General features: G+C 45.7%; 2 protein-coding genes and 1 pseudogene across 5 annotated transcripts; 1 reads left to right on the plus strand and 2 right to left on the minus strand.

Annotated features, from left to right (window-relative positions):
• Positions 1 to 88,817: 88,817 nt before the first annotated feature.
• Positions 88,818 to 184,923, minus strand: LRRC49 (leucine rich repeat containing 49). 2 transcript variants are annotated; one of them, XM_080930398.1, is made up of 17 exons: positions 184,665 to 184,923; positions 183,976 to 184,032; positions 181,876 to 181,963; positions 177,561 to 177,758; positions 177,130 to 177,232; positions 174,311 to 174,514; positions 168,438 to 168,504; positions 163,489 to 163,632; positions 145,144 to 145,205; positions 128,434 to 128,581; positions 117,573 to 117,656; positions 113,032 to 113,195; positions 103,643 to 103,880; positions 102,484 to 102,669; positions 98,574 to 98,683; positions 94,339 to 94,492; positions 88,818 to 89,334 (listed from the first exon to the last, which is right to left on the minus strand). In XM_080930398.1, the coding sequence occupies exons 1-17, from the start codon at positions 184,710 to 184,712 to the stop codon at positions 89,131 to 89,133; spliced, it is 2,259 nt and encodes a 752-aa protein (XP_080786524.1). In that variant the 5' UTR covers positions 184,713 to 184,923; the 3' UTR covers positions 88,818 to 89,130. The 2 variants fall into 2 exon arrangements, with proteins under 2 accessions (XP_080786524.1, XP_080786525.1); XM_080930399.1 differs by lacking the exon at positions 177,561 to 177,758.
• LOC308430623 (chromobox protein homolog 3-like) lies at positions 150,418 to 151,057 on the minus strand (annotated as a pseudogene). Its single transcript has one exon. The product of its transcript is annotated as a chromobox protein homolog 3-like (transcript).
• A 20,323-nt stretch (positions 184,924 to 205,246) lies between the features above and the next one.
• On the plus strand, positions 205,247 to 223,818 carry LARP6 (La ribonucleoprotein 6, translational regulator; the record flags this gene model as incomplete). Of its 2 annotated transcripts, none has more annotated exons than XM_080930608.1 (3): positions 205,247 to 205,449; positions 216,415 to 216,625; positions 222,766 to 223,818. In XM_080930608.1, 3 exons carry the CDS (start codon positions 205,247 to 205,249, stop codon positions 223,816 to 223,818), a joined length of 1,467 nt encoding a protein of 488 aa, XP_080786734.1. The 2 variants fall into 2 exon arrangements, with proteins under 2 accessions (XP_080786734.1, XP_080786735.1); XM_080930609.1 differs by having other exon boundaries at positions 216,418 to 216,625.
• Positions 223,819 to 263,626: the final 39,808 nt, after the last annotated feature.

The raw sequence follows: 263,626 nt of genomic DNA on the forward strand, positions 1-263,626 counted from the left end.
CTCCAGCCATGACAATAGACTTCTCTTCCCTTAAGTTGCTTCTATACTTGGTCACAATGGCAGTGGAAACCCAGTGGCTTCTGCCCCGCTACCTGACCAGAGAAAGTCATTGGCGGTGGCTGGATGTTGTTTTCCCACCTGTAGAGCATGGTAAAAGTACCAACTAGCAATACAAAGAACGGAATTACCGACACGGGCTGCGGCACAGATCAAGCTGGAGGAGACTCTCAATGAGAGAGACCCGACACAGGAGGACACACATTATACAACTCCATTTATAAGTAGTATTCAGAATGCAAAACTACACGGATTCGGGTCGTAGATGAGGAGCTGCCTGGAGCTGGGGGTGGGGGTAGGAGTGGAGGGAGGAGCTAGTGAGAAAGTACACCATTTGTTCCTGGGGTGTGCTAAAACTAACATAGTAATTACCCAACACCATGAATAGGCTGAAAAACATTAAATTGCTGATGAAATATGTTATATGTCAATAAAATACTCAAAATACTTAAATGCTTTAAAATGCTTAGAAGTACTGCCTAGGGGTGAGAAAATAGTTCAGGGCTAGAGTTCTTGTTCACCATGTATAGGGCCCTGGGTTCAACTCCCGGTGTAGAAATGAACAAACAAAAAGTGCCTAAGACACTGCAGGTGAGGATTGCTGTGGTGCATCTGGTGGAATACTTAGCTAATACGCAATAAACCCCGGGCTCCGCCCCATCTTCTCCATGTACAGCGGGGCTCGCAGGCCTAGAATCCCAGCACTTGGAGGTAGAGACAAGGGGGAGGGTTCAAGATTGTCCTCAGCCACTTGGTAAGCTGAAAATAAAAGCAAGGTATAAAGAACATCAGAAAGGCCAGGTTGGGAGCCTTGGATGGAACCGAATGGAACTGAGGGAAGAGAGGAGAGCCGACCCCTGCTCCTCCCATGGCTCCTTACATGAAGTCAGATACATGAAGCAAGAACACGGCGTGCCTGGGGACCCCCTCTCAAAGACTGTTGTTGCTCCCAGGACTTCAGGGGTGAGGAGATGAGTCACAAAGATTTAAAAACAAAAACAAAGAAACAAGGACAGTCGTGAGATTTGAGCATGTCTATGCACAGGGGTAAAGAACCCAGCTTTTTCGGCTAGCACCAGCCCTTCCTGGGGTTAAGGAAGGAAAGCCTCTTAGCTGTAATCATTCCTAACTGCCCATCAGCAGCTCACGCAATTACTCAAGGTATTAAAGGCCCTTCCAGTCTTGACTGTCAGCCAGAAGTTACACTGTGATCTACCAGGAAGAAGGCCAGCAAACCAGATCAGTTAGAACCCTCTCCAAATCCCAGCACGGCCTTCCACGGGTTGGCACGGGGACGGTACTCGCCAAGGCAAGGCACTAAACTTGGCAAGCAGGGCAGGCTTTGCCGAGCTCCTCATAACCGCTGGCTAATATATACTTACTCACCAAGAGATGTGTTGGGGTCCCCTCCACAGTTCTATGGCAGGAGATGGGGAGGCATCAAGATTAACTTACAAGAGCAAGGACTGGAAGCCTTCAATCGATATATATAGTATGTAATAAATGTAAGGAACCAAGCATGCAAGAGAGGGCCGGGTGCTATGTAAGGGACCCATCGTCAGTGGCCTGGGGCCATGAATGTACAGTCTTCCCCACCATGCCCAGGATGTGCAGGGCTAAAGTTATATGTAGAGTCTCATGCAGGCAAGGCAACTCCTCTACACAGGCTGAGACAGCTACACACCCAATCACTGCTGAAGACACGGCTCTCATTCCCCTCCACGTGCATTCTCCTTTAAGGTATTTACCCATCTGAAGGAAGGCACTCACTTGCATGCCATTTAAAACATGGCTTCTTTGTTTGTGCTTCACCCCTTTAGAACAGCCTAGGAGCATATTTTTATGTGGTTGATGGGTAAAAATAATTAAGTAGCCAAACACACTGGAATTGGATGCACAGCTACATCTTGACTAACATTAAAAACAAACTTCGGAATTAAAAAAGAAGGGGAGGACACTTGGGTGTGTCTCGGTTACTTTTTTAGCTTTTTGATTTGGATTTTGAATTTTGAGAAAGTCTTGCTATGTGTTGATTCAAGCTAACCTTGAACTTCTGACTCTCCTGCCTCAGACCTCATAGTTCTGGAATCCACTGTCATCGGATTTGATTGGTCACCCCTACATCCGCTTCCGGAGCTTCCCTGTGGGAGGACTGCCAGCTGTCATGTCCTCTGGGCTCGCGCTGGTTTCCATGAGGTGGCTTCCGTTCAACCAGCTCTGCTCGCCGACTCTCGTGTCTCCTCCACCCATATGGACATCGTGAGATTCATTTTGTGGGTCATGACCAGAATTTATTAACAGGAAATGAGTTTTAATTAGAGAAAATACCAGCATCTATCACATATAGGGAGAGTATGCCTCACTGTGGCTTACAGACAAGCAAGTTCAAAGTCCCCTCTTGAAAGGAGAGAGACAGTAGAGGGTCAGAACTATGGCGGTGTGGAATCAAACATGAGGAGCACAGTAAAGCCTGTTATCTAAGACCCTGTAAAGCTGCATGGGGCTGCTTTTGACGAGTTGGACAAGAAAGAGCCATTGTTAGCTCTGGGGGAGGGGAGCCTGGTAAAAGGTTCGCTGAAGGTACTTCTGGCGGCCAACAGTATGTGAGCTACTGGGTAAACAAGGGCTCCTTGGGGCTGAGGCTCCTTCGGAGGTTTACAGCTTTGACATTGGACACAATGTCCAACAATGCAGTTTCTGTAAGAGTGGATGCTCCTGAGAGATTGGAGATCTCATCTTTCTCAGATCACCGGATTGGGTTCAGTCACAGTCCCCACACCCTGGGAGGCCATAGTACTTGAGACAGAAGCCAAGAAGAGCATCTTGGGAGATCCAAGCCAGGGCAGACTATAGCTCCTTTGACCCCTAAAAATGCCAGTGTGCCCCAAGCTATAATACAACCACACTGTCCCCTGAGTATTTTTCCTGACCTTTGTCCTCATGCTTTGCACGAAGCTCCTACCTGACTTATCTGGTTCTGAAAAGGTGGATCTGCTCAGCCCCTCAAGTCAACACCAGAAGGGCCCAACTCCAGGTGCCAGTCCTCCACCTCTCGGCCCTCCTTCCACACAAATACCTGGAACCCACACAATGTAAAGCAAACACCCAAGCAAACAAAGGGCATTAGTCCCCTGGGACAGGAAGTGAGTCACGAGCAAAGAACCAGGGTCAAGGATTTTAGAAGAAGCCTGGCCGTGTCCCAGCCACCCATGTCTCCAAATAGGAAAGCTGCAGAAGATTGAAAACCATCTTTCACTGAGTACCTGGGATGAAACCCAGCATACCATCCAACCCACAGACAGACTGAGAAAGCAACTCTGGATGAGGGAGGAGCACTGGGGAAAGGGCTGGTAATGGACAAAGGCTTCCAGAGCCATCAAGGAACCTAATGTGCTTGGAAAGGATAAAACTTGCCCAGTAGAAAGAATGGGAGAATGGCAGAGAGCTGAGAGCTGAGACCCTGTGCCTGTGGCAAGACAGAGAGTAAAGACTAAGGTCTAGAGCCACTGGGAAGAGATGGTACTGTCCAGTGAGGTGATATGGGTGTTTCCATACCCCAACCAAGAAATCACTATGGTGAGAGGAAGCTTTGGCTGGAGAAGGGAGAAAGGTACTAGAAATAATGACCGAAAGCAAGAGGCAGAAAAGGAGGCTTTATTTCTTCAAGGGAGCCCCTGCCTAAAGTGAATAGGCTATTCTGAGCAGGCAGAAGAAGGGACAGCCTTCTGGACGGTCTAACCGGTAGCCCACTAGCTACCAGCAGCCAGGCACAGTTACAAATGCAGCCTAAGACTCAACTATAAACTTCTTTAAAACATTATAAGAATTATTTATTTATTGTAACTAGATTGCATAGTTCTCAACAATGAACTTTGTAGACGACAACGTCACATCCCAATGTCAAAAGGCCGGGCATGCCTCCAACAGTTAGCATTAGCTGTTAGTTAATAAGATAATGTGCACACATGACAGCTGAGAGGAAGGGGCGTGGCCTCCAGCCTTAAGAGAGGAAACTCTTGTCTTTGGACTGATATCTGACACCATCTGCCTACACCAGCTCCAGATAGACAGGAAGGTCTCTAAGGCAATAGATCAGTGGTCTCCAAAGTCAAGAGACTACCATTACCTTTATAAACACCCTGATCCAGGCGCACTGCCTGCGACAGGGCAAGGTGCAATCAAAAGCTGTCTGAATGATAAACCTGCTGTTCTTCTCTTGGTGGGGTATGCACACATGTAGAGACCAGAGGGCTGTGTCAAATGTCTTCCTTAATTGCTAGCCACTTTATTTGTATCCCCTTTTGCATGTTTCATATGTGTTGTTGTTTCTCCCTCCTCCCCCTTTTCCTCCCCTCCCCCTCCTCCCCCTCCTCTTTCTGCACATCTCTTTGCTTGGACATTGAAGGCCACAGCTAAGTGATAAGCGGAATCATCCTCGATCAGTTTCCTCCTTTGTCACTGGCTCAGGGTCTCCCAATCAAACTCAGAGCTTTCCAGTGTGACTAGTCACGCCGGCCAGCTTGCTCTGGAGAGCCCAGCTCTCTGCCTTCAGAAGGCTGCAATTACAAGCAGGTGCCACCCATCCCCTGTTGTTTCACATGGGTTTCTGTGGATCCAAGATCCCATCTTCGGGCTTGTATGTCTGGTGGTTAACAGCCAAACCATCTCTCCAGCTCTTCACCTCTTTTTTTTTTTTTTTTTTTTTTTTTTTTGAGACATGGCCTGTCACGGAGCTTTGCAGCTGAACTACTGAGTGACACTGGCCGGCCAGGGAACTCCAGGAATCCACCTGTCTCCCTCTCCAGTGCTAGGTTCACAGATCCATTTTGTGTGAGTGCTGGAGAACATTCTTGTCACCTCCCCAGACGGAGCTTTACACACCAGAAAACAGGACCCTCTGTTTCTCTGGAGATGCTACCTGCAATGCATGCTCAGCAAATATCCTCAGAGAGGCCTGGGAGCAGACAGACAGACTAACCACCGCAGATACAGACATATGTTGCCTCTGTGGAGTCTGACCTCCCAAGCCCTCCCCAGACAGTCTTGAGTCCACACAGCCCTTTCAGGAAATCCAATTTCAGGCCACAGAGTGTACACTGAGGCTGACCTTGGGGCCTCCCCCACCTTGGCACATTCCCAGCTTCTTCTCCTGAGGATGGAGGACAGCCAGAGGAATGTCCCCGACCAATGTCCTTGGCTGATGGTCTTTTTCCTCCCACCACGTCATAGGGCCCATCCCTGTTTCCTCTTCTCCGGCAGCCACAAAACTCATTTCTTCCCGTGGAACCCCCATACTGCAGGATGACAGGCTTACCCTGGGCAACAAGGAAACACACAGAATGTGAGTTAGGGAAAAAATGTGGAGATCTGCTAAAACTCCCTGGCTACTTGCAAGCAAACATTACCACTGGCTTTGTCGTACATTAAGAGGAGACACCCCTGCAGCTCCCCTCCTCACCTGGAGAAAGTTAGTTGTGACACAGACAACATCGTCTTCATGGTCATGAGCACTGCTACGGATCTATGTTTGTTTTCAATCCTAAAAGGAGAAAGCGTCTCCCAGGTAACTAGGGAAAATATCCAAGTGTCGAAATACCAGGCGGGCAGGATGTTTGACATACACGAGCCATGTGTGCCGGACTCTGGAGCATTGCTTTTTTAATTCAGCATCAGACGTATCAGATCAAAGGGAGGGACTTTCTCCTCTGGCTTCAGCATCTGACTGACTACAGAAGTCCATCAGCTTAGTGACAATGTCTTAGTCTCAGACTCACACAAGGAACTCTGGTTCAGCTACTGTCACCTTGTGTCGTTAAGACTTCCTCCTCTGTTGTGAGTTGGTGCTTGGCACATCGCTCATGCACAGCAGGTACCCACTTAGGCGACATCCAAGTCTAGCACTCTACCTCACCAGGAGGGTCTCCTCAAGAGAGGCTGCCCCGCTAGGTTTCTGGACAGAAGCGGTGGTCTTCCGGAGCAACACTACATGTTGCTGAGTGTTTCTGAGGCGACTCCTAAAGCCCTGAACACTCAGGAAACAGTCCCAATGGGTCACAGGTAACCCTCCCTAGGATTCGAATGCCCAGAAGCAGAATCCAGCCAGTCCCCCAACACAGTTACAACTTCTTCCAGAATCATCTTCCATGAACAGACTATACTGCCTGGATTATGGTTATCAAAAGAAAAAAGACAGACTACTCCAGCCTAGCTCTGCACAGGGCCTGCAGCGTTTCTAAAGGGCTGCCCTGGGCCTTCAACAGTGGGTTATGACATCCCTAACACCTACGTGTGCTTCTAGACAGTCTGGCCAAAACAAGGTGGCCATGCGACAGAGAGAGGGTCTGAGCCTGCCCTTTCTTCATTAGGATCTGTGTGCCTTCACCTACAATGGTCCTCTGTCATTTTGCAGAGCATCTATGTTCATACACATACACATTAATACCCATACTCACTCATATGCTCCCTCCCTCTCTCTCCCTCCCTCTCTCTCCCTCTCCCTCTCCCTCTCCCTCTCCCTCTCCCTCTCCCTCTCCCTCTCACACACAAACCATGGAAGGAGGGTTCACTGTGTTAACAGTACAAGAGCAAATTCCTAGAGAGCAAGTGACCCAAACTCATTCGCAAATGGATCTGGTGAAACTTCAGGGCTGAGTTATGAATAACATGGTTTTTCTATTAGGAAAAGAACCACTATGTGCATAAACTTAAGAAAAGCCAAAAACCTACAGAGAAACGTAAACAGAACAGTGCTAATTAGTCACTGTCTTATAATCTAATGTTCAATGTCTCTGAGGCCTCCTATTACTCAGCATCAACTTTACATTCCCCAAAGTCCTGATGGCCAATGTTCCCTGCTGCACAGCACCCAGGCTCCAGCCAGGGGAGGTGTGAGCTGTATTCTGCCCAGCTCTTTCCCTCACAGCTCTGGCCTTGAGTCTAGCCTCCTTCCCCAGTTCTCTGCGTGCTTGCTCTTGAGCGTGAGCCATAAATCATTGCCTGGGTCCACTTTCCGCCCTTGGTGCTGCTGAGTGTCAGGGGAATGAATTTGCCTTTTCCTGCTCTGCTCCCGAGGCCTACACCGCCAGGTTTGTGTCACATCAGCCCCCCCCCTTTTTTAAGCAACAGAAATCTGGTCAATGATTTGTAGCAACCACAGCTGCAGCCCTGCATGCTGGAAGCTGCAGAAATCAAACACATTAGACTTGTGTCCTTGACAGGATCCATGACAGGCCAGCATTAGGTCAAGCTGAAATCAGGGGTGGCGATTAAAAGATTAAGCCAATACCAAAGAGATGTCCAGCCCATAAACTAAGGCAGCTTCCGAGGAAACTGAGCTCAAGAAAAACAATGAAGGGAACTGAGCTCAGGGAGACAAAAGCTGTTAGCAGACCCTTTCCTCGAACCCCTTCAGCACGGCTGCGACTCCATTCACATCCGTCTCCCTTTCCTGGCTCGCTAAGGAAAATCGTTAGCAACAGCACAAGCAACACAAACTCTGACCTGTGTTCTCTCGGTCCTGACCTCTGCGATTGGGAGTCACTGAGCTCCCAGGAGCCCAACATCTCACAACCTGTCCGCCCGTTAGCTTCTGGCTTCCTCCTGTTGATGGCTACTTCCGCCCAGTGAGAGGCCCGGTCACCAGCTGCACATCTAGCCCTGTATGCCAGTGGGGGCATCAACCATGTGTCCAGAGAATGGAGCTGGGTGTTCACCCAGTCTTCTGTGAACCCCGCTCCCTGTGTGCTGGGCTCAACCTTTTGCCAACTCAGGCTTTTCTCTTCATTCTCTCTCCCATAACCCCTCCCCCCTGCTGTTTCCACCCAGCCTCGTCCAACCCTCCACTCAACACCATTAGTGTTTCTCCAACCACCCCCACACACCTTTCTCAGTGACCAAGTGGGGAGCTGATGTGATGACCCAGTGACTACAGCAGTTGCTACACACGTGTGCAGATGAAAATACAACCCCCCAAAACCTCTGCACAGAGGCCAGGCACACACACAACTGTAATCCCAGCATTTGGGAGGGGAAGACAGGGAATCCCCAGAGGAAGCTGACTATCTAGACAGTGTGTCCCAGTCACGCTGAGAAAGCCAGCCCAACAAGTAGGACAATAGAGGACAGCACTCAGCACTAACCACTGACCTCCACATGCACGACATACATGCACAGACATACATGAACACATTTGAAACCAGGCACATGTGAACATGCACACATACGCACACACGAGATCACAGATGAACGGCCACACCGACACTGTGATCTAAGTATCTCTCTCCAACTGCACCACTTCCTCCCCACCCCTCAAGCTTCTCCTTTATTCCTCTTCAAAATCATTTTTAGAAGATTGACCATGACCTTGTAAACTCAGTAGTTAGGAAGCTGCGGCAAGACAACAGCAAGCCAGAGGCTAGCCTGGGCTACCCAGCAAGATAGTGTGCCCCAAACTAAAAATTGACTATTATGGGTCTTGGTACTAGATTTCTTTGAGTTGAGGTGGCATCTTATGCTACATCTGAAACGTTTTTGGGAATGATTCCACCCAGAAGCTTCCAGCCCTTTTCCTCTCCAGGGACATCATGAGCACAGATATCGGATCTTATGCTTTTTGCCCAGGTCTGCTGCTCTCTGGGGCTCAGGTTGACTTTTAAAAATTCGACCCCCCGCTCCCAAAGCACAGGCAACAAAACAAAACCACAAATAAGATCACAGCAAACACAAAAGCATTTGCAAGCAAAGGTAAAAGGAGCCCTGTGAAAAGATGGCCTGTAGAACTCAGAGAGTGTTTAGAAACCGTGAATCTCAGACGGAATTAATATACGAAATACAGAAAAGGACTCAACACAGCAATGAACAATGAAAAAGAACACGGAGGTCCCTGGCAGGCAGCGCTCAGGAGACCACGTGAAAATGCTGAGCATGCGCAATCACTGGGAAACGGAACCTTAGAACGGGGATGAGTTTCCGACGTGCACATTTCAGGGTAGCTATCATCAGACTCAAGATGGCGGTTGTTGCTGAGAGTCACAGGGTAGACATTTCAAACAACACCAGTCAGAGCGGAAGTTAGAGCAAGAATGACGTGTAGAAGTTAAAAAACAAAACAAAAACAAAAACCAAAAAAAAAAAAAAAAAAAAAACTACAAAGAAAGTTTGGTGCAGCAACTCCTCTCTCTGTATTTATTCCTAATTACTTTATCTGAAAGTGATGAGATGAATAAACGCTCAGGTTCCTTGCCCCCTTCTTCCCAGTAACCACGGTGCAGAAATGGGTGCAAATGCCCTCAACCAGTGGGTAGATAAATTCTAAGTGGAATACTATTCAACCTTTAAAAAAAAAAGAGGAACCTTGTCATTTGGGACAACATGGATAAAACTGGAGACTATCATGCTGAGTGGAATAAGCCAGACACAAAAAGGCACACCCATGTTTTCACCTACATGTGGATTCTAAAACCATTCAGCTCATGGAAGCAGAATATACTGATGGTGGTTAATGGTAGCAGCATAGAGGTGAAGGGAAGATATGGTGGGAGGGAAGAGGGGCGTCCCTGTTTAATCTATTGCATAGTTTAGTGGGCAGTTAATGACAGCAAAGAAAATACTTCATACTCGCTAAGTGCCTTTCAGATGTCCCCTCTACGAAAAATGACAAGCACCTGCGATAAAGGGTTTTAGCTTGATTTAAAACACTCCACTTCATACCCAAGAATTAGACATTATTACAACTTGTCCATTTATAATAATTTTAATATTTAGAAATAAAATTTCCAGGGCTTAGTGGTAGAACACTTACTTATCATGTGCAAGACCCTAGATTCAATCCCAGCTTTACACAAAGAGAGAAGACAGATATGTATAATTGACAACTAGAAAGGTAGATATATGATAGATAGATAGATAGATAGATAGATGATAGATAGATGATAGATAGATAGATAGATAGATAGATAGATAGATAGTAGGTTATTGGTGGACAGATGTTTGATAGGCAGATAGATTAACAGATAATTGATGGATAATAGAGAAAATCTCCATTCGTTGAGTCTTTTTCTTCTTTTTCTTTACTATGAAATTTTAAAAATTTTTTTCAAGCATATAGATAATTATTTATTGAGGCACTTTGACGATGATGGCTTCTGAACCTTGGCTTCTGAACCTTCACTGGGTATCTCTGACATCTTTGTCAGATTAGTGTTGGCCTTGAGCTATTGTCCTTTACTATTCAGCAGAAGACCTTCCTGGTACTCGTGACTGATTCTATGCTAACCCCGCACTTCATGGGCATTGTGCTGTGAACAAAGATGTTATTGAAAGTGTCCATTTAACTGTCTTCTTTTGACATGCTAAAGTCCGGGAGGGACTTTTCCCTTAACAGGCTCTGCCTGAGACAAAAATCCCAAGTCCCCATTTAGTCTCTGCTGAGGAAGGGAGAGCCATCAGGACTTCCGGGCAGGATGATGGTGGTTCTGTCTCCATCAGACTCACCCCCCACACATCCCTCTGCTGGGAGTGGGGAGGGTGGAATAAAGCAGGTGCATGGCTTCTCATGTGACTCCCACCCAGGCCACAAGCAGGGACTTTGCTTCTGTGGGTGGTGGTAAAAGTCCTTAAGACTGACCACTCTCCAGAAGAGAAGAAACAGTGTATCGCTGCTGGGTAAGGAAAAATGCCAAATATCTGAGTGATGTCCCTTCGAAACAATCTAGTCAATCACTATTCATTCAGGAGGAGATGGTGATATAACAGGCAATGACTCTGGCAGTCAGAGGGCAAGCCGATGCCAAAAGAGAACTCAAAATTCAGGCCCACAACTCCAAGACCACTTGTCTACACACCAAAGAGCTCTCCGCCCAAGAACATCAGCCCCCTGGCCCAACAAAACAATGAGAAAAACCCTCATTGGCAAAGGACAACAGCTGCCTCCCTTCACATCCTACCAGACCCCAGGCCAGAAAGCATACATGGCTCTGCGCCATCGCCCCCTAAACAACACAAACACACGCTTGCTCAAGTCGGGTTTCCATCCAACACACACAGTGAAAGCAGATTCTAGAGCCAAGAACCACAGCCTCACAGTCACCTTCAGGGCTGGTGGTCTCCCATCTGGAGAGGATCCCACTTTTCTGCCCATAGGAATCTCTGAACCGAGATACACCCAGGAGCTGTGGAGATGGGAGCAGCCAGCAGGTCGGGCAGCCCCTCCTGGCTGGAGAGCAGAGTCTGCACCCAGCTGGAGCCTTGATCCCTGGAGCTGGGGCCTCTCCTCTGGCCCCAACCAGCAGTCTGCACAGAGCTGTGTTTTGTCCAATAAGGGAGAGCTGGTGACCCGGGCGGGGAACTCGGCTTTCCAACAGTCTCTGTTTTTGTTTCCATTTAAAAAGGTTAGTGACTTTATTGCATGTGGAAAGAACCAGAGAAACAAGCTCAAAGAGGCTCAGCATGTTTTTGGAGCTGACCGAAAAAACACAGGACTTTTGAGTCTAGTTGGGAGAAGAGGGAACAAGTTTATCCCGCATTCACCATGTGCCAAATACAAGCCCGGGAGTGCCTTCTGTGCCCTTTCCTGGTAGATTCAGCCAGAACAAGTCAAATTCCATACCACAGGCCATCAGGATGTGAGGAGTAGGAACTACTGGACTCCAGGATCCAATGTGAAAAGCACCCTTTCAATCAGGAACTAAAACAGGATACAATGTATTCATCCGCCAATATTCTTAGGCTCATCAGCATCCCCACCAGCAACAGTAGACATGAAAGTGTAAGTCCCTCATATAAAATGTGGTGGTATTTGTATATAGCTTATGTATATCCTCCCACATGCCTTAAATTACTCCTGAGAGGAACTGATACTATCCCACGCACTGCAAATGCTCTCTGTGCAAGAGGCTACCTTATGTAAATGGCATGGTGCTGGCTGCATATGAGCTATGTTCATCCTCTTGCCTGGACATTTAAAACCACCCCTGGATTACTTATACTGCCTCATGTGCTGTACACGATTGGTAAGTGGACAGTGTGCCATATATCTCTAGTAGATAAAGACAAGGATGAAGGTCTGATCACATTCAATACTGATATAAATTTTTAAAACTAGTTTCAATCTGAGGCAGAGAGTGGTGGAGCATGCCTTTAATCCCAACACTTGGGAGGCAGAAGCAGCCTAAAGTCTGCTAATGTCTAAGCCAGCCTCATCTATAGAGTGAGTTCCAGGAGAGCCAGGGCTACACAGAGAAACCATCTTGAAAAATTCTCAAACTATAGCAAGCTGGATTATGGCATTCATGTCAAGTTGGTACAACCCAAGCTCACAAATATTTAATTGTAAAATGTGTACACATTTGTGTATCTGAACCTGGTTCCCAGCTGGTAGTGCTGTTTGGGGATGTTGCAGAACCTTTAAGAGGCAGAACCCTTCTAGAGGAAGTAGGCTACTGTGGGCTTGCCCTGGGGACTTATACTGTGGCTTTACTTCCTGTTCTCTTTCTGCATCCTGTAGGTGCAGTGAGACCACCCAGTGTCCTGCCCCTGCTGTCACTCCTTGTTACTGACTGCCATGTCTTTCTGGCCATGCTGGAATCGCCCTCCTAAACTATAGGCTGGGTAAACCATTCCTCTCTGACACTGCTTGTCAAGTATGTTGTCACAGCAACAGTACAAATTGCTCACATGATGTTCACAGTCATTCTTCTTGGCATTGAAAAGGTTTTCAATAGTGTGGTAAGCTAGACTAGAAGACTAGAAGACAGGGGTCAAACCTGACTGACTGCCATTGTTGGGGGAGAGGGGGTCACATTTTCAAATGGTTGAACAACAGAGAGAGACAGACAGACAGACAATGTGCTATGATGGGATATGGATGCCGGAATCATCGGGATATCCATACAGGGTTTTAGTGAGATTTTATTTTTATTTAAGGGTGTGTGCACAGGTCTCCAAAGAGGTCAGAAGAAGACACCAGACCCTCTGCAACTGTAGTCACAGCAGTTGTGAACCAACCACCCAATGAGGATGCTGGGAACCAAATACCAATCCTCCCCCCTAGAGCAGCAAGGGCTCCCAGCACTGAGCCATCTCTCCAGCCCCTAAATAAAGTTTTATTGGATTGCACCTGTGACCTTTCCATTCTGGCCTGCCTGTGGCTTCACTCGTGCTCAAAGGGCAGCACTAATTAGGTGCGGCAGACATGCACGTCCTGCCTACTCAGATATCAACCCCCTGACCCCTTGTAAGGAACACGTCGCTGAACTCCGCCTGACACCATCTGTCAGACTGTCATGCATACAAGCCAGGCTGAGAACTCAGCAAGATAAGGACGGCTTCTGACAGAGCAAGGAACCATCATGACGTGCTGAGAGGAGGCGATGCTAAGAGACACTGTGGACTAGAGGTAACTGCAGGGTGCTCGGTGGCTGTGGTGTGCGCAGACACACGCTGCATTCATTGGGGGGGGGTGTCTCACTTATGAGAATTTGGATCCTGAAAGCTAATCAAGAATATAGCATTCTCATAAAGTACAAAGAGCTTCCACTTCCTTTAAACTCTTCCCCTCGGTTTCCTACCCGGTCTTGCCTCCCACCCCATGTCTTTCTAAAGTCCCATCACTGAGTCCAGTGCCTTTTATCTGGATCTGTTTATGCTGGGATATTCACTATGGTTATTATAATGATTTTCTGATCACCTGCCTTTGCCTACAATCTCTAAGAACCACCAAGCTCTTAGGCAGAAATAGCATCTCCCTATAACACACACACACACACACACACACACACACACACATACACACACACAGAAAGAGATAAAGAGGGAGGGAGAGAGATGTGTGTATGTATATATATGTGTGTGTATTGTGTGTGTATATATACATGTATACATACATATATATAATATATATATGTATAATATATATGACCTATTAATCTATAAGACAGATCAGAGTTTCCAGGCTTATTAAGGAACATAGTAGCCCCTTCATGTCTACTTTAATGTCAATGTGCCCCTCAAAGGCACATGTATTTTTTTCTTTTAAAATATTTGCTTTTATTATTTTTATGCATGTGTGGCAATGTGTACAGGAACCAGATGCCAAAGGAAGCCAAAGTTGTAGGATCCCGGGAAGACCTGGAGTTACAGGCAGTGGGGAGTCACCGAGTGGGTGCTGGGAACGAACTTGTATCCACTGAAGAACAGCACATGTTCTTAACCACTGAGGCAGTTCTCCAGCCCATGTGCTACAGTCTTAGTCCCCAGCTGGTAACACTGTGGTAGCAGCACATTTAGGAGACAGGGCGTAGTGGAAGAAGAAAGGTCACAGGGGATTTAACTTTGGAAGCATTGAAATCTGACCCCCTCATTTCTTTGGTTTTTGGGCACCATCTTGGTGGCCATCTTCCTCTTCTCTATGTTTCTGCCATGATGTACTATGTAACCTATTGTAAAAAACAATGTAACCAAGCAAGCACATGACCTCTTAAGCCACGCCCCAAACACGCCCTTATTCCTTCCGATGACTGCCTCAGATGCTCTGTCACCATGACAGGAAGTTAACAAATACAGTGTCTGAGCAAACACCAGGACATCTCTACTTGGTTTTCTTATGTATAGAGATCACTGGCTCACTGCAAGAGAGAGGAAACGGATTCTCCCCTGATGCTGTCCAACGCCACACAAGCAGCAGCTGGATCTAAAACCCACACGGTTTTTACAATGCATGGTGTTGTTCCCTGGTGCACAGTAGGGACTTAAAAGCATGAATGGATGGATACACAGCATCACACACACGGGATCAGTAACATGTGTGAGTATAATGGAAGGAGTTGCCAACGCCTTCTTTCAAGGAACCTCTGTGAACACTGACAGAATTTCCTTCTGTGGAATTCATTAAGTCCCCCTCTGACCATAGGTCTTCCGGGCCTGAGAAGCAAAGGGTGCCGAGCCCCTCTGACCTGAGCCTGAGGAAGGAGCAGAATAAATAAGAAAGGAGTGGGTTGCCGATGAGCCCTCCTCTGCTTCTGGTGCTCACGTGGGCCTCCAGGAGCGTGCTCTTCTCCATGGGTTCTTGAAGATCATGGGTCAGTATGACCGGGTGACCGTGTGACCTGGATCTGACTCCAAAGCAGAACATGACATCAGAAGCAGATAAAGAGGAGCAGCAGACTGGACGCCTTTCCTAGTGCGTCGGTTTCTGAGATCGGGGAAGAACTACAGACATTCTAGCCCCTAGCACAGAGTAGGGAAGGGCTGTGGGGATCATCACTATCCTAAGAAATGGGAAGAAAAAGTTTCAGAACGAACCAGGAGAGGTAGCTCGGCATTGAAAAGCGCTGGCCGCTCTTTCAGAGGATCAAGTTCAGTTCCCAGCACACACATCAGGCGGCTCACAACTGTCTGTAACTCCAGCTCCAGGGCATCTGACACTGTCTCTGGCCTCTGTAGGCATCCGCGTCCACACGCATGAACTCACACATACAGAAATAAAACATGAATAACTCTCCTTTTTAATTTTTTTTAAAATGGGGAATATTTGCACAGACCCACATTAGCCAAAACACGACAAATGTTCATCAGTTCGGTTATCACAGGAGCTTGTTGCTAGGAGATGGCTCAGTCAATAGCGTGCTCGCTGAACAAGCCTGAGGAGCTGAGGTCAAACCCCAGCACAGGCATAAAAGGCCTAGCATGATGCCCCAGCTCAGTAATGTCAGCGCTGGGGATGCTGAGGCTGGGGATGCCCGGGAATTGCTGGCCCGCATCAATCAATCAGTGAACTCACAGGCTGAGTGAGAGATACAGTGTTTTGTTTGTTTTATGGTTTTTATTTTGCTTTTCATCAACTTAACTCCTGGGTCACCTGGAAAGAGGGGACTTCAGCTGAGACACTGCCTCCATCACATCGGCCTGTAGACAGGTGTGGGGGGCATTTTACTAATTAATGTTTGATGTGTGAGGGCTCAACCCACTGTCAGCAGTGCCAACCCTGGACAGGAAGTCCTGGGGAGTATAAGAAAGCAAACCGAGTGATCCAGTAAGCAGCATTCCTCCATGCCTTCTGCTCTGGTTCCTGCCTCTAGTTTCCTGCCCTAAGTTCCTCCCACAACTTCCTTCAATGACAGAATGTGATCCATGAGGGTGGGGGAGTCAAATCAACCCTTCAAAGGGACAGAAAACAAATAAAAGCACTTTGCTTCAAAAAAAAATAAGGTAGAAGGCTACCTGGGGAAGACATCTGCCACCATATACTCTGGCCTACACATGCATGCACATACATGAACATATATGCGTGCACATATACCATAGTACATACAAAAAGCATATAGAAAGTTACAAACAGATCATTAGAGGCAGCTGACATACTATGTGCAGATGAGCGATGGAGTTTTCCTTTCTGGTTGTTTATTACTCACTAACTGGTCTGTTTGCTCCCAGAGTATCTGTTTTGGAGCCAGGTGAAACTTAGAAGTCGCCCTGTAAGCTATGGAACAGGATAATGTCTGGCTGACCTTAAGAGACCTCAGTTTACACAAGTAAAGCCAGCACCTGCTGTGGGGTTAATGCACAGTAGCACCCTCTCCCTCAGGTAGCCAGAGAGCATCTGCACTTGAAGGAAAGACCTGGACCTAAGGTAAGTATCCTAAGCAAAGCAGGGGAGAGAGACAGAGGAGTCTGTTCCAGACTTTCCATAGAGGTGAAGGTTGCATTGTCGGTACGCACCAGAAGTGAGACTTCAGACCTTGCCCTACAGGGTTGGGGATGTAGCTCGGTAACAGAGTACTTGCCTGACATACCTGGTCAGGCCCTAGGTTCAATCCCCAGAACTACCAAGAAAGAAGGGAGCAAAGAAGTAAGAAAAAATACGCGCATCACGCTGCTCCCTGGCACTCACCCTGTAAGCAGCAACATGTTCCCAGAAGTCCTCCATCCACTGGGGTCACTGGCCCGCATATCAAACATTAGGTAACTGCATTTTATCAGCCCATATCCAGGAAGAGGTGTTGGGAGTTCAGAGAATCCAGGATAGGGGCGGTGCTTGGGTTTACATCCTGGCCAGGTGGTCCCCACAACTCCTGATTTTGCAATCTTTTCTACCCTCAGCCACTTAGCCCCAGGGACGCTGTGTCCCTGCAAACCTAGCAGGAGCAGAACTGACCTATGCCACCAGAGGTTCCGGCTGACATCACTGCCTGGCCCACCAGCATTCTGTCCCGCTAGCATGGAGTCAGGGGGCAAGGGGCTGGAGGTCTAATCAAAAGGGCAGCAGGGGGCCATGGGGCCAGCAGCAGAGGGTGGAACCAGAATTTAAAGCATGCAAGGTCAGGGGTCAAACAAGCCATATCAATCAAAGAGTTAAGTCACTTCACAGAAGTGAGCCTTGGAGCCCCGGAGGAGGGGAGGCTTCTGTCCTAATGGTCTGAGATTCTCAGGGATAGGTGGAGATAAAAAGATAGCTAGGATTGAAGGGTCCCTGGTGTGTGCCTGGAGGTGTGTGAAGCATTTTACAGTCATGAATGTCCCCCACGGGGTGTGCTAATCTACTATAGCATCATACAGGTGGGAAAATCATAACACGGTGGTTAAGGACCTATTTGAAGCCTATGGCATGCTGGACCTAGGCTGGGACTCAGTCTTTGGGGAGCTGTCACCTTCTGTTCTCCATAAACATGCTGCTGCTGTAGGAGTGGACAGGACTCCATTGTGGAGAGCCGGGACGTAGCCCAGGGGCAAATGCCTTCTTTGTTTCTCTTCCTGGAAAGGACAGGCTGTTGGCGGAACCGTTTCAGGAGAAAAGGGCATGTTCGATAACTGTAAATTTGCCACTTGCTGATACTATCAGCAGCTTTCCAAGGAGGTGAGCAGGTAGCTTCCCAGAAACTCATGCAGCCCCGGGCAGCAGAAATGAATCATCTCTCTCCTGATTTCACCTCAAAGGAAATGATCACAAAGTCCAAGCCCACGACCATCCCCACGATAGTCAGACACATGGCTGCATCCCTGCGATAAATCAAAAGCGATGCCCGGCTTTCATCAGATGCCTGCAGATAATTTTCAGGGCCGTTTCCCTGCTGGGACTAGGAGAGCCTTGGCCTAAAGGGTTAACATCTCATTTCCTCTTGTCTTTCAAGCCTTAATCCCCTTTCTGAGCTGGGCACATTCCAAGCCCACCTGGAGCAGGTCAAGACCAGCTCCCAGCCCATGACTGGTCCTTCATTTCCCCTGGCAGGAGATTAGATGAGGCACCATTAATCACTCATTACCTCTGTCTTCCCTGCTGGCCAGGCCTCAGGCAGCCTGCCAAAGGGCCTGGGAGGGTGCTTGTGAGCTGTCCAGTGCCACCCTTCCAGGGACAAGACACAGAGTCTCAAGCCTGGCTCAGGACTCCTTGGACCACACCCAAAATAAGGGAGAAAGCTGCCTGGCTCCCATCTAAGGTATCCCCAAGGCTCCCAGGGACAGAACACAGCATCAGCTTAGCTGAAAGATTAAGGGAAAAAGGAGACAAGTAATCACCAGGGGGACAAACCCACCACCTACCCAGTGCTTGTACTCTTGAGAGGACCTGGGGGACACTGGGCAGGAAGTGGAAAGAAGGTGGGATGCTGGCTGGATGGTTACCATAGAACAGCTGTGTGTTCAACGGCTGGGCCGGAGTGCAGGGCTATGAGTCCTTCAGACAAAACCCTGCACCCGATGGGGCTGAGACTCGTGCAGGTTTGTTCTGGAATGTTCAGTGAGTACCCAGTTCTGCCAAGCGCTGGTCAGTCAGGACAGACAGCAGAGATGGGAAGTGATACTGAGTGCCCACTATGTGCCAAGGCTTTGCCTAAGGGGCCTTGATGCTCCCCCCAGCCTTCAGGCCTTACTATCCCATTGTTACTTGTAAAGATGGGGGCAGGAGAAGGGCAAATAGAGAGTTATTAAGTAAGAACCTGTCAGCCTCCAGTCTGGGGAAGGAGGGTGACCAACCGTGGCTAGCCTGGCCAGGTGTACTTGTAACATTCCAGCTCATGTCACACCCCCAGCAGCTTGGGATTTTCAAACCAAGGTATTCTGATCTTCTTCATACTTGTTGAGACCATGGGCAGAGGGCTGGGCTCAGATGCTTTCAGATGGGGTGAGAAGGAAGTATTTTGCTTTCAAAAACTTTGTTTAAAATCCCTTTAAGGAAAAACAGTGGCAGGGGGGGTTCTTCTAAGATCACAATTCCAATTCCCCACTACTCTTGACTTAAGGTCAGAGTTAAGGCCTCTGCTTAAAGAGAAAGGGGGTGGGGAGGGAGAGAGGGTGGCAGGCATAGTGCAGGCAAACACAGTCAAATTCCTGAGACTCATGATGGGCACCCTATGGCCTCTGTACCCATGTGACATGTGCACATTTGTACACACACACACACACACACACACACACACACACACACACACACAAGCCAGGCGTGGTAATAAACACCCACAATCTCAGTACTCCAGTACCTACGGCAGGAGGATGAAAAGCTAAAGGCTAGTCTGGACTATGTGTTGAAGCCTTGCTTCAGAGAGAGAGAGAGAGAGAGAGAGAGAGGTGCTGTTTTCAATAGACTCTTCATCTGTCACTAAACCATCATTCCTGGTTCAAACAGCCTGTGGCTGAAGTCTTCAAAGCCATTATGTGCATAAGAATCAATTCCTCCCTCATCTGTGTCTGCACATGGAGATTCTTCCCCCCCCCCCACCCCATTGTTTGGCTCCTTTACTTCCCTTCTTTCTCCCTGGGTGGCCATCTATTAGCTACTCCCCTCACAAGCCCTGGAGGGCAGTGATCCAGTCAGCCTTGCTCCTTATGAGCCCCAGCACACAGTAATGGTCCCTGGCTCACAGCAGATGCTCAGGAGTATTTACTGAAGAAAAACTAAATGGGAGAGAATACCGGGGAGCCAGTGTGATTTCTCGCAGGGAGCGATGTGGTGCAGTCAGAATTTCAGGAATATTAATCTGTCAGCATGAAAGAAGACGGGACTAAAATGAAGAGAGCCACCCGTGGCTGCAAGTCGGGAGGGCGACTGTTACTGTAATTTGGACATGGTTTAAGATAGAGGCAGGAAAATAATCTGAGATATGAAAGAATGTGGAAGGAGCTTTGTGATTAATGAGCTATGCTTATGGGGATAAGGATGGGGGGGGAGACTTGAACACAGACACCAATAGCCAATGGGGATAAAAGCAAAGTCCTGGAGAGAAGGAACAAGGCATGCTCAGACTCTGGGAGACAAAATTGCTAAGCAAAAACAAAAACTTAAGTCCCGATCGTCTTTCAAAACTGTGGGGTTTTTTTCCTTACTTCACACCTGGCTGGAGAGACTTCGTGGCTCAGAAGAGTAAGGGTTAAGGCCCGTCTAGTACCCCGCCCTGGGCTGGGCATGAGGGTGCATGTGTCAGTGGGGGCTTCACACTTTCTCTTGCAGGCTGGACCTTGGGGATTCCCTGTGGAGGTTTCTAGGAAAACCCCCGACTCTCGGCTGCTTCCTCACATTAATTTCCAGGGCTGAACAGTGCTTTTCAAAGGAATTCAACTATGGTGCCAACAAAAATCCAAAGGAATTGAGTAGGGCTGCATCTAAATCACATTGGAAAACTGTTGGCAACTTTGTACACAAGAGACCCAGTTAAGACTCTTCCGGGTCAGCCAGCAACTGCATCTGATGTCTCGACCAGGTCTGGGACATCAGTGATGTCAAAGATAACACAGTTGCTCTAAAAGCTGGGGGATCTTAGCTGATGCCCAGAGGTCTCGGAAGCAGAGGAAATTGGACATGAAAATTCCTTGGAGTTCTATCTATTTCACTTACTCCAGAGTCTAACCGGCTCCAAGCACCCCGGATCCAAGGCTTAGGCTTTTATTCACCTACATCTGCGATAGGCTGTGCCGCTCGCTATCTGGCAAGAATGTGCTTTTAACAGCACAGAAAGCTGCGAGACTGTTGAAGATCCCACTAGACCCATAATTCCGCATGCTAAGTGGGTGCCTCGAAATCCTCTTTCCAAGACACAGCCGAGGCTATTTCTAAGAAAAATGAAACTTCATTTCTAGATCTCTCCCACTTCAGGGTGAGCATAGTGGTCAAAGCTAACTGTTCAGTCACATTCAGGACCACGGGTAAGAATGAGCAGTATTGTGAAGCAGCAACAGGTCCAGTTAAGCTAGCGCCGACATTGGGTTGCAATGATTATCCTGGCCTGGGGATCAGAATGATGGAGGGCCCAGGGCTAAGGCTCCAGAGGTGCTGACACTCCACCAGCAAGCCCAGGCTAAGCAAAAGGGAGCAAGGCTAGGGTGGGGGGTGCTGTAGGTGAAACTCTTGAGCTGAGCTTACCTCCAGGCCAGTGGCGGCTTCCCCCAACCCCAGGTGGCCAGGCCCTAGAGTTGAGGGTCAGGGATGGAGAATAAAGGCAGAGCAGGCCTCCAGGAAAGGGGAAGACGGGAGGGGAAAGGAAAGCGAAGAGGAAGAGGAGGGGAAGTGGAAATAGATGAGGAAGGGAAAGAGAAGAGGCAGGGGAAGTGTGAAAGGAAGAGGAAGCAGAAGAGGATGGAGCGCGGGGAGAAGCAGGTACGACGTCCCGAGCTGCCCCGGGCCCCGACGTACCCACGCGCTCCAGCTTTCGGGGCTGCCGGGGCTCCGGACCGCCGCGGGCCGGGCTGCGCGATCTGCTCACCTGGGCTGGTCCAGAGCGGCCGACTCCTCAGCCCCGCGTGCTTCCCGAGCGCCGCCGCATGGACGGCCGCCCGCCCCGCACGGGCTCCCGCTGCGCCCCGGCTGTGTGCGGTGCGCGGGCGGCCAGCGAGTGCCCAGCGCACGGTTCAGGCGCGGAGTCTGCGGGCGAGAGCGCGGTCCGCGCGCCCTGCCCTCCTGCGCGGCCTCCCGCTGTCACCTCCAGCCGCCCCTGCCGCCCCCTGGCGGCCGCCTAGGGGAGAGCCGGCCCTGGCCCACCCCACCACCCCAGAAGAGGGACCCCGGGGAGCCTGGAGAAGGGACATCCACCAGGAGAGGCAGCAGAGGCTAGAGGGCAGGAGAGTGACGATCATGGAACTTCGAGGGGGCAGTCTGCTCATGGCCCTCCATGGAGGGCAAAGGAGAAGGCAGTGGAGACCAAGTCTAAGGTCAGAGGCTGCCTTGATCTCAGCCTGGGGTTAGTGGGAGGAAGCTTTGGAAGGACTGCTACACCAGGGAGACAAGATCATCCTTGAAACAGCCATTCTGGCCGCAACCACGGGGTTGAGGCTGGTTTACAGTGGAGCTTTCCTTTCTGGCTTCCAGGGTTAGAGGCCACTCCAAAGAGGAAAAACTCCCTAAGAACCAGGACAACTCCCCCGGCTTGGCCACAAGCTTATTTGCATCAAGCCTTGGAGCTGGTCCCACTCTTGGGTTCTTGAGTCCAAACAAGGTGCTTATATGTTTCAATTCAACCCACGAGTCTGGAGCTGAGAGAAGCAAGCACGAGTAGGAAAATGCCCCCCCACGCCCACCCCCTTTCCAGAGAGCGCAGGTTGACCGTAAATAATTGAAGAGGCCTCTAGGCATAGGTGGAGGGCTCCCTAGATGAGAATGAGCCTGTTTGTTTATGACTGCCTCAGAAGCCTGCCTGCAGGGGGTGTTGGGAAAGGGCAGGTGTACCTTGTGCTAACGTGGGTGGTAGCAGGGCACAAGCTTCCAACTTCAGAGCCAGGCCACATCAGGGGTGGGTGTGGTGTGCATTGTGGGAGCAGAGAAAAGGAGACAGGAAAGATGCCCCACCATTAAAACAGTAACAAAGGGAGCTGGGGACACAGGGATGAGGCCAAAGCAGGAGAAACAATTTTGAGTGTCTGGCACCTGGATCCAGCTGGGGCTGACCGAGTCCATCAGGTTCAAACAAACAACTTTTGATGAGAGGCACCAGGGATGTGTGTGGTTAGAAGGATCCTGGGTGTCTCAGGTCCAGATCAAAGAGATCTTGCAAACTCTAACTCATTTCGGCCACTTGAAAGCAACAGCCAGGTGAGGACCTCACACCTGTAATCCCAGCACTTTGGTGGGGCAGGGGAGGGGGGTCAGGGTCCGGGCTATCCTTAGCTTCATTTACAGTTTGCAGGTAGCCTGAGTTACAGGAAACTGTGTTTCAGACAGTTGCAGCTAGCCTGAGCTACAGGAAACTGTGTTTCAGACAGTTGCAGCTAGCCTGAGCTACAGGAAACTGTTTCAGACAATGTAGTAGTACAGGTCTGTAATCCCAGGTACTAGAAGGTTAAGGTAGGGAGACTGAAAGTTCAGATCCAACCTGGGTAATTTAGGGAAACCCTATCTCAAAACGAAGAACATAAACATGACTTGGGGTGTAGTGGGGTGCAGAATGCCTGCCCAGCGTGAATAGGGCCCTGGCTTTCTCCCCAGCACCACCAGAAATTAAAAGTTCTTAAAGGACAAAGTGTATTTAGTAACAGGATGAAGGATAGAGCACAAGGAAAGGACATGGGGTTCTTTATTATTTTACTTTGAATGCTGGACTCAAAGCGGATGGCGGAGAGATGGCTCAGCCCTTGCCGCTCTTCCAGGGGCCGGAGCTCAGTTCACGGGAAGCTCACAGCCACCTGGAACTCTAGCTCCGGGGGATTTGACGCCCTCTTCTGGTCTCTGTGAGCTCTGCACACGTGGCAATCACACAGGCATACACATAAATACATGTTTAAAACAAACTACAGTCATCATAAGATGAATTATTTATATAAGAGCACTTTATGCTAGAGGGGGAGGTTTCCCATTTTCCACTGTTTACTGTCAGTCCTGTTACACATCTTGTTATTAACTCATGTATGGATGTATGTGTATGTATGTATGTTTATATGCATATATGCTTGCATGTGTGTATGTATGTTTATATATGTATGTTTCTTTGTATGCATGTCTGTATGTATATATGTTTGCATGTACATATATGTGTGTGTATATATGTTTATGTATGTTGGTATGTGTTGGGATTCTGTAAACCCCACCCCTCAGTTACCTAGCAACAGCCAGGTATACCCCACCCCTCAATTACCCAGCAGTAGCCAGGTATGCTCCGCCCCAGTGACCTGACACTATAAAAGGAGCTGCTTGACCTCTCCTCTCTCTCTTGCTCTTGGCCTCTCTTGCCTCCTGGCTCTCTTGCTCTCCCAACCCTACCGCTCCTCTTCCCATTCCCTTCCCCCCTCTCTCCACATGCTCATGGCCGGCCTCTACTCCTCTCCTCTCTCTCTTTCTCTCTCTCTCTCCTATCTCTCTTCTCTCTCTCTCTCTCTCTCTCTCTCTCTCTCTCTCTCTCTCTCTCTCTCTCTCCCCCCTTCTCTCTCTCTCTCTCTCTCTCTCTCTCTCTCTCTCTCTCTGCCTCTACCACCCTCTTAACTCTCCCATGACCTGAATAAACTCTATTCTGTACTATATCATTGTGTGGCTGGTCCCTCAGGGGGAAGGGATTCCCAATATGGACCCCCCCCCAGAGGCATCCCCCTTACCCCCAGGCCTTGCCGTACCTCCATGGGCCATATGCCCCCCACCCTCTTCATCCTTCCCCTAACATTGGTGCCGAAACCCGGGACATCATCTTTTCACAACATTGGTGCCCTGTGACTTTTCCTTTCATTGGTGCCCCGTCATCTTTTCCTTACAGTATGTGTATATGTTTATAGCATATATGTTTGTGTGTATGTATATTTATACGTGTATGCATGTTTGTTTGTCTGTACTTATGTTTATATGTGTATGTCTGTATGAGTCAGATGGGGAGGATTTTGTCCCATGTATGAAATAAGCTACTAAGCCTCACCCAAAGACTGGCTGAAGAAAGACAGGTGCTTCTGACTAGTGTCAGGCCGGCTGCAGTCATGTAGCCTGAAGTGCCGATGTCACCTGTATGTAACATGCCACCCTCACATGGCTGCAGAGATATGATGCTTACCACCTCCCAGAACAGCCCGTGCTCTTGGTTGAAACTCTCTGATTAAAGTGTTCCATTAAAATCTCTACTATGTGGCTACTACCAATTGGCCCATTGGTCCTAGAGGTGTCCTCTAAAATAGTAGGGAAAAAATACCCATAATTCATCTGTAATGTGTCAGCTCTGCACCTGGAGGAGAGCCCTTGAATATACCTGTTTTCCAAAAATAATTTGCCAGAATAATTATGCAACCATGTTGCTCAGGATAGGATGAAAAAAAATGTAGTCACCCTGTGGGGGTTGACATCTCCTGACCCTGCCCTCTTCAGAGAGCTTCACGGCATGGCACTGTGTTTGCTCACACGCCCCAGGCTGACAGGACAGCGATCACGTAGGTTAAGGGAGGGCTCCTGAAAATGTGACGGGTGCTGTGCTGTGAAGGGTGCTGTGCTGAGGTCTCTGGAACCCGTGGATGGAGCAGGAGCCAGAGCTCAGTGTGTCCCTGGGGAAGGAAAGCGGCTGGGATCCTGGCTCCACCTCTCACCAAGGAGCCTGAGACTGTAAGAGGGTAGACGGTGGCCGCATCGCCCAGAGTCATTTGGCTGTAAGTTCTTTAACCGGTAGACAGTTTCTTGAAGTCAGACTTCCAAGCTCTGAACACACACACACACACACACACACACACACACACACACGGTACTTTGGGGGCTGTGTCCCAGCAGGGAGGAAAACTACTATGTTAGCTGCTAGCATTTGAAGGCGGAAAGAAAACAGACATGGATCCAAACCCCTCATTTCAACCTCCTGTTGAGTCACAATAATCCATCATGGTTCTTATAAAGTTCTCTTTTTTCTCTCCTCCTCCTCCTCTTCCTTCTCCTCCTCTTCCTCCTCTTTCTCTTCCTTCTCCTCCTCCTTCTTCTTCCTCCATCCTCCTCCTCCTCCTTCTTGCTTAGAAATTTGCATATACTGTAAAGTCAAAGTAGACTTGTGCTCAGCAAATGAGTTAGAAGGAGAGAAGGTGAGAAGGTTGATCCCGTCAACTTGACAGAATTTAGAATTGCCTAAGAGACACGCCATTATGTGTGTGTGGGAGGGTGGGTTGGGTTAATTAAGGTAGGGAAGCCCAACCTGGATGACTGCCTTGGGGGCCACATTCCATTAGCTGGGGCTCTGGACTAAACATAAAGGAGAGAGGAAACAAAACATTGACACCCTGAGCCAAAACAAACCCTTCCTTCCCAAAGTTGCCTTGGTCAGTTATCTTGTCAAGAAAAATAAAATCAACAATAAAGGCTCTTCAAGTGCTAGTAAATGTGTTGTTTTAAACTGTTTCTTGGGAGCCAGCAAGATGGTTCCTCAAGTGAAGATGCTTGCCCCCAAGCCTGATGACCTGAGTTTGATCCCCAATACCTACATGTTGGGGGGTGAGAGCCAGAGAGCCAATCCCAGCAAGTGGCCCTCGGCCTTCCGCAAACACTCCCAGGTCCTGTGTGCTCCCCTACTAGAAATGAAAAGGTACCATTAAAAATAAGCCAATTGTAAAGTGGAGCTAAGTGGTTTGGGATAAACGTTCCTGCTTGTCACTTTAACCTTCCTCTTCCAGGGGTCTGGACTAGTAACCTACATACTGAACCTGTGTCTGCCTGCAACTTGTCCTGGAACATGACTACAGGACAGTCCAGAGACTAATTTGTCTGCAGCCACAGTCTCTGAGGTCACAGCGGTCAAGATATTTAGAGGGACTGTCAGGCCTGTCAGGGGCCTGTTGGAGATTCCCGTGAAGTGTCCCAGAGGCCTCAGGCACACCTTAAGTTATCTTACCCTGCCCTTTGCTTTTTCCGTCTCTTGCTTCCTCTCCCTTGCCCACATCCTGTCAGCACAGATAGCAAAGTGGCCTTACCTGGTACAGCACAACTTTTGGAATCCCAAGCATTCAGATTATTTATTTCCCTTTTTCCCCTCTTTCAGCCAGGAGGCAGCCTTCCATCCGAAGTTGCCTTTCACTGAGAGAAGCAACCCGGAAAGGATTCAGGATGGGACAGGATGAGCCAAGTGACCCAAGCAAGGAGAGAAGGGAAAGATTTGTTCTAGAAAGAAAGCCACCTGTGAAGGGTCAGAGGGAGACAGAGGTAGCCTGGTGTGCCCAGGGCTCGAAGTGCAAGAGAGGAAAATGAGTGATGTGAGGCAGGGGGTTAGCCGGGATAACTGGCAAGCACTTGCCAGGTGGATAAACACTAGATAGCCACAAAGGCCTTGTTGTATTGAAAGCAACCAAAGCTGGGGACTGTGGCAGGGGAGACCCTGATGTCCTGGATGACAAATTTGAGACTGGCCCAGCTTGAAGTGGTAGCAGCACGTCAAGAAGTAGAAATGTGTATGGTTTTAGATGGGGGAGAAAGCTGTTCTGTGCTAGCCCATTCCGTCAGGGATGTTCACGACTTTTCCGAACATGTGTCCTTCCTCCACAAATAAAAGAATCCCAGTTTGGGGGGAGGTGGCCCTTTTGTTGATTTAAAATACATATATATTCAAAGTAATGTAAAAAGTAATTTCACAATCCTCTTTTAATGAGAACTCAAAGAAAAATAAAAGAAATCCATCACTATAAAGGAATGTAGTTGGCCCTCCCCAATTTCTGGGAGACTCTCCTAATAAGGGCCTGTCCTTCACACATTGCTTGCAGGGTCAGTGCTGCAATCCCAGAGACCGTCAGGGTGAGAGCTCCTCCAGGAAGCAGTTGCTGTGTTTGCAGCTCATCAACTTATATCGCTGGAAATTATCGCTTTTGGCCTCATTGGCAATTTTCCCTCTTAGCAAATTGGCTCTCTGGTTGAAGGTGACATTTAGTTAAGCCTGTGAGACACAAAAGCCAGTGAGCAGGGGTTTCCTACACAGCCTGGTGGGAAACCAAGGCACCACAGCCCAGGAAGGCGAGTGGAGCCTGAGTTGATTATTTTATGTGCCTCATCCTACAAGTCTTCCAGAGACTCCAACTGGGGATCAGTGGTGACTCCTCCCCAGACTCTACTGCCTCGATATGAATTCTGTGTGTGCAGGTATGTGTTTATGATTACATATATGTCCTTTCACATGTGTGTTCAAGCCTGCAGAGGCTGGGGTTAACTTTGAGGTTATTCCTCAGGAGCCATCCACCTTGGTTTTGAAAGATTTTGTTTTGTTTTGTTTTATTTAGTGTCTGTTGCCTGCACATGTGTGTGTACCACATGTGTGCCTGGCACCCACAGAGGCTAGAAGAGTGTGTTAGGTCCTCTGCGGTTGGAGTTGTACACAGATGTGAGGCACTTTGTAAATGCTTGGGATCAAACCCGAGTCCTCTAGAAGGGTAACCAGAGCTCTTAACTGCTGAACCATCTCTTTGCCTTAGTTTCTGAGACACAGTGTCTCACTGAGACTTGGGGCTCACCGATTAGGCTAGAATGGCTGGCCAGCAACCTCCAGAGATCGACGTATCTCTGCCTCCCAAGCACTGAGATCCGAAGGATGGGTCACCACAACCGGCTTTTTGCACGAGTGCTGTAATGATCTTCATGCCGGCTGTTGGCAAACTCTTTCCCCAGACCCCTCTGCTCCTCTGACCCTTTAATGTTTCCAGTCTACAGCTCTGAGCCTGAAGCGGGGAAGCAGTGTTCGTATGGAGCGGTTTGGCGTTAGACGGTCCCAAACCCGTCCGCATCAGTCTCAGCCGTCCATTGTAGGAAGACGCGCGTTCTACAGCTGCGGATGTCCGATGGGGAAGCGGAGCTGCGCCTGCTGGAAGAAAGAAAAGCCGCTCATGCATCTTCTGAAGCCTCGTCCAGCTCAGATCTGCCCCTGGCTCAGAAAACACACGAGGGAAATTTCATGGCTCACTGTGGATCCATCTGGGGAAACATGACACACACCGAGAAGTATGTGGCCTCACTTTAAAAAAAAGAAAACTTCAAGCTGCATCTGAAGTCACTTCCTTCATTTGCCGCCGTGTGGAAGGTTGCCATACAACCACAGTGGCACATCAGGGCTGCAGGACAAAGTTCTCCAGAGCTTTCGTGTGGTCATGGACCAGGCTCCCGTGCCTGCTGATTTGGGGAGCATCACAGAGCTCCAGGGCTGGCTTCCTGCTATGCCCATCTTTTCCTATTTAAACTCATGGAATCCTAGTGTTAAGAGGATTTTCCCCCCTCTTATTCTGCACGTAGTCCAGGCTAGCCTCAAATTCTTGGCTTCCCATGTAGCTTCCTAATTCTCAAATTTCAACTACCATCAACAGTAAACCTCCTTTCCTTTCTTCGTTTTCAAGACAGGTTTTCTCTGTGCAGCCCTGGCTTTCCTGGAAATCGTTTAGGAAATCAAGTTGGCCTCAAACTCAGCTCTGCCCGCCTCTCCCAAGGAGTACTGGGATTAAAAGAGTGTACCACCACCCTGGTAACCCTGGATATTTCAGCCCCACGTAAAGGGAATACTTCACCTAATCAATTTGCTTTTCTTCTTTGAGAGTAAAGTAAAAGCGCAAGTGCGCGCACGCGCACACACACACACACACACACACACAGCTTGACCTGAGACCCAGCTGGTAGCATGCACCCGCAGTTTCTGCCTCTCCTCATGTGTCTTTCCAGAACTCAGCTTCGCTCCCCAGACTTCTAGGTGTGTTCACAACAAGTTCTAAGATCCAAGAAGCAATTTGCCCCCAAACCTGAAGCCCAGCAGCTTGGGTGCCGTGGCCCCACCTCACCCTGTGTCCCCTTGACAGTGAGTGAGACCTGTCCCAACTGTGTGAGTCAGCAAGCTGTTAGCTACCAAACAGCACGGTCATCTTTCCTGGCAAACTGCCAGACTTCCATGGGAGAAAGCTGCTGTCCCTTTAAGAGACTGTTAGCACACCTGCATGGGAAGCAGCCAAGGTCACCAGATCACTGGGACTCGTTCCTCCGAGCTACCTGGTGTAAATTTTGCTTCTTACATTTCTTTCTCTGCCTAGGAGCATGTGCGTCCGTCACCTCCTCTTTCTGAACACAGGAGGAAATATCCAACACCCTCCGTTTTTGAGCAGTGTTGGGCGTGCTCACGCTGAGCATCCTTATACTGAGCATGCTCAGGAAGGCGCTTACCCCCTGTATGCACAAGCTCTCCAACAAATCCCCACAGTCAGAGCAACTAACCTCATCCTTCTTACTTGCTGTAAGTAATAAAACGTTTCCTGGATTGTGGGCGCCATTAGACAAGGCAGAGAGCCCTGTATCGCCGGGCAGGTATCAAGGCAGTTCTAGGAATGTCAGGATGGACGCAAGGCTGTCAAGTGGAATAGATTTTGAAGAAAGTTATTGGGGGTGGGGTGGGTAATAACAGCTGGGGTTGTTCTGAGCTCCAGCCATGTGACATTGAGCAGACACTTAACCTCGCTGAGCCCCAGAACTCTCTTCTGAAAAGAGGCTTATGTCTAACTCACTGCTAACTTGACTCCAGTGGCGACCTGGGAACAGGCTGTCAACCGTCCTGCTAAGGATCTGTGTGTCTATGATGTTCACAGGTTGTCTCAAGACCTCCCTTAAGGATGAAGAAAGGGTATGAGACCGAGCAGAGAACAAACTCAAGCAAGAATATGTGTGGGGATTAAGATACAAATGCTTCCTGACCTTGTCTTGTGGATGGAAAATACCAGAGTGGAGAAAAACCACATCACCCAATAGTCTGTAATTCGATATTGTGGGCGGGTCAAAGGGTGATCGCCTGTTTTCCTCCCACCCTCCCTCCATTCTTCCTTCCTTCCTGCAGGCTGTGGCAAGAGGAGAGAAATGCATTTTCCCAAGATTAACTTTAACTGGGAGGTCAAACTTTTTCCTTGTCAGCATCCGAAGTTCCCTTGAAGCTAATAAAAACCGTCCTCTGCAGAAGGACCTGTGAAGAGGGGGTCCCCAGGTCATGGAAGACATGTGCATGTACAAGAGCTCAGAGGACATGCACGGGCCTGTGAGCCTGGTTTTGCTCACTTGTGACCTTTTGAGAAAGTGACTTTATAGAATCTGAGGGATTTCTTATTTATCGTTGGTTTTCCCCCAACACTTGAGTGGTAATAAAGACTCTTGCAGTGTGGGTAAGGTCACCTTACTGAGGGTCCCAATCCCTCTCAGTAACAAGGAAGGATTTTTGCCTCCATGTCCCTTTAAACTTAGAGATGGTCATGTGATGTGAGAATGTGGTTTCTTTGTGTTTTTGTAAATAATAATAAAAAATGGTCAATATTCAGTGATCAATATAGATCACAATCTTTATTCACAGAGAGGGCAGGATGGCGGGTACCTTGTCTAACCTGAGTCTCATGAGGCCTGGGATTAGCCCAGCACCCAAAGTCCCTGTTGGATCTTTTTTTGTATTAAGCCACCGAGATTGGAATAAATTGCTGAGTGCTGTGACTGTTAACAGCAGTTGCTACAATAAAAGATGGCAATCTTTGTAAATAAAACCTGGCAATCTGATTGTTCCAAAAGCAACCTCTGCTGTGATTCCTAAATGCCTTTGAATACGCCACAGTCTACGGCCCAAAGGGGGAGCTTAGGGAACCTCACCAGGCTCGGGGAAGCAGAGGCTTCTGGGAAACAGTACAGGTATATGTAGGAGGACTGAAAACGCAGACCCGGGGCCTCTGGCAACTGGCAAGGGACCCATGCTCTGCACGTGACTTCATCCGCATCTGCTGTGCTACTGTCCTGTCCCCATTTTCCCCACCGGACCCCCAAGCCTCTCAGCATTTCATGGATCCAGGGTCTAGATCAAAGTCAGAGCTCACAACTGTAACTTGGCAAATCAAGGTTGGGTTTTTTATTAGTTGGTTTTCTTCTGTGCTAAGATCAGGGCCCACTCTATTCCAGATGCATGTTCCAGTGAGTGGAAGGGCTACAGCCAGGGAAGGGCAGGACAACAGCTTGCTCATGTCAAAGTCACTGTCCTCAGCCCATGGCGTCAGGGGAACAGGACAATAAATAGCACACACAGCTCACTGTAGAACATTGGGTCACTGCACACTACTCTCTTTTTGTGTGCAATAGTAAAGTACAGAAAACACCATTATTAGGCCAGTTGAAACCAGTCTATTTGGGAAACCAAGTTGTTCTCTTTCCAGTTCCTCAGAAAGCAGGTGAACAGTTTCATTTCACCTTGCCTGCATGAAATATCAGCACAGACAGGCAACTCTGGTTTGGTGGTGTATGTGTGTGTGTGTGTGTGTGTGTGTGTGTTCATGTGTGTGCCCCAGAGGTTGATGTTGGTTGACTTCTCCAAGTGCTCTCTCTTGTGACATTTTTGAGGATTCTAGAATTTTGGTTTCTTAAACTCACACACACACATACACAGAAATATTATAAGAATGTGCTTTTAGTTTAGTTTAATCTCTAGTATAGGGATGTGGGTTGTTTCAGACTGTCCGTAGCAGCTGACTCTGATTTGACTTACACAGAGGCATGGTTTTCTCAGCTGTAGATCATTTCTGTGATTGGGTGACAGTTGGAATTCTGGGAAGTTTTCAGAGGGCTCATAAATGCTAGGGTCCCAAGAGGCACGGTGGGTAATTGTTGGTCATTTTGGTAGGATTGTTTAGACTAATGAAAGTTCAGAAAGGGGCCTTAGATAGCCTAGAATTGGGACTGATCACTACCAAAACCAAGTGAATTGAAGGCTGAAACTTTTAGCCTTCCTCCAAACTTCAGGAATGGGTGGGAAGATGCAGAGAGAGAGAGAGAGAGAAAGAGAGAGAGGGGGGGGGGAGGGGAGGGGAGGGGAGGGGAGGGGTGGGGAGGGGAGGGGAGGGGAGAGGAGAGGAGAGGAGGCCAGTCATGAGCACGTGAGAGAGGGAGGGAGGTCATAAAAGGCATTGGACAATGGGATTTGATGAGCTTCCACGTTGGTAAATGAATTCATACACCAGGAAGACATACACCCCTATTCCCATGGGACAGAAGCCTCTCTTTGGTCCCTCTTTGGCTGCTTGATATACCGTATCCAGTGAGAGAAAAAACTTAATTTAGTGTTTCCCTGACTTCTGTAAGCCACCCTAGAAAACTGGGGAAGCCGAGGAGGATATTTAGAGAAAACCTGGTCTACAGCTGCTCAGATTTGTGACTGGCGTCTGAACTGGACACAGTCTTGTGGAACCCAGCCTATTGTTGGGGTCTGATGCCGAAGCTGAATATGCTGGAACATGCTTGGCTGCCGCAGGCAGAGGTGGAGAGCTGCTCCCCCCAAAGGCTGCTGCAGGCAGAGGTGGAGAGCTGCTCCCCCCAAAGGCTGCTGCAGGCAGAGGTGGAGAGCTGCTCCCCCCAAAGGCTGCCGCAGGCAGAGGTGGAGAGCTGCTCCCCCCAAAGGCTGCCGCAGGCAGAGGTGGAGAGCTGCTCCCCCCAAAGGCTGCCGCAGGCAGGGGTGGAGAGCTGCTCCCCCCAAAGGCTGCCGCAGGCAGGGGTGGAGAGCTGCTCCCCCCAAAGGCTGCCGCAGGCAGAGGTGGAGAGCTGCTCCCCCCAAAGGCCCTGTACTTTCCGGTAGAGTATCAGCTCCTTAGTGAGAGTCACTCCACAAGGTCCGGCCCTCCCCTTCGATCGTCCTTCTCAATGCGGAAGAGCAGCTGTAATGGCGTTGTGAAGAAGCAAGCTGCTGAGTGAGAAATCTCTCTCTTGATTCCCAGGACCCGGAACACCCAGTAACCATGTACTATCAACATGGGGAATTCTCTTCCCCGTGTGTTAATCCCACGCATTAACTAACACAAAGCACACACACTGCTGTGGGGTTTAACTTGAAGAAAAGGACCGCGGCTGCTAAAGATGATACAGGACTTAGCCCCCAAGAGGATGCTGGATTAAGATGTTTCCAAAGGAGGAACGGAAAGGAGGTGCATGTCCAGGGCAATAAAAACGAATATTCAATGTGAGGTCTTGCTGCACCTCTTTTCCCTCACTCTAAGAGCTCTGTTAGGAGTTGGGGAGAAGGGTCAATGGATAAGAGCAATGGTTGTATGAGCAAGAGGACCTGAGTTCAAAGCCCCAGCAGCTATGTACCAAACCACATGCACAGCTCTAAGCCCAGTGTTGGGGAGACAGACAAGAGGAGCGCTGAGGTTTGCCAGGCTCACCCCAGGTTCAGTTAGAAAGCATGCATGAAGGGAACAAGGCAGAGGGTGCCAGGGCCAGCTCTTGGCCTCTCCCTTTATCCTCTGAATATACACATGAGCATGCACACCTGCACACATACATACACCCACACATACATACACCCACACATACCCCCCCCCACGAGCATACATGAGCACACACTATTATGTAAATAAAGTTCAGAGATACGGAATTTTCCATTTTAGGATGCTGGCTTTCTGAGGAGGCTGTGAAGTGGACAGGGAACAATTTCCAGAGTCAATTTACCCCTTCTGTCATGTGGGTTTCTGGGACAGAACTCAGGTCATCAGGCTGCTTCATCAACGGTTTAAAAGGCATAAGGGGGCTATGGTTCCGGGGGAGGTAAAGCCAAAACAAGGCGCAAATCCCATCACAAGCTGGACTGCTTGGTTAAGGTCCGGAAGATCAAGTCCCTGTGTCTACCTGTTCTCCCTCTCCATTAAGAAACTGGCTTTTTCCTGAGCAAGTCCCTAAAGATTGAGGCTCTGAAGATCCTGCCAGAGCAGAAATGACGTGGGCTGGCTGGAGGATCAGGCTTAAGGCTTTGGTCACTACTGGGGACTACAATGCTCACACTGGTGTTGGTGGCAAGTTCTCCAGGAGGTAGGCACTGCCATTCCAGGAGCCATTGTTTAGACAAGCCTCCAGTTGTCCTTGTGCAGAGAGACTATTGGTGGGGGAGGAGATTGGCAAGCCCCATAAGTCTGTACAAGATGACAGGCCACTGTGGCTCTGTGCTGGCTGTCTCATCCCTGCCCCCAGAGGCACTGACATTGTTTCTGCTCCTGTGCCCAAGAAGCTACTGGTGATGGCTGGTGTTAATGACAGCTACACTTCAGTCCAGAGACTGCAAGGCCACCCTGGGCAACTTTGCCAAGGCCACCACTGATGCCATCTCCAAGACCTACAGCGGCCTGACCCCTGACCTCTGGAAAGAGACTGTGTTCACCAAGTCTTCTTATCAGGAATTCACTGATATCTTCTGTAAACCCACACTAGAGTCTGTGTTCAGAGGACCCACCCAGGCTCCAGCTGTAATACCCACATCAGAGTTTTTATAGAAGAAAAACAACTCGAGTTAAGTCTGTTAGAAATAAATGAATAAACAGACAGAAGTCGGGTGCAGCGGTATTTGCCTGTGGTCCTGCCTAGTTAGGCAGCCGAGGCAAGCCCTGGATTTGGGGGTCAGCCTGGGCAACACAGTGAGACACTGGCTGAGAGACAAAGCAGAGAGAAAGAGCAAAAGGGGATCCCAATCCAGAAAAGATGGAGCTGGGAAGGATAATCAATGCAGTTAGAAAATCCGATGGAATGGAGAGAGTGGCTCTTCCTAATAATGAAACAGACTGTGCGGGCTGACCGGGGAAGGAGCTCAAAGTTCCACTGACCAGCGCTGGCCTCCTTCCTCCTCCTGTGCTGTTGTTTGTGTGGGAAGCATTCGAAAAGGCTTAGCCCACAACCAGTTTACCTAATTATTGAGAGGTAACTAGATCATGAGGCTTCCAATGTCTGTGACAGGTTAATCCATTGATGAGTTCATACTGAATGGGGTATTAGGAGCTAGAGCTTTGTTAGAGGAAATCAGGTCCTGAAAGCATGTCTATGCCTGGTACTTCTCAGCCCAGCCCCTCCCTGTCTGCCTCTTGCTTCTTCTTGTTCACCCTAGTGAAGATCAACACACATGTATACATGCACACCCATACAAAACACACACACACATTACACACTGACACACACGACACACATGTAAACACCCACACCCACAGAAATGCACACACATACATTACACACCAAGGGAGAAATGAAATAAACAGTTGCAACAGTTAAATAAACCGTCACAATATAATCTAAAGTTATTCAGCATATAAAGAACCATGAAAGTCCTGGTAAGAAAATAGATAGCCAAGAGATGCCCACCCCAGAATGTCACAGATAGGTGTGAGAATTACCAGTCAAAACATTTGAAAGTAGTGAGAACGGCCATGCTGCACGAAGTAAAGGGGAATTTTTCAGAAATGACATTTTAGTGAAGGGTAACAAGAAAATGGAATATCTAACAACAAACCAAATGGAAAGTTTACAATTAAAAAGTCACACTAACTGAAAAACTCCCTGAGGGAGTTAGGGAAGCCCTTACTCAGGAGGCCTGAGTACTCAGTGAACTGAGTGAACACAAGACCTTCTGGGGTCAAACATCCCAGCGGAGAAACAGCAGCACAAAGTCCCACCCCTCACCAGAGCCATTTGCAATTGACACCTGCTGGAAGAGGGACATCAGCTTCTGCCAGTGCCGTGACAGACAGACATGGAGCCATGACAGACATGGAGTCATTGAGTCTATTAGCCACAACGGAGCAGGGCGTATGCGCAGGTCAACCCAAAATGGACTTGGTGGGTTTTTTTGTGTGTTGTATTTGTCTTGTTTTGGTATTTTTGGGCCTTATTGTTTTTGTCTGTTTTGATTTTTTTTTTACTTTGAGGGTTTGTTTTATTTGAGAGAGAGAAAGCATGAATTTGGGTCAGTAGGGAGGGCAGAGGCTCTGGGTGCATCCCTGTGCCCCTGTAATCCCAGCAGTAAGTCCTTGGGCTTCCAGTCCAGCCAGTAGAGCAGAATTGTGAGCCTGAGATTCATCGAGAGACCCAGTCCCAAATAACAATGTGAGAAGTGATGGTGCCTGACATTGACCTCTGACCTCCACATAGACACACACACATGAACACAATACATACATGTACCCCCACACTGACACATATGAACACACAAACACACACATGAACACACTAACACACGAACACATAAACACACACATGAGCACACACATATGAATACAACACATATATGAACTTTTACACTGACACATATGAACATGTACCCCCACACTGACACATATAAACACACAAACACACACATAAACACACACATGAACACACACAAACACATAAACACGTACACACATGAACACACACACAGACACATGAACACAACACATACATGCACTCCCACACTGACACATATGAACACACAAACACACACATGAACACACTAACACACGAACACATAAACACACACACATGAATGCAACACATATATGAACTTTTACACTGACACATATGAACATGCACCCCCACACTGACACATATAAACACACAAACACACACATAAACACACACAAACACATAAACACATACACACATGAACACACACACAAACACATGAACACAACACATACATGCACTCCCACACTGACACATATGAACACGAACACACACATGAACACACACAGATGAACAAGCACACATATATAAACACATACCCAAACACACACAATTCATTGAGTAGAAATGAAGTCAGAGCTATATCATTTAAATCTATAACAACAGAAAATATAGAAATAGTCAAATCTGAATAATTAGAGAAAAAAATAAAAGAACCTGGGATACCTGTGGGAAAAGCTAAGGGATCTAATATTTATGTTATTAAACTACTAGAAACAAAGTGGAATAAAAGGTATTGAATGTGGAAAAAAAAATAAGCCACCATGGTAGAGTAACTTTTTAATGAATTCTCACAATTCATTAAAAAACGGAACAGTTGAAGGTGCTCAGTGAATCCAAAACTGAATGCAATCAAAGGAAATCCACACATTAGGAATCAAACTGAATAAAGCCAAGAAACAAAGTGTTTCTAAATTTAACAGAATGACTCCCCTCCCAGAGGAACTGATAACTCCAGTGACGACTTCTTTCAGCAAAGCAGGGAAGCAGAGGTGTTAAAATAAACTGCTACTGTGTTGAAAGAAAGAACCGTCAAGTCAGAATTCTATGTCCAGTGCTATAAGAAAAGCATTGCCCATCAGCAATTACCTATCCAAGTCCAGGAGCTTGTTCTAGCGGGTCAAAGCATGCCCACACAACCTCATGATGAGTCAGATCCCTGGGGCCTATGTAAAATGGTGGACGTCTAGGCAAGCATCTGTAATCCAGCACACAGGGAAAGGGAAGGCAGACATAGAGAAATCTGTCAGGAGCTCTCAGGCCAGGAGTACGTAGCATAGAAAATCCCTGCCTCAACACAGTGGTGAGAATACCCTCATGAAAGTGTCCTCTGACCCACACATGCATGCGCACGCGCACACACACCACACACACACACACACACACACACACACACACACACACACACACAGTATTTAAAGTAAATCTCTTAGCCAGGGTAGAGCCTGCTTACAATCCTAGCCCTGTGCAAAGGTGGGATAATCATGAACCACCCTGCACTACCTCATTCTCCGCTATGTTTTACGTAGGTTGAGTTTTATAAGAAGTAGGTAGATGCGTCTTACTTTTTAACATTAACATCTGTCTCCTTGCTGTCAAATCTGGTGGCCAGATCCTAAAACAGCCCCCACCCATAGTGAATGTGTGCCTCTGCATAACCCTTTTTAAATACAGAGAGCTGCCATGAATTGCTCCTGACCAGAACAAAATGGCCAATCACTTCCTTAGTCACATGGCCTGAGACCATGACTTCCATCTTCCTTTCCTCAGTCACATATAAAGAACTTACATTTTCCTAAATGTTTATCACATCAACTGTTCCTCCTTCCTCATTATTCCTGTTACATGTTGACATCTCATTTCCCTGTGCTGTGAAAATATCCTTTTAGCCTTTCTTTTAGGTAAGATGGAGTGGCCTGAAGGTCTTACTTTCCCTCCATCCAGAAGAGTCTTCTGTCTTCATTTCTAGGGATATTACCTAGGGATGGTGCCTCCCACAGTGGGCAGGCCTTCCCATAACAATTATCCCGACAACCTCTCACAGATATGGCCACAGGTCTCTCTCTCATCTGAATATTCCCTCTCCCCAAGTGACTCTAGATGGTCTTAAGTTGACAATAAAAACTGTCACAGCAATCAATAGAACTGAAATGAATAGATTTTTTTTTTCAACAATAGTAAAAGTAGTCAGGAAATTAGAAAAAATATTACGGAATATCAATAACCACCTGACATTTATTGCCCTCCCTGTCTAGTAGCAGAATACACATTCCTTCCAAGGGGATGTAGCACATCTTTATATGTACAAAGGGACCCTTTCCAGCTAAGTCAGAAGCTACTCTGCCCCTAGAGAATGGGGCCTTGGTGGGTAGTGGGGACTCAGTAGGAGGCAGGCATTTTATTCAGTCTGGCCAAGACCTGACCTCCCTGAAGGTCACTGTGGGACCATTAAAGACCAGTTCTCACTTTAATTCGATTGCAACCAGTTTAAATAACTAAGGGAAATTTGTATTTGCAGAGGATTGTTTAAACAAGTTTGATCAGATTAGCCTTGGTATGAGGGCTGGTGGGTATCTGGTTTTGAAACACAAAGCCCGATATTTTCTTTCTGTCTGGGAAAGATATATGTTTAAAATGTGGTTCATATGAATTATCTTTCCGTTTTGTTTGCTAATCTGAATTGGGTTATACATTAACTTGAGCAGTCTCTAGCTTCTTGGATAAATAAGTATCATTAGTAATTGTGGCTCCTCGGTGGTCAGCATGAGTCAGCATTCATCTTCACCCTTAGCCTTCGCCAAGGAGTTGTGGACTCCACATAAACAGTGGTGGTCCCCAACATGGATGATTTAATTCAGAAGCTCTTCTAATAAAGAAATGTGAAAGGGTTTTATCCAAACTTCATTCTCCTTGAAATTATGGGAAGGTTGTTAAGCAGTGGCTGATTTATTTACAGTGACTCTGCCCAGGGACACAGCGTCCTCTTGAATCCTCAGGGATTTCTTCTCTGAAAGCGTACCCTTCTGAGGGTTTGGCACCTCATGAATTACTTTGGATGAAGCCATTCAAGTGTGTTATTCCCATGAAAAGAAAACTTTTCCCAAAAATATCTCCATGCAAAGGCCAGCCCATGGGCATAGAGTTTTCTTCCATGGGAGGAAGCTCATCTCCAGATAATCGTGGTGGGAACGTGGTTTTAGGCAAACATATCGCTCCCAGTGTGATTAAAACGTGGGCTAGTAAACAGTGTAAGAGATGATTTAGGGGCGAAGTGCTTTGATGTCAAAAGGAACTTCTAAGTCAACGCATAAGTCAGTGCACATAACAAACTAAGTGCAAATCACTAAGGAGCCTTTAGATAAGAAGTAAGCAGGGTCTCAGTGTGCAGCCCACAGTGATCGGGATGTGTGAATTATTATATGTGTCACCAGACCTACTTGTGAAAAAAATTCAATTTTGTTTCTCATCTTTCTTCATGAGTTTCTCAAGGATTGAACTCAGGTGTTCCAGCTTGGCAGCAAGTGAGTGTACCTGCTGAACCGTCTCTCCAGCCTCAGCCCTAACATCCTGGCACCAGAAACAGGAACACTGAGAAACAATTCTATGTCTACAAATCCACTCTATAGATTTAACCAACAACAGGGTGAAAGTTGTATCTGGGGCTGGAAAATGGCTCAACCCTTAAAAGACCATAGCACTTCTGAGGACTGCTGTTCAGTTCGCAGAACCCATATCAGGGGCTCACAACCACCTGCTACACTGACCCTAAGGTACCCCATGATGCCCATCCTGGCCTCCAAAGGCACTTGCACACACACACATAGATCCCCACACAGATGACACAAACACATACAATTAACAATAAATCAAAATTTCCCTTAAACGTTGTATCTATGCTGGTAAGGTACAGGATGTGTGGCCTCCCTAAGCAACAGATCACAACAGCTATCTGCATAATTGATATTAGGAACCGTTAAGAATCTAGAGCTAACAGGGATTTCATGAGGATGTACATGCAAACATGCAGATATTGTACCATTTTATCCAAGTAAATGAACACCCATGGAGTTTGGTCTCCTCAGGATACTCAGAGACTGACACCTGTAGATACAACTCTATAGGCAGCTTTGTATTTCAATAACCCGTGAGAGGAAAATGTAGAGTGTGTGGTTAGCATTTTCGAAGTTCTAAGTTCAAGCCTCGGTGTCAGGAAAGGTATAATGGAGAATAACAGTATATTCTGGCCATATGTTTCCTCAAGAGTAAATATACAACTGACAGATTTGTGAAACCATCTGGCAATGCTGCTAGATCAAGCTGGTTTAAACTGGTCAAAGCTGGTTCTAATCAGCCAGGGTAGAGCTTTTGAAATCAGAGCCGATCTGAGGGAGTTTAACCATATGATGTATGTGATTTTAAACTAGTTTCATTTAGAGTCTGTTTGCTCTGTGGAGAGTCACCTCACACCCTTTTCCTCAACATTAGGCGGCCATGGGAGACACGCCCAGCTTCAAATCAGAACGAGTGAAGGTTTATCTGGTCTTGATCAGTCCGTCTAAACTGAATCACATCTGTCTCCCTCTGGAACCAGTTTTCCTGTTCAGGCAGCTTTCTCAAACTGGATCTTGGAAGGTTGGGTTTCATTGGTTTGGAATCAAACTGGTGTTTAACCAACTTCTACTTGGTTCTTAGAGATCTCTGGCAAGCAAAATGGCCTTGTTTATCTGAACCTGAATAAACCACCCTGACTCAGATTAAAGCAGAGTTAGCTTTTCAATTTGGTTTAAACCAGGAAGGGGTGGGGTTGGGAGGAGCCCAGATTACACAGGGTTAGAGAGTCAACAGGGAGGGCGTCTGTATGTTCTTCTAATTACCTGTTGAAACGGCTATTTGGGAATAAGAGATAACATTTTTATTTGTGGATTACGATCTCCAGAGACATAAAGAGACAACGAGTAAAGGGCTGGGGGAAAGAGGAAGCTAAGGAGCTGGGTGTATATCTCGGTTGGCAGAGTGCTTGATTCCCATGGATAAAGCCTTGGGTTCTGCGCCTAGCACCACACAATCAGGCCTGTGATCTTAGCACAGAGGCCGGAGGATCAGAAATTTGAGGTTCTGTGCCCTCAGAAGCCTTCTCAGCTAACTCCCACGCTTCCCTGCTTCCAGAGTGTGGGCGTGGGTAAACAGTGCGCTACTGGGATAGAGAGGTGTGTTCTGGGATTGGGGAGTAAACCTCTATTTCTGGCGAGTCTGGAGCTCCTATCTGAGGCTATTTTGCCCCAAGAACTTCCCTGGGAGTTCGGAAGGCTCTTCCCTTCTTCTGGAGCCTGAGAAACTTGACCACCTGGGGCTGACATCTTGGGGGAACAGCAGCGCACAATGACAGATCAGCGGGTGGTCAAGACATTCCAGCCTCTGCAGATGGTCAGCTCCTCTGGAGTCCCTGCTGGTGTTTATTTCTTATCCACGCCTGCGCCTGCGAGAAGAGAAGCAAAGATGCCTGGGAAACCACGTGCTTAGCACTGCTCAAACTGCATCTATCTGACCATGAAAGATGAGCCCAGTTACACTTAAAAATTATCCGAGATCATTTAAAATATGGCCAATGTTAACGTAGAAAAAGGAACGCACGTGCCTACTGCAGAGAGACTAGGGGCACTGGATAAGATGTTGGAAATGGCGGTGTGCCTTGCAGTTCCGAGATGGAATCTAAGCTGTTGTCTAGAGGGAGGCTGGCTCCCTTGTCTCTTACGGCTGCTGGGTATATCCAGGTCAGTGTCCGGGCAGATAGAGGAGGGCATCTGTCTGGGTCAAATCCTGAGATAAGACTTTCAGAAGATAAAGTTTTCACTGGTGTCCCGATAGAAAACAGCTCTCGAAGGGAACACGGTGGGGTAAATTTTAAAGCCAAATATGAGCGATCATGACTGAGAAACTAGATCAGATCATCCCAGAGCCGTGGTACAATGTGGTGACCAAATGTTGTGAAAAACTACTTTAGTGGGAACACCAAGCAGGTGGGTTACAGAAAAGCAGGGGGTATCTGTCGTGGGTCTCAGATGCTTTTGGATGATCTAGCCTTTGGGTTGGTGGAGATAGAGGTCTGTTTATACACTCCCACACAGAGCCCCAGAAATAGATTTTACCTAAGGCATTCGAAGGCTAGGAAAACACAGAAATGGGCCTACTATGTTCTAGCTCTCCTTAGTTGGGAATTCTCATCACTCAATCTTGGAGAAGTCAGTTCACAAAAGCCTGAGAGAACAAGGAGGTGAAACACACGGAAACTATTATTAAAATTCCTTCCCTGGGAGAGACATAAAGAACATCTGCCCCTTCTCCTAAGGGGCAGACCAAGGTACAGTTCACTGAAGTTCCCGGGAATCCCAAGAGTACACTGGACTCTCTTACAGAGCAACGCGTGACAGGGTTATAGGCAGGTCTGTGGCACTGGAAGGTTTGGAGCACTCAGCTCTGATGACAGCTTCCCCATGTCTACATAGAATCCTCTCCCCTTGTCCTTCCCCACCTGTAGTCTCTAGTCCAGTAGTTCTCAACCTGTGGGTCTTGAGCCCTTTGAAGGCCGAACAAACCTTTCACAGGGGTCACACATCAGCTATCCTGCATATCAGATATGTACACTACGATTCATAACAGTAAAATTACAGTTGTGAAGTAGCAATAAAAGTAACTTTATGGCTGGCGGGGTCACCACAACATGAGAAACTGTATTAAAAAGATGCAGCATTAGGAAGGCCGAGAACCAGTGATCTAGTCCCTTCCACTCCTACCTTGAAGCCATTAGCAGTAGGGCAGATTTTTGGGTAACTGGTTGTCGAGGATGGCTGAACACTCAGGTAAGGGTCCCATGGTCCCCTGTCTGCCCTCCTTCAGTGAGGGAAGGTGGACAGTCAACAGGTCCAGCTGTGACCTTTTGCCAGTGGACACAGCAGAACCCTTGAAGCCTGCAGCAGTTTGACTCTGGGGGGGGGGGAGTACTGATCCACAGTGACAAAGGACAAGTTAAGGAGTAGTTGGTGGCACCTGAGGACCCTCTAGGACACTGAGACAGCCTCAGCTTTGGCTGCTGAGGGAGGGGCTATCTTCTGACTCCGTTTTCTCTCTGGGAGAAAGCCTCCTTTCCGATTTACTCCCTGGTGCTTTTGGCTTGTGGCGATGTCTTCAGGTGACTTCTTAGTGGGCCAGCGGATGCCTTCCCTTTCGGGCAGCAAGAGGGAAGCAAAGTTTAAGGCTAACAACAGTAGGAAAAGCATGAGGAGTCGACCCAACATCACAGCCTAGATGGGAAAAATTAGGAGAGCCAGCTTCTGGACTGGCGCATGGTTTTATCTACTTTATGAGTAGGTAGATAAAGTGCTTGCCGGAGTTCTATCCTCAGCACCTAGCTTAAAACAAACAAACAAACAAACAAATAAATAAACAAGCCAGGTGATGTCCAGGTCCAGGGAAAGACCCTGTCTCAAAAATTAAGGTAGGAATGACATCACTTTCAGGGTCAGAACGCCATACCCAGGTGATCTCCCCAGCAGGCTGACCACCTATCCCAGGATAGCCCCATACAGGCCAGAAGTCATTTTTCCCCTCCTAGTCAGTAGCTATATCCTACCAGCACCGAGTGGCAATTACCCAGGAGCTAGGCCACACCTGGAGGTTATCCAGCCCCAGGATCACCTCACAGCCAGGGGGAGCTCCAGCCTATCCTGGAGCACGAGGATTTGCTGCCCCACCTGGTGGTGGACCAGGCCGGGCCCCAGTGCAGGTGGCTTTCCTGAAGGACAATCCCAGAGCACTGCTTATGTTACTTACCCTACCCAGTCCACTGCGATGACACAGGTCACCCAAGGGACAATCTGGCCAGCCACCAACTCCAGTGCTATGAAAGATGCGGAAAGTCTCCACAAAGCAACAGACAAGCAGGCACTTGTGGATGGTGTGTTCCATTGCTTCAGTGATCAGGGGCAGCAGCTTTTAAGACCATGTATAGCAAGGATTCCATTAAGGATCTCGAGTCAGTTTAGTGGGGACACGGAAGGAGTAATCGTCATCCGGCTCATGCTGGAGTTTATGGGCAGCGATGCAGAGCAGAACGTGGGACCTGCATCGGCAGAGTGTGTGCTTAGGAGCAAACGAGGAAAGTCGGGCATCTGTCAAATGTTATCCGCCAGAATTCAGATGAGACCGTAAGAGGGACAGCAGGGCAGATACCTCAGGGCATTTTGAATGTCTGCTCATGCCCATGTGCCTGGGAAACCATGACAAGAACCCGAGTGGAAACCAGCAATGGCGCAGAAAGACGCTCAGCTAAAAGTTACTGTGGAGGCCTGTTGCACAGCATCCAGTTGAGATTTATTGAGCAGTGTGAGCCATGAGTTTTCCACACTTGTTGGAAGTGATTTAAAGACCCCTTTGCAGTGTGCGCTCCGCTGGGCTACCTTCTCTGCTGAGTGACTCTCCTATTCCGTGAACTGTGCCAGCGCAGACAACTCCACCCTGGCCAGGACTGTGGTCACACGGAGACCTTGCCATACATGGTCATAAAGACTGCTGCTTCTGATCATTGAAACAACTGGACACGACAACCACAACCGCCTGCTAGTCTGTCCCAACCCCCTTCGCTGCTGTGTTCAGACAAAACTCAGCGTTCACCAGGTGCATCAGAAGCCCCAAACACAACCGCTGCAAGTGAAAAGTGAAGATTTGAGAAAGCTCCTTCAGCCATTGTCGGCCAGTGAGAAACCTCCTCCTTCCTCTTCCTCTTTCTACTTCTCCTCCTTCCTCTTCCTTTTTCTTCCTCTCCTCCTCTTTCTTCCTCTTTTTCCTCCTTCCTCTTCTTTCTCCCCCTCCTTCCTCTTTCTCCTCTTCTTCCTCCTTTCTTCCTCCTCTTCCTTCCTTTTTCTCCTCCTCCTCTTTCCTCTTCCTCCTCCTTCCTCTTCCTCTTTCTCCTTTTCCTCTTTCTCCCTTTCCTCCTCTTCCTCCTTATGAATGACACCATTCAGAGTGCATCCTTCCAAGCAGCGGCACCTGTATGCATGCAGTACTGTCGAGCACCCCTAACCAGAGCAGCTGGGGCTATGCTTGTTTTGCACATGCATTACTGCCTTCAAGCTAATGTTATGTTTTACTTCTATATCCAATCATTATAAAGGTTTATCAATGACGTAGTAATTTCACAATGTTTGCAAAGCTTTACTTTTCACCATTTTTATTTTCACTAGAAGTATTTCAACTCAGATTTTAAAAAAAATCACAGTAATCTCCAAAAAATAAAAAATAATAAGCAAGCTGTGTGTGTGTGTGTGTGTGTGTGTGTGTGTGTGAAGAGATGGTTCTGTGGTTAAGCTGTTCTTCCAGAAGACATGAGTTCAATTCCCAGTACCCAACATGAAAGCTCACAACCGTCTGCAATTCCAGGGAGCATCATGCCCTCATCTGGCCTTCATGGGCACTGCATGCACACCATATGCAGACATACCTGCAGGCAAAACTCTCTTACACATAAAATAATGGGCAAAGATGGACAGAAGTTGTAGAAGGCACTTGACATTGACCTCATAGATGCACACACACACACACACATGCACACACATACACATGTCTACCCAGAGACATGCACACATATGCACACACAGGCACACACATATGCATGCATACACACACACACACACACACACACACACACACACACACACACACCTAAGCTTCCAGAGGTGAGCATTTCATTCCTCTTTTCATCTTAGGCCTGCTCTCTCCTGCCTCCTCATTCATAGTCTGTGCAGCATACCCTTCTCAGGTGTATCCAGGGACACTGGAGAGGACAAGGCGCTCACAGCTCCTCTCTGGGCAGCCATGGCCTTTTCAACACATAGGGACAGTGTGAGCAGCTTTTATGCCAGTCATATGCAATTTTTTAAATTAAAAGTTTATTTTATTTACTATGTATGATTTGCCTATATGCATGTCTGTCACCACACGCATGCCTAGCATCTGTGGCGGTCAGAAGATGGGGTCAGATCCCTTGTAATTGCAATTATAGATGGTTATAAGCATCCATGTGGGTGCTGGGAATCAAAGCTGTGTCCTCTGGAAGAGCAATAAGTATTCTTAACCACTGAGCTCTCTCCAGCTCCTTCGCAGGAGAAATTCCTAAACAAGGGATCGTAAACTTTTCTGACAAAGCCCAGGCTGATGCAACTGGGGTTGTATAATTAATTCAGTGACCAGGAAAGGAGTTTTGGAGTGAGACCGTCTGGGATCAAGGTCTAGTTCAGTCTCTTGGTGGCTGTATATACTTTGACTCAGGGTGACAATGTCATCTGCTTATGTTGAAGTTTCCTCATTCATAAAATGGGATTAAACAGCAGCCAAAATGACCACATTCAGTGGGAATTCAGAAAGACGGTGCTTTCTCTAGTGTCTGGTATCTAGTGAGTTTCCTGTTTCCTAGTCAGGAAGCAAATGTTAAGTCTCTACATGCTGAGGGGACCAGAAATACATTTGATGGACAAGATTATGATTGTCAACTTGATGGGATTTAGTATCACCATGGAAACAGATCCCTGGACATGTGGTAAAGATGCTTAACTAAGGAAAGGAGACTCGCTTCAACTGCCAGTGCTGCCATTACGTGGACTGGGGTCCTGGACTGAATGAGGAGGACAGAGGGAGGTCCCCACCACGGCGGACCGTACCTTCAAACTGTGAGTCCAAGTCAACCCTTCAATCAGCCATTTTGTCTCAACAAGACAGGTAACCAGTTCAAAGAGACTCAACTTTTAGAAAATTTTATTACGTGTATTTGTTTATCATGTTTGCAAGTGTGTGGCATGAACCTGACACAGCCCCACACAGGTTAAGGTCCAAAGAAAGTGTGTATGAGTCGATTCTCTCCTTCTCCTGTGTGAGTCCTGGGGACTTAACTCAGGGTATCAGGCTCAGTAAAAAGTGCCTTTATCTTCTGGCCTCCGAGACTCCGTTCTTGACAGAGCATTTTGATTCAATTATCTTGGAGATCATGAAAACCTAAATGCCATGGCTAACATTGTATTTGGGGGTAGCAGGTGTGTGTGCAGAGATCTGTACCTGGTAGAGAAGATTGAAGGACGGCTCTGTAAACAACACATTCAGGGAACATGAAAAGCCTTGAAGCGAGACAAAGTTAGCTGACTAGACGGAAAAGCAGTAAAGGACCAGTAGAATAAGAGAATGAAGGACCAGGGAGGCGTCGGTGAAAGGGAGACGAAATAAGCTTACCTTAGACATTAGGGTTTTGATCAGGACTGACATGGCTTGTTTGCATTTAAAAATGATGTGAGAAGGCAGATCCCTGGAGCACACTGGTCCGCCAGTGGAGGTAATTAGCAAGCTCCAGTCTAGTAATAAACCTTATCATAGTGTGTGTGTGTGTGTGTGTGTGTGTGTGTGTGTCCCAAGGTGGACAGTTCCTGAGGAACGAAACCCAAGATTTTACTTGTGGCTACTACATGAAGATGAATTTATGTATACTAGCATCCAAATGCATGAGTATCCAAACAAACACAAGCTCCCTCCCCCCCCCCCCCCCACACACACACTCGAGCAAGTACCAACCATAGACTCTCAAAAGGAAAGGAGGTGTTTGGAGCAAACCACCATACAAAGCCCATAGGTGCTGGAAGAATTCTTTACTATTGAAGGAAAGGATTATATCCAATTTATGGGTCAAGTTCTCACATGCCAGGCAAGGAGTCCTAAGAACAGCAGGCAGCCTTGGGCGGTGTGTGAACTCTCTTCTCCTCAGATGCGTATAATTAAAAGTACACTATATGTATAATGATGCTAGACAGTTCTCATTCTCAAGACACAGCACATATATGAGCAAACCCTTCACTATCTTCCTGAAGTTTTAGGATAAAACACTACAATACAAATGTATATATTTTTTCACAAAGAGGATCCCATCCAGATGGTAGGGCTTTGGAGGGTGTGATGGTTGCATATCATATGCTTGACCCAGAGAATGGCACTAGTAGAAGGTGTGGCCTTGTTGGAGGAAGTGTGTCACTCTGGGGATGGGCTTGGAGACACTCTTCCTAGTTACCTGAGGATGCTCAGTCTGTTCCTGGCTTCCTTTGGATGAAGTTGTATAACTCTCAGCTCCTCCTGCACCATGCCTGCCTGAATGCAGCCATGCTTCTGCCTTGATACTGGGCTGAACCTCTGAACCTGTAAGCCAGCCTCAATTAAATGTTTTTATTTATAGGACTTGCCTTGGTCATGGTGTCTGTTCACAGCAATAAAACCCTAACTAATACAGAGGGGGAGGAACTTATGAACCTCCACTGATTCAGATGAGGGGCTACCAACAGACAGTTGATGGCTTCTTGGAGAGGAGAGTCTGTTTAAGGCTATGCCCCCTAGGAGGCTGACTCTGCTCCAGTGGACGACCTTACACCCATGAAAATATGTGCAGCACAGATCGGACTTGGTGCCATATTTTAAGAAAGAAGAGAACATAAATTTCAAAGGGAGTGGAGATCATGAGGGTGGATCTGGGAGGAGTTATGGAGAGGAGGGTAAAGTGGAAATGTAGGGGTTCCTTGGAGAGTCAGTTGTGTTGGATGTTGTTTTGCTGGGGCAAACACACGAAGGAGTGTTTTCCTGAATCAGACACAAGTGAAAGGATGTTTTGCTAAAGCAAGCACATGAAAAGACATGTGATAAAGGATTCTTTAATAAGGACACACATGTATTGGTCTTCCTTACATTGTGTAGTTGAGCTTCATTTGTTAGGCTCCATAGAGAGAAATGCACCAAAAAAACGTTGGGTGGTATGTTTTGGCTTCTTGCCACTTCTGGGAACTCAGCCTAATTGGCAGAGTGACATTGTTAACTAAGACACTCTGGTCACTCTGCCAATCAGGGGAATGCAAGTCAAAATGACTCTGAGTTACACCTATCAGAATGGCTAAGGTGAAAACTCAAGCACACGCTGGCAAGAACATGGGGCAAGAGAAACACTCCTCCATTGCTTGTGAGAGTGTAAGCTTGTACATCCACTCTTAAAATTAATTTGACAGTTTCTCAGAAAAGTGGGAATAGGTCTACCTCAAAATCTAACTATTCTACTTCTGGGCATATACCTAAGAAATGTTCAACCATACCATGAGGACATTTGCTCAGCTGAGTTCCTAGCAGCTTTATTCATAATAGCCTTAACTGGAAGTAACCTAGATGTCCCCCAATCAAAGAATGGATAAAGAAAATGTGGTTCATTTACACAATGGAATATTACTTGGCTATTAAAAACAAAGACATCATGTAATTTGCATGCAAATGGATGGAACTAGAAAATAACCATCCTGAGAGGGTCTGGTAACTCAGACCCAGAAAGATACATGTGTTGCATATTTATAATTGGACATAAGCCATAAAGTACAGGACAACCATGTTACCATCCACAGATGCAACGAAACTAAGTAACAAGGAGGGCCCAAGGGAAGAAGCATGAATCTCACATAGAAAGGGAAATAAAACAAGACATCCATCAGAGGTGGGTGGAGAGAGAGAATTAGGGTAAAGGTGGTGAGGAAGGGAGTGTGGATGAGGATCAGGTATGGGAGAGAGGAACTGTGGAGGACAGAGGGAGAAAACAAAAGTTGGTAGATGGTATTTCTGAGACCCAAGACCTGGAATAGCGGAGGCTCTTGGGAGGAAGTCTATGGGGGTGACCCTAACTGAGACTCCAGAAGCTAGGGATATGGAGACTGAAAGAGCTCCTGTATCCCAATGGAACCCACAAAACCTGCAACCCAGAGTTTGTCCTGCCTACAAGATGCACAAGGGAAAAGATGGAGCAGAGTTAAAGGGAACGGACTGCTCAGCTTGAGAGCCAGCCCACGACACTGTAACAATTGTGTCATTAATAATGAGAACGATGTCCTCTATGCTTGCAGACAGGAGCCCAGCATAACTACCTGCTGAGAGGATGAAGGCAGATGCAGAGACCCACAGCCAAACATCAGGTGAAGCTTGGGGAGTCTCCTGGAAGAGTTGGGATAGGGTTGAGTGAGCCAGAGGGGTCAAGGACACCACAAAAAGACCTAGAGAGTCAACTAACCTGGGCCCATGGTGCTCACAGAGACTGAATTGCCAACCAAAGAGCATTCAGGGGCTGGGCCTAGGCCCTCTACACATTGTAGCAGATGTGCAGCTTGGTCTTCATGTGAGTCTCCTAACAATTGTTGTAGGGGTTGTCTCTGACTCTGTTGCCTGCCATTGAATCCTCTTCCCTTAGGTAGACTGTCTGTCCTGGACTCAGGGGGAAAGGATGCCCTCAGTCCTATGTTGCAACTAGATGTCTCAGAGAAGGGTGGTACCCAAGGGGGGGGGCATCTTCCTCTTCTCTGAGGAGAAGGGAAGGGAGTAATGGGGTGAAAGATCTGTGATGGTGGAACTGGGAGGAGAGAAGGGAGGAGAGTCTCTAAAAGGAACATAAAGTGAATAAATAAATACATGGGAAAAACAAATTGTATGCATATGTACTGGCTGGTTTTGTGTCAACTTGACACAAGCTGGAGTTATCACAGAGAAAGGAGCCTCAGTTGAGGAAATGCCTCCATGAAATCCATTGTGGGTGGTGCCATCCCTGGGCTGGTAGACCTGGGTTCTATAAGAAAGCAGGCTGAGCAAGCCAGGGGAGAAAGCCAGTAAATAACGTCCCTCCATGGCCTCTGCATCAGCTCCTGCTTCCTGACCTGCTTGAGTTCCAGACCTGACTTCCTCTGGTGATGAACAGCAATGTGGAAGTGTAAGCTGAATAAACCCTTCCCTCCCCAACTTGCTTCTTGGTCATGATGTTTGTGCAGGAATAGAAACCCTGACTAAGACAGCATACATGAAATTCTCAAAGAATTAACAAAATATTACTTAAAGTTAAAAAAAATAGATGCTAGAGCTCTCTAAGTTAGAGCTTAGGTTTTACTCACATATCATAGGACATTTGAGCAACTATTTTAGGAAAAATTGACTTGGATCCATCCTGCACTAGGGTTTGGTTTGCTTCTAAAGAATCAAAGCCAGCCAGTCACATTCCAAGTGTTGACCCAATTGGGCAGTGAAATAAGGGGACAGAGGAATCAGAGGATTGTGCCCTTGAAGGACTCAGAGAGGGAGGGGGCTATCTTTCTACACTGAGTGCTACTTCAAGGTGAGTCACCTACATAGTCCTCTAGGGGAAGGAGTGGGTTCCTCTCCAGGGTGGGCTGGTCAGTTCATGTCTGAGCACAGGTGAGAAAGGGTTGGTATATGAATGATGTTTGGAAATTCAAGTCAAATTGTGATAAGGTTGGATATGAAATGCCCCTCCTCCCCCATGTGTTTGAATACTTGGTTCTGAACTTGGTGCTGGTGTTCTAGAAGCCCCTGAGGTGGAATCTTGAGTGTGGTTATAGCTCAACCCTGCTTTTGTTCCTTTCTGTGCTTCCAGATCTGTCAGAGGAGACTCTGCTACACGCTCCAAGCACTGTGACCTCCACCATAGCTTCTCCTCTGTGATGCACCGTACCCTCAAGCTGTGAATGCAAGTAAATCCTTCCTCCCTGGAGCTGCTTCTGATGGCTATTCTGTCAAGGTAGTGTGAAGGGTGAGCTACAGTAGAGCCCGATGTATAGATTGTCCTGAAGCTGTTGTATTTTAATGTTAATTCCACTTCCCCAAGAAGGGCTGCGTAGTCACGTGACGCCAAATGAACCTTCCCATTTTAATTAGTAAAAATAAGGGAAAGCCAGTGACTGGGTGGGGAGAGGGAGATTTCTGAGGAGGTCAGAGGACAGAGGGTGAAGGTCCTGGCAATATGGAGTTTCCCAAGGACCAGCCAGACCCAGGTGATATTAACTGGCATTAAATAGCTATGAACATTAAGGATTTTATAGACCTAGCATCTTATATGAAGGGCAATTTGTATCTTTGTCTATTTGATGTAATCTTGTTGTGTAGAGGGTTTGTAGATTGAGAGTTGAACATATAAACCTGTATGAAAAGCTATCGGGCTGTAGAGTTGTATTTGTGTGGGATTTTGGGGTACAGAAATACCCCGGGACAGAGGTGGAGAACAGGCGGTAGAAAACTGCCAAGGGAAGGGAGTTGCACAGACGAGTTGGGCTGTGGTGGCGGCTTGGACCAGGCTCCAGAGGTGAGCTCGGCTCCAATCAGGGTCAGGCCTGAGGAGTGAGACCTCAGAGCTGGTAAAGAGATAAACGGATTTTTATTTTTTAATATTTACTGCAACACTGAGGCACTGAAGAACTATGTTGGAGGACAGTAGCAGAGGCAGAGGTCCAAGGTCCTGGATCCAAGTCAATTGTTCGATTATACAGATATATGAACAGAGCTCCCTTAAAGTCAACCTTGAATGTGTGTGTGTGTGTGTGTGTGTGTGTGTGTGTGTGTGTTTTGACTCATATATAGTGGACCTATGGAAATCCTAATTCTCAGCATCATTTCATCTGATAATGACCTTGTCTGATTTTACTTGACTTTCATCCTTTTCCCCATTCTCTTCACAGAACAGAGCTCAGGGAATCAAAGAGAGGAGATTGTGTCTCCTTTAATCAATTGGTTCATTCATGAAAGCCATGCTTGGGTGTTCCTTTTAAATCCAGAACACCCCTCTGGTGGGAATTCCCCTTCTGGGATTTTTTTTTCTCTCTCTCTCTCCAAATTTAGAATTTGTCTGTGTGTGACCAGGGTGTTTTGGAACAGATGACATCATGACCCACAGAAACAGATGCTCAGCCTCTCTGTGCCTGTGAACAAATCCCGTGCCGTCTACTGGGACAGAGTGGCCAGGCCACGCAGAGACATTTTTAAGACTTTATTAACAGGACGCTGGCAGGGACATCCGGCAGTGGGCACATGAAGCCAGTGCTCAGACCTACAGTGGGTAAGTGCTCCACTGAGCGGATTTTGTAGCTAGATGTTGAAATAATTTTCTGTTCCACCCCACCCTGCTGAAAGGCATGAGATAATGGGATATTTTTAGCATGAGAAAAAATGTCCTATAAAAATGAACATATACATACCATACGGAAGACAAGGTGCCTTCCACCAGTCACTGAGAGACTCGCGGAGTGACGGTTACATTCAGAACAGGCTATGAAGCCAGTACAGGAGATGGGCACAGGCCATCAGGGGTCTCTAAAAAGTTGGAAGAGGGCTGGAGAGATGGCTCAGTTGTTAAGAGCACTGACTGCTCTTCCAGAGGTCCTGAGTTCAATTCCCAGCAACCACATGGTGGCTCACGACCATTTGTAATGGGATCTGATGCCCTCTTCTGGTGTGTCTGAAAACACTTGCAGCATACACACACACACACACACATATAATGTGTACACATATATAATGTGTATATATATAAAGATTCATTTATATATATATATATACATATATATATATAATAAGTCTTTTTTTAAAAAATTAAAAAAAAAAGTTGGCAAAGAGAACACAGAAAAGACACTGGCCAGAAGAAAGCATTACAAAGCAAGAATGATGACATCTGTGACCCCAGAAAGTGAGAGTTTGAAATAGGATAGTTGTGATTTCAAGGCTAGTGAAGCTCTGTCTCAAACACACATGCACACACACACACTCTCTCTCTCTCTCTCACACACACACACACACACTCACACACACATATACACTCACACACACACTCACACACACACTCACACACACACACACACACTCACACACACACTCACACACACACTCACACACACACTCACACACACACACAGGGGAGGTATTACAGATTACTAAGTATGGTTGGCATGTGGAATGATGATGTCTATGAGCTCCTGACCATTTTTGAATTCCTAGGATCTTGGTATGCACACCTCCTCTGACCTTATGGCACAGGGCACCAAACACTAGGCACCAGCACCAGGCACAAGGCACCAGACACCAGACACGCTTTACCATTTCTGACCTTCGTGGAACTGCCCTGTCTTCACATCCTCCCCTATTTATGCTTCAATCTGGTTTTCAGCCCGATTTTCCTCTCCAACCTACTCATCTCTTTTTCCTCTCCAAGTCCCCAGACTCCAGCCCTGTTTCCCTGGATGACTCTCCGACACCCACATTTACTTTGTGGTGAGTCCTGTTGTCTTAACTCTCTGATTATGCCGAGGTTTGGCTGATTCTCTACACCCCTCCCCTCTCTTGTCCCCATGTCCTGCTTCCCAGTACCTGTCACCTGGACCACCAACTTTCTTTCCCGATTCCCCTGCTTGCTTTGCTTTGTCCCTATGGACGAGGACATAGTTAAGGTAACGGCAGGATGATGTCATTCTCTGCTCAGACTTCTTGTTCTGCATAGGTGAGGTGCCCCAGCTAGCAGCATTCATCAATTTGGCACAGCCTAAAGACACCTGGAAGGGAGTCCCAGTTGAGGTTTGTCTCAGATCAGAATGACCTGATGGGCAAATGTAAAAGCAGATGTGGCTGATGTCATTCCTGGGCAGTGGTCATGGGCTGTATAGGGAAGCTAGCTGCACAGGAGCCTGCACCAGTGGCTCGAAGAACTCTCCTACCCCCCACCCCCACCCCCCGCTTTCCATTCCAGTCCCTGCTTGAGTTTCTGCCCGGGCTTTCTTCATTGGCAGACTGTGACCTGGTCTTATTGCTTTGGTCAGAGTGCTCTATCTCACCAACAGAGATAAAAGTAGAACAGAGTAGGAAGCCAAACTCCTTATGACTACGATGGCTGTCAAGGCCCTTTGTGGTCTGGTGCCTTGTTGATATTTCTGTCTTTCTAGAGAGCCACTGTGTCACTGCACTGAAGCCCCACAGGCCCCATGCCTGGACTCACCCTCTCCAGACCTGTTCCCCTTGCCCTACTTTTCCCTCTGCCAGAAACGCTTGTCCCTCAGATGGCCCTGGGACTCCTCCACTTCCTTCGCAGGTGCCATGTTCCTGTTCCCACTGCCCAAATCTGATGGTCTGGACATGTCTTCTGCCCCGAGGTCCCCTGATTCTCTCCCAGCTCTCAGCACCATCCGCCTTACTCCAGAGAAGGCTTACTTATGCGTTCACCACGCACCTCCCACCGGAATTCGAGTCTTACAAGGTCGTAGCTTCTTGTCTCTTGCCGGCTGTTCTATCACTGCAGAACATATTCTTTAAAAAAAAAAAAAAAGTATTACTGTTACTTAGCTGGGAAGGGGAATGTGCATTATTCCACAGCGTGAGTAGAGGTCTGAGGGCGAGCTGAAAAGGTTGGCCCTCTACTTCCATTTTGTGGGTCTTTGGGACCAAACTCAGGCTTGGTTGCGAGTGTTTAACTCCCTGATTTAACCATCTCAATGAAACTAGATGTGTTAGAGATAATCACCCCGAACAAAAAGAACCTCCAGTGGTCCCCTGTGCGAGTGACGTTGTCACAGGGACTGCTTGGTAAACAGTGACTGACCATGAAGCAAGTCACTAGCTAGTTACCAAACCCACTGGAGATCTGTAAGCATCACAGGCCCTCTGGGTCTTTAGGTTATTGATCAGCTTCCTCTAAGTACAGCGTGCCTTTCGCCTCTCTCCCCAAGCCCTCTTCACTGCCAAATAGCTCTCAGCACCCTTGAGGCTGGTCCTCCCAAAAGGGTTCACATTGCCCCTCCCCCGCAGTAAGAGCCCACCCTCCAGTACTTAACCCGCCATGACACTTGTGTTTCACTGTGTCTGCATAGTTATTCTTCAGCCCGATCTCCAGTCTGGACTGTGGACCCTGTAATGAATGAGGAGTCATCTGGGTGAGCTGAGGTGACAGGGAATAAAAGTCTCGGAATGAATGGACGGGTAAGTGGGTAAAGAATGGAGGCTCAGTAGCAAACGGAGTCAGTGCTGCCTCTGTGAGGCCAGGGGAAACTTCGTGGGGAGCGAAGAAGAGGGGCCACGAGAAGCATGCCTGCTGGGACTGGGCCTCCTCCCTGCTGTCTCCCGTCTTCCTCCACACGTTCATTTTCCCTGAGCCGTCTCACCCATCTTCTTGGCCCTTCCCGACCCAATATTTCTGATTCCCAGAGCAACGGTTCCAGATTGTGTGCCAAACTTAAGACAAGCTTTTCCAAAACCACATTTCTCGCCTGTGGCTTTTTTTCAGCCGATTTTTCTCCAGCTGTTGTTTCTCCGTGATGCAGCTTGTCTCTCTGGACTTGGGTGTGTCTGCCTCCCAGGAACGAGCAACTTTTCTGTGTGGTTAGGGGATCTGCAGGCAACTCTTAGAACCTCCTTCTCTGGTAGCCAGAGAGGGAAAAAATGCATCCCCCGTTGCCATGGAAACATGGCACTTCACAGCAACAGAAAACAAAGAAGCCAAGTTAAAATTAGTCCAGGTTGTGGAGATAGCTCGCTATACAAGCACGAGGAGCTGAGTTAGACTCCCAGAACACTTGTAAACGGTTGGGTGTGGCCTGTGTAAAAATCCCAGTGAAGGGAAGTGGAGACAGGAATCCAAGGGGGTTGCTAGCCAGCCAGCCTACCTACTTGATGAGCTCCCTGCCACTGAGAGACCCTGTCTCAAAAACTAGTGTGTAATAACATCTTTGATGAATCTCTGGCTTACCCAAATGCGCGGGCATGTGTGCGCGTGCACACACGCACATCCCTACATAGACGATAGGCCCTCCAACATACGTAAAAAGTTCAAATTCCTTGCCTTGCAGTACTAAGTATCTCATGTAAACTCAACAGAACCTAGATGTAGAGAGAAGGTGTGGGAAACTTCTCCTGGTTCCATTTTCTTGAAGCCTTCTGCAAACATGACAAACTGTGGTTACATTAATGAGAGAGATTCTTATCAGCCAGTTATCCTCCCGTCTGGAGAGACCCGGAGCCAGCTGGCAATCACACGGGCACTGAGGCATTTTACAAGCATGCTCTGCTCTGTGGATCAGAATGCACCTGGGCATCTTACCTTTCCCGGCTACTCTTTTGGAAGGGCGCGCCCCTGCTCCAGCACCCTGGGCTATATTTCAGCGGAAGTGGTCTGCGCTCTGCTCTTGTTTTACATTATCGACCTAAGTCGTAAAGTCAGAAGACATGAGAAAGCAACAGACCCTGGGAGATTAGCTGGTCTTTACCTCCTCTATTTTTTATGGAAACTGTCAGAGTGACTTTAATTTTGAATTTTATGGGGGTCTATTTGTGTTGACATGACTGACGACTCTGCTGTCCAGACTGACTCATAAAAAGCCGCAGCTTGCTTCCTGATGGGCAGGTTAGGAAGCTACATTGCTACCATCCTGACTTCCTGCCTTCCGGAGCTCTGGTGTAATTGGAGACTTCTACCCCTAGCCTTCCCTCAAAGGAAGAGAGGTACGGACTGGTCTGAGCTACTGCCCGTCGCATGCTCCAGTAGGCATCCGTGGTTTCTGGGGTCTCTTGTGGGCTTCTCTTTAAACAGCTCAACTCCAGCAGGATAGTCTGCAGCATCCTTTCGTGGGGGCGGGGCTAGGAGGCTGGAGGCGGAGCCTAAACAGTGAGCCCTGGTACCCAGAATGTGTAGCTCAGGCAAGATACTCTGAGCTGGTGAACTGCTGGTTGGAAAGTAGGAAAGACACACAGTTCACAGCTAGAAAAACAAAGTCAAACCCCGTTTTCAGAGCCTGTGGATAAGATCTGGAATAAGATGATAGTTGGGTTTGGCAGTACTAAGGGGCTGTGAGACCAGAAAGAATATTAGGCTTGGGCCTGGGATTGTGGAAGCAGTGAGTGAACTGTGCCTTTTGTTCCCTCTTTTGATTTAAAATTTATGTTATCCCCCAAATAACATGCACACTGTTTAAAAAGTGAGAGGCTGGAGAGGTGACTCCAGTTACGATGGACAGGTAAGAGGTCGGACTTCTTTTGAACTCCACCGGAATTTGATTCTCAGCCCCTCACTCAGATGGCCCAGAGCTGTCTATATCTCCCCCTTCAAGAGATCTGCGACCCTCTTCTGGCCTCCACAGAAACCGCTCATGTGCACAAACCCACACACTGATGCTCGTGTGTACACATTCCTCTTTGAAAATCTTAACAGCAACCATTTAGAAACTCAGCGCTTCTAAGGTTCTAATCTGTAAAATGTGTGTGTGCCTGTGTTCCTGTGTGTATATGTGTGTGCCATGAATGTGTGGTTCAGAGGAAAACCTGTGAGAATCAGTTCTTCCCTTCCCTGGCCAGTCCTGTTTCCAAAGTTTGTAATATCTCTTCCTCATCTTGCCAGCAAGCTCTCTCTCCGTGGTGATGAAACCACGTTAACAATGAGCTTTGGGTACGGAATCATGGAGGGAGACCAAAGTAAGGAGATTATCCTGTGAAAATAGATGGGTGATCTGATAGTAAGACTGGGAGCTGTTGGCACAAGTTAGAGTGGATAGCAAACAAAACCGAAGACTTGGCTGTTGTCATCCACCCAGGAGGCCAGGCACAGACAGCAAAGGTTACCTTGAATGGTGGTAACAGTTTACCTGACACAGTAGAGCCCCACATAAAAAGGCTTTTAGCCATCGCGGAGGGATGTGGAGGTGAGGGGGATTGTGGGGCAACCAGAAGAAAGGAGTGTGATAATGTTGACATCCATCTGACCATCAGAAAGCCTGTCTTGGCTCTAGTGAAACCAGGATCTTAAGGTGGGACTCTGTGGCAGGTGTAGGTAAGATACCTGCCCGTTTTACCCGCCCACTAAAGTCAGCCTGGATGTACAAGTCCAGAAGCAGTGAGGTGCCTGTGACGGGGACGACTCTTGCTCATTGTCCCGCCCAGGGCTGGATTGGATCTCTCAGACACCCCACTGTCTCATGTGGGAGCAGAGAGTATGCCTCTGTATCCACATGGAGGATAGTCTGGCCTTTTCATTTGCCCTTAATATGGTGGCACTAATTTGAGTTTTTAAATGTTATGTCAACATTACATATGTGAGAGGTATGCACCCACGCTGCCTTATCTCTGTTTGCTATCAGGTTCCAGTCTCTAAAATATTATTAAGAATTTCTGTGTCTGTGTTCATGATGGACTGGAAATGGAAATTTTTAAAAAAGATTTTATTTATGTGTCTCTATGTGTGTCTGCATGTGTGTGTGTGTGTGTGTGGAGAGAGAGAGAGAGAGAGAGAGAGAGAGAGAGAGAGAGAGAGAGAGAGAGGTGTAGGGTAACCACAGAAGCCAGAGGAGGGTGTCACATTCTCTAGAGATGGGATTATAGAAAGTTGTGAGCTGCCATGCGGGTGCTGGGACTCGAACTCAGATTTTCTTTAAGAGTAGCACCTGGGGAGAATCAAGATGGAAGATTATGATGAACCGCCTCCATCCGGGCGGCTCTGAGATGACATTGGTAGTTGTGTATATTTCTAAGGGTTTCTATGGGTCAATTTATTTTATCAAATGCTTGGAAGCTTATTGTGTGGACGTATTGTGTATTGAGAATTTAACATATAAATCTAATCGGTATTTCTGGAAAAAAAAAAAAAAAAGAAAAAAGAGTAGTACCTGGTCTGAATCACCAAGTCATCTCTCTAGCCCTGTGGAATTTTCTTTTTCATAAGGGCCTTCAATTATATATCAGGGTCATGTTGGATTCAAAGAGGGTTGGGAAGTTTGTCTGTCTGCTTAAAATTTTCTGGAAAAGTGTTATGGAGTTAACCTTCTTTATTCCTTAAACGTTTGATACAATTTACTACGGATGGCAGTTGAACCTGAAGCTTCTCTTTATGGGAAGGGTTTTATGCAAAAGATTGCTTCTTTTACTGAACAGATTGTTACATCACTCTGTATCTTGAACTCTGACTAGGTGTTTCAACTACTTGGTGCACTTCATCTAAGCTCTCAAGTCTGTGTGTAGATTTGCTCAAACATTCCTTTTGGATCCTGCTAATGTCTGCAGAAACTGCACTTTGTGTCTTTTCCTATTTCTTGACACATGTTCTGATTTTTTATTTTTCCATTTTCATGTGTGTGTGTGTGCATACGTGTGTGCGCGTGTGTGTGATATATGTGAATGTATGTGTGTATGATTTCATGTGTGTGGGCACATGTGTGGGTAGGTGGATGTGGTGTACATGTATGTGAAGGCCAGAGCCAGAGGCTGACATTGGGAATCACTGCCCATGGCTTTTTACCTTTTCACTGATCTAGGATTTCTCGGTTAAACCCAGAGCTGGCTGATATGGTTGGTCTCACTGGCCACTTCCTCTGGGAGTCCCCTGTATCCACCTTCCCCAGGCTGAAGTTACAGGTGGACTGCCGTACCCACGAGACATTTCTGTGGGTGCCAGGGATGCAAACCCTCTGGTAAGCACTTTAACCAGCGAGGCACCTCCCTCCCTTCTTATTCTTAAAAATCCCAATTAAGATTTTTTTAAAATCTTTGTTTCCCTAAGACCAGTGATTATGAAGTTTGTTGATTTCTTTAAAATGAGTATTTGGATTTTCATTAATTTAAAAAGCATGTGTTTTGCTTATCTATGGGCAGCCCATACGTACCGGAGGAAATCAGAAGAGGGGCTCAGATCACTTGGAAGTGACATAAAAGATGGTTGTGAACCACCATGTAGGTGCTGGGAATTGAACTCAGGACCTCTGGAAGAGCAATTGCTCTTAACCACAGAGCCATCTCTCCAGCCCCGGATTTTCATTGAATTTGGAGTTTATTTTTCACTCCTTCTTCCCTCCTCTGCTTTCCTTTCTTGGCTGTGGTTGTTGTTGCTTTGAGAAAGGGCTCACTCTCATTCTGGAGCTCAGGGTGAACCCCACTCAGGCTCCTCCTGCTGTGTCTCCCTAGTGCTGGGATTAGAAGACTACTTCTCCAGCCGTTTCTTTCTTAAGGAGAGACCAATCGCACTGGGTTGAGACCTTTCTGTATATGTCCTTAAAGATTAAATTTTCATATTTACTTTAGTTTGTGCATTTATATGTGGAGACGGTATCTGTGCACCTATGGGGGTCAGAGGACAACTTGTGTTTCTCCTCCCACATGTGCGTCCCAGGAAATGAGCAAAGGCATTAGGCATGGGGGCAAGGGCTCTTACGTGTCTGGTCATCTCTGTGGCTCAAATATTATTTTATCAGCATATTCTTATATTCAGGATGATATGTTTTTATATTCATCTGGTTCAAATACATTTTCTGTTTCTTGTGTTAGTTTCCAGATACTTGGATTTTTTCCAAGTATCTTAATTTTATATATATATATATATATATAAACTTAATTCCATTGTTAGAGAATGTGCTTTGAAGGAACAGAATTGTTTCTAATTCCTGGTGGCTCATTTCCTACCCTAGAAATCTGTTCGTGACATCCATTTTCACTTGGAGAAAATGTGCGTCATACATTGGGTGGAATCAACGCATGGATTTGTAAACGGCTTTGATTTGTAGTGTTTATTGCTTTGGTCAGGCGAATGTGCTTTTCCTGTTTTCCGCTTATGTCATCAGTTACTGAGAGATGCTAACGTGTTTATTTCTCTTTTCAGCTCTACCAGCTTTGACTTCATAGAGTTTGAGCTGCCGTAACTTGGTGCAGAAACACAGAGAATTGTGATATCTGTTTTCAGTACTTTTGTGTCTCTGAGACCCTGATTCCCCCAACAAAGACAACATAAAGACAGACTGATCTTGGCTCCCAGTTTCAGTCCCTCACGGTGCAGAGAGCTGACGGAACAGCTCACTTCCTGGTGGCCAGCGGGTGTGCCAGAGACTACACACAAACACCACGGCAAGCCAGGAAGCAGAGAACAAGGCAGGAGGCGTGCAGAAGTAAACCACCCTGGACATGCCTCCCTGGCAGCAACCACTGCCCAAAGTCTTCAGAACCTCCCAACATGGTGATAGCAGCTGAGAATCAAACATTCAGACTGTGAGACAGAAGACTGGGGGGGGATGGCTCAGTAAAGAAAATGTTTGCTGTACACGTCTGAGGACCTGAGTTCAATCCACCACACTGGCATGAAAGCCGGGCACGGCAGCACATGCCTGTAATTCCAGTTCGGGCTGGGCAGAGATAGGCCAGACAATCCCAGGGCTTACTGGCTAGCCAGCCTGGCGACAAGAGCAAGCTCCAGGTTCAGGAAGACCTTCCCCCACCTCCCAAATAAGATATAGAGTGATAGAGGAAAACACTCAACGCTGACCTCTGGCCTTCACATGTGAACACGTGGGTGTGTACACATGGATATGCCCAGATGGGGGCAGGTACCTGTACACACAGACACCAAACACACACAAATCAAGGTGGTTGGCACCTCAGAAACTATATTCAAGGTCGAACTGCATACACATGAACATGAACACATGTGTAAACATACATACACATAAAATAATAAACACTATTAGGTTTGCCTATCTCTAATATTGGTTTCTGCTATTACAAAGTTACATTATCATTTCTTTGTTTGCCACTATGTCTTATTAAATCATTTCTCTTCGTCTTGAGTTAAACATTTGCCTTGATAGCTTTAAGAATTTCAGTCCAGATAAAGCTGTCTGAATGTATACATTTTCCCTCTGAGGATTGGTTTATCTATACCCATAAATCTGGGCTTAAGGTGCTTCTGGCTTATTCATTTTAACAGTTTCATGAGACCCCTTTCAACCTAAAAACCATCTAATTGTGTACTACAACCCTCAGACCCGTGGGGTGTACTCTTAGGCTAGTGTCAGGAACTGTGATGAGGTCTGTTGAGACGGCTCAGTAGGTTAAAGGCCATTGCTGTCAAGCCTGGTGACACACGTCAATCCCCTGGGATCTGCATGGTCAGGGGAGAAAACCCACTGCACAGGCTCTGGTCTCCCCACGCATGCCATGGTAGCATGAACCTCCCCCAAATCAATAAGTGTGATAAAAATTATAAGAATTGTGGAGAGCAATGGAACAGCCACAGGACCTGAACAGCTTGTGCCCCTGGCTCGAAGGCAAAGGACCTCACCTCCTAGATCTCTCATGGGCTGTCCTGGCTTCTCCCACAGCCCCATGGAAGCAATGCATGTGAGGAGCTAGAGGAGTCTGTGGGTGGGTTTGTGTCACATCTGAAGGACGAGGAGCTTGTTTTCAGAGGCTAGTTCGATAAAAATCCTTGCAAAGACAGCCCCAAGCAAAAGCCAACCAGTTCACCTGCTCAGAAGAGTCCCAACTGTGATTCCTGCACAAGTTCTAGTGGTTATGTTTCTGGAATTCATTTCTGCAGTGTCATCAGAGAGCATTTTTTAAAAAGAACCTGCTTGTTTTTTAAAGATTTATTTGTGTGTGTCTGTGTGTATGTGTGTGTGTGTCGTGTGTATGTGTGTGTGTGTGTGCGTGCATGTTTGGTTTTCCAAGGCAGCGTTTCTCTGTGTAGCCTCGTCTATCTTGGAACTCAAGCTGAAGTCTAAGCTGGCCTCGAACTCAGAGATCTGTCATCTCCCGCCCCCTGATTAGAGGCATGTGTCAACACTGCCTGAGTGTGTGATGACATTAAATGGCGTTTTCATGTTATGCTATGATTCACTGCATGCTGATTGTTATGTGATTGTAAAAGAATTATTTCAGATACATATTAATCTTGGAACATATGGTATCTGATATTTGGCCTAAATCATCCCTGTGCCCCCAAATTATGTTTTGTAAATATGTAATAGGCAACAAAATATTTGAACAAGTTCTCTTGATAGTTTAAGATGATGCTGACTTGATAAAGCTCTTCTGAGTCATTTAAAATACAATTATAAATTCACTATGGCTTCTTTCTTTTGAGTTCTTCAAACTTGCACAAATGTATGACTGCCATTACTTATGCACCCAAGCCCAACCTAAGGCCACAGAGCAATAGGCTGATTCACTAATTTGATAATTTATCTGCTCATTTCACACCTTCCTAGAGGATATTGGTGTATGTATTTTAATGTCTTCCTAAGGTTTCAGTTGCATATCTGTATGTCTTCCCAGGGGTGGAGTAATATTACCAGGCCATAAAAAGCAAGTACCGGTGCTCAGCCCCACCAGCTGTGCTGGTCCATTTTCAGTCTGGGCACAGTGCTCAGCATCAGACAGGGGCAGCTCCCAACACTGGGCATAACCTCAGTACCATTTTTAAGGTGACACCTTCACCCTGGTTTTGCCAACATTATTACTGTTGTTGCTGTTCTTTGCAACCTGATGTCTTTTAAAGAAATGATGAACCTTTAAAATCTCAGTGTGCCAAAGTTACAAAACCTGCTGTCTTATCAGCAAGACACACTGACTGGTTCTGGTACTTTTCTAAAGAAAAGTGTATTCTGCCTTAATAATTTATTATTGAAATGAACACGGTTGGTTGGTGCTTTCATTTTCTGTGAGATGAAGCACTGGGAATGGGTCCCACATTCTCCCCTCAACCCTGGTGTATTGTCAAGTCACCTCCATTGGAGACTCTCACTGTGATCCAGCTGTGTGTCTTTCCATCCACGTGCTGAAATTCTGATCTCCAAAACCACAGTGCTGGAAGGTGGTGGGACTGGTCGCCACTACCCCATGCGTGGTGTTGGTGCTTGAGTAAACGTCTGGGCGTTTGTCTGTCCCGTCCACCCATGAAGACATAGTAAGAAGTTACCTTCTATGAATAACGAGCCCTCACCCAACAGCCGGTCTGCTGGCGTGTTGATCCTGGCCTTCCAGACCCTGGAACATGGAAGATAAGAGGTTGCTTCTAAGCCACACGCTGTGGTATCTCAGTCTACGGAGTCTTCGACTCCATGATTTCGTGCAGTCACTGATCTAGATTCACTATTAGAATGTTCGCCTGCCTGAAGTATTAGACATTAATACAGGACTAGGCAAAGTGCTCCTCTCTGATACAGCCCATTACTGTCCAGATTATTGATTCATTTCTTCCTTCTCTCTACTTTCCCCTCGAGAATCAACATGTACACATATTTATGTTTTTACGAATAGTCATTTAGTGGGAGTAACAGAACACCTGTATAAAAATGTATAAAATTCGATGCCCGTTTAAAAATTTATATCAAGAAATATACCCAGAACTGAATACCTTTTTAAAAAAATTACCACCAGGGTTGAAGAGATATCTCAGCAGTTAAGAGAATTTGCTGCTTTTCAAAGACAGCTTACCTTAGCACAAGCACACATATGTGTGTGTTACATTAGCACAAGCACACATATGTGTGTGTTTGTCTTTCTCTTTCTCTCTCACACACATATGTACACACATATATGCACATGCACACACTCACACACACCACATACACATACCACAGAAAGGAAAACAAAAGTAAATCTTAAAACAATTAATACTAAGTTTTAATTTTATAAAACTTATAAATTTTTATATTTTGCACTAATTTTAATTTTTCTTTTGGGATATGACTATGAAACCATTGGTTCTTCATAGCCCTAACTTATTTCAAGTTCCCTCAAAAAAAAAAAAAACATGAATACTTTGTGCTCAAAGAGTTACAACATCTCCCACAAAGACTCTTAAGTTGGGTCCTTTGGTCCTCAGCTACTGCCTCTAACAAGTTTTTAAATAAAATCCTTACTTTCTGGTAATATCAGGCCATTCCAGACTCATTCTGAGTCTCTCAACACAAGGGCTCATCTGTCTCTGAGGGGTCCTGGTTTTCTTTTACTTCAAACAGTGGGCCTGGGAGGATGCAGATGAAAGGAGGCCCAGGGGAATCCTGCCAAGCTGCAGAGCCATCTGCTTTGGAAAATGGCTTCTCAGATAAATCACAGTTTCCACTGTGTTTGATGCTCTATGGGGCCAAGGATGTGGCTGAGCTGGCAGAGCACTTGTCTAGCGTGCAGGAAGCCCTGGGTTCCCCAGCACTGCACGAAACCAGGTATGACAGCGAGTGTCCCTAATGCCAGCTCTTAAGATGTGGAGTCAGGAAGAGCTAGTTCAATGCTAGCTACAGAGTGAGTTTGAGGCCAGCCTGGACTGCATTGACCCTATATTAAAAAGAAAGAAAGAAGAGGGGGAAAGGAAGGAAGGAAGGAAGGAAGGAAGGAAGGAAGAAAAGAAAGAAAGATTATATATCATAAAACCCCATTTTTACAATAGATGGTGTCTCAGGCACTAACACTTTGTGCCCTATACCAACAGCCAGATCCACAAACAGGTGACCTTATACAGGTCAATCCTGTCCTTGGAGGCAGGGACAGTAGGAGATACACCAGAAATAACCCTCCCTATTCTGTTCTGTTTTGCTTTAGGGCTTTAGATGCTGCTTGTCCAAACACCATACCTGACTTGCTGCATAAAAGCATTAGGGATAATTTGTAGAGACAGGGGCGAATGTGGGGACTTAAAAAACATGTTCTTGTTCAGCTTTTATGGTAGAAAAGAGATAAAAGCACAGACTGGAAACTGGATATGCTCAGATAGAGATAAAAACAAAGATGTCTGTGCTAGTGACGTCCAGGCTACAACAGAGTTTAAACATGAAATTGCCAAAGTGCAGGGCTGGGCTGCAGGTGGTATATTCGGCCCAGGAAGTGGCACTATTAGGAGGTGTAGCTTTGATGGGTTAGGTGTGTCACTGTGGGTGTGGGCTTTAATACCTTTGTCCCCGCTGCCTGGAAATCAGTATTCTGTTAGCAGTCTTTATATAAAGACGCAGAACTCTCAGCTCCTCCTGCACTGTGCCTGCCTGGATGCTGCCATGTTCCCTGCCTTGACGATAATGGACTGAACATCTGAACCTGTAAGCCAGCCCCAATGATATGTTGTCCTTATAAGAGTTGCCTTGGTCATGGTGCCTGTTCATAGCAGTAAAACTCCTAAGACAGGTGGTCATATGGCCGTGTCATCAAATACCCTAATGTAATGTTTCTTTCTTTTTACCCCTCTTAGACTTATTAATTTAATTTTTATGTGTGTGTGTGTTGCCTATGTATATGTGAGTATATCACACGTGTGCCTGATGCCCTTGGAGACCGGAGGAGGTTATTAGAGTCCCTGCAACTGGAGTTACAGGTGGTTGTGAGCCACCTTGTGGATTCTCTGTAAGAACTAGTGCTCTGAACCACTGAGACACTTATCCCGCTTTCTTTTGCTTCTTGCAAGTGTAGACTGTGGATCCCACAGAGGACACTGTAGAGAGTGGATCCCACAGAGGACACTGTAGAGAGTGGATCCCACAGAGGACACTGTAGAGAGTGGATCCCACAGAGGACACTGTAGAGAGTGGATCCCACAGACAGTGTAGATAGTGGATCCCACAGAGGACACTGTAGAGAGTGGATCCCACAGAGGACAGTGTAGACTGTGGATCCCACAGAGGACACTGTAGAGAGTGGATCCCACAGACAGTGTAGACTGTGGATCCCACAGAGGACACTGTAGAGAGTGGATTCCACAGAGGACAGTGTAGACTGTGGATCCCACAGAGGACAGTGTAGACTGTGGGTCCCACAGAGGACACTGTAGAGAGTGGATCCCACAGAGGACACTGTAGAGAGTGGATCCCACAGAGGACAGTGTAGACTGTGGATCCCACAGAGGACACTGTAGACTGTGGATCCCACAGAGGACACTGTAGAGAGTGGATTCCACAAAGGACAGTGTAGACTGTGGGTCCCACAGAGGACACTGTAGAGAGTGGATCCCACAGAGGACAGTGTAGACTGTGGATCCCGCAGAGGACAGTGTAGACTGTGGATCCCACAGAGGACAGTGTAGAGAGTGGATCCCACAGAGGACACTGTAGAGAGTGGATCCCACAGAGGACAGTGTAGACTGTGGGTCCCACAGAGGACACTGTAGACTGTGGATCCCACAGAGGACAGTGTAGAGAGTGGATCCCACAGAGGACACTGTAGAGAGTGGATCCCACAGAGGACAGTGTAGACTGTGGATCCCACAGAGGACACTGTAGACTGTGGATCCCACAGAGGATAATGGGATGGGAAGTTTTGTTTGTGTTGGGCAAAGGTGCTGAGTGATAGAGTTGGAAAGACATGGGGATTACAGGGAGTTGAATCCAGGGAAAGATAGAAAATACAAATCTGGAGTCATGACTGATGTGCAGAGGGCATTTGTATCCAGAAAGGAGAGGCAGGCACCACATGGACAGAGGAGAAAGGCTGGCGGGCAGGGTAGTCCCTGGTCAGCAAGTACAACTGACTGAAGCAACCAGCAGACTGAGGTGTCTTTAACTGAACTCGGGCCCATCACTGTAGATCCAGGCTCCACGGGACTTAGCATGTTTCTCTATTCGGGTCGAATGATGCGACTGTGTGATGATAATCACTCTCCTCACATGTGGCTGAAGCACCTTCATGGCCATCTCATTGGCCACTGTTGAGTGGCAGCTTTGTAAGAACCATAACCTCATAGACCAGCCAGTCACAGTGTCAATGCCCCTGCTTTCTGGCATGCATACCTGGGGTCCTCGGGGACAGTCTTGCTCTCTGTGCACATGCTCACTGTTATAACCACCCTATCCTGCTCCCTGCTGTTTCTGCCAATATGCAAGCCACACACTATCCAGATGAACACTCAGTTTCCTGTCTCCGCATTACAACTGAGGAAGGTAACCTGCTACCACCCACCTGCCCAGTACCCTCGGCAACAGACTATTGAAACAGCAGACACTCTCTCCCCAGGTATGTCACCCTGTGAGAAGGAAAACTCTGTGCCCATGGTAGCAGCCAGGGGAGGGCTTTTCTCCAAGAGAGAGGTCTATATCTTATAGACCTTGCAGGAGAGACAGGGGCTGAGAAGATGGCGCGTGGTACCACACCTGGCAAGGACTACGGTGTTATACATGCCCCTGGTCCTCTGTTTAAACTCGGACCTCATTTCAGGACATGGAAGATGGACTGGTGGGGAACAGAAATTGTGTCATGGGGCCTTTTTGTTCCCTTTCCAAGTAGCCACACTGAATATATGCCCTTTTATATTGTTTGCCAGTATCTTGTCTATTTAACTCACTATCATCTTGTTGAAGACAGGTGGCTGATCTTGGTTGGTTAGAGCAGCCAGGTTCCAACCCCAACTCTGGTGACATCTTTCTGTCATATTCAGCATTACACCTGTGCCATACTCAGAAGAAACCCAATAGAAGGGTGGCTACCCAAGTCTGCTGCCCTAGTTCAGTGTGAAGATGGGTAAAGACCACTTTAAGACATTTTACGGATGCCTTCTCTGGGTATTTCTTCTTGTTACAAAACCATCTCTTCATATTAATACAGGCTTATATCATTTGGCATCTAATGGCATAGGTGAGGCATGTCACAGGGCCTCCTTGTGTGACTTCAGGAACTGGCTCAGAGGCACTTGACTCTAATGACACCAATGGTCAAAACGCTGGTCCCAAAATGTGCTAAGCAGGAGAGTTCCACAGGAGCCTGTTCACAGGCTGGTATGGGGACAGGCAACTAAAATTAAATATTTCACATGGCTTGTCCAAGAGCAATGCTCTGAGGTGGGCGTTCCCAGGACAGTCTTTAAGAACTGTTTCCCAGGGTAACAAATTGGTTTCTGCTAATCTTTAGGCAAGTGTCTTGCCTGTCCTGAATCAGCTTCTGCTTGTGTCGTGCACAAGCAGTCACTATCACCAACGTAAGTTCTCAGAACAGGCACCTAGTCAGTGCTGAATGAGATGGGCAGAGCTGATGTAGACTTGTGATGAGCTGCCAAGGTGTCCTTGTAAGCCTGTTGAGAAATCAAAAGTTCAGGCTGGAGATATGGTTCAGTGGGTAAGAGCACTAACTATGCAAACATGAGGATCTGAGTTCGAATCCCCATTAAAATGTCAGGACCAGTCAGTCATATATGCCTATAACCCTGTCACTGGGGAGCAGAGAGAACAGAGCCAAGGTGCTGCTAGCTAGCCATCGTAGCTAGCAAGGAGAAAGAGAGAGAGAGAGAGAGAGAGAGAGAGAGAGAGAGAGAGAGAGAGAGAGACAGGGATGGAGAAAGAGGGGGATGGGGAGGGGAAGGGGATGAGGAGAGGGGGAGGGAGAGGAAAAGGGGGGAAGGGAGGGAGAGGGGGAAGGAGAGAGAGGGAAAGGGGGAAGGGAGGGAGGGAGAGAGAGAGAGAGAGAGAGAGAGAGAGAGAGAGAGAGAGAGAGAGAGAGAGAATGCCCATCTTTGGAGAAGCATTTCCAGCATTGGGACACATGCTTTGCATCTTTGTCTCCCTCTGCCTTACAGCACTTTCATCACGCCTAATGATTTCCATCTTTGGCCACTGCAATACCCGTGAGGTCTTCTTATCTAGTATCAAGAGTACATATTTTTCCTTTTCTGCTCTCTTTGTTGTGCACACATGGTGACTTTGATAAGATATAACGGCTGGCTGCTAGGAAGAGCCACCATGGGATTGCTTCGAATATTCTTTGATGCTTGCTTCTAAAGGTCTGGGCTTAGCATCTGGGGGTTTCACAGGCCAGCAGCACAGAGATGCTGGAAGAGCGGGCTGCAAAGCTGCTGTCCAGTTTTGTTTCGTTTTGTCAACTTGACATAAGCTAGTCTCATCTAAGAAGGAAGAATCTTGTTGAGAAAGATGCTCCCGTCAGATTGGCCCATTTGTAAATCTACGAGTGCATTTCCTGGTTAGTGATCAATGTGGTAGAGACACCCCACTGCATGTGTGTTGGATGGGGGAGCAGCTCAGTGTGGGTGGTGACATCCCTGGGCCAAGGGTCCTCAGGTGTATCGGGAAGCAGCCTGATCAAGCCATGAGGAGCAAGCCAGAAAGCAGCATCCCTCCATCCTTCTGTTTTAGGCTCCTGCCCTGAGCTCCTGCCCTGAGTTACTCAGATGGTGGGCTCCGATAGAACTGTAAAGTGAAATAAGCCCTCAACTCACGAAAATGGCTAGAGAGATGTCTCAGTGGTAAAAAATGCTTGCTGTTCTTCAGAGGACCCAAGAGTGGTTCCCAGCAGCCATGGCAGGTGCCTGTATGTGTCTCCAGCTCTAAGAGATCCGATACCCACTTCTGGCCTCTGTGGACACTGCACTCAGGTTGTATGCACACATGCAGACACACATAAATACAAATAAATGGCCTGTTGAGAGAGTAATAATGAGCAAGTCAGCATTAAAAGGCAAAGACCCCCCAAGCTCATGGATTGGCAGGATTAATATAGTAAAAATGACCATCTTGCCAAAAGTAATCTACAGATTCAATGCAACCCTCATCAAAATTCCAACTCAATTCTTCATAGAGTTGGAAAGAGCAATTCATAAATTCATTTGAAATAACACACAAAAACCCCCAAAACCCCAGGATATTGAAAACTATTTTTGGCAATAAAAATCTTCTGGGGGAAATCATGATCCTTAACCTCAAGCTGTATTACAGAGAAACTGTGATTAAAAACTGTATGTTATTGGTACAGAGACAGGCAGGTAGATCAATGGAACTGAATTGAAGACCCAGAAATGAACCCACACACCTATGGTCCTTTGTTCTTTGACAAAGGAGCTAAAACCATCCGGTGGAAAAAGACAGCATTTTCAACAAATGGTGCTGGTTCAATGGGCAATCAGTCAGCATATAGAAGAATGCAAATCGATCCTTTCTTATCTCCTTGTACAAAGCTCAAGTCCAAATGGATCAAAGATCTCCACATAAAACCAGATACACTGAAACTAATAGAAGAGAAAGTAGGGAAGAGCCTTAAACACATGAACACAAGGGAAATTTTCCTGAACAGAACATCAATGGCTTATGCTCTAAGATAAAGAATTGACAAATGGAACCTCATAAAATTGCAAACCTTCTGTAAGGCAAAGAAGACTGTCAATAAAACAAAATGGCAACTAACAAATTGGGAAAAGATCTTTACCAATCTTACATCTGATAGAGGGCTAGTATCCAATATATACAAAGAACTCAAGAAGTTAGACGCCAAGAATCAAGTAACCCTACTAAAAATTATGGGGGGGGGCAGAGCTAAACAAAAAAGTCTCAACTGAGGAATACCGAATGGCTGAAAAGCACTTAAAGAAATGAAGTCCAACACCCTTAGTCATCATGGAAATACAAATCAAAACAACCCTGAGACTCCACCTCACATCAGTCAAAATGGCTAAGATAAAAAACTCAGGTGACTGCAGATGCTGGCAAGGATGTGGAGAAAGAGGAACACTCCTCCATTATCAGTGGGATTGTAAGCTGGTACAACCACTCTGAAAATCCAGCTGGCTGTTCCTCAGAAAATTGGACATAGTACTACCTGAGGACCCAGTTATAACACTCCTGGGCATATACCCAAAAGATGCTCTAACATATAACAAGTACACATGCTCCACCATGTTCCTAGCAGCCTTTTTTATAATAGCCAGAAGCTGAAAAGAACCCAGATGTCCTTCAACAGAGGACTGGATACAGAAAATGTGGTACAGATACACAATGGAGCATTACTCAGCTATTAAAAACAATGAAATTTGTAGACAAATGGATGGAATTAAAAAATATCATCCTGAGTGAGGTAACCCAATTACAAAAGAACACACACGGTGTGCACTCACTGAGAACTGGATATTAGCCCAAAAGCTTAGAATATCCACGATAAAATTCACAGACCACATGAAGCTCAAGAAGAAGAAAGACCAAATTATGAATGCTTTAGTCCTTCTAAAAGGGGGAACAAAATACTCACAGGAAAAAATACAGGAACAAAGAGTGGAACAGAGACTAAGGAAAAGGCAATCCAGAGACTGCCCTACCTGGGGATTCATCCCATATACAGTCACCAAACCCAGACACTATTGTGGAGGCCAAGAAGTGCATGCTGACAGGAGCCTGATATAACTGTCTCCTGAGAGGCTCTGCCAGAGCCTGACAAATCCAGAGGTGGATGCTCTCAGCCAACCATTTGCATGAGCATGGGATCCCCAATGGAGGAGTTAGATAAAGGACTGAAGGAGCTGAAGGGGTTTGCAACCCCATAGGATGAACAACAATATCAACCAACCAGACCCCGCCCCCAGAGCTCACAGGGACTAAACCACCAACCAAAGAGTACACATGAAGGGACCATGGCTCCAGTCACATTTGTATCAGAGGATGGCCTTATTGGGCATCAGTGGGAGGAGAGGCCCTTGATCCTGTGAAGGCTCAATGCCCCAGTGACAGGGAATGTCAGAGTGTGTGGGGGGGGGGCACGACCGTGTGGGAGGGGAAGCACTCTCAAGAGGCAGGGGGAGGAAGGATTGGGATAGGGGGAATCCAGAGTGGAAACCAGGAAAGGGGATAGATAATGTTTGAAATGTAAGTAAAGAAAATATCTAAGAAAAAAAGATTAATTTTAAAAGTCTCTATTCATCTGGAGACCAAAATGAAAACAAAAGGTTAGAAAATGCATAAAATACATTCATTAGAAGGTGGAAATGAAAAGTAAAGGAAAAGGCGAAGGAACTGAAACCGTGAGCTTCGTGCAGTGTAAACACAGGACGAGGAGCAGCTCTGCAGGGAGCATCTGTGAGCTGAGGTGATTTCACACCCACAGAAGGGCCACCGTGGGCCCTGACTGCGCAACTGGCAATGTTATGTAAAGTCTGGACTTCGGGAGGGGCAGCAGGAAGGGCTCAGCAGTTAAGCACATGAGCTGCTCTTCCAGAGGACCCAGGACTGGTTCTCAGCACCCACATGGCGGCTCACGACCATCCACAGCTCCAGTTCCAGGGGATCTATTGCCATCTTCTGACCCCCACAGGCTCCCGCTATGCAGATGAGGAACAGACGTGTGTGCCGGGAAAATCCTCATGCATGTTAAAAGATTCATCTTTTTTCTATGGTGTTCATTTAATTGGTGGCCTTTTAGCCTCTAGATTTTCACTTCTGATGTACTATAAACCACCCCTAAGTGCTACATTGTATTTTTAGACAGAGGACAACTTTGGTAAATGAATTTACTTTTTCTAGGACAAACAAATCATGCCACTTTACCGTATGAATCTCTGCTACTAAAGGCAGAGACTGACATGGCTGAAGCTTTGATATTTCATCCCACAGAGGAAAACGGGCCCGAGCCACATCGCTGTCCGCAAGGTACAATCTCGCCATGGACAGGATGATGAATGCTTTGCTGGCTGGAAAGTTGGAATTCCTCTATCAGGGTTGTGGCTCCGTGTTGTGTAACATCCCTGGCATTCGAGATGGAGCCCGGAGACTCTCGTGTGTATCTACGGCAGATGTTTATGGTCGTATGGAGGACAGGCTGTGTGAAGTTCAGATTAGAACTTGGCAATCTGGGTGGCACGTAGGAAGGACCCGTCCAGTGGCCATCTTCTCCAGAGGAACTTTGGGCTGAAGGACATTCTTTTTTTTTTCTTCTTTAGTCTATGCCAATTTGTGATGTAAACTGAAAATGAGGCCTTTTAGGTTCTTGTGATTGGCTGAATGTCAGCCATGTTTCCAGGCAAGAAAGTGGATGTTAACAAATGGGTTCTATTCCCATTCTATTTTACAGAAAAACACACCCACTGGTTTGAATTCTCTTTGTTTTAGTGTGTATGTGTGAGTGAGTGAGAGTGTGTGTGAATGTATGTGTGAGTGTGTGAGTGTGTGTATGTGTGAGTGTGTGTGTGACTGTATGAATGTGTATGTTATGTTTGAGTGTGTGTGTGTGAGTGAGTGAGAGAGTGAATGTATGTATGTGTGAGTGTGTGTGTGTATGTGTGAGTGTGTGTGTGACTGTATGAATGTGTGTTATGTGTGAGTGTGTGAGTGTGTGTGTGTGTGTGTGTGTGTGTACATACAAATGGATTTGTACATGGAAGCCAGAGGTCAACAGTGTCTTCCTCAATTGCTCCCCATCCTATTTTTTGAGACACAGTCTCTACCTGAGCCTGTAACTCACAGATTTGAAAAGACTGATGGGAGTCCCAGAAAGCCTCCTGTTTCCTTCTCCTCAGTGCTGGGATAACGGGAGAACTTTTCCATGGGTACTGGGCTAGGGATCTGAACTCAGGCCCTCGTGTTTGTGCAGCAAGCACTTTATCAGCTGAGCCATCTCGCTAGCTCCCTGGCTTCTGTAAAAGGAAGTTACTACAGGTCTGACTTTTTATCATGGTAGGTGTAGAGTTGGTAAGGCTTGTTATTTGGAGATAGGTGACATTCTATGGCTTTGACTGAGCATAAAGAAGAGAATTCCTAAATGGGATATCTTTATCCCCCAACACACAGACACACAGACACTCAGGCACACACACATGCACACAGACACACACAGACACAGACACACATACAAATACACACACACACACACACACACACACACACACACACACACACACACACCAAGGCTCCGGATTCTGTGTGGAAGAGTCAGTAGAAAGATTGTAAGAGCCTGAGGTGGTAATGACTCCAGGGAAACAGGGTTCCCCAGATGCAACAGGACTGACATAATATGAAGTCACAGAGACCATGGCAATAGCACAGGAGCTGCACAGGCTCCGGGAAGAAGATCCGAACTCTAACAAAGAGGTTATCTGCAGTTCAGTTTCACCAGTGGAGTGGCACTAGGTATACTAACCCACTCCAAGGCTGCCCCATGCCCAGGAGTAGTTAGGGAACACAAAACAAACCCTGTGTTCTTTTTTCTTGTTGGAGGGCAGAGGGAGGCACTTTTGGTTTTGGGACTTTTGTCTTACGGTTTCCTTGCTTTGTTTTAATTTTGATTTTTAAAAAATTTTTTAAAGATTTATTTATTTTATGTATGTGAGTACACTGTAGCTGTCTTCAGACACACCAGCAGAGGGCATCAGATCTTATTACAGATGGTTGTGAGCCACCATGTGGTTGCTGGGAATTGAACTCAGGACCTCTGGAAGAGCAGTCAGTGCTCTTAACCACTGAGCCATCTCTCCAACTCCTAATTTTGATTTTTTTGTTTTGATTTATTATTGTAGTTTTGTTACTGGATTTTTGCTTTGAGGGGGAGGAGTTGAGTGGGGAGGAAGGTAAGGAGGATCTAGGATAAGGAGGAAGGGGAAACTGCTAATCTGATCTCTGTGGATGGAGAAGTCCTAAGTGATCCTCATGGCATTAATCTGGAGGAATGAGGTTTCGTGTCAGAATACCTCAGCTATGAAAACGTAGATCACCTGGGCTCCGAACTCTGAAATTCAGAGGCTGAAATGGCAGATGAGTCAGAGCCAGTGGTGGCTCAGGAAACTGGGGAAGCTTTCTGTTCTGTCCGTCTGTCTTGTCAGGATGAAGAAGACATGGTATTACAGACGATCCTGTACAGATCTTTTGTTCGGCACAGGGACCCCCAGGTAGCTAACACTGAATAATGGGAGAGAAAATGAAGGCTCTTCTCAAAGACGGGAAGGAGATTCCCCACACCCACCCTTACTTATAATCTAGCCTGACAAGGAAGGAAGTGGACCACCATGGTCTCCTGTGCACTCCATGAACTCCAGGGCTCCAATTTGTCTTGACTTCAGGATACATAGAAGAAAACTTGGTTACTGGGATTAGAAAATACAAAAGGGGGTTTGTAAGTTTCCAGGATAAAATGCCAAACCTCCAACACTTGAACTTTTGTAGGAACACGCTGTGCCCAAATCGCTGTACCATCCCCAAAGGGGATGAATGGAGGGAAACTGTCCCAAGGCTTTTGCTTTCTCCCAGGAGAATAAATGTGATGGGCTTTAGAAATCAATGTTAATCAGTGAAAAGGAAATAGATTGTGTAGTAAGTTCCAGGAAAATTGTTCCAAAAGTAGAATCACATTGTCCAGCTGCTAAATCCAGAGAGGGTGAACTGTGTGGCTAAAGAGTGCCCTGTGTTGGACTGGCTGCATCACAACAAACAATTTGGGTTTGAGCATCATAAACAAAGCAGTCGAAAGAGGAACATACACCATGCAATAGGTAGGGCGAGTGAAAGCACACATTAGGTGCTAATTTAACCTAAGTGAAATCTGCAGTGAGTAAATCTAGGTGAACTAGATTCACCTTTGTAAAGGGTTAGTTATTGGATTTGAGATGTGTGTGTGTGTGTGTGTGTGTGTGTGTGTGTGTGTGTGTGTGTGTGTGTGTATCTGAAATGCCTTTAAAAAGAAACATGGAGGCTGGCTATGGCAATGTGTGTAATTCCAGCAGTCAGGGGGTGGAGACACGAGGAGCAACACAGGCTTTAGGAAAGCCAGACTACAGAGTAAGACCCCGTCTCAAAGAAAACGTACAGCTCCAGTGGAAACAGGACTCTTTAAGGCATTAAACAATTGATCAGCCGCGTGGAGAACTGAAAGGGTAAAGGTGATCGGAACGGGCATTTTAGAATTTTGGCACTGACAGATGTTGTGGTTCTTCAGAAATGGACGGATCTCCCCAGCCAGATTTCATGTTAGATATCGATGATACCACATAAATGTATCAAGGGAACAGAAGGCCTAGTAGCCACCGAATGGGATCAAACGCTTGGAAATTGAACAGTATGTCTAAGTAGCCCCTGCGTCAAGGAAGAATTTACTAAAACTGAAGGGCATATTTTAAAGCATGTGGCTCTGTCAAGTTTCTTTATAAATTGGAATAGGATGGAATATGGAGACAAAACGTTTTATACTTCAATACTTTTAATATACACAGAGACAGACACAAGCATCAGCCAATAAAATCAGGAAATATTTGAAAGGAAAATATATAAATATTCTAGGAATTCAAGGTTGGCTTGGACTTCGAAAGCCATAGGGTGTGATCTTCATCAGAAGACTAAAGAGGAACTGTGTGACCATTTCAGGAGAAGTATTAATATTGAATCAATCAATCCCATTGTAGGGTTGCTTCCTGCCTAAATGGTTTATACTTCAGAATGAAAGACACGCATGCAGCCTTTGTATTTATTATGCCTCAGATAGCACAATAGCTGGGCAATTACCTAACCTCCATGTTGCTAGAATCTATCTCCCACCAGTAATTACAAGTTACCACTTACTGATTTCTATATTCCTTCTTGGCTGCTTCTGACCCAATTGAGCAGCCCTCTGGGCTGTATTCTGGCCCCTTTACATGGTGGCTCTGCCTTTCTATCTAGCACACTCCTCAGGCAAGGCATCTCTACTCCCTCCTTCTCTTCATCCTCCTTCCTTTTCCCTCCTCCATCTTCCCTCCTCCATCCTTCCTTCTCCCTCCTTCTTTCTCCCTCCCTTCTCTCTCCTCCCTCCTCCTTCCTCCTTTTCCTTCCTCCTGGTCCCAAGTCCAGGAATCCTAAATCCTTCCTGTCTCCCCTCCCCAGCTCCTGGCTACTGGCATATTTATTTGCCAATCAGAATTAGCTGGGGGCAGGGTCCCAGAAGCTACATGCTTGAGTGCTTGTAGCTGTACCAACCTTGGTTCTAAGACGCTCCTGGCAAACTTGGAGTCCTTAGGTTTGACTATGGCTCGCCATGGTCCAAAGGGCCTAAGATTGGTGTGTGTTGTCTGTTCTCACAGGCAGCGAGGACAAGATCACTTCTCAGCTCCAATTAACCGGGCGTGGTGTTTGAGTAAAGTAACTAGAGAACCCCTCTGCTTCTTTGGAAAATAAAGGCTTAGTATCTTGGTGAGTTTTGTTCCTTACTGCAGCATCTATGGCCGACATTAATCACTAGCTTCTTTATACACTGAAATGGCAATCCTAGCTAATGCAATAAGACAAGAAGGGAAATGATGAGAAATAGAAAGGAAGATGTATATAACAGTGTCATGATTTGTACAAATTTTTTTTTACTGCAAAAAGTCCTAAGAAATAATATGGGATGACTTTGGGATAAAAATTCAAAATAGCAAACATATCATTTAAGATTTTAAGATAGTTTTTTTTTTCTTTAAAGTTATTGTGAACATAAAACTACTCAATACCAAGTATTTGCCCTTATGGGAAAAATAAAGTTAGAGTCTTGTGTGTATGTGTGTGTTTTTTTTTGTTTTTTGTTTTGTTTTTGTTTTTTTGTTTGTTTGTTTTGTCAACCAAGCAAAGCATTCCTTTGCCTTTCAGTGTGATTCTGCTTCAAGACATCTTTTCAAATGGACGCCGCTAATTCCTTAACTGAGCTTATGCCAACAGCACGATGATCTCAGATCCAAGCAAAGTTTATGTAGTAAACACATCTTTTCTAAGATGCACAGCGCAGCTCTCTTGCATTTAGGGACGCTAGAGAACATAGGAATGTAACGCTGTGGGGACATTGTACACAGCCGAATCACCAAGAAAGAGCACAAAATGCAGTAAGTATAGCACCAAATACAAACGAAAGGTGCGCTTGATTATATCCTGAAAACTCAGACAAGAAGGCAGTAGGCCATGCTGACCGCTGCCGGGAGCAGGTGTGTCGGTCGGCTCAGGCTTTTAAACCGCTTTGTGCATTGCCACAAGCATTTGGGGAAACTCCATGAGTATTGACTCAAAGATTATGAATAATTTTTACCTAGGAGACAGAGTTCCAAATATAAACTTTGAGAATTCTAAGAATCAACTATATATAAAAACAACCATGTCTCTGGCTATGAGAATATAATGAACTTTTAATGGATAAAATGTGCTGCATTATTCAGTTAAGTTAATCAACTTGTGTGTGTGTGTGCATGTATGTTTGTGTATAAATACATGTGGATGTGCATGTATTTGTGTTTACATTTGCATAGGGGCCAGAGGTCAATGTAAGGAATCTCAATTGCTCTCATAATATTTTTTAAGACAGAGTTTCTCATTGAACCGAGAAATCATCAATTTCTATAGACTGTGTGGCCAGCAAGTCCCAGGGACCTTCCTGGTTCTGCCTTGCCAGGCCTGAGGTCATTGGAGTGTGGAAAACACTCCTGGCTTTCACAGGTGTGCATAGCAGACACTTTCCCAGTGAGCCAGCACAGACAACCGGCTTTTAGAGACACTCACTGCAGCTTGTGTGCTTAGAGACAGTTGCCAGGGTCTGTTGGTTTTGGTGCTTTGCTTCTGAAAGGCAGATCTTGAAGCTATGATGGGGAAGCTCCTCATATCATGGCAGCCATGAAACAAACAAAGACCAAAGATTCGGCCCCACTAACTCCCTCCAGGACAAACACTCCAACACCTCCAGTCTTACGCCCACACTCATTTCAGTTCCCCCGTCTGTCCCACCCCTACACAATCATAAACCAATCAACAAGCCTTTAGCACACAGGCCTTTGGAGACAATGAAAGATTCAAACCACAGCAATGCTAAGGAATACATTTGCCCCAGAATAAAATGTAGTCTTAAAACTTAGAACTGGAAAGTATTTAAATGTAGAAAAAAAATGTATCATAAAGCAAGATAATAGTCACGGTTTGAGAGCCTCTCCAGTTCATGTAGACCAGATAGAATCCCAAGTCTTTTAAAAAAAACTTATTGGCAAGAAGTTTCTAAAATTATATGAAAATACAAGAGACAGATTAGCTAAAGCAACGTTCTAAAGATTAGAAACGAAGTTCAACGTATTATAATACTTGTTTTCAAGACCTACTTAGAGATGCAGTAATCAAGTAATGCAGGATTTGTGTAAATAGAGGGAAAAGGAAATAGTAGTAACGTAAAGGAAATCTATATGAGCATATCTAGGTCAGTGGTGGCCTTGCTTTTCCTTTTTAAAAGGTAAGACAGGGTCTGGAGAGATGGCTCAGTGGTTAAGAGCACTGACTGCTCTTCCAGAGGTCCTGAGTTCAATTCCCAGCCACACATGGTGGTTCACAACCATCTGTAATGGGATTCAATGCCCTTTCTAGTGTGTCTGAAGACAGCTACAGCGTACTCATATACTTAAAATAAATGAATAAATAAATATTTTTTTTTAAAAAGGTAAGAGTTGAATGTGGGGAAGAGAATCCTTTGAGACAGTCTGTTTTGGAACAAGTGGGCTTCCAGAGGGGAGGCAGAAAAAAGCTTGACATGGGTCTTACACCATTCACCAGATGGCCATAGTAAGTATACTTGTATCCCCAGCACTGGGGAGGCTGAAGCAGGAGGATCACCAGTTTGAAGCTGCTAGAGCAACAGTACTTTTGAGTTCAGTCAGGATTACTTTACCACAAAACAACAAAAATCCAATCAGTCCAAGAAGGACCATAGTCCCAAGTGAGATGAGAAAACTATCCAGAACAATTGTACAGGAAGAAAAACCAACCTTCCTAACTCTGCGACCTTTAACACAGCACAATACGCTGTGGCGACCCTCAACCGTAGGATTATTTCATCACCACTTCACAACTATAAGTCGCTACTATTGTGAATCAAACTATTTATTTGGAGATGGAGGCCTGCCAAGGGGGGTTGTGACCACAGGTTGAGAACCACTGAAAAGGAGACCCAATCTGCAAATATGAGCTGGAAAGAGCATTTTTAGAGCGATCATAGGAATCACACAGCATAGAAATGCACACACCGTTGCCATAGCTACAGTCCGCAGAGGTCTGATGTAAATCCATACCAAAGACGGTTTAAGGCTTTATAGTAAAACGGTCACAGTCCTGAGCAAATTTTTAAAGATGACCATGAAGCACACAAAAATGTGCCCAACAAAACTCCACATCACATCCACACACGGTGAAAACACAGCTCGTGCGGTAGTGAAGTGTTTGAACAGTCACGGGAGCACAACCCACGCGGCTCTAAAGCCCGCAGCAAAGGAGGGCAAAGGCTCTTGGAGCCCTTAGCCATCGCTTCTGCTGGACGCTGGGTAGACTTGTCGATCCACAGTGAGAAATGCGTGGCCATTCCTACTAAAATTAAACTTGCAACTATCTTGTGAGGTGAGGTTGAGCTGCAGAGAAGGAATCCTGCAAAAATGTCTACCCGCCGGGAACCAGTCTGGAAACAGCCCAGCGAAATGGATGATCAAACTGCAGTGTTTGCACCAACACAAATCAATGGGCTGGCAATACACAACACAAGCCAGTTGATTCTCAAAGCACTGTGTTGCAGAGAAGCCTGTATTCCCGTGTGGCTCCACTCCCAGGGAGAATTACAGTCCTAGCTGCTTAAAGGGAGAGCGGGGTTGTCAAGAAAGAAGGGAAGGAAGCAGGATGCTAACTCTGTTTCCGAATTCTATCAAGTTGTGCACTCACTGCCCTCTGCTGTTGACTAGCTGGCTTTCTGACACCTGATAAACACTACGACCAAAGGTAACTGTGTGTGTGTGTGTGTGTGTGTGTGTGTGTGTGTGTGTGCCTGTGTGTGTGTGTCTGTGTGTGTGCCTGTGTGTGTCTGTGTGTATGTGTGTCTGTGTATGTGTGTCTGTCTGTGTGTGTGCCTGCGTGTGTGTGCCTGTGTGTGTGTGTGCCTGTGTGTGTCTGTGTGTGTTTGTCTGTGTGTGTGTCTGTGTATATGTGTGCCTGTGTGTGTGTGTGTGTGTCTGTGTGTGTGCCTGTGTGTGTGTGTGTCTGTGTATATGTGTGCCTGTGTGTGTGTGTGTGTCTGTGTATATGTGTGTCTCTCTGTGTGTATGTGTGTGTGTGTGTGTGTGGTGGTGGTGGTGTTTGCCTTACACATTCTGATGAGCCAATCACTGAGGAAAGTCAGGGCAGAGACTGAAGCAGGAGCCCTTGCAGACGCTGTGTCCCGCCTTGTCCCTCACGGCTTGCTCACCCAGCCTTCTTGTTCCACCGAGGACCACCTGGCCAGGGTGGCAACAACTCTAGGGGGCCAGGCCCTCAGACATCAATCTAAATGAAGAAGATGCTTCACAGACAAGCCTCAAGGAAGCCATTGCTCAATTCACATTCCCTCTTGCCCAGGAGACTCTAGCTCACTTCAAGTTGACAAAAATCTAACCAGCACAGCCGTATGTGAACGTCACCTTAATACAAATCCCCTGAGTAATCTTTCCTCTGCACAAAAGTCACCAACTCACTATACTATATACACATGCAACTGGCACATACACACACACATACAGAATGTGGTATACACACATGAACACACCACACACACAACATGGCATACACATCTGAACACACAACACACTGTCGGTAATGGTGTGGGACAACCGGAGACTGTCTGCTGTGGGAACTCTGGTTGGCATCTCTTTTTAAAGCGATGTGACAATTGTCAATGTGGCTGCACATGCTGCAGGCCAGCATGTCCTGTGCATGCTGTACATCATATGCTGTTAAACAAATTCTTAAAATACAATACATTATGTGTGTTCATCCGCGTATGTGTTCATGTGTGTATGCTAAGGTGTGTTTGTGTGTTTGTGTATGCCAGGTTGTATATCTGTATATTTGAGTTTGGATGTCAGGTTGTGTGTATGTGTGTTCATGTGTGGATGTCAGGTTGTGTGTATGTGTGTTCATGTGTGGATGTCAGGTTGTGTGTATGTGTGTTCATGTGTGGATGTCAGGTATGTTTAAGAAACTCTTAATGCACTCACAGTACCCAGCCTACAAAGGAGTCACAAACAGTATCAAACAGGAAACAACCACTGTCATCAACAAGAATGATCCTCAGAAAACTTGAAAAGAAAATATAGGGGGAAACTGCATATGATTTATATAAATTTGGAAAATATGAAACTCAAATAAACTCCCTATGCATTTATGCATAACAGGAATAGTAGGGGAACAGGAACGGATAATCAGCATGAAATCCAATCTAGTGGTTACCTTTAGGGAGGGAAGGAGGGGGCTCAGGGGCTCCTACTCTATTTGTAATGTGTTATTTTAAGAACCTGAGGCAAATGTAGGAAATACTAAGATCTGTTATGCTTGGTGGTGAGCCAGGAATTTATTCAAGATACTACTCAGTGCGCATTTCTGCATGGAGAAATATTTCAAGATAAACACCATGAAGGAGTCGGTTCTCTACCGCTGAAGTTCAGAGGGGCCATAGTAAGGATTTCAGTTTCGTTGTCTTCTAAAGAAACGACTCTGCTCTCCCACAGAGTGGACTCATTTATTCTCTAGAGCTTTGAAGACACTTTGGCTCCTTCAGGAAATGATTCGAGGTGGTTTTCAAGAAAGGACACATGGCAAGAACCAGAAAGACAGAAGTACGAGCAGAAGGTCGGGATCAAAGATAACAAATACTCCATTGATACCAGTCGGCCACAGTGGTTGTGATCAAGTTTCCAACTTGGCTCGGAATTTCTTGGCAGCAGTAACCACCACTCCATCTCGTGCTGACCCAGAAAGGCAGGCTAGGAAAACTAACCTTTGTTCTTTACGGTTTAAAATTAATATTTTCCTGCGTAGTCTTCCCTTTGTTTCATCTTGTATTTGCTTTGCCAGCTAGCCAGGCCTCTCTCGCCTCTTTTTCATCCCAATTTTTCCTCTTCTTCCCCAACTCCAACCCCGGAGTATCTTACTCAACGGTCTCAGAGACGGGAGAATTAAAGCCGGGGTTTATCCGAAGAAGAGGTGATGGGAACGTGTTTAGGTCTGAAGGTAAGCTGGTCACAGTAAGGAAAGGAGACTGCTCAGCCTGTGGCGTGCTTGCTGTGTGAGCACGAGGCTTGGGTTCAATTTTTAGCATCCAGGCAAAGCAGCCGGGGCGAGGAAGCCGTGCCTGAAATCTGGAATTGTCTCTGTACTACCACCCCTGAGGCCCACTGGCCAGCCAGTCCAGCCAAATCCAGTGAGAAACCATATCTCAAAAGATAAGGGGGGACTGATGTCAACCTCTGACCTTCACACTCATGTTCACTACCCCTCTCCACACACACATATGTGGACACAACCCCCTCACATAAAAGGATATGAATTATTACCAACTCTAGATAAGCTTAATTATAATTAAAGAAATCAGAAGACACTAACAGACGTGACTGCCTGAAGAAATATACGAGATGGTAAATTTCTGAACTATAAAGTGGTATGCTGCTAAATGCTGACGGCTCAGAATTTCATAATTTAGTTCAATGCAAGTTTCTTCCTTCACCCCTCACTTCCCATAGCCACACCCACTAAACGTCTGCCCTTGGCGGTTTCGCCACTATCTGCTCCTCCTCTGGAAGATGCCCCATGTGCCACTGTCCCTCTGTGGTTGGCTAGTAAGTGTTCCGGTGTGCCCAAGCCAACCCCTCAGCATTACCACTCACCCGTCTCTCCTGCCCTACATCCCACCAGTCAGTAAACTTATTACCCCTGCCTCTAAAAAAAAAAAAAAAAAACCTGGAGTGCAGCCCCTCCTGACACCCCCAGTGTCATCTGGATCCCACCACTGTCTCTGTCTAGATGGGTACAGTCCTGGCTCAACATGGCTTCCTCGATTTCATTCTTGTACTGGACACCTCAAGTTGACTAGCCACACCTTACTGGTTCACGACATAGCCAGTGGTCTCACACCTTTCGTGTGTTCACTGTATAGTAGTGTGCATGAGCTCATACACATTTCATGTCAGAAGTTATACTTTGTGTCCTTTGGTATCTTAAACATACTGGAGAAATTCTCCTCTAAGTTCTCAACATAACAACAAAACACAAAGGCATCAAAAAGACTACTGGAAACAAGCTTATTTCAGAGTTGGTGAGATGGCTTGAGCACCAACCCTGATCATCTGAGTTCAACCCTGGGGCCTACAGAGTAGAGAGAACAGATTAACAGAGAATAGCCTGTTGCCATCTGACCTCTGAATGTACACTTTAGTGTGTGCACAAACACATACAAATATATATACACAACACACATACACACATACACACACACACACACATTTTCTTGACAGCAAACAGAGGCCCTGCCTTCTAATTTTTGGCTGAAATGTGATTAGCTGATCTGCCAGGCCTCTCTCACTCTCTGTCCCCATTGTTCGATACTCAGATAGGTGTAACTAGAACACACATACTGTTAGTTTATTATAGGGCACCTGCAATGAGCCCTGAGCAATCTGAGACACCGCTTGATGAATCTTGGTTGTTGTGGTCATTATCACTCAGCAAGGAGAATATTCATCTCAGAGTAGTGCCTGGCTTGATCAAGAACTTGGCAGGGCTGTGTTGGTCCACACACCAGGCATTCAGTGGAGTGAATCACCATTCGTGGGGAGCTGATATCAGCTCTATCCTTGGATCAGAAGCAGTTAAGTAACTTTAGATCCAATATCATACTCTAAGTGTGTGGCTCTGACAGCTGAAGCCAAACATGGATGGACACATGTAGTTGTCTGAATAGAAATGATTCCCGTAGACACGTGTGTTTGACTGCTTGGCCTACAGGAAACAGCACGGCCTTGTTGGAGTGGGTGTGGCCTTGTTGGAGTGGGGGTGGTCTTGTTGGAGTAGGTGTGGGCTTGATGGAGGAAGTGTGTCATTGTGGGGGTGGGCTTTGAGGTCTCCTATGCTCAAGCTACACCCAGTGTGGCTCAGTTTCCTGCTGCCTTCAGATCAAGATGTAGAACTCTCAGCTCCTTCTTCAGCACCATGTCTGCCTGGATGCCACCATGTTTCCCACTATGACAATATAACTAAACTTCTGAAAATGTAAGCCAGCCCCAATTAAATGTTTTTCTAAGAGTTGCCATGGTCATGGGGTCTCTTCACACCAATAAAACTCTAAGACAATGCAGCGTCTCCCTAATGAGGGGAGAATCAACGTTCTTACTTTGAGGGGAAACATGAGTTCAATTTCTGCTTGAGATTCCATGAAGAAAAGTGATCTTTTGCCACATAGGAACCTGTACTGGGGGTAGGGTGGGGGTGGGGCGTGTTGGCATTTGTTCTCTTGGTCTGATAGTCCCGGCAAATCCCAAGTAGGAAGAGAAGTTTGTTCCATGGATCTCCACTCTCTCCTAACAGAGTGCTCTGGCCACCTGGAGGTCCTGTCATCCTGAGGTAATTATTTTCACCTCAGAACTCAAGTAAGCAAGATGGGCTTGGAGAGCATGGGAGAGAAAGCCCAGGGTCTAAGAGGCCATGTTAAGAAGAGATGGAAGAAAAGGGAATGTGTCACCTTTCTGAGGAATTCCCATCAAAGGAATACTTATTCCTCCCATTTGTTTAACATGCCGTAAGGTGACTCCATCTTCCTGCCTGGTAGTCACTTGGCCAGGTTACTGACCAGCTCAGATGGAGTCTCGGGTCTCCATCCAGGTCAGGAGTAGATCCCATTCTCTTGACCAGACGGAAATGACTTTCCTTTAATGGGTCTATAACACAATGAAGAAATAAGGTTCAGGTGGGTCCCAAGCTAGGGAGGCAGAAACTCAGATACCAAAATGCTAACCCAGCTAGCAGTGTAAAAGCCTATGTTCAGAAACAGCATAGTAGCTGATCAAGCCGCAGCAGTCCTGGGTTGGAGAAGCCAACAGGGAGGTGGATCTTTCTTGGCACTGCAGTAGCAGCACTCAGCTTTCTCCTAGGACCCTCTGCCTGACTCTGTCTTACATCTCCTCGTTCTCTGGTATCTGGTGTTTCTGCCGACACAGTAGCTTGTAGGCAGAATCTGAGCACATTAGACAGAGCTCGCTTGTTTACTGGTAAGATTGGCTCTCCAAGGCTGTATCATCCATTTCTTATCAGAATGGACCAGCCCAGACCCTCATTGTCTTATTTATCTGTTTGATTTTCTGAACTTAAAAACTAGATAGAGTCTTTCATCCTTAATATTTCTGAAGAATGAGCACATGTGTGCCTATTAAATGAGACCCACACTGGCCAATGACGGGGAAACACCTTCAAAAAAGCACATTCCATATATGCTTCATCAGACATTCTCTCCGGAGTCCTTAAGACCAAACATCCTCTTCCTGTGCTCAACTATCTTCACACTTTCAGCCCACAGTGACTGAGGTACCCGAAAAGTCACTTCCTGTGGACATAGGTGAACACCAGGGATCCCACCAATAGGAGACGAACATAGCCACACAACAAACTGGACTTTTTTTTTTTTTTTTTTTAACTAATGTATTTATTTTTTCACTCATAAAAAAGAACATATGCTTGGCTTTGAAATCATGACATAAAATAAAAAAGCAAAAGCAAAAGAGAAAAGTCTCAGCTGGAGGCTGGTAGAGGCGTCTCATGCTAGCCCCTCAGCACACAGCGTGCTTGGGACTGGGGCAGGCACACCAGCCAGAGCAGGAGCTGAAGAAGCGTCTCTCACCCAGCAGCCGGGCCTCCTCCAATTGCTGCTTGGTTTCCCAAGGTTGTGTGGTCAGCATGCGTGGGAAAGAGCCCCCTCTGTCCTGCCCCTCCTTTCTCAACCGTGCAGGAGCGAGGCTCTGGCGCCGCTCTGTCTAGGATGTGCGGTCGTGGTGATGTCTCATGTCTAACCTGCATCTTGCCAAACTGTAAAAAAGTTCCAGTTGCCTGAGTCTCAGGGAGGAGCCATCCCTACTTCTGGTCGGTGATCTGCTGCAGGCAGAGCTTCATGTAGGAGTCCTTGCTGCGGATCTCTATGACAGCGTCCCTGACAAGCTCAATGAACATCTGTGGCCACAGCTTCTGCAGAGCCTCGTGTTTCATGTTGATGGCTGTGGCTTCCTTTACCAGGTCTTCTACGTACAACCTGCAGAACTTCTTCTTGTCCTTTATTTCCTGTTAAGAAATATTTACATTAAGTAATAACTAATCCAACAGTCAAAACAACAATTAACAGAACCAGAGAAGCTTGAAATAATTTATTCTGCATCCCCTTTGCTCTCCTGTTCTGCTCCTTTAGGGTGGGAATTCCTTCCCAGCAGCTCTTGAGACAGGGTTCTGCCTTGGTAGGCAGCAAATAAGGGCTCACTTTCCAGTCTCCTGCCTTGGCTGAGCATGGGGCTTTGCAGAGGTGACAGTGATGGGGGGGGGGGGTGATGCTGAACATTCAATTAGTCTAGGGTTAGCTACTATCTGCATAATCCTTTATATCATACTTTGAGTTTGAGTTTACTTTCTATATAGAGAAACACAGAACATCACACTACAGAGTAGACTCTTTAGGCAAAGTTTGAGAAAAGTGCCAAAGAGGAAGAAGAAATATCACAAGCCTTGGACCCACACTAGGCCGTCACCACAGAAAGAACAACATTCTTGCTTGGCTTTTGGGTCTGGCAGTCTGAAGGTGAGAAAGCTGCTTCTACACACAGCATGGTGAGTTTGGAGCCAGAGGACATTTGTGTATTCAGTTCCAATGTCATCAGGGGTTCTAATAAAGACATTCTTTTGAAGTTGGGAGTATAGCTCAGTGGTAGAGGTTTTACTCTAATGTGAAGACCCTGGGTCTGTCTATCTGCCTGTCTGCATTTAGTCTACTCTTGTTGTTAGAGGGAAAGTTGTTGCAATGCATGTGATGATGAGACCTATACCCTATGCAGCTTGAATTGATCACGGTAGGAAGGCTACGTACTGACAAGAAACCTAAGAAAAAGATCTATTTAAATCTCAAACTCAAAACACAAAATTTCTAAGATGAGTCACATTAATTATCATTGTTGAATGAAATAAATGGTTACTCAGCAGTCTACCAATGTCTAGAGACGGGACCTGCAGTAGGCCCTGTGCCATCTTCAGGAAGCATGGGAAACAGAACCTGGGCCGGCACCCAGGAGGTCACAGCTCTCCAGGTGGCTGTCAGAAACTCACTATTCAGTCCTGGACAATTGCTGAGCTTCCCGTCTTCCTTCTTGTCCACGAGATCTAGATTCTGTAAAGTCCCTTAAATCTCCTTTAGATGAGGCATCAGAATGGATGGATGTTGCCTCAAGCAACAGGACGTCTGAAGAAAGGGACTGTTTAGCCTGATTTGTGAGCAGCTCACCTCCGTTAACTTCCCCAGCCCCGAGTGCACAGGAGAGGCTGAGCCCTCTGGCTGCTCTGCTCTAAGTGATTTTCAAGATGCTGTTGCTGGGTGGAGGAGGAGAAACGCTGGGCTGTGAGTCAGGAGACAGTGATTAAGGGACTTGGGCAAGGTCTCCCAGGTAATAAGTGGTGATCAGGGCTCAAGGCCAAGTCTCCTGACAGCTAGCTTGGTGTTTGTCCCAAAGTATCACGTGGCTTCGGATTTTTTCTTTGCCTTTGAGCTGTCTCAGGATAGGAGCCCACATCTCCTCATGTTACGTCCTCCTTGCGTTTTTATTGATCAAGCCACTTTAATCCAGACTTTGTTTGATTTTGCTGAAGCCATTTTTATTAAAAATGACCTTGACTGTCAAATTTATATATATATAAAAATCTTCCTGTATAGTTGGTTACTTGAGGTGTTCAAAAGTCATATCTACCTAACCATAAGGTCTCCTTCAAAAAAAAAGAACTTCAAAGTTTAAAATTTTATGCCTGAGCTTTTATTTGACCTGGAGTTGATTTTTGTTGTGCAGTGTAGATGGGTTCAGTATGTTTCATGCAGCAGACTGCCCCCACTGGTAATGGCTGCTGTCTGCCTACATCTCCCCAGTATGTGCAATGTCATCTGTTGTCCACAGTCTGTATTCCGGTCTTGCCATACCTGCAACCTTATTCTGGTTGGTTCTTGTCAACCTGACACAACCAGAGATATCTGGGGACAAGAAACTCACTGAGGAGTCGAGTCTATCAGACTAGTCAGTCGGCAAGTCCGTAGGTCATTTTCTTGACTAATGGTTGCTGTGGAAGGGCCCAGCTCAGCTGTGTCACCCCTGGGCTGGTGGTCCTAAGTGGCATAAGAAGGTAGGCTGAGCAAGCCATTGGGAGCAAGCCAATAAAGAACACACCTCCATCCTTCTGTTCTGTTCCTGCCTCCATTTCCCTTGAGTTCCAGCCCTAACATCCTCGGAAAAAGAGCTAGCAGTGATAAGCCCAGTGTTTCAGCACAGCAGACGCCTGACTGGACACACAGCTTATCGCAGTCAGCTGGTACCTGACGAAGCCCCTTACTCTTGTATACTTAAGGTCCAGTGCTGTCCAATAACATTAGGATTAAAGAACTCACAGATCTGAGCTAGGGCTGCCTTGTGAAGATTTAACACTTAATAGCAGAGAATGCTTTTTCTATGAACATAAACTTTTTTCCAAATCTTCTTCAGTTACCTGCAACAAACATCCAGTTTCCCCAACTGAGGGCATATGTGTGTGTGTGTGTGTGTGTGTGTGTGTGTGTGTGTATGTATGTGTGTGTGTGTGTATGTTTGTGTGTGTGTGTGTATGTGTGTGTGTGTGTGTGTGTGTGTGTGTGTGTGTGTGCGTATATGCGCACGCTGAACCGAGAGGTCGATGCCACGTGCTCTCTTCCGTTGCACTCTTCTTTACTGGGTGAGGCAAGGCTTCCCTCTGAGCTTGGAGCTCACTGGTTCAGTACAGCTAGCTGGCCAGGGAGCTCCAGGACACTCCCTGCACCTCTGTCTCCTCAGTGCCAAGATTACGGGTGGGGCGTGCACTACCACACCAGGCTTTGTACACTGGTTTGGGAACCCAAGCTCTAGCCTTCCTGCTTGCAAGGCAAGCACTTTGCTGAATGAAGTGTCTCTCAGTTCCAGTTTAGAAGTATTTTCATATCCATCCCCACAGTGTATCAGTTTATCATTACAGTAAATGGTATCCTATTTTAAATTTATTTTTACACTGGCTATAAGGAATGTAACCCATTTAATGTTCTTCTGTATTCTGCCTGATATTCATTTCACCCCTCCTTGTGTGTGTGTGTGTGTGTGTGTGTATGTATGTGTGTGTGTGTGTGTATGTATGTGTGTGTTTGTGTGTGTGTGTGTGTATGTATGTGTGTGTTTGTGTGTGTGTGTGTGTATGTATGTGTGTGTTTGTGTGTGTGTGTGTGTGTGAGTGTGTGTGTGTGTATGTATGTGTGTGTTTGTGTATGTGTGTATGTATGTGTGTGTGTGTGTTTGTGTGTGTGTGTGTATGTGTGTGTGTGTATGTGTGTGTGTGTGTGTGTGTGTGTGTGTGTGTGAGTGAATGTAATGCCCACAGACACCAGAGGAGGGCAGCAGATCCCCTGAAGCTGGACCTAACCGTTTAGCTAGGGATGGAACTGGGTCCCTCTGCAGGAGCGGCACCTGCTCCTCACTCCTGAGTGATCTCTCCAGCTCTAACGTGGCGTTTTAAAGGATTCTGGTATCTAAGTATCTGGCCTGGATCTTCTTTTTCTAACAATTTGGTGGATTTTACAGTCAATGCTGTGTTGTCTACCTTAAAACAAGAGTTTATTCTTTAAACATTCCTTACAAAATAAAAGTTAAAACTCGGAAGGACTTATTTTTTGAGATCACTTGACTTGGTAGCTTCCCCATGAAATTGTCCCTGTTTGTGTACAGCAGTTTCATAGTTTCTAAAATTCTTTCATGAGAATTTGTATATTAGACACCTTGCCCTTCACTTCCGTTTTCCGGCACAACCAGGAAGTCTTTATTAGTGGCTCAGTCTCATCTAAGCTGACAGCTTCCTCTAAGCACTGACCGTTTTCACATTTGACTCTGTTCAACTCCAGAAACACTGACTGTGTGTATGCATGAGACCCTCAGCCTGTGCCCTCGGCAAGTGCTCCACTGAGCACTCCAGACCTCCCACACTAAAGCAGAGGCTGAGCATCCTTTTGTGCTGTAGAAACATCGTGAGATGAATTGTCCAACAGTTTTCAAGCTGTAACCTACAGGCTTCTATGGATTCCAAAGGCTTCAGATTGAGCAAGGCGGAGGGAAAGGGGAAAAAACAGAAAATCAACGACGTTCCAATGAAAGGAAGTGCTGATGGAACCACCACAGGGTGCTCTGAGGTGCAATGGCTTTACAGCAACTTCTCAATACAGTTAGGAGCTGCCAGATAAGCACAGGAAAGCCACCTGCCTGTGCTTTTACTTCTAATTTATATATACATCTCTCTCCCTCTCCCTCCTCCCCCTTTCTGTCCCTTCCGCCCTCCATTTAGAACTCTATCTAACTTGTCTGAGGAGCTACAGTGATTTACACAGCTCACACACACAGGCACCCGGCACGTCGTTAGACGCAACAATCAACATGTCTGCCCTTTCTTGCCCCGTGGTCTTCCGTCACTGCACAAATCGGCTGCAGCACGGCTCTCTTGCTCTTAGGTGTACAGCATTTTCAACTGTCTGCTGAGTGTCCAAAGGGCTGGTACTGCAAACACACTTCCTGCCCTGTAGCTCTGGGTCCCGCAATGCTGTATCCCTTCAGTGGACCTCCCAGAAGTTGTGCTGTGAACACACACTGGCCTAAGAAACTCTGCTGGGAACGAAGCAGCCGCACAGTGACGTTAGGGAGTCCATGGTAAAGAATGAAGCGCAGAAACTAAAACACCTCAGGCCAAGCCTGGAACCCTGTAGCAGAGATCCTGCTGAGTCCTCTGTTGCTCGGGTACCAGCTGGACAGACACCCACAGAAGCATCTCTCTTTTTTTCTTAATTTAGACAGATCAGGCCTGTGTGTCCTATTTTGGTTCAGATTTTTGGCACGGAGTGCTTTCAGGATGCTTTTGTGCTGAGATGGAAACTCTGGAGCCAGAGCTCTCCTCTTAAGCCTCACAGCCTGTCTCTGCTGGTGTCCTCGGGTTGTGTGAAATGACCTCCAGCCCCACATGTGTGGACAACAGGGACATCAGACCCACAGGTCCACGTACCTCCAGCTTCTCGTGGTAGAACTCTCGGGTGGCGTAGTTGAGGGTCGCGCGGTTCGTGTTCTCCCCGATGAACCTCTTGCTGTCACTGGTGTCCTCACAGAAGATGCCAGGCTTTTTACATTTGCTCTCCAGTAGATAGCGGAATTGTTTTTTCCTGCAGGACACAGTGAAGGGACTCAGAGTTAGAGATGAGGATGCAAAGGTCATGCACAACTTTTGCTGACTTCAGAGGCAGCGAAGTCTTTATTGAACACCAGATTTCTGAGTTTGAACAGTTACTGTTCCATCTACAGTCTATGTAACTATAAAACATGTTAGTTTGCTCACATAACCTCGCGCAGCTCTTCGTTCTTTTATCCCCTGCATTGTGTTCCTAGCTAGAACATCAACTTGGGTGTGGAGTTAGTTTTAGCAAAAGCAGACTGAGAGCAGTAAGAATCCGAGGAGGCATCTTACCACCACAAGGGCGACTCAGCGTCCTGGAGCTTCATAGAGCCGCCTACCCACAATCCCAGGCGCTGCACCTCATCTCACAGGAGCCGCCTACCCACAATCCCAGGCGCTGCACCTCATCTCACATGAGCCCCTCCCAGCTCCAGTCCCAGTCTCTGCAAACTCCTAACAGGGCTCTATGGGGGGACCGAAGACTGACAGCAGAAATTAAAAATTTTTTAAAAAATTTTCTAACTTAAAAGTACAGTGGGATTTTTTGAAAACTGGAGAAGTATAAATTTTGAAGAGTGTAACAAGATAGTCTACAGCTCATGATTCTACACATTATTTAGTGTTTGCATTTGACATATGTCAAGATAATTGTAATTCCAATGATAGAACGGAGGTCAGTTGTGATGCAGATCACAAGTCTCCCTGCCAGTCCTTTCCCAGTTTCATAAAGAGATGGCGACTCGCTGTAGATCTATATTTGTCCTTATGCCCTCCCCCTTTTACTGACTTTCTAAAAATTAAAAAAGCAATATCCACACACATTTGATATCACGTTTTAAACCCTTAAATGTGCAGGTGTCAGAGGAGGTCAGCAGGGAGTGTTGGGTCCTTGGAGCTAGACCATGGAAGTTTGTGATCTGCCGACATTGTGCCAGGATTCGAACTCCAGTCCTCAGGTCAGCATATACTCTTAACCACTGGGCCGTCTCTGTGCCCCTTCTATAAGGTTTACTAGACTTTAAAATAGAAAGCTCCATTTATATTAAACGTTTTTTATTTAACTTTCTTCTGGATTGTTTTGCTGTTCTTTTTCTAATCTTCTGAAATAAGTATTTAAATCATTAATTGCCAGCCCTTACTCTCTCTAATGTGTGAGTTCAAGGCTCACATGCTTCTATTTAGCGCTGTATTACTGATCCATAAGTCTATCAATGGATTTTCTGTATATTTCGGCACAAGGTGCCTGCATGATTTCATTAGGAAATTCCTTTGACTTTATGGGTTATCTAGAAATCTGCCTCTTTTCTTCCAAATGCATAGGCATTTTCTAGTCAGCCTTTTGTAACTGGGCCAAAGCTTCACTGCATCTGAATCTCTGGTCAGATCCCAGAGGCTCTAACACACAAGCTCTAATTAGATGCACTTCCATAGTTAGTATTTCAGTTTGAATTTCTTCTTCAATGCAAAAGGGGTGAACCATGTGCGAAGTCCAGCACAGCATGAAACGCTGCAGCCCACAATGCTTCCAACCTAAAACTCAGCAAGAAAGCACTTCCAAGTACTTTTTAAAACGAAGAATTGTTTTTAAAAAAGAACAATACACAGAGAACAGAACCTAAAGAGAATCTAAGCAGTGCACACATGTATGCCATTTAAAAGATCTATATGCTTTAGCACAGTATTGGCCTTTATTCAACATTTATAGGTAACCCCGCCCCAAAACAAACCAAAACCCCCAAATCAAAAACAAATATTTTAAAATCCAGAGTCTTTTTGAGCTATATACCCTATTCTCACAAACTGGAGCCTACCACACAAGTGTTCTGGAACTTTCTAGAACATCACAACATGCTCTAGTTACATTTCTTTGCCGTGACAGAAACTGACTGAAAGCAACTGTGGGAAGGAAAGGCTTTATTGGGTTACACATGTAGGTCACGATCTGAGGAACGTTTGCATACAGACTTGAGATAGGACGCATGGGAGCAGGAGCCGTGGGAGAGCGCCACCAACCGTGGGAGAGCGCCACCAACCGTGGGAGAGCGCCACCAACCGTGGGAGAGCGCCACCAACCGGCTCACTCTAGCTCAACTAGCTCAACTGCTTTCTTACATAGCGCAGGCCCACTGACCCGGACATGGCACCACTTAGAGTGGGTAGGACCCTCCCAAATCAGTCACCAATCCAGACCACTTCTCAATCACAACAATAAGGACACACCCACTGTCTCACATGGGAAGTGCTACTTGTTCTTACAGCTACAGGTAGGTGGTCTTATTCCACAAGTGGGCATTCACTATTTTGTTATAAACACAAGCCACGATAGAAATCCATGTTTATGTTCATATGAAATCATTTCTAGAATTCTGCTCAGTGAAATGATGGAGTCAAAAGGCACGGCTACAGCAAAGGCAGGCGTTGCCAAGCCGCTATGAGAAAACCCACAGCATCAGCCGCCATGGGTGACAGCACGCAGGCCCCACCTCGCTTTGTGGCTCGTGGTCACACTTGTGCCTCTCCCCACAAAGCTGAGTCATTATCTTAAAACCTGTGTGGTTACAGCTTTGAAAAGAGACGGGCGGCTCTTCTTTTACTTTCTAAAGGTTAACGTTTCCTGTATTCTATGTATGGGCCATTTCTTTAGCTGAGTTTTTGTTACCTTCTAGCTGCACCGAGAGAAGTTTTTGGCTATCTCAGCTCACTAGCGACACTATCTCAGCTCTGGGACTCCCTGGCAGCCATGCTCCCCGTGCTCCCCGTGCCCCGTGGTCACCGCAGGGCCACATGCCCAGGCTCCTAACACTGCAGCCCGTTAGGTCCTGCCTGGAGCATGCTGACGGGCGACTACACTCTGTAAATACAGAGACTGTCTTTGAGTTTAAGGTGTGTTCTCCTCTAAAAACATCCCACACATGCTTGGATACATTTTCCCAATCTGACTTTGGGTATCAGGTTCTGGGAACAGGGTTTGAAATATATCCATTGGATAAGTTATTGAAAATCCTTTATAGTTTCATTTTAATTTATTTCATCTGATTTATGAGGGCCTTTTATTTTAAAGTTATTAAATCTTCTAAGTATTATACAATTCAGAAAAGCATAATTTTTACTGATTTGTCTAAGCTATCATTTCTGAATTCAATACCTCTTCAATATCTTTTGTGTTCCACCAAGTATTTTTTGTGTATGTGCATTACGTGTTAGGGATATTGGACTGTGTGTATGTGTGACTATATGTGTGTGGTATGTATATGTGTAGTGTATGTATGTGTGGTGTGTATGTGGTGTGTGTGTGTGAGGGTGTGTGTATGTGAGTATGATTATGAGTGTGTGTGTGAGAGTGTGTGTGTGCATGTAGTGTATATGTGTGTAGGCCAGAGGTTGACATCTGGATGTCTCCTCAGTTGCTTCTTCACCTTGTTTTATTGAGACAGGCTTTCAGCTTGGAGGCTGTCATTTTAGACAGACTGGTTGGCCAGTGAGCTCCTGGGGTTTTCCCATTTTTATTCATCAGCTCTGGGGTTAGACCTGCGCTGCCACACTGTGCTTCTGCATGGGGGCTGGGGATCCAAACTCAGGTCCTTATGTTTGTTCAGCAAGCACTTTACCCTCAGGATGTTTACACCTCAGAACAGTTCTGTGGGTTGTAGATGGTATTTATATTGATCAATCAAGGGCACTGGAGTAAAATTTGAATTCAGAACCTATCCATTGTTTGTTTATGTTTATTTATTGTTTTAAAAATAAATCTCTTTCCCCATGTTCTAAGCTTAACATCCCCCTACTTATTCCCAAATAAATATATTAATCAGGAAGCCTTTTCCAGTGTTCTCAAATAAAACACATCTTTACCGCCACCCCTCTTGCTGCACAGACAGACCGGATTTTAGTGGTTTATGTCCATCTTTGGCTATTAGACTATAATCACGGAAGAACACTGACTTTGTTCCTTTTAAGTTTGAACAAGGCCAGTCACAAGAGAGGCCTGGGGTATGGTGTCTGCAGGGTGCAGCAGTGGTGGTTAGGAGCTATTTCTAGTACTGTGGTAATCTATAAAAAAAAGGGGTTACCTGGCATCACCCAGAATCGAAATCATGCGGTACTGAGGCAGCTCGGAGGATGCGACGTGTGCTAGGATTCCAAAGAGCCGTTCAGCCATTATCATGTCGTTTTGTGTTACCTGAGAAGAAAGAACAGAGAGGGGTGAAGATGGCATTGCTTCTTTTAGCTCAAGAAAGTACACTTCCCTGGACTGTGGAGGTCTTCACGGTGACTTTGTCTTCCTCAGAGTCTAATTACAGAGGAGATGCTCAAAGGTGACTCCTGGAAGCTGACCAGGGCCCATGAGATAGCTCTGATTTAGAATTCAACATGTGCTTGAGGAAACTTACATTTTTAAAGGATGGCTTCTCTCTCTCGCTCTCTCTCTCTCTCTCTCTCTCTCTCTGTATGTGTGTGTGTGTGTGTGTGTGTGTGTGGTATGCATGTAAATATGGATATGTGTGTGGTATGCTTGTGCATATGTGTGTTTGCAGGTGTTTGTCTGCATATGGTTTCATGTGTGTGTATGGTATGCATACATGTGTACTTGTAGATATGTGTGTATGTGGTTGTGGTGTATGTTTGTGTGTATATGGTATACATGCATGAATGTATTTATCTTTGCAAATGTGTGTGTGTGTGGTATGTATGCATGCATGTGTGTTTGCAGGTGTGTGTATGTGTGATGTCAGAATTCTTCCTCAAATGTCCTTCCATGTTACATTCTGAAGCAGGGTCTGGTCCAACCCCAAGCTGACTGGTACACAGTCTCACTGGCTGTCTTACTTCAGGGATCCTGCCTCTTTCTTCAAGGACTAGAATTACAGGTGGGTGTTTATGTGGATTCTGGGGATTCAAATTCCAATCTTCTTGCTTGCTTAGCCAGCATTTAATCAGCTGAGCCATCTCCCTTTCCCTTAAAGTTTATTATAAAAAGGAATACTAGAGTTTCCTAAATTAGGATAACTTAGAGGGCACTGCCAATAGTGTAGATTCCATCTTACTAAGGTGCTTATACATGGCTTGCTCCTGTAAGGACGATTTTCCCCCTTCCTTGAGAGATGGAATGCTTAGTAGACTAGCAAAGATACCCCTGTGCTTTCTAAATCCATGGCAACCTTTTCCCTATAAGGAATAATATGCCCCAAGTATACAGTCTGAAGGCTCACCCTGTGCTAATCAGGAAAGAACTGAAAAAGTCAGGTGCGGTAACACACATTTGTCATCCTACCAGTTGGGAGGCTGTCACAGGAGTATGTTAACTCAAGGTCAGCTTGTGCTACACAGTGTGATCTTGTCCCAACCAACCAATCAACCAAACAATCCAATAGCTAAAGGCAAGATTTGGATTCATATCTGGGTATATTCAATATAAGATTGGGATAAAATAACATTGTAATTTGATAATGTATGGCTTCCAGTACTTTTTCTGTTTTGGTTTTTTGAGACAGGGTCTCACTTTGTAGCCTAGCAGGCATGGAACTCACCATGTAAACCAACGTGACCTTGCACTCACAAAGATCTAGCTACGCCTGCCCCGTGAGTGCTGGGATTAAAGGTGTGCGCCACCACTTCTAACTCCTTCTAGTACTTTCACACCTATAAATGCTCAATACGCTTTTGAAAAAAAATTGCTGTTTGATTTTTAAAAATTCTATTATCATGACATTAAAGAAATTGTATTTTTAAAAATAATATAAAAACCAGGGTGACCTGCATTTTCAGTACAGTTGGTTTATTTACCCAGTGTAAATAAATTTACTAACCAAGATCCCACATTGTCCACTTAGGAATTTGACACTATCTAGACTGGTTAAGGGTGCTACTGACATCTAGTGCACAGAGCCAGGGATGCCGCTAAATGTTTCATGTGCACAAGGGAAGTGCTGAATGATTATCTGCTCCACTGTCAGCAGAGAAGCTGAGACAGCTCTTATCTATGTGTGCGTAGGCTTGGGGTATTTTTAAGCACAGGAGCCTTCATCATTATTTATTTATTTGGAGAGAGTGTACTGTGTTATGCAGGTGTATGTGTATACATGTATGTGTATGCATGTGCAGACATACAGAGGTCAGAGGGTGATGGCATGTTTCCCAAGCCACTCGTAATCTGCTGGTTATGAGGCAGGTTCTCATTAGCCTGGATCTTATAGGTGCAGACAGACAGGCTGACCAGCGAGCCCCTGGGACTGACCTTTCTCTGACCCACCCAGCTGTAGGGGTCCAGATGTGTGCTGCAGGCCTACCTTTTGCCTGGCTTTGGGGGATCTACCTAGGTTCTCAGACTTGCACAATAGGCACTTTTCAGACAGAGCCATATCTGCACTGCCCCATGGCTCTTGTCACCAAGAGACAGGGTCTCACAGCCAACCCCCTGTCTCAGCCTCACCAGTGTTGGAAGAGCAGGTGTGTTTATTTGTGATAACACAAAAGTGCCTTCTGAGAAAACAACCCATAGTTCACATATAATTCAGTCACATCATATATACACGGCATCAGGGTAGACCAATTCTTCCCTATCTCAGACCTTCGTGGTAAGGACTGCTGCTCCTCAAAGCCTTCCTTTAGCTGGCAACTAAGTTGTCTGGTCCAACACAGTCACCTCGTGGCCAGTGCAGGCCACTGCTCTGTCACTAAAGGGAAACGTAAGTGCAGCGTATATGTATGAAATGGCAAGACTGAGAGACGGCAACTCCTCCAGGTGTGTAATAAACAGGGCTGGTACTTCTGGAGTCAAACTGGAACATTGCGTTGCTTCTGTTTATTCCCTGCACAATTACAATGCTCTTTCTCATGCTAGTTCATCCCACAGCTGGGCGAGCCGCTACCTAGAGCCAGCCAGCACACCCAGCAAGACCGTTCATGAGAAGAATCCTCCACTTGGAGCCCCCAAACCTTTGTGTTTCTAGTGCAGATTAGCTGTGGACGCCCTCCCGCAGCTACAAGCTGTGTGATGCAGAACTGAGGGGCAGAAGACTGAGTACAGACTCCTGAGAGCTCGCTGGGAACTGTGGGGTCATCTCAAAGTCCTAGCCATTCCTGGCTCAGAGGAGGCTGACTGTAGCTCTGGGCCTATTCTGCTTGAGACACAGTCTGGTTGCTTTTGATACTGACCCACAGATCTCCATGAGTCCAAGATCATGCTGGATTTCTGCTGGAGGTGGCTGTGGTGTTCTGGTTGTAAAACAATACTATACAGGCAGAGCTGACTACTGGTCATCTTCTAACAGGGACGTCTTCTGAACCTCAAGAGGTACCCCAGTGAGACTGACAACCGTTTAGAGATTATTTAGCTTCAGCGGTGAGAGAAGCGTAGTTTCCCTTTTCCCCCAAGTCATTATTTAAAGAGAACACAGCCTTTGAGTAGCTGGAGGATTAGGCTTGTGACAAACTCAGAAAAAATCATCTAAAACTAGCTTTCCATTAATAATCTCCATTATTCAGCCGGGACCTGAGTTCGTCTACCTCATGACACAGCAGCCATATGTGCTGAGACGTTTTTCTCCACTTTATTTCCTCCCATCTTTGTGAGTGGACACTTAGTTGACTTCCCTGTTCTCTCGTGTATGCCACAGTCTGAAGAGCATTGTGAAACATAAAAAGGCTGCCTTGACTGCAGAAGTTACTTCTTTCAAACTTTCTCTTCTCTGAATGCTTACAAACAACAGGAAAAGTAGCTACAATTCACCAGAAAAAGACTGCTTTAGACCCTGTGCATGTGGTCCCGTGTGTGTGTGTGTGTGTGTGTGTGTGTGTGTGTGTGTGCGAGTGTGTGTTGCCCGTGTGTAGCTTTTTTCCCCTTTTTAACATTGTGGATGCTGAGATTTCTTTGAAAAACTGTTTTTTCTGAGCAGTTCGGTCATAGCCGTGTCTCCACCATGTGTGCTGTGAGGCCATCAGGTGGGAGCTCATTCTGCAGCCTGCTTTGCTTTCTCTTACCTCTGTTCCATTGATTTTCTGCATACTGAAGTGGCTGAGCCTAAACAGCACGTAGTACTTCCAGAGAGTAAAGTTGACCACTGGGTTTCCCTGAGGATCGATTGTCAACTGGTCAACCCGACGGAGCTGCGCAAGAGCGTTGAACTGCTGCAGCATCACGAGGTTGGTCTCCCTGAATTTAAGGTGCTGCAATAACAAGGCACATGCAAGGTCTCTGCTCTGAGTTCAACCACCTTAAGCACCAACACTGACACTTCACAGCTCATTTCCCGTGGAGCCCTGTAAGCTTTAGCTTAGGAAGTATGTTTTCGGTCACATTAAATCAACGGAATGCTCTAAGCTCATTTAACTTCAATGTACCCAATCCACCAGTCATCGATGGCGTTGTATGTGATTCCTTCTGAGAAGGATGTCCTCTTCCAGCAACCAGGATTCCTTTATGTTCTCCAATAACTCTGACTCTTTCAAGTTTTGCAGAATCTACACATTTTACATTAACACTAATGTATAAAGGAACATTCCAGAAACTTCTAAGTACAGGACTCACCCTGATGCTGAGAGCTATCGTCCTTCTGCAAACCATGCTGGTAATGTAAACTGGCCAAGGAGAACCAAAACACTAAAACAGAAATGCTAAAGCAAATGGTCTATTTGCAAATTTGAATGTTCTTTCTAAATACCCACCTCTACTACAACTTCTCTTCTTTGGGGATGACACAGGAGGAAAAGTGGGTACTGTAGAGGGGTAAACAGAGGAACACGCCGTAGGAAAAGCTCAAGGGGAAACCCACTGGAAAGGCGCCGTTTCCCGTTGGTGGACTGCTGTCAGAGCACACGCGGACATGCACATGCTGGCCACACTAGTGTCAGTGCCCAAATACTTGCTTTAGGGCTGTGTGGCCTTCTTTGTAACACTGAGATAGAACATGTGCGCAAAATTCCATTGGCCTTCTTTACTGCAAGAAGGACTGTCTTTAGAGATATAATTTCTAACATTAATACAGACCCGCAAGGCCATTTATGGAACTAATTTACATTCCAGTGCCAGGAAATCAACACAAAAGAAACTACAGAAAACGAAGCTGAAGCAGGCTTTGGCCTGAACACACAAGTTTTAATGAAGAACAATTCAAATATACTTCCAAAGAAAAGTGTTTACCAGAGAATTTGGAAACTTCATCTTGAGTTTGGGAAGTACTTGGACAATTTCGTCGAACTCGATGAATGTGAAGGAGACGGTGGTGACCATGCCGGCCGTTTGGACACTCCAGTTCCGATCCAGGCACTCCAGCGCCCCCGAGCCGTACAGCGAAAGGGTTTCTCCGTCTATCTCCACCAAGTGCGTTTCTGTGACAGACAAGCCTTGAAGCGCAGCGCTGAGCCCTGCGTCGAGAGACCTGCAGAAGACGTTCTTTAAGTCACGTCTCAGGCACACAAAGGAAGATGCTAGAACGGCGTGTTGGCAAGCGCTTTACAGTTTATACTCATTATCCACCGTTGCCAGTTAAACCCAGAGCATCCTACATTAATTAGATTTTTAAAATCAGGTTTTTGGTGGAATGTTCCCACCCCCTGTTGTGGAGCCTCTTCCTGCTCTCCTCCCACTTACCCCTCCCACTTACCCCTCCCACTTACCCCGCCCACTTACCCCTCCCACTTACCCCTCCCACTTACCCCTCCCACTTACCCCTCCCTGCTGCTTGCTGCTCCCCCTCCTCCCCACACAGACTCCCTGTTGCCTTCATGGCACATTGTCCTGAGACTAATTTACATCCAATCATGTGTTTTAGTTGAAAATAGGAAGACTATTTGTAGAAACCCATCTCCAAGTCCAAATTACTCATCATATTAATGAAAGATTATAATTTCACATACCTTAAATATGTTATTGAGATATTTTTATAACAATATAAATAGTTTCCCAATTTATAAAGCTATCTGGCTAGAAAATATATTTTATATTTCCATAAGAGTTATAAAATATTGTTTATAAAATACAATATAAAATGTTTACAAATGCTAAACTAGTTTCTATCTTAGTTACTAAGTGAGAAATGCTGACTTATTTTGAATAGTCTGATGTCTTAAAAATTATAAATGTATTGTATAGTTGCAACCAATACAAGTCAACCATGTCTTCCCCCTAAATTAAAACAAGGGTGATAAAAAGCAGTTAGGCTACACACAGCACCATAATGGATGCTCTACTGACAGGCCATTTCCGTTATTTCCAAAGCAGGAGCGATGCCGCCTGTGAGAGCCAACCTGAACGGCAGACAATCAGTAAAGCTCCTCGATCCAGCTCAGAATCTTCACTCTATAAGGAGAGGTGTAACACTGTTCCAGCTCCAAACCTGGACAAGGCCTGTCTGTTTCCACTGGGGTTTCTTATCTCAGACTGCAACTGTATGCTGGCAATTTTGTTTCCTTCTCTTCATAGTGAGTTTATGAAACTAAAGGCTACATGTCTTCACATCTGGAGAATCTTGGGTTCATTAATGGGCTTTCACAACATATTAACTGATTAAGGATCCTCAATAATTTGTTTTTTTTTTATTGGATATTTTTATTTACATTTCAAATGTTATCCCCTCTCCCAGTTTCCCCTCCATACCCCCATCCCATCCCCCCTCCCCCTGCTTTTATGAGGGTGTTCACCTACCCACCCACCCCTTCTCACCTCCCTGCCCTGACATTCCCCTACACTGGGGCATTGAGCCTTGGCAGGACCAAGGGCTTCTCCTCCCACTGATGCCCACCAAGGCCATCCTCTGCTACATATGCAGCTGGAGCCATGGGTCCATCCATGTGTGCTCTTTGGATGGTGGTTTAGTCCCTGGGAGCTCTGGGGGGGTCTGGTTGGTTGGTACTGTTGTTCTTATGGGGTTGCAAACCCCTTCAGCTCCTTCAATCCTTTCTCTAACTCCTCTACTAGGGACCCTGTTCTCAGTTCAATGGTTGGCTGAGAGCATCCGCCTCTGTATTTGTCAGGCTCTGGCAGAGCCTCTCAGGAGACAGTATACTAGGCTCCTGTCAGCGTGCACTTCTTGGCATTAGCAATAATGTCTGGATCTTCAACAGTTCTAAATGCTGATGTTGTACAGTAAGTCTGACATACTATTATCATTCCACTGGCTCATTAAATTTACTTCAAAGGCATCAGTGAATTGTCACACATCTGTTTATTCATTAACGAGTTAGCTAATGACCTTTGAGTACTCAAAGTGAATGTACAATTTAAAAAATATACACAATTATTTTCTATGTCATCCTTAAAATCAGTACCAAAAGATTAAGATGGGCAAGAATGAAATACTCATGAGTAGAGGCGCAGTCCAGCCTTAGGTCTAAATGTAAAGGCTGATAACAGCAGAGACGAAGAAAAGAACTATCTCCATCTACTATGCTTGAGACAACATAGTGGGGTGGGGGAGGGGCATCACGATTCCTGCTGCAGTGGACAGAAGACAGCCTGAGTCACATGTGCTGCACACCACACTGCACACACAGTCACAGCCATGACAGTGCACACCACACTGCATGCACAGTCACACCATGACAGTGCACACCACACTGCACTCACAGTCACACCATGACAGTGCACACCACACTGCACTCACAGTCACACCATGACAGTGCACACCACACTGCACTCACAGTCACAGCATGACAGTGCACACCACACTGCACTCACAGTCACAGCATGACAGTGCACACCATACTGCACTCACAGTCACAGCATGACAGTGCACACCACACTGCACTCACAGTCACACCATGACAGTGCACACCACAACACTGCTCACTGAACAGGGCTCCTTGCAAGTGTCAATCTTGCTGCCTGTACCACAGCAGAAGTTTCTAGCAATGCTCAACTCAATGACTATTTCTTGAATTAATAAACTGAGAAGACTTTCAAGGGTATCTATTCAATCCTTAAAGGATGCTCCAATCGTAGGTATAGTATGGGCAGACAGGCCACAGGACAGAGTGATGTGGACACTCATAAGAGCTAACAAGGCTGGCCAGGTGACAGAGGCAGGCAGTGAAGGCAGGTGATGGGAAAGTGGCATTTGGTATGTGTGTGTTTCATGGCTACAGCACCAGACAAAGGTTAGTTTTAATGTCAATATAGAATTATCTAGATACTAAAATGGTGAGTAAACCCTTTGGGAAGGAATCTTGTCCTACATCAGATATTTAGAGAGGCTTATTTTTCTTCAGCTACATGATTATAAGATTAAAAATATAAACTCTAAAGTTAAAAGTCTAGTATCATAAGGTGATTATTTTGTGCACACTTTTGGGAAGCACAGCACTGGGAAAGGAGTGAAAAAGGAAGTAAGCGTACAGGCCAGATGCTGTGACACTATCAGGACGCAGAGCCAAAGGGAGCCCCTGCAGTTCTAGACCTCACAGAGTGAGACATGTGGGTGCTGGGCTGGAGACAGCCTTCTCTTGCCAAGAAGAAACAGAACAGCTGTTACCCAGGTCACACAAGGCCAAGCCAGCTCAGAATGAGGCTGCTGGGGTCAGCTTCAAATTCAGGCCACTGTTTCCTAATTTGCTTCTCTAACAAGACTTGATTTTCATAAAATGATATAGAAAGCTTGTCAATGTTTCTATGATGGGGAGCATCCTTCTAGTTTTCCTTATAGGAATGGTTCTTATCTTCTTAGTTAGAGATATGCACATATTAATTCATATATTCACAGTTCAAAGGCTGCTGTGTTTTAAGACCCAAGCCTGAAAGCTGTCACGTATAAAGCTCAGTGCTAAGTCTGGTATAGGTGACTACATCATCTGTGTTGATACAGACAGATAGAAGAGCTTGTACAAGTATGTGCACACATACATATCAGACATATAGATGTATATCAAGACATGTCTACCTTATATATACAAATATGTATAACAAGACATATATATGATATAGCAAGCCTACTGCTTGTAAAGCCAATTTGTAGAGCTATAGTTCTCCAACAGATCTGCTGTGATCCCATCAAGCAAGCAGCCTGATAAGTGCAGATAATAATTTCTAAACCACTGTGTCACTCAAGTAACCAATAGGGTTTTGCAGAGAGTTTATTATGTGTGTGATGTCTTATGCTATACTTTGGAGATATAAAAAGAAAGCAATATACATCTGCCCTCAAAGATCTTCCAGTCTCCATAGGGGAAGGGAAAGAAGCTAGACATATACATTAAGTATAATGCACTTGCTGTCACAGAATGAGCGTTCCAAGCTCATGCCAAGGAAACAGAAGAGTGACAGATTCCTTTACAGGGAGAAGCTGGGCCTCACAAAGCAGCAGCCTTTGAACTGACTCTTGCGTATTGGGCACAGTTTTTTACCAGGAGCAGACAAGGGGCAAGAGGAAGAAGGGGAGGACAGAAGCCGGAGCATGTGGTGAAAGCTCAATCTCAGTTCTCCAGACTGAGACACAGTAACGTGGACAGACAGGAGAGCGATGTGGGGGCAAAGCTAAAAAGTCAGATGAAGAACAGAAAAAGGTTGAAGCATGTGATTTAGCTCAGAAGTAGAACATGGTCATATCTGAGGCTCTGGGTTCAATGCCCAGCAAAACACACACACACACACACACACACACACACAGAGAGAGAGAGAGGGGGGGGTGGTAGATAGGGAAAGAGACCTATTAGCACATGTACTTCATGAAGGACTTAGGGAGATTGATGAGAAGACCAGTGCACAGGAAGGCATGACAGAAAGAGGTGGCAGTGTACAGGAGACATGGCATTGTTAAGAAACACACAGCCCTTGGCTAAGCCTCCAGATCTGCCACCCTCCCAAGAAGCTTCAGGATTTCTGAGGTTGAGTTTCCTTGTCTATAAATGGTGATCCCAGAAGAAGGTTTTCAGAGGTCCATGAAGACTAGAAATAATGAAGGCATAAAACTGTGCCCGTGTTTAGAGACCATTATCAATGAATGACAATGTATTACCAGGTATTTAAGAGAAGATAAAAGTGGGACTTAATGGTTAATTGACCATGAAAAGTGAGGAAAGAAGGAATTTGCTATGGGTTCAGCTTCTTGTAGGTGACTAAATACTGGGTGCTGCCAGTATCCAATACTCACTCGGCCTGCACCTACACCCGAGAAAGGCAGGGCTTCTTCTGTGGAAATCAAACTTGATTTCGCATAAAGCCAAGCACCTAACTACATATGTTCCCCAACTCAAAAGTAGGGATGGTAGGCAGTAGAAAGCTGATGGAAATTATCCTCAGGCTCTTTAGTAGTTCATTTCAAGTCTCAATATAACCAAACAGGCCACTTGAAGGCATTCAAAAAGTTTCCTTAGCTTCCCCCAGTTACTGGAGGAAGCTAAGGAAAGATGAGGGGTTGACTTGATGCTGTAAAGTGTCAAATTCTTGAGAGCCAGGCCAACTGCAGACCACACCCCAGTGAACACACTGACCAAACAGACACTGTTCCAGAGGCCTTCTTATACCAGGCAAGAACAGGAACACTTCAAGGCTTCCCAAAGATTCTTTTCCCACCGAGTAAGTGGTGCTGATCCTAACAATAACTCATTTTATGAATTTTCTATTACAGCATTCATGAATGTGGAAACTGATTTTATGCCTTATATTTTATTATAGTAGTGTTGGCTAAAACACCAGTGTTCATAGACAGGAAATAACCAAAAATAAACCAGCTTCACAGCATGCATCCAATGTAAGCAAAGGAAACATTACACCTAGTATTTTGCCATTTCTGCTGGGCAAAAGACCTCTGCAGTGTGTCCTTTACTATTGAGCTGTCCCAAGTTCAGAGAACAGTAAAATTATTTATGGGATATAGCAAATTGTTAAAGAAATCCTTTTCTTTATACACCCATAATGTTTTCATACACACTTAGGCATTTAGTTATATGCCCATAGGTCGAAGGTCATGGACACTGGAACACAAGAATGACCTTCCTTCCTTTTAGCATTATGAAATCAATGACGGTTTAAGTGGAAACCACTTGTAGTATTTAGACATACATGACACACTAAAGAAAAGACTGTGGCTCTCTGTATTAACTTTCCACGTTTAGGAAAAATGGCTTACCTCACTGCCCACAGGCAAGTGTTAGTTTACTTTAAAGACTTATAACGAATGTAGGAATACAACCTCTTACGTTTAAATGATTTACCCTGCACTCTCAGGCAAACTATCAAATAGCAATGATCATGTGTTCAAATCTCTTCCCTCCATGTAAAGTGACTGCAAAGGTATAAAGCCACACAAGCTCGAGACGGAAGGACGGAAGGACAGAAGAAGAGCTGGCAGCAGAGAGCCCCACAGCTTTTGGAAGCTGGAAAGTGAAGGCTCCCAGTGCTGAAGCAGGAGCAGATGGCAGCCTTGACTGCAGTGGGAATAAGGCAAAGATGGCGGCCCGTCTGCTGAGAGAGGCCTCCAAGGGATGAACAGGGTGGAGGCAGAAGTGATGTGCAGGGGAATGACTCAAGTGCTGAGGGATCAGACCTGGGGACTGAGCTCTCACTGAGAGTGCTGATGTCTTGGGTCAATTCCTAGCACTAAGTGCAGAAGAAACAAACCCTCTCCTCCCATGGTTAAAAACAATCAAACAATCAAACAAACAAACAAACAAACCCACAAAAGCATAAACATCCAAATAGAGCCCAATGGAGAAAAGAAAGAATATTTTGGATTTAACAACAGAATAAGTGGTTGTTCCCATAGAAGGAGATAAAACTATAGCCCTCACCTCAAACACGCAAATCTTGTTTATAACAAACCAATGTAACAAAGACTGGTGAAGACCAAACTTTAAACCTTTATGAAAGAAAATGGTGATAATATTTTTATAATTTCTTTCTTATGCAACATGTAAATGGGCAAGCCATAAAGGAAGAGATATACACTTCAGTGACCTTGTCTACGACTGGCATTTAAAGTCACCAGCACACACACGCTCCCTGAGCTGGGTGGTGGAGGAGGGAAAAAACTGCAGCTAGAGCTGAGGGATACTTCCACCTAGGAGGCTTCAGGGACAGAAAGGAAGAGTGAGAAATGGAAGAGGATACAGGGACAGAGCAAAGTGTCAGAAAAAAGTCTAAGAACAGAATGAAACAGTACAGGACAAAGGACATGACAAGCCTGGATTAGTCACGGAGCCAGCAGATGTCAGGAAGTGCAGCTCTGTGCAAAAGACAGAGTACTGTACAGTATACACCAGTCCAGTATACACCAGTCCAGTATACACCAGTCCAGTATACACCAGTCCAGTATACACCAGTCCAGTATACACCAGTCCAGTATACACCAGTCTAGTATACACCAGTCCAGTATACACCAGTCCAGTATACACCAGTCCAATATACACCAGTCCAATATACACCAGTCCAGTATACACCAGTCCAATATACACCAGTCCAGTATACACCAGTCCAGTATACACCAGTCCAGTATACACCAGTCTAGTATACACCAGTCCAGTATACACCAGTCCAGTATACACCAGTCCAGTATACACCAGTCCAGTATACACCAGTCCAGTATACACCAGTCCAGTATACACCAGTACAGTATACACCAGTACAGTATACACCAGTCCAGTATACACCAGTACAGTATACACCAGTACAGTATACACCAGTCCAGTATACACCAGTACAGTATACACCAGTCCAGTATACACCAGTACAGTATACTATCGTACAGGTGCATTTCCTTCAGTTTTTAAATTGGCATGCAATATGAAATTCCAGATAAAAATAGTTTGCCTAAGAAGGAATGGTTCGGATATGAACCACCACAGTGTAGCAAGGTTTAAAGGTTCTGAGGTGTGATGAAAAGGGTTCTGAATTTGGTGCTGGGGCTCTTCCCTCTGAGTAATATGGAGAACGGAAGGCTGTCGCAGTACATAGCTCAACTCTGAAGTGTCACTGAACAGTTTTCAAGGCTTAAATGCTATCTGTTGACAAGCTTTATGCTTGCAGAACAGATGTTAATGCTGTGATCTTTCAGTGCAGCATCCCGAAAGAGGAAGGAACTTGTAGACGAGGAGCTGGATTATGGACTCCAGTCTTCTACAAAGCAACACACACCCCAGGAAGATCAGTCATCCATAGTCTCCAGCTCTGACGTGTAAATGACCACAGCCGTAGGAGTGCACAGTGAAGAAACACCAATGGGCCGGTGCCCTCACCCCCACGTTCATGTTCGTCAGCCGTGGCTTGCTGTGACTCCTAAAGATGACAGCCACATTCTTGGGGCAAGCTGTAAGCAACCAGGGACACTGTACAGATCATAGCCCCCCAGACAGTGGCAGTGTGTTCCTGTGACCTGCCTTTGTTGAACGTGCCCTGAAGCTTCCTTGGGGCTGAGGCAGCTACTGGGTAGCATTTGTCCAAAGTCCTTTCAGTGCTGGACTGGAGCTGCCTTGTGTATGTCAGGGAGGTGCTTTCCTGGTTCCCCTCCAGAATCCCTCTATCCATCCCCACTCCCCTGCCTCTGTGAGAGTGCTCCCCCACCCAGCCACCTACCCACTCCCTCCACCTCTCCACCCTGACATTCCCCTACACCGGGGCATCAAGCCTTCACAGGACCAAGGGCCTCTCCTCTCATGTGTATTATCCCCAAAGCTCGGAATACCCAAGATACATCCACAGACCACTTGAAGCTCAAGAAGAAAGACCAAAGAGTGGATGCTTCAGTCCTTCTTAAACAGGAGAACAGAATACTCACAGGAGGAAATATGGAGACAAAGTGTGGAGCAGAGACGGAAGGAAAGGCCATCCAGAGACCGCCCCACCTGGGGATCCATCCCATATACAGTCACCAAACCCAGACAATATTGTGGATGCCAAGAAGTGCATGCTGACAGGAGCTTCCTTGTTTTTAATTCTGAGACGAAGACTCACTACTTTGCCCAGGGAGCCCTGACATTACTTTGTAGCTCAGAATGGTCATGAGCTTGCCATTCTCTGGCATCAGCTTCCCAACAGTTGGGACTTTGACACCAGGTCTGGCTGTGAGAAGCATTTAAAGGTGCATGCAGGCGCTGGTAGTGTGCATGCAGGAGCTGGTACTGTGCATGAAGGAGCTGCTACTGTGCATGCAGGCGCTGGTACTGTGCATGCAGGTGCTGGTACTGTGCATGCAGGCGCTGGTAGTGTGCATGCAGGCACAGGATAAGAGATGCAGCAGGAAACAAACTAACCAAAAGCCTAAGGCGGACAAGACTGGGAAGGGAGGCACATGGAAGGTGGGAGCTCTCAGATGCTCTCTTGAGCCAGGGTATCTAGAAGCCCATGTGTGTCAACAGAAGCTCACCGCTGCATTTAACCATCTAAACACCCCCCTACAAAAAAATAATAAACCACTGGAGGGCTTTTTCATTAGGAAACTATTATAGACAGATTTATATTTTCAAATTTTCTCTTCTTAATTTCAACTTTGACTTTCTTTTAAAAATTGTTCCTCAAAACCAATTATGCATGAAACCGTCTCCCATCTCCATTCTAAATTCAACTCTAGAAGTGCAGTAGTGTGAGAAAGTGCCGTCACGTACCCTGCTTCGTCTGGAAATGCAGAGATGGTGCCTCCATCCATCTGACAGGGTTCCTGAGGAGGAGAGTCAGAGTCCTTCCTGTCCTGAGTGCTGGCAATGTTGGCTACGCGCTGCTGCAAGTCCCACTTCCGAGCAACGTTGTGAATTGTTAGCCTTTTCTTCTCCTGCGGGAAGTTGATGGGAGGGTGTTACACAGTGCATGTTTAGGAGAGAAAAGCACTGGCTTCTGGTACTTTCTGAGAGGCAATTCCTTGCAGGTAAACAACCAACACAGCTTCTAAAGCAAGCCCATGAGCCTGTGCTCTCCCTGCGATCAAATTTCTTAATAACAATGTCAGCCTGCATGGAAAATTATCTCTAAGAGGAATACTTCTTGTTCTGAACAGTGGACTATGTATTTATTTCACTAATTGAAACTCTGACTTGGCAAAGTCATATGCCTTTATCTTTAAAAAGGCAAGAAAAAAAGCACTAATAATTTCATCTTTTACTCAATACTTAGGGAGGGGGAAGGGCAGGGACTGATTACTATTTCACAGTTCGTGGTATAACTTGGTTTTAAAAAATATTTATGAAGATATTTGGAATATTTAAAAATATTTTTGTTTACATACATGTATATGTGGGTCTCCAGGGAGGCCAGGAGAGAACATCAGACTCCAGGACTGGAGTTATCGGTGACTGTGGACCATGAGACATGGTTGCTAGGGACTAAACTCAGGTCCTCTAGCTACTGAGCCACCTCTCCAGCCGCCATGGTATAAAACCATGACATTTCAGGGCAAGGACAATATTATTTAGGGTACTACAAGTTCATGCAGCAAAACCCTTCCCCTGGTAACTACTGTTGTTCTAGAAAGCCAATGAAAGCAATGATGTCAGAGGCGGTGGCTCTCCAGGACAGGCACCTCAGCTAACTAACCTGGAGAGGTTCACAGACGCCGAACCCGGCCTCACTCTGGGCCAGTACTTGGAGGGCTCAGGAGTCTGCTGCTCTGACAGGCTCCAACACTGCTCACACACTGAGAGCCACTGACTTGGGGTCTTGAAACTCAACTGTCTCATAGAAACCCTGCTGAGAAAGGAGACGGAAGCCAAAGAAGTTGTGCTCCATTCACACGTCTCTATTCTATGTTGATCCAGCGTATAGTGCCAGGGTGAAGGATGCCTGTTCTGGCACTATCACCATTATTAAGGGGTGATACTTTAAAAAGGTTTGTTTACTTTATGTATATGAATGTCTTGCCCGCATGCGTATCTGCACCGCAGGGATGCAGTGTTCATGGAGGTCAGAACCTGCGCCCTGTGTAGGAGCAGCTAGTGTTCTTAACTGACGAGCACCTCCGAAGCCCTTATTTCCCTTACATTTTGTAGTGTGTATATATATGGTATTTGTGCATGTGTGTATGCACGTGTGGGGGGTATGAGAGAGAGAGAGAGAGAGAGAGAGAGAGAGAGAGAGAGAGAGAGAGAGTGTAGTGAATCACAAATCACATGTGTGGAGGACTGAGAACAACTTGAACAAGTCAGTTCTTAGCTTTCAGCATTTGAGTTTTTGGGATTGAACTCAGGTTGACAGGATTGGTAGCAAAAACCTGTACTTACTGAGCCGTCTCACTAGTCCCAAAAGTTAGTATTTTAAAATGTCAAATCAGATCAGAATTCTGAAAATAAATTCTTTTTTTCTTTCCTTCAAATACATCCACCAATTGAGCCACTAAGCCCTGTCTGGGAGTCTGCTGTAGAGCCAGGGAAAGGGTGAGGGACTTCTCTCTTCCCCCACCCCCGAATCTGTGTAAAGGGAAGCCAGTGTTTCCAGTTGAGCTTCTGCATTGGTTTACCCAAGAGTCTAGCAAGTGTGTGTGACACTGGCTGGAATCCGCAGGTGATGGCTTGTTTAATGGAACTATAGAGATGGCTTGTTTAATAGAAATAACCTTTCCAAAATTCTATGTCTAGGTTTAGAAATGTTTTAGGCCTGAGTTCTTTGTTCTGTAGTTTGTGATTTCAGTGTCTATGCTGTTTAGAGCATTGTAAATACCGGGCCTGTGTTTCTGAAATGACTGACATTGTGTACATAACGTTCTTCCGCTATACTGGAAAACACCATTCCCCACATAACTTACCATATGGAATTCCATTTCAGTTATTTGCTGATGGCTACTCCAACCCAACTCCCAATCTAAACAATGCAATTATTTCTACCTAGTGGCAAGACTACAGCTGCATGCATTTGGCTTCTTATGGGGAAAAAAAACCCATAATAAGAGATAGCAGTGTTTAGAAAAAGTCATAGAATATATTTCCACCACTGACTATGTTTACAAATACATAACAATGTGGTCTCTGAGCATGCAAACACTTTCTTGTGCCCATACCAAGTGGGGCTTCTTTTCCTTGGGTTTTTAAATGCAGTCTGGCTGACGCTAAGTGAGCAGGTAACTTTGTTGGGGTCTGGATAAGGAAAGGGACATTAAGTCAAGGGGTCTATTCTGCAGGTAGGTGGAAATCCCTGGTTGGGAGAGAGCTATATGGGGGCTTACGATGCCTGTGGAGCAAGAAAAGGAAGCTGGGTTATACTCTGCAAGACCAGAGTGGCCAAGTGTGCTCTGCCCAGAGAGCAAATGCTCTGAGAGCTCAGCTGTACTCGTGCCTGTCACCGCTCAGGTGGCTGCGATAAGTATACGCCGCGAGGAAAACATCTGGGGAGTGAAGTTCATTTTCTGCCACTTGAGTCAACTTGTCACTGTCCAGGCAGGACCTCATCCGTGTGTGTCACAATGATCATCTCAGGTGGCGGGCAAAACAGGCAGACATGAGGATGCGGCTGCGACACAGGCTTTGCACGCATGGCCCCTCCCACCAGTTTCCCGCATCTCCAGGGTCAGTCTTTGCATCTGCCGGGATGTGGCTTAGAAGTACTTAGAAGTACTGAAGCTCTGTTCTGAGGTGGCTTCAGCTCTCAGCAATGGCTAAGTCTGGGCCTGCTGATGCCAACACTTCTCTTCTCAAAACCAAAAAGCTAAAGTTCAGAATCAGCCAGAGCTCCAAGACTCCAAACAAACTGCTATTTTCCAAAGTTGTCACTAAACTTTCCAAATTCACTAAAATCTGGGGCGTATCTGATGGTAAGAAGCAGCTCAATTAGGAGTGTGTGTGTGTGTGTGTGTGTGTGTGTGTGTGTGTGTGTTGGGGGAACACTGAGATAAAGTCTCAGTTGCACAGAATGATAAGTTGACCCTGTGCCTGTCTCCCGTGGGCAGGCTGGCAGACGTGTTCCATTGCTCACTCACCTTGCTGTGCTCTGGGCCTGTCACACTGGAGGGCTCAGCAGGCCTCATCTTTACTCTGTGAGCGCACACACACGTCTCACCACTAACTCACTCGTTTACACATGAGCTGGACAGCAGCAATGCTGTGACACAGAAGGCCATGTCCCCACCATGAGCATCTGGGAAGGTTTGCCCACAGTGTGCCATATCTTGCTCCTATAAATGTTTGAAACTGTAGCTGCAGCTATATTTTTATAAAAAGTATTAAAACATAATTTTGATAAACTTTTAGTAGTAGTCCAACATAAGGTTAAAATCCTCTTAGGTCGTGAGTAAAAAGGCATCTGTGTCAGAAGAGGACGTATGCCGGGAGGAGCACAAAGAGCTGGGGGGGAGCCGGGGTTCGGAGGGAACAGAAGGAAGGGACTGTGCAGTTATCAACTCTAGTTACTTTTACATCTGGAGTCTGGATGTGCAAGGTGTTGGGGACAGGTTCTGATGTTAATTTAAGAATCATTTCCATAGCATAGTCTGGACCCTACCACAGAACACAGCCACCTGTGGGGAACTGGTGCAGGTCATACACCTGACTCTGCTCCTTCCAGTCACTCTGGATTTTTTATGTCACGTTAAAGAGGAAAGCATCTATGTAAGACAAGGAGTTCTGGTCAGGACAGCAGCTTAATTCAGGTGTCACACAGCTAAAAGCCAGCCATTCTAACCTGTCTTTATCGGACTCTGATGACACCATGACATATTTTAGGAGAAATCACCACGCAGGCAAGTTGATATCAAATATGCTTGATCACCTAGAAAGACTTTAATTTTTCATTTCTACACTTTTCATTTCTGAATTCCTCAAGATTCTCCCCATTTCTGTATCAGCGGAGCTAATGGAGAAATGTTTTGGGTTGTAATAGCCGCCATTAAAAACTCAGAGCAATGCTCATAAAAGCACACCAGTAAAGATGGCTGGCAGTCACAGTCCACAGTGGCATGCTAACGCCAGGCGATGCGAGAGCCACGCGGGCATGAGAAATGCTCCACTTCCCTTTATACAGCCACCACGCCCTTTCTTCTACGATGCCCAGCTTGCACATGTGTTTCAGAGCATCTCTGTCCTTCCTAAGTGCAGCTCTAGTCACCACAGTAACCCATGAGAGTTCCCAGGAGTGCCGGCTTACAAAACACAAACTTGGTTTTGAAAGCCATGTCTCTGTGGCTGGCCAGCGGGGCGTCCTGTGTTGGCAGAGGCCCTGAAGAGCGCACCTTCAGCAAGGACTGCTTGTGACTCTCTCTCTTCTTCTCCTCCTCTTTCTTGGCCACAACAGATGCCATGCGTCTTTCTTCTTCCTAGAAAAAAAGGTATTTTAGAGAAAGTGTCCTGAGGAGCTAGCATATTTCAATGAGGTGTTGTGCTAGAAGAAAAGAATCTCTAGAAGGAAGGTTGGCATCTTCTTTATACTTTCTTCTCACTTCCTAATTCTAAAAACAATGTGTATTTGTAAGTCTACACCTATTCTGCAGATGAACCAAATCGGCTAATACAAGAAAGAAAGCAGTAAGAGAAAGGCGGGGACAGACGCCTGTCAATCATACTTTAGTAGAGATGAGGGGGACTTGTGAAAGAATTCAGGACATATGAGAAAGATCACTCACCAAAGTCAAGTTGGTTTTATTTCAGAGATGCAGGGAGGGCTCACTATATAAAACCCAATAAATACTATATACTACAAAAATGAACTGAAGGGCAGAAATTTGATAGGTGCGGGAAAGCCTTTAAAAATATCCAACTTCCCTTCATGATAAGTGTCCCAAAGAAAGTTGGAATAGAAAGGCCACATCTCAGCATAATAAAGACTACACATGACTAGCCTGCGGCCAATATTATAATCTGTGAAGAAGTGCGTACAAGCATTCCCACTAAATTCAGGAACGAGGCTTGTGTGTCTGCATTCTTTCTCCACTTTAGTCAATATAGTACTAGAAGTCTAAGCTAGAGCAGTTAGACAGAGAGACAAATCATACAGGTACAGACAGGAATGAGAAGTCAGAATGTCTCTGTTTGCAGGTGACATGGTCCTATACTTCAGAGACTCTAAAGACTCCAGAGGGGAACTAAGACCTTTACCAATGTGCCAGGGTAAAAAAATTAATATACAAAGTGAGTAGCCTTCCTACAAACCATTGCTGAAAATAATGAAAAGAAAGCCAGGGACAGTTCAACCCATTTCTACAGCAGGGGAAGGTCCGAGGGGACAGGAAGACCTCCCCACGCACGTGCTCCTGGGTCAGAATGAGTATCCTGAAAATGCCACCCTAGCAAAAGTAATCTACAGATTTAATGCAGTCCCCATCAAAATCCCAGGCACATTCATCACAGAAGTAAAAAAAAAAAACCAAACAAACAACTAAAACAAACAAACAAAACAAAATCTAAAAAGGACAGTGCAGAAGGCATCGCCAGGCCTGGCTACGGGTCCCAGGACTGAGCAGAGAGCAGGAATGGTGTTAGAATGGCACAGATGAACTTCCGGGGGAGGGAAGAGAAGAGGGACGGACGGAAGGGAAGCTCTGAAAGGCACTGGCTCCCAGTAAGACGCCGTCTCTCTCTCTCTCACTCTCTCTCTCTCTCTCTCTCTCTCTCTCTCTCTCTCTCTCTCTCTCTCTCTCTCTCTCTCTCTCTCTCTCAGGAGTGTAACTTGTTTTGTCGCTGCAGCTTAATAATGGCTTGTTTAAGTTTGCTTTTCTAATTTTAGAGAGACCAAAAAGGAGCTTAGAACCTAGCAGTTTTTATCATATGACCAAGTTGTTTTAAAGGGAGTGAAAATTCAATGTGATTTTTGGTAATTTTAAAGTGCTTTTTTTTTTCAGCATAAGCAAAAAGAAGAAATTAAGAAAAAATTCAGAACTTTGCTTCCCATCCTAACAAAATAGCTGACTTGGTAATTAGGCCAGATTTTTAGGCAGTTTTAGTTTATTTACTGACACTGCTGAGTGTTGACCACTACGCTCTGTTAGTGGTGGTCTAAACGAAAAATGTTGCCTATCTCTCTAGAAAAGTAAAACAATATTATGCCTATGATTTTAAGGATTGCATAGCGTTTTAGAGCCATGGAACACATGGGCGTTCACAGCTATCTGCTGAGGTGGCTGTTCCCTGCCCTTCCCGTTAACCTTAAAGCCCACCCCGTGAGTTCGGCCTGCACCGGGCACTGCTGAAACCGTGGCCATGAAGTACCCTGTGCGGGTGCTGAGTAAGCAGAACTACACTGACAGCTCGAAACATCAGTTACTGCAAAGGCCAGATGCGAAGGCTGCAGAGGTGCGTGGATCACGCAGGGCACATGCTTCAGAGATGATCTCATCTGACTGTCGGAGAGAATGGCCGTCTAGTAAAGGCAGAAGGACTTTAAAAGGAATTCTAAACCCTGGAAAACTGGAGTTACACCAAATCCATTTAGGCATTGAAGGTTTTAGGGATATATATGTATGTATGTATTGGATATATGTGTTTATGTATGTCTGTATTGGATATATGTATGTATGTATGTATATATATTTACATTTGATGATTATATTTTAGCACACATAATTACCAAATACCTAACTTTACAAATAAAAAGCTGAATCTCTAATTGTAAAGATGGGCCATGGATCTGTTGGCAAGAAGGAAAAGAAAAGCAGGGGCTACTTCTGGCGTCTCCAAGAGACCAGTTCAGACTCTGGATGAAAGTCACATCCATCCTTGATGTAGCAAAGACGAGATCTATCTGAACTAAGAGATTTAGACTTTTTTTTTTTTTTTTTTTGAGATTTAGACTTTTTAGACAGTTTTTCTTGACGTTAGTTTAGTGTGCCTGCTCATGCATGCGCACGTACACGCACACACACACATGCAAATATATACATAAATATGTAAAAAACAAAAATAGTTTTAAAGATGTTCATTTCTTGACCATGCAGAAGAGAAAATGCTTAAGGGTATTTATATTCAGTTAAAGCTTCCATAATGACCAGAGCATGGGAAAAAGCAGAGAATCATTAACACTTGGCTTCTAAATGTCTCTTCCTGGGGATAGCACACGTTAATGATATATTTCAGTAGTCAAAGCAACTTACATGACCACATGTGACTTCCAAGGCCTAAAGAAAGCCTCTTCCCATCCCATGTGCAGCCCGCAAACCCAGTCACTATTGCTGATGCCAAGAAGTGCTTCCTTACTGGCAGGAGCCTGATATGGATGCCTCCTCAGAGGCTTTACCAGAGCCATGCTGATAAAGATTAGGATGCTTACATCTAACCATCAGACTGAGCACAGAGACCCCAGTGGAGGAGCTAGAGAACAGACTGAAGGAGCTGAAAGGGTTTGCAACCCCATAGGAAGAACAACATTATCAACCAACCAAACCTTCCAGAGCTCCCAGGGACGAAAACACCAACTAATGAGTTCACATGGAGAGACCCATGGCTCCAGTTGCATATGTAGCAGAGGACAGCACTGTCTGGCATCAGTGAAAGAAGAGGCCTTTGGTCCAGTGAGGGCGCATTTTCCCAGTGTAGGGGAATGCCAGGACACTGAAGTGGGAGTGGGTGGTTGGGAGAGGGAGCACCTTCTTGGAAGCAAGGGGAAGGGAGGAGGGATGAGAGTGGGGGGAAGGGGATAACATCTGAAATGTAAACACAGAGAATGTCCAATAAAAATAATACAGAGTCCCAGCAACCACATGGTGGCTCACAACCATCTGTAATGGGATCTGATGCCCTCTTCTGGTGTGTCTGATGACAGCTACAGTGTACTATAAATAAGTAAATAAATAAATAAACAAACAAATAAATCTTTAAAAAATAATAATACAAAGAAAGAAAACCTCTTCCACATACCACAAAAAAAGAACCCCACTTTCAGTGGCATCAGTAATATCAGACTTTGTAATGACTTTCTGTTTTTTTGGAGATCAAAGTTTACATTAAACAATCTAAACATGGGTTTGAGGTGAACAGTCTGACATGTATATTTCTCTTCTAGAATTGTGATTATATCCACCTTCTCAAGGTGCTGTCTCAGAAAAGTTTCTACTTTTGGTATATATATGTGTGTGTGTATATATGTATGTATGTATACATGTATGTGTTGTTTGTGTGAGTGTCTACCCTCTCTATGTGTGGGTGTTCTTGGAGCCCCTGCAGCTGCCATTACAGACAGTTACAGCCTCTGAATGTGGGTACTGAGAACCAAGCCCTCTCTCCCAAAATTTTCTATGTAATGGTGTTTTTTACTCCCCCTAGAAAGGCTACCGATGGCTGCTACCTGCCTAAAACCCAACAGCAGCTCAGAGACTGTCGGAGCACTCAGTGGGCAGTACTTGCCGTGTAAGCATGAAGACCAAGATGTCAGCCAGACAGCCAGCACTCGTGTGAATGCCAGGTGGCCATGGCAGCCATCCTATAATCCCAGCATCTTGCACTCCAGGTACTGACAGCATCCCAGGGGAAGCTGGCTCCAGACTACCCAAATCACTGAGCTCTGGGTTCAAGGGAGAAACCCTATCTCAGAGAATGAAGCAGAGCGTGAATGTGGAAGGCTTCGGATAGCAACCTCTGGCTTCTACTTGCATACACACACACACACACACACACACACACACATACACACACACAGAGACACACACACATACATACACACACACACACACACACACACACACATACACACACACAGAGACACACACACATACATACACACACACACACACACACATACACACATACATACACACACACACACACACACACACACATACACACATACATACACACACACACACACAGAGACACACACACACACACACACACATACACACACACAGAGACACACACACATACATACACACACACACACACACATATGAAAGTGTAAAAATAATAGTGGAGTAATCAGACTACTGAAGAAACAAAATGGGAGACTATTTCTATTTCTTGATTTCATTGTTTCTACAAATGAAGCAGTTTGAAGCCATATGGCTATCATTTCATAACTCACTCGGTTTTGTGCGAGCTTTTTCACACACGTGACTCAGACGTATCTCCACTCTACCCTTCAGTCTGCTTGCTGTTATGAGGAGTCATTCTTTTTTTTCCAGGATAAAAATGTATTACATTCTTAAATAATTTTTTATATTTACAAAATAAAAATATGAAGTGTCAATCAGAAAATTTAAATTAAAGTTATTAAATCATAACACATTAAAATTGAAAACTATTTTAATATGCAATGTAATATTAGATATAATATATCTAATAAGTCTACGGGGAAGTATTTGCATTTTTACATGTCACATATTTTTATTTTTTATAAAAAAATGTTGCAAACTGATAATTTTCTCCTCCCTCAAATTCTACAAGGTCTTCCTCCCTTCAAACCCAACTTCATGCCTTTCCTGTTCTTATAATCATGTTTTATTGAATATATTTTATCTACATTTTAAATGATAACCCCTTTCCCTGTTTCACCTGCATAAACTATACCTCCTCCTCCTGCTTCTATCTTCTATGAGGCTGACCTCCCACCCCCTCCCGCCTCCCTGTCCTGACATTCTCCTACACTGCAGCATTGAGCCTTGGAGGACCAAGGGCTTCTCCTCCCACTGATTCCCAACAAGGCCATCCTCTGCTACATATGCAGCTGGAGCCATGGGTCCGTCCATGTGTACTCTTTAGATGGTGGGAGCTCTGGTTGGTTGGTATTGCTCTTATAGGGTTTCAAACTCCTCAGCTCTTTCAGTCATTTCTCTAACTCCTCCACTGGGGGCCGTTTACTCCACCCACCCTGGTGCTTCTGCCCTGGTGTGTTTCTTTACCCCACCACCCAGCACAAACAGGACTTTAAGGCCTGAAAGCTTTTCATGTAGGTTTATATATTAAATTTTCAATCCACAAATCCTTTACACAATAAGATTACATCAAATGGACAAAGATACAAACTGCCCTTCTATATGAGATGAAAGGCCTATAGAATCCCTTAGAAATATTCAATTCTACCTAATGCCAACTACTGCCACCAGGATCCAGGTCTGCTTTCTCCGGCTCTATCTTGACTTTCTCCCGATCTCTGTTCCTCTTTCATTTTCCTACCTTTTCTCCATCTACCTTTCCACTGTCCAATCATGTATCGACTTAACATAAATCTACAGTTCATCCTTTGAGAAGAGGAAGGCTACTGATTTGTTTGAGTTAATTTTATATCCAGCCACTTTGCTGAAGTTGTTTATCTGCTATAAAAGTTCTCTGGTGAAATTTTTAGGGCTACTTAAGTACACTATCATATCATCTGCAAACAGTGATATTTAGACTTCTTCCTTTCTGATTTGTGTCCTTTTGACCTCCTTTTGCTGTCTAATTGCTCTGACTAGAACTCCGATTACTATATAAAATAGGTAGGGAGAGAACAGGCAGCCTTGTCTAGTCCCTGATTTTAGTGGGATTGCTTCAAGTTTCTGTCCATTTAGTTTGATGTTGGCTATTGCTTTGCTGTATATTGCTTTTACTATGTTTAGGTATGGGACTTGGATTCCTGCCCTTTCCAAAACTTTTAATATAAAGGGGTGTTGAATTTTGTCAAATGCTTTCTCAGCATCTAATAAGATGATCATGTGTTTTTTTCTTTGAGTTTATTTTATATAGTAGATTATATTGATGGATTTCATATACTGAACCATCCCTCTAACCCTGGGATGAAGCCTACTTGATCATGATGGATGAGAATTTTGATGTGTTCTTGAATTCAGTTTGCAAGAATTTTATTGAGTATTTTCTTTGTTGGGTCTTCGTGTGGTTTAGGTATAAGTGTAATTGTGGCTTCATAGAAGAAATTGGGTAGTGTTCCTTCTGTTTCTATTTTGTGAAACAGTTTGGAGAGTATTGTTATTAGGTCTCCTATGAAGGTCTGATAGAATTCTGCACTAAACCCATCTGACCTTGGGCTCTTTTTTGGTTGGGAGACTTTTGATGACTGTTTCTATTTCTTTAGGGGTTATGGGACTGTTTTGATGGTTTATCTGATCCTGATTTAACTTTGGTGCCTGGTATTTGTCTAGAAAATTGTCCATTTCATCTAGATTTTCCAGTTTTGTTCGGTATAGGCTTCTGTAGTAGGATCTGGTGAGTTTTTGAATTTCCTCAGTGTCTGTTGTTATGTCATGAGGAGACATTTGTAATGTATGTGGAGAGTCTTCAACCTGATGCTGCTGCTGATAGAAAGTCAAATGTTTTTCAAATGATATATTTATTGTTTTACCTTCTTAGATTCTTATCATTATGCTAGAAAAAAAAAGGTCATCAAAAATTTTCTCTAAAAGACACAGAACTGGGCCAACATATGGGTGCACATCTCACTCAGCACCCAGAAGGCAGATCTCTGTGAACTGGAGGCCAGCCTGTTCTTCACATAGAGATTTCTAGGCTATCCAGGGGCATACAGTAAGACACTGTATTGAAACAACAACAAGTAAAATAAATAAAACTGCAGGGACTAGAGAGACTGTTTGGCAGTTGAGAGTATAAGCCAGTCTTCTGGGGTCCTGGGTTTGATTCCCAGGATCTACATAGCAGCTCATAGCTGTAATTCCCAGGGGATCCAACACCTTCTTCTAGACTCTGTGGAAACTAAGCATGCATGTGGCACAAAGATATACATACAGACAAAGCACTTGTACACATAAATAAATATAAAACAACACATGCATGGAACTCTAAAAAACCAAAGCCCTAAAATAAAATAGATAAAAAGATAAAAATGGATCAATTTACATTCTTCTACATGCAGACTACCAGTTAGACCAGCACCATTTTTAAAGACGCTGTCTTTCTTCCACTGAATGGTTTTGGCTTCTTTGTCAAAGATCCAGTGGCCATAGGTGTGTGGGTTCATTTCTGGGTCTTCAATTCTATTCAATTGATCTACCTGCCTGTCTCTGTGCCAATACCATGCAATTTTATCACTATTGCTCTGTGGTACAGCTTGAGGTCAGGGATGGTGATTCTCCCAGAAGCTCTTTTATTGTTGGGAATTATTTTTGCTATCCTGGGTTTTTGTTTTGTTTTGATTCCATATGAGGTTGAGGAGACAGAACCTGTAGAGACTATCTCCAGCAGATAGACATGGCCTCCAGTTGAGGAATGGGGCCATCCACCCTTCTGAAAAATTTTAACCCAGCACTGTTCCTGTCTAAAGGAAATGCGGGGACAAAAAAATGGAACAGAGACTGAAGGAAAGGCCATCCAGAGACTGACCCACCTTGGGATCCACCCCATCTCCAGACACCAAACCCCAACACTATTGCTGATGCCAAGATGTGCTCGCAGACAGGAACCTGGCATGGTTGTCCTCTGAGAGGCTCTACCAGCACCTGACTAAAATAGATGCAGATACTCACAGCCAACCATTGGTCTGAGTCTCGGGACCCCAATGGAAGTTAGGGCAGGGGCTGATGGGGCTGAAAGGGACTGCAACCACATAGGAAAAACAATATCAACTAACCAGACCCCTCAGAGCTCCCAATGACTAAACTACCAACCAAAGAGCATATATATGAGTTGATCCTTGGCTCCTACTGCGTATGTAGCAGAGGGATACATATGTGGTCTTATCAGTGAAAGGGAATCCACTTGGTTATGTGGAGGATTGATGCCCCAGAGAAGGGGGATGCTATAAGGCTGAGGTGGGAGAAGGTAGGTAGGTAGGGGAGCACCCTCTTAAAGGCAAAGGGGAGAGCATATGGGACTGGGGATTTGTGGAGGGGAGACCAGGAAGGGAGACAACATTTAAAATGTAAATAAATAAAATAATTAATTTTAAAGCCTCTAATGTATTAGGTTTCCATAAGACCCCACATGAGGATCAAACAAGGAAGGCAAGTAAAGAGTGGGTAAGAAACTGCTAAAATATGTAAATACACACACACACACACACACACACACACACACACACACACACACACGTACGTACGTGTATATATAGATATATGCAGGATACCAAATTTAGGCTTTGTGAGCCACATATGATTTTGTGCTCAAACTTTTCTTTGCTTCCTTGGAAGGATTTGCCACAGGGTGCTGTTTGCAACCCTGTGTCAGACGCTGAGCTTCTCCTTGGTCCTGATGGGATCACCCTATAGAGCACCACTCTAACGCCTCCGGTTTCCACCCCCAGACACGTTATCAGGGTAACAGCAATATCCTCTTATCTCAACATTAATGGTCAGTGCAATGGGCTGTGAGGAAATCCCACGTTCATCAGTGCAGACTTCTCGGACGCTGACATTGATCAGATCCTCATGTCTGTGGTATGTGTGAACTGAGCACCCAGGCACCCAGCTTAGCTCAAAATGATGGCAACAAACTTGGCCAAATGCTTTGCTCAAATACCCAGATATGCTCAACACCTACCTCTGAGAGAGATGGATACTGATAATGCTACTAGTATCTATTAATTTATAATAATGTAATGATGCTAATAGCCAGGCTGCTTTGACCTCTGTGCCATATGCACACACTGTAACTATGTCCCACAAATATGGACAGGTATCCTGTCAACTGACAATGGTTCAAGTGGAGAATTCATTCTGTCTGAAGGAGTGATGGTCAGTGAGCCGAGGCTGCTTCCTAGTGAGCACTGCCTGAAGACCCGGCTTCTCGTTCCCTCAGTCAACCTCAAGCTGTCACAACTCGGGATTGTATGTTCTTCCCCTTTGTGAGAAGACATGCATTCTCCTTTATTACACATGAAATGTAGAACTTTTTCCATGAACTGAAAACGTCATTACTGGAGCTTATTAAAGCCACCTCCACCCTGCAGCACTGCAGCAGAGAAGGGAGGGGCGTCTGTACGGTGCCCGTTTGTATCAGAAAGGGAAGAGGACGCTTTCTTTCCTTCAACACTGTACATTGCTAGGACGGGCAGGTCTGATGGACAGCTATCACATACTCAACTACTTAGTAGGCTAGCTGCACATCTTTTCTGCATCATTTTCAGCAAGAAGGGTAACCAGAAGGACCAAGGATGCTCAATTTTAAAAGTCATAGAGATAAGAGAAAAGGAAGCCCCTAAAATACAAATGTCTGAGCAAAGGAAGAGGACAAAGACCTGTCTCCATCCTGGTAGCTGAGCATGCGGAAACCCAGGACCCTGGGTACTCACCAATTCATCTACATGTTTAGGATTTGCCACTACTTAGGATGCCATGGTGTCTCTAAGTATCAGTGGAAACGACACACATTTCCACTGTGTGGGAAGCTGACATTCACAGAGTCAGTCCTGAGGCAATTGAGTAAACCTGCCGCAGAATCCACACTAAATCACGCAGATTACGGGGATGGAGGGGAAGCAAGTAGAGGTTTGATAATATTTTCAAGGACAGAGATGACCACATTGACATTATCCTTGCATATGTTCCAAGAAAGTAAATACGCCAATAAATGTGAAATGTCATGAAAGAGAGGCAGGCAGGTCTCACTACTACACAGTCTCTTGGAGCCAGTACCGTGCTGTGTGCCCTGTCCACTGACACTCACATGCACACTCTCTTACAGCAGCGGTCACAGTAAAGAGACACACCAGAGACAGGGTGAACAGAACGATGGCACTGGGAGACCACAGCGTCTTCACAGGCAGCAATGACAGCTACCACAGCACTGCACAACACTCTCACTGGGGAGCTCTGGACTGTCCTTTCAAAATAAATTATTACTTAAATACTAAACAACAATAAAAAAGCAAACATGGATTCTGATTTAAATATAAGCCTAGAGATTTTAAAGCTTTATTTGATGAAACTGGATGTGGGTGATGGTTTAAAAAAAAAAAAAAAAAACCTACACTTAAAACTATGAAGTTTATAATCATAACCCATAGTTTCCTAATTAAGATTAACAAGCACTCATGCAACTGGAACCCCAATTTTCTTAGCCACACTCCAGGGAGCAGGGAGGGCACGGAGGGCACATGGGAGGCACACTCAGGACAGCAGGGAGGGCACGTGGGAGGCACACTCAGGACAGCAGGGAGGGCACGTGGGAGGCACACGGGAGGCACACTCAGGAGACTTTGCAGGCGCACAGAAGGGCTCTCACCGTGATTCTCTTCATGTCTAGCTGGCGCAGCTGCATCATATTCTGAAGGACCGTGTGTTTGTACCATGACTCTTGAGCTATTGGATTGCCATCAAAGGTGATGTCCGAGAGGGAACTTGACTCAGCAAGGCAGGAAACACTTTCAAAGCTGCAGAAGAGATGCCACCACATTAGTCTGAGACCTTTCAAGAAGTATTTCCAGGTTTTAAAGTCTGATTTTGTTTTGGTTTGATGTTTTGAGACAGTGTCTTGCTATGTAACTCTGGCTAGCATGGAACTTACATACCAGGCAGACAATGGTCCTCAGCTACTCAGCTAGGATTGTAGGCATGTGCTGCTATGCACAGCACGTTCAACTGACCTTTCAAAGAATGATCTACAGAAAGACAGATGATAAACAGAGCTCCCACCCACTCCGTCCTTCCAGTGTCTCTCCGGCTAGGTAAATACACCGTGAGTGTATGCGGAGATCTACAATAGGTGCTCCCATGGCTTCTGGCACTACAGTACTCTCTGAACTCGTATGTTCCTTGCCCCATTCATGAAAGACTCATTTCTCAACACAGTTCTTTATACTAGGAACAAGATCTCCAGCACAGGCCTGGGAGGGAAATGTTGCCTCTTTCAGGCCCCTCAGCTAGAGAGGGATGTTCATGTACACTGCCCTGTGTGTATGTATGACATGCCTCCTCACTCCCACAGGGCGGGGCCTGACCCATACCATCCACTACCCAGTTATTATGTAGGCCACCGTGGCCCTCCATGCCGAGGATTACCTTAGGAGAGTCAGAACCTGCATCCTGTCCTGGGATTTCCATGTCCCTTGATAATGCTTTAACATGTTCTACACCTTGAGGTTCACTCTCTAAAGCACTAACATCTCCAACTTGTGGCAAACGCAGTGATGTTTACTGTAGGGAATGACATCGTGGTCTTGTGAAACGCCCCTGTGCTTTACCCAGTCCCCCAGTCATTTTCAGAATGCTGGAATCATGTACTATGATATCGTCTATGGATGGTCTTCTTTCATTTGGCAATCTTCACAGGCACCCATCCACGCCTTCCCAGGGCTGCATGGTGCATTTCTTTTCACAACTGAGTAATGTTCCATTGCGTGAGTGTGTCACTTTCTCCCTTCAGCTGTGGAGGTTCGTGAGTGAGGCTGTGAATCCTTGTCTACGGCTGTGCGTGTGCTGGACGCATATCAAGAATACAGCTGCCAGGTCACACATAAAGACGGTCACCTGGCTGTGTAAGGAACTCTTCCAGGACTATCAGCTCCCATCCCTGCCAGTTTCAGGTTTTCACTGGTGCTTCTGGATGCTAACTGTCACAGGAGAGCAGTGGTATGCCATCTTTTACTCCACAGTTCTCCAGTGATCTGAGCAACTCTCACAAGTACATTTGCCCTTCCTGTATCTTCCTAGTGTTTTCAGAGCCTTTGCTTATTTTAAGTAGATTCTTTGTTTTCTTATTGTTGAGCTTTACAAGTTTTTTTTTTTTTTTTTAAGATATATTGTGGTTATCTGTCCTTTGCCAGATTTATGCCTTGATAGTATTTATTGTGTTTCTTTAGAAACATGTATTTATTTATGTAGTATGTGTATGGATGTGCACATGCCAAAGCATGCACATGAAGGCCAGTGGAAAACTGTGGAAGCCTGTTCTCCCCTTCCACCATACGGGTCTCAGAGATGAGCTGAAGCCTTCAGGCGTGGCACTGCACACCTTTACCTGCAGAGCCAGCTCCCTGGCCCCTCCTCATTCTTAACAGTGCCCTTCGAAGAGCAGGAGGCTTTCATTTTAATAAAGTATAACCTAGTAATTTCTGGGTTTGTTTTGTTTTTCTAATCTTGTCTTGGTTCCTGAAGGCTGCCTGGGTTTTCTTCTATAGCTTACAGTTTTGAGAGTTTTACATTTAGGCTTACACCCCATTTTGAGTTCATTTAATAAAAGGTCCAAGTCCACGACTCCCCACATCAATGAACTATCTGCTTTCTCTGTTAAAGTCCATCTGGTTGTATCTGTGTGGGTATTTCCAGACCTGTACTTGGTTCCACTGATAAATGTGTGTGTTCCTTTACCACTGTCCCGCTGCCTCAAATGCTGTGACTTTGGGGTAAGTCTCAGTAATGCAGCTTTGATGATTCTAAACACAGCACAGTTCACTCTGTGAATGACATGTCACTGACAAGAAGATGAGATACAGTCTTCCTTCCTGTGGAAACGTGACACTGTGCCTAGTCAGGTCATAGGTAAATAACTGTCTTGAATGACTAGAGCCCAAATATGCGTCAGTCCACACTCCCCAAAGACACACTGAAGACCAGCCCACGGCAGGGCTGCCTTTGTCATCTGGAAGCTGTTCTTCCACGTCTCACCCCCAGCACCAGTCTCACTTGTGGATGTGCAGGAGGCCTGTGTGCTGTCATGGATCTTGCCTGTGCTGGTCAAACCCACCCTCACAAAAACATGTCCCGGAAAAATACTCCTCAGCTTAATTGGACTTTCTATCTACAATGGCTTCCTTGTATCGACTCTAGCACCTAGACTATAATAATTGGGTTCTAAGCGTCATGGAAACTCCCTGTGTGGTCACTGTGCCCCATCTGTCAAGAGAATCCTTTTCTTCCTCATCAAGCACTGTGAATAAAGGCTGAGGGCTCCCACGGGCATAAACTGTGGTTAATGAAATCACAGGCTCACAGTCAGCTCCACGTAACTGTACTAAATGGTCCCTAACAGGCTAGTGTGAATCTTTAAGCCCTGTCATTCAGGATTATGCTAGACTCTAGATATTAGTCCTTGCATGTACAAATCATCTTTTGAGATCTAGAAAACCACACACTGATATTTTGATTTTTTTTAAAAAATGGGAATAATCACAATAATAGTCCTAAAAAATTCTGGGGAATTCATTTGCACCAGAGGTCAGCAAGACAAGGAACACAAATCCTCATGCTTAAGAATGCTTTTTCAGAATTCATGTTAAAACCACACCTCTCTATGACGATAGGACACAGAAAAATGTGCTATGAAAAACAACCACGTGACAGGTATGGTAGGTAGCCTTCCCTCTTCTTTATTGCCATAGTCAGACGGTTCTTCGCATTTTGTTCAGATTCAAATAAAACCATCCTGATGTTATTTCACCTCAGAGTTGATCTTCACTGATCTATTAGATGACTTCAGGATCTAAATGTATGTTGAAACACTTGAGACATGTCAGGATAATTATAAGAAGGCAGTTAAAATGGGAGGAAATGAGGCCTGGCAAATTTAAATCTAATGATGGCCTGAGGTCTAAGTATTTGAGTAAACAGCCAACACTGCCTCAGTGCTCTACCAGCCACTGAGCTGAGGAACAGAGAGGATCCATCAGGAGGCTGACTTTAAACATGAAGTGTGGGAGGACGGCTGAGGGTGGGGAGCAGGGAGTGGCTGTGGAGGTGGTTCAGAAAAATCACAACTCAGTAAACTTGTGTAGTGAATGCAGGAAAGAAAAAGCAGACGAGTAGGAAGCTCCCTGTGAGCTGATTGCAGGAGGGGAGGCTGCTATAGTCAAGCATATGAAAAGCTCTGGAAGTCTTTGTGGGAAAAAAGAGCTCTAAGAAGGCCAGACTGCGAAAGGGCGGGGCCTTGAGAGGGCGGGGCCTTGAGAGGGCGGGGCCTGTGGTCATTCAGATGTAAGAGTGCTGAGTACTATCAGGGCTTCTCTTGGACTCACCTGCACTTGTGGTTACAGGTTACAAACAATGTCACAATTTATGAGACTATACTTAAAATGACTTTATTACATGTAAATTTTTCTTAAAATGACTTAGAAAATTGAGACTACTTTATAAGAAACACAGGGTTATAGGGCTGGATGAAATGACAGGACAAAGTCTAACTCTTCCAAAGAACTCCCTGATAATAAAATGACAAATGGAATCCTAGTGCCATTACTAATCCTATAGACAGACTGACAAAATGCCAAGCATTACAGGAATTTGTACTGATGAACATAAGAGGTGAGTAAAATATATTTGAAAACTCTCAAGTGAATTGGTCTGTTCAATCAGGAGAGAAGAAAGGAAGAGGAGAGTAGGGGAAGGAGAAGAGGAGGAGGGGATGGAGGGAAGGGGAGATGATACAGGGACGGGAGGGCAGGGGCGATATAGGGAAGGGAGAGGACTGGGAGAGGAAAAAAGGACAAAAGAGGAGAGAGAGGAGGAGAGATCAGAACCCAGAGAAGAACAAAACAAAAACCCAGAAATGGATAGAGGCCTTCCCTTCCCACCCTGGGGAATTTGCTGACCCCAGTGATTCTGAGCTTTGCTTTACAGGATCTTCAATGTTGTGGGGCAGTGGCCAGATGAAGTTAGAAAAATCTAGTTTGTCATTAGTTTATAAATCCAGGTCCTCAAACAAGGACAGAACAGTGATGGCCACGTGGGCTGCTCCCCAGAGATATGGCCCATCTCAACACTTAGCCTCAGAGGGAGGGAGTCAAAGTTTTACCTGTGTATTTTAAAACACAAACCATAATCTGAAGTGTGAATCTGCATTGAACAGCTCAAAAATATTCCAAGAGGAGAGACTTAAAAATAAAAAAGACATTTAAGTCTGCTTATGCCTATAGAGCTCAGACAGTGGATTAGACTCAAGGACCCCAAAGAATTTCCAGATTAGATAGTTAGGAACAGCTGCGAATGGCTCAATCATGCAAAGAAATTAAGCACAGAGGACCTGTGAAAATAGGTGGCATAGTCACGCTGGCTGAGACTTGAAATAATTGGACTATCAAAACCACACAGTCTTAAACCCTAAAACAGGGGCCAGAGAAATGCCCACGCTTTAGAATACTTGCTGCTCTTACAGAGGACAGTGGTCTACTTCCGAGCCCTACACTGGAAGATTTATAACTGTCTGTAATTCCAGCTCCAGGGGATTCTACTCCCTCTTATAGTCTCTACGGACACACATGAGTGGGCATGCACACACACACACACACACACACACACACACACAGAGAGAGAGAGAGAGAGAGAGAGAGAGAGAGAGAGAGAGAGAGAGAGAAATAAAATAAAAATGTAAAAGATGTCTATGTCTTAAGAAATACAAGCAGGCTTGAAAATATGAGTAAAATAAAAATATTAAAAAAATCAAAGAACAAACTAAGGGACTAAGCTCACGTCTTGTTTTCTTGGATCAACTGGTCTTTGCAGAAATGAAATCCGCAAGAAAGCCTATTTTTACATAAGAATTATACTTGAAAACATGAGAAAGGAGGAGGAAGGGCAGGTTGAGCACCAGGATGGAAGGAGGTGGGGCAGGGTGCTTGACTAAAAGTGAAATCAGCTAGGAAGGGCAGAGCCCAGACAGCAGTCCTGACACAGTGAACAAGCTGTCGGAAAAAGACAGGAGCCAGCTCAGGCCACAGAGTCTACGCAGCAATTGTTGCTTGGTTATCAATTATTTAGTAACAATTATTATTAAAGAATTACAACCCTTGTTCTGTTCCTAGATGCATATGTGCATACACACACACACACACACACACACACACACACACACAAATTATATAATCTGTATCTGCAAATTTATATCTGTAAAGAGAGCTCTAACTTCTGAGGGTTGAAAGTCTGGCTCACTTGAGTCAACATACATGTATTTGAACAGCTAGTTCACAGCTTTAAAAGGCAGAACTCCACAGTAGTGCCTTAGCAACAGGATGGAATGCAGGGGGTGAGGCAAACAGACTCTTCCACCTCTCCCAAGAGCACAGTGAAGGGAAGTGATACCTGAGCAGGGACATCTGGGTGTCCATTCTGAGAATGCTAATCATCACTGGAGAACAAGAGTCTCCACCCTGAGGCGGAAGCAGGAGCTTTCCTATTTAGGTCAGGCAGACAGATGGCCTGGTGAGGTGAAAGAGGGTGGAGGCAAAGCACAGGAGGGGAAGTGGGCATGCTGGAGTGCTGGTGCATGTCTCTCTTTGTGTGTGTGTGTGTGTGTGTGTGTGTGTGTGTGTGTGTACGCATGCTCGCGTGCGTGCATGTGCGTGTGCACACACACACACACACTCGTACATGCACAAGAGGGCAAGGGGAGAGAGAGAGAGAGAGAGAGAGAGAGAGAGAGAGAGAGAGAGAGATGAAATGAGTACTAGAGAATAGAAGGTTGTGCCATCTGTCATTACTGTGAACAGAAACATGAAGCTATATGCTCACACAAATATCCACTGTTACTGTTCCACCCAGTTCCCTTTCCCTGTTAACAGACTTCTTCCCTGCAGTAAACCCTTCCACAAGCTGATACCACCCTTCAGTTCCAGGACTGAGTGTTGTTTGCCCTTGGCCAGGGTGATTACTTCCAACTGGTACCTAACCTAATGAAGAACACCCTTAATCAACCCTCTGCAGTGCACCTCTCAATTGTGCACCAGAGTCACCAGGATCTCCAGAAAATGGCAACTGTGATCCGGGAGGTCTATAATGTGGCTTGGCAACCTGACCTTCTAACAAGCTTCCCAGTGAAGTGCATCTGATAGTTCGGAGACTTTGAACATTCCGCTCATGGGCACTCAGCAGTTTCAATATGGGCCAATTTAAGCACCTACTGACAGCCGAATGAACAGAGAAGCTGCTATAGTTGACACTGCCTGATGAGCAACATCTGAGGTGCTCTGTGCTGTGTACACGTAAATGCGCACATGTGCACTTTACATGAACGTAGATAAGCACCTACATGCACGCACATGAGCACACACACACACACACACACACACACACACAAAACACCTCAGAAGGAGATTTTGCCCTTTGTAACAGGGATAAATCTGAATGACACTGGACTGAGAAACAAGCCAGAGACAAAGGGACAAATCTACTTGACCTCACTTCTATGTAGAATCTAAAATAACTGACCTCAGAGAAGCACTGAACAGAATGGGGGTTACACGGAGGTAAAAAAAGGATCAGTCAGTGGGATGCTGGGAGAAGAGATCTTGTTCAACAGATGCTGCATTTCTGTTAGAAGGAATAAGTTTAGGAGATCTGCGTATTTCATGATGATTAAGTTTAAAAACAATGTGTCATATGTTTGAAAAGTACAAATTGGTCTGGTCATTTCACAAGACACACAAATGTCTCACTTTGCTTTCTGGTGCTGTGATAAATGTCACCACCAAAAGCAATGTGTGGATGAAAGGGTTTGTTTGGCTCCCTCTCCAGGGAAGTTAGAGCTGGATTCGGGGCGGGCACTGGAGGAAGGGACTGGAGCCGAGGCACACAGCCTGGATATGCCAGAGCTCAGTAAAGAGACCCTACCTGGAAACTAAAGGACACAAACAAAGCCCAACTAAGAAAATAAATGGATACGGATTGTGCATATCAAAATTAGACTCTGCTATTTTGAACTCCATTTGTCTGACTGCTGTATTTTTTCAACTGATTCAAAACTTACAGCAGAAGCTAAAGGCTGAGGTTATCAAAACCCAAGTCAGCAGCTCATATAAAAACTCTCAGGGAATTTGTTCCTATGTAATTTACACATCACAGCACTTGTGCTTCTGTCCGAACGTTATAAACAAACACACGCTCTTTCCAAGCAGCAGTGTCCCGCACTTCCAGAGGCGGCTCAGTCAGCGCGGCCTGGTAGGGTAAGCCGCCTCCAGGCTATGAGGCCATTTCTACAGGGGATAAAGTAATGAAGACGTGTGGGGCCTTCTGAACTCTACATGACACTTGTATATGTCATTTTAATCCTCTTCTAAACTGTAGATCTCAATTATAAGGAAAGGTTTAGACAGAAAGGTCAATCTTTCTGTTGGCTTGAGGTACAGACAAGCCAATGGTGGAGAGGATTCCAATCAGAAGTCTGAAGACCTGAGGCAGATGCTGTTTTAGTCATGATGATATCAGACTTTTTATTATAATATAAACTGCTGTAAAGAAGGAGAAAATAAAGACACCAAGTGTTAGATAAGACATGTATAGAGGCTGTACTCCTTTGAGAGAGAGAGAAAGAGATCACAGGAAAGTCACATTCACCTTGGCTTCCACCTGGAGACACCTTCCAGGCCACAGGATGCACTTGGCAAAGGATCCAAAGAGGTCTCACTAGTGAGCAGAAAGACAGCAGATTCTGGTTCTGCTGGGAGTCCTGGGATGTGGGTGGTGTATAGCGAAGAAGAGTCAGCGGACAGAGGAGACCCAGAAGCCTGAGCATCAGAATGTACATGCAGAGCTCGTGCCGTGAGCCCCAGCAGACGGTGACGGTTGAAGGTGGTGGGATCAAAACCATCTACAGCTGCTGAAGGGCCGTGAGATCAAGAGCATCTCCAGGCCACCGAGAACTAGGAGACAATAGCATTCTACACAGCAAAGACAGTTCGCTGAACATCCAGACTGTACACTGGAGCACCCATCCCTCAAGGCCAGGCCTCAAGTACAAGGTGATCAGAGATGTTAACTATTTCAAGTTTTTCTGTGGTAGAGGCTTTAAAGGGTGCTTAAACAGAGACCTTGTGAATAATCTAGAATTTTATTTCCCACAGTTATGTGTTTACATTCCAAACAGAAATAAAATCTGGAGTCATTCGCTTACATTCCAAAGGCTAACAGGCTAAGTTAATACTGCCTGCTCATGGAAGATGAGGCTGGTTGGCCTTTTTCTCCCTTCTCTCCTGTCCTCTCTCCACTGTTTCTTCTTCTTCTCTGGTGAGAAGGTATGGATGTATGAACAGCTCCTATATAAATTCTAGGGCTAATAATTTGGGGACCTGCTATGTACTGAAGTCTGTCCCCATACATGTAGGTGGCATATGCCTTTGTCATAACAGCCTCATGGGGCAAAACAGAACACGGGAAATGATGTAGGTAAATGACTGTGTCTCCCATAAGTCCAGAAACCCTGTGTTCATAAAAATATAAATATAGCATAAATTCATATTTTAAAATGCATCGTCTAGTTCTAGAATAAGTATTACTCTAGATCTGACCTCTTTGATTAAAATTTTAGTCTCAGCTAAATCAAAGCTGATTCTTCAGAAGGTTATCAAACAGGAGCTCAACTTCTGAGTAAGAAACATGACCCATCCTCTCACCAATGCCTTGGCATTGTGGGATGCCCAAAAATAATCCTTATAAATTACCAGACCAGGAAATCATCAATAAAAAATATAAAAAGAAGCACATATCGAGAAGGACCCGGATGCTGGCGGCAGTGAGTGAGGACTCATGGCAGTGTGTGCCTCCGTGTCAGGTCAGGTCAGCTCGGCACACCCACCAGCACACTCACCGGCACACTCACGGTGCTTGCTTTCCTTCACAGAAGATGACTGAGGAGCCACCACAGGAACATGTCTGTTTTCTCCAAGAGCGAAATTTAAATCTTTTCAAATGTTCAAAAGTTTTCACTTGACAGCTTAAACCACAAGGAGATCCTTGGACTGGAAGATCTTGAGAGAGCTGTGGACAGCAAAGTAAGCTGACTCTGACACAGCCTAACCTAGCTTCTCTGTCCTATCGACTTTTGAACAGAATTACAGCCTGGGCTGTGGCCACAAGAAGCACTGAAGGCCTGACTCCTGACTTACGTGGCAGAATTTGCTGAATGACCTATTTAATTTACAAAGACCTATGAGAAGCAGGAAAGATCCGGCAGACCGACAGCCTCTTCTGGTCTCTATGGGCACCAGAGACACGTAAAACACAACACGTGCAAACCAGACACTCAACACAGTTTGAAATGTTATTTGTGAATCTTAAAAACACCAGTTTCAATTTGTCTTCATTCATTGACTGATTAAAGTGATAATAACTGTCAGGTGACTGGTGGCAGGTGTGACACGCTACAGTAACACTAACTGACTGGGTGCCCTAAATGCTACTAAACTGGTGCAGAGGAAGGAAAAGAGGAAGCCATTTCTTCATTTGGGGTTGCATCCTGAAAGAATGAAAACGATTCTTTCCATTTGGGTTTGAGTGTCTGCTCAAATTAGCTGACAAACGGTTCAGCCACCTCAGTGCTTTCCCTTCGTCTGTCTGCCTTTGTATCTAGTGGCCACCTGGCTCTGTGTCACTGGAACACTGAGGATCCGACCCTCTGGCAGTGTTTCTACACTGCATCTACATAGCACCCCTGGAGAGGCTGAGCCACTTGGAATGTTTCTAGCAGGTTTCTTGAGTTTGTTTTTTAAACTGTGAATTTAGTCAGTTTATAATTTGTTAAATTTGCTTCTGAATATATTTTTAATTTATTTGTTTATTAGAAAAACTAATAATTATCATAAGTAAATATTGGTTTCAATTAGTCATACATGCTTGTTTCTGGACCAAGAAAAAAACTACCTAATACTTAATCACAAATAATTTTAAGTTTTAATTAAGGGCCTTTCTTCTAAGAATATGCAACAAAAACTTTCCTGCAAATTCTAGAGCCTTTGCATTAACTAAACTTCAGAGGGTCTTTGAGTTACCCTTGCTTTTTAAAATGTCAATTCAACCCACAGCTTCTGGGAAAAATACTATTCCCCTCTTTCTCTCTCCCTCTCCCTCCCTCCTCATCTCTCTCTGTCTCTCTGTCTGTCTCTGTCTCTGTCTGTCTCTGTCTCTCTCTCTCTCTCTCTCTCTCTCTCTCTCTCTCTCTCTCTCTCTCTCTCTCTCTCACACACACACACACACACACACACACGTTTCCATATAGCATTTTTCAATCTCTGGGTGTTGGTTACTCTTCCCCTCCATCCCTCCTCACCTGCATATCAACTGTGTTCTACTAACACCTTCCCTCACCATTTTCCTCCTCCCATGGCCACCAATGGTCTCTTTTTAGTTTAATGGATTCCCGGAGTCCTCCAAGTTAAGCAAATCTAAAGAGCAGTGCTGGGATCCACACACACAGCCTCTGTCTTCTAGGTCTGGGTTACCTATACTCACTCAGTATAATTTCCTCCAGTTCTGTCTCTTTACCTGCCAATTTTATGATTTCATTTTTCTTTATAGCTGAATAAAATTACATTGCATATAGGTACCATACATTTATTAGCCATTCATCCATTGATGGACGCCTAGGTTGTTTCCATGTCTTAGCTATTGTGAGTAGGGCAGCTGTGAACATGGCTGAACATGTGTCTGGAATAGGAAAAAGAATCCCGTGCCAGGTATGAGAAATCTCTCTTCAAGCTGTCGGTCAAGGGTGTCTGAAAGACCCCAAAACAATATGGGCTACTGCAACTTCCCTTGGTTGCCACCAGAACTAGAAAAGACCCTATTGCTGAAGACATCACACTTTGATCACAGGACATAAAAACAAAAATCAAATTACTCAAGAAGTTCCTCCCTAATAGCTGGCTTTCACAGTAGGAATGTGCTGTGTGGGGAGAAAGTCATCAGTAGTGTCACCCAGATGTGAGCCCTGTGAGCCACAGTGACAACTGTAGTAAGACATGCCTATATGGCTGCACTAGAGGCCGAGTTTTAGGAGGGTGACCAACCACATTCCCATTGGATTTAAGGTCTGTTCTGTGTGGGAGGGGAGGAAGTGGGAGTATGCCACAGTACTATAACCCTGGCAAGAACAGCTGGTTGGAGGACCCACTACTAAGACTTTATTAAGTAAACATTGCATCAATCTGTCCTTAAATTCATATCTCTACCCACAGACGGTGCAGGTCCCAGACCTCAGTAGAGAATTTCTCTGTTCAGTAGACAGAGGTTAACACTGAACTCATAACTGGTTAAAGTGCAGAGGATAGGTGTCTGTGGGCTGCTCAGACACAAATGGGGCATCTATATGACACTCTCTCTCTCTCTCTCTCTCTCTCTCTCTCTCTCTCTCTCTCTCTCTCACACACACACACACACACACATACACACACACCCCAAGCTCACCAGAGGTCAGGGAGGACTGGAAGCACACAGTGGCCTCCATCACTCACAAACTCACAGCGGGTATGGCTGCCCGCAGGACCTGCACAGGATCAAACAAGTCAATATTCTAGACTGGAGGGACATGTGGCTTCGAAGCCCTATCACAACAGTTCTCAACCTGTGGGTCCCACCCCTTTGGGGGTCTAACAACCTTTACCTGGGAGTCATTTAAGACCATCAGAAAACAGACATTTATATTACAATTCGTAACGGTAGCAAATTATGAGTGTTACAGTTATGAGTGGCAACAAAAATAATTTTATGGTTGGGGGTGACCACATGAGGAACTGTACTAAAGGGTCACGGCATTAAGAAGGCTGTGAACCACTAACCTATCCCTTACTGAGAAGCTATGGACCATTGATGGCTTCTAGGAGAAGTAGAGTCAGTTTTCTTTAAGGATTGGCCATGGTTGATATCGAGAACCCTGTCCTGTTGACCAGCTCCAGTGGACGGCCCCCAAATCTATCAGTATATGGGCAGTACAGACTGTACACCGTGGATTATTAAAAAAGAAAAAAGAAAAAGAAAATTGGGATAGGGTTAGGAGACTGATATAGGGTTGAGAGTGGATCTAGGAGGAGTTAGGGGTAATTGTGATTAATTCCTTACTTGCAACAATGAAATTCTTAAAGAATTAATAAAATAGTATAATAAAATTGTTAATACACACTGGCATAATGGTACACACCTGTAACTCCAAAATTTAACAGTTCAGCTCTACAGCAAGTTAAAAGTAGTCTATGCTACATAGCAAGAGCTTTCTAAACAAACAGTGCAAACATTTATGCAAATTCATTGCCATGAATAGCTATCAGCCTCCCAGCTTAAGTGTGGATTCAGCCTGATGCAAGGTGTGGGGAAACGCAGCATCGAGACCTTCATTTAAGTTTAGTTTAAGAAGGCTTCTTTGGGGAAAACACTTCAATTTATTTGAACTTGTGAAAACGAGCCTTTATAACTACAATAAAAATAAGTTAGAAGATTCACTGTGACTTCAAAATCATATGTGTTTATTTATAAGCTGGTTGAGAAGTCCCAGAAAATCTCTAAGTGACTAAGGACACCTGTTGAAGAAAGGTGTTCTCTGCACGGAGGACACATCGTGAGAAGATTAACCTCAGCATTGTTCTGGGAGGAGCTGGACAGGACGCTCAGTGCCACACCCAGCTTCAGAATGCCTCAGGACAACCGGGGCAGCGTTTCTATGTACCTTTGTACCAGCAGAATTAATATTTTCAGTAACTATAGATAAGACAGGAGAGAAGTGGAGGATAATAAATAATATGAAGTAATTGCAAAAATCTAAACAAAAACAGTAATGCTGTACATTAGGTACCTCGCTCCTTTAGCAACCATGTAAGGGAATAATCAGACTCTCCACTGACTTATTCATTTATCTGTCCTTTTTCCCCGATCTCTTCCTTTTTTTTTTCTTTCTTTTTTCCTGTACCTGCTTTGTGAACTCTGGCCCTATGATAAACCACCAGGTTTATGAACCTTGTTTTCAGAAAAACCATGTCTGCTAGTTGCCAAGACTTTAGAAAGAGGAGACTCGCAGCACAGGAGGAAGCTGCTGTAAGGAAAGCCACAGGGTCAGCATCTCAACAGCTGTCAGCAGGACTGCTGCAGCCGAGATGACCTGGTGTCCCTGATAACTCAGACAAGGAACTGCACTCTGCTCCCATCATGGAGATGCTCTCCTCTGCACACAGCTCCATCCCGGTTCAGGGACTGGAAAACCTCACCCAAGTCATTATTGTACAAAATACAAAAAGATGCAGAAGACACACAGAGAAGTTGACTTCTAGTGCCTACTTATCTGCAGAAACACTTACAATGTTACACCATTCGGTTCTAGAAGAATGACAGTAACAGCAGTTTCCATAAGGGGGGGGGATCACTAATGGTTATCACTTCTAGCAGAAGCCATTAGAGTATTTCCCTTTAAAAAGAGGTATTTTTATTTTGTGTTTATGGGTACTTTGCACATATGTGTGTCTGCACATATGTGTGTACACTATATGTATGAATGGCCAGCAGAGGTTAGAAGAGGGTATTGGATCCCCGGAATTGAAGTTACAGATAGTTGTGAACTGTCACGTGGGTTCTGGGAATTGAAGGAGCAGAGAGTCTGTCCCACCACATCAGACTCTTTCTAACAGCGCTACTTCCTCCAAAAACAAAATAGAAGCTGAGATTAAAAGTTTCAATGTCAGAGTCTGGGAGATGGCTTCACAGTCATTGCCACCAAGCCTAGTGACCTGAATTCAATACCCAAGGCCACATGGTGAGAGGACAGACCCAGCCTAGCAGGTTGTCCTCTGACTTCTACGCTGTCCAGCTCCGTGAACCAGAACGTGAGTTGTCATGAAGTAGTCTCTAGTGGCCAGCAGCACAGCTGACTGACACACCATCTTAAGTAAAGGTCACACAAATGTTCTCAAGAGTTCTTTCCTCCACAAACCCAATGTGTTCATGATACAGAACTTCTGGGTCATAGATATCAGTACAGAACAACAGATTCATTTTGCCCCCCCAAATGTATTAGATGGAAACACTAAAGAAACTCTAAAGCTCAGCCTGTGGAGAAATACACAGAAAGCAGTTAAGGATGGGGGTGGGGGTGGGGTGAGGGTGGGGATGAAGGTGTGGGTGGGGGTGAGAGTGAGGGTGGAGTGGGGGTGAGAGTGAGGGTGGGGTGGGGGTGAGAGTGAGGGTGGGGTGGGGGTGAGAGTGAGGGTGGGGTGGGGGTGAGAGTGAGGGTGGGGTGGGGGTGAGAGTGAGGGTGGGGTGGGGGTGAGAGTGAGGGTGGGGTGGGGGTGAGAGTGAGGGTGGGGTGGGGGTGAGAGTGAGGGTGGGGTGGGGTGAGAGTGAGGGTGGGGTGGGGGTGAGAGTGAGGGTGGGGTGGGGGTGAGAGTGAGGGTGGGGTGGGGGTGAGAGTGAGGGTGGGGTGGGGGTGAGAGTGAGGGTGGGGTGGGGGTGAGAGTGAGGGTGGGGTGGGGGTGAGAGTGAGGGTGGGGTGGGGGTGAGAGTGAGGGTGGGGTGGGGTGAGAGTGAGGGTGGGGTGGGGGTGAGAGTGAGGGTGGGGTGGGGGTGGGGGTGAGAGTGAGGGTGGGGTGGGGGTGAGAGTGAGGGTGGGGTGGGGGTGGGGGTGGGGGTGAGAGTGAGGGTAGGGTGGGGGTGAGAGTGAGAGTGAGGGTGGGGTGGGGGTGGGGGTGGGGGTGAGAGTGAGGGTGGGGGTGGGGGTGAGAATGAGGGTGGGGTGGGGGTGGGGTGGGGGTGAGAGTGAGGGTGGGGTGGGGGTGGGGAGTGAACAAGAGCCTGGGAATGTTGCCTCATTTATTCCTCAGTTTCTTAGGAAATTGTGCTTTGTTTGTTTGTTTGTTTCTTTGTTTCTTTCTGAGGAAAAAGCCCACCAATCATATTTTGCAGACTAGGGGAACCTCCCTTCCAGACTGAGAGAAAGCTCTCTAGAATATAAGCAAGCAAACCAAACCCCTTATAAGCCCGAAGTTTAGGAGTTCAGAGAACTTGTATCCTGGGGCCTGGGAGCAGCACCATCTATGTGTAAGCAAATACATATCTCTTCAGTTGCTCACAGGAACAAGAAGGAACAAGTTCACTTTGGATTAGGGAAATCAAAGAGTTTGCAGCAGCTTAAACTGTGAGTATTCTCTCTAGAGCTTTGTCGGTCTTTAGGTAGAAATCTCCTAAAGAAAACCAATGCCAATAAAAGAAATCACACCTCCCCCTTACACACACACACACACACACACACACACACACACACAGAGAGAGAGAGAGAGAGAGAGAGAGAGAGAGAGAGAGAGAGAGAGAGAGAGAGAGACACGTGACAGTAGGGCAGTTAGAACAGCATGGGGCAGGCTGAGAGAACACGGAAGTCCTTCAGAAAACGTCCCTGCTTTTCTATGGAGGAGAAAAAGGGAGAAAGAAGCAAGCGCCTTTCTTCTGAAATCCCGTTTCTCTAAAATGTTTACCATCTTGAGGTAACTGTTTCCTTTCAGAGAGAGAGGACAGAAAGGTGAGGTTAAACTTCAGTGTGACCACAAAGATACACAGAACCCCACGGTCCTGGTCCTCAGGAGCTTAGCCTGGGTCCAGGAAGAGATGTCCAGTTAACTTATAGTCATCCTTGCACAGAAGCCAATCCAGAGATCAGCCTTAAAGAGAAACTAAAGAGCAGAGGGGAGTCAAGTTCAAACAGAGGCAGAGGAAGGAGAAAGGAAAGGCAGAGGGAAGGAGGTCCTGCACTGAGCCAGCCTCTGCCTCTGCCTCGGTTCACCAGCCTCCCACACTAATGTGTGCACTTGTGTGTTCTCATGACCTTCTCAGCAGCACTCGCTCTAAGCAGAGATTCACTCAGAAGGCAGGCACGGCCTAATTCCCATGCAGCTCAGTGACAAATATAGCCTGCTTTATCAAAAGTGCTCAGTGGCGGTACAAATTGCAGATGATAATTTATGAAAGAAACTAATTCAACTGACTAAGACGGTGGCTGTCAAACAAAGGGCAGCAAATCCACCCTGAAGGCTCCATGCAGCCCACCAGCGGAGAAAGAAAGACCGACTTTGCTAACTGCATCATCTTCAGCAACAGAGGCAGAAAACAAGAGCTTCCTTTTCCCAACAAAGAACTTTGTCATGGGCGGTCCCCCATTTTCAAATGCCAAATCTTCCAGGACAGTAAAACTCTCCCCAGCACTGACAATCTCAGAGCATTAGCCCACACAGACAAGTTATCTATTAATGAGTTGGGAGTTGCCACCTACCTAGTTATATTGTTGAAGCTGAGGAAGAGGCGTTGGAGGCAGGGCAAATTATCCACATCTCTCTAGAAAATAACAGAAAGCAAATATTTATCAGTTAAAAAAATAACGTATTAAAATGCCTTCCTGTTCAGCTGCTGCAGATATTCATGTCTTTCTCCTCCTGCAACCTTGCTACACCCTTCATCTCTAGTGGGCTCGGAGAGCCATTCTTTGCGGCTGCAGAGCAAGCGAGTGGGAGGGTGTGAGCACATCCGCAGAGCAGGCTGCACCAGCGCTAGGTACAAAGCCGTGGAGGAAGCAGGGATCACTGCGGCTAGCTTCCTCTGGCGTGCTCTCGGGAAGGATGCCAGGATGCTACTTCAGCATTTACTGTGGCACAGGCAGTGTGATCAGGGCTTGTTCAAAGTCACTTTTCAAAAGGAGACACTCAAAAGCTTTCCAAACAATGGTGCAAATCTCAAAGCCATCCGCCTCATTATTCTCTAACTGTTGGAAATAGATCACTCGGTAATTAAGACACAATGCAGGGGAAGCGCTTGGCCAAACTAAAGCAGACCCTATCCTCCGGACTGGCGCTGTAAGGGCAGCTCCTACTCTAACACAGACTGGAGGTTTGGACTGTATTCTAAAACATGTGCTTAAAAACGTTCCTGCAGTATTTTTAAAAGTTGCTCTTAGCCAATTCTCAAAGATTTAGGCTCAGATGACTGAAAGAAATTACAAAATAAATACACTCAATTTCATTTGGCAAAACAACAACAAACCCAAAAACAACAACAATAATAATAATAACAAAAACCTTCCGAAAAAACTGATATACTAGAGGAATAGCCTCTGCTAAGGAAGTAGAGGAATCTAATTTAGGGTAGAGAAGACAGTAGATGAGGCTGCCACAAGTGTTGGGGTGGAGGTGGGCTGGAGGGGTGGAGGGTGGGCTGGAGGGGTGGAGGGTGGGCTGGCGGGGTGGAGGGCGGGCTGGAGGGCGGGCTGGCGGGGTGGAGGGCGGGCTGGCGGGGTGGAGGTAGGCTGGCCACACAGCCTCAGAGGCTGGGGCAGGATATCCCAGACTTCAAGCACTCTGCCACTTGCCATGTAAAACCGTTTCATTTCCAGTACAGTGTCTTCCTTCTGTAGTAACTCATTCTCAGGCCTCACTGAAAACCCTGACCCATAAAGGTGAGGAAGTAGTTTCTACATCTTTCCATGGTAGAAGTCAAAGTGTAGAGAACAGAACGGCAGACCAATCTTCCCCCGTGAGTGATGGGCTGTGGAAGGTGGCGAACTTGTAAAATCATCCTGTAAGTCATCCCGAAAGCCATCTTTGACTTTCCCACACTGAAGAAGGTGGGGTGCAGGCTTCACAGGACATTGTTTCCCACAGGGAATAGCTGCTGCTTTCCTTTCTCTCCAGAAACAAAGGTCAGAGCTGACCTGAAAGCCTTCTCTCCACCCTCACCCCCAGACTCCTCCTGGGCACACAGACCGGGTGCATGACTTGTGCCCATCCTGAAGGCCAGAAAAAAGCACTGCCTCTCCCGGAACTAAGTTATATCTAGTTATGGACGTCCAGCTGGTGCTGAAAACCGACCTGAGTTCTCCAGCACAGCGGAAGTGCTCTTAACCAAGGAGCTGCCTCTCCAGCCCCTTAAAGCCCGAGTTTCTTTCTAAACATCTTTATTTTCTTTTTAAGACCTTGTAAGTTGTTTTCGTTGTTGTTTAAAGAATTTTTTTTTAGTTTAAGAAACTTAAATGCCATTACATCATCCCCCTTCCCTTTCTTCCCTCCAGCTCATGGGCCTCCTCAAACTCATGGCTTCTTTAACTGTTACTACAACGTCGCTTGTACGTATATGATTGGTACTGGAGTCCCTCAGCTAGCTGTCAATAAATACCCTGCCCTCACCTTCGGAACTCACGCCGAGGCAGGGTGCTCAAGCCTTCCTCTTTAAGGAAAAGCCAAAATGTGGATTTTACTGTCAAGGACTCAACATTTGCAGCACATCTCTTTTGGAGGCAACCATTTCACAGGCAGAGAACTATTATAGCACAGCTAGAATATTAATATATATAAGCATTACATTATATATTAATTACATGTACAATTAATATATATACAAGAAAATATTGACACCTACAGAAGTATTTACAGGCCACATTATTAATCTGCTCACCACCTTAAATTTATTGTACTTAAACCTACTGGAAATCATATCTAACAGACTTCTGAGGTATGGCTTAAGGTGTTTACCATAGTTTTAAAATGTTATACTGTTACAAACAGAGCTGAATGAAGTTATGAGTCTACAACTGATGAGAGATTAGAAAGCCTTGTTTTTCTGAAAAATAATGACTTTGCAGATGAAGAATTCGTCTCCTTAGCTTAACAGTGTTCTCCATATTACCTACCTAACTTTGTAACAGAACTGAAAGACTCAGCAATCAGCCTGTACAAAACATTCATACTCATGACTCAGCAATCTGCCTGTATAGAACATCCATACTCATGACTCAGCAATCAGCCTGTACAGAGCATCCATACTCATGACTCAGCAATCAGCCTGTATAGAGCATCCATACTCATGACTCAGCAATCAGCCTGTACAGAACATCCATACTCATGACTCAGCAATCAGCCTGTACAGAGCATCCATACTCATGACTCAGCAATCAGCCTGTACAGAACATCCATACTCATGACTCAGCAATCAGCCTGTACAGAGCATCCATACTCATGACTCAGCAATCAGCCTGTATAGAGCATCCATACTCATGACTCAGCAATCTGCCCTTGTAGAATGGCTATTACTGGTGCTATTCTTAGTGACTTCCTACAGAGGACTAAGGAGGAAGCAAGGTAAGGACACGGTGCGGCAATGCAGCAAACAGAAGGACTGGGAGGAAACCACAGGGTACAATATACATAGCAGAAATTATTTCAAATTAAAAAGTTAAAAATGAATTTATTGAGCATGTTTGAGAACAGGACAAAGAGAAAAGAAAACGGTATTCCTTTTCATTAAAAAACTAAATTAATTCCAAATTACCTGCTACAGCCTTCTCTTTGCAGCAGACTCACGGGCTATAAGCACTAAGCTATACACCATTCTAACCACACATTTATCTAAATGCCAAAAAGCCCAGCAGTATCTGCTCATGTTTCGGAACGGCATTAGTTCTCTTAGCTGCTTTTCCAGTTTCCTACCCTTTCTTGGCAATCGATACCAACTGATCTAGCTGTATCATGCTTTTCTGATCTGATTTTCATACATACACTGTGTAATCTCACCCAGGAAAAGAACTCAAAGAATTAAAAGTCAGACTAGAAAGTGAGTGCTGATGCTAACCAGGGAGTTTCCCTTAACTCCAGGAGCACTACTCTAATCGCTGAGGAAAATGCCTCAGCGCCTCCATCTCACAGTCACTGCCTTCCTGTATTTGAGTGTGTACTGACAAAAGTGGCCTCCTCGCTGAGCGCTCAGGAGACCCAGAGTCAGCCCCATTCATTGTGTCTGACTGCCACAGACCACTGACTTCTACAGAGAAAATGACCATAGGAAGACTGGGCAGCAACCCCTAGGGCACGGGAACGAGCTGCTAAGGTGGGCAGAGAGGAGAGAGTGGTCTCAGCGCAGGATTGGCACCAGGCGTGAGGGCGCTGGGAAGTCTATGACATGTGATGCACAACTCGTACAAGGGCAATTACCAGTGAAGGCTGGAAATCAGATTATTAAGTAAGAGTTTCAAAAGTTACTTTTTAAAGAGTTAATTTCAAGGTCTTACTAGAGGAGCAATAAGGACGCAGAGATGCGCCTGGGAGAGTCACGAAGACAGAAATTACAAAGAGAGATTAAGATGTGAGCAATGTGATAGGGTGATAGGACAGCCTGCACTGTGTTCTGAGCGGTCAGTAGAAAGAAAATTGAAGGCACTCTTTATGAAAATGCAATTACAGAGTGTCCTATAGATGTGTTAATAAAAATTACGGTTATTTTCAAATCTGCATAATTCCTGGAAAGATAAAGAAGGTGAACCTGTGATGGGCGTCTTCCCCAGAGAAGGTTTAGTGGTGACTAAAGGAGTGTGTGTGGATTATTTACCCATGCTCTTTTTTTTTTTTAAAGGAATATAAAACTATTTATTGACCACTGTTCACCATTATTTACAATAAAGTAAATATACAGTTGGATGACATTCTGAAACTACAAAATTACTTTTCTGGCTCATTAAACCAGATCCCAAATACTGAAAAGATTGATCCTATTAGTAAGGAATGAGTCAGGGTAAAGAAAAGCATGCAGGTCATTAATTGATATTAGCAAATTCTGTTCACTCAGTCAGCAGGTCTTAAATTGCCAACATCAGCTCCAACCATGATTCTATTTTCACATTAAACAGATTCCATGAATCATAACCTTTTAGTACAGATTTTAACTTTCTGCAAAGGAATGTTGGCTCATCAGAGGAACCTTCACAAGACTGGCTGACGGGGTCCTTCCTGCCTCTGTAGACCAGCTGGCCTCTTAAGTCAGAGCTCTAGAGTGCTGGGATTAAAGGTGTGCACCACCACACTCAGCCCAAGTCTTGTTACTGAATCACACTACTACTTTGTCTAATTCCATTTTCTGAAGGGGGGAGTTGCTATGGACAACATTCTGTAAATAAACTACTGTGTTTACTTGATAATACATCAATTTTCATGTGGTTGCTTTTAAACTCTCCAATAAATTAGACTCTGCTTAATCTGAAAGGTTATGGTTTAGGAAAATGTTCACAATGATGGAATCTCATCAACTTGTGTTTTCTTCAGTTGTTTTGAGTATTAAAAACAAGACAAAACAAACAAGTTATGTGTTCTATGTATACACCGCATAAGAACAAAAACCCCAGAATGGTCCTTCTGTGTCCCAGTTAAAAATAAGTTCTGACCTTAGTAATGACTGTAAAATCTCCCCAGCGTTTAAGAAAAGCTATTCTTCAAAGCCGAGGAAATACAACATGGTATCAAACATTCTACTGTTAAAGGAAGCCACTACAGAAAGCTCTTACTTGCTCAAATGAATCAGTGCCTTTTGATGCCAAACAAAACCCAAAAAATATCCCAACTACTGTCAATACTTTTAAAGCCAGCATATCAAACTTGATTTTCATTAGAATGCTATTTTTCCACACTAGTAATTTAAAACCCAAGATCCAGATTATATATATATATATAATTTATATAAACATATATATATATATATATATATATATATATATATATATAAATGCAAACAATTACTGTGCTTCATCTTCAGGACAAGAATGCCAAGTCAGCCTCTCCTCATAGAAGACAATGACAATCTGAGGACACTTCATATTCGCCTCTTTTGCCAGAACCAAGTCAGCCTCATCTGAGTCTTTCCACTTCATGAGAGACATGAACTCTCCACGGCTGTCTGTGGCACCGATTATTCGTTCAGGATCACGACCCCTGGCAAAGCCCCTGGTTTGTCAGCAGCATCTCTTTTCTTCTTCGATTTGCTATCATCAAATTCACTGTCAGATAAAGATTTCGGTTTTGTACCATATTTTTCTTTACCAGCTTTTTGAGAATTAAGAAATGCTTCAATTAATTCTGGACAATCTAAATTTTCTTCTGGTTCCCAAGTATTATCAGCATCTGTGAACCCCTTCCACTTCAGGAAATGCTCCACCTTCCCATTCACTACACGACGGTCCAGTACTTTTTCTACCACAAATTCTTCAGGCTCTGCCTCTTCAACTTTTTTACTCTTTCCATTCTGTTTCTTTCCCATTTTTGGCAATGTAGTTTTGTTGGAGGCCATTTTTTAAATTTAACCGGAGACTTGAAGAGTTCACCGCTCAAACGCTCAGGGCCGCAGATCCTGCAGAGTCTCCCGCCTGCGCGCTTCAGCTCTGCCACATCCGAGAGGAGGGGCTTACCCATGCTCTTTATACAACATTCTCATGAACTAAAAGGAAGATTATACAAAGAAATATGCTAAAAATGCCACAATATCATAAAGTATGATCTTTGAGTGCAATGGTAGACCAGCGAGCAGAGAGCAGTGGCTCCAGAGAAACTCACTTTAATTAGCACTTATTTTGATAAACATGGTAGTTCGTTTTCATGGGGAAATAGGTCTTTTCAGTAAAACATAGCCAAGAAAATAGATATCCAAAATGAACTTCCACCTACTATCTTATAGCACATAAAAGTTAACTAAAGGTATCCCATAGTCCCAAATAAAAAGATAAAATGGTAAACCTTCTAGAAGCAACACTGGATAACACAATCATGACTTTGCAAAGGGAAGAAGAGTCCTCAGACAGGACACAGAAGACACTAGTGACAGAGGGGACAAGTCACAGGTGATGCCACCAGACCTGAAAGCTCCCACATTCCAAACATTGCTTTAAAAAGTGACAAGAACAAACTACGGGAAATGCACTCTCTGTAGACATCTAGACAGATACTGGAACAGAGACAGAGACAGACAGACATAGCGATAGAGGACACAGAGAGAAGGGGGGAGAAGGGGGGAGAGAAGAGAGAGAGCTGAATCTAGACTGTCAGATAACATGACACCAATAGTCCAGACCCATACTTCATCACAGATGATGGACAAAATGCTTGAAAGACTCTCGGTACCTTTAACTCAAGAAGTAAATGCAAATCTAAAACAATGAGAATTACAGAAACGAATTACACAGACACTCAGTGCCAATTGTTTTTGATAAATGTAGCATTTCCAATAACTGAGACAGTTTACGATAAATTCACACATTCACATTCCTTTGTTTCTACCTAGGAGAAATAGTGCTTTCGGTCCACTGAAATAAATAGATAAATAAAAATATGAATGCTATCCGTAGCAACTTTTGGTAAGCCAAAACAGAACCCAGAAAGAAGATTGGAGAACAAGCAAATGTGATGATGGCTTTCTCCAGGGGGATCTAACCCAGCAACTAAAAACGATGATAAACACAAACTGGTGACTGTCGAAAAGTACGAGAAGAATCTGTTTCTCTACTCATGCGCTGCACAGCGGCCTCACAGCTAACGACTGCTCACAGAGGGTAATCTTGGTGTGTGCAGGCCGCCCACCCAGGCTTACATACGGTCTATGATGTCAATCCAATGACAAAGCCACCTAAAACTAAATTTTTAAGCATGCATGACATGCTATGACATGGTATGAGGTTGTGCACACTTTATATAAAGCACCAATGTAGACAAAATTATCCGGAGACAGATATCAGAGTGCCTCTGGGGTACAGGCAGGACTGACTAGAAAAAGAGGTACAGAAGAACTTTCTGGAATGATAGAAACATTTCAGACATCATGATCTGGTTAGCAGTCACAACACAATAACAACACTCTGAATTGTACAGCTGAGATGATATTTATTGCTCCTAGATTATGACTCAGTCAAGTCTAGAGGAAAGTCCTCAGCAATGTGGGGACACGGAGGATGCAGTGTGCTATAGAACTCTTTCCTGTCTACAAAACAGCCCCCAGGCAGTGAGCACTCGTTCTGTGCGTCTACAATATGCAACAACTGAAGCAGAGCTGGGTAGGGGAGCTCCAGCAAAGCCTGATGACCTGAGTTCATCGCACTGACCTTGAAGCCCAATGCTTGGGCTAGAAAGTCTGGACAGAGAACTTCCAATATGCGCTTGTCTCCTCCACAATGCTGGGTTACGGTATGCTGTTGGGAGATATCTGACTCTTGCCCAGTTGTTCTCTGACCTCCACACAATGCTGGGAGACAACTTCCCTCCCCAGCCTCACAAAACAAGAATGAAAATAAATAAAAAATAAGTAAATAAAAACAATAAATAAAGTAAAATGTAAACTATTGACACGCCTTCTTACTTTGAAACTTCTTTTTTCCATTTCAGGGGGTTCTCAGTTTCTCCTCCCTCCCTCTGCACTATTTGACAGGGTACAGGCAGCCCCTCAGAGCCTCGCCCAGTGGTAGCGGCAGCATAGAACACAGCTCTGTGAACACATGGCTGTGCTACTGTTGCTACAGCCAGTCTTAACTACAGAGGCACATGGAAGTGTGGTCATTCCCTGCGAAACCATGCATCCTACCACTTAGGTGCGCACTGACCTAGTCCTGACCCTTCTGAAGACAGGGCACTGTTTTATTTATGCAGAGCTCTATCCTGTCACTCTGGAGAATGTCTCTCTGTGTGGGCTTGCCTAAAGTGTCCTAGTCATTAGAGTAAGCTGTGCTCTTGGGAGGGCAATCACAGAAGGAACGCTGAGCTCTCAGCACTGAGGGAAGAAGTCATAAAGGATGCACACCTCGTTAAAAAAATAGGCACAGTCTGAGAATTTGTATTTAAGTTGGAGAATGTAGGTCACAATGCTGTTTGTGTTTATTGTGTATATTTGGGTTAAAGACCCATGAATACACACACAGCACATGCTCCTACAACACTGCCCAATAAAGTTGGAAGTAGTCAAGAGCACTAACACAAAATAATGAATGGGACGATTCACCAGGAAGACATATCAATTTCAAAGTTATATTTTCTAGAACATAACTTCAAAATATTCACCATGTATTAGATAAATACTGACATGCTAGGCAATATAACAAGCTTCATAAAACCAATCCATATTCACTGGACAAAAAGCACTTAAATTAAAAAAAGACAGCTTGATAAATGGATGAAGAAATCACATATTTCAAAAAGTAAAAAGATTCTCCAGGGGCTTGGGAAGAAGTCTCAGTGGTAATCCACTTGCTCTCAAAGCAATCTCTGTCATCTGTGTAGGAGTCAGACATTCAGTTGCACACCTATAACCTAGCATTGCAGTGTAGAAACAAGCAGATCCTGGAATTCTGTCAAGTCTGTCTAGCTTAAGCATTGGGTTCTGTCAGGAGCCAACAAGCTAATAACTAGCAGGTGATCTTCATGAGATGGTCTGCCTTGGATTAAAATAATCCATGATAGATTTGTTCTCTCAGGCAAAGCCCAGGAGAAAATCATTTTAGGAAAAATTCTGCTATTAATGTGTTTTTCCTGTTATTATTAAAACATATATAATAATCACTAGGTATTAGCCCACACTTCTGAGCAGATCTTTGCAGATCTATGAAGATGTACTATTTTGTAGTGATGCTATACACAAAAATAGATGACTTCTTAATTCTTTATGATGATCTTGTAAGATTTCCTAAAATTATACCAGTATTTATTAATCTCTGTTATAGTGGGGCTGCTATTAGGTCCTTTCTGATCGTCAAAACTGCAATGAGAACTCTGCCAGTCTCCCAAGTGTCACCAGTTAATTGCTTCTAGATAGTAACCAGACTTTCTACTGCTCAGAGAACATTCCAAGAGGTTGTAAAACCATTAACCAAAGGTCATAAAAATGGAACTAATGGTTTACTAAAGATGCTATGAAGATAAAATGTTAACTGGGTTTATCTATACAAACTTCACTAATAACTTAGTTATGTTTTTTACCCTTCAATGAACCTGTGGAGCTGTGACAGGTGATGAATACTCCTAATGGATCAGCATGTAAACATTCACTGTTGTAAACTTCTTATTTGACAATGGTTTGAATTTATATGTAAACTTGGGATGAACTTTTTACCATGCAATCATGTATTCTGATAGATGTCTAAGTGCTGAGGACAGAGAGGAAAGCAAATTTATACTTTTTTAAAGAATTAGATATTTTATTTATTTACATTTCAAATTTTAACCCCTTTCCTGTTTTCCCTTCTGCAAACCCCATATCCCATTCCTCCCTTACCCTACTTCTATGAGGGTACTCCTCCACCCACCCATTCCTGCCTCACCGACCTAGCATTCCTCTACATTGGGGCATCAAGCCTTCACGGGACCAAGGCCTCCCCTCCACTGATGCCAGATAAGGCCCCTTGGGCTCCTTCAGTCCTTCTCCTAACTCCTCCATTGGGGTTCCTGTGATCAGTCCGATGGTTAGCTTCAAGCATCTGCATCTGTATTGGTCAAGTGGCTGGATATAAACTTAACTCAAACAAATCAGTAGCCTTCTTCTACCCAAAGGATAAATGGGCTGAGAAACAAATTCGAAAAAAAAAAAAAAAAAGCCCTTCACAATAGTCACAAATTTACACTTATTCACCTTTTTCGTTCATTCCATTTCTCCCTTTTTCTTAGAAAGCTGTCATAGGAAACTTTTTACAAGTTAGAAATAAATGCTGAAGTCACTTTTCTAAGTGTCCCCTTTTTCCTGCAACTTCAACTAGCATGCTGAAAGAGCTGTGTAGTTCCTGCTGAGATAGAACTAAGACTATTTAACTTAATCCCTTGCTGTTTTAGGATGAGGTGCTAAGTACCAGAGACCGTAGTTTCTGGTCCCAGAGGAACACAGAAGGCAGGTCAGCTACAGCAGCAAAATGAATTAGACTTAGATAAGTAAACTTGTAATTATTATACAGCAACCCTAAATATCTCATAAGACAAAATTCTTACCCTCTACTGACACTCCTCCCCCTCCACTGCCTCAAGGAGAACTGACCATGAAGGGCTGGCCCTCAGCAGGCTTCAAGTTCAATGAGAAATCCTATCTTTAAACCCAGAATGGAAAGTGACAGCAAAAGATACAAGACCTCTTTCTCTAGCCTTTGCATGCTCACCCCACTTCATGCTCACCCCACACTTCCGTACTCATAGAATAAACTGTACATATATTTTTTAAGCCACATGTAGTCAAAGCATAGTGCTTTGAAAATATTTTGAATGAAATGATAATGATAAGAAAGTTTCAAGGGGCTGGAGGTAGAACATTTGGCTTCATGGGATCATCCTCAGCACTGGGGTAAAAAAGACCTTTTCATTTATTAATTAAAAATATTTATAGTGTACACATGTGTGTTCATGCATACATTGGTACCTGTATGTGCATGCATGCAAGCATCCTCGGAATTTACTCAGGAAACATGAAAATCATAACACACTTAGAAACAGACATTCTTGATGCAGGATTCTTCCTGCACGGAGTTCCATACAAGGTCAGCCTCCAACAACAGATAGATGTAGGCCTTGGCCCAGGCCTTCAGGCATGAGGACTGTGTGTTCTAGGACCAGCTGGGCAGGACAGGAAGACCCTGTCTAAAAAGATCCTGCTCCTCCTGCTAGCAATGATGACAACAAAGACTAGAGAATTCAGGATCTGTAGTCAGAAAACAAGGGTGGCTCTCAGAAAGAAGCTCTATCTACAAGTACTGAAATTGTAAAAATAAACAATAAAAACTAAAATATCAAATGTCCAGCACAAGAAAGTAACAGAAAACATGAGAGATGAGAGGAAAAATCACCATGAATTATGTTTTTTAAAGGCTATGAAGAGGTTCAGCAAAACCCAAAAGCTGGTTCTTTGAAAGTTCTATTGAAATAAACAATATTAGTCAAGAAAAATGAAATCCTAAGTAAACATCATTAGAAGTGGCCATGGGGGCAGGAATACAGACAGAGTGACAGAAATGAAAACAACAAACTCAAGTGTCCTTATATTATAGGAAACTATCAAAGCAGCCAAGACTCTGCCCAGTCAAAGTCAAACCCACCCGGCCTGTTTCCCAATTAACTTCCACTAAATGGCTGAGGAAGGCACTATCTTTACCTCCCACTGGAGATTTCTAAGTATAGAAGCAAAGTGGGAAACAAAGGCTATGCAAGTGCAGGGCCCTCAGCAACCCATCTGTGGCAGGCAGAGCATCACAGCATCAGTACCAGAAATGTAAGAGGAAAAGGAATTGTGGGGTCATGTCCTTAACTATTACCAACAACCTCAGCAAAAGCCTTCAGGACTGTGCACAAACTACAGCCTAGGATATGTGAGCAAGATGCTAGAATATCTATGTTCCATAGACAAAGAATGGCATCTAATACGACCTATGTAAGAAATATTTTAACAAAATTCAATTATTATTCATAATATAAACTCAAAGTGAATTGAGAATAGAAGACAAGTTCTTGGGCTGGAGCGATGTTGAGTCCTTGTGCTGTGAGCATGAGGCCCTAGCTCCATATAAAAAGCTGCCATGGTTGTGAGCATCAATATCTCCACCAAGGCTGACGGGTGCTCAGTGCAAGATGCTCCAAGTCCTGCTCTGCCCTGCGTGCACACAGAGGGCACTGTACCCACACATTCATGTGCATGCACCACACAGTTTCTTCAGATTGATAAACGGCAGCTAAGGAATGTAGCCTGAATGTGTGCATCCTTGGAATTTAGTTCTACTCCAACAAACATGAAAAACATCACACACTTCAAAACAACCTTACTGCTTGATGCAGAATTTTCCCTGCACAGAGCTCCATACAAAGTCAGCCTCCAACAACAGCAAGATGCAGTACATTTTCTTTAAAGTTGAGGATAAACCAAGAATCAACCTGCTCTTTGCTTCAGTCTTGTGCTAAAGGTTCTAGTTCAGTGGAATACAGAACAATCAAACTCAGTATCTAGTGAGGGACCTTCACTTGATGGCTCCTTCTGTAAATCCTCACATGACAGAGGGACAGCAGGCTCCTATGAAGGAATTGATTCCATTTCTCTACTCGCTACCTGACTCTCAGTCCTTTCTCACGGGTAACAAGGTTCCAACATACAGCGGATATATAATGTTTAGTAGGAAACTGCTATTATTTGTTAAAAAAGAAAACAAAAACCAGCTGTTGAGGTTTTATCTTTTACTGTTTACTGTAATGCTAAGTGCTGGCCTCCAAGATCTGGAGTCTGCACGCAGCCTGAGGGACTCTGCCCCTAGTTAATTCTGATTGGTTAATAAAGATGCCAGCAGTCTGTAGCTGGGGAGAAGAGACATAGGAGGGTTTTAGGTTTTGGAGGGCTGAAGACCACAAAAAAGGAAAGGAGAAGAAGCAGCCATGGGATAGAAAAGAGGTTCGGGAGAGAGAAGGAAGAGACGGCCATGGAAGAAGGACAACGTGCAGAAGGGAGGAGAGCCACCATGGCCTCTGGGCCAAGGAAACATGGCCAAGAGGGTTGCCAAATTAGGTTAAGAACAGGCAAGATGGAACATAGAAGTTAGTTAAGTAGTAACTCGAAGTTACTGGTAGGAAAGTGGATCCGAACAGCATGGAGGTCAGGCGGTCGCCCAGCTATTGTGTTGCTTAAGGCATATCAAAATATAAATGCTGTATGTGTCTTTCATCCGGGAACATGAATGGTCTAAGGCAGGAAGAAAACCTTTTCCAGGATTTATTAATGTTTTTTTACTATAACCACCAAAAAAGTATAAATGGAACACCAGTTTAGGTAATATACAGACATATTAATAGAATAAGTGCTCAAAGCAAGGTTGTTATAGATAAATGTCAATGAACCAAAATCAACAATGATTCCATATGTTACTAACAGTATCAAATCAATTTCTTAACAAAATTTTCATATCAAAAAGTATGTCAGCTCTCTGTAGGGTTTCAAAACAACTGACATAATAGTTTTACATCTGGGGGTTTCTGTGCTGCCTTCCACATTGGTGTGCACATCTCTGGAGAAGACTATTCTCCCACTCTCAGTTCTTTGGCTAGGGTTGAGTACGCATGGCATTTTCCATGTCTCTGTTACGTCTACGGCTCAGCTCACGGTTGGGCAGTCATCTTGGTGAGACTTTCTGGGCGCAGCTCTGACATTTAGAAGGTACAGTCTCACAACAAACTCTCCGATCTTCTGCCTCATATAATCTTCCTGCCTCCTCTTCCATGCAAAATAATCTAATTATATTTTCTTAAGGAGGAAGCAGGAAGCTAAGAGCCAATTTCTCATTGGTCAAGGAATCTGTTTACTGGCTGAGGAGACCAGGTATCTTCAGCGCAATGTTTTCAATGAGACAGGAAAGAACAGATGAGGAGGATGTGGTGCTTGGAAGAGGCAAGCGAGTGTCCCTGAAGTGCTTCATTCCCGGTAATGGGATCATGTAGACATGTGTGGAGCAGCCATGCTTCAGTGACTGGTTAGTATAGACTGTAGCAATGCCTTTAAGACATGCTGTCTACACATGCACAAAGTGTAGAAGGTCATTTATGCCATGTGAAATACTAAAAAATTTAAATATTATTATTGTTGGGAACTAAAACCATAAGATGCAATACTATATAGCTGCCAAAATTAGCAAACTAGAGCTGGGGTTCTAGAGTAGATGGCTCTCAAGTCATGGTGTCAGGAAAGGCAGAACACAGGAGACACGCACAAAGCGCTTGAAAGCATAAAAACCTAGCCCAATGTGTTCTTTAGAAATTTAAAAAATAAACTTTATTAAGTGGGGCTGGGAGATGGCACGGTGGGAAAGTTCTGAGTGGGGTGTGTAAAGCCCTGGGCTGATCCCCAGCACCCAAGAGAAAAGGAGCCCAAGACAGAGTAAGCAACGCGGAACTCAGCAGAGCAGCGCAGAAGGGAGCCAAGGCCTGCTGTGCCCCAAACAGTCTCATTCGTCACTCTGGCCGAGAGCTGCCAGTGCTGCTGCAGTTTCCAGTTACGGGTGTTTTATGATTTCCCTGAAGCAGAGTCTCACTCTCTAGCTCCTGAGCTGGAACCCGCCGTGCAGCCTAGACAGGACTTAAACTCCTGCTTCTCCAGCCTCCTGGGAGTGAACTGGGAGTGCAGGCCTCAGTACACACCCACGCTTTACCTGACACTGAGAGACTGGCAAACAAGCATGAGTCCTGACACTGAGTGCAGGAGAGGCTTCTGTTCATAGGTGACATGCTTCTGTCCCAGGGTTGAATAAAAATATTGTTTCAATGTGAGTAAATTCTCAGAACTCAAGAAAGCATGAGTTATCATGGACAGATGGACATTTTGGATGAAGTTCAGGAAGCTGGTGGAACTTCCTAGATGGCCCTGATCAGAAAGACTTCAGTGGGAACCACAAGAGTGGTGCTGCCTTGACACAATTCTTCACTCCAGTGAGTGGGGGCTGTGACAGTCACACTCAGTCTGGACATGCAAAAATGCAAAGCTCGGGCCTGGGCTGCATGGGGAAGCACATCAGGTGGGTGTGTCTAACATCTGTCTGCTCAGCAGCAGTTCCTGAACCAACACTGACCCTACCCAAGCCCCCCTTCATGCACATAAGCACATAAGCATACAGAGCAGCTGCCTGAAGGAGCTCCAGACCTGTTCTCTTAATAGCATAACTGTAGAGTGGGGTGGGAAGATAGTCAGTAATGGCCACGGTAGAATAAAACAAAGTCCTTCTACCTCGAAAAGTTAAAAAAAAAAAATCGGGTTTTTGTTTGTTTGTTTTTTGTTTTTTTGAGACAGGGTTTTTCTCTGTGTAATAACCCTGGCTGTCTCAAACTCTCTTAGTAGACTAGGCTGGCCTTGAACTCTCAGAGTTATACCTGCCTCTGCTTCCCAAGTGCTGAGATTAAAGGCGTGTACCACACCTGACACAAAGTAAAGTCTGTGCTTCAGCAATTGCCTAGCAAGTCAACGGTTTCCCTTCCACTCACTCCACTAAAGGAATGTCCGCTGTGCTCAACACAGTTACACCACTGGGGGAGGGGTAACATCTGAAATGTAAATACAGGGAATATCCAATAAAACTGGGGGGAAAGTCAAAAAACGTTACACACTCTAATAACCAACTGAGGGAGACAGATGACAATCATTAAAGAAGGGCTCAAACACCAAACCATTACCCAACGTGAGCTTTTATTCCCAAGTTATCATCTGAGGGTCTAGGGGTCATTCAGAGGCAGAGCATTTGCCTCAAGGTTACCAGACAGGGCTGGCGAGTGGCTGAGTGGCTAAGAACATGTTCTGCACTGTCAGAGAACATGGTTCCGGTCCAAGCACCCATGTCAGACAGCGCACAACTACCTGTAACTCCTACTTCAGAGATGTGATGGCTCTGGCCTCCTTGGGCATGTGTACCCACACTTAAAATTAATTAAAAAATAGTCTTTAAGATCTGTAGTCACTAAATAGGAAAAAAAAAAACAGGTATGGTAGAACAAGCCTGTACCTCAACACCTGGGATGTGGAAGCTGGAACATTAGGGGGTCAATCCTTGGCTACAGAGAGAATTTAAGGGCAGCATGGGCTCCATGAGACCCTGACTTACCCCAAATCTCCCACCTTCCCAAGGACAGAAGAAGTAAGATAACTGACCCTAAGGACAAGAAAGGAGGAAGGAAAATATGTAGGCTCAGTGGTTAAAGTATTGGACATTTAAAGCAAAGGCTGCATTCGGGCATAGAAGCTCAGACCTGTAACCCAGTACTCAGCAGGCACAGGCAGGTAGATCCCTGTGAGCCCCAGGCCAGCCAGAGCTCTACAGGAAGTCCTGCTGCCAATAAACAACCAATCAAGGCAAAGGGAATCCTCTGACCCACCTAAAATGGTAGAGGATCCTTTAAAATTGACTTCAACTGAAGAGCTGAACTATATATACCTTTACTCACTCCTAAAGGTATATTCAATTTCCTGTGTTACATGCATTATATTTATCATTGTGAAGGATATATGTATGATACTGTTGTCTTTTTATAAATGGATACAATTTCCTTTCTAGAAGATGCTGCTGCTGTCTCGGCTGCCACAGAGACAAGCAGAGACAACATTCACCCTGCAATTTGGTGAGTTCCTGGAGAAGCAGCATGTGCTTCCAAGGGAAAGCCAAAATCCAAGCAGGAACATGCTAAATCATCAGATTTCTGCCCCCAACTGACCAAGCTCTTTGGATGCTTCCCAGCCCCAGTGTCCTGAGCCCAGACTGAGTCCTGACTGAGCAGAAACACAACATCGTAAACCAGTCTGAAAGCTTTGAAAACAATTAACCTCACTGCCATTCTCTCCAACCTGGGGCAGACTTAACACAACTCAGACACTATGCAATAAATCCAGATCCTGAAAAGGATTCTGAAAGTCTCCTCTCTCCCAGAAGACACAGGTGCTGCCTTAGACTCTGGGAAAAGAGAACGTGAAACCGTGAAACCGATCTGTATGATGAAGCTTGGGGACAAGACATTACCCATTGATCACATTCCAGAGACACTAAGCTCTGTACTCAGGAAGGGGTCCTGTTAGAATGTGCCTTTTGTTTTAATATTTATTTACTTTATGTATATGAGTACACTGTCGCTGTCTTCAGACACAGCAGAAGAAGGCATCAGATCTCATTACAGATGATTATGAGCCACCATGTGGTTGCTGGGATTTGAACTCAGGACCTCTAGAAGAGCAGTCAGTGCTCTTAACCACTGAGCCATCTGTCCAGTCCAGCATGTACCTCTAAAAGTGCATGAATGATGTAAGTTTTCTACAGTGTTGAAACAAAGGAAGCTCTTCAAATGATGATGATGCCAAGTCTGGTATCATTGCATAAAGCTGGAGATGTGTTTCTAGTACATTCCCCCTTTGTATCAATATATCAGGCCTCTGCACCAGGATACTGTTTAGTTACCTACTTCCAGCAAAAGCATCAAGTCCTCCTACAGGGGCAGCAGAAGAAGGGCAGGCACCCAGTTCCTGACGCCACAGCAGAGGAGCCTACGCTCCCATCGTGGAGTTAGAAGGAAAGCATCACATGACTTAAGCCCCACTGTTATAACCCAGCCAACACAGCACAACAGTCACGTCCAGTGCTTTTAGCCTTCCTAACGCTGAGACCCTTTAATACAGTTCCTCGTGTTGTAGCGATCCCCAACCATCACATTATTCTTGTTGCTACCCTGTAAGTACAATTCCACTACTGTTATGAATGCTAATGTAAACATTTGTGTTTTCTGATGTTGTAGGCCACCCCGTGAAAGGGTCCTTTGACCTTCAAAGGGGTCGTGACCCACAGGTTGAGAACGTCTTGTCCTGACAATGTATCTCTCCCCCTCTACTCACCACTAAGGTGTTGCTATGGCTTCTTTAGCGTCAGCAAGCACAAAGAGACAAAGTGACAAGCCCGGTTACTTCACTTTAGACAAATCTCAGCTGAGATCCAGAGTGCCAGTGTTGCACCCAGGGTCACACAACTGGTCCGAGGTGACGTAGCTGAGACTAGAGCCAGCCTCTGCAGTCCTGGGCACTCTCCCCTTTACATCCAGGGCCTTCTTAAAACTGCCAAAAGATGCTCACGGGGACCTCTCCATGTGTACTCAGCCTCTCCTGGGAACAACCCCTCGGCTGTCGCTCAGCAACAGCCCTTGTCATCCTTTCTAGTTCAGTGCCCAGGACAAAGGGACGAGAAGTCTCTGACTGTGCACCAGCTGCTCCACTTAGAGGTGACACTCCCACCGGTAAGACGCTGAGCACTTGCATCCGTCCCTCTGCAGAGACGCAGAACTCACGGCGTCCACTGTGTACTCACCACAAAAGTGATCTGGTTGTGTCGAAGGTTAAGTTCTGTTAGTGAATCCAGACCGTTGAGATTGTCGACATGACTCAAGAGGTTCCTGGCAAGGTTTAAAACTCTCAAATCACACAAATGATTAACATTTTCAATTTTGGTAATCTGTTAAAAAAAAGGGGGGGGGGAAGCATGATTAATATATACATCTCACAAAACTCCAAAAACAAATCATTCAAGTCACCAGTTTAGTGCAAATTTATGTGGAGATGTTTACAGTCCATTTACATGTCTCAGGGTGCAAGTCTCATGAAGTATCTAACTTGTGAAGATTAGTTAAGGCTCCTAGTTGAGAATTTAACCAGGATAAACATATCAAGTAAATTTCCTCAAATCATGAGGCCCTTAGGAACTGCTCTAAGGCTGTGAGGTCCCATGCCTACACACGACCTGTCACAGAGACAACTCTGACCCCAAGCCGCAGGTTCACAATGCTTTGCCAAGGCAAGTCAAGCTTCTCAGCGCACACACAAAGGGCAGGATGAACATGGGGCTGCCAGGACCTGGGAGCAGGGAAGAGAATGGAGAAATGGAAGGAAGAAGGAGTCCGAGGGAGGACAGACAGACTCTATAACAGGTGCTGAGGACAGGAGACAACCTCAGAAGGGTGTAATGGTGGGCACTGGCCTGTAGAACTAAAGACCTTAGGCTTTGGAGGCCACACAGGCACAGGAGCAGAGCCACAGCAGGGAGCCTAAGTTCTCCTCTGGAAGCAGGAGGGCACAGCTTGATTTTAAGCCTCACTGTTCTTCTCAGCCAACACAGCACAGCAGGATGAATGTCTCCAAACAGGATGGGGGAGGCAAACTCATCACCGCTTACAGGACACCCATGAAGCAGTGAATCACTCATGCAACACCTTCATTAAGGGGATATATTTTAGAGACTGGAGAGACCCTTAGAGTTGAGAGCTTGCAGGTGTTAGAGGTCCAGAATTCAGTTCCCAGCTCCTACATGAAGGTTCCCAGCTGCCTGAAACTCTAGCTCCATGGGATGCAATGCCCTTTTCTGGTGCATGCACACAAGCATGTGCACATACACATACAAACATGCATGTGCAAAGGCACACACATCTTTTTTTTTAAAGAATAGAATCCATTAGTGGATATAAATCTGCTCATTTATATTGATAGAAATATTATATAAATATTTACTATTTTTTAATCTAATACTTTAAAGCATGTTTGCTAAAAGAATCTTTTTTTAGATTCATAATTCTTCTAGGCTCACAAAGAGACATATATATGGGTGTATTATAAATTGATAATATATGAAGGTAACCTGTGGTCATGTTTAAATTTTGTTCTAAGATCATTTATCTAATTGGTTTAAAGAGAAATAAAGTTATATAAAATTTTAAAAAGAAATAGCAAGGTTACAAAGACTTGTAGACAGCAGAACTGTACAAGTAGATATTGAGTAAAATGTTTGACACTAAATATATGATGAAATTTAAATACATGGACAACAAAATTGCAACATAGAGACTATATAAAAGGAAATCAGTAATGAAAACACCAGCTTGAAAAACACAAAATGCAGAGAAAAGGCAGAAAAGAACCATCTACTCCACAGACAACATGACGAGAGCACACTGAGAACTAAAGCCTAATTGTGAGCCATGCTGACGAGAGGCCAGGGCTTCTGAAGACAGGAGAGCGATCTACCCTGGTGTTTGGACAGACAACTTTCCCACGGTGGATAAGGAAAAGGCAGTGTTTGTCAACCACAGGAAGGGTGTGTTCTCCCTGAGAAAGCTATTACTAAAAGAGCAGAATCTTCTAGAATCATATTTGCATCTTTTTGAAGCATCTCTAGAAAACCAAAATCTGGTAAACAAGATCAAAATCTGGACTAGAAACTAGAGCAGACTTCCCAGTACTCCCCACTACTCTCCTGCAGGAGGTCTTGACGTTTCCACATTTGAAATATTTATTCAATCCCTCACCTTACATACCTAGTACTAACATGTTCCCATCACGAGATTAGTCCAACCAGTGTGCCAACTCTAAGGGCTCCAGAGAACAGTTTCCCTGTCTGCTGATCAGTTTTCTATCACCTTGACACTGAAGATCAGTTATTCAGAATGAGGCAATATCAACTGTGGGAAAGCCTCCATCACATTGGCCTGTAGGTAAGTCTATGGGGCATTGTTTTTGATTCATGTGGGACAGTCAGTCCGTTGTGTGTGGTGCTACCCATGGGCTGTTGGTTCTGATTGCTATAGGAAAGTGGGCTAGATATGTAATAAAGAGCAAGCCAGTGAGCAGCACTCCTCCATAGCTTCTGCCTGCAGGCTCTTGTCTGACTTCCACTGATAACGGAATACTGACTTTAAACTGAAACAAGCCCTTCCCTCCCGAAGATGATTTTGGTCATGGTATTACCACAGCAACAGAAAGCAGACCAGGACACCACCTCCCCTTCTCTTTCCACTTTCCAATCAGTTTCCTGACCTGATCCACCATCCTCCAGACAATTGCCTGTCCATAAGACAACTGTGCTTAATGTTATGTTCACTAACTTTAATTTCTATTGAAGCTAGAAGAGACCAATATCAGACACTGATTTATCTAGTGATCCACGTATGCACGGCCTGTAGCTTCTTGGGAGCTGTCCTGGCTTCTGTCCACTGGTGACACCTCTCTTCTCTCACTGCTGTGAGAGCTTACTCCAGGAAAGGTCCACCATGCTGATGAGACTGAATCCTAAAGATCAGGAGCCTTCTCTTAAGGATGTCTAAGTTTTCTTGCTTTTTGGTAATTCACACATTTTATTTGGGGAAGTGTGCACATGCCCAGCATGAGGTGGAGGCAGAGAACAGCCTGAGGGAGTTGGTTCTCTCCTGCCCCAGGCGGGTTCCAGACACACTCCTGCCTTTACCCAAGCTGTCTCACAGACTCTGGGGCTAATTTGATGTTTGTACCAAAAGGTTCATCTCTTGATGTTTTAGGACCCTAATGTCACAATGACTGTCCCTCTTCTCTCTGAAATACACCTCGGCTCTGCTGATTGAAGTCAGGTGTTCTGAAGAAGACTCAGATTCTCATTTCAAATCCCTCCTGGGACTACAGGACTTTAGAAAATAACTGTTTGGAACAAATCTGAAACATTATAAAACTCTGAGAGCACGGGGAAGTTATGAGACGTAATAAGGTGAGCGGATGACGCATGGGAGGTTTTCTGTAACAGTGGTAGAGGATGACGCTTGTACATGATCAAAGGACATGGCATTCATGTGCAGGTGGGTGCCTGGAAACTCTCATGTGCAGGTGGGTGCCTGGAAAATCTCATGTGCAGGTGGGCGCCTGGAAACTCTCATGTACAGGTGGGTGCCTGGAAACTCTCAAAGGTATTCCATAACTTGAAAAATACACAATGTGTTTATTATTTCTATATCAAACTAGCCCTGCTTAAAGTATTATCATCATAAAAAACTTTACTTGTAGTAATAGTTTTAAAAACAGTATGTTTGACAGCTGATCTGGTTCCCACGTCGACTGGATATGAAATCAACTAAAATGCAAGCCGATGATCAGTGGAGGGGTTTTCTTCATCCGGTCTCTTTACTTGAAGAGGGAAGATCCGCCCTAAATTCAGTGGCATCTTCTGGTGGCAGCCCAGATCAACAGACGCAGAAGAAAGAAACTGGTTTTTGCCTGCTTGCCCTCACTCTTGCTGACAAGGTCTGCTATGGCATCCCCTCAATGATGTTAGAACCAACTTCTCTAGGTTTTCACTGTAAACCTAAGACCAACAGCTCTCCCAGAATCCTCCAGGCCTTTGCACCAGACTGGAACTGCTGAACACCCAGCATTGCAGAATAGGAGGTTTTTGGTCTCTACAGTGGTGGACAGTCATTGTAGGACTGTATGAGAGAGTTTAATAACACACACACACACACACACACACACACACACACACACACACACACACACACGAGGGGATGGCAGCAACCTTGGGGAAAGCATTTATTTGGCTTACACTTCTACATCATAGTCCATCACTGAAAGAAGCCACGGTGTGGACTAAAACAGGGCAGGAACTTAGAGGCAGGGGCTGAAGTAGAAACTGTGGATAGGTGCTGCTTACTGGCTTGTTTCTCATGGTTTGTTCAGCCTGCTCTCTTATAGAATACAGGGCCACCAGCTCAGGGACAGCACCACCCACAATGTACTGGCCCCTCCCCCATCAGTCACTAATTAAGAAAAAAGCCTTAAGGCTGGATCTTTTGGAAGCATTTACCATTGACGGTTTCTTCATTTCAGATAACTTCAGCTTGTATCCAGCTGACACAAAATTAGCCAGCACATACGAGTTCTATTCCTGTAGAGAACCCTGACTAATATGTATGCTACAAGATAAAATAACACTTTCTTAGTGCAATGAAACCGACTTTAAAAACCTACAAGGACATGATGGCCATGAAATCCAGGACACGGATAACTACCGGTGAAGAAGCAATGGGCAGGAAGGGGAGAAACTTGAGCAGAAGGGGGTCAGTACAATCAGAGTGGCTCTTGAGTTTTGCCTAAGTACCAATTGTCACAACTAGACAGATCCCAGGGTCTCTAAGAAACTAGGAACTCTTCCTGCATCAAAAGGTTGAAGACCTCAGACAGCCAATGAATCCATAAAGTAACTCTTACAATTCATTGTTAGCATGATTCTTAAAACATTTGTAATACAAAATGTGCTGGAGACTTTCAAAGGAGAAGGGAGGGAGAGAGGGATGTAAGGGTGGGAGTAAGGGAGAGGAGGAGGGAAAGAGCTGTACAGTAAGGGAGAGGAGGAGGGAAAGAGCTGTACAGTAAGGGAGAGGAGGAGGGAAAGAGCTGTACAGTAAGGGAGAGGAGGAGGGAAAGAGCTGTACAGTAAGGGAGAGGAGGAGGGAAAGAGCTGTACAGTACCTGATTTCCATGAAGGTCCAAGACATCTAAATTCTTTAGATTCTCCAGATTTGAGATTTTCTTGATTCTGAAAGTCAGAATAAGCAGAATTGAGAAGAAATGCAGGCACTTCACATCTATGAGTAAGGCAAAGACTGCTAAGACAGGAAGGGATCCTCATTTTAATATTTAAATTCTTGTTCTTCCCACTGCACACACAAAGTAGTAACAGATGCATAAATGTCTTACTTTAGAGAACAGCAATTCTAACCTTAGGTCACAGTGTGTGCTGGGGCACAGTGGTGCATGCCTGGAGCCCCACACATGCCTGAAGCCCCACACATGCCTGGAGTCCCACACATGCCTGGAGCCCCACACATGCCTGGAGTCCCACACATGCCTATAGTCCCAACTACTTGAAAGGCTAAAGCAAGATGATCACTTGAGACCACAAGTTTAGGAATTCAGAGAGAGCCTGGAGCAAAAGAGCAAGATGATGCTAGAAGCTGGAAAGAACCCAGATGTCCTTCAGTAGATGAATGGATACAAAAATTGTGGTACATTTACACAGTGGAGTACTACTCAGCTATCAGAAACAACTAACGAAATTCTCAAGAAAATGGCTGCATCTAGAGAATATCATCCTGAGTGAGGTAACCCAGTCACAAAAGAACAGACATAATATGCAGTCACTGATAATGGGATACTAACCCCAGAAAGCTCTGAACACCCCTGAAACAACCCACAGACTGTGTGAAGATCAAGAAAAAAAGAAAAAAAAAGAATATATTTTAATTAAAATAGAACTGTATCACATCCCCTTTCCTTCCTACAGCCCCTCCCAGTTTCTCTCCTATCTCCTCAAATTAATACCCTCTTTTCCTATATTATGGTTACATATATACATATGTGTATGTATATGTACCCACAAATACTTAATTACAACCTTATAAAAATGTATTTGTATACTTTTATGCAAAATGCTTAAAATCTGTACATTTATCTTTGTTTTTTAAAATAAAGTTAAAAAAAGATATAAATACAATTTACAACAATGTATATATAAAAGAATTTAAATTTCAAACTGCTCTGGTGGTTAAGTCTGCCCACGTTCTCCTCACTGCCGCCCTCGACAGCTCCTTCATCTGCCTCGCTGCCCACAAGCACAGTCTCAGCATGAAAAGTACTTATTTTCATGGCTCCTAAGGAGCCTACAGATTCCCACCATAACTACTCAGCAGGAACAAAGAGATAACGGAAAACCTCACCTTTACCACCAGTTGTCATTATTGTCTCGAAGAACAATGTCTACCTTCCTCAGGGTGTCCAGAAGGCATGGACCATGCTAGCACAGCACACACCTAAACCTCATGAATGTCTAATGCTTCCAGAACATCATGGCCAGAACAAGGACTCCACCGGCACCAATGCAATCTAACCTGCTGATAAGGGTCTTCCTCTCACACTTGGAACCAATGCAACATGGCTTTACTGTTTTCCCCTTCAGGCCTACCACTCTCCACAACCCCCTTACATGTCTCTCCTAAAACCCGAGTCTGCTCTTTTCCTGGAAAACACAGCAGTGCTGATTTACTTAACTCACACCATGGGCATCCTTGTGGACTCACGGCCTTCACTGAAAGCAGGGGTCATACCATCCGTCAGACCATGAGTGTCCTTGTGAACACAAAAGCCTTTACATAAGACCAGGTACTTCAAACCATCCTAGCTCACATCTAAATATCTGGTTCACAGATGATTTCTCTTTTCACTTTGTTTTTTTGGGGTTTGTGTTCATTTATTTTGCTCTTGATAAACCTAGAACTCCTAGAGGAGGTCACAGAAGCCCAACCGTACGGGTTAAGCGGAGCCATACCTTCCAACAGCAATCTGACCTCACGGTCGCTAGAGAATGATCCCATTCTATCATCTTCCCTAAAACAGTGGTTCAAACTCTTATGTGAATCAGACTCAGCTGGAAAGCTTGCTAGAACATCGAGGATCAGCTTCTCCTATTCTCCTTTGAACTAGCTTTGTCCTCCAGCTGGTTCCCATATTGAGTTATTCAAACACTGGTTAAGCTTCTTATCCAGAAATATGGTGTGTCGGGTGGTAATATGTGTGTGCATATTTGTGAGCACTGTGGTGTGTATGTGCATATATATATACACGAGTGTATGCATGTACATGTGTGCATATGTATGTGTGTATGATATGTGTGTGTAGACACTTGTGTGTATGTAGGTATGTATGGAGGTCTGAGGTTGATGTGAGGATGTCTTGCTCTAATCACTTCTTGTTTGTTATTGTTGTTTGGTTTTGGGGTTTTTTGGAGTTTTTTTGAGACAGGATGTTTCTCCAAACCTGAAGCTCACCATTTTGAGTACACTACATGGCCAGCAAGCCCCTAAAATCTGCCTGTCTCTACTCCCTGTCACTGGGGTTACAAGTGTATATAACCATGCCTGGCAGTTTTAAGTGGAAACCTCATGTCCTCATGCTTGTTGGCGAGCATCTGAGCCATCTCTCCAGCCCCAGAATTATGTGTTTAACATTTTGAAACTTACTCTTTCCAAGGATAAAAAAATAATGTCTTCACCCAGAGCACTCTGATACAGGGTCTCAATGGAACTCGTGAGCTGTTATCAGAGCAAAGTGGGGCTGGAGGTTCTTGGGAAATCATGCAAATGGCATCAAACCTGAGACAGAGGGTCAGAAGGATATAAAGGCAATGGCACTGAAGAAGCTCCACTTGTCGCCTGAACCTAGAAGTCTGTATGCGCTGCTTCCACTGCCCGGGGACTTCGCAAGAGAAGCTGGAGAAATCTGTTCTGACTAACAGGGCAGAGAGCCATCTACAGCACACAGCTGGAGATGCTCAGCCGGTGCTCTCCAGAGCTCACAGAGTGCGCCACAGCTCTCCTTAGGATTTCTGTCGGATGTTCCAGCCAGGAACACTGGCAGCTGTTTTTGGAACCAGAGATTCCAAAAACAAGTTGTGGACACTTGAGGGAAACCTGATCATGGAGAGTGTAGCAAGTTTTCTTGTGACAACATTTTGCTTTAATTCAAATGTCCTAGTAGTTCAACAACTGCTCAAAAGTGCCTCCTTCTGTGAAAATCTAAGTCGCTTTCCAGAGCAAGCAAAAACAAAAACAAACAAACAAACAAACAAAAACAAGGACGAGGAGGAGAAAAAGAGGAGGGGTCTCTATTAGACACAGCAGAGGGCATGGGGTTTCTCCACGCAGGAAACCCCAGAACTTCAATAAGGCAAAACAGCGCTGTCTTCTGGGTGAAGATGAGCACATGGTTTCTGAGAAACTGGGAAATAGAGACGTGTGGGAAGAATAGTGAGCAGACACACTCAGAGTGTGAGCAGACACACTCAGAGTGTGAGCAGACCCAGCTGCCAGGTGCTGTTTAAAATAAGAAATGGAATCACAGATGTTTCTAGCAAATACCTTGATCTACAGATGAAAAGGGAGACCTTCCGCAGTGATACTGAAGAATAAATATGAACTTGACAGTAATAACTCAGAGAACCAGATGGGAGCCCTGTCTGCAGAGCCAGCATGAGCCCCGGGAAAGGCAAACCTTAGGCCTCCCTCCTCCCTCTGCTCAGGGAGCCGCCTGGACACACTCCTGCTGTGGGACGGTATTTACACACACACTCCTGCTGTGGGACGGTATTTACACACAGCTGCCTGTGCCAGATCCACTCAGCTGCTCCATCTCCACATCTCTAAAATGAAAGAACATATTTCTGATGTCGCTTCAAATTCTGATAGTCCTTGGTTTATTAATTTCCCAAATTCTCTCAAATGATGTGAAACTTTTTCTTTTCTGTATATGTTTCACTATGTGTTTGTGTGTGAGAAGGGAAAGTGAGTGCAGTGCTCACAGAGGCCAGAAGAGGGCACCAGATCCCCTAGGGCTGGAGCTGGCTGAGGGCAGGCCTGATGTGGATGCTGAGACATAAACTTCGCTCTTCTGCCAGGACCCTATACGCTCTTAATCACGGAACCGGCTCTCCAGCCCCTCAAACTCTGTAATTTATTTTTTGATGGAATTAATAACACACATTTGAACTAATAAGCTACACTGATAGAAACTTCAGGAAAACATCAGGGAAGATACAATCCTAAAACTCTGGACCTTGCGGATACAGAGCTAAGAACACAACATCTCCAAACACAGCACTTCGTATATTATATAGTGTGGGCTAAAGTAAAGTCAGAGAACTATAGAGGCTGGAAGGTCACACTGACCTCTTCCTATCACTTTACCCTAAGGCCATAAAAAGACTCTGACCTACATCCTGTGGGAGTACGTCATAAGACCCTCAGGTCAGATGAGCCCTGCCTATAAACAGAAAGCAATAGGAATGAACAGACACAGAAAGAACATGCACAAAGGAACCTGGCTGGGTTGTCCCGGTTTCCACATGGACCACAAACCTGTCCAGTCACATCCCTCTAAGGTTGTCCACTACCCATCAAACCTAAGAAGATTGATGTAACTTTAGCCTGCTTCTCTGGGCCTTCTTATCTGAAGACCACCAAGTCACACAAAGTCAGGATCTTCTCTTACAAACTGTTCTTCTCATCAGGTGTCAGACACAAGCCTTGCAAAGGGCAAAAGACTGGGGTCACTATCAGACTCTGCTGACTCTTCTTCGAGGTCACTGGCAGGCTATTTGGTAAGGCCATGAGTCAGGAATTACGTAGCTCCTGTCTGGCAAAGCTGCAGACAAGGACCCAGGGCGGTACACAGACGAGATGTGACTATAAAGCACACTGAGGGTGGGAGAAATGGCTGCTTTTGCAGGAAACCTGAGTTTGGTTCCCAGTACCCACTTCAGACAACTCACAGTGGCCTGCAATTCCAGCTCCAGGACATCTAATGCCTTCTCTGGCCTCCACAGACACTAGGCATACAGGGGGCAGAGACACACACTTAAAGAAGACATGCACACATGTACATAAAATCAAAACCATAAACAAGTCTCTAAGTAAAAGCTTGCGGTGTCACAGAGAGTGTCGTGCTCTGAGTCGAGCGCTGATCTGATAATCACAAAGGAGTCAATGCCTCCCTCAGGCAAACGTTACCAAGAACGGCAGGTGAAACATACAAGCCTCAAGTGAGCACACGTGCTTAAATATACCCGAGGAACTCACACAGTCCAAGCCAGAGTCCCCCACTCACTTTCAGTTGAGACGTGGTGCTGGAGCACAGCCAGCAGGCCTGCCACACCGAACCCCAGCGAACAGACCATGGCGGTGCTTCAGCGTTAGAACTCCAACCCAGGCTCTCATGCATGCTAGGCCGGTGCCACCACTTACTTCCCCAGGCTTTCCTCTCCTAATGCCTACAGTGTTGACTCTGCTGTGACTCAGTTGGCATCTCAACACTAGCTGGATTCTATTAGGCCACAGGAGAACTGCTCCATAGCTTAGCGGTGAGGTGCCTACACCAGCACTGAACTGAATCGGCACCATCCGCACCCACTTAGAAAGCAGGTGTAGCAGAGTCCACCAAAATCCCAGTGCTACAGAGGTAGAAAAAGGGATATCCTGGGTGCTCCCACGCTGGCCAATCTAGTGCCTCCCCATACCCAAAGGCAAGCTACACATCCAGTGAGAGACTTGCCTCAAGAGAAAGGCACAGACAGTGACAGCAGGACACCAAAGGCTCTCCTCCTGAATATATGCACTGTGAGCACCAGGACAGACGTGTGCACATATGTGCATACATTTACACACACACACACACATGAATACATGCATACACATGTGCAGTGCACATATACACACACCCCACATACACACACCCCTCAGCACACACAACACAGGTAGGTGCTCACATATACAAAGAAACTGCTTTACAAATACCTGTTTTTCCCTAACAGGAGGACGCGAAGGGATTTCAGAGTGGAAAGGCCACTGATTTCTTCAATCTGGTTATCATACAAGTCCAAGAATATTAATCTCTGTAGATTAGAAATATTTTGGATCCGAGTTATAAAATTGTGCTGAAAGTTCAACAAACGTAGGTGCTCTTCCCCGTCGATGACAGGGCACACGGTCAGCTTTTGTCTGGAAAACAATGTAAGGTCAGTGAGATCCTGCGCCAGCACCCTGCCTCCTCTGTCAAACACCGTTAGCAGACGGCTCAGCAGTTCAGAGTGCTTACTGCTCTTCCACAGGACCCAGGTTCAACCAGTTCCCTGCACCTCACAACTCAGCTCACACCTGCCTGTGACTCCAATTCAAGGCCTCCTAGCACCCGTCTCTGACCTTCCCAGGCTCAGGAACGCATGGTGGTGCTGACACCATGCCTACACATAAAATCAATGTTTGAAAAAGAAAAAGGTAATCTGGACCACTTCCTGTCCCAGGGACTAAATTTAATGGTGACTTAAGCACACAAAAAAGGCCAATAGGCACTAGCAAGAGAGATTACTAACATCCAGTCTAAACTCTCGGTGCCTTTTAAAACAAGTCTCCAGTACTAATGATTTCACGTGACATTGACATCAACAGGTTTCTAATGCAACTGTCTCCCATGGGAGAGGTTTAGGTGGTCAAATCATGTCACAAAAACAGAAAAAAAAATGTCTTTGGTTTCAGTCACTGGTGTCATGGGAGCAAGACGCATAAAGATGGGCTTCTTAGAATCACTGACTCAAGGAATGTGCATGAGAGCAAGAGACCCTGCCGTCTGCAATGGGGGACACTCGTGGAATATTTCATGTGAAGCTCCTTCATTGCAAGGCAACCCTACTGACCCTCGCTGCAGAAAGCTGGGTGCTGGGTTTGACTGTCCAACGGTAGCTTTAAAGCTGCAGAGCATTCATTCTTCTACAAGATGGGACAGAGTCATGACTCTGAGAATGTCTAATGGTATTTAAGAGCAAGCCTCCTCTCTACAAACAGCCAGACTGCTTCTGCTGTGCAGCAAAAAACATGGCCCACAGAGAACTCTGCCCGCCATAACAGGGCCTAGGAGCCTCTACCAAGACCATAAAATGGTCCTGCGGGATTCTGCATGGAGATCCAAAGGCTCTTCAAGAAAAATACAGCTCTGTCTGAGCATCAACAATGCCAGCATGATTCACATGGTGGAAGTTTTGAAGAGAATAAATCAGAATGCTGTGAACACAGGCAGAATATGGAAGTGATCAGAATTCTTTTCGTAGTAAAAAAAGAATGGTTATCAGGAACAGATAAGGGTATCAATGCTCATATGGGTGTGATGCTTTTAAAATGAACAGACCCTTAAAACTGGGCACAGCAGTGCGTGCCTTTAATCCCAGCATGTGGGAAGCAGAGGCAGGTGCATATCTGAGTTTGAGACAACTGTGATCCAGCCAAGCCAACAATAGCTAAGAACAAGATCCTATCTCAGAGACAGATGAGGTGGGCAGAGAGGGGCCTTGGGGAAGTTGGTTTAAGAAAAAAGAAAAGTAAAAACCATCCGGCAACACCATCAGTTTTGTACGGCTCATATTCAGGACTCACCTCATGCTTTATACGACATGCTTTGTGTAAACTGTCACTTAATGATTACAAATACACTAGTGGAGATTTGTATCTTTGCTCTCAGCAACACTTGAGTCCTGCCTTCCCTGCTCTGTCTGTCTGTCTCTCCCAATCCTGAAGTCAGTTGTCACTCACATGGGGAAGTCCTTTCACAAACTGCTCTGCCTTGACATAAAGTTACTTTTCTTTAATCCATGGACACCCCCCCCCCACGTCATCAAATGAGAAAAGAAGCAATGGGGTAACAACCTCCAGGAGGGCCCTGCCACACCTCTAAGACCTTGGCTTATGACCCCTGCCCATTACTGACACCTGCACAGGACCAGGATTTATCTGACTTCTGTTTCCTTCTTGGAGCTAATAGGCTTCCTTCCTGGTATTTCAGGTCTACTTTCACATGTGTGAGGGTCAAGAGTTTCTTCTTAGGGCTAGAATCTTCTCTTGAATACTCAGTCCCTGATCATGAATCCACACACTGAATGCAGAAACCACCACTGTTGCCCCACTGGCTGTCAAGCAAGGTTTCCCAAGGTGGCTCTTCACTGCTCACCCAGCTTTCTTCACTATACACACAACAGCTTATGGCATCTAATGTCAAACAACACAAGACTGGACTACTATTCTTGCCTGTGTTTTTAAAGACTGGAGGGGAAGTTCCTACATAGTCCTCCAAACATTAAAGCAGAAGGCGGTGTTAGAATGGGAATCTCAAACCCACCTACTTTCCAAGCAGCCCCATGTGTCAGCTGCACATGCTGTGGTCAGCTGTGCACAGCAGAGACTCTCTGTCTAACCCTCCACTCAATGAACCAGCACACAAAGGTCATCAAACCTTAGATATTCACCCCTTATACACCATTTTATCAAGAGCCCACTTTATTCTAGGCCCTGTTCTAGGTGCCTGAGAGATATATTTGAACAAAAATGACCGTTTATGAAACATATTCTAGGAGGCGACAGACAAGAAAAATAAGCCAATATTTAACATGCTAAGGGATGGTCAAAGTACTAAGGTGGGAAGTAAAGCAGAGAAGGGGGCATGTGAGGGTGGGAGGGACTGTGTCTGGGGAGAGGGTGACCATAGAAAGTCACCTTTGGGCCGACGACATCTGAAGGAAGCACACAGGACAAGCAGGTATTGTGAAAAGGAGAAAAGAAAATGTCCTCACCTTTCTAGGGTCAGCCTGTCTGAGTAAAGAGTTTTCTCCTCAGAAGAGCGCTGGAGAATAGGAAATGATGGCATGGAGGAGCTCACCAGATTAATGTGGTCACCTATGGAGAAGGACACACATCCCTTGATTAAGGCAAAGCTTAGCAGCTGTGGAACTAGAACCACTGTTTATTTAGAGTTCTCTGGAGCCTACAGATGCCTTTTCTAGGTATTTCCACAGCTTCTGTACTGGAAGCTGGTTGTTACTGTAGGGCTGTCTTCTCAACGCTAAGCTCTGTACTCTGCGGAATAGCTTTCCCTTGCCTGACAGGAAAGATCCAGAAGTACAGTAGCACTGTCTTTATGCCTTTACAGTTTTGACTCCTGACACTACATGCCAACTACATGCCAACTACATGTTATGCTCTATGATTGACAGCCCCTCATTACCGGATACATTGGGGCCAGCACTATGACAGCCCTGCCGGATTCTGGGCTTTGAAGGTGTCTGAATGGAAGAGTCTCCAAATGCTGACAAGGAGGTTGTGGCAGTTCTCAAGTCCAGCCCACAGAGCTCTGTCACGTTAGTTGTGGATGAGATGCATGATGACTTATTACGAGGCGAAGGACTTATTACTCTTCCATCTCCTTCAAAATATCAAAGAGTTTATCACAAAGCTACATAATACACGACTTTGCTATAGGATATACATAGAAAGCAGTTTGGGATAGCAGATGTAAACCTCACGTCCTCATTCTCTTCCTCCAATGTAGGCAGCTACTAGAGAAGGCTGCAAAGACTCCAAAGTGGGTGTCAATAAATCTAGGACACTGCCGTTTGGATCCAGAGAGACTGTGACACCCCATGAAGTCTACGGGCTGGTGTCAGGGTGTATCTGATAGTAAGGAGCTTGTCATCTTGGAGAAATGAGCAGGCTGGACCAATGTGCAAAACACAGAATGCAAAATGACAGTCAGTGCTGCAGAGACGGCTCGGTGGTTAAGAGCAATGGCTGCTCCTACGGAGGACCCAGGTTTCATAGCCAGTAACCTCATACGGCAGCTCACACCCATCCGTAACTCCATTTCTAGAGGATCCGACTCCCTCGTCTGGCCTCTACAGGCACTGAATGATCGTGGCACAGACACAAAACCAAGCAAACATTCACACACACATTTTTAGAATACCTATAACTACTCTTTTAAAAGAACAGTCTATTTGTGCTTAAGTGTGTCTAGTTACTGGCTGATAAAGAACAGCATGGGAGAGTTTAAGACGAGGCAGATCCTAAGACACATTCTGAAGAACCGGAAGAGTATAAAATGGTCTGGAAGCAATGAGAAGTTCCAAAAATGTCAACAGTGGAGTGCGTCTACCATCTTTTTCTCTGCATATAGTCCACTGAAAGCAGCAAGGGATAAGAAGTCTGACGGGAGCGACAGGCAGGATGACAGAGCCCGAGGCCACAGCATTCTGCTGCTTCAACTCCCCAGTGAGAGGGAGAACAAGCCTACAAGCTGGCTGGCCTTCAGGAGGTCACTAAAGACAGTAATAGCCTATAATCAAGTTACACTTGTTACATAGAGCAGTGTGTCAGCATCAGCCAGCCTTCTCAGGTCCACACGGCCAAGGCATCTCATTCTGTCCAGAAAACTATGGGTCTCAGATCTCACTTTCCTGAGGTAACAAGAAACATCAAGCTAATCATGACGCCCCGAGAGGTAAGCTTCTAGAGTCAACACTGTGTCCACAATAAACATCATGCCATAGGAGAACTTGCAGGCAGCATCCCCAAGCCACAGAAATCAGCATGATGATTTGAAGTCCAAAACCCAAAACAGCCCAAGGATTAGCTCCAGCATAAAGATTAGCTGCCAAGGTCAGTAGAAGATGACAAAAGAAAACTTGGGAGAACAAAGAATCTCATTTTGTCTCGTGAAATTCCATTAGGTTCTCTGAATTACTATTAAAACTTCAAGGCAATCCAATATATACCAGAGATCAAAACCATCCATGATTTGAAATGCAGAGAAAGATATCAAAGAATAAATTTCATTTACACTTTGTGAATAAAAGAATTCTATTGTACATGCTTCAGCTCCTCGGATATACAAATTTGTCAGTATTTTCAGCTGTTAAGTTTACCATTGATGCAATATTTGGGGACACACGGGAATCTTTGGATAGCCATGTGCCTAGGCGGGTGTGAGCACTCACATGGAGACTGCCTGGGGACATTCACAGAACTGTTGGTGCCAGTCTTCCATTGTGCTAGCACTGACATCCTCACCACAGCTGTAAGCTCCTGAGAGCTGGGTCTGGTTCCACATCTCAGCAGAACTTAGATGCAGGAGGCAACCAGTACATGAACTGCTTTTCAAGTTTAGGAGCTTAATTCAAAATCTATTTTGTGTTTTATTTCTATTAAGAAAAGAAAATCAGAAATTCCTTCACTTTAGTATAAGCAGTGCCTCAAAGTGCCCAGAGGCAAAATGATCCACAGCCAGTTAGCACTCGTATTGTAGACAGAGAGACTGCGGGTGGTTGTATGAGAGGGTGGTAGACAGACAGGCTGTGGATGGTTGTGTGAGACAGTAGTGGACAGACAAACAGACTGCAGGTGGTTGTGTGAGAGGGTGGTGGACAGAGAGACTGCAGAGCTAACACAGCGTTGCCTCCTCCCACCATGCAGATTTTACAGGATTGCTTCAGGGACTTAATGAGAGGCCAGTAGCATCACGGGGGCAGCCAGCTCTTACAAAGCCCCGTGCACACACTCATGCTCAGCAGCCCCCAGCAGGCCTGGAGGAAAGCTCGCATCCGGGCTTAGACGAACTAGTTCTGAAACAGCAGGTTCCTTTATTTTTACTGAGAGTGCCACTGGTCGCACTGTGCTGACAGATTGTGCGCATTGTCTGAAATGGGTAGAGGACTAAATATGTGGTCATAGTTGATCACACAGAGGCCAAACTTTGCCTGACAAGATTTAAATTTTTTAAAAAACTTTGTAGACCTAAAATTTCCCCCCAGTGTATGTGTTCTGAGTTGTAGAAAAATAGGTACAGAAGCCAAGGTAATAGCTACAGTAGGTCTGGCTTTCTTTTCATACCACTGCCCAGAACATGGAAGGGGTGTGCTGGGAATAATCAAGTCCACATTTGACATATCAAAGCAATGTCTTGTCACAGAGAATAATTTTAAATGGAATCTTTTAAATGAATGCCAATTCAATTTTTTTTTTTTTTTTTTTTGCTGAAATTTATTTTTATCTTGTGTTGTATGGGTCAAGGGTTTTACATACAAAACTCTGCCTCAAGGGTTCACTAAATCAATACATCCACACTTTTCCTCATCAGCAAATATCTAGTAATGTTCTATCACTTATCACACAAATACCAGTTAACAGCATTCCCTTACTCTGATTCTAGAGAAACTGTGAGAAAGTAAGTTCACAGCTGAGGGGAAATGAAGATGCTATCATGTAAAGATGTAAAAGTAATTCACGATGAAGACATAAACTAGCCTCTAGGGGAGAGTTTACATCTCGGCTCCCGCTGAGAACAATGGCGACAGCACAGGCACACTCTGGAAATGCATGCAGAGCCAAGTGCAAGGGGAGACAGATTTCCTGTACCACAGAACAGAGTTAAGCGGATATCAATTCCAGGAACAGATAGTCTTGGATGGAGGATGAAAGAAAGAGAAAAGAGCGGTAAGGTATATGAGTCCGAGAGGAGGGTTCAGAGATGCTCCACAAAAAAAAAAAAAAAAACCACAAAAACCAAACCAAACCAAATCACATACTAATCAATACTCAAACTATTCAATGCTGCCTCTGGTTCATACAGTAATGAAATGGAGAGCCAAGGAACCTCTGCTGACAAGTCTTCTTGTACAGACATCTAGACACAGCAAGCAAATCTACAGAACCAAAAGGCACGGATGGGGGTGAGGTGGGGGCGGAGGGAAGCAGGGGCTCCTAGAAGGTTGAGGAGGCAGAGCTATATCCAAGGACCCGGAACTGATCCTCACTAGTACACACAAGTAACGAGCTCAACTAGGAGTCGGATGTTCTGAAGGAGTCTTTGACTTTAAAACATCTTTCAGAAGTACAACCAAATCATATTACCTGGCATCTGCCCAACGGCAGTCCACACACTACATCACCACCGCACCTGTCACTCAGCTATGGCACTGTGAATCACATCCACAAATACCACCCCAAACCTACAAAATCCAAACCTACAAAGTCACAATGGGAAGAGAAAGATGCACTAAGAATCTGAGTCTTCATCAAACTCCCAAGTGAGTCACTCCAAGATTAAAGATTCTGATGATGCAATGCCTGTGTCTCTGTGACCATGTGACAGTTTCTTACTATTCCCAACTGTCCACTAGTTTCTTATTTTCAATATTTGTCTTCCCATAGCCTCTTATCTTACTAATTAGCCATTATTTTTATCCCTAATATATGATCAGAACATTCCTTTCCACCTACTTTCAAACTAAAATAAGGGAGGGTTGTTGTTTTTGGTTTGTTTGTTTATGCATTGGACACAATCCACTATGTGGTGTCTGTCTGTCTGTCTGTCTATGGTTATAGATCTATATTGCCAATTCTGATTCAAACAATTATCAAACCAATTCTGTAACCAACTGAACTATGTCATTTTGTAATTCAGGTTTCTTAGGTTCTAGTTTTACAACAATACTAAAGGAGACTGTTCAGACAAAGTGGATGTACCCTCTGCTAACTGATAGTACCTTGCCTACTCGAGTAGTTTCTCTCCAGGTCATGCTGTAACAGTCTACCAGGAAATGATGGTGTTTCTCTATTAAGCTTGAATTCAACCTGAAAAACAGTATTTAAGAAAATATATTGACAGGAAGAAATTAACAGTCAGAAATAAACTTTATTATAGAATAACAGATAAAATGTGCTTTTTAAAAAAGGATGACCCCAGAAGGGTCACATATATGATTCCATTTATACTACACACAGCTGAAAAGCTCATAGACAGAAAGCATATCTGTGGTTTCCAAGGACTAAGATAAGTGAGGAAGAGGGGCAGCTGCTTAATGAAGATGAGAGTGTATCTGGAATGATGGAAGAATGTTCTAGATCTAACCGAGGAGATGGTCTTGATATCTGTGGATGCCCCTGCGTTGTAAGCTTTAAAACGAGCCACAATGGAATTTGCATGTATAATTTTTCTAAACATACAATTAAAGTTAGTTACACAAGGTCAGATTAAAATACTCCAAACTCTCCACAAATATAATGGGCCACAAACACAATGGCTGAACGAATTATTTGCTCAATAAAAAAGAAATGCAAAAATAAAAGCTAAGTGGAACTCATAATTTTTTTAAATCCTTCACATGTCAAATTGTAGTATAATAAAATTACATATTAACTCTTTTGAATAATTTTTTGTGGCAGAACTTAAAAGCCCAAACCAGAATGGCCTCTTATGATTAGCCATTAAAACCTTAAAAACCCATTTCAAAGATGTACGAGGCTTCTCACCCACCCTATCCCAGCAGCATTTATATCATCATGAACACAAGTTTACACACACGGAAGAAGATGCTACAAAAAGAATGTTGAAAGCCACAGCATTCCTAAAAGCCACAGAAGGGCAGAAAAGGACCCACCTGGTGAAGGCAGGTGGGAAAGTTTTGCATGCAATCCCTTATGCCTGATACTAATAAAAAATACAGTCGCCATTAATCCAGCTGTTACTGGAGATGATCAAATGGCGAGGCCCATTATATTTGTGGAGAGTTTGGAGTATTTTAATCTGATCTTGTGTAACTAACTTTAATTACATTCACACAGGAAGTGTTGGCTATTTCCACATCCGAATGTAACTGATCAGCTGCAGCCTCTTAATTAGTGGCCCCTTCCATTCAAACCTCCTCCAGCCTGCGTTTCGTCTCTTCCTGCTGCTGTCTGTAAACTCTGGCCTTTATACTACAGAGTCCTTCCAGGGACATCCACTCCACAACGTTTTAGGGAACAAGTGAACTGTGATGATTGAGAAGGTGCACGTTACTAAAAGGAAGAAATGTGTTGTGTACAGTTTGCACAGGGAGGGGGTGGGCCTGCCTGAGTGCTGAGGTGAGGCAGGAGAGAAAGAAAGAAAAAAATTCGTCTCAAAAACCAAATGGAATGCCAGACTTGGGAAATTGCCAGGCTATTACAAGTAAATGGTCTAGGTGTCGAAAGAGGGCTCAGTGGTTAAGACCACTGCTGGTCTTCCACGGGACCTGAGTTGGCTCCTAGTACCCAGGACAGGTGTCTCAAAACTGCCTGTAACACCATGTCCAGGAGGTCTGACACCTTCCTCTGGCCTCCCTAGAGACACAGAGACAGACATACAAACACACCCACGCACACAAATAGGTAAGAATCTAACAATATCTTATGAAAACATGGTAACAACATTTCCACTACCCAGCTAGTTTTATTCCAAATGGGCCATAAAGTGAAATCCTCCTAAAATGTCACATTTTATCTTTCTGGAGATGCCACCATTATAATGACTCCATCATTTTACCTGTGTCTAAGAAATAAAAGCATTTCTCAATTATGTCACACAGCCACTTTAAAGAAATCCCTTCAACAGAAATGTTTAAATGGGAAGGGAGGGGCTCTTGTAATGGAATGACCCAAATTGATACAAGACCGATCCTTTGGCTTTCTGAAAGTAGGCAGAAGATAAAGTCGGCTTTACATTGAAGACCAAAATGGATACACTTAACCCCCAAGTCAGAATCTATTTGTAAAACATGCAATTCTTTGTATAGAGTATCTGACAGCTTATCTTCAACTTAAATGCAAATCTTCTTCAATCTTACTTTGTTTTTGTCAGAAAGTGATGACGTTTGAATAACCAGATGAAGTCCACAGTTCACCTGAAATGTAAAAGTTGAATTATAAAATGTATCCTTAATACACACAGACCATAGTATGAAGACATTAGAAAAATCGGAACACAGTCAAATATTCCATCTTGATTTGCTTTTCTGGCAAATAACCATTTTCTGAAGATTTGTGAAATCATGTCCAAAAATCAAATGCTTTCATTGATTTATTTTTCAAAATGTCGGAGGCACCAATTTCACCTACCTTGTACCTCAGGCTGTGGAGCCCTGACATTTTCTCTTGCCAGTCAGCACCTCAGTGTTTGAATAAAGGAGGTGGGAGTGTCTAAGAACAGGTTCCTTTCTCGATTGAAAAAAAAAAAAAAAAAAGAAAGAAAGAAAGAGGGGCTGGGGGTAACTAAAGGAATCCCATTGTTTGCCTAGCAAACCAGCTCCACCTTCTGGGGAGCTCAGATCCTTGGCAAGATTTTAAACACCCATCATACAATACTCAAAAACTCTCAGAGTGCTTTGGACTAGCCCAGGAAACCCTTAGCCTCAATGAAACAAAAGCTTGAGTAGCCCCGGTCCCAGTAATGCAGCCCATCACCTAGGACAAAGACGCCAGTCAAGAGAGAACAAGACTATTGGAAAGGAAGAAAAACCAGGAAGGCCCAACTCACGTTGTTTGCAGCCCGGCCAGAAACGGAGCGGTATTTCCCGGGAATCATGGCAGGAGACAGTCCAGGATGTTCGATCCTCCTTCGAGGTAACGCTACAGCTAAGATTCAGAGACCAAAAGGGGTCATCTCCCAGGCAACCTGTTCAGGGGTTACCATAGAAACCACCATTTCCGGTCTGGTCCTCGCCCCAGATACGTGGGCCGTCCGGGTGGCTAGCTTCGGGAGTATCTTTGGGACCCGATGCGTCAGCACTTCCTTGTTCTGGCTCTTTTCGGGCCGCGTGAAAACAGCGGGAGGATCCGGAGGAGGATAAGATGGGGAAGAGGGTGGACACCTCGGTGCCTATGGCAACCCTGACTTCCGGTCCTTTCCTCTTTAGCACCCGCCTCAACTCTGCCCGCGGGAAGTTTGATTCCCCCTGCCTGCGGCTGCCTGTTTTCTTGGGGAAAAAATCGCAGGGAAGAGCTGGAGGAAGAAGATACCCAGAACCTTCCCGTTTAGTTCGGCGCTTCCACTGAGCCGAGGCAAGGAAGGAGAAAGCCCGACCTGGAGACAATGAAGGAGAAGCCAGCTTTGCTGAGGCCACGGCGGGCAGAGGGACGGAATGCGCCTGACATTGGAGTCCCTGCTGACAGCTCCAAGACTGCTGACATGTCAAAAAATGGCTAAGGACGAAAGCTGAGAAGCTACTACTGAAGACAAATCTTGCTAATAATCTCTTCCCTTGCCTAAGCTTCTTTTGACTGATGCTAGCTGCCTTCGAGTTCTTGTTCCTGATGAGCTGAACTTCCTCACTGCGTACCTTTCTACGTCCAATAAACACTGATTACCACTACTTGCTCTCTTAAAGACTTCCAAGCCCTCTTTGACAATCAAGCTTCTGCCCTATTACCATTATGTAAATTAAACAATGGCTCCATGACTATGCAGAAGAAATGTTTAGTTCTAAATCTGAGAAAAGTTTGCCAAGAAGTCAGGTAGTCTGTAACTAACATTTTTGGCTTTGAATTGTGAGACATGTATAGAATGACAGGGCTGAAAGCAACCTTATTTCTCAACTAGTCCAAACCCATCTGTTTTACATGAGGAGACTCATCCAATAGTTAACTTCTTCAAGGGCCTGGAATTCTTATTATAGCTCCAATCAACAGAACAATATTTTTTTCTGTAATACTGACCTGCTTCCCATATCTGGGTCTTATTTCTTTAGTCTTATTCTATAAAATTTTTGGATCAAAATTATGAACACAACTTACACATCCTTGTATGATTTTTGTCCTTTCCCTGTCTGTTTAATACCTCTGTCCTAGAGGTCTCACACATGTAATGTTGACCTTAGATTTTGGTGCCCCTATATTTTTTTCTTTTGAGACTGCTCACCTATTCCAGGCACTAACCAGAGCTATTCCTTTCCCATTTTCTGGCACCATCAAAGTCTTACCCACCCCCCCTTTTTTTAAATCAATCAACTCAAATATAGTTTCTTCTGATCCCTGACTTACGTGTTATCTTTTTTAAAAAGATGTACCTTTATGTGTGGGGGTGAGTTTGTGGGTGTTAGCTAAGACACAAAATCATGGTGGTTACAAGAATGGACTTGGTGCCCAACTCCTGGGTTTCGGTTATGGTTCTGCCAATAATGAAACATGTTTCCTTACCTTCCTGTGCCCAGGTTCCTCCTAATGTAAAGATGGTATCGCATCTCCGCCATAGCCTTTCGAGAGCTGTAGAGTGTTAACTACTTGGAGTAATGTCTGACGCACAACACTTACCATCTTAAGCATTGGTGGTAATCACACTCAACCCTTGGCCCATATATTTTGCTTCTGAAGCCTGTGTTCAGCCTGTCCTCTCTTCCCTAACTCGTTTTCAGACAATGTTTGAATGCTAAAAGCCTAGAAGCTCAGAGACACAGATATGGTGCTGAGCTGAAGCATGGGGGAAGAGCTGGGCAGCCAGGTCAGCAGTGTGGAGCTGCGTGAGAATGCGGGAGTCAGTCCCTGCTTGTTGCAGCTGAAGGTTAGGGCGGTTGTCTCTCTGATATACTTGTTGACTGCAGTGCTCTGAGCAAGCCAACTGTGATGGCTCCTCTGTCTGCCAGTTTGACTAGATCTATAATCAACTAAAATGGTTGCCATTAGGATCTCCTTTGAGAAATGTCCTTGGTCAGATCATTTGAAGCAGTAAGAGCTCACCCTCATCGCGAGTAGCACCTACTGATGGCAGCCCAGGTGAAAAGAGATGGAAAATAGAAACATTGCTTTCTGCCTGCTTACCTGTCTTCCTAAGGAGTCTATCTGTCTTACTGAATTTCCTATCCAATAACAGCAAGCTTCTTTGGGCTTCCAACACGGTCTGAAGACAAGCAGCTCTCCAGGAATACCCCTGGCCTTAAGTGCCAGATCGGGACTGCAGAGACATCCAGCCTTGCAGACTGAGAATCTAGCAGATTCTTAGCCTCTCTGAGATGTGATATGACCATTGTCGAGCTACCCAAACCACATCCTATAATCCAATCTAATAAATCACTTTTTGGCACATACTGAGTATCAGTCTGTCCCTTATAGAACCCTGACTAATACAACAGCCTTCCTGTTGCTGGAATGCCCAGGCTTCCATCTTCATAAACAGTTCAGTAATGACACTAGCAACTCTTAAGTCCTGTTTAGTGGATCTCTCTAGAGTAATTGGATCAACCCCTAATGGCCCTGTTAGCTCCCTATGGGAAGGAGCAGCTAGTCACTGACTACTGTGTTTTCTTGATATGGTCTATCAGATGCTCAGGTAATACCTGTTACTGATAGAGATGCTTGGCATCTTTAAAGCTCTAGACAGTCTAGATCTTTCTAATGCTTTCTAAAGGAAACCCTGTCAATCGCAGACCCATTCCTTTTGTGTATACATCCGTTATTTTCATTTTCCAGCTCCCCTGAAAGGGCCAGAGACGAGAGAAATTTGAAAAACCATCCTGTCAGAATGATTCGTTTTGTCTATGAGAAAATTCAGTGAGGTGGTTTCCAACACTTACAGAGATGTTTAGTGGCCGGCAACATAAGAATTCCCCCCTAGCTCATAGACTTAAAAAAATTTTATGTACAGTTAGATGTCTCAGCCATTAAAGGCACTCATCACCAAGTTGGATGATCTGAGTTCAATCCCCCAGGACCCACAAGGAGGAAGGAGATTACTGGCCCCTCAAGTTGTCCTCTGACCTCCACATTCACATTATGCCATACATGTGTAGGTACACATACCAAAAAAGGTAATAACTTAAATTTTAAATGTTTAACTGTTTCAGGTAACTATCGTAGATCTTCTACCTGCCCTTTGTTTCCTCCAGGTGATGTTCTCATAATTCTCTTAATGTGGTGGTTTGAATATGCTTGGCCCAGGGAGTGCCACTATAGGAAAGTATGGCTTTGTTGGAGTAGGTGTGGCCTTGTTAGAGGAAATGTGTCACTGTGGGGTTGGGCTTGGAGACCCTCCTGCTAGCCCCCTTCTGTCTGCTTTTGGACCAAGATGTAGAACTTTTAGGTCCTCCAGCCCCACGTCTGCCTGGATGCTGCCATGCTCCCACCTTTATGATAATGGACTGAACCTCTAAACCTGTAAGCCAGCATCAATTAAATGTTGTTCTTTGTAAGAGATGCCTTGGTCATGTTGTGTCTTCACAGCAATGGAAGCCCTAACTAAGACAGTCTCCAAGCCTACCTCTACAGTGACACACCTCCTCCAACAAGGCCACACCTCCCCCAACAAGGCCACACCTCCCCCAACAAGGCCACACCTCCTAATAGTGCCACTCCCTAGACTAAGCCTATCCAATTACTACTTTCTTTTCCCCTTATCTTAGCCCTCATCTTCCTATTCTTCTACCATGAAACCTTTGGTTAGTAATTTTAATGTATATGGTATTTTACTTCAGTGATGCAACAGTAGACTATAATTGTGAAATCTAATTGAGCCTATGAGGGAGGGGCCTGGAAAAATGACTCAGCAGATGCAAGTTCTTGCTGTTCTTGCAGAGACCCCAAGTTCGGTTCCTTGGACCCAAGTCCAACAGCTGGCGAATGCCTGAAACTCCACTTCTGGCCCCCACCAGCATCCGAGCATACAGAAAGCAGGCACATTTCCATACACCCAAATAAAATAAATAAAAATATTTTTAATTGAGTTCATTGCAGATGCTAATTTATATCCAACTCAATAAGACATTTTTAGCCTGAATGTTTTCTCTTGTGAGTTTTGGAATCGCTTCAAGAAGAAAAAATGTCCCCAATTCTCTTCATGTTCTACCATTTTAGACCCAAATCACTGTCCCTGGTGGGCAACAGCTGTCTTAGATCTGCTTGATTAGCCTCTCTGGTTTAAATTTCCTCTTTTATTAAAAAATGCCAGTAATTTTCTCCTTCTTGACACACTTCCTTTTAGGACATGTAAACGTTTGGAAAGCCTAAATTACATCACTATTTTATCTCCAACACCATTCCAGGCTTCCAGATCATGATTTCAGATTACCCAAACTGCATGTCTTGGGGAGTTGTTTCCAAATACCCATCTCTTAGGCTCAAACCCATCATGAACTCTTTCATTCATTCAATAAACTGAGAATAAAACAGAAACCTGGTTTTAAAAAAAAATCACTCCTTACCCTCAAAGATCTTCCGACATACTGAAAGTATAAAGATGAATTTCCAGCATTTTCTAGTTAAACTTTGATTGCCGGTAGGAAAGAACCGCAATCCGGGCCTGATGACCCATCCGGTGTATTCCTGACTGTCTGTGGTGAGCGGCAACACAACCTGGGACCAAGGAAGTATCATGTGACCCCAAAGGGTCACAAATAACTGGCCAGCAGCTGTAGCTCATCACGGGGATTTCTACAAATGCTAGACTTCGGTTGGGCAGCAGCCCCTCACAATTCCATTTGCCCGTGACTCATCCGTTCCAGGCTCCGGGTCCATAACTCAATAGGGAGGCCAGGCTCCAGTCTTTCATTCCGCTTTGGTCTTTGCTGTTGGGATCATCTTAGCCTGGCACAGGAAAATAATTCTGCTTTGACATCTTCCAAATTTGAAAGTATCTGTCTCCTGGACTTTGTACCAAACTGAAGGAAGTAACCAAGCCAAACCTCCCAGTCTCTGAAGCTGGGTGTGAGAAATAGAAATGTCTGAGGAAGGGTGGGGCATCGAAAAGGAGATTCTCCGGTCACTGTGTTTGTTGTGATTTTTTTTTTTGTTTTGTTTTTGCTAAAGTTCATTTCTGCCATTTTAGTTGTATTTTCTTGTTAACAAAAGAAGTAATGCACATAGAGGAATAAGAAAAGAATCAAGGTTATAGGAATGGACCTGTTACTTTGATAATGACAAGGAAGAGAAATCCATTCGAATCCGCTCAAGACCGGAAGACTAAAGGAGCAGGGCTACAGTGATTTCATGTGGCTCTCCCTATCTTGCTTTGTCTGGAAGACTGGAGAGCCCTTTGTGCGAGCGGTAAGCCATGTGTTTGCTACATTGTTACTGAGCCTGCATTGTCCTGATCTTATGAAGTAGCTTCCTCTACTGGTCCTCACTAGGTCTACATATCTATATGTATACATTCCCAATAGCTGCCAATTACACTTGTGAGTTTACCACTCCAAATTTACAAGAGCCACCGATGAATTCAACTTAGGTCAGATGCTTGCACACTGGCTAATCACCTACCCATGGGGGGATGAGATCCCTTGAGAGGCAGCCTCTTTGTGGAGGCAAGATAGAAGGATGGCCATTATGGGTGAAAGAGATTATTTCAGGAGATTGGGGATGGAAGAGATGGTTCGTACTTAGAGTACAGATGAGATTTTGTCTAGAAACCATTAAGCTCATCTCAGAGTGCTGATATTGTATGGTAGCAAGGGCAAGGGATGTAGCTGTTCTACTATACAGGCAAGTCTGTGTGTGCATCTGTGTGCATGTGCACACATGCCCACAAAGGCTAGAAAACAACCTCCGGTGTTGTTTCTCAGGTGCCATATGCCTTTTGCTGTTTGAGGTCGGTCTCTCATTGGCCTGGACCTTGCCAAGCAAAGTAGACTAGTGGGTAGTGAGACCTGTGGATCCCCTGTTCCTATCTCTCCAGCACTGGCATTGCAAACACACACACCTTGCATTTTAAGACTTTTTAATTATGTATTATGTGTGGTGGGGGTGAATTGTGCACATGCCTGCATTTACCTAGGGATACCAGAAGGGGGTGCCAGAACCCTGAGAATTGGAGTTACAGGACTGTAAACCAAACCACATCCATTTCCCTGCTGGGAAACATACTCAGAGCCCTTAGGAGAGCAATTGGAACCTTTAACAGCACAACCATCCTTCTGGTCCCATACCTGGTGTGTTTTCATGGGTTCTGGGGATTGGCCTCAAACCCTCCACTTTGAAAGGCAAGTACTTTGGTGGCTGGGCCATCTGCCTAGCCTGTACTGGGTTCTTCACTGAGCAAAACACACAGGCTTTTTATCTTGTCATTACAATCTTTCTATAGGTCCTTTGACAGTGACATAATACTCTACTATAGGAGATTATTGTAATTAATAAACTGTTGTTTGTGCACATGATTTCCATATATATGTCTATATATATGTTTCATATGTGTCTAGCATCTTATACATAGCCACCTTTGTGCTTTAAGGAATAGCGTGATTCTATGTGTTGGTGTATTTTTTTTTTTTTTTTTTTGGTCTACTTTTTTGGGTTCTTATATCTCTCACCCATCCAATCTTTACTCCATCCTAATCCCTTCCTACCCCCCCCACACACACACACACACACTAAGACGGAAACAAAGGTTAGAAGGGAAAGGGGACTTAGACCTCCTTAGGCTACTTCCTGATGATTGGGGCATAGAGTCCAATCTTTAATGTCAGGATATCTCCAACTTCTTCAAACCCCACCACCACAACCAAGGACAACAACTTCTGCCATCTTTTCCTTCTCCTCCCCCTCCTCCTCCTCTCCCTCCTCCTCCTCCTCCTCCTCATCTTCCTCTTCTTCTTCATCTTTGTCTTCTTCAGAGCCTCTCCTCTCTTGAGGCTCTGGTATTTCTACTCTCTCCAGTGTCCCCAGAATTAAACCATCTGCAGCTGGCAGAAATCACGCCCCTCCTAGAGCACGAGGCAAATCATAGTTACGGGCTGTGGACGGTCTGAAGCGGCCCCATACCCCATACCTGGGATTAAAACAAAGACATAGTCACATAACTGGGTGTTTCAAAGAAACCAAAGCTCTCACGCGGCAGTATAAAGGCAATGGGCTTGTCTTTAGATCAGGGGTTTTCAACCTGCTGCTGTGACACTTTAGTGTACTTCCTCATGTGGGGACCTCAACCATAAAACTGCCTTTGTGGCTACTTCAACACGGTATAAATTATAATACAAACATTCATGTTTTTGATGGTCTTAGGCAACCCCTGAGGAAGGGTCATTCCATTCCCAAAGGGGGGTCATGACCCACAGGCTGAGAACTGCTATGCTAGCAGGTGTGAGTTTTTAGCCTTGATGGCTTCCTTCTAGTTTTACAAATCGACATACCATCATGACTTGTTGCCCTGCCTATCTTTTCTTTCTGATTATTTCCTTAGATATTCCTAAAATTGGAATTTATTAGATGGTGCCGATACTTACTGTCTTCTTTTTTCCTGCTAAGTTGGTACCAAAATGTACTTCCATCTGTACTGATTAAGTGGGGTCAGTGTAATTCCCATTTGAGATTACGAATTTCCAAATGAAATACCCATTTAACAAAGCAAAGCATGGGGCCACACACAAGGGGAGGTTTCACCAGTCTGAGTCCTCTCTTTAGTTGAACAAAGTTTAAAGTGGTTCTGCAAATGAGGTCCCCAGACCAGAAACATTAGCATCACCTTGGATCTCATTAGAAAAGCAGATTCATCAAGCTGTTCTCGGACTTACTGAAACCAAGAATGAGAGGTCTCTCTCTCTCTCTCTCTCTCTCTCTCTCTCTCTCTCTCTCTCTCTCTCTCTCTCTCTTTCTCACTCACTCCCTCTCCCATCCCTCCCTCTTCCCCCTCTGTGTGTGTGTGTGTATGTATGTGTGTGTACGCGCACACACAAACGCACGTGTCAGAAGTTAACCTCAGGTATCTTTCCTGTTTTGTGAGACAGTCTCTCAGTTTTGCCTGGAGCTTGCTGACTCAGGCTGGTGGAGCAGGGACCTTGTCTGACTCAGTCTCCCCAATACTGCTATTACCAACATTGGCCTCAAGCCAGACTTCATTTAGGTGCTGGGGATCAAACTCAGGTCCTTATACTTGCAGGACGAGAACTTTGCCGACTGAGCCATCTTTCCAGGGACGGGATTTCAGTTTTAAGAAGCCTCCTGGATTATGTTCAAGTTTGAGAAGAACCTTGCCAAGCCCTCAGAAGTGTTTGCCACGTGCCTTAAAATATCTAAATTCTGTTTTCTGGCCCCTGACCATTTATAAGGGGTGGTGTGCTGGAATATAGCCCTGGGTGAGTCCCCAATGCGTATGCGACCAAACCCATGTGATAATGACTCGTGACGCTGTTGCCTCTTAAGGTCAGGGTGAAAATGTCTCATCATTGAGCCCAAATGTGACACTGGCAGGAAATTTTCAGCTAAGTTACACCAGATGTTTTTCATGGTTATGCAAGAATGCAGAACACAACATGTTTTTCTTACTGGATAAAAACACACTGTAAGTTTTCTTTAGCAGAGTGGCTAGGGCTCACAAAATGGAGCCGTCTGACCACTCTTCAGACTGGTCCCACCCCTCCCTCCGAGGGCAAAGGACAACCAAGCCACAGACAAGGAAGAACATGGTGCTCCGGGTCCGCAGCTGGGACCATCAGCTGCACCATCTGGGCTGTATAAGTCAGAGACAGTGTGAGGAACGAAGGGCACACTGCCTCTTCTTCAGGCTGCTGTGTTCAGAATGGCTCCAGAAGGCGTGCCCACTTCTGGTCTCAAAATAATGCAGACGGTAGCTGCAGTGAGGGGAATGATTTCCAGTTCTTTTCAAAGAGCATAGCAGGCACCATGGTCTCCTTCACATGGATTGGATAATGTCCCCCACTTCAGAGAAGTTTCACGCCTTTGTGTCATGGCTTCTTTAGAAGGACAGTCCACAGTGTTGTTGGGCAGGTGATGGCTGAATGTTGGCCAAAGTGATTATAAATCTATGCTGTGCCAATTCCAGCCACACAAGCTTTAGCAAGAACAATGGGTCATGCTAATTGGATTAAGAAGAGCCTAGATCAGGGGTTCTCAATCTGTGGGTCCTGACCCCTCTGGGGTTGAATGATCCATTCATAGGGGTCACACATCAGAAATCCCGCAAATCAGTCACTTATAACAGTAGTTACTCTTTTGGGTCTGTCTTTTATGGGTTTTCTGGCCTTTCCACTGACTCTTCTCACCTTATAATGTTAGAATCTGTTCTGATTAACTTTGACCATCGACTTGATACAACCTAGAATTGTTATTTACAAAGAGAATTTCAGTTGAAGAATTGCCTAGATCAGATTGGCCTGTAGACAACTCTAGAGGTGGGGGTCCTTGTTCATTAACTTATGTAGAAACAATCTAGCCTGGTGTGGGAGGCACCATTCCTTATGCCCACTGTGGGAAGTACCATTCCTTAAGTCCTGGGATGTGTATGGAAGCTACTTGAACAGGAGCCAGCCAGCAAGTAACATCTTCCATCACTCCTGATGTACTTCTTCAGCTTTGAAGTGAGTTCCTCGGTCAGAGGCACTGCTCTGCGCAAAACAAGTATGCTTGCTCTCAGTGATTTTGCATTCAGTTCCTGCCTTGACTTCACTCAATGATAGGCTGCAACCTGGTGTTGTTAACTGAGACACTCTTTCGTCTCCTGGGTTGCTTTTAGTCAGGGTATTTGTCATAGCACCAGGAAGAAAACTAAAATACCATGTAAGCCTCTAAGCACTACCCAGGGATCTGTGGCCCATCCCCTTCATAAGTGCTCAAGTTTAACCCTTGCTCTACTGGTCCCTCCCTCTCTGCGGGACAAACAGCCTGACTGCTGAGCGTCTCCGATATTTCATTGGGCACAGCTGTGTCCACAGGCACCACAGCTAATGAGGAGCCCAAGAGATGCCAAAGCTGATATTGTTCTGTGCACGAGCTGAGAGTGCTCCTCCATGTGTAAATTCAACCACTGGGGTCCCAGTCATATGCTTTCTGCTGAGTAAGTCTGTAAAGGCCATAAAGAAACAACGCTTTCTATCCTGGTGTAGCCTCCTCGGTTCACAGACGGATGCAGATCTATAACCACTGGTTGTAAACAACGGGGGCTGGGTCTGGACACCCCCCAGCACACAAGCACGTGTCAGACACTGACCTGAGCCGCAATCATTCATCCTGTCTGACAGTGGAGGCTTTGTTAGTGGTTCAGGCTTGTGGTGCCTGGCTCGCACAGCCCCGGGATGAATAGTCAGTGTCTCCTGTGATTTTCAGAATCTGCTTACCAGTTCCTGGAGATGCCAGATTCATTCAGAACTTAGCAGAGGTCATGTTTGGATTCCTCCTGGGACTTGCAATTTGGGGTTGTTTCTACTGCACCAGAATACTTGAAGACTTTATTACTATTATTTAATTACATTTTTTTAAAAAAATTCTCTCTCTCTCTCTCTCTCTCTCTCTCTCACACACACACACAAACACACACACACACACACACACACACACACAGCAGGTCTGTAAGTCAGAGGATAGCTCATGGGAGTTGGTCCTCTTTATCTACCACTGAGGTCTCAGGGATTTGGCCCAGATCTTCCTTCAGGCTTGGAAGCTGGCGTCTCTCCCTGCTGAGCCATCTCATCAGCCTGGGGATTGGACTTTATTTTCTCCTGTAACTTTTCAAAGGTGACATAATATATGGGGAAATTCATTCTGGAATTTCCCAGTGTCTCGGTGAACTCCATGACGACCTTGGGCTTGCACTAATTCTGGCTAGTTGCATCTTGAAGTATGGAGTATCAATAACTAAACCCTGGTGTGGAGAACATTTGAACAGAAAAGCCCTGGCACAGATGTTCCTACTTAGCCTGTATGCAGAGCCAGCCAGATGCTTGGTGCTTGTAGCTCACCCCGACTTTAGCCGAGAGAATGCAAAGTATTTTAACCCTCCCAGGGGATCCTAATGTCCAGTCAAAGCCAAGAATCCTGGACTTAAGCACGCTCATCCTAACCAAGGTAGCACATTGGCTATTGTATGTTGTTCTAGGACTTGGTGGGCCAGACATGAGATCTCCTTTCTGATCAAAACAGGCAGGTGTTCCTCTTGATGTATGTGGCCCAGGTTTCCACACCCTCTTCAGGTTTTCCCTTGGTGAAAAGGTGAATTCCTCTGCCTAGGTGTTCATTCCACACCCTACAGAATCCATTTCCTTCTAATATGTCACACGCCCCACTGGCTTGATCAACGTAGTCCTTGGCAAAGCAAAAACTGCAGGTGTAGTTTGGATACGTGCGCTGATGTATGTACTAGAACAGTACAACGATTTGCTTGCCGGTTGCTTTTCTCGGGGCTTTGGACAAAATACCCAACGGCACCACTTGATGAGAAAGAACTTACCTTGGTTCACGGTTGGAAAGGACATAGTCTGTCTTGCTGACAAGGCAAGGCTGAGTTCATGAGTCAATGCCAGGGCGGCCACTGACAAGGTCGTCAAGAGACACAGGGGCTTCCCGGGACCCTTGATGCCCCTTATCTCCAGAAACCCACTTCCTCCAGTTAGGCTCCCCCTCAAAAATATCCCACAACCTTCCTTCCCAAGCAGTGCAAACACCGGAGAATAAAGTGTTTAAACACTTGATCATATGGGGACATCTTATGTGCAAACCATAACACACACACCAAGGAAACACATGTTCTAGTAGCAATATGGTATTTTTATTCTTACATTCAGCAGAGGAGGTTATACTCTCGACATGGGACATGTGCAGGTCAGAAGGCAATTTGCATGGTCAGCTCTCTCCTTCCCACTTGTAGGTTCTGGGAAGCCTAACCCAGGTTGTCGTCAGGATTGACAGCAAACACCCTTAGCCACCAAGCCATTTCACTGGACCTAGTGTGTTATTTTTTTAAATGCTAGGACCCAAACTTAGGACAATGTTACTTTTGGGGAGAATTCCTCAAACTTAAGAGAGAGAATGGGTGATGATGGCCTAAGGCCTTCCAGAGGCTTGGCCATCTCTACCATTTGCAACAAGAACTGGAACTCCACTGATTATATTGATGATGCAATTATTATAAAGGAGTTAGATGGGGAAATAAAAAAATCTACTCTCCCATGAACGCACAATTGCCTGTCCTAGCAGAAGAACCAAGTTATTCCTTTTGGAATCTTGCATTATTCTGAACACATACTTTCCATACTTTGGACATACACTGAGTAGTTATATTGCTAAGTTTCTTAAATTCTGATTCCGAACATTGGAAAACCAGTATCTAATTTATTAATCAGCTATTATATCCTGGGGCCCAAGCTAGGTGCTTCCCTGTTCCATCACTCAACTTTAGTATTAACAGAATGAATACCTTAGTATTAGAATTAATACTAGGTGTTTGTTAAGAATAATTTAAACTGTTGTAAGAAAGATACCTCAAAATATAGCAGATTAAGTAGAATATGAATTTCATTATGATTCTGATTATGACACATGAACATGTCCAGAGCTTCCTTTTACTTCAAGGGGCTCCCATCACTGGGCTTGACATGGCTGCTCTAGCCAATAGGTGGGGGAAAATATTTTGGGAAACATATCCACGTTTCCAGAGAGGGGTGACAAAAAATACATTTTGTTGACCAGAACTTAGTCAGGTGGTTGTACCAAGATACAAAGCAGTTGAAGGAATGTGATTGCTAGTTAGTTGATTGTGTGTGTGCTAGTTAGTTGGTTGTGTGTGCTAGTTAGTTGGTTGTGTATTGCTAGTTAGTTGGTTATGTGTGTGCTAGTTAGTTGGTTATGTGTGTGCTAGTTAGTTGGTTGTGTGTGTGCTAGTTAGTTGGTTGTATGTATGCTAGTTAGTTGGTTATGTGTGTGCTAGTTAGTTGGTTGTGTGTGTGCTAGTTAATTAGTTGTGTGTGTGCTAGTTAGTTGGTTGTATGTGTGTTGGTTAGTTGGTTATGTGTATGCTAGTTAGTTGGTTGTGTGTGCTAGTTAGTTGGTTGTGTATGTGCTAGTTAGTTGGTTTGTGTGTGCTAGTTAGTTGGTTGTGTGTATCTAAAACTGGAGCGGGGCATAATCAAATAAAGGAGGCTGGATATGTATTGATGGCTCCCAACAGGACTGCTGAGTCTACGTGGCTTTGAGGCCACAATAATGGGACATCTGTATCACCCCCTTAAGGCTCAGGGAACATCTTAGAGGAGGGAGTGAAAAGGTCAGAAGAGCCAGAGACTGGGGAAGAGGGCTGTGGAATGCTGTCTTCTGAACATGCAGTACCATTGCGTTCATGGACTCCGGCAGCTATGGTTACCTGCACAACACTCACACGGAGGGCCAGCCAATAGAGCCGGTCAACATTACAGCAGGCAGCACCAACTGAACTCTCCGGGTGAGAGAGAGACAGACAGACACAGAGACACAGACACAGAGACACCGAGACAGAGAACATGAAAAAAAACCTCGCACCTATTTATAAGTATCTTAGTTCTTATTGAAGTTGGGAGTAAACTACAGGAAGGTGCTGGGTGCTGGCCCAGAGAAATCTTCATTTTGCCTGTGAATTTGGGATTCGGTTGGCTCTGAAAGGCTGACTCGGCTTATAAGAGTTTGAGGCTTACCCCAATTCAGAACAAACCAAAATGTCATCATCAATGGATGAGGGAGATGCAGATGAAGCAATGGGAATGTTTGTGACCCCATTGCAGAGAAGATCTTCTTGGTATGGCCATATTCACAAGGCCACGCCCACTAACCACACACTAAGCATCCGCCTGGGCTGTAAGCTAGACATTCTCCACAGATGATCTACTTTTAATCTGTGAGGCTAACTCCATTCAATAGGATCATTCAGGCCACTTTCTAGGCAAGAAACCTGTTTCTCAGAGAGACGATGGAGTTAAGCATCCATCAGAGTCAGACCTGTTTGATACCGTGTGTGAATACATGGCTGCCGGTGAGCTGGCTCTCAGGGACTGGAAGGTAGCGCTACTGATAAGGTGCTTGCTGCACAGACTTGGGAACCGTTGTTCAGTTCCCCCGGATGCCTTTGATAAAGCTCAGCTCCAGCGTCTTGTCATCCTAGCGCTGTAGAGGCAGAGACGGGAGAGGGTCCCGGGGGCTTCTAACCAGCCAGCCTAGTTCTATTGGTAAGCCCTAGGCCAGTGAGAGATTCTGCCTCAGAACAAGCCATCCAACAACAAACAAATATGAAACAAGATGAACAGCTCCCGAGGAACAGCATCCAAGGTAATCTGAAGCCTCCACACACACGTGTGCACCTGTGTCCATATGAACATGTACACATGTACACAATTAATAATAAAGCCACCTTTCAACCTTCTGGAAACATCTTTACTGGCCATCTGTTACGGTAGGTTCTGGAGTCCACACGTTCTCATCACTACAGTCTGATTTCCAGGCCATTTCTGGCACCTGGTGTTTGGTCATTGTGCCTCCGCCATTTTGCAAAGCTGAGTGTGGTTCTGGGTCTTGTATCTGACATGTGCCTAAACAAATGATCGATCAAGCCCATAAAACACCCTCAGACCTCTAGGTGAGTTCTCTTTAACACCTAGCCATGCTAATTTTGCTGCATTTACATTTTATTCCTTGGTTTAATGCCAGATACCATTAAAATTCCTCTAACTAACTGAAAACCAATGGGCTTTCATCTTTGCAGGGATGAATTTTGGCTTCAACCTAACCTCAGTCTATCATGGTACCCCTCTTGTCTCTTCCCTGTCATCCAAGGAGCTAATGAAAAGTCTGTTTCCCGCTCTGAGTTTGATATTAAAACATGCCCCTGAGATAAACACTCCTCCATTGCTGGTGGAAGTACAAGCTTGTACAGACGTTATAAAAATCAATATGGTAGTTCCTCAGAAAACTGGGAATCAATCTTCCTCAACACCCAGCTATACAACTCTTGGGCATATACCCAGAGGATAATTCCATCCTATTATGGACACTTGCTGGACTGTGTTCATAGCAGCTTTATTCATAATAGCCAGAAACTGAAAATAATCTGGATGAGCCTCAGCCAAAGAGTAAAGAAATTGTGTTACATCTACACAATGAAGCATTACTCATCTGTAACAATGGCATCATCTGTAACAATGACATCATAAAACGGGTGGGCAAATGGGTGGAACTAGAAAAGATCATCCTGAGTGAGGTGAGCCAGACCCAAAGGCAGATATGGTGTGTACTCACTTGCATGTGGATGCTAGCTGCAAAGGCGAATCATGCTGTTGTCCACAGACCCAGAGAGGCTCAGGAACAAGGAGGGCCTAAGGGAGAACACATCTTCTACAATTGGGTAAAGCTCGAGCGTGAGACTGGAACACTAACTCCGCCACAGATCCTTCAACTACACCCTGTCCTGCCTGCAAGATGTGCTGGAATGATAATGGCTCAGGACTTGTCCAACTTGAGGCCCACACCACAAGAATCGGATGCCCATGCCTGACACTACCTGGATGGCCAGGAACCAGAGGCAGGATAGCCCAGAGACCCAGGACAAAACCAAACACAATGGGAAAAGTCAATGAAATGGTTCCTAATAATATCCTGCTATACTCACAGGTTAGGGCCTAGCGCAGTTATCACTAAAGAGGTGATATCCAGCAACAATGGGAGCAGATGCAGAGACCCACAACCAAACACTAGGTGGAGCCAGGGAATCCTGAAGAAGAGGGGGAGGGACCCAGGGAAATAGGTCAAGGATACCTCAAGAACACAGCCCACAGAATCAACTCAGCAGGGATCATAGGGACTCACTGAGACTGAAGGGACAAACTCGGACCCTGGGTGAGTCTGAGCTAAGTTGTCTGCTTGTGTGTTATGGTCATGCAGCTTGGCATTCTTCTGGGACTCCTCACGGTGGGATCGGGAGCTGCCTCTGACTCTTTTGCCTATACTTGGGACCCCTTTCCTCCCACTGGGTTCCCTCATCCAGCCTTGATATGATAGTTTGTGCCTAATCTTAATGTAACTTGTTGTACCTCCCTCTCTCTCTCTCTCTCTCTCTCTCTCTCTCTCTCTCTCTCTCTCTCTCTCTCTCTCTTTCTCTCTCTCTCTCTCTCTCTCCCTCCCTCCCTCCCTCCCTCCCTCTCCCTCCCTCCCTCCCTCCCTCCCTCCCTTCCTCTCTCTGGAAGGGAAATGGGGGAGGAGTGAATCTGGGGAAGAAGGGAGGTGGGAGAAGGAATGGGAAGAGTGAAGAAAGAACTGAAGTCAGGATGTATGAGAGAAAAATAAAATAAAATAAAAACAGCAAACAATGAGGCATATGAGAGAAGAATAAAAACATTTTAAAAAACATTAAAAAGTAAGAACAAAACAAGAGTTAAACAAACCCAAGCCCCTAAGATACCAGGAGAAGGGAGGGATGGCAGTTGAAGGCTGAAGTCCTGGGTTTGTTTTAAGAGACTATGCTCATATCTCTGTGCTGTGCCAAACTTTGCAGGGGTGCTGAAGACAAGCTTGGGGAGGGGTGACTGGCTCCCCCCCCCCCGTTCTGGGGAGGAAGGAGCTGGAAACATGAAGAGGTTTGAAGCTCCTGGTTCATTTACCAGTGATGGACCGTTGGGGCCACAGTGTTTCAGAAGCAAGACTTCCCTAGAGCAAATGCAGGACGCAGAGGGCGCGGCAGAGAGGAAGAGGGGTGCTCTCTGAGAGTCTCACTGGGAACCACGGTTTCTCATCTGACAGGTGACTGAGCTGACTCCTGTCATGAAGATGAGGGTTCTCGTCTCCCCATCCCCAAACACCAGGACAAGCCAGATACTAAATAAGATAACATTGTATGAAGTTCCCTTAAAGTTTGCATAAATTTCCAAAGACATTTCAGGGTGCTTTAATGGTTATGAAGGACTCTTTTTACAAATATCTGAGCAAAGTTGGTAACTCAGGAAGATGCCCTACATTTAACACACCTTGATAGGGACCGGAATGAAATGTTATAGTGTGTGTGTGCTGGTGTGAGCATAAGTGTCCTGTTTTATTGCTTTCTGTCTTAGTCCCCTGAGGCAGAGTCCCTCGCTAACCTGGAGCTAGGGAGGCAGTCAGCAAGCTCCAACTCTCCCTCCTCATCCCGCTATCCTCTAAGTCAGTGGTCCTCAACCTTCCTAATGCTGTGACCCTTTAATACTGTTCCTCGTGTTGTGGTGACCTCCAACCATAAGAGTATTCTGTTGCTACTTCATAACTGTCATTTTGCTACTGTTAAGAATCGTAAATATCTGATATGCAGGATGTCTGCTATCTGAGCCTTGTAAAGGGTATTTTGACCCCTCAAAGGGGTCATGACCACAGGTTAAGGATCTCTGCTCTAAGGTTACAGGTGGGCTGTATCTAGTCTTGGCTACTCTGTGGGTTCTTTCTTCTACCCCCGCAGCCCCCTAACATTTAATAAGAGAGAAAAAAGAGACGGAAAAGAAAAGAGACCCCCTAATGAAGTCCGGGTCCGAAAGAGGTGACTTCCTCCTGATTCGAGTTCCTTGGGGGCAAGTTTGATCTTTGCCAGCAGGATATTCAGTTTCTTCTTGCTTCTATTTTGAGCACAACTACTGAAACCATGACACCAACAACAACCCACCCTGCCTCTTGGGGCCCTGGCACTTATATAACCTCGGAAAAGTCCCCAGAATTCCAAATGTCACATAATTGCAGAAACAATCTACAGCTGACAAGATCACAGCCCCTGCTAGAGCACCTGGGGTCAAAAGGAAACCACTTTCTCATACTAGTTCTGTGTTTAAAAACAAACCGAGCTCCAACACTGTCACTAGGTGGGCAGCCACCCTGGGTTTTTAGTTAGGCAGTGGGAAGTCAAGCTCAGACCATTGCACCTGCAGATCAAGCTCTCTTAGTCTCAGGTAATCAGCCCCAGAGTTTATTCGGGGGGGGGGGGTGCCTGCTCTCCACCGAGGGGAGCTGTAGTGTGAACAATTGTTATCAGTGCCTGACCACAGGAGCGTTTCCAGAGATTACACTGAGGAATAGGGACCCTCCCCACATACAGACAGCACCATCCCGTCTGCTAAGGGACCTGACTAAACAAAGAAGGCAGGCAAGCCGCCAGCATCAACCTCTCTCTGCTCCCGGCCGTGGGTGCCATGTGACCAGCTGCCCCATGTCCTCTCCACCATGACGACCCTACTGTCCCTGACACCGTGGAGCAAAACAAACCATTCCTGCCTTGGGTTGCATCTGTATACTGCCATAGCAACAAGAAAAGGATCTAATAATACAGGAGCTCAGGGTGGGATGATGTCTGACAATGTTTCCAGAGCCAAAACTCTTTATGGAGAGTAATAAATAAATGATACCAGGAAGAACATGAGCAGACCTGTTTGCAGGGCATTTCAATTCTTTTGTTTTTAAATACTTTTTTTTTTGACGTGTGTGCATGTGAGCAGCGTGCTTGCAGAGGCCAGAGGAGGAGGTCAGACGCCCTGGAGCTGGAGTTATAGGTAGTTTTGTGGCACTGGAGGTGAGTGTTAGGAACTGAATTCAGATCCTTTGCAATCGCAGCAAGAACTCTTAACCCCTGAGCCATCTTTCCAGCCCCTAAATTAGATCTCACTTTAAAAATTCTAACTACCTAAATAGTTTTGTGGACTACATTCACCTGCTACCTAGGGTGCCTCCTCTGTGTACACTGGCCAAACTTTTATGAAGGTCTCCCGGAGGTGTCTGTTTTAGTTCTGCCTCTGGTACCGAGAATGGAACCTAGTCTATGTCTGCGTGTCATCCTCAGCTCCAGGGCATTCTTACAGCATTTGCAAACTTGGAAAAAAAACTAATTATACATTTCTCACGAGTGCAGGAACTGGTAGGAATGTGCACCACTGATGTGTGTGCAGATGACAACTGGCGTGTTTTGCCACACTGATGGTCTTGGAGGTCGTGGGTCTTGCCATGTGAAAACCAGGAAAGGCAGCTGCTAGGGAGTCCTCTGCAAACCAATCTCCTCCTGTGTGTGGCTTCTCCAGTCCCCGCTGTCCCGGAAGAAGGTACATCGGCTCTGGAAAAAATACTTCTGGCTGTTGTTTATGTGTAGTGTTTTGCCTGCACATCTGCCTGTACATCATGAATGTGCCTGGTGCCCATAGAGGCCAGAAGAGGGCGCCAGATTCCCTGGATCTGTAGTTAAAGATGGTTGTGAGCCACCATGTGGGTGCTGGGAAGCGAACCCAGGTACTCCGGAGCAGCAGCCAGTGCTTCTATCAAAACAAATCTAACACGAGGCAAGGGGAGTGGGAGTGGGGGCACAGGCCTCTAATCTCTGCTCCTGACAGGTAGAGTCAGGCAGATTTCTGTGTGAATTCAGTCTGAAGCCAGCCTGGATTACATAGTAAGCCCTAGGCCAACCAGACCTACACGGTGAGACTCTTAATAAATAAAATTATATATGTGTGTGTGTGTGTGTGTGTGTGTGTGTGTGTGTGTGTGTGTATTCTAATATAATATATAATACATAATGATAAATAAAATGGATAAAATAAAATCTGACAATGGAATACAGATTTACTCAAAACTGCAAAATAGAGGCATAGCCCAAAGATAGAGCAATTGCCCAGCGGGCCTAAGACTCTGGGCTCCATTCCTAGTCTTGAATGGAGAGGGGATTCCTTTCTGGGTTATTAATTCTCTGCTGGCCCCAGCAGATACCAGGGCACTAGGGATGGTGTTCTTTTACCCAGTGCTTTCCGATACCTGAGTGCTGTCTCAACGCCTCAGTACCGTAGGGGTTTTGAAACTTAAGAATGCTCTAGCATCATTGAGGGCTCCTTAAGATGCAGATCCTGATTCTGGCGGTTTGTGCCGGGCCTGCCAATTTGCTATTAGAACAGGTGCCAGGTATATTTTGGTGATGTTTAGGAGACAGGGCACAGAAGGGCCAAGCTCTTGACCTCCTAAGACTCATCCTAACGTTAAATTAGCTACGCCAGAACTAACGGTAGAGCTTGTGTTTTCTCTCGCCTTGGTGGGATTGTCAGGGTGACAAGCCTGGGAGCTGTTGACTTGCGCCTGTCTCAGCAAGTCCAGCCCAAAGCCAGAAGCCAGCGAGAGGCGTCTCTGCGCGGGGCGGGGAAGAGGGAGCTGTGGGGCTGGGGCGCCACCAGACAGGGACACAGGGAGGGACCTGGTCTGGGTTTTACCCCGGGACAGGCCTGTGAAGCGCGAGGGTGTCTTGCCTGCGCGAGCGCTCAGGGCGGTGCCCGCCGTGCGGCGTGGGGCCGATCGCGACCCCCGTCCCTCCCCGGGGCCGAGTCTCCGCCGCGCGCGCGCCGCCCACGCGCGATCGTCGCTATCGCGGGCTGCGGGCTGGCCTGGCCTCGCGGCACGGGGACCCTGCCAGCCATGGCCCAGCTCGGCGAACAGGCTCTGCCAGGGCCGGAGACCACCACGGTGCAGATTCGTGTCGCCATCCAGGAGGCCGAGGACGTGGAGGATCTGGAGGAGGAGGATGAGGGAACCTCGGCGCGAGCTGCGGGGGACCCAGCCCGGTACCTCAGTCCTGGCTGGGGCAGCGCCAGCGAGGAGGAGCCGAGCCGCGGGCACAGGTAGGCTCGGTGGCTCGGGCCTGGCGATGGGTACCCGGGGTTCCCGGTGCGCGACAACTCGTCAGGGCAGAGGGGTTGACTCAACCCTGCCACGGAGGCTGCAGACTGAGTCAGAACCCGCTTTGGGGGACAGTCTGTGCCCCAGCCCTCAGCAGGTTTTGATTCTTGATTGACAAGGCTTCCAAGGATGGGGGCGGGGATCTGAGGGGCCTGGACTTGGGGCGGAAGGTTGCTCTGGGATTCAAAAAGGGAGATTAGCATGAGCCATCCTCCCATCCCTACTTCTGAAGGAGACGCCCCCCTTCGGCGGACGCACCCCACTTGACCCAGCCTGGAGTTCCCCCGTGAGGCTGGGCCTTCCCCGGATGCCAGAGATCCTAAAGAACCTTCATCCCTATCACCTGCTCGGCTCATCATTCCAGGGGCTTCTGGGTGGGCGCAGCCTGGCACAGCTGACAGACACGCAGATGGGGGCATCTAGGAAGGGATCATTTCCCGTGGAGAGAGCTCTTATGTCCTCCGCTGAGATGGCCTAGGGTCTTGCTGCGGGTTCCTGTTTCTGCCTGCCTGCTTGTCTGCCTTCTGTACCTGGGGCTGGCTCCTTCACTGCACTGATGAATGGCTTATAGAGGGGGTATTGCACCAGTCTGACCTTGCCCCTGGGCGGTGAGCTTTCTTCTCAGCCAGACACCCATCGCTAATGCTTAGGCCCTTTACAACCAGGGTTTCCTTATTGCTGTTACAAAGCTGTCCCATATGGAGCTGATGAGAAAAAGAGACACAGCAACGGGGGCACTAGCAGGTTCTAGGGGATGCCGAGTTCTTTGCTAGGAGCCCTCTGAGACGCTGTGCACAGGCTCTTGGCTATGAGGATTTGGAAGAAGTACCTCTATCGTTGGAAGCTCAGTTTGACAATCAAGGGGCCGCTCCACCCCCACAATTTGAAAGAGACCGGACCTTGGATAAAAGGGTGCGGAACCCACCATTTCAGGCCAGATCAGCAGAGGCAGCTATGGTAAGAGAAGGGGCCAGTCTCACGGTTCAGGGCAGGGTCAACCGACGTCCTGGCCGAGTATGCACAAAACGCTGTCTGTCTAGGCCAAGACCAAAAATGACCAGCAGATAAAGACAGCTGCTGAGCTGAGTAACTCCAGGTCATGCGAAATGCCTGTGAGCTGCTTACCTTGTGGCTTTGTTTTCCTGTGACTACACGAAGAAGCTGCTGTCTCCTAGGTAGCCAAGGGGAACACCCCGCTTATTTCTTGGTCCCAGAAAAGTTCTCTACAGAGTCCTGGGAGAAACTGATCTTCAGGGCCTTTTGCCCTGTCCCTCACGGGCCACTTCAGGGCCACCCTCTGTCACTCTCAGCTCCAGTTAGCTCGGGCATCGCGAGGCTTTCAGCCTGGAACAGTTTATGCCGCCTGCTAGCGCAGAGTTGGCCTCTGAAAATCCCAGTGAGTCTTCAGATCGGTGGGTCTGCCAGGAGCCTCGTGGGCAGGCACCTGGGGCCTCAGGAGATCCAGCAGGGCACAGGATGATGCTGTCCCCTGTTGGACCCCAGCCTGGTGAGACAGCAGCTATCCTGTATGAACATTCTCAGCCCCCAGTGCCTGAAGGAGCTCCAGTTCCTAAATCTAAGACTTAACACCCGCCTACCTCATGCCCTCAGCCCATAACTACCTTCTGTCTCATTTCACGCTCCTGGGTCACTGTCCCACCAAGCATGGCAGTGGGAAGGGGTGTGTGTTCTCCTCCTCCTGCCTCTCCACCCACCATGTTTCCATTCTCCATTGGATTTCCAGTCAGCCTTGCAAACCGTCTTGTCTTTCCCACACTGCCCGTACCCCTCCCTGAGTGAGCTAGGCTGGTCCTGGCTTCTGTGTCACTTTGGTACTCTATGCACCTTAGGGCTGACACGTTCCCAGTAGTTCCCAGTTACATCGCCCTCGAGGGTCTGCCACCCCAGAATGGATGGGCATCTTGTAAATGTGTGTGGGTTGATGAGTGTGCTCACTTTATAGTGTGAAAAGCAGTATGCCCCACCCACACCCTGTGCGACAGTTAGACCTGGATGGAAGGGGCTTTGTCTTAGCTCCTTTCCACACCCAGTCTAATACCTGGCTTATACCCTGGGGGCCAGAAATAAATGAACAGAAATAAATAAACTGTGTGAGGGTGTGTTGTACACATAGTCAGGCCTGCAATGCTTCACCTTGTAACTCTCAACAAGGATGTTCCCCAGGAAGCCCTTAACACTACCTTAGCCAGCTCCCTAGCAGAACCCCCCAGGTTGTCTCAGCTGCCAGGCTCCATGTTCAAAGTCCCTCAGTCTGTCTTCTACAGCTCTCTCGTCCTCAGACCAGCAGGCCGTCAGCTCAGGCAGAGTTTGCCTTTTGCGCTGTTTCAGAAAAATCTTTTAATAGAGAGTCCAGCCTCTTAAAAATGATTACCTGTAAAGACAGCAGCTGAGCCAGACCCTGCGGGGGCGGGGTGAGCATGCAGGTGTCCATGGAGACCAGAAGAAGGCATTGCCCCCCAAATGTAGCAACGTTCTGAACGACTTAACAACAATAAAATTAGCAAAAAAAAAAAAAAAAGTGAGCAAAAATTAGGCTAAGTGTATAGGGAATGTGAGGTGTGTACAGGGAATGTGAGGTGTGTACAGGGAATGTGAGGTGTGTACAGGGAATGTGAGGTGTGTATAGAGATTGTGAGGTGTGTACAGGGAATTGAGGTGTGTACAGGGAATGTGAGGTGTGTACAGGGAATGTGAGTGTGTACAGGGAATGTGAGTGTATACAGGGAATGTGAGGTGTGTACAGGGAATTGAGGTGTGTACAGGGAATGTGAGGTGTGTACAGGGAATGTGAGGTGTGTACAGGGAATGTGAGTGTGTACAGGGAATGTGAGATGTGTACAGGGAATGTGAGGTGTGTACAGGGAATGTGAGGTGTGTATAGAGATTGTGAGGTGTGTACAGGGAATTGAGGTGTGTACAGGGAATGTGAGGTGTGTACAGGGAATGTGAGGTGTGTACAGGGAATGTGAGTGTGTACAGGGAATTTGAGGTGTGTACAGGGAATGTGAGGTGTGTACAGGGAATGTGAGGTGTGTATAGAGATTGTGAGGTGTGTACAGGGAATTGAGGTGTGTACAGGGAATTTGAGGTGAGTCTGGCACCGCTCACTCGGGCTGTGACTTCACAGCAGCCTTGGTTCTGAGCACAGTGCATTTTGCCACCCCAGCCAGCAAATACTGCCTGAAACACCTCGACGCAGATTCGGGTTAGAGTGATATTGACGGCTGTGGTTTTGCTGAGTGTGCCAAGTTTTCTGCATTCATAGAAACAGAATGGTTTGATTATGGAAAACATGATGCATTTTTCCTAGTTAGTCATTTCTTGGTGTGTATAAAATTATTTTATCTTTTAATTGTTTGATTTATATATTTTTACATTTTTACTTATGTGTATGGATTGTACATGAACATCAGTACCCACTGAGTCCAGAGGTAGGTGTCCAGTCCCCTGGTACTGCAGCTGCCAAAAAATGGGTGCTGAGAATCTCACTCTGGTCCTAAAAAGAGCATCAAACACTTGATTGATTGATTGGTTGATTGATTGAGTTTTAAAAATCACTCTCTCGGTTCCTGACTTGAGTTTCACAAAAACATTGTTACATGAGTTTTGGCTTGGCACTGCCACACAACTTCCAGTGAGTTCTGAAGTGGCTCGGGACGTTTTTCTGACACTTTGCACTACATATTTATGCAAGGCCTTGTTGTCCGCATTGGCAATAGAAAACATTCATCAAAACATGAGTCATCTCGGGAAGATGTGGAAGATGTCCTCCACACTGCAGTTCCAAACCAGGCTTCACTCCTTCCGGATCGGCAATGGCGGCGTCTCAGTGCTGTGCCAATTTGCGTTGTCTTTAATAAATGATAAAGTTAGGAAGCTGGAGAAGTGGCTCAGTGGTTAACAGTGGTAACTGCTCTTCCAGAGAACTTGAGTTTGGTTCCCAGCACCCACATAGCGCTCACAGTTCCAGGGGAGCCTCTGGTTGTGCGTGCAGATGGTATACAGACATCCACTCAGGCAAAATAGCCGTGTGCATGAAATACATCTTTAAAATGATCACCAGGAAATCATTTTAAAGTAAACGTCTTTATTATTTATCATCAATAAATATTTAGTTTATTTACCTCTATATCTGAGGTTATATAAAAATTCATATTAAAAGGAGTTGTTAGGGGAAAATTTTAAAAGTCCTGATCCGGAACATTCTTAACCTCTTTCTTTTTAACGTTTTTACCTTTTTAAGAATGTAAGACTAGATTTTTTTCAAGTGTTTCATGTTTACATCTGTTTTTATAGCTCTGTTAACTTATTCCTTTGTGCCATAGACTTTCTGTGGATATGGGAGTTAGAGGTGAAGAAGGGGTTAATAGAACTTGGACTAAGCATTTTGGCAAGAGTTTGGCTGCTCCGTGACACTTCATCACGTCAGCTCAGGAGGCATCGTTGTTAAAGGTGCTTCTTCGTCACGCAGATCTGTCTCTGCGGTCTTCCTGTCCCTCATCAATTTGATATACCACAGTTTTTGATTTGCATAAGTTGAACCAGCCTTGCCCTCCAGGGACAAGTCCTGTTTGATTATGGTGGATGATACTTTTATTTGTTTTAATTTATATTGATTATTTATATATGGGCATCCAGGTTCCCTGGAGCTGGAGTCCCAGGTGGCTGTGAGCTGTTTGATGTGGGTTCTGAGAACTCTGCAAGAGAGGCTCACGCTGTGGACCGCTGGGCTGTCCCTCCGGGCCCAGTCCTTTTGTTTTTGCTTATTAATTTAGGTTTAGGGGATGAAATCTCAGCATGTTGCTCAGGCTGATGAATTCTTAGGTGTATGTGGTCTGTTCCCTCACCTAAGCCTCCCAAGTAGCTGGGACTGCAGGTCGACTCTCGAATTGCTGGGTAACTGTTCTATTAGTGTGTTGTTGAGATCTGTTTTTATCTGTGCTCTTCGAGGGTGAGCTGGAAAAGGATTGGTACTCACTCTTTCCTAAACTCTGGCTAAACTCAGCAGCAGAGCCATCAGATCACAGGGGTGTTTTTTTCTTCTCTAATGGGAGATATTTGTTTCACATCTTATGTGTTTTGCTTGCCGGTATGTCTGTGCACCACGTAAGGCAGTGCCTATGTAGGCCAGAAGAGGGCGCCAGATACACAGATCTGGAGTTAACAGGTAGTCATGCGCTGTCAATCCTAACCACTGGGTCACCTTTCCAACCACTCTCCTTTGGAAAAGAGCTTTGCCTTATCGCCTGGGCCGACCAAGGGTTTCTTCCAATGAGGCAAGAAGAAATATTTAATTATCTCGCCTTTAAATGAGGGCCTTTCTTCAAACTTGAACTTTTCCCTGTGGACTTTTACCTGTTTCGTTTGTTAGAGTTAGCTAGTTTCGAGGCTGGAGTGTCCTGTAGCTGGAACGCCCCTTCATGCCGCCGTGAACACGTCTGCTTGGTTTTGAGCACAACCTCACTTTTGGAAACTTTATAATTTGTACTTTTCCTACTCCGGTCATGGAATTTAGCCACTTCCACAGGAATCCATGGTCTTTAGAAACGCTAGTAAGAAACCAAGCCTGAAAATAAAAAGTGCTTGTTTCTACCAGGACACCAGTACTTCCCAGCTCTTTCCAGACACAGGACTGCTTTTAAAAAACAAATCTGTATAATAATTCAATTTGAACATTACAGATTTTTGCTTCCTTTGTTTTTTTTTTTTTTTTCACACTGAGATTTTTAACTCCCTGTGACGCCTGTAAGAATACATAAGAATTCTTATTAGATAGGGTGTGTTCAAGATGCCACTGGCGGCCATGTTGGTGTGGTCCACACTGCAGCCTCAGGCTTGGCTGCCTGGGGTGGGGCATGCTGATGAATGGCCATCTGAGGCCATGTTGAGTCCTGGGGTCTGTGTAGCCGCTGAGGGCCTTGAGTGGATCGGTGGTCCTGAGACAGTCAGGAGCCATGCTGATGTCTGTGGCCCGTGTTATACCACTGAAGCCCATGAAGATGTCCATGCACTGGACTTTGACCTGAAGCCATGTTGGTATCTGTGGGTGTGGGAGAACTGACCCTCTCTGGCCACTGCACAGGAGTTTGACCATGCTCCAATGAGTAGATGGAAAACACAGAACAGACATGTCTCCCTCCTTGCTTCTTTTCTGGGGGGTGGAGTGTCACGGGGGAGGGGCAGACATAGAAAGACTGAGAGTTGAGTGTGATCAGGGTACGTGATGTGAGATTCCGAAAAAGTCAATAAAAGGGAGAAAATATATGAGAACAGGTGGACCACCCATGTACTGTGCACGCCACCCTCGGCAGTGACATCTAACACATGATGGCTCCTTTGCCACCTTTTCCAGAGTTAAGAGCACATCTGGATGTTTCCAGAAATGCTCCAGTGAAGAGCCAGTATCTTTGAAAACACCAGAGATTTATTTTTATAATGCGCATCTGACTCGTGTGCAGTGAGGCTCCCGAGCTGGGTGCTGGGAACTGAACCTCGGTCCCCTGCACGAGCACCAGTGCCTGTGACAGCCGAGCCACCTCCTAAACTCCAGAGGCTGTCCCTCCCTTTTGTCTTATTTTGCAGTGCCAGAGACTGAACCTAGGGCCCACTGAGCTGCTTCCTCAGCCCAGAATCTTCTGATGCCTGTACGTGTTTAATTAGTTGGCTGCCCTCCTTTGAACCAATTCTGACGCATTCTCTTTCTGACACTGCACACATAGTTCTGAACTGACGTGTTTTTAATGTGTGACGTTTCTTCTCTGTGTTCACAATGCCTTCCTTGTTATTGTTCCCCAGTGTCCTTGTCCTCGTGACCTTGTGGTACCCTAATGGATCATTTCTGCCCATGCACTAGGAATACACAAACGCTGTCCTGGGCTGAAAGCCCTGGTGAGGAGTCCACATTCATTTGGGTGCTTCTCTTTTTCAGAGTGTCTTTTGATTAACTGCTGAGTCAACACACCCAGAATAGTTTGTCCGATGATTTCCTTACAAACGTGGTAACAGTTACAGGGTTGCTCCTGGACGCCTGCCATCTGTTTTTGATTGATTTCTACCCTTTGAATCGATTTCAAACAAATTACCAAATTACATCCACAACAAAGGAACTTCTCAGTTTACAATGTTTTGTGTGAACAGCAATGTTTAAGTGTGAAATTTAAAACTTGTTGGGTGTTTGTTTGTTTGGTTGGTTGGTCGGTCAGTCGGTTGGTTTTTTGAGACAGGAATAGCCCAGGTTGGCCTGAAATTTGTAGGGAGCTGAGGACAATGAAGCTTCCAATCCTCCCGCCGTCACTTTTCAAGAGCTGGAGCTGCAGGAACGCATCCCCACCATGAGGTGAGGAGATCACTGTCCGTTTCCCCTGTGCTGGGTAAGCACTGGACCAGCTGAGCTTCCTCTGCACCCTCGGGTCTTCTTCAAGGGAAATTAATATGCATTTAGTAATCCCAGAAACTATCCTTCCTTTCCAGAAGAGGCTCTGAGGGCTGGGTATGGTGGTGCATGCCTTTCATTTAGCACTCTGGAAGCAGAGGAAGGTATATTTCTACGAGTTCAAGGCCAGACTGGTCCAAAATGGAGTTCTAGGCCAGCAAAGGCTACACAATGATCCTGTCTCAGAACAAAACAAAACTTAGACAACATCAGCAACAAAGTGTCTCTTTGGATTTACCATAACAAAACCTATTTGCTTTATATTACACACAAATATTTAAAAATAAAACCCTACTATGTGCAAACCTCTTAGATGGTACTAGAATATGAGAAGTCAGTGTGAATTCGGGGCCCTAGGGAGGTGTGTCCAGGAGTCATGATACTGTGTAACAAGCATTAAAGAGGAGGGGAGAGCTCCTTCCTGGAGAGCTGCCTTTGGGATGCACGGCTTGGAGGGGGACATGCAAAGGCATCAGGTAAGAAGGTTTGCAGAGAGGGGTCTTTGTGTTTGCTTGGAGCAATGGGTATTTGAGGGAAGTAAACAAGATGGACACAGCCAGGTTCTAAGCGGATCTATGGAGCTAAGCACTGTAGGCTTTGCTGGGCGGGCAGTGGAAACCCTGCTGCAGTCAGTAGTGGTAAAGTTAACAACTGTGTACTATAACGGTACAGTACAGGAGGAGGTGGGAAAGATATGAAAATACAAGAATAAAGAGACGAGATATCCGAAAGGTAATTGAATTTACATTTTCCCCTTTAGATCTATTTCCCACCCTCTGTCTACCAGCAAAGAGACTCTGGCAACCTGACAGACACTGCCAAGCAGGGAAAGGGAGTGAGGCCGTTTTCTGAAGGAGTTGAATGCACCTCAGAATTCTAGGGAGGCTGGAGGGGGGGGAGCTGCAGGGAAAAGCCTGTGGACTTTGGTTGGGAGGCTCAGCAGAATGGTCCTTGTTTGCCCTGAGTTGAAGCCTGTCCCTGTCCCCATCAAGTGTCTAAGCCAACCAGGAAGAAAACTAATAAGGGTGAAGAGCTACGGGGGAGTCCATGTAACCCACTAAGCAAATTATCAGCTCCCCTCCTTCCAGATGAATAGGAAGGAGCTTCGCCTCCCTCCCGGACAGTAGGCAAGGGATTCTGAAGTCTTCCCAGAGGAACAAGTGATTCTGCAGTGAAGAACCACGCCACCCCAGTTGTTAACTGTATCCTGATACGATGTCCACAGGATACAAGTTTACCTCTGTGCTCCTCCTCCCTAGGTCCCATATAGGGACCTTAGAATAATCATGGCGCAGGCACCACAGAAACCTCAATAGCAAGACATTCCACCGCATACCTAACTAGCACATTTTGACACTGTCAAGGCCATCAAAGATAAGGACATCTGGAGAAAGTCACCAGAGGAGCCTTGGGAGAAGCATAGCATGTACGGTGATATGCTGGGTGAGGTCTTTCAGGGGGAAATGAAAGGAGTCTAAACAAACTATGTACTTCAGCTAATGATACTGCATAATTGTCATCTCCTTAAGAAGTACGCCATATAATAGGAGACATTAATAATAAATAAGCCTGGACTGAGGTATGTGGAACTCACTGTGCTATTTTAATAACTTTCCCGTAACTCTAAAACGATTCTAAAATAAGCTTATTGGAATTTTAAACAACAACAAAAAAATAGCGAATTGTTTATCTGTCACTTGAAGCAAAGATATGGTGGGACGATGCATTAGAACAGCACCGCGGGACACAGAGGCGGCAGTGGGGTCTTAAAAGTCAGCACTCCTGTCAGTACGCCGAGAGCTACTACATCCACCAAAGAACAGGGTGCTTTCAAAAGGGAGCGGCCTGGGGCTGGGGAGATAGCTCAGTGGGTAATGCAGTTGCTGTACAAAGATAAAATGATTCCCCAACACCCACAGTTGATGCCCCACCTATCAACCCAGTACATACATGTGTGCCAATATGCATACGAACATTCACCACATGCACAGGTACATGCAAAGAAAGCTTGGAGGATCCAAACTGATTGTTTAGGTACTAAGTGAATTGCTACCAAACAGTTAATAGTCTTAGTAACCCGCCCTAGCGTGAAAATCAAAGACAAGGACAGAGGACGCACAAGAATGTGCACAGAAGCTCAGTTTGGATGGTCACTTAACAATTAGAACAGTCATAAAATAAATGGTCTTAGCTGAACACAGCGGTGCATGCACATCTGTAATCCCACCATGTGTGTGGCAGGGGCCCTGAGATCTGGAGGGCTGGAAGGACTGCCTGAACTACACATTTGGTATCAAGTCTTGGCTGTGCTATATTGTATGACCTGCTTTGAAAAAAAAATACTCTCTCTACAGGGATGCTGTGTAGTCCTGTGGCAGAGTGCTTGCCTGGTTTGCCCAAGATCCTCCATTTGATCCCATCCAGCACTTAAATATTATCTTAATAACTTTGTCCTGCAGGGAATGTGTCTACATAGACACCAATAATGAAACAGGTTGGCTTTCAACATTCGCATCGACCTCTAGACAGTACTTGGGATATTATCTCACCAACAGAGTGTGGTGATGAGCTTTGGAGAAATGGCGTAGTTCTTCCAATCAGATATGGAGGATTGGGTGTGGGAAGAGACTGCAAGGCGGGGTGACACAGCACACGTGTAGAGTGAGCGGGATTGGAACGATGCTCGACAAGTAAGAAGCCATCTTACGTGTCCTCTCACAAGCAAACAGATCAGGAGTGTAGCTCTCTTGCTGGAGTCTTTATCTATACTCATGAAGCCCTGGGCTTCATCCCCAGCAGTGTGCAAACTGGGTGTGGTGGTGCACACCTGTATGGGATAACCCATGGGACGTGGAAGCAAGAGAATCATCCTTGCTACATAGCTCAAGGTCATCCTTGGCAACATAGTGAGCTCAAGGCTAGCCTGAACTCCATGAAACTCTGTCTGCAAATCCCCAGACAGACAAACAGAGGGCTGGTAGAGACCAACAGTACAATAAGAATGTAAACATTAAAAGGAAAGGCCATGGGATGTACATGACCTGGGGTGATCATTTTATAACGGGATGCCGCCAGACACTACATCAAAAAAAATGATGACAAATACCCAGGGATTCTGAGCCTGCCCAACAAAGATGACAGTTAGCAGAGGATAGGCTGCGTCGTGTGATGGAGGCCGGTGGAGAGTTTAGGATGGACCCTGGTACACTGGCAAAAGATAGAACTCACTACAGATGGCTCACACAGAGAGAGGGCAGACCAGAAAGTTCTCCCACGCTCGAGTGGCTGATTCCCAACTGAAGATAAACTCATAAACAGCGAAGTGGAAAGAAGGCAGTGAGTGACTGACTCCAGAGAAGGCTGTTCTGGGCTCCGAGGGCCTGAGGCTTTGGTCTGTGAATTTACAGGGGATAGTTCAACCCGCCACTAACTTGTTGTCTCCCTCTGACCGCAGCAGTGCCACAACAAGTGGGGGCGAGAATGACCGAGGGGATCTGGAACCAGAATGGAAGCCACCGGATGAGGAGCTCATCAGGAAGTTGGTGGATCAGATTGAGTTCTACTTTTCTGACGAGAACCTGGAGAAGGATGCCTTCCTGCTCAAGCATGTGCGGAGGAACAAGCTGGGCTATGTGAGCGTCAAGCTGCTCACCTCCTTCAAGAAGGTGAGGTTGGCTTCTCAGAGGCTGGGATGGGGACCTTGTGGTGTTACTTTTTTTTTTTTTTTTTTTGATCTTTTGATTTGCATCCCACCCCTTACCGTAGGCCCCTGTCTAACAAATTTTCAATTAAATATGAGGTCTGGGGAAAATCTCAGAAAAAGTATCAAGAGTGGGTATTTAGTAGACCTAGAGATCTGGCTCAGTCATTAAAGTGTTTGTCATGCAAGTGTGAGAACCAACATTTGATCCTCAGAACCCACTAAAAAATGTCAAGCTTGGTTTACTGGGTGAGCTCTCTGCCAATGAGAAGCCTTATCTTAAATATAAGTTAATTGATAGCAAGGTGGAGGGATTCTGAGAGGAATGGCACCCAAGGTGGACATCTCAGCCCCATATATACATACATGTGAACACACACAAAATCATGCACACATACATGTGTGGGCAGGATATGAGAGCATTGTTGGGAATGTACTTATTTGCTCTGTAAAAAGTCTTGAGTGCTAAGACAAATATCAGCTGGTGGCTATTAAGAAATGCTGCGACTTGTTCTGAGTAAAGTTTGGGTCTTCTTGCCAGGCACATGGATGCCCCGAGGGTGCTCCACCAAGAGACAGGGGGTCTGGAGAGATGCCTGTTGGTCTAGAATCATAGGACACTCACTCAAGCTTTCTACTTGCTGAGTCAGTGTGGGGTGGGAGAGAACACACAGAGCTCAGTGAGGTTTTTCTCCTTGACTCCAGCATGCGCTGCTCTGTGGAATACCAATGAGAACTCTGGACCAGAGTGGTAGATGCTAAGGGGGTCACGGCAGCCAAGCACCTGTCCCTGCAGACAGATGTAGAACTTGGGTCCTAAACCCCCTGCTCTCAAAGGATTGACTAACCGCTTGGAATAATGACTTTATCTCCTGGGCAAGGCTCTGGATTGGGGTGGGACACTAGTAGAATGGAAAAGCACCATGCAGTTTGTCTAACAGCTTACGTAAGGAGCCCATGTAGGGAGTGGGTCCCGGCCAAGATGTCTGTGCACTTGATCACAAAGCATTGGAGAAAAGCTCTGCACCTTAGAGATCTTCTCTGCCTGGACTCTTTTCCATCTGTTCCTTCGCCAAACATATTATTCTTTATATTTGATGAGGGTTGTGTTAAATACATGAGACACACAAGGATTGTGGCATTCTGTCTTTCCTTGAGACATTTGCAACCTATCGAAAGATAAGAGAGGCATGAAATCCCCCAGGGTTACCACAGACAAACTGATGGAAGACAGAAAGGTATTTGGGGACCAGCTGATCAGAGAATTGAGAAGCCTGCTCAGGGTGTTAGCCCTGAGATATGGTCGTAGAAGATGAATAGGAGTTGGCAAGGTACAGAAGAGAAGTAATATCTCATGTCCAGAGAACAAGTTCTAACATGAAAAATATTTCTAGGGTTGGGGAATATTTGAATAAAGAAGCCAGTGGGATCTTCTGTGTGCGAGCGCGTGCGCGCACACACACACACACACACACACACACACACACACATACATCCCTTCTGTGTTCCCCAAGGGCTTCAAGGGCCACTCTGTTTTTTTCTTCTTTCTTAGCTGGGTGTATCCTACAGACACACTTAGGAGCATTCTCTACAAAACCAGCTGAATGGTGGACATTCCCAAATCCACAGCCACAAACTCGGAGCAGAGACTCCTTTTTTTTTCTTTTCTGATTTTATTGGATACATTTTATTTACATTTCTATTGTTATCCCCTTTTCTGGATTTCCCTCCATATCCCCTATTCCTCCCCCTACTTCTATAAGGGTGTTCACCCACCCACCTACCTCCTCCCACCTCCCTACCCTGACATTCCCCTACACTGCAGCATCAAGCCTTGGCAGAACCAAGGGCTTCTCCTCCCACTGATGCCAAACAAGGCCATCCTCTGCTACATGTGCTGCTGGAGCCATGGGTCCGTCCATGTGTACTCTTTGGATAGTGGTTTAATCTCTGGAAGCTCTGGTTGCTGGGCATTGTTGTTCTTATGGGGTTGCAAACCCCTTCAACGCCTTCAATTTTTCCTCTAACTCCTGCATTAAGGACCCTGTTCTCAGTTCTATGGTTGGCTATGAACATCCGCCTCTGTATTTGTCAGGCTCTGGCAGAGCATCTCAGGAGACAGCTATATCAGGCTCCTGTGAGTGTGAACTTCTTGGCATCAGCAATGTTGTTTGGGTTTGGTGGCTGAATGTGGGCTGGATCCCCGGGTGGGGCAGTCAGAACAGAAACTCTTTTCTTTCCAGAAGGTCTCCTGCCAATCACAAGGAGAGACGTATCAGAGGAAGGAACCAACGCAGAGAGACTGCAAAGTGTAGTTCCTTTTCTCATCACTGTGACAAATTACTAGGTCACGGTTGGGGGTGCACCCCATCACAGTGAGGAAGGTATGGCAGCAGGAGCGTGAGGCAGCTGGTCACATGGTGCCCTCAGTCAGGAAGCAGAGAGAGATGTCCGCTGCTGCTCACCTTGCTTTCTGTTTTCTGTTCTGTCAGACACCTCAGCCTCTATAGGATGCTGCTCACATTTAGAGCTCTTCTTACCTCTGCAGTTAAACCTTCTCAGGAATGTCCTCACAAACACACCCAGATGTGTGTTTCTGTAGGGAATCTCAATCCATTCAGGTTGACAGTGATGGTTAATCACCCCAAAGAGTTTCCTGACAACCTTACAAAGTTCTAGAGGCTGCACAAAACCAAACCTTCTTGTTTGTTTTCTTAAGTTTATTTCTGTTTGTGTGTGTGCTAGTATATGCTCATGTACCATGTGCATGCAGTTCCTTCACAGTCCAGCAGAGGGTGTCAGATACCCAGAAACTGGAGCTAAACTATTGGGAGCCATCATGTGAGTACTGGGAATTGAATTCAGGTTCCCTGCAAGACCAGCTAGTGCCAGTAACCACCAAGCCATCTCTATAGTCCCCTGGTTCCTTTTCTGCTGTGATACCTGGAAACCATCATAAAGAACCACAAACATAGACCTGGGGTACTCAAGGAGAAACCAGCAGTACTCAGGAGACCTGGCTCTTGCCTCTGTGTGTTTTCCTCTACAGCTCCCCTCTAATAGAACATAGTCCTCCCCTGGTCCTCACCCTTCCCAGTAAGGCAGCACATCCTTCCTGCTCCAACTCCAGGCTTCCCCTGCATTCTCCTTTCTGAGCCACTTTCACTGATGGCTCAGTCATGCCAGCCATGGTTTTCTTACAACCTTGTGGTGACCAAAATCCATCTCAAGCTCTTCTGGATTCCTGACTGGCTGACTGATCACTAGAAATCCAACCATCAGCCCAGGCCTGTTTCTCAGTGGCTTGGTAATCAGCCCAATGTCTCTGTGTAGGTGACCGGGGGTTTCTTCACGTTAACGAGAGACTACCACTAGACTGAACAGTGCACACGTTCCCAGCAGTGTGTCAGAGTGTGTCAGGACTCTGGGCTTCTTGGGATATTTCCCTGCTCTCCCTGGGTATCAAGTTTACCTGTCTTGCTTTCTGTGCCTTTTCTGTTTGAGGCTCTGGCACACTAGGAATTCCTGGTTCCTCTGGAATCAGTCTCATATAGACTCAGCCTCAGAGGTCACTGGATGATTTCCCCTTGCAGGTTCAGGTTACCCACCCCACCCACATCTAGTAGTTCTTGGGATGACTCATGACCCTGGCATGTCCTTCACTGGAAGTGGGTCTCCACAAAATTGCCATTTTATGAAATAAGTGCAGCTTTTCATACACTGCTGCATTGCTGTGCACAAGTTTCCATTATGGGAGGGGATTCTTTTTTTAAAAAGATTTATTTATTTACTTTATGTATGTGAGTGCACTGTTGCTGTCTTCAGAAGAGGGCATCGGATCCCATGACAGATGGTTGTGAGCCACCATGTGGTTGCTGGGAATTGAACTCAACTTCTCGAAGAACAGCCAGTGCTCTAACCACTGAGCAATCTCTTCAGCCCCTTTTTATGTGGTGTCGGTGCCTGTTATTCTTGGGAAGATTACAGAGAAACAGAGGCTCTTTGGAAAGCTCCTCTTTACCGTGAAGCACATCGCTGGAGAATGTGAGACCCTCGAACTCCTTTCTTAGTAGCAGCACATTCAGTAGTGACTGCTTACAGTCTCTGCATTTGGGGGCCTAGACTAGAGGGCTCATGAGTTTGAGTCCAGCCTGGATGATAGATCGAAAGCCTGTCTCAAAACCAAAACCCCAAAACAAACAAACTAACTAACTAACATCTGGACTGGGGTTGTAGCTCATGGAAGGCTGCTTGCCTGGTATTCTACATTCTGTCCTCAGGACTGTCCAAACTCACCCCGACATGTACATTTACAACAGCAATAGCACAATGTTATTGAGCATTCTATATTTTTTGCACATGTACCACACACACACACACACACACACACACACACACACACGTAAGTGCACTTATATAGTAGCTAGAGATCAATCTTAAGCATTTCTCAGAAGCCAGCCACCCTGGTTTTTTGTTTTGGTTTGTTTGTTTGCTTGTTTGTCTGTTTTAGACAGGGTCCCTCCCTGGCCTAGAACTAGGCATGCAAGCAAGGGTGGCTGGCCAGAAACCTTTCTCTGCTTCCCCATTGCTGAAGTTACACCACAAGCTTTTTCATGTGGTTTCTAGGGGTCGAACCAGGGTCCTCATGCATGTATAACAAACACTTTTCCAACTGAGCCACCTCCCCAAACCCTCACTTCATCTTTGTGGCAGTGTTATGAAGTATACATTTTTAATATTTCTAGCACTCAGAGGTTGGATATTGAAAGAGTGAATAATTATCCAAGTCTCGCTGGTGGATGGAGGTGACACTTGGGTCTATGTTCGTTACAGCTGAGATTTAGAGCAGGGATCCGAAACCTGTGGGCCATGACCCTTCAGGGGACTGCATATCAGACAATTACATTATGATTTATAGCAGTATCAAAATTACAGTTATGAAGTAGCAATGAAATAGTGTTATGACCGGGGGCTCAGCACAGCACGAGGAACTGTGTTAAGGGGTCTCAGCATTAGGAAGGTTGAGAACCACTGTTTTAGGACTTACAGAATCTGACTTCTGAACCTGAGCAGGGTTTGGGCTGTAGCTCATTCACAGAGTGCCTGCCTTCTGTGCACAAGGCCCACAAGGCTCTAAGTCAATACCCAGTCCTGTCAAAACGTGCAAACAAAAGGATGCTCACCATCTGAAGAGAATCCAGGGCTGCTGTTCTGTTGTTTTAGTCTCTCTAGCAGACTTGGAATCAACCAATGAATGTGTAATGACAGACTATATATATGTGGATATATATATATATATATATATATATATATATATATGCATATGACATATATATAATATATCCTATATATATCATATGTATATATGACTACTACAAAAAATGGAACCACAAAATCTGCAGGAAGGTGGATGCACTTAGCATGTATAGTGTTCAGTGAAGTTGCACAATCTCAGGAAGAGAAGAGTCTCTCATATGCAGAACCCAGGTGATAGCATATGCAGATATGTAGACAGATAGATGTACTTGTGACTGCAGGGTAATGTGGATGAGGATGAGAAGAGTTATATGTTAGAATAAGGAAAGGCCATGTGCAGGTGACGGACATGCATTATGAGAGAGAATCTAAAATCTTTCCAATACTGAGTCTTTTTTTTTTTTTTTTGGTGTTGGATGGCTACATAAAATATATTTAATATTGAAGCTGTCAATTCAGTGTGAAATTTACACAGCTTCCAAATGGCTGCTCTTACTGTTCACCGAGATGCATAGACTTAGGGTCTGGCTCATTTCAGCATGTTATTCTTTTTGCAATTTTTATAATAAAATTCATTTTTTATTATAAATTATTTTATTATAATTAAAATTCATTTTTTATTATAAAATGGTTTAAGGAACCATTGAAGAGGCAGCTGGAGGAAACCTTCATTTTATTCTGTCTGGTATTTGAGTGTCTTCCACATCAGGTATGGGCTGAGTCATCAGTGTGGAGGGAGGGAGGAAGGGTATAGCACACACAGATATGGACCTGGAGAGGAGGTACTGTTCACACCCGCATTCACACCTGTGTTCACACCTGCGTTCACACCTGCTTTCTGTTCCTCAGGTGAAGCACCTCACTCGGGACTGGAGGACCACTGCACATGCCTTGAAGTATTCAGTCACCCTGGAGTTGAATGAGGACCACCGGAAGGTCAGGAGGACCACCCCTGTGCCACTGTTCCCCAACGAGAACCTCCCCAGCAAGATGCTGCTGGTGTATGACCTACACATGTCCCCTAAGCCATGGGCCCTCGCCACACCCCAGAAGAATGGAAGGGTGCAGGAGAAGGTGATGGAACATCTGCTCAAGCTCTTTGGGACTTTTGGAGTCATCTCGTCGGTGCGGATCCTAAAACCTGGGAGAGAGCTGCCCCCTGACATCCGGAGGATCAGCAGCCGCTACAGCCAGGTGGGGACCCAGGAGTGTGCCATCGTGGAATTCGAGGACGTGGACGCGGCCATCAAAGCTCATGAATTCATGGTCACTGAATCTCAGGGCAAAGAGAACATGAAGGCTGTCCTGATTGGGTTGAAACCGCCCAAAAAGAAACCCCTCAAAGATAAGAACCATGACGATTCACACCTAAGCAGATCCCTGAACAAGAGAGTGGAGGAGCTTCAGTACATGGGGGACGAGTCTTCAGCCAACAGTTCCTCTGACCCCGAGAGCAATCCTACCTCTCCTATGGCTGGCCGGAGGCATGTGGCCAGCAACAAGCTCAGCCCTTCTGGCCACCAGAGTATTTTCCTGAGCCCAAATGCCTCCCCTTGTTCAAGCCCATGGAGCAGCCCCTTGGCGCAGCGCAGGGGCGTCTCCAGAAAATCCCCACTGGCTGAGGAAGGTAGACTGAACTTCAGCACCAGCCCTGAGATCTTCCGAAAGTGCATGGATTATTCCTCCGACAGCAGCGTCACCCCCTCGGGCAGCCCCTGGGTTCGTAGAAGACGCCAAGCTGAGATGGGGACTCAGGAGAGAAGTCCAGGGGCAAGTCCCCTGCTGTCTCGGAAGATGCAGACGGCAGATGGGTTGCCCGTGGGGGTGCTGAGGCTGCCCAGAGGCCCCGACAACACCAGGGGCTTCCACAGTGGACACGAGAGAGGCAGAGTCTGTGTATAACACCTCCTGTTTTTAATGCCTGCTCCACTCAAAACAGTCTTTGTTCTTGAGGTCCTCTCAAATAGTCAGCATGAAGAGAGTGGAAGTTCCGTCCCCTTAGAAAGCTTTTGTATCCATGTAGAGCTCTTTATTTATACATTTGTAAGGTGTGCAGACTGTCTGGTGTGCCGTGCTCTTAGGATCTGGCTGGGGCTGCTGTTCTCAGCACAGCCACTGTTTCGGCAGTGCTTGGCATGTGTAAATGTGGTGGCTCTGAAGGACCATGGGACAGAGGCTCTCTGGAAAGATTGAGCTGTCCTTGGCAGGCCGTGCAAGGGCTCCTCTTAAGACCTCAAAGGAGCTTGGCTCAATGGCAAACCCTTCCGTCGATAGCATGGTGTCTTACAGGACTGAGTGTCTGTTCCCTGTCACGTGAATAAATAATAATATAATAATAAAATACTGGAAGTCCTGTATCTGAGATCACAGACCTTACCCTTCCAAGAAGGCACCCAGTGAGGATATGTTTCATTCCATCTAAGTCACCGTGTTCCCAAAGGACAGTCCCAGACTCTCCTGGAGGCTCCTGGCCACCTGGGAGGTCTGTCACTGCTAGGAGTCTCACTGAGCAGGCAGCATAGACAGTTTCTGCTGTCTCTACAGCATCCCAGACCAACAGCATTGGACATCACCTGAGAACTTACTAGAAATAAACATTTCTAGGCTCCCGGAGAAGAGATTCTAGGTGTGCTTCTAAAGATTTATTCTTATCTCTATTGATATGTGTGTTCGTGTGTGAGAGTATGCCATGTGTGTGTCTGTGGAAGCCAGAATGGGGCATCAGATCCAATGACGTTAGACTTACAGGTCTGAGTTTCTCAGCATGGATGCTGGGAACTGAACTCCGGTCCTCTAGAAGAGCAACAAGTGCTCTTACCCCCGAGTCATTCTCCCAGTCCCAAGATCTAGAGTTTGAAAAGCCCTGCTAGTGTGAGAGCCCCTGAGGTCGCCAAGGCTGCAGGACCCCCATGCCAGCTAGTCTGATTCCACATCCGCCATTCTTACTCTATGACTTGGGGGTTGGTGCCAAGCTCCCACAACCTTCTGGTATCCTAGGGGCTTGGATATCCTGCACGGTCATCTGTGGGTTGTAAAAGGGGGCTCCATTTCCTTCTCACTGGGTTTCATTTCTGTTACCACCAAGAGTCATAGCACTGAAGATCCCTGGCCTAGATCCAGTGTTGGCTTATCCGTGGGCCATTTGGGGGATTTAGGACTCGTTAAGAATTGAACTGTGATTGTTTGCTGGGGGGGTACTGATAAAAATTTCCCATGCTTTCTCATTTAAACATTCCAATACCATGTGAGAAAAAAATTTGGGTATTGGAGCAACTTTATACCAGAACAAAGAACAAAGGTTCTGTTTTTAAAAAGAACAAGACCCCATGTAGAGTACTAATCTGCCCAAGGTTTAGTAACTGACTTAGTAACGGATGGTTATGGGACTTGTTTTGTTGTGGCGGTGGTTGTTGCTGCTGCTGCTGATAATGATAGTGGTGATGGTGATTGTGGTAATACTATTTTCTGAGACAGCCTTGCCCTGTAGCATTGGCTGACTTCAAACTGCCAATACTCAAGCCTTCGTCTATGGAGGCCTCTTACGTACTATCATCCCAAGCTAGCATTAAACGCTCATCATCATCATCATCATCATCATCATCATATTGTGTGTGTGATGTATGTTTGGATAGTCAGGTCAAGCCATAGAGCACGTTTGTAGAGGTCAGAAGAGTTGTGAGCTGCAGGAGTCTCGTCCTCTGGTGAGTCACACGGATCACACTCGCTCATCAAGGCTTGCACAGCACAAATTTTGACTGTCGGAGCCATCTTGCTGGCCCACTGGATGGCTCTGACACTGCGGGGCATTGCTTGCTATCCAAATCCACCAGACACAGGCCCAGGTGCTACTGTGAATTCGGCAGTTCCCAATGTGGTGGCCTTTCCCTTGTCCTCAGCGTCCCCAGATCAATTTACACAGGAAGCTGCAGAGGCAGGAGGATAACGCCTACCCAGAAAAATTTGGAAATGGAAAAAAAAAGACAAGTTTGGGGTGTTTTCGTTTCTGAAACAGGCTGGCCTTGGAGTCATGAGGCAGCCAGAGATGCAGGACCCTGAACTTTGGATCCCTTGGCCCTCATCTCCAGGGTGCTGGGAGTATGGGCGCACACCACGGCCGTGTGTGGTCTTACCCAGTGCCCAGGGAATCGAGACAAGCCCTCTGCCAACCGAGCTCTGCTCCCAACCCCAGAAAGCGTATTTTAAATGATACAGGTATATCCAAATTAGCAGATTATCTGGTCAGGAAGGTGGTATTCCCTTTCAAGCCCGGGATTAGTTCAGACCATACCGGCAGGAAGTAGGTTCTTTCCCAGCTACTTTCTGCAGGGGTTTGTCTAGACCGCAGACTGTGACCTGCTGACTCTGTGCAGTTCCACAGCCACTCCCTGTGTCTCCTTCCCCAACTCAACTCCTGATCCGCCCCTGTAGTCACAGCTTCCAGGATGTCCGGCTGTCTGGCTGTCCCCAGCTCTTTCTTCAGGATCTCTTATGTGTTGTCCCACTCCGTGTTCCCACATAGACACTGGGCTGTATTTGTAGGTGAATTCCAGTGTACACCCGCCACTTTGAAGACCTTCATCTTTATACATGAATCCGGGTGGACTGGACCTCCCCTCTGCGGAGCCGTCCCGTGGATGCTATGCTGGAGTCCTGGATGTGAGGTCAGCAGCTCTGAGTTCTGGTCTTGGACTCTTCCAGAAAAGAACTCTGAACAAGTTATTTCTGTACTCAGTCCGTTTCCCTGGCAGTCAGCGGAGAAAAATCCAGCAGATGCTCCTGAAATGACCTGAGTCCCTGCAAGTGCTTTGTTGGCACAGGACATGTTGGCACTTGGTCATCTCCAAAGACAAGCCTACCCTTTCTCCCAGGGGTTTGCCCTTGGTTTGTGTTGACACCGCTTGCAGAACCTATCCCTGTGATGGTCTAGTTTACAGGGTTCTGGAGTGAAGTCCCCCGAATGACTGTGGTAGGCATCATTGAGAAGCTCTCCCATCATGATGAGACAGGGAGTCTGAGGGACATGCATCCCCCCCACCCCTGCTTCAGGGCCTAGTCCGCAGATGTCTCCACAGACACACCAGAGGCATTTTGATGGACCTGCCTTGTCTATCTCTGTGGCCAGCACTACAGCCGGGTCATGGCTGTCCTGTTATCACAGCTGGCTTTTCTTGAACAGCTTGACCGGGAAACTCGGCCAATCATGTTTTTACAGATGTTTCATTCTTTTTAATGCAAACCAGCTCCCTCTCCAGGCCGGAACACCAAGTCCGCTGGCCATGGCCCCTTAAGGTGCTGGCGGAACATCAACACCCCGCACATGTCCAGATAACCGCTTTATCTGCCTTCACGTGCCTACCTGCTCCTGACCACCCACCCCAGCAAGCGATGTCACCCTTTCCCAGTCACTGAGATTGCAAACGAGGCTGTGTAGTCAAATGTGCAGAAAATCACTTCTGGGTTCGGATCCAAACAAATTTGCTTTCTTGTGCTCCAATTCTCTCCAGCGAAGAATAGCAGTGACTGCCTCCGGTGACACACTTGAATCTCATGAGCCACAACAGAAAACTTGCTCAAGGTCAGCGCTCACACTGTGGAGGTTGCCCTCAGTGCGGGTCCTTCTCATGCGCATGCGCAGAGCTCCACAGTCGTGTCCTCATCCCTGCCGGCTCTGCTCGGTACCTATCCACTCTTTACGATTTCTAAGTCTGCATGATGTCCCAGATCACTTTTTATTTTGTTTTATTTTATTTTTATGTATATGTCTACACATGTTCATGTGTGTGTTGTGTACACGCATGTACGCGCACGTGCGTGGTGTGTGTGTGTGTGTGTGTGTGTGTGTGTGTGTGTGTATGCTCTAGAGGAAACTTCAAGTGTTGTTTCTCAAGCACAGTCACCTGGTTTTATAGCCTGGGACACAGCAGATAGAGTAGGCTGGCTGGACAATGAATCCCAGGGATCCACCTGCCTCTCCATCGATACCCAGCGTTGGTATTGTAAACATGTCCCCATAACGCCTGGATTTTTATTTTATTTTTCTATTACTTCTGGGTCCTCATGACTGCCAGGAAAGCACTTTGCTGGCTAGGCTGTCTTCCCAGCTCTGTGTCTCCAGGACGCCTCTCTTCTATCCTAACACTAAATTTGTCTTACTAAAATACAAATCTGTTACTTAACCTCTCTATTTTTCAAAAGCAAAAAAAAAAGTTGCCTGTCTTTTTCTGTACACTTTTTAAGGCCAAACTGCCTAGCTGCCACCACCACCAACGCTCCACCATGCTGCTGTCTTGCGGGGAAGACTCTGAACATTACTTGGTGGATCCACATCCTGCCAGCCCAGGGTGACGTCCTGAGTTGGCACACAGGCTTCGGGTTCCAAACCGTGCCTCTGTCTGTCTGTCATTTGCTGTGGTTTTGAGCCAGGGTGTGGCTGGCTCAAAAACAGCTCCGCTTGGCTTCTACCATGAGGGACTAAACTATGCCAGCAAGTCCTCTTCGGAGCTGAATTGTTCGTCCATTATTTTTATTTCTTCCCCATAAATCACAAAGTAGATTTTCCCAGTAATTTTGAGCCCCATTCCTTATATAAACAAAACAAAACAGAGAAACACTACTAAAAATGAACAGCAAAACTCTGAGGCAGGAAGTATGGGGGCCTCGGGAAATGTCAGCTTATCCTCCACAAGGACATCAATTCTGCGTGCTCCTCTCGGATGAGATAACCTGCAGGCTTCCTCAGGCTGTGCTTTCTCAACACCCCCATGTGACCCGGTGAGGTGGGAGTCGGTGGGAGTCATGACGGACACTCACTGCTCATAGGCCTGGAATGAATGTTCAGGTTGGGGCGTCCAGAGCATGCACACAAAAGGCCCGTGTGACCTAGCTACCACCATGTAGAATACCCCTCCATTAATTGGCTGTTCTCACACCACCCCTGAGACGGAGCCAGCTCAAAGACAGGCAGAAGCAGGGTACATACCGTGTGTCTTCTTAGTTCACTCTGTTGCTGTCAAAAGTCACAACCAAGGGCGGCTTGAGGAGGGAAGTTGTTGGTTTGGGTTTTCTTGGCTGTGTCCCCATCATAGGTCATCATGAAAGGAACTCGAGGCAGGGACTGAGACAGAACCACAGAGGAATGCTGCTGCCTGGCTTGCTCCTCATGGCTTCCCCAGTCTGCTTTCTTACGTGACCAGGGCCGCCGGCTCAGTGGGCTGGGCCCTCCCACATCAATCAGTGATCGGGAAAATGCCCGGTGGATTTGTATACAGACCAACGTAATGGAACCATTTTCTCAGTTGAGGTTTTTCTTCCCGAAGACAGGCCCTTCGCTAAGGCTATAAAACATGCAGTGGAGGGGGAGGCACCAGCACGAAGGCTTTCAGTTACACACCACAAGGTGGCAAGAGTTCTTGGCCAGGGCTTCTGAAACCTTTCCTCCCATGGTCCCCTTTCACGTGAGAAACTTATAATTGTATATAGATATCCAAAATAGATCCACAGCCAGATAATTGCTGACAGTAAATCATAAACAACTGTGCTTTAAAACAACTGTTTGGTGAACATACAACCTGCCGTTTATTGAACTTGGTTTTATTATTGCCAAATGCCAAGAACCGCTTCTTACCCTGAAAGCATAATTCAAAATATCAGAACTAAGTGTAGGGCTGTCTCAGCAAATGTTGGAAACCCTGCTCTAATCCCAAGCCAATACATTTCATAATTTTTAGATGAACATCAAATCAAGACAATAATTTTTAAATTATTGTTAAAATAATTAAACGTTCAAATGCGACATAACCCAAAGATACAAGAGCCTGGTGGGTAATGAACTGTGGGAGAAAACATACTGCAGGTTTTCGTTCTTGAAAATTAATCCACTCTGTTCCCATGAGAGCAGAAAACTTGGCATACTGGAAAACACTGAAACTCACGGCATACGGTAGGCTCAGGGTGGACCTGGGGTGTTAGTGACGGTGGTCAGCAAAGTTCGTGTGTATGTTTAGAACAGAGGCAGCCCCGAGGTTAAGAAATGCCAAACTGTTGTGAGCTGCCAGGAACACTTCTGATTTATAACACATTTCATTTGGAACTAATTTTTGGTAGTTGCACATTCAGAAGTCTTTGGCCCCGACAAGCTGTTGAGAACAGCCTGTTGTGCGACCCCGTGCCCTCAGCTGTATGCGGACATTCAATTAGGCTCCGTGGAACCAAGAGCTCCAGACCAGGGCTTCTTAAGCAGGAGGTTTCTGCATAAAGCATAACATTGCGATACTGCGTGTTAGGTGTTTGGGTGCGAGATGAATCCTGTGACCTTTGTCCTCATCTGTCACTGCAAAATATAGTAGACGCTACAGTCGTGATTAACTCACCCTCAAAGCCGGGAGGTTGTAGATGCCCAGTGGTGTCCGCAGAGGAAAAGCCCCGTTGTTTGCTCTCGTCGCCCTCTAGCGCCCACACTGGAGTATAGCCGTGCTAATCGGACGGCCTCCGGGTTCTGAGCACCAAGCCTGTATGGCCCCTTGCTGGGGAAATTTCAAGGATCCTACTTTAATCCAGCCATGCCACTGTGAGGCCAGCTTCTTATTTTTAAACCTTGGTCCCCTCGTCTTGGAAGTGGCATCCCACGCCGCCCATGTTCTTGTAAGAATTAAAGGGGTTAACTCGGAAATTAGTACACCGAACTAACATAAAAAACAAACGAACAACAAAACGGCTCTCCCAAAACAGATCAGGAGGGAGGCGCTCAGCTGTAAGGATGGGGAGACTTTATCTAGAGCACCTGTCACCTCCTGCAGCTGTCAAGTGTTTATGCTACACTTCCTTGCTGGATGCCTGGCCTGTCACAGGAGCTCAGGAAATATTTGTTGAGAAGACATTGGATAAAAACCCATTTTCCCTAATGAAACAATAGCTTGTGGGGTGGGAAGGATGTTTCCACTCTGCAAACATGAGAACTGGCATTCAGAACCCCGGAGCCAAGTATAGTAGGCAGATACAGCAGCCTATCTGTCCCGGTGTGAGAGTCAGAGAGGCAAGTGATCCCAGCAGTAAGCTGGCTAGCCAGACCAGGAAGCTCTGGGTTTCAGAAAGAAACGCTGCATCCATATGTAAGGTGGAAACCCACTGAGAAGGACAGTGGACATCAACCTCTGGCCTTCCTGAGCATGCATATATGCACACACACACACACACACACACACATACACACACACACACAAATATCTCACAATGTCATATAAACTTTATGTTTTCAAATGTACACAAGCCAACTCTCTTGCTGTGGGGCCCTACATTTAGCACACAGAGCACCTTGTCCCTGTCCTTAGCTGCTCTGGCTCTCAATATGTCCCTGGGTCTCACAATAAAGTCTAAGGTGGGGACTCGAGTTCTAGGTCCCTCGGCAATCTGAAAAGGAGAAGGAACCCTGGAATAGATGGGTGAGGCCTTGGTTAATAGTGGTAGAAGCCATGGACCAAGCAGGTTCTTTGGAAATTAGGATCCTAGGCCCCCTTACACCTTCTTTCTTCTAAATGAGACAGGGTGGTTCTCTGAGCATGAAGTCCCTGGAACACGCATTGCATGAATGACTCAGTTAGCAAAAGCTCATGAACTTGATGTTCTTACGTCCCTAATGTGTCATCCCAGTCTGTCGTGGGGCCCGCTGTAGAAGAGAACAGATAGAGACTGTTATAAATATCAGTATTTTCTTCACCCCAAAATGACTTTTTTCTGAAGTTTTTATTAGATTTATTTCTAGAATATTTTATTTTATTAGAATTATTTCTAGGTGTGTATGCACGCATGCATGTGTGTGCATGTGTGTGTACGTGCATGAGAATAGATGTGGGTGTTAAAGGCCAACTTTGGAGAGTTGGTAGTCTTTCCACTGTTTTGGTTTTGGGATTACCTCAGGTTCTTAGACATGGCAGCAGGTGCCTTATCCACTGAGCCATCTTGCTCTAACTAAATGATTCTTCTGATACCACATGCCCATAAATTCACAATCATGAAAAGAATATAAATGGACAGAGAAGTAAAGTTCCACTGTTAAACACACACACACTTATCTATTAGGACTTAGAAGGAGCTAAGGGCTATGTCGGGAACTTTTTTTTTTCCTGAGTCATAAAACGGGAAGGTGATTTTGACAACTGAAGAGCAGGCGGCTGTAGGCTGGTGGACGGCTGTAGGCTGGTGGACGGCTGTAGGCTGGTGGACGGCTGTAGGCTGGTGGACGGCTGTAGGCTGGTGGACGGCTGTAGGCTGGTGGAAGGCTGTAGGCTGGTAGACGGCACCTCCTGTCCTTGGTTTAGGGTGGGAGTAAAACAATTAAGATTGCCAAGTCTATAAAACCACAACAAACAGCTTCTGCTCAGCCTAACAGCAGGTGGCTGAAGTGCTGGGCTTTGCCACCTTTGCAGATGGACAAATCCCCAGACTGGGGTCACAAAAGATTGAAGGGAACCCATGCGGGGTTCTGCGTGCATTCATGCAAGGGTGGGGGTTGGGGAGGGTAAAACCCGGTAACCTGTAGGAAAAGTTGGGATTCCTTTGATACAAAAGGGGGAGTTCCCTGAAATCTTAATTTAGAATAATGTCAGAAATAAAATCTCTGTCCGCTTTAATACGTCCTGTTTGAGAGATCAGGCTAAATGCAAGGCACAGACCTCTCCTCCAACGCTTGAGCCTTACTGGAGTGGGTTCCGCCCCTGGAAGCCAGAAGCAGAGACTTGATTGACATTGCTGTGCTTGCATCAGAGAGGGATAAACAAACCACGCCAGGACCACACAGGTGGGCAGAGTTGTTAAGATCATTATGAAAACATTTTAAGCAAATAGAAAAGTAAAGAGTAGAAAGAATTCTAATGCTGTCCCCAGGCTGACAACAATCACTTCTTTTCATAGTTTCGGGACTCTGCCCTTCTCTTTTCTCCTCTTCCTCCTCTTTCTCTACCTCTCTTTCCTTCTTCTTCGTTTTAAGACCCCTTTTCCATTCGTAATTTATTATTCCATGAATAAGTGTGCATGTGTGAGTTCATACAGAACGGCTGAACTCGGGTCTCTGGGTTTGGTGGCAAATGCCTTTACCTGCCGGGCCAGCTCTCAGGCCCATCTTCAGTCTTTGTAAAAATGCTTTAAAACAGACTCTACAGTTGAACATTTTTGCCCCTGCACACTTCAGTCTTTATCACTAATATGAGAATAGACAAACTTTTGAAATTTTGTTTAAGTGAATTTCTTATACATCTACTTCCGCTGATGCTGACCATGTCTTAGGACCCGACAGGGACTATATCTATAGCTACATAACGTAATTATAATAACATATATCATAAAACAGCCATTGACCCATTGCAAAGTGACATTGAAAGTAGAATCTCAAACAGCCTGTTGCTTAATCGCCTGGGCTAAGTAACTGATTATAAGTGTTTGCCTTTATCTTTATTGGAACTTTTATGATCTTATTTCACCGTTGAAAGCCATCATAAAGGGGACACAGCTGTGTGACTATTGCCCAGGTGTCCCAGGTGTGTTGGCTCTTGTTTCTTACCTGGTGATTTACTTATGGAGGAAGCTGGGGGTCCCTAAGTTTCTCTCACATTAGATTCAATTCTTCTGTCCCTCGGTTTTCTATAAGGTGGCAGCTTAGGGTCTCATTGCTGTAAAGAGACACCGTGACCGATATGGCGACTCCTAGAATGGAAAATATTTCATTGGGACTGGCTTACGTTACAAAGGTTTAGTCTATTATCATGGTGGGAAGCATGGTGGCATGCAGTCAGGTGTGGGTGCTGGAGAGCAGCTGAGAGAGTTCGACATCTTGATCCATAGGCAGCAGAAGGGCACTGTGTCACACTGGGTGTAGCTTGAGCATAGGAGACCTCAAAGCCTGCCCCTGCAGTGACACACTTCCTTCATCAAGGCCACACCTACTCCATCAAGGCCACACCCACTCCATCAAGGCCACACCTACTCCATCAAGGCCACACCTACTCCATCAAGGCCACACCTACTCCATCAAGGCCACACCTACTCCATCAAGGCCACACCTACTCCATCAAGGCCACACCCACTCCATCAAGGCCACACCTACTCCATCAAGGCCACACCTACTCCATCAAGGCCACACCTACTCCATCAAGGCCACACCCACTTCATCAAGGCCACACCTACTCCATCAAGGCCACACCTACTCCTAATAGTGACACGCCCTATGGGCCAAGCATTCAAACACATGAGTCTGTGGGGGCCATTCCTGTTCACACCACCACAGTGGTGCTGAAGTTTGGGTTGTTGCTGTGAATTGTAAAGCTAAATTCTGTATTTCAAGGTCCAGTTGCCATAAGATGAGTGGATTCTCATACATCAGCTTCTGTTGTGCAAACCTTCATTTAAAACTGTTGTTTGAGGGGCTGGAGAGATGGCTCAGAGGTTAGAGCACTGACTGCTCTTCCAGAGGTCCTGAGTTCAAATCCCAGCAACCACACGGTGGAGCACAACCATCTGTAATGGGATCTGATGCCCTCTTCTGGTGTGTCTGAAGGCAGCACAGTGTACTTATATATGATAAATAGTTCTTTAAAAAACTAATTTAAATAATAATTAAATATAATACAATTAAATCGTTCTTTTAAAATGTTGGTGGAATAAAGATTACAACCTGTAGCTGGCCAGGAGAGAGGTAGGCGGGGCTTTGGTTCCTAGGCTGGGGGTCCGAGAAGGAGAGCATGGAAGAAGAAAAGAGACTGATGCAGCAACAACAAGGCGTCATCATTATGCAAAATGATGATGGAGGTAGTGATGATGGTGGTGGTGGTGATGATGATGATTATGATGATGATGGTGGTGGTGATGATGATGATGATTATGATGATGATGGTGGCGGTGATGATGATGATGATGATGATGGTGGTGATGGTGGTGGTGATGGTGATGATGGTGATGGTGACGATGGTGGTGGTGGTTGTTTTGATGGTGATGGTGGTGGTGGTGGTGATGATGGTGATGATGGTGATGATGATGATGGTGACGATGGTGGTGATGGTGTTGATGATAATGAATGAGCAGGCTCCCAGATATGTGGGCAACCTGACCCATCTGTACATGTCCTGAAAGAACCTGGCAAATAAGTCAAAGTCTGAGTAGAGTTTGAAGACCTTGGGGGAGGGTGGTCACCCCATAAGGGTTGAGGGGTTCACAGATCCAACCCATGAAGGACCCTGCAAACACTGGGCAAAGAACTTGCTTCCCAAAGGTCATCCCAGTTACTGTGAGAAAGAGGGAAATATTTCTTCAAAAAAAAGAATAATGGTTAAGCAGAAAAGCCACCACAACCAGGCCTCCAAAAAGGTCTGGTTAATAGGAAAATTGAAGCCAGACTGAGACCTGAGAGAGAGGGAAACTGCCTTTCTTTGCCAGTATGGTTTTGCCTGGTGGTTAGAATTTCCTTGTTTGGCTAATTTCAGAATCACAAGGACAGGAGTTCTCAGAAATGTGTGTACTTGACCTTCTGTCTTGGGATAAACAAACATGGTGTCCGCAGGCTTCTCAGAGGGTCTTGGGTACAGGATGACGTGATCCAGACCACAGGAACTCCAGTGCCAGCCTGCTGCCAGTTCCCATTGGAGCCCTGTTGCTATAAACACAGGCACAGGAGGCCAGGGCAAGTTTGAACACTCCCCAAAGCCCGTTCCTGTGCCTTTCCAAAGCCCAGGAACAGACGAGGCTTAAAGGGAAGAACAGAGCCTCACTGACAGTGCCTCTGACCTCAGAAAACTTGCAGAGGGATCGTGGTCAGACTGTTGGAAGCCCTGTGGCTTCGAGCAGGTGGCTGCTACTGGACCTCCAGGTTAGCAGGGAAACAGAAAAGAAAAAAGCCAAGTGGCTGAAAAGATGGCTCTGAGGTTAAGAGCACCAGGTGATCTTGCATAGGACCTGGGCTGGATTCCCAGCCTCCACAGGGGCTCATAGCCATTTATAACTCCAGTTTGAGGGAATCCAACTTGCTCTTCCAGCCTCTGTATGGCACATGCGTGGTACACAGACAGACATAAAGGCAAAACATTCATACATATAAATATAAACATTAAAAAAGAAAGCATTCTTTGAAGCTGAGCCTGGGACTCCTGGCCAGCCTGATTTTCCTACTTGGAGAGCTTTAGACTTTGAGAGACAGTCTCAAAATCTATGGACATCACCTGAGGAAGGACACCGGAGGATGACCTATGTCCTTCACACGCATACACGTGTGCTGCACATAGGAACACACACATGTATACATGTGTTCACATAATCACAGCCACACAGAATCCCTAGATGGAGGTGAATAAAATGGCCACACAGACTTCCTTTTTGATGGTAAAAGAAGATCTTCCACTTTAAGAGCATAGGCGTCTGTATTGCTCCCTCCTTGAGTCAGACTTCTGGGAAGGTTCTACATTCCTCCCTGTTCTGTTTCTCCTCCTCAGAGGTGCCCCGGTCACCTGGACTAGGGACAGCATCTTGTCCGTGAAGGGTCCAGGACTTGGCCCACTGGGGTCATCAATGTGAGGCCCAGAGCCAAGCCAGGGGCTCCGTTTCAAGTCCTTCTTTCAAGGGAAAACATCTGATACACTCAGCCCACACAGTCCTGCCGTCTGGACAGGCACAAACAAAGCGGGGAATTCTAACTCAGAGACCCAACCCCTGTCTACACTAACACTGGTAATTGCTCTTCTACAAAAAGGGGGGCAGGGAGGGAGAGACGAGGAGATAATAAAACTTATCTTTAACTGGCTCCAGAAAACCCCATAAAAGACTGGTGCATCCCTCAGAGTTTCCCACGAGTTGTCCTCCGTGTGTTCACCGCAGCCAATGTTCAAATTCCCAGGGTCAGGGAGACACCTGGGGAAACTGAAAGTACAAATAAGACCTGTGTCGGGGGTCAGGAGAAGCAGGTTCCCGCCACAGTGACCTCAGTGGCCCCTCCGGTGGATATTAGATCATACTGACTTACTCTTCAGTGTGTAGGGACCTGATTCTTACTTTCTGCCTTCTGGGCTGGGGTGTAGCTCAGTGGTAGAGCCCTTGCCTGACACAAGGGGCCAGAAGAGGGCATCCTTGCTCTGCCCTTGACCTTCTGTCTGCCTTCCACCCAGAGAGACAGTCTCCTCACTACGCATTCTCCTAGAACGCTGTGATCAGACTTCGCCAGCCACAAACCGTGTGTTGGGAGAGGAGCACCCAGCCCACTGTGGGTGGTACCATTCTCTAGGGAGGCAGTCTTAGGTTGTATAACAAAGGCTGGAGAGATGGCTCAGTGGTTAGGAGCACTGACTGCTTTTCCAGAGGATCTGAGTTCAATTCCCAGCAACCACAAGGCGGCTCACAACCATCTGTAATGGGATCTGATCTTTTGGTGTATCTGAAGACAGCTACAGTGTACTTATATGTGATAAATAAATAAATCTTTGAAAGAAAGGAAGGAAGGAAGAAAGAAAAGAAAAGAAAACAAACTGAACACAAGCCAGAGGGGGCGAGTCAGTAAGCAGCATCCCACAATGGTCTCTGTTCACTCCTTGTTACTGCCTACTTCCTTCCCTGACTCTCCTCAGCCATGGACTTTGATGTGAAAGCGTAAGTCACACAAACCCTTTTCTCCTCAAGTAACTTGTGATCACGATGCTTTGGGTTCCTACAGCAGCAGTGATGGGGCATCTGTAGTGCAACCGCCACGAATCCACGGTGAGCTTCTAACCACGTAGGCAGAGCCTTATATGTAATATGAAGACGTGAGTCCATGCGGTTAGCGTGTACAGTGCCTGATACACAGTGGACACTCCACAAACAGGACGTTGAAGCAGAAACATGCAGTTACCCCTGAGACCACCAGATGGCAACACATCAAAGGTCACCATAGAATAGAGCAATGCTCAGGACAGCTACAGTCTACTTAAATACCTTTCCAACCTGGAGTTGGACCAGGAAGCGTAGGTGACAATTTTGTTTTATCTCCGCCCTTTATCTTATTAGGTAGATGGGTCATAAACATTCAAAGTAGTTGGAAAAACTTGAGAGCAGCCAAGTCTCTTGCTTGACGTCTGTGTGTCCACGGACTCCTGGGAACTTAGACTTGATCTGTGGACTAAAGCACTTTGTCCATAAAGATAGTAAGTGGTAAGTGGTCCCATTTGGTTGCTATGCAGACAAGTCCCTGACAGAAATACTCACATTTCCGTGTAGTTCTCCGTACCTCCCCACCACGTGGGTGACCGGGAAGTGGACGTGTGGACACAGAGATGGCAGGGTTTGGGGGTTCTGTGGATTAATTTTGCTCTTGGCTCCTCTGTGGTGGTTGCTTGACCTCCATGACCCTGGGCAGCATGGGTGTGCGGAGGAGGCTCTTCTCCTCACGGGAGATAAGAGACAGAGAGAGCCACGTGGACGGAGGTCTTGAGTTTGAATCAGAGCACTCAGGTGACAGCAGCGTGTGTAGGCCGAGCGCCGCGGGAAATGAAGCCCCTTCACTTCAGGGCTACCATGGAAGCCTCGTGTACAAGGAACAAAAGTGCCTCTCTGAGTGGTCACAGTCCCGCAGGCTCTCAGAGCTTGGCTGTCAGGACGATAGTTTACTATAAATTAAAAACAACAACAAAAACAAACAGACACACTTTCCACCTGGTCTCAGATTCTACTGACACTCTATCTGGGGTATATATGGTATCATTAGCATGTCCCTAGACAGCCCTCTCTTAGAGGCCTCCCTCACCTTACTCCATCCTAGGTAGACCTCAGTGGTAGACTCAGACCTGGGACACAGCTTTGGCTCTCAGGTCCTTCCCTGTTTCCTATTCCACTCCTCCCACTGGGGCTGGGCAGCCTGGTGACCACCCGGCACCCATCCCATACACAAATAACTTCCCATCCCCTGGATGCCTCCGACACGGACCGTGTTCTGCCCTCTGCTCACGCCCAAGGCTCCGAGAGAAGGCTCATAAGCCTGCTTTTCTTTCCACACCCCAGTCCTGCAGAGAGTCAGCTTCTGGGGCCTTGGCCGATGACCTCATGGGGATCGCCGCCTGCAGACTTCCTGTTTTTATATTCTTTTCTCCTCTGCTTATTTTTCCTACTTTTGCTGGGGTTTGTGCATTTCTAGCTCACCTCCCTTAGCCCAGCTCGCAAAAGCTCAACTTTATTTTCTGTGATTATTTTAAATACATGTTTAGATAAGGAAAGGAATGTCCCCCCTTCTTCCCTCTCACCCCGGTTTGAGGAATTGCAGTGGATGGTGTCTTCCCTCCTCCCAGCCTCCTCCCCATCCCCCACGGTTTATTCCCACACTATAGTCCTCAGCTTCCACAGTTTAGAGGAGGCAAACTCCAAGACCTGGGTCAGGCACACACCAGGTGCTGTCTCTGATGGAGATCCCTCTGCTGGATGCCATGGGAGACGGAGAGATGTCCAGCTTCCCGCAGATGATCTCCTGAGCCCTCTAAAATACAGTACAGAGTTCCTGCTTCAAAGCCTGAGTCAAAATTCCTCAGTGAACGAGGAAGATGCTCCGTAGCTGGTCCAGTGTAACTCCACCTCGGGTCTCGTGGTTGGTCTGTCAGCTTCTGCCCCAGGTCTCCAGCTCTTGTTTTCTCTGTACGGTTCTCAGCCGTCCCCTGCATGCTAAGAATAAATGTATTTATGTTGACTCTAATGGTTTAGAACCATCTTATTGGGTTTTTTCCTACTCTTTGTTGGATTGGTTGTGTTTATAGGCACCTACTTGGATTTATTTCTCCCATCCCAACCCTTAACTAGGACTAATCTGGCCTTGCTTCAGGGATCAGAAGAGAATGGGTACATTTAGGGTGGTGTGTAGACGTGTATTTATTTTGGAAGCAAGTGGCTTTCTCTTTGACTCTGTGTGTGTGTACATATGTGCATGTGTGTGCATGCGTGTGTGTGTGTGTGTGTGTGTGTGTGTGTGTGTATAAGAGAAACAGATAGACAGAGATTTTGCTCACTGTTAACTTTGGGTATGGCTGTCACCTACAGCCTGAGAAGCAAGGCCCTGGGGGAAGGCATGAACTGAAAAGGTTGGCCGCTCACATGCTGATCTCCTAAAGCAGAGAGCACGGATCATTTAACAAGAAGCCAGAATCTGGGGCAGGTGGACGAAAGAAACACCATCTTCCGGGCCTTACCTTGTTAAAGATTCAGATTCCTGGGCCGGAGCTCCATACCTTATAAATGCAAGTCTCAGGAATAGGCCCCAGGAATCTGCAAGTTCACAAAGCACTGAGATTCCGTTGCTCCAGTGTGACACCCCAACCCAGGGGCTCTAGGAGGTGGAGCCCTCCAGGCCTTTAACCCCAAGTGTATACCTTCAGTGGCTACTGCACAGCTCTTGTCCGTGTGTCCATCCCTTGGTGTTTCTGACACAGGCAACACTGCTCCCTTGTAGACACCCTTTCCCTCCCAGACTGCGCTACCACACGCTTGCTCCTGGTGTCTGTCAGCCGCTCCCCACACCCCCCTGCCACGGCTGGATCTGGCTCCACTTCATCCACAGGCCCTTTTGCTCTTGGGATTTTTCCCAGACCCTGTCCTTGACTTTGTCCTTGACATTCTGTCCCCAACCCATGTTTTTCACCCGATACATGGCCAAGCTGATGGTGTCAAAACCGACATTTCCAGAGCAGTGACTCTCCTTGGCCTCCTGCCTAGGCACACACTGCCTTCCCGAGCGCTCCCTAGGGTGAGGCCAGGCATCTCGAATTGCACATCTGTTTTGTGTATCTTCTCCCTTCACTTCCTGTGTCTGAAAAGGAGGCACCCCCTTGGCTCTGAACTGGATGCCCAAGAGTCACCCCACCCTTTCTACTTATGAGCTACCTCACCTAAAACAAGCTACTCATCTCTCTGCCTCCGTTTCCTCCTCTGAAATTGTCACAGTGGCAGTACCCACCTCACTGGGTTGTGAGGGGTGATGGGGTTCTGTCCGTAAAGTACCTAGAATGATGCCTGGCATTCTGAAAGTGGTTGATAAATGCTGAGTATTGTTAATCACACCACTGATACTAATAATGCTATTAATACTACTACTACTAATAATAATACTCAGTTGTTGAAAATCGTGAGCACCATTGTGCTCTCTTTCTCCTCTATGGTCTGTCGACAAGGTAGCCACTAAATCCATTTTCCATCTTCAACATTCCTTCTTCTCTGTAACCAGCCTCTACTTCCTTCTCACCTCTGCTCCACCAACCCTCATTTCTTCCCTCAGCGAGTCCAGGCTCTGCTCTCTCACCTGAATTCCTCAGTCCTTTATCATCCCTGAGACACTTGGAATGCATCGAACTGCCTCTCCTTCCTTGCCATCTCTGCTCTGCCAATCCGTATTTCTTCCCTCAACGAGTCCAGCTTGATCTCTCACCCAGATTCCTGGATCCTTTATCACCTCTGAGACTCCGTGGAAGCATCAACTGAATGCAAATCAAGACTGGCTGACTAAGCATATGACACAGGATGAGTAACTTTTGGATGGATGGATGGACAGATGGATAAATGGATGGATGGATGACTGGGTGTATGTATTACCAGTGGTCACCAGACTGGATGTTTCCAAGTTCTTAGCATCTTATTCTGAGAACTGAAGAAACCTCTAGGATGGTCACTGTTAATTGTCAGCTTAACAGAATCTGGAATCATCCAAACCAGCCCTGGGTTGGATAGGTGCACTTTCCTAGTTCCAAAATGTGTCTAAGTGTTATTAGTTACTAGTAGTTTCTGGGGTGAGATGAGAGGTTGCTTCATTTGTCAATGAATATTTGTACATAGCCCAAAGCAGGTGAGAGTCCATGGTTGTATAAATTAATCTAGCAAACAACTTACCTCTGATAAAACACCTGTGGATCAGGAAGGAGATGGGTAATCAGGGACTTGGGATAATGAAACTCTGGTTATGGGGGGGGGTTCTCCACAAAGTATTTCTGAACAGGAAAATGGCACCCTGTCTGGGAAAACATATATGTGGCTAGTTTTAGGTCAACTTGACAGAAGCTAGAGTTATCTGAAAGGAAGGAACCCCAGTTGAGAGAATTCCTCTATAAGATCCAGCTGTAGGGCATTTCTTAATTAGTGGTTGATATAAGAGAGCCAGCCCATTGTGGGTGATGCCATTCTTGGGCTGGTGGTCAAGCTGAGCAAGCCAGTAAGCAACACCTTTCCATGGCCCCTGCATCAGCTCCTGCCTCCAGGTTCCTGCCATGCTTGAGTTCCTGTTCTAACTTCCTTTGATGATGAACTGTGACGTGGAATAACAAGCCAAACAAACCCTTTCCTTCCTGTCTTAGGGTTTTACTACTGTGAACAGGCATCATGACCAAGGCAACTCTTAGAAGGACATCATTTAATTAGGGCCAGCCTACAGGCTCAGACGTTCAGTTCACTATCATCAAGGGTCATGGAAGCTTTCAGGTAGGCATGGTGCAGGAGTTGCTGAGAGTTCTACATCTTCATCCAAAGGAAACCAGTAGAAGACTAGCTCCCACGTGGTTAGGAGGAGAGTTTCATTGCCCACCCGCATGGAACACACTTCCTCTAACAAGGCCACACCTCTTAATAATGCTGCTCCCTGGGCCAAACATATTCAAATCACTACACTCTCCAACTTTTGTTGGTCGTGATGTTTCATCATAGCAACAGTAACCCTAACTAGGACAGCCTGTCTCCCAGAAGGCGTGGAGGCTGGGCCAGGCACTATTAGGAGGTGTAGCCCTGTTGGAGTAGGTGGGTCACTGTGGGTGTGGGCTTTAAAACCCTCATCCTAACTGCCTGGAGGCCAGTCACTACCGGCCTTCAGATGAAGATGTAGGACTCTCAGCTTCTACTGCACCATACCTGCCTAGATGCTACCATGTTCCTACCTTAATAATAATGGACTGAGCCTCTGAACCTGTAAACCAGCCCCAATTAAATATTGTTCTTTATAAGAATTGCCTTGGTCATGGCGCCTGTTCACAGCAGTAAAACTCTAACTTATGTAGCCCAGGCTAGCCTTCTACTCACAGTCTTCCCACTTTAGCCTCTAAATGTTCCAGACTGGCTAGTTTGTTCATGATTCTAAGGGCAGTGTATTGCTGGACTAAGTGATTCTTCTGCTAATCCTGCCGGGCCCCAAGCATCAGGCATCTTTATAGAGTCTGGAGCATGCCAAATGGTCTCTCACATGACTGGTTTTTAGAGATGTCTATTGACTGGGCCTGGTGCCTCTATCAGCTCCTTACATTTGGTCGCATGGGATATCCCAGTGGGAAAGTACCTTTCTAGCTTCTGTACCCCCTCCCCCAAGTTTACAAAGGTCTCACTGGCCAAAGCAAATCATGTGACAAAGTCCAGGATCAATATATAAAGGATAGCACAAGGAACAGGGACTCAGGAAGGCTTACTCACTGGTAACAGTATACCCCACCTGGGTGTTGTTTGTTGTATCAGAAACTCCCTGAGTATTTAGTATGAGCCAGCCCCAGTTTGGTGGTGAGCACAAGAAAACCAAGTCATTGGAAAGAACTCCGGAGACTGAAAAGGCTCAGATGTGCTTGAAAGGCAGGAGGAGGGCTTCCCAAACTTATCGACACCCTGTCCGGGAGACTACAGTGTGTCTGTGTGTCTGCGAGACAAAGGCTATGGAGTTAGACAATTTCTCCTGGCCCTTGCTCATGTTGCTTCATGCAGTTGAAGCTCAGGAAACTATCCACTGTTTCCTTGGTGATAAGCCCTTCCAGGCTTTTCTTCAGACTCCAAGGCACTCGAAACAATCACAGAAGTGTATGCTCCACAGAAGGCTTCTTGAGTTTTTTTCCCCCTTTTCTGGAAGCTCGGCCAAGCCTGAGATGGAGGCCCATGCCTGCTGACTCTGACATTTCCTCCCTCCCCACATTCCTGCCACCCACAGCTGCTCTGGTCCAGAGTGAAAGTTCAGAGGTCAGATACTTATGACCCCAAAGCTTCTCTAGAGTGCTGACAGAGATAGCTCACTCAGGGAATGAATAGCCATGGCTCCTGCTAATACTGTTCTTGGGCCTTCTTATGAAGCCTGCTCATATCCTTATCAGATTACCCCGCTAGCCCTTGTAGCCGGGCAGAATGTACCAGACAGAGAAGCTGAGGCCCGGAGTGAGGACTTACTTCCATGGTGGGTGAGGGGTTGGAAGCAGAGGCCTTGGCTCACCATGAACAGGAACACATGCTATCCACACATCTGGAAGGGCTGCTTCCAAGTTCTCCTTGGCTCACCATGAACAGGAACACATGCTATCCACACATCTGGAAGGGCTGCCTCCAAGCTCTCCCTGCGTTTTCTCTTTCCCACCTTGTCGTTCCACTGACAGCCACCTTAAGCTTGCTTTCCTAAGTACCCACATGAGTGAAGAGACGTCAAACTCCTCAGGGGCTAGTCTCAGCCCACTCTCTCCAGACAAGTGTGCAGTCTTGGTGCGGGGTCAGCCTCCATCCTGTGAACAACTCAGCCAGCTTCTCTGAGCTGGAAGAGGGAGGGTCAGTATCTCTCAATAAAAATGTGATACAGCAGAGAGGGTCAAAGCACCATCCAGGGCCAGTTTGGATGGGTTGAGCCATCAAAGCAGGAAAGGATGCTGTCTTCTGAAGTCTAGGCCATCTTGCCTTTGTACCAGGACCGGGAGACACAGGGCTGTGAGCTTGTTTGTTTATTTTGTATGAGTATATATTTCTGTGAGTATATATTTGTGTGCACAAGTGTGTGTGTGTGAGTGTGTGTGTGTCCGCACACACACACATGCAAAGGGCAGAGGTCAGCATCAAGTATATTCCTCAGTCCCTTTCTGCATGACTTTAGGAAATAAGGTATCTCACCACAGCCAGTGCCCACTGTCCCAGGGACCGGTCTGTCTCACCCCCAGTACTGTGAGCATGTGTCTTTGTGTTTCCCATTTTAAGAACTGTGAAGACAAAGCTCGGCTGTCCGTCGCTCTAGAGAAATAACATGGGGCCAGTTGCTGGGAATCTGTTTATAAGATTCTGCAACACTAAACAGCATGAAAAAAAAATCACAAATGAATTCTTAGAACCACAGCAGGAGAATCATACAGAATGAGAGAGGAAGCAAATGAGAAGCCAGAGAAAGACGCCGGTGGTTCTTCTTTAAGAGTTGAAAGCTGGGACCAGAGAGGGAAAGCAACTTGCTCAAAGCCCTACAGCCTGTACTGGAAGGACTACAAGCCTGTGCCCACACCCCGAGGCCAGACTTTTCGTTTCATTCTATTCCTTCTTGTTTCTTCTACACTACATTTCTACAGCATCCTGCTTCCTGCCCCCAACAACTCTGGCCACTCTGGAAACTCTCTTCTCGAGAAAGAACTATTAACTTATAGATTTAGCGACCAAGTATCTCAATTTGATTTTTTAAAAGGATTTATTTTATTCTTAATTAAATGTATTGTATATGTCTCAGGGGCCCAAAGGCCAGGAGATGGTATCAGATCCCCTAAGCTTTCGTGATCCATAAAACAGGCAATCAAACTCGGGTCCTCTGCAGGAGCAGTGACTGCCCTTAACTGCTGAGCCACCTCTCCAGCCCCCAGATGTCTCAACTTAAATTGAACTACTAAGGTGGTGTTAGAGGAACCCCCAATTACTTTCTAATAAATATGATAACTTGTGCTTTCTTCTAAGGCCTTGTTGAGACTCTGCCCCAAAGTACCCTAAAAACAGAGATGTTAAGAGAAAGGCGGTCTTGTGAAACAGTGGGTCTGGAAAGTCTCATAAACTTAGGGCCATTTAGACCCCATTTCCCACCTGAGACTACGATGAGCCGGAAGGATGCATCTTGATGGTGAGAGCGAGTGGGCAGAAGATTCAGCACGCATTCCAAGAGTGCCTCATCCAACAGGTGAGTAAGAGCTTTCGATCCAAAGCTCCACATTTCCAAAAAGCTGAGTTGTCACTATGGCTTCCTGTCCCACCGATAGTGTTTCTGGCTGCCACTGGAGGGGACAGAGGCTCCTTCCTTTCCATGGATGGTGCAAACACCACTGTCCTGTGTGGAGCACACTGTCCGTCATCTATCACATTGTCTACCTGCACCTTTCAAAGCTGATCCTCGTACTGAAAGGTACAAAAGAGCTTCAGCAGTTCCGAGCCTGGGTGGTCAGCCGAGGCTTGCTGGCCATGCTGGGACCACAAAAACACACTTGCTTCTTATGTCGTCCGGGGGATGGAATTCAGGTCCTCATGCTTGTGAGATGCTCCGCTGAGTTACCGCCTCAGCCACCAATACAACATTTAGAGAGAAAAAAATATTGCCACACCCAGCCTACTGAAGATGGGACTTATTTTTACTAATATATAGTATTTCAAGCGACGGGCAACTAGAAAGCTGACTTGTTTTGCTTGAAAAGGGTACGCTTGTGTGTATTTTGTAATATATGTATTATTATGTGCACATATATGTGTATGCATATATATGCAGACATATAATTTAAAAATTAACTAGAGTATTCTGATAATCTAACATGGTATTGGTCATGACTGCTGGCTGTGGGTATTTAAGCATTTCTCCTCTTATTGCTGTATATTTTACTGAATGAGCAACAGCACTTTTTAAAATAAAAAAGCAACTTTTTTGTGGGTTTAACCTTTTAATTATCTTTATTCTAAATGGTCAGTCAATACCGTCAGGGAAAAGAAGCAGTTTTACAAAAGAGCTCATTAGAACTCAGCCAAGCTCTAGCACCCTGCAAAGACACTACCCCTGCAGGGCACCGGTGCGCTGGAAGGGGAGGTGGCCCCGTGGGCTCAGCTGGAGAAGGAACGTTCAACTCCTGTCTCCCACATGGTTTCAGAGGAATTCCTCCGAAAGCACAGCACCCACAGGAGAATCCTACAAAAACTCCCTTAGTTACAGTAGGCAGGTGACAGGGCCTGGGAAGAAATTCGCTAGGCACCCAGCAAATGGAGGGGCTGGCGCTGATGAACTTGACGGGCTGGGAGTTGAACTCTGTGCCCCACCGCCTACCCCAGGGAGCCAGGCAGCAACTGATTACATACCCGTCCCTTTCTAGAATTCCCACTGGACTGGACGGATCGCTGGGCTCCGTTCCCAGTGCTTTGTCTCTACTAAGTAAAAGCACCGACTATCCGTGTGTATTCAGAGGTCGTGGATATTCAGTGTGACCCACGGCGGTGGATTAGCACTGTAACTACCTATTGGTAACTACCTGTCCTGGGCAATGGGAGGTAGATTCCACTCATGCGTCCCCTCTCCTTTGAAGACTAGTTTTGTCTTCTGTTTATCTGTCTTTTCAGGACGCCCCAGAGCAGGAAGCCCTCCCACTGTTCTCCGTCCTCAGCAGTTTGTGTGGGCTTCCACGTTCTGTTGGCAGGCCCCTAGAAAACGCCTTGCCCGTGCTGTTATTTTTTCTTTTATGCTGAAGTCTCCTGGGGTTCCCTTGACTCTTGTAGTTGGTTAGAGTCCAAGTATGGACTCCTCTGCTTGTGACCAGAGGCAGGGCAGTAGGGTAAGGCTGGTGGGAATTAGGGAGCGGGGGCTTTTCCACATTTTAAAAGAGAATGTAATAACATGGTTGAGGTTGAGATAGAAATACTTCAGAGGAAGCGTGGTTGTGAGACAGAGGGAAAAAAACAGATCCCACCATCCCACCAACTGGGGGCTGGTGGGGACTCTGCTCCTACCCCCACACCCCTCACTCTAGCCCCAACACCAGATACCCTTCAAGAATGAGTAAAGCTAAGTCACGGACTGGATCAAGGATTAGAAACTGCCTACCCGAAGAAAGTCATAAAAGTGTCTGTATGGGCAAGATTGGGTTTCTTTTAACATCGGAGGGATATGGTTGTGTTGGGGAGGCAGGGAATGCCACCCAGTCTTTTCCTAGGCGGTGTTCCGGTGAGCCTCCCTGGGGTCCTGTTTGATGAGCTCCACCTTGCCCGGGTCCTTGTCAACCATGCGACCTTATTTACTATACATCAGTCAAGTGCTGGGTCCAATGTGGTAAGTGGGGAAACAGAGGCACAGAGCAAGAAGTTTGTCCAGCATCCCCTACTAGGAAGTGGAAGAGGCTGCTTAGCTCAAGTGACTCATGCTTTGGGGCTTTTGTTCTTCAACTGGATGCCAGATGTTTGAGAAGATACATTGATCACCCAGGTGTTTCCTGGGTTTCGTTCCTGTTGCCTGCAAATGTTGTCTAGTATCTGACTTTCTAGCAGCTGGGTCTTTCAGCCTTGGGAGCAAACAGAGGACACCCCAAGGTCTCCAGGGGAGTCACTTGTGAACTTGGCTACTACTCTCAGCTGAGCCCAGTGGAGGGTTCACAGGCAGGGCAGTCATGGAGTGAGCAGCCTCACCTCCCATGCCCAAGACCAACAGCAAAGCAACAGCTGGCTGAGGTGTTTGGAAGTGACGTTTCCCCTCAACAGCACAGCCCGGATTTAGGTTCTTGAGACTTCCTGAGAGGCCACCCCCTTGGTGCTTTAATCCTTTCCCCAGTGTCCTTCCTGCCACCTGTAGTCTAAACTTAGTGACAAGCATGCCTTCCCCAAACACTTCGGCAGGCCATCTTGCTGCTAATGAGCAAGCATGTACTCCCTCATTAGGGCCACCTAGAGAGGGAAGCTTGAGCGGGAGCCAGTGACAATGATCTTCCTGTGTTTTTTTCCCATTGATTCTATAAATAATATACAATCGGAAACATGTACATGTCTCTGTCTGCATCTATATGAAAATAAGTACCATTCTTACCCCCTCTCACGGGAAGGCTTCACTACCAGTGTTTTTATCCAGGCTTCTGTACATTTATATCTGAATACTATTTTTAATTCTGACAGCTATAAAAGTGTACCAGTAAAAACTTTATTGGTCTTTACAAAAAAAAAAAATTAGATGAAAATGAACAAGAGCTATCCTAAAACTCAGAAGTAGTTAACATTTTTGCTAGGTTTCTTTCCAGTAATTTTTGTTTCTGTTTATTCCATGTCTACCGAGTTGACATCATGCCAATTAAGTCTCTCTCCCCAATCTCTCCCCACTTGTTTTGGGAAATAATCAGTCACCACATTTTAATTCCAAACGGTCCCTGCTATTTTTCTGCACAGTATCACATCATTTCAATATACTGGAATGTGATCGTTCCTCAGTTGTGGACTTTTAGATTAGAATCCCTGCATTTCCCACCCACCCCCCAATTATGTAACTTGGTGGTGTACATTCTAACCCTTTTAGACAGCATTTAGAATTACTTAAGATTGGTGTGTGGGACTGGGGATTGATTACTAGATATAGGAGTGATTATATTGTGGGGAAAAAAGCAATAGATATTTTTAATCACTATGTCCTTTTATGTAAAAATGTTTTCCAAAAGAGCTTGAGACTTGCTCTCCTCCTGGGGGTTTAAGGAGTGGACAGGCAGCATTCTTGATGTGAGTGAACCCAAGTTTAAAGATAGAAAATAAATGGGGGTGACTGGAGAATTGGGGTCTAAAGGGAAAAGTCAGAAGTGGGGGGTGGGGGGTAAGAGGCTGTGCCTCCTGCAGAGGGGAACCTCCAGGATGGGGTTATGGGATACCAGCCTGTTGGGACTTTCCCTCCGTTTTACTGGGGAACTCATTCCTTCCTTTGCTCCTTTTTCTGGGCAGCTGATTTCTCTCTACTTCTCCAGGGATACAGGGCTGGGTCAGTTGTACCAGCAAAGCCCTGCAAGTAAGTGGTTCTCCTTAATCACATCACTACCTCAGGTGTGCAAGCAGAGCAAAGCCCAGTAGAAACATGGTCTCTTCAGGATCCTGTACCTAAGTTCACAACAAAGCCTCCAGAAGAAATGAAGCAACTTGTCTAAGAAGTGACTCACAGTGGGTTTGTCTCTGCTTCTCCATTCTTGTGTGACAATAAGTAAAAATGGCTGAATTTAATTTGAAGGTTCAGTCCTTTGAGACAGCAGTCTGTGTGCATGTGCTCTGAGTCCATACCCTTGCTAAGTGTGAAGGGTGTGGCTAGTGCAAGGCTGAGCAATGGCCAACATCTGATACTGAAGGCTTTGGTTCCTGCCTCCCAGGTATGCATTACCAGGGCGAACGGTTTTCTCGTTGGATAATTTTCTGGATGCTCTCAAAGAAGTCAATTAGCCAGAAGTCCCCACCCACCTAGGCTCCAATTTGTCTGCGTGCTCCCTTATTTTGAAGTATTGTGATCCATCACGAAGGGGGCTGTAGCACATAGATATGAAGTTGGAGGCCTTTATCTTGTTCTGTCTGTCTGTCTGTCTGTCTGTCTGTCTCTCTCTCTCTCTCTCTCTGTGTGTGTGTGCACGAGAGCATGCATGCATGTGTGTCTGCATGCCTGTGTGTGTGTGCTCCCATGCACATTTGTGTGTGTAAAATGACACCTGACATAGATTACAAGAGACCCAAGGTCCAAAGAGTGGGAGCCAGAGCCCTTGTGCATTTATTTACAATGAAGCAGAGGTTCCATGATGTTGCTTGAGTTGGCACTTATGCCTCCAATGATATACACTTACATGCTTTTATATTTTGAGGAGAGTATAGGGTTGTTGTTGTTTTGTTTTTTGTTTTTGTTAATTTTAAAAATTGGATTCTTTATTATTTAATTGCTAAAGTTCTCCATATATTCTGGATACAAATGAAGTTCCTTACCACATATTTAATTTACAAATATTTTCTTCCCTTTGATAGGTGGGCTCTCCGCTCACTTTTTTTATTGGATATATCTTATTTACATTTCAAATGTCATCCCCTTTCCCTGTTTCCCCTCCATACCTCCATCCCATCCCCCCTCCCCCTGCTTCTATGAGGGTGTTCACCTACCCACCCACCCCTTCTCACTTCCCTGCCCTGACATTCCCCTACACTGGGGCATCAAGCCTTGGCAGGACCAAGGGCTTGAGGAGAGTATTTTTGAGGCTAGTTTCATACTATAGCCAAGCTTTGGCCTCCTGAGTACAAAGACTGTAGGTGTGAGCCAGCACTTCCAAATTGCTTCTTTGTGCTTGAACATTAAGTGCCAATGGACTGATCAATTAAGGGCCTTGCACTGTGCAGTAGTAGATCCCCGAGGAGATAAGAGCTTGTGGAATGGCTACTCTCATCTTATGGTCCAGTTATAGACACCTGGCTGTGTCTAAACAAATAAACAAAAGGAAAACCAAAAAGCATATTTATAGGGCTTAAACAAATCTAATGGATAACCTGCATAGTGGAAGAGAGAAAATGAGACTGATTTCAAATGAGTTAAATGGGCACTAACTGCCATGGGCAGTGTTGTTAACAATTCCTTCCCAGTAGGGGATGCATCAGCGACATCTACCCCTTCTCCTTAAGATCTTAACAGCAGGCCAAGGCACTATCCTTCCAAGCTGACTGTGAGGAACTGAGTGGTTTATTGGGCTTTGTTACAAAGCATAGGTGAAAGGCTGTTTACAGGAGTTGGGTACTCTTCCCCCAACTGTCTACATGTGGAAAGTCTTTACCCAGTAGGGATGAAGGCTTCCCTGTCGCTACATAAGTGAAGCCCCACACGCCCCAAGTCTTCCCAGCCCACGTACTCCAGACTCTTCCTCCTTGAGACTAGTTGCCTGTGCCCGGTAGCTGTACACTCAGGTGAGGGCCTTCTGCCCATCTCACTCTCTCTGAGGGGATATAAAGAATCATTAAGACCAGCTGGGATGACCCTTCTGAAAGAGATATAGGTGAACTCTCCAAGATGGTGGTTGCTTGGCTTGAAGAATAGTTACTCACAACAGGTAGTGAAAATAAAGTTAACCATGCCACCTCTAGTGACTGAATACACTTGGTCCGCAGGAAGTGACACTGTTAGGAGGTGTGGCCTTGTTGGAGGAAGTGTGTCACTGTGTGGGTGACATAGGCTTTGAGGACGTCCTATGCTCAAGCTCCTTGCAGTCTCTTTCTGGCTGCCTTCAGATCAAGATGTGGAACTCTCCGAACCTTCTCCAGCGCCATGTCTGCCTGCACACTGCCTTGATGATAATGGACTGAATCTCTGAAACTGTAAGCCTGCCCCAATTAAATGTTATACTTTATAATAGTTGCCTTGGTCATGGTGTCTTCACTGCAACGAAACCCTAACTTTGACACCACTCGCTAAACTGGAAAGTTTCCAGAAGAGAGGTTGTAATGTCCAGATTGTGAGCCTGAAATATCATTAAGGCTTCACCACTTTTTCCAGACCCTAGAAGGTGCTCTGAAGGTCACTGGGTGGATAAAGGGAGACATTGATACAATGAAACCCTCTTCTTAATTCTTTAAAATTAAATGCACCTAGGGCTCTTGCAGAGGACCCAGCTTCAGTTCCCAGCGCCCACATGGTGGCTCACAACCGCGTGTAACTCCAGTTTCAGGGGAGTCGCCTCCTCGTCTCCAGTCCTTCAGTCCCCTTTGGTTTCTGAAGGCCCTGCATGCATGTGGCACACATTTATATGTAGGCAAAAGATTCATATACACACAATATGAAATAAATAATACGAAATATTTTTTTAAAAAATACTTCAGAATAAACTCATTAGTTAGGATGGCCTTTCATCTTGGCACTTTAAGCATGCCTTAACCAACTTCACCGTGTCTTATATCTTCTTATATGATTAGAAATTTGTTACATAATAAAATCCATGCCAAAGCTTAAAATTATTGTTTCCAAAGGTATGAACAAAAGATGCTGAGGATTTCAACGTACTCCCCGGGACAGCAACTCTCTTGAGAATGCTGTCTCTTTCTGTTGTGTGTTGTTACAACAGAACATCTGATGCTGGCAATGAGCAAAGACCTTGTAACCACAGGGTCTCAGCAGCATGGCACCGGCATGGTTGTCACAACATGGTAAAGAAAGAGGAAAGAAAATGACTATTTACAGAAAGGGCAAGTACACAAGGAAGGAAGCAACCCACATTCAAGATCCAACAAGAGAGCAAGGATTAACCTTAAAGACTCAGCCACCACTGACAAGTCCTGACCTTTCAAAAGTTCTTTCACCTCAATACCACACTGGGAAACAAGCTTTCCAGAACATAGAGCTTTGGGGAGACAAACCATAGAAGTGGAGAAATGAGATAAAGTGACATTAATTATCAGCATGCATATTACCACATCTTATTTATTATTCTATTGCTGTGATGAGACACCATAGCCAAGGCAACTCATAAAAGGAGGTATTTAATTTGGAACTTGCTTTACAGTTTTAAGTTAGTCCATAATCATGGTGGGAAACAGACAAGCATGGTGCTGGGGCAGTAACTGAGAGCTTCTCATCCTGATCCACAGACAGCAGGCAGAGAGAAGGGGGGAGGAGGGGGAGAGAGAGAGGGAGAGAGGGAGAGAGAGAGAGAGAGAGAGAGAGAGAAGGGGAAGGAGACTAGGCTTGGCGTGGACTTTTGAAACCTCAAAGCCCACCCCTAGTGGCTCACTTCCTCCAACAAGGCCACACCTCCTAATCCTTCCCAAGCAGTTCAACTAACCAGGGGCATAACATATGAGATGGTGGAGTCTGTTCTCATCATCATGTACTAAGAATCAGATAAGTGGCAGACACCATGTGACAAAAGCTGGGAGGAAAAAGCACCACAAGTCACAGTGGCCAATGATGGCATCGAGGAATGCTTATGGCCAGAGGTCGCAGGAGTGGTCAGGGAACAGATGACATGCAGCATGGGAGACAGGTTAACTGGTCCCGGGTGCAGAAAGAACATCTGTCGGGTAAATCAGCGTGCATAGGTCCCAGGATGCTTCTAGGTTTCTTTGGCGAACATCATTATGCAACTCCTATATCCTTTTGTTAAACCTTTGGCTCGTCATCAGTGGGTTGAACACTTGGTCAGATAGATTTGTTGCTATAACATTCAACTTCTCTGCACGTTATCTAGTTCAAACATCTAAGTACCAAGACAGAAGAAGAAAAGGGATTGGTGAGATGGCTCAGAAGGTAAAAGGAGCTCACTGCCAAGTCTCATGGTCTGAGTTCAATCCCCCAGAGCCCACATAATATTAGAAGGTCCTGCATCTGTCTTCTGACTTCCACATGAGTTTATTGGGCTTCCTTACAGAGCATAGGTGAGGGGTTATCTACAGGAGTGTGGGTGCTTTTCCACACAAATTATTCTGTCTGTCTGTCTGTCTTTCAAGTGTACATATACACACAATAAATAAACAAACAAACAAACAAACAAACAAACAAATAAAGTAACTTAAAACAGAACAAATGGATTATCCCAAACAATTGCAATCCAGCCTGTAAACCAGCAGCCAGGCTGTGAGCGGTGTCTGAGGCTCCTTTGCTCTCTCACAGATGAAGAGTCAGAGAGGAGGGGGCTGGGACATGCTGGCATGTGAGGAACAGAGCTATTTAAGTCTGACAGAGGAAAGTTGCTGCTGATGTCTGTTCAGATCACTTAGTACAAACTGCCATTTGGCCTCCGTGACCCCGAAGCTGTTGCTTTTCCCTCTTCCTCTCTCTCTCTGCTCTCAAGCCTCTGCCCTGGGCTCATGTGCCCTCCCTCCACACACTTCCTGGGCTGTGCAAGGCGCAACCTCAGATTCTGGTTCTGGTGTTTGTAGGAGCCTGGTGTCCCCCAAAACCATTTTTTCATGGATTGTGTTCTAGGGCTCTAACAAGTAGCCTACATTGAGGTACTCACCAGTATCAATCCACACGTTAAACAGTAATAAAACTGAACTTATTTCTCTTCTGTAGGAAAATGATTAAGTAGAAATAGAAACTTCAATATTTTCTTCCCTTTCCACAAAGAAAGTTGATAAAGTACTTCCATCGAAAGCATGAGGAACAGAGTTTCTTCCCCAGAGCCCATGTTTTAAAAACAAGAGCCAGGTATCACTAATGGTGTGCTGGTAACCCCAGAACAGGGGAGGCAGAGACAGGATAATTCTTAGGGTTTCTTGTCTGTTAGCTTAGCTCTCAAGAAACAAAGTGAAAGGTTCTTTCTGGAGGAACCACACACAAGGTTGTCATCTGGTCTCCATAACCAGAATCATGCACACACTCACACACACACACAAAGAGAGAGAGAGAGAGAGAGAGAGAGAGAGAGAGAGAGAGAGAGAGAGAGAGAGAGAGAGAGGATCTGGATATGCCTTGGAACCTGTGAATGTGCCCTTGTGTGGAAACAGGGTCACTGTGGATGTAACTAGTTAGGGTGAGGTCACACTTAAGTAGGGTTAGTAGTCTCTTGCTCACTGTGACCGTTGTCTTAGTGAGGAGACCTGTGGATGTGTTTAGAAAAGAGACTGGAGGCCTACAGAAGAAGGCAGGCAAGGAGGGATCCCCCAGAGGCTGGAGACAAGCAATGCGTGGGCCCACGCTGGCTGGGGAACAGCTCCGGCTCTGAGAGACCTTGGCGGAGCCTGTTACCTCTCGAAGTTCGGACCTTTGGCCTCGGAGACAGTTATCGCTTCAGCGCCTTAACTGTAGACGGCCATCATGGCATCTGCAGCTAGCTTGTGTAGATCCAGAAAATAAGTAAAGAAGGTTGAGGGATGCGTCAGAACCGCCCAAGAGTCAAGGTGACCCACGAGCTCAGGGAGGAGGGAGAGAGCTCAGAAAGGCGAAGGCTCAGACAACAAGGGAGGGATCTGGAGGATATGAGCAAAGGCCTTGGAATGTCTGCAGAGGCTCCAAGCGGACAGAGGAAACACCTGTCCCAGCGGAGGTGCTCCGAGCAGCCAGATGCCTCAGGGGGGACAGGCGACAGGCGGGGCAGCTCTCCAGATGCCCATTCCTTTGCTCTTCTGGGCTTGGATTCCTCCCTGGCGGTTCCCTCTAGTCACTTTGGTGACACATTTCTGGGCCACCAACTACCAGTCTCCATTTGTTTGCCCACACCCAGGCCCAGCCCTACTTGCTCTGCCTAAAACTCTACCTCACCAACTCCTAAGGTTTAAATGGAGGTTGGATTCATTGTTGCAGCTCCCTTAATGGTACACGGAGCAGCTGTTGAAATGCTGACCTTTCTAAGTAGAAAGAAAGGCACAGAAAAGAAGCTTTTAGAAGAACAGTTCTACTTTTTAAACCTAAAACATCAAAAATGCATACTTGGAGCATTCCTGTTAGATGTATAGCTCCTTCTCCCCCAATACAAAAGCCAAAGAAATGAACTATTAAGGCCAACTTGCCTTTCAATGTATGAATTGTACATTAAATTAAACACATGTATAGCCTATTAAATTATTTTATCTTTAAAGTCTTTACACTTATTTATTAACTGGTGAGAGGCATGAGTGGGAAGGAAGACAACTCGTGACCATCAATTTTTTACCCTTTTATCATGTGGGTCTCGAGGATCGAACTCAGGTACTACTCAGGCTTAGCGGCAAGAGCCTTCGCCCTTAGAGCCAAATCACTGACCCTCAAATTATTAAAAAAATTAAACATTCATTGTTCTGTTGGGGATGACACGGACAGTTTCATATAGTCCGTGGTGTGAACTCATGGTGCTGGACAGGAGAGTTATGTTAAAAAGAGAGAGCGAGACACGGAAGGTCGGCTGTGCTGCTGGAGAGGGAGCCCCGTTTGGTTCAGGCATTGTCTGCTGAGCCGACAGATTTCTGCTATAGTAATTCACATGGAAGACCAGGCTTGTCTTCAGCTGCTCGGCTGATGCTCATGGCGTGCTGGCTTCATGCCCTTCCCTCCCGTGCAAGCCGTAAAAGAAAGGGAAACACCTGTAAATGTCGTAATGAAAACCGTAGAGGATTTGTGTTGCAAACATATTATGTATCTGCCATTGCGTATGATAGGCAGATTGGTGACCCACCTAGGAAGAAGTGACCGTGTGTGACAAATAAAGCCTTTTAAAATATAATTAAATTTAAGATTTTGATGTGGAGATATAATCCAGGTGGGCCGGATCTGATCCTACATCCTTGAAACAAAGAACCTTAATGATTGAGTTCAGACCCAGAGGGAGCTATGATCTGAGCTGTTTTTCAGAGATGGAAAGGACCAAAAGCTAAGCAGTGGGGCCTACTCCCAGACACTGGGGAAAAATGAACACTTTGCCACACCTTGAAATTCACCTGGGTGAACCTATGTGAGACTTCTGACTTATAGAGTTGAGTTATTTTGGTAATTTATTCAGCTGTAGTAGAATATGAATGCTTCAAGTTGGTCTGTCAGACTAAATAAAACAAACTTACTGTCTTGAAGAATTTATATATTATCAGGGCTTATTCAGGTGGACATGTTTGTTTATTTGTTTAGTGTGTGTGTTTGTGTGTGCACCTGTGCATGCACACAAGTGTGCACACACATAAACCAGGAGCCTGAGTCTGTGCACCACATGCTGGTGCTTGAGGCCAGAAGGGCATGCCAGATTCCCTGGAGCTAAAATTACAGGCAGTTGTGAGTTGCCAGGTACAAGCCCTGGGAAGCAAATCTGAACCCCCGTAAGAGCGGTCAGTGCTCATAACCTCTGACCCTCCTCCCCAGCCCCTAGGTAGAGAGATGTAAAGAACATAGTAGAGTTGCTAAGGGGGTGTTTACAAAGAGCTGTGTATGGAAAAGTGGCTTGGGGGCATTCTGCTACTATATTCTATCTTGGAAAAACACCACCAGCAACATCGCTCACACTTACAATTCCATTTCCTTAAAAAACTCACCCGTTGATACAGTTCCCATCCTTCCAGAATTTCTCCTGAGAGTTAAGTGTAGCTGGCCTTTTGTATCCACCGTGCCACCAGCACTACTTGCTTGTGGTCCAGGTGGACACTCAAAGTTATCCTGGTTGTCCGTTCTCAACCAGCATACAGCCGCGTGGACACAGCTGGCCATACCTCTTTCCTGATTGGAGCAGCCCAGCTCCTTCATGTGACTTCCAGGACCCCATCCTCTTGGTGCTCTGTTGCATTAATTAATAAAAATGGATATGGCACTATGTCACGCTAGCACCAGCTAATCACAGGCCCCGGTGGTCTTGTTACCTCCACGGCTAGCCTCATGCAGAAACCGCCCATCTCGTGGCTCCCTTGCTGCAGACTCTGCTCACATTCCCAGCATCCGCTGTGGTTATAGTCACAATTCCCAGTAACCCGGTAAAATCAAAACTCTAGAGGCTTGTAATTTATCAATCAGATTTATATCAATAAATTCTTACCCCACAAAACGTCCACAGAATAAACTCAGAGCCAATTGATATTGATATAAATGGCCCACCTAGATAAGACGAATTGAACTATAACAAAGCTATAACTTAAACTATTTAAAGCCACAGGGATCTGGGTCGTCCTTCTCTCCCTCCGTCTTCCTTCTCCTCTCCATACTTTCTCCCGCCACTCACAAACTTTCAGCCCGCCCTCCTTTTCTACTGTCCAATCACAGACTCAGGCCTTATCTTTCACCTGCCCTCATCTGCAATCTACACACCTCCCCCCTTTTGTCCAATTAAAAGGCTCTTTTCTCTCAGATATAAATTGAGCACAACTATTACTATTCTATAATTTACAAAGTACAAAATACACCTAACACCCAGTTCATCATTTTTGTCAATTAAGTAGAGCACTCTGTTAATCTATCCTAACTTAAGAAAGGCTTAAATACCAACCAATGAGTTAGCATGGAGAGACCCATGGCTCCAGTTACATATGCAGCAGAGGACAGCATTGTCTGGCATCAATGAGAGGAGAGGCCTTTGGTCCAGCAAAGGCTCGTTTTCCCAGTATAGGGGAATGCTAAGGCGATGAGGTGGGAGAGGGTGGTTGGGAGAGGGAGCACCTTCATGGAGACAATGGGAGGGGGAGAGGGGATGGAATTGGGGGACAGGGATAACATCTGAAGTGTAAATACAAGAATAGCCAATTTAAAAAAAAGAAAAAACAACAACAACTAAAAAGAAAGGCTTAAAATCCATATGTTATGTCCTCATTAGCTTGTGTACTATCTGAAAAGTATCCAATTAAGTATGTTTTCTCAATGTTAAACAGCCAGGGTAGGCTATGAAACTATAATTAGTCTTTAGCGCTGGCAGAAATCCGAGAGCGACTAAGAGTAACTGAAAATAAAGGAAGCCTAACCCAGTTTCTAAAACGGAGACAGTTGTAGAGACAACAGCCTACCTACCTAGACAGTCCCCTGTAAGTAACATGTTGGAGTGTCAGTCTTCAGCCTTCTGGCCCTGGATCATCTGACAGATCTCGTGAAACAGGAATTATTAAGGACTAGCTTATTCTGTCTTTGCAGACGTAAGCTGTCCTATTCTGTAACTTGTGTCCTCTGAAGAACAGTACAGGTCTGTAGGAGAAATAGGCAATTTCTGTCTAGTAACTTGACACAGTGTATAACCTCACCTGGAGGAAGATGTTTAGTTACTTCTTTGAATCCACAAAAGGGGAGCTGTTAGGAGCAAATATGTCTCAACAAATGATAAATAACATTAAATGTCACATTCTGTGAATTTCTGACGTTTTTTTGAAAACTATATATCTATGTAATCTGGACTGCTGTCTGTTATGCACTCTCAGCTGTTTCTAGATAAAATATCCAGCAAGCACTCTAGCAATTAAATCAGAGCCAAGAATTTGTTATCTGGCTCTTAACTTGTATTGCTTAATCATCTAAAGACAGTTAGTAATGGTATTAATAGAAGGATTAGGTCCAAGCCTTGTACTTTTAAATTTTTTGTAACAATTGAGGAAATTTATGTCAATGAAAACCATAATTCTGTATCAAAAAACAAATTTTGTACCAATACGAGAAATTAAAACTTCAACTTAGTAACAATTATAAGGATTTTTTACCAAATGAGATTATGGCTGTATAATCAGTTCTAGCTAACCCCTCCCTGTTGAATTACGACCATTTCTAAATTCCTCAGAAAGACGACCTTAGAGTAACCATCTTCAGCCCTCCAAAGCCCAGGGAACTGGGTCGACAACTCTTCATAACTTCATGCCACAATATCTCCAGCTGTCCTCTGGCCCCAGAGGTCTCTCTACCTCCATTACTACCCCGAGCAGAAACCGCCCATCTCGTGGCTCCCTTGCTGCAGACTCTGCTCACATTCCCAGCTTCTGCCCCCTGTGGCTATAGTCACAATTCCCAATAACCCAATAAAATCAAAACTCTGAGGCTTGTAACTTATCAATCAGATTTCTATCAATACATTCTCACCCCACAAAATGTCCACACAATAAACCGAAAGCCAATTGATATAGATATGAGTGGCCCACCTAGATAAGACAAGTTTTACTATAATAATCCCTCCCTTATAAGATAATCATAGCTACCTGTGGCTCTGGGTTGTCCTTCTCTCCCTCCATCTTCCTTCCTTCTCTGTATTCTCTCCTGCCACCAGAGGCTCCCAGCCCGCCCTCCTTTTCTACTGTCCAATCACAGGCTCAGGCCTTATCTTTCACCTGCCCTCACCTGCTTACAGACAACAATCTACAGCGCTCCTCTTTCGTTTCTCCATCTCCTTTGTAGGTCTCTTGTCTTTCCCTTGGCATCTTTATTTACGTTACTTTCATTGGTGGCCTCAAGATGTCTCGCACCAACCACAAGCTGATGGCCTCCAAATGTATCATCCTCTCTCAGACATCATCTACAGCCTGTAGATGACTAGACTGAGCCTGCCTCATGGACATGTCACCAACCCACTGCTAAACCTAAACATGGGACATAGGGATGTCCAGTCACCCCAGCTCCTTTCTACCGCCTGCTCCACCCAGAATCTTCTCCATCCACTTAGTCTGATTAGATTCATAACTAATTTTATTAGATTTATAATTGACTCTTCTTAAATATCCTACTGGCCATTAGGAACTTCGTTCGACTAGACTGTGTGTCCAGAATCCAATCACTTCTACTGTAGTAACTCCAGTTGGTTTATGTTTCTTTTGCTGTGATGAGGACCGTAATCAGAAGAACCTTGGGAAAGAGCAAGTTTATTTCATTTTACACTTCCAAGTCATACTCATCACCATTGAAAGAAGTCAGTGCAAGATCCTGGAGTCAGGATCAAGGCAGAGACCACAAAGGGATGCCGTTCACTAGTTTTCTACCTGTGGCTTGCTCAGCCTGCTTTTTGAAAGAAAAGTGTATTGATGTGTTGGCTGTGTGTGTGTCTGTGTGAGGGTGCCAAATGCCCTGGAACTGGAGTTACAGACAGTTGTGAGCCACCACGTGGTTGCTGGGAATTGAATTCCGGTCCTCTAGAAGAGCAGCCAGTGCTCTTAACCACTGAACCACCTCTCTATCCCTCACCCTGCTGCTTTTTTCTTTCTTTCTATTTTCTTTTTCTTTTCCCGTAATCCAATTCAGGACCATATGCCTAGAGATGTCACTGTGCTAAGTAGGCTCTCTTATCAATCATCACTAGAGAAAATGCCCACAAGCCAGTCTGGTAGAGAATTTTCTCAGCTAAGGTTTCTTCTTCCCCCATGTTTATAACTTGTGTCAAGTTGACATCAAACTAGCCAGCATATTAATCTAGTCACCATCGTCCCTTACAGAGCCCTGATGCCTGCCAAGTCCCAAGCCACAGCCAGGCTGCACAGCGCTCTTCACACACGTGACCCCACTGGCTCCCCTCGGGTTGCCTCCTCTGTGTTCATTCTTCTCCAGCTGCACCAGCACGGGCGAGGGTTTGTGCTCTACTGACTGTCTTTAGGTGTCATGTTGGAAGAAGGCATGCCGGTACCTCTGATGTTGATGTGACCCCGATGGGGAACACAGAATAGGCCAGGGTGGGACTAGAAGAGGGAATCATGGGAAGGGCATGAGAAGGACCCAGGACTCCTGAATATATTTTTGGCCATAAATTCTCACATGACCCAATTCTCTCTATTTTGAGGAATGCTATTGTAATGTCACTTTTTAAAAAAAATTATATTTACCTAGAATCTTGATTTGGAGACACCATTGGCTAGGTTTTTAATTTAAGTGACAAAAGTTTGTAGGATTTTGTTGGTGAGAAAGCTTAGCAGGTAAGGCAGCCATCCAAGTTCAATCCCTGAGGTCCACATAATGGAAGGAAAGAATCTAATCTCCACAGGTACGCTATGGTGTGGCCCAGCCTCCCTCTATCACACACATAAATAAATAAATAAATAAATAAATAAACAAATATGGTAACATTGATGTGGTGGCAGAGTCGCTGACATAAAGGAGTAGTTCTAGAAGACAAATCTCGAAGGAAACCCAGCTCTGCCTAAAAGGCTTGCTTTAAGCCTGGAAACTAAGCCTTACCTGTTCCAACATGATTGTGACGGAAACAGGGAGGACACATTCTAAAGGTTCACCTCCCAGTCACCCGTGCCTCTGTGAATGCTCCTCTCTGGTAAGCATCGCTGCTCCTAAAACAGGAGCTAGAAGGTCAATGAATCCTTTGTTTAGAAGGAATTAAGCTAAGTCTCTTTGAGTGAATTGTTTTTATACAGAAATCTCAGCGGCTCATGTGGTTGGGTATACTGACAGCAATGTCTCAGGCTCCTACTTGAAGCTGTGTTAGCTGTTGTTCAAGAATTTGGGCCTGAAATCACACACACACATGCACATGGACATACGTGTTTTACACAGGAAACAATCACTGAAAATCTTTATACTGAACATTTGCACATGCGCATATACACACACATGCACATACATGTTTCACACAGGAAGCAATCACTCTGAAAATCTCTATGCTGAACCTTTTGCTCAGTAGTTCTCTCCCTCACTAGATACCCAGAAAGCATTCCTGTGGTCTCTGGTCTTATCCTAGGCTTTTTTCATCCCAAGCTGGTGTTACCTCACAGAGAAGCTTCCAAGAATTTTGGTGAAAGAGTTGGGGGGTCACACAGTAGCTTGAACTCTGGGATGGAAGTATTGTACCCCGAAATTGGCAGCTGCTGAGACGAGTCAGCTTTCTTCCCACCCAGATGCCAAGAACCAGTTGTTAAACAAGTTACATCTCTGCTGGAGTCTTTCTTTTAACAGAATGGATGACCACAGAGTTTCATTTTTCTTTTCAACAGGGGCTGACTTTCTGTCTGAATATAGTTTTCTATGGCTTATGATGTATATGTGTCAAGTGTACACACCCATTTACACTCCCCGTGTATAAGAAGATGGCCTGATTCATAATTGCTAACTCTCCCTCCTCCTCCTGGACCACTCTAATGTTGATATAATTTAGCAGTATAAGCTTCTGGTCCATCACTCAATAAATCTGGGATATTATTATAGAATACATTACCACTTAGTTGCTGGGAGTAATGCTTGAAAGGATTTAGCACACTGCTTGTAGGTGTTACTTTAATAAATGTTACTTATTGTGCTTGTAGCGTAAGGGGCACAGAAGGCTGGACTACAGTGTGTTGTCCACAAGTGTTTTGATCAGTTGGTCTCATCTAGCTTTTGAACATAAATAAACTGTACTCCTGGTGGCTCAACTGTTGAGAGCAGGACGAGTATATGCTGCCCATGGAAATACGCCAGCTGGGGAATTATCTCCACTTTAGGGAGAATAATAGCTACTTCTGAGACCAGGCATATCTTGCTTGGATTTCAGAGTGATTGCTTCCTGTGTGAAACATGTATGTGCATGTGTGTGTATTCTGAAATGTCCTAGCCTCTACATCAGACCTTGCCATTTCTTTTCAAACTTCCCTAAGCACTGTTCCCAATGATGATGGTGGCCTTTGGGAGACCAGTTCATTCTATGCGAAAGTCCATTCA

Source organism: Micromys minutus, assembly GCF_963924665.1.
Source record: "Micromys minutus genome assembly, chromosome: 16".
NCBI lineage: Eukaryota > Metazoa > Chordata > Mammalia > Rodentia > Muridae > Micromys > Micromys minutus.

Coding starts and splice junctions, on each gene's coding strand:
- LRRC49 (XM_080930398.1), bottom strand. CDS start 184,712: ATGATTCCCGGGAAATACCGCTCCGTTTCTGGCCGGGCTGCAAACAAC. Junction 181,964..183,975: donor CACTTTCTGACAAAAACAAA/GTAAGATTGAAG, acceptor ACTGTTTTTCAG/GTTGAATTCAAGCTTAATAG. Junction 145,206..163,488: donor ACAACCAGATCACTTTTGTG/GTGAGTACACAG, acceptor GTTATTTTCTAG/AGAGATGTGGATAATTTGCC.